Source organism: Ambystoma mexicanum, chromosome 2p (assembly GCF_040938575.1).
Source record: "Ambystoma mexicanum isolate Mex_15411 chromosome 2p, UKY_AmexF1_1, whole genome shotgun sequence".
NCBI lineage: Eukaryota > Metazoa > Chordata > Amphibia > Caudata > Ambystomatidae > Ambystoma > Ambystoma mexicanum.
In genome coordinates this window covers 514,832,471-515,120,828 of record NC_090923.1, presented here as the reverse complement: position 1 = coordinate 515,120,828, position 288,358 = coordinate 514,832,471, and positions in this window count along the sequence as shown.

The following is a 288,358-nucleotide window of genomic DNA, read 5'->3' as shown; positions in this document are numbered from 1 at the left end:
GATATGTGATGTTATACATGTCCTCTAGTTTATTTTGATGTCATCCATGATGTTATAAGTGATGTCATAAATGAGAATGAAAGCACCAATACAGTGATTTGGGTTGTATGTTATTCAGTAATCCCTGTGTGGAGAGATATGTGTTAGATTCGAATTTAGCAAGAACTCATCAGCAACGGGGTGCCAACTGGGTGAAGCCCGTTAAAGGGGTAAGCAGTGTCTCCCAGACTTACCCCATCACTTATACAGTTCAGGAAAGAGTTCAATACCTTCTTCTTCAACGAATGGCTCCACACACCCTGCACTCTCCACCCTACCTGAGTCTCAGTGATCTGCTTTAAGCTTAAAAGACATGCTCTGGACCCTCTGTGGCAAAGATTTTAAAAGCTTAAAAGCCATGTTCCAGACCCTCTGCAGCAAAGATAGCGTAGGCCAAAAGCGCAGTGTTGTGCGCAGCAGGTCCACGTAGCATGCTGCCAGATCGACAGGCAATGTCCTACACGACGCTCGAAACTTGATTCCACCACGCTTAAAAGCCATGCTCCAGACCTTAGGCAACAAAGCCTGTGCAAGCCAAAGGCACAGTGTTGTGGACTGCAGGTCTGCACAGCACGCTGCCCCGTCAGCATACTACGTTCTACGTGATGCTCGAACTCGATTCCACCACACTTAAAAGCCACACTCCAGACCTTCTGCAACAAACCCAGCGCAGGCCATGGGTGCAGAGTTGTGTGACGCGGGTCCGCAGAACATGCCGCCTGATTGACACACTACGTTCTACACAGCACTCTGAAGAGGGCTGGGGAAGCCTACCATCCCCAGCGCTCCTACGAAATTCATGACAAGGACGAAGGCCAGGAAATACCTCGAACATCCATTCAATTTCGGAGAGATTCCCAGTGGTTCCATGATTGACAAATACCCCCTCAGTCAGCCATACCCCCTCAACCAGCCTTACAAATGAGGAGCATGCACATTTACAGCAGTGTGGACGAAGGGCCACAGGCCATGATCAAATACACCTCTATTGGAATCCTGGACAAAGCACCAAGAAGCTAAGTTGCTGATGTCATTAGAGACACCACGACATAGCTGCATTGGACATGAAGCACACGTGCCATCCGCACTTTGGGACACAAACACACACTTGAATACATGAAGAACATGAGCATACAGTTCTATAGTTAGTGGATGGAAGCATATACATACTGTCATTGCTTTTATTATTTTTGCCAGTAGTCAAATGCAGTAATGCAGAAACCTACAAGAGACAAGAGATCCTGAGCACAGCTTGCATATGCTTTCATGTAATTAACCCTATGCAACTGCAGGAGCACCTACGGGACCTGATAGAGCCACGTGACACTAACATATGGAAATGTAGCATAGTGTGGACACTTTAGAAACCACATTATAAGGTTTAGGAAAATTACAGCAAGCTTTGAGCATCAGAGCAAGAGACTTGAGCCGATTCAACCTGGAGAAAGAGCACGACGTGTGAGACAGAACCCACAGTCAAGGCCAACTGATACAGATAACTATCCGATCCACAGACGACAAAGGGGCCAGCTTCAGAAAAGGCCAATACATTTCACAATTCAGAGCTCCACAGCTCAAATCCATAGTGGCTGAACACATGGCCTGGCCAAAGCAGACATTGGACAGCGACCAGCGGTGGGAAAGGAGAGCTGTTCTCAGGTTCCCAGACACAGTTATGCAACAATGTGCACCAAGAGCTGCGTTATTAAGGAGAGCACTCGCATAAGCTAAGGTGGTGTACACAAGTTACAATGCAGTCACATAGTGGTTCTTGTTATCTTGAAAAGGTACACAGCAAGCTGATCCCAGGCCTGGGGGATGTCAGCTCTAGCCAATCAAAGTTTAGTACCCTAGGGGTGAATAGCAACGGGTAAGAACCAATGGTAAACCCACCACACTGCAACATTGTCATGGATAGTAACTTGGGGATGGAACAGTCCAGCCACCTGACATGGGAGAGCCAGTAGAATAACATCTATATAGTCCTCTATAGTAGGTACAATACTCAGTACCCAATTGCGGAGCCCAATAGGTTTTCTGGAGAAGGGCCCAGATTGTGACGTCATGCTGACGAAATATCTGATTAAAACCAGCCTGCAAGCCGAGGAAGAGCGAGGTGTGCATCGATTTTCTCAGTTCCTGTGCTGTTCCTGTGCTGATCCCTTTTGGTTTTGCCTGTAATAAACCAAAGTTTGAACTTGCCGTTGACTGAGTCATCTGTGTATTTGGGAAGGATGGGGTTGGACTCTCCAAGTCTGCGGACTTCCAGTGTCCCTCTGGCATACCTATGGATCCGTCCCCAACAAGTTGGTAACAGAGAGGATGGTTTGCTGCGTGAGCCAGGCATCAGGTCATCTCCTGAGAGGCTGTGGGACCCTTGCATATTTTGAGAAGATGGGAAAAAGCATTCTCAGGTAAAGGCCGTCAGGAGCCCTTTGGAAATCATTCTGTCCAAAGTCAGCGAGTTGTCCAGACAGACCAGTACAGGGAGGTGAGCGCCTTGAGAGGAGTCGACAGCCGTGCAGTGCCAGCAGACCTCAGAGTCTAAGTATTGGACCAGTCTAATGGCAGCTGTGGGTGTGGGAGGGTATTGAGTATTGTAAAGTATTGTTTCGTAGTGTTGAGCATTGTAAAAGTATTGTTTAGAATTGTCACAGTAATAGGGACAAGATCGGAGGTAGAAGCCCCTTTTCTATGTTTAAGGCACATTCGGTCTTAAAGGTAAAATGTTCTGGTGAATAACCTAGACTATTGATTCGAGGGCTTGGTTGACAGAAGATAGGAAAATAAAGATATTCCTGTGGGTTAGGTGTTGTAGCTCGGGTCATAATTGACGGTATCCCCATTAGGATTAGCAAGGGATCTGACGTAGATTGCGGAAGGTGAGTCGACTGGTTAAGTTTCGTGGAGGGAGACATTTTGAACGCTAGGCGATGCAGCGGGGCAGTTGGATCACAAGAGAATATTGGTATACTCCGCCTGAAGCGTGAGAAGACAGATGTGGGGTCTTTGCATGGGTTGGGAGTAAAAGGCTACTATGGTGTGCGCGCGGTATCTGTTTGTATACTACCTTGTCTCTAACTGGTGATGTAACCCTGGGACACGAAGAGCTTGAGACAGTGTGGAGCCAGCATTGGAAACTTGGGAATGGCAGATGAGGTGAAACAGCAGTGGTGTGTGGAAGGCGCATGAGCTAGATTGTGGGTGTGTCTGAGGAGGTGACGAGTGTGAAGGAGTGGCATTGTGCAGAGCATGCCTGTTAAGTTGTGGAGCTCGAGAGGATCATAGAAACTGAAAAATAATGTTACTATATTGTGCCTTTCTCCCTTAACAGCTGACTATCGAAATCCTCGACCCGAGGTCAGGTAAGGGTACTGAATAATGCATCAGGGAAAATGCGGGAGGCACACGCCCCTTCAGCACTTGTGTAAGACATTACTGCCCTATTGAGGGAAAGTGTGTAAACATAGCATAGAATGGTGGAAAAGTACAGATGGAAAGTTATCCAAACCATGGCCACCTTGTGGAACTTTCTCCAAAGACGTGGAGCAATCACTACTGACACACACACATACAGGGTGCCTATAGGGGGAAGACGCTGACCAAGTGTGGCTATATTAGTGCTATGGTGCATGTTTCAGGAGGGCCAGGGAGATGCCGTGAACCGTCAGTCGATGCTGAGCCAGCAGGAGGTGCCAGACTCAGATACACATCCCTCCACACTGCCCCCTGCCCCTCTGAGTGTAGCATCCGATGATACAGATGATAAGCAGGATGTATCCAATGTGGGAATTAAGGGTATCAGAGGGGTACTCAAATCTGACATATAAGCCACCACTGTACACAAAGGAGGAGAAGCAGAAAGGTGCAGGGCAGCCACCTATTGACCCAGAGGTAAGAATTGAGGCTCAGCAGGGCACAAAGGAGGGGGTTTGAGGGCATAACCACGAATGGATAGTGGCACAAGTACTCTTGAAACTTCAAGGAAAACCAATTGAGAAGGAGAAGGGGTGACAAAGGCAATGGAGGATTTGGAGAGAAGCAGCAAAGCTGCAGACTGGGAAGAGATAATGGATGAGGAAGATAGGAGGGAAAAAGATAGGGAGGTGAGATTAGAGCACAAGGACAGGGAGAGAAAGAGAGAGGAGAAGTTGGAAAGGGAGGACAGGAAAAGAGGGAGGGAAGAGGATAAGGAGAGCATTGAGATGGAGTGGGAAGAAAGGGCCGAGAGAGATCTTGATGAAAGGAAAGGAGCGGAAAGAGAGATGAGGGAGAAAAGGGAAAGGGAGCTGGAAAAGATCAAAAGACGAAGAGAGGCCGCAGAGCAGGAAAAATGAAAGTTAGCTGAGTGGGAGAAGAGGAAGTTGGAGCTGGATAGACTTGCAAGGAAAAGAGTGCAGAGGGAAGAGGACGAGCGAGCAATAAGGGTAGATTAGACGCAAGTAGCCCCAGACAGGGGAGGCGGTAGACTCAGGGAGGACAGAAGAACAGAACCAGACAGCACCAGCTCATGAACCAGGCACACGATAGACAAAGAGGAAGCAGGCCTAAGGGCCTGGGGAGGAGGAACCAGATATGACTTGAGAGACATCGACCTCAGCATGAAATCTAATACAGACAAGCGAGTGGCATGGGAATTCAGGACGCACACAGGGGGAGAAGGAGAGGGCAGCTTGAATGAGCACATACTACTGACAACCGACTTTAACACTCAACAGCACAACACAACATACATCGATAGGCTTAGAGACCTCCCAGGTCGAAGGAAGGGGGAGACTGCAATGGTATGTTCCAGGGAAAGGATGACAAGAAGGTATGACGACAGCAAGAGAGCACCCATAATGGAGCCGATAGATGTAGGTGCAGGCATCGAGAGCGTGAGCGGGGACAGACAGCCAGATGAGGAGGAGGCAGTGTACACAGATGCCCTTATTAGAGGTAGGAGGGTACCACCTCAGTATGTACCATGGAAGCACACCGACAAGCAGAACGTGAAGTGTAGGTTACCATTGTTGAGCACATGGGCTGGGAAGTGTGTATATGAGATGGAGAAAATGACAGCTGGCCATAGGCTAGCAGTGAGAGAAGTAAAGAGACTTCTGGTATTGATCCTGGGAGACAGAGCTGATGACATATGGAAAAGATCGGGGTTCCCAGGGGTGATGACACAAAACACAGCACATGACGGTTCAGCATTTGGAAACTGCAGGGCGGCAGCATGGAAAGCACTGAGGATGCAATACACAGACACGTCAGACATTGGGCCATTAAGTCACCCAAAGTGAGGTAAAATGAAGACCCTGTGTGGTACATTCAGAGATTCAAGAACCTTGGCGCCTTGAAACTCGAGAGCCTTGGGACAAAACAATAGCAGTATTTTACCACATACTAGTGCAGGGGCTACCAGAGCTGGTTCAGAAGAGTTAAAGGAAACTAGTAGGGATGGAAGTGAACGGAATGGCCAGAAAAACACCATCATTGTAGGTTGTGGCAGGAGAAGGTTAAGAAAAAGGAAGAGGATAGGAAGGCAGACGAAGCAAAACTAGTACACAAAAAACTATCGAAGTATGCGATGGAAGGGACAGTCATAACCAGCCCCACCCCACAAGCACAGTAGCCACAGCAACAACCACAACCTCAGCAGTTTGTACCACCCATGGGGGGAGGGTACATGAGGCGGGGCAGATCCCAACAAAGGTTTTGAGGAGGAGGAGGCAAAAAGAGAGGCCACAAATGCATCACAACCAAGAGGGTTTCCCAGGAGGTTTACGAGGATATGGGCAAAAGATGCAGCAGAACCCATGGGATTTCTCTGTGGGTTTCCAGCGGGGAAGGGAGAGAGCCACCACAGTGATGGACCTGTGGACAGAAGGGACATATATCAAGAGTGTGTCGATACAGGGGAACAGTGGCGTCGCTAGTGGGGGCCTGGGAGGGACAGGGCCCCCCCTGTGAAATCCTGTGCCCCCATTGTGCCCCTATCTAAAATGAGCAGTGACCATGTTCTCCCCCTACTTTTGTCTGTGCCCCCCTACTTTTGTCTTTGGCCCCCTCTGTGCCCCTCCTAAATGTGATTCCTGGCGACACCACTGCAGGGGAATGCAGCAGAACTGGGGAGGGCAGGTTCAGTAGCCCTACCAAAGAGATCAGGAGAATATTATGCACAGGATCAGTCACAACATGGCCAGATGCAGGGCACATATCAACAAATGCCACAAGCACAAGCACCACCAGCACAGATGCAGGTACCACATATGACAACACCAGTACAACTGTATCTACAAAAACACAGATTTGAGGGAACACACAGCAATTAGCAGTGATACAGAACAATGACAAATCGGCACACGTGAACGAAATGGCGACAGTCCCCGCCAGACAACTGGGGGGAGTGACCCTGGTAGGAGACAACCCCTTTACAGGGAATGGGATGTCCCTGTAACCTCAATAGGACAGCCCATAGATGAAATTGGTGTGCCCCATCCTGTCGATCAGACCGTTCCCTGCGGAGGAAGCTCACATAGGTGTGGCGATAGGTGACAAGACTTTTGCCGTTCTCGCTGACACAGGGGTGACCAGGTCTTGCATTAGGGAAAGAGCATTTACATTGTCAGGTGATGCCATGAACACTCAAGGATTCTCTGGGGCTCTGGAAGTGGTTCCTTTCACAGATAATGGGCCTTGTTATAAGTTTGCCATTCCAGTGACAACGGTACCGGTAAGCTTGACGGTACCATTGTTACCAGACGGGCAAACTACAAGTTCTGCTTGTGGGTGCCTTCCCGCCCACCAGGACTGACCTGGCGGGCATACTGGAACCCGCGAGCAGAGCATGTCGGATGCACCGGCACCATTCTTAATGGTGCCGGTGCATCCAACCTTCCCATTCCCATTGATCCCTATCAGGCTCAAATGGGAATGGGGAACATTTTATTCTGGCGCCCGTGAATGGGCAATTACCGGGTCTCACAGGGCCATAATGACCCATAATTGCCCATTCACAGGTGCCGGAAAAAATCACTAGTTTGGCGCCAGCCTGCAGGTTTTACTGGTAAGGCTACCGCCAAACTTGTAATGAAGCCCAATATCTCACTTTCTATCGGAGATCACGATCTATCACTACCTTTGCTTTACTCTCGACAGACACCTGTAAACATTTTGGGAAGAGATATTATAAGCAGAATGAACATGCCGATATCATTCACGACAAGGGGATAATATGCTTCACACCAGGAATTCACATGCTCAATATAAAACAGATTGTTCAAGCATATTGTGGATGCACGGTACAGAGGGTGGTGCCAGTGGACCGAGAAATGTTCCAGTATGGACTGACATTGCCTTGCATGGCTTCCAGGCATTGCAGGGAAGATGTGGCAAGTTCCAAAGAAGTATCTATTCAGAACAGAAATACCGACGGACGAGCCGGAGGGAACAATAGTGCCAATAGAAACAGAGGTAGTAGTTGCAAGAGAGGATTGGATTGCAGTGCATGGGATGGATGACAAAGGGCAGGCATGGAGAGCAGTGATCGCAGTGGCAGAGGGATGCTTTTCCAGGAAGAAAGGCTGGAAAAAGAGATGTGTCTGAAATGAGTGTGATCTACTGGTTACAAATTCACTACTGAGAAGTGCCTCAGAGAATGGCATGGGTGCTGGAGCAGCCAACAGCATTCTGGGAGGAGGACTTGGCCAAGGTACCCAGCATCCTATGGACTACAAGTCCCTACGACGTGGGTTGCATAAAGAGTATAGGGGGAGGGAAGATAAAGCTAAAGACAGGAGCAATTTTACCAAGAGTAAAGCAGTATCCCCTAACCAAGGAGGCAGATGAGGGCATTTATGAGACCATTACAGCTCTAATCAAGAGGGGCATTCTTGTACCATCGGATTCCCCATGTAACAGTGCAGTGTATCCAGTACGAAAGGCCACAGGGGTCATGGCATTTCAGGCAGGACATAATGCCTCTTAACCACATTGTAGAGTATCCACAAGTTGCAAATCCAGTGACAATTTTGTGCAGCATTCTGGCAGTAGCTGCCTGTTTCATGGTAATTGATTTCAAGAATGCATTCATCTCAGTGCCACTACACACAGACTCACAAGACTTGACCAGCTTTATGTATAGCAATCAGAAGTGGAAATACACACTAATTTACCACAAGGGCAATGTGAGTCACCATCTACCTTTAAAAGAATGATGCAGATGGGCCTAAGTAACATACAGATGGAGAGCACTGTTTTGCAATATGTGGATGACATTTTGATCTGCAGCACAACAGACAACCAATGTAGAGAGTACACATGCTGACTGTGCTTGCTGGCAATGGGTATAAGGTGGACAGGGCCAAGTTACAGTACTGTCAGAAGGAGGTGTTTTACATTGGACAGATGATATCCCAAAATGGCCGAGCTATCACCCAAAAGAGAGCAGAGACAATTTGCAAGACAAATAAGCCCACAACAGTTAGGGAGATGCAACAGTTCTTAGGGTTATGCAACTACTGCAGAGCATGGGTCTTTGACTACTGCACATACACAAAGCCACTACTGGGTGCACTGAAAGAATCAAAGAAAGGAACAAAAACACTGACATGGACCACAGAGATGACTGAGGCCTTTGAGGAACGAGGCAAAAAGCACAGCACCAGTGCTAGGGATCATAAGCCAATAGCCTACTACAGTGGCAAACTGGACCCAGTTATTAGAGGACACTACCCATGCGATCACGTTTTGGCAGCTGCCACATTCGCAGTGATAACCATGGGGTGCACAACCACTCTTTTTGTGGAGCATGCCCTCTTTGCCATACCTCACAAGCCAAAGAGCACTTTGACCACACAGAGAGCATCAGGATGTGAGGTGATACTATCCATTGTAGATCTGAAAATAGTGAGATGCAGGATTCTTAACCCAGCCACATTCCTAGCAGATGTTCTACAGGTTGGAGACTATGCACACGACTGCACAGCAAACAGAGAGATGTTCAGTGGCACTCGCAAAGTAGAGGAGGATGCACTTGAGGGAGTGATGTGCTCTACATTGACGGTCTTTGACAATTGACCAGACAGATGGGGTCAGATATACGGGGACTGCAGTGGTAAAACTGAAGGAGGACGGGACAAGAGAAGTGGTAGCAAGTGCATGCCTACCCTTCCATTATTTAGCACAAGCAGCAGAATTTGTGACCATAATACTAGCACTGGAAAACAGCATAGAGAAGGAAGTGATGATCTATTCTGACTCCACCTACGTGACATCAACAGTACACCCAGGACTGGCAAGATGGCTCAGGAGATGGTTCAGGATGGAAGATGGGACTCCAATGCAACATGCACTCTTACTGGGCAGACTGGTCAAATTAATTGCTTATCCAAACACTAGCAATAGCAATAGTGAAATGCCAAGCACATTCGAAAGGGGAGGATCCCATCTCAAGTGGGGTATGAAGCAGCAGACTTTGAGATCAAGTGTGCAGCATATTTTGGGGAGCAGTGGGAGTTAGGAGGAACCTCAAATGCGAAAGAATGCACCAGTTATGTGGTACTAAAGGAAGGGTACAATGTACTGCCAGAAGCTCAGATTATGGAGTCACAGGGAGCTGCACCGAAGGAAGAGAAGGAGCTGTGGGTTAAGAGAGGGTGTTCAATGTCTTCCACAGATTCCCTATGGAGACAAGATAACAAAGGGAAAGTGGTGATGCCACTACCATTGTTGAACACAGCTTTGACACAATTGCACTATCCAACACACACACAGGGAAGGAGGACATTGCTACACGAATTAGAGAAACATGGTTATGTCCCAATTTAAACGAACATGTGGCTGAATTTGTGAGCAATTGCTTGACATGCCAACAGTTTACAGCAGGGCATACCTTGAGATTAGTGAGAGGAGCCATACCAAGACCAGTAGAGCCATTCCAGCACCTACAAGTGGATTATGTAGACATTATCAAAGTCTGCCAAGGTTTCCACTACATGATAGTGGTTGTATGCCCATTTTCGAGGTGGATTGAGGCTGAGCCCTGTTCCCATGCTGATGCCTTTAGGGTGGCCAAATTCCTTTTTAGAGAGGTTTTGCCAAGATGGGGTGTGTGTGAGGTGCTGTGTCAGTCAATGGGCCCCAATTTGCCAACAAAGTGTTTCAGCATATCACAAAATTGTTGGGTATCCAACACAAATGTGCCTGTGCGTATCACCCGCAAGCAAATGGAATGTGTGAACAACTGAATGGCCTTTTGAAGGAGTGCATAGCCAAGACACTGCAGAGTACTAAGAAAAAATGGCTGCACTGTTTGCCTCTTGCCCTGTTTGCATTGCGCAACAAGCCTGAGGGCCGACCACCATTTAACGCCCCATGAGACGGTGCATGCATCTTCCCCTGGCTCCTCCCACAAGAGCACTGAAGGATTGTGAGAATAGTGCAGATGTGTTAGGTCAGGAAACTTATGAGTACATTACTTCTCTGGTGACCAGCACTTCTTTTATCTCTTTCCAGGTACATCGACAACAGGGAGGCCCAGAAGACAGTGACAAGAGCAATAAAGACAGCGCACTTCAAGACTCTGGACTCAAAAACACGGTGAAAGTGGTTGACATCGTCCTCTTGCTTAATCTTGTGAGGCGCTGGAATGCACATCGGTTCTCTGGGCCCCACATTGTGGAAAGGGTGGGCGACCAAGCTGTCAAACTAGAAAGCAAAACGATTTGGAACCACTTGTCAGATGCCTCGCCTGGCAACCATGTCACTGTGACGAACAGGGCAAACTTTCAGCACATAGGAGAGCTACAAGTGCATTCTAAACGTACATGGCTAAGGAAACTAGGACACCCAATGGTCACATGCTCCCGAGCAGGAGAAGCAAAGACTAGAAACCAGTACACTGTTTGTTTGTTATTTTCCTCTTCTGCACACACAGAGCCTGTGAGCAAGCAGATATTACTGTTATCATTGTGGATATTCATGTTGCCTTCTACCCGCCACCCAGAAACATTCTCCAACCAGTTTATCCACGCTGTGAGGAGACCTAAAAGATTCAGAGCCCGATCCCCTGGAGTGTATTATCTTGCCTTTTAGAGGATCTGGCCCAAACCTACCCCCAGCTTGAGCACGGTGATCCCCCAGTACTTGCCACTCCATGAGACCAATCAGTGATAAGGCTGTGGGAAGACGTGTTTGCCTTTGCCACCAGTGATTATTTGGACATGGGGCTTAAGAGTGTTTTACAATACTAACAAAGTAACACATTTCTTTGCGCATTTCAAGCAGACACCTCTATCTTCAGGCTGCAAGGATCAAGCAGCGTAAGTGGAAATGTGGGAAACAATAAAGAACATTATTATTTTGCATGTCTATTATTTCAAAGTGGGTTTGCAGGATTTGTATTCTAGCAGTGATATGTTGTTGTTACTGCTACCGCTGTACTCTCTACTGACATTCCCTCAACCCAACCAGGTGGAATGACCCTGCCAGGTGGACGAGAGAACACTGCTGATAAGGTAAGGAGAGGTAAGTGCAGTGTTGACATAGACATGAAGGGGGTTGACATGTATTTCACCGACACTGCTCGACTGTCTAATAATATGTGGTACAAACACATGACAAAAGTAGGTAAGGAAACCACATGGGAGAGCTGCTACGTCAGCAACAGAAATATCCCTAGCAAGAGCACCATGCCTGATGTATCATTCAATGGTGCAAACTTGAGGAAGATTTCAAGGGAAGATAGCAATGCTGAGATGGATGACTGAGGGAATGTTCCCATATGAAGATAATTACATAAAGACATTGGACATGATGAAAAACTATTGGCAGCTAGATGAAGGTTTACAGTACATAACTGACCAACCTGAGAAGGGAGAAACAGAAACTATCACATTGAAGGAACTGCTATGTCACTGGACAAGAGTGAGGGAGACAGGAGGAGAGCCTAGTTGCTGGTAAAGCCACAGATACTAGTGTATGGCCAAATATACACAAAGAATGAATGGCAAGATGGAGTGGTGGGAAGCAAAGCCCTGACACTAGCGCAGTCATCAGTGAACAAGGTGCAGGAAGAAAATGACAAGTGTCTGAAAGAATGGGCAGCAAGTGCAAAGTTATTCATATGGGTGGAGAATGAAGCTGGTCTGATGATGATAATACATTTGAAGACACCTGCACTGTGCTATCAGAACAACAGCGAAGATTAAGTTGGCGAGAACATTGGGTGCAAAAACATTTAACAACTCGCAGCTATGAAGGCGGGAACAGCAGTGCTGATAGATTACTATTGGGCTTGTGGATCAAAAGCATATGAGAATCTGCCACCTGACTCGGAGGTGTACGCTCGTTGGTGCACATCAATATGCCTTTGTTGATTGTGCTCAGATAGGATGTGAAGCTCGATGAGTTGCCGAAGATGGACAAAAACTAATGAAAGAAGAGAGTGATTAAGGTGGCACCGTCTAAGTAGGGAAGCAATCAGGCTTGAGCAGAGTAAAAGGAGTAGGAAATTACTTCTCAGCAGCATCCGAAGTGGCACTAGATGAGGATCCAGCAGAACACAGGCTGTTTAGCACAACACAAATATTCTTTGCATCAATAATACCATTGGTGCATACATACACAAATACAAAGTGCTTACATATTGCTTGCTGGCAGCTGATGATAATGATTAATTCTATTCTGAATGGGTTTAATGCAATAAAGGAAGAGCTCAGAGCAATAAGGTTGGTGGCACTCAAGAATAGGTATGTTCTGGATCTCCTCACGGCTATGGAAGGAGGAGCTTGCGCAAAGATAGGGTGTTCCTGTTGCACATTCATACCGGCCAAAGACAAAGATAACAAGACTCAATCAGACGCAGTAGCACAACTGGCATGGATACATGCCAAGATGGAAGATAAAGCAAGCGGAACAGGGAAGGACAAGAGCTGGCTAGCGTACCTATGGTCATAGATGCCATCATGGCTTGCAGACAAACTGAATGTGATAATGGGAGCTCTTGTGTTGACAGTAGCATCAATGTGTGGGATCAAAATCTTCATGGCAAAATGCAAGAGAACAGCAAAGGAGGCAATCAGAAAGCAGATCCTAATGGATGTAAACATAGGAGGAACAAAAGAGAAGATTGTTGCAGAAAGAGACAAACTCAGAGAAGGAATTGCACAATGGCAACTATTCCCAACCAAATCCATGAAACTGGACAACCCATTTGATCCAAAGTACTATCAAGGGAAGTGGGTCTGGTGCAACCCTGAAAGACTGTGCTGTTACCTGCACTTGTCGTTCGATGACCACACAAACTACTATGGGCACCTCGGAGGAATAACAAAGATATTGCAGCCAAGAGCGAAAGGACTGTCATATAAAGATGTGATTTGCAAGTCGACCAGAGAGAGGACTGAAGAGGGATGGGGAAGCCTAGAACCCCCTGCCCCTGCTACAAAATTCATGGCAAGGAAGAAGGCCATGAAATACTGAAAGCGCCCATTCTATTTCGGACCGATTCCCAGTGGTCCCATGGTTGACAAATATGTTGGGAGATACCCCCTCAACCAGTCATATCCCCTCAACCAGCCTTACAGATCAGGAGTGGTGCAAATGTACCCCAGCGTGGATGAAGAGCCACAGTCCATAATCAAAGACACCTCTATTCCCAGCGCGGACTAAGCATCAAGAAACCATTTTGCTGACATTGTTAGAGACACCATGACATAGCAGTGTTAGACATGAATCACATATGCCATCCACACTTGGGGAAACAAACACACATGAAGAACATGAGTGTACAGTTCTATAGTTAGTGAACGATACATATACATACTGCCATTCGCCAAATGCAGCAACGCAGAAACCACAAGAGACAAGAGATCCTTAGCACAGCTTGCAGATGCTTACATGCAATGAACCCTATGGAGCTGCAGGAGTGCCTACGGACCTGACAGAGACACGTGTGACTAACCTTTGGAAATGTAGCATAGTATGGACACTGTAGAAACCACATTATAAGGTTTAGGAACATTACAGCAGCCCTCAAGCCTCCGAGCAAGAGACGAGCTGAGCCGATTCAGCCTGGACAAAGAGCAAGACGTGTGAGATAGGACCCACAGCCAAGGCCAACAGATACAGATAACATTCCAATCCACATACAGCAAAGGAACCCGCTGCAGAAAAGACCAATGCATTCTCATAATTCAGAGCTTCACCACTCAAATCCATGGTGGCTGAACACGTGACTCGGCCAAAGCAGACAATGGACAGTGACCAGTGGTGGGAAAGGATAGTTGGTCTCAGGCTCCCAGACATGAATATGCAACAATGTGCATCAAGAGTTGCATTGGTGAGGAGAGCAGTCGCATAAGCTAAGGTGGTGTACACAAGTTACAATGCAGTCACATAGTCATTTTGTTAACTTGAAAAACTACACAGTGAGCTTTGTACTCTTGCAGATCCCAGGCTTGGGGGACGTCAGCTCTAGCCAATCACAGTTTAGTACCCTAGAGGTGGGTAGTAACGGACATGAACCAATGGTAAGCCCACCACACTTTAACATTGTCATAGATAGTAACTTGGTGATGGACCAGACCAGACCAGCCATCTGACATGTGAGAGCCAGTGGAACAATATCTATTTAGAACACTGTATGTGGCATAATACTCATTACCCAATTGTGGGGCCTGATAGGTTTTCCGGAGAAGGGCCCAGGTTGTGACATCATGCTGGCAAAATATTGCATGAAAACCGACCTGTGAGTGAAGGAAGAGCAAGATGTGCATGGATTGTCTCTGTTCCTGTGCTGATCCCTGTTGGTTTTACCTGTAATAAATGAACTTGCCATTCACTGAGTCCTCTGTGTATCTGGAAAGGAGGGAGTTGGGCTCTCGAAGTTTGTGAACTTCCAGTGTCCCTCTGGTATACTTGGGGGTCTGTCGCCAACAGATCCAAACTCGATTCCACCACACTTAACATGGGAAGCACTTGTTTGTAACTACAAGGTGGAATTTGACAATTGATTACTTTAATTCAAACCTTGCAGTGGTTGGCACTGAGCAATTTTAAGTCCAAGAGATTCCTGGCAGTTATCATTTCTTAACTGAAGTGACATTATGGAGTAATAATATACATAACAGAAGGGATTGAAAAGTATGTGTGAGGGCCAACAAACCAATAACAGGAGAAGAGCAAGGTCGGATAGTCTGATAGGTAACAAAGTAAGAGCAAAGCATTATGCAGCAGATGCCATCAACTTAGGCATAGGCATAGCTTAACCTGATTCTCCAATTAACAAATTAGATGATGATACTGTTATAGGGAACATTGTGAGACAAACAGTTTTTAAAAAAAGCTACATTCTGAGGTAGTTATCCCTCTGAATATGTGTTTTTCGTAAGAGTGTGAAATGGCTGGAGTGGCATTGAACCATGTACTCTTGGCCTCCCCTGTGAACCAGCAGGGGATTTCGTGGGCTCAAGCCTATAACACACCTAATTGTAAGGAATCTAAGTTGATAGAAAAAAGGCATGGCAATATTTGGATCAGGCAGCTGAAGAACAAAACTGTGAGATTTTGGGAACTCTGGTAGCCCATGGCTCCAGGGAGGAGATACAAACATCATTCATTCACACATACCGATGTCTCCATGGACCTACTGTATTGGGGTTGTATGTTCGATACAGTGAACCATATAATGACAGGCTTTCACATTATTTTAATGAGAATGTACATGGCGATGAAGGTTGCCGAAATGAAGAAATGGCGTTGAAGAAATCAATGTATGCTAATAATGAATATGTTCATGGATCTCTCCACAGCCTTTAATTTGGTTGACTAGGGTTAAATGCAGGGAACCTAAATGACCTGTTATTACCATCTCGTATTTTGTGTGCACTGATAGAACTGCATTCTAATAATACAGCAAGGGTTCAATATGCTCGACTGATAGTGTTATGGTTTAACTTAGAGTGCTTCAGAGCTCAATCCTTGCCCCACGTGTTGATACTATTTTGCTTAATAAGCTATTAAGGACAGCAGTGACTGATATTACAAAGGCGTTTAGGGTTGAATGCCAGAAACCACCAGACACAGTGGCTGATTAAATATAATGCTTATAACATGTATGATAGGAGCCTGACAATCATTCCACTTAAATCAGTGCCCGTAGTCTTAAGAGCTAATGCCAAAACACAATCAAGTCACAGGTTTACAGTTGGGGAGAACTGAATTGCCCTGGTAGTCGGAGTGACTAACTAGGGATCCGTTTCTTTTTATTTTTTATTAATGGTTTAAGGAGTATGCATTTTCTGGAAATGCATGTTATGAAGATGGGTCAAAGTGGGAATGGTGTGTTCAGGTTTGGTAGGAATAACTCTAATCAGTGCGAACAAATGGTAGCAAGCATTTGTAAGGTTACGGCTATTGTAATACATTGGGCCTGTAAGGATATTTGGCGTGTTACAGCACAGAGTTCAGCACTACTGCACAGGTAGCAATTTTGTTTTTGATGCAGCACCACCACATGGGTGTGGTGCATTGCTATATGTGTTGCCAGATTAACATGGGCATATAAGTAAAGACAGGCTATTCCGTCAAAAACGATTTTAACATATAAGATGCAAATCTATTTTTACAGTTAAAAGCACACGTGCACACTCAAAAATGCACACTATTTTTCACCTGAAATGCCTATGGTGCAAGAGACACATTTGAAAATTAATAACTAACATTATTAATAAATAACCTGACTAATAAAACTGCATTTAACATAACCCACTAATAAAAATGTGTCTCCACTGCAGAATTAGGCCTACTCTGAAAGTGAACTTTTAAACGCACATTCATTTTTTTCTTTTTCTCTGCTGCTCTGTCCACATAACTACAGGAAGCAAAAGGGCTCGAAGTAACAGGAAATCAGTTGGTTACAAATAATTACTGTAGAAATGAGCCACTGTGTAGTGAGGGAGGAGATGGCATGATTTATTTCTGATTGGAGCAGCGTCATAGCAAGTATCATGCTAGAGGCAGTGATGAGAGTTTTGCTGGGGGAGCTTGAAGGGAGGGGGAGGACAGTCGGGATTTGGCAGAGCTGGGAGAAGGACCTGTTTCCTGGCTGAAGCATTCCTGCTGCAAAAGCTGAGAATTCCAGGCAATAACCCCGGTTTGAGAACGAAAGACGCTTGTTTTCACTGGGGTTAATCTTCAAGGGAGCCAAATTCAGAAAGAGAACAGCTGAAGAAAACTCATGCTGAACAGATAAGGTAATTACAGAAGTGTGGGGGCTGAGTGTGTACGAGAATATTCAGTCAGTGTAGGAAAGGAGATTCCTGTGCTTTAATCACATGTTTAATGTTGCAAATTGAGTTCTTGTCTCCGCCACTCTCTTTTCAGTGTATCACAGACAATGCTGTTACTGTGCTATTTTATTTATTTCTGTAAAGAATGAGATCGTGTTTAAATGCAACTTTTATAATACACAAAAATATTTGAAAGCAGACGGGTGGTGTGTTTTATATTTACCAATACAGTGCTGATGATGTGGGGAGATGTTTAGACAGTGCAATTGTCATTTTCAAGGTAGCTAAACGTCAAATTTGCTGCAGCCGTGTGCACAATGTAATTCAGTATGAGCAATTATAACTAACTGTGTGTGTTGTAGTTTGTCGGAGGTCTATGAGTCGGCAAAAAGGGAGGCCCGGGACATAGTTCACTACCGTATATAAGAGAGTGAAAATACCACATGATAGCTCGCTGCCGTAGATAAGACAGAGAGAAATTGCCCATGGTGGCACACTAAAAATGAAAATGTGGTGTTCCTGAAATGCAAGCCTGAGGTCTCTCTAGTGATTACACGAAAAATCTAAGCAGAAATAAGGGGTTCTGGATATTGGGGCCACAAATAAAACAAGGGAATTATGCTCACCAAAATACCACCAACCACGCATACCAACCACGCATACCAAATACACATGTCTGTGTGCTGAAATAATGCATGTCCACTGTATTATTGTTGTACATGGCCCATTCTGAATACAAGGAGTGATTGTTGCTAAGTTATTTTTCGGCGGTAAGAAAATACCGTCAGGCCCCAAATCTCCACAAAATACCCTGCATATTTATGGTGCGTTGCAGGCCGGGAAAGTGATCATAGAGTACCTACTGGGCGTGGCAAGCGTGTCTCACACTGCCATTTGCACATTAAAGGGAACCCATTTTATAATAGCAGTGTGCCACTAAAAACGAATTTCAGAATGTCACAAAGGGAAACCACATTCTCAGACCTAGTGCAATATTTAGAGGCAAAGTTGTTTGCACATGGGACTTGGTCGTCGAATAGCACGTTAGAATGGCGTGAACGCATTCAGGGTGAGGTGCAGAAAGAAAAACTAGACAATATTTTTGCAGAAGGCAGCATAATTCAGGTCTGCCTTACAAGATTATTGAATGCAGCCGATAAAAGTGCAGAGAAAGACTGTTTAATACGGCTATGCGGAAAAATATGGTTTATTTTGAATAAGTCCCTGCGAATGCAGGAGAATGATACTCAGCTAATTAACAGGTTAAAGACTGAATTAGATGGGGCAAGTAAAAATCAGGAAATGTTGAGAGTAGAATTGGATGTATGCCAAAAAGACATGCAATTAAAATGCAGAGACTTTGATACTCAGTTATCCAAAAGCAAGAAACAATTTGAGGATATTGAGCAAGAATTGGTATACTTAAAAGCCTTAGTGGACCACATTAGACAGGATAAAGATGAGGTTGTTTCAGAAATGCAGATTTTACAAAAAGAACATTGTGAAAAAGAATGTGATCTCCAGAGTGCAGAACAAGAAATGATTAAAATGATTCAAGAAAGAGACGAGAAATAAAGGGTTCAATGAATGCCAAATGCAAATGTGCGACATGTAGGAGGTGATTAATAAGATGAGTGATGAAAACAACTATTTGCAAAATGAAGCAAACAGACTCCTTAAAAAGTGTAAGGACTTAGAACAGCAAATGTGCATTCCCAGGTCCCAGGAGAGGCGGCAGGGTACCACATTCAATGGAGTGGAGGTGAATTCTAGCTCTGCCCAAAGAGCTAGTGCTCCAGTGACTGGGCCGGTGACTGAACTTGGTTGCAGCGCCCTTGGGGGATTTGATACTCCCATTGGGGGCAGCCACCAATCTCATACACCTGAAAAAAGGATTGAATCACAAAATAGTGCCATTCCATGCATTGCAACAAGTAGCCCCATAAAAATAATGAAATTCATTAAAGCCCTGATCAAACCATTTAAAAAGGGAGGTGAATGCTGCATTGAGAATCACTTAGAAGCGGTGCATGACATTTTTAAAGCACTCCAGATACCTAAGGAACAGTACAGACAATATTTTCATTTAACTTTAGATGCCGCGACGGCCAGCATCATAAGGGGATTAAATGAACAGCAGAATATGACCTGGTTGGAGTTTGAAAAAGAAATTAGGCGTCATTTTTCTCCTTTTCAGTCATTGCAGGAGGCAAAGAAAGTCGCTTACACAATTACTGCTCGACCTAATACATCCCCTCGCCAATTTTTACAAGACTTAAAAAGAGCATTTTCTCGCTTTGATTTATCTTTTGACTCAAATTCCAATGAGTTTAAAACTGCATACTTCTATGGGCTACAGAAAGACATCATATCCCAATTGGTCTGTGAATTTGACCGTGACAAGTCCCTTGAATGGATTGTACATCAAAGCACAAAACTATATGAGGTACTCTATTGTCAGGGTAGAGAAAGTGATAAAATGAAAGATACTAGACCTAAATCTAAAGAACCCTCAGCCACAGTAATGGAAATCAGGTCAGCCAAAATGTCCCTTGAGTCTGCTCAAAGCCAAGGTAAAAATAATGTGACACCTGAACAAAGGGGTAATCAACAAAGATCGCCATTTCCTGTACCAATGTTCCAATCACATGATCCTAGTAATAGAGAGAGCTACATCAGCCCTAGGTATTTAGGGGACAGACCCCGGGTAGGATATCGGCCTGATATGGCAGGTATGAACAATAACCAGAGACAAAATCAAGATCAAAGAAATGATGGTCCCTACCAGTCATTGGGGACACAGAGCAGATTTGATCCCAACACCATGATATATGGTAATCAGGATAGGCCCCTATATGTGGATCGATTTACTGATAATGGAAATCAACCTAGGGGCCAGTACCCACAATCTGAGAGACAGGACATGAGGCAAAACGTGAACTACAATCCACGTCAGTACAATGATTCCCCACCAGGGGACTATAATCAAAGGATGGGTGCAACCCGCTCCCCTCCACAAATGAATCAAGAGTTCAGAAACCATCCCAACCGACATCAATCACCTGAGAGGTATCAGAATAGATCCAATCAGGGGGAAAACAACCAATATCGACCTAGACCACAGAAAGAGGACCCTAGAGAGATGGAAAGGTTCCAGTGCCTTGAGGCCCAAGTGAAAATGTTAGCTGAGCAAATAGGAAAGCTCTGAACAGCACAAAAACAACCTTCCAAAGAGGGGGCTGATGGCCATAGCAATGACCGGGGGGCTTCCGAAAAGTGACTAAGTACTCATGATAACTGCAGTGCCAAAATGACAGATTGATCTGATATAATTTTGCATAACGACTCTGAGATGCCTAATGGATTAAATGTGAAAGTGCCAGTAAATGAACTTGTGACAGAAAGTGCAAATACTTTTAAAAAAGAGGTACGGTTTAACCTAGAGCTAAATAAAACAGTAAAGATTTGTACAAATGAAAAAGAAACATTAGGAATTCCAAAAGAACAAAGGGGCAGATTTAAGAAAAATGACTCATGCATGGGGAATACCAGTGAACAGGGAGTAAGTGGGGATACTATAGCTCCTTCCCTGGGCAAGGAAAACAATGACCAAACACAAACAGAAAAAGGAAATACTCAAAAGGAGGGTACAAGTCAATCACCTGAAGAATTCTTTGAGCCACATATTTTTGAAGAGGCTGAAAGGGCTGGTATCACACTAAATGATCACAAATACACAGAATTAAAAAATGACAAATTGCTGAATGATGTTGTTACACATGTTCAGTTGGAAGGTTGTAATGTCGTCTCTGATGTTACCCAGATGGATGGGCGAACAGTGGCCACACTCCAAAAAACCTCTGATCATGGAGAAATGAATAAAGTCTCTCGCGCAGAAATGGGTAAAAAGGAGGGAAAAATGTCTTTCCATTTACCAATGTGTTTAGCCAAAAGTGAAAAAGACCTGAGAAAGGTGAGCCCTGAAATCAGTAAGAATTCACATTTCTTATGTGTATTAGATGAAGTTGAGGACAGATATTATGCACCCATCACTGTAGAAGAAAAATGCCACACCTTTGCTATGATTGACACTGGCGCACAGCCCACAATTATGTCCAAGGAGCTGGTAAAGAGTATCAATGAAGGGAGACCCCCACAGAGTCAGATCACAGTGAAGGAAAATCAAGGCCCAGTGCATAACTTTAATGGGGAGGAGGTGCCCATCATAGGTGTAACTGAGGTGGACATAAAAATAGGAAAGCACAGAATGAAACAAGAGGTATTGATCACATCTATTTGTGAAATTCCATTTCTGATGGGGACAGATTGCCTGAAAAGATTGTCTCCTCTAATAGATGGGGTGAATGGAGTGCTGTGGTCCTTAACCAAAAAACCATTGAGGCCTAAGAAACTAAAATCACAAAACAGCAATATAAATGAATGTCACACCGTTGCCAAAACAAATGATGCTGTGGAGGTATATCTCCAGAATAGCTGCATACCTAGTGTCACTGTTATATTAATGTGTCAAGACAAAATGCAGAGCGACAATGAAAGACTACCTATACAAATATACTTGGACCCAAGGAAAAATTGGCAGACTGCCATAGATGAGCACACATTACGTTTTTATTTAAAAGAGAAAACATGCAAACAGAATATTGCTCCTAAAACAGATTCAGAAAAACACATTACCACTCTGGCAGAAATACACATGGAAGATGAGCAACCATGGGTTCATGTTGGTATAAATGACTATTTTAAAACAATAAAAGCCACTTTAGCGCTTGAACATGAAAGGGGTTTCATTAATGAGAAATTGTTGCAAAAAATAATGGAGAGGGAAGAAATCCCGAGATTTAGGATTAAAAACCAATATGTTTCTGGCTTGGACATTCCAGACTTTGAAAACCGAATTGCAGGCAGATGCATGCTTAAAATTAGCATTGGGCAGAAAACAATTTACCATAATGTATGGATAGTGAGTGGAGCACAAAATGAATTTTACATGGGCAATGACATCATGCACAGAATGTGTATGGTGTTAGATTTCCTTAATCAAAAAATATGGTCACGCCTAGGTGGTCCGGCACCTGAATTTGAAGACAAAAGAAGGGCTTATCATTGTGCACAACTGGTTCCTTATGCAATCGAATTACAAATGAGGAAAGATACTATTATTCCTGCATTTACAAAACAGTTTGCAATAACACTGAAATGCAAAAATGAACAGCAGATGAAAGGCTCTGATGCATTTGTATGCCTGAATGAATCCATAAAACAGCAAGGCCTGGATTATGAATACATTCCATTGGTAGATATTGGTGAAAGATCTGTAAAAGTTATGGTAAATAATAAAGGTTGTCAGGATATTCATTTAGAGGAAAACTCCCCATTAGGAATGGCCATACAAAAATCACATTATACGGCAGATTTAAATAACATGGTGATTGGAAATATTCCTGAAAAGTATGTAGATGCCAAGGGTGAGTTGCCAGAACACCTGGACTCCCAGCCCAAAGGAATATTTAAAATTCATTCTGTGTATCCTTATGATTCAAATGAGACAGTGTGCTGCCATCAAGAGGATTGCATAATATTTAATTTAAATGAAAATGAAACAGAAAATCAGCCCATTGAAGTGGAAGCTGATATGCCAAAATATTTAAAAGTGGCAGCTTTACAAAAAGACACAGCCACACAATTAGAGGAAAGTGCCGAGATTCCCTTACCAGAAGATTTTCCAGAATTTTCCAAAATGGTAGAAGAGCAGATCTCCTTAGCGAATGCGTGTGAAAGCAATGAAGATAGGGACAATCTGAGGGAGATTTTTATGGAGTTTAAGGATGTATTTGCAAAAGATGCTTATGATTGTGGTTTAACTGATTTACATGTGGCCACACTACCAAAAGGGTGAAGTTAGTATTGTGCTATGTACTTAATTTGTTTATTTTCTATTTGATTTAGAAAATTAACATTATTTGGTCGGAGGTTCCGGGATCAGAGCCCACGGGAGACAATGGAGTCCTGGAGCCCACGTGGACGGATTCCGGGAAAGCCCCAAAGAGGGGTGAAGACCAAGGCTGCAAAGCGATCAGCATTGAAGATGATACCGATGATATGGTTAATGATGATGATATTTGGAGGGATCTTCAAGAATTCAGAAGCACAGGTTGTCATTGAACCTGGACCAGCATCTGGTATCGCGGTGGAAGAGGCACCAGGATTCATCATGAGTGATAGAAGGATGATTTTCCAAAATATATACATACCATTGAATCCTGAGATTTTGATTGAAAAACACTTGAACAATACCGGAATTAAGATTGAACAGACTAAAGAGTGGCTGGAAATAAGAAAAGAGGACACTAAGCAGTCAATAAGAGATATATTAATGCAATTGGAAAAAACATTCGTGAATTCAGCATACATTAAGAAGAAGAGAGGAAAGAGAGGTGCGGTGATGCTCGCGATATCATTGGTAATGTCTATAGTTGGAGCCATAATAGGTACCACAATATCAACAGCCAATTCTATTTCGGTAGGAACACTGAGTACTAAAGCGCAACAACTGAGTATTGACCTAGAAATAATACAAAAAACATTAGATTGAATTAGAGGGGGACTGGATGAACAAGTAAGATTCATAAATGAAACTGCAATCATTCTAAATGAACAAGCGGATGTAATGCAACGGGCGACTAAAATAATACTTAAGCATGACAGAACATTAAATGAAATATTGAACATAATGAGTCCTGTTGATAGACTATTAACGAATTATATGAGAGAAGTTCAAACTGCAGTTTCACAATTGATTCAAGGACATATCCCCTTGTATTTTGTTTCGCAGGATATTATTCGTCAAATGATAGAAAGATTGACCAGGAGGGAAATTGATATAATACAGGTAAAAATTGCATTCGAAATGGGTAATGCAATGCCGTTATATGTGGACTTGGAAAGACTAGAGATCGGATTTTTGCTATGCATCCCATATGTAGCCCCTGAACTTATTTACCAAACGAAGTGGGTACACAACGTGGGATTTTGGCAAGAGGACAAATTTATTAAGATTAAGAATCCAGAAGTGGTGGCATTTCAGTCATGGGAACCTGAAGTTTATTTAATACCAAACCTGGAAACATGTGTAAAATTTAAAGAACAAAATTATATGTGTCCAGGTAAACCGTTTGTTCCTGTTGCCACAGATGCTATTTGTGGTTTGAAATCTGACCCAAGTATATCAGAAGGATGTGAAGTGATTATTAGCAATATGGGGAGTGAAGAAATGGCACAGGCTAAGGTGGTCAGAGGTAAATGGTTGGTCAGCACCTGTTTAAAGAACATGACGGTAGTACATTTAAAACATGGAACATACGTGGTTAAACAGGTGAAATATAATGTTTTTTATTTACAGGTTCCAAAGGATACAATTGTGTCAATTGGGGGGTTAACATTGTTTCATGTAACAAATGATGTTTGGGAAAGCCAAGTGGAAAATATCGATTTTTTTCAAAGGGATACTTTTCCAATAGATCCGGATGTGGAATATTTATTGAATCACAAAGAAAGACATGTTATAAAAATGAATTTGAGAAAAAACAATATTACAATTAGTAATCTGGGGATAATAGAAGTGGAAAGATTTAATTGGGGAACCTGGGGGGAACGCTCAATAGTGGGTTTGGCTGTCCTGGTGCTAATCATGGGTGGATGGTTGATTGTGCTATCAGTAAAAATGAAAATGTTACTGGTTTTACTAGCTAAGTCAGGAAGAGAAAGATATCCCAATACACGTGCATTTTAAAAGAAAAAAAAAAGAACAAGTTGTTTTTAGGAATTGGCTTGGAGCGTAGCCAAGTTCTAAAAACAAAAGGAGGGTATGTAAGGATATTGTTACGCTCACCTGACTCCCACGGAGGCGCTGGCCAGGATCATGCTGCTGTGACCTCTTCTAAGGTGTTGCGCGGGGCTCAGAAGATGGACTGGACCGGACTCCCAACTCCTGCTTGTCCGGCTTGCAAAAGTATCCTTCTGTAGGCGAGAATAAGGGATTAACTGTCTGCGGGGAATGCTACCAGCCTCCCCCTTTCCCCTCTCACCCTCCTCGAAACCCTTCTGTGCTTCCCGTGGCGTCTCACCTTAGGGTCTTGAAGGGCGAGCTCTCCTTCCTGCTTCTGATGCAGGGGCGCGTTGGTATCCAGTTACTTCACTGGATTCTTGGTTTTATGAGAACCAAACTTGCTTGGCTTCCAGGTAAGTTCCTTGAAAGGTTCCCCTTTTGTCCTTGCATCAATATGCTAATGTCAATGTCTTTTTCCCCATAGGGGCCGGGGTACGGAATGCCGGGGAAAAGGCACCGACCCGAGATGCGAGGTGCAATCCCTGTAGAAATCAGGTAAGTCTTGATGAGCGTTTTTGGGTAATGTCTTTTCATTCGCTCATTGACGCTAATGTCTTTTTCCCCATAGGGGCCGGGGTCCGGAAACGCATGGATGCGGCGCGGACCCGAAATGAAAAGGGAATGACCCAACAGTTAAGTCTTAACATGGAGGTTTAGGTTTCCTCATTCCCTTCTCTCTCTCACCTTTGCTCTTGTCTTTTTCTCCCTAGGCGTGGAAGCGTGGCTGCGAATCCGGGTGATCGCTGCTGAACATGGAGGCGCCCTGTGAAGGTGAGTGGAATGCGGCGCTGCGGCGGTCGATGCGATGTGCTTTTAAATTAAGTGTCTTCCTTTGCAGGATCGTCGGCGAGCTGACTCCGGAATGCGGATCTTGCAGGTAAAGTCTTTTCCTTCTCCTATTCTCTCTTTCTCTTCCTTTGTAGGTGATCAGGATGCTGGCAGGCGTGGCAGAAGTCCGAATGCAGGAGCAAACACGGTGAGCGTCCAGTTGCTAGATGCAGAACAACGCGAAGCATGTGCTGCTCTTCGGGTGTGGTTTAAATAGCCTGTAAAGTAGTTCCAGGTATGTATCCTTCCACTCAGATATGTATTCTTCCTCAGACCACACCCGAGTGATAAAGTAGTCCAAAAGATAAAGTAGTCCCATTCAGTCCTCAAGAGGGCCTGGATGTAGCAGCACGGTCTGCTTCAGGTAAGTGCACATTAAAACACTTACACACATGTCTTGCTTTATGAGCCTGGCGCCTAAGGCGCCAGGACTGGGGACCAGAATGAGCCTGGTGCCAAAGGCGCCAGGACTGCGTCCAAAAGGCCCCAACTTGGGCCTGCTGAGACGTCCTTGGGGAAAATGATGTCTGCCTCTGGGGTTGCTGGGCTGGGCCTGGCTCCTTGGAGGTAGGCATCATGACAGCACCCCCCCACAAGGCCCCTCCCAAGGTTGTTTCCTCCGGGGGTTTTGGCTTGTTCGGGAATCTACGGTGGAACCTTCGTATTAATCGAGGTGCGTGAATATGGTTACTAGGCTCCCACGATCTCTCATGAGGTCCATAACCCTTCCAGTCAACAAGATAGAAGAGTTTTGACTTTAACATTTTGGAGTCTAAAATGTCTTTCACTTTGAATTCTAATTCCCCATCAATTTGAATAGGATCTGGAGGCTTGGACAGTCGGGTTCCTGGTTGTACCGGTTTCAAAAGTGATGCGTGAAAAACGGGATGAATACGCATGTTGGAAGGCAAATCCAGTTTAAAGGCCACTGGGTTGATTATGGCTTTGATGGGGTAAGGCCCAATGAATCTGGGATTGAAAGTCCGTGGGCCCTTGAGAGATAAATGTCTAGTTGCTAGCCAAACCTGGTCTCCTACTTGGTAAGGAGGTGTTTTACTTCGGTGCAAATCAGCGTTTTCTTTGTACTTTTTCTTGGCTTGCTGTAAATGAGTTGTAGCTTCTTTGAAGGCTCGGGTTATTGTGGAATGCAGATGATTTACTGCGGGCATTTCCAGGGTCAGAGGTGGATCTAGGTCAGAGGTTTGAGGATGGTGACCATACAAAGTATAAAAAGGAGTTTGACCGGTTCCGGAATGCATAGAATTGTTGTATGCATATTCTGCGATCCAAAGAATGTCTTTCCAATTGTACTCGGATTGGTGCAACATGCTTCGAAGATATTGCTCGAGAGTCTGATTTGTCCTCTCGGTTTGTCCGTCGGTCTGGGGGTGGTGGCTGGTGGATAATCGCACATCTATTTGTGCTAGTTGGCAACACTTCCTCCAAAAATGGGAAATTAATTGACTTCCACGATCTGAGACTAGTACGGAAGGGAAACCATGTATTCGAACTATATTCTCCAGGAATTCCTTGGCCAGGATGGAAGCTGAAGGCAATCCTTTTAGAGGGATAAAGTGGGCCATTTTGGAGAACAGATCCACGATTACTAGGATAGTGTTGTAACCACCACACAGAGGCAGGTCCGTAATGAAGTCCATAGACAAGGTGTGCCAAGGTGCCGGTGGAATCTCCAAGGGTTGAAGTAGGCCGGCTGGCCTGTTCCTTTGACCTTTATTTTGGGCGCAAACTCCGCAAGACATCACAAAAGACTTAATGTCTTTTCTCCAAGAAGGCCACCAGAATTGGCGTTTGATCTTTTCTTCCGTTTTAGCGATACCAGGGTGTCCTTCCATTAACGATTCATGATAATGAGCAATAACTAGTTCTTGCAATTCCTTACTTGGCAGAAATAACCGCTCTTGGAAATACGGTAAGTTATCCTTAACGGTGAAGTGGGGACCCTTTTGAGTCCATTCCAGTAAGGCTGAAGGGTGAAAAAGTAGTTTGACTCGAGTTTCAACGTCCTCGATGGTTTGCAATGAAGTCAAACCTAAGATTCTTTGTTCAGGTATTATCGGCACAGGTTCTAAACACGAATTGGGTTCTTCCATGCCAATCCGGGATAAGGCGTCCGCTTTGCCATTCTTGCAGCCAGGGCGATAGGTAATTATAAAATCAAATTCTGCAAAGAATAAAGCCTATCGGAGTTGTCGTGAAGATTGGGCTTTGGCCGTCTTTAAATACTGCAAATTTCTGTGATCCGTAATTACAGTGATGGTGTGTCTTGCACCGAGGAGGTAATGACGCCAAGCCTTAAAAGCAGATTTAATGGCCAGTAACTCTTTGTCGGTAATTGCGTAATTAATTTCAGGAGCTGAGAATTTCCTGGACCAAAAGGCTACAGGGTGTAGCTGGTTAGTTTTCGGATCCCTTTGCGACAGGACAGCTCCCATGGCTAAACTGGATGCGTCAGTTTCAACAATATACGGGAGATCAGGACGCGGGTGCTTCAACACAGGTGCGGAAGTGAATTTGGTCTTTAGGTCTTGAAAGGCTTGTTCGGCCTCTGGAGTCCATTCAAAATGTTTATTCTTACGTAAAAGAGCAGTAATGGGTTGGACTATTCGTGAAAACTCCGGGATGAATCTTCGATAGAAGTTGGCAAAGCCAAGCATACTCTGAACCCCTTTCACTGAACCGGGAGATGGCCATTTGAGGATGGCGTCCACCTTTCGTGAATCCATTCGAATTCCTTTAGGAGTCAGAACAAATCCGAGGAATTCAACCTCAGTGGTATCAAAGACACACTTTTCCAGCTTGGCAAATAGTTTGTGCTGGCGCAATTTCTCTAGAACTGCTCGAACATGTTTTCGATGATCTGACTCAGAAGATGAGTACACCAGGATGTCGTCGATGTATACGATGACACAAACATCGATAAGTTCTCGCAGAACATCGTTCATGAAGAATTGAAAAGCTGCAGGCGCGTTGCACAAACCGAAGGGCATAACCTGATATTCGAAGAGCCCGTATTTGGTGCGGAAAGCTGTCTTCCACTCGTCACCTTCTTTTATTCGCACTAGGTGATAAGCTCCCCGGAGATCTAACTTGGTGTATATACGAGCATCTTTTACTTGATCAAGAAGTTCAGGGATCAGAGGCAGGGGATAACGATTCTTTATCGTTATCTGATTTAAAGCGCGGTAGTCAATACAAGTTCTAAGGTCTCCTTCTTTTTTAGGCACGAAGAACAAAGCGGAAGAGACCGGGGACTTTGATGGGCGAATAAAGCCATTGGCAAGGTACTGATCCAAATACTGACGCAAATGCTGGTTTTCAGGTTCAGTGAGAGCATAAATCCTACTACACGGCGGTTGAGCATTGGGAACTAGATCGATCTGGCAATCGTAAGAACGATGAGGGGGTAGCGTGTTAGCCTGTTCTTTCTGAAAAACGTCCTGGTATTCAAGGTATTCTGCCGGTAGTTGAACAGTGGCGGGGGTTACTGTGGCTAAACCAATAGCTGGATTTCTAGGATAACAAGTGGGACCACAATCTGGAAAAGTTATTCTCTTTGCTCGCCAGTCTATTTGAGGATTGTGTGTTTCTAACCAAGGAATTCCGAGGATTACTTGAAATTGTGGAGCCTTGATTATATCAAACACTATTGCTTCCCGATGTCCATCCTGACTCACAAGTGTCACTTCTGTGGTGGAATGCGTTACCGGCCCAGAGGCTATTTCGGTACCATCAACCGTTGTAATGACATCCTGGTTTATTTTTGGATGCAGAGGAAGGTTCATCCTGGAGGCCAATTCGCGGTCCACGTAGTTTCCGATAGCTCCGCTGTCGACGTATGCTTTGATGGCATGCAACCGTTGAGGCTTTTTTGGATCCACAAGCACCATTGGCAAGACAAAATGCGAGGTCAGAGAGTTTGTTTTCAAGCTCGGCAAGCGGACCTCTACGCTTGTCGAGCCAGGTCGTTTCCCGAAACAGGTTCCATTAAGTTGTTGTCAGAGGCACCAACCACCTTCCTAGGTGGTTTTACCGGACAATCACGAAGAAAGTGACCGGAAGCCCCGCAATAGAGGCATAGTTGCTTTTGTCGCCTTCTCTCGCGTTCCTTCTGAGTTAACAGCCCCTTAACTCCCCCTATTTGCATAGGTTCCGAAGCTTCGGTATTCCTGGGGTTTACGAGGGTTCTGATCGGTACTCGGGTTTCAAACTTGGACCGATCTGCTTTCCTATTCTGAAGTCTGTGATCCAGTTGTACCACAAAGTCAATATATTCTGCGCAGCCCTGGGGTGGATTCACTACTTGGGCCAGAATGTCTTTTAGCTCTCGGCGCAGACCCCGGTGAAATTAAGTGATCCTTTTATTTTCAGGCCATCCGGTTTCCACCACCAGTCTGTTAAAGGAGGCTATATAAGACAAAAGATCTTGACTACCTTGTCGTAGAGATAGCAGTTCGTTGTCAAGGGCCTGTCCCTGCGAGTGTCGAGCGAACAACCTTTCCATGCTGGCCTGAAAGCCCTGAAAATCCTGGAGAATTGGATCGTTCTGGTTCACCAAGGGAACAGACCAATCGGCAGCACAGCCACTTAGGTACGATAACACGAAGGCCACTTTGGTCCTATCATCAGGGAAGGCTCCTGGTCTGCATATAAAATGTAAGCGACATTGGTTCATAAAAATGGCATATTTCTTTGGGTCCCCCGCAAAACGTTCAGGCGGTGCTAAAGCATGGATCCCGGCAGATTGATCTGAACAGGGTTACTCGAACCCAACGAAGTGGAAATTCCCCCGGGACTAGGTAAAGGAATTTGTCCAGCCTGACTCTGTAGCAATCGTTTGGCCAGGTCATCAGTTTGTTCCTTGGAGAGAATGAGTTCTCTTTTGAGGGCATTAGTCTCTTGGCGAGCTGAGTGTACCTCTGCCATTAATTCCCCCAACAGCTGGGCCAGCTGGTCTGTCTCAGAAGTCTCCATAGCGCCCGGGTGGGAAATTGTGGGTAGGCTTCGCGTTCTGTTACGCTCACCTGACTCCCACGGAGGCGCTGGGCAGGATCGTGCTGCTGTGACCTCATCTAAGGTGTTGCGCGGGGCTCGGAAGATGGACTGGACCGGACTCCCAACTCCTGCTTGTCCGGCTTGCAAAAGTATCCTTCGGTAGGCGAGAATAAGGGATTAACTGTCTGCGGGGAATGCTACCAGCCTCCCCCTTTCCCCTCTCACCCTCCTCGAAACCCTTCTGTGCTTCCCGTGGCGTCTCACCTTAGGGTCTTGAAGGGCGAGCTCTCCTTCCTGCTTCTGATGCAGGGGCGCGTTGGTATTCAGTTACTTCACTGGATTCTTGATTTTATGAGAACCAAACTTGCTTGGCTTCCAGGTAAGTTCCTTGAAAGGTTCCCCTTTTGTCCTTGCATCAATATGCTAATGTCAATGTCTTTTTCCCCATAGGGGCCGGGGTACGGAATGCCGGGGAAAAGGCACCGACCCGAGATGCGAGGTGCAATCCCTGTAGAAATCAGGTAAGTCTTGATGAGCGTTTTTGGGTAATGTCTTTTCATTCGCTCATTGACGCTAATGTCTTTTTCCCCATAGGGGCCGGGGTCCGGAAACGCCTGGATGTGGCGCGGACCCGAAATGAAAAGGGAATGACCCAACAGGTAAGTCTTAACATGGAGGTTTAGGTTTCCTCATTCCCTTCTCTCTCTCACCTTTGCTCTTGTCTTTTTCTCCCTAGGCGTGGAAGCGTGGCTGCGAATCCGGGTGATCGCTGCTGAACATGGAGGCGCCCTGTGAAGGTGAGTGGAATGCGGCGCTGCGGCGGTCGATGCGATGTGCTTTTAAATTAAGTGTCTTCCTTTGCAGGATCGTCGGCGAGCTGACTCCGGAATGCGGATCTTGCAGGTAAAGTCTTTTCCTTCTCCTATTCTCTCTTTCTCTTCCTTTGTAGGTGATCAGGTTGCTGGCAGGCGTGGCAGAAGTCCGAATGCAGGAGCAAACACGGTGAGCGTCCAGCTGCTAGATGCAGAACAACGCGAAGCATGTGCTGCTCTTCGGGTGTGGTTTAAATAGCCTGTAAAGTAGTTCCAGGTATGTATCCTTCCACTCAGATATGTATTCTTCCTCAGACCACACCCGAGTGATAAAGTAGTCCAAAAGATAAAGTAGTCCCATTCAGTCCTCAAGAGGGCCTGGATGTAGCAGCACGGTCTGCTTCAGGTAAGTGCACATTAAAACACTTACACACATGTCTTGCTTTATGAGCCTGGCGCCTAAGGCGCCAGGACTGGGGTCCAGAATGAGCCTGGCGCCAAAGGCGCCAGGACTGCGTCCAAAAGGCCCCAACTTGGGCCTGCTGAGACGTCCTTGGATAAAATGATGTCTGCCTCTGGGGTTGCTGGGCTGGGCCTGGCTCCTTGGAGGTAGGCATCATGACAAATATTTGGCGTGTTACAGCACAGAGTACAGCACTACTGCACAGGTAGCAATTGTTTTTTTGATGCAGCACCACCACATGGGTGTGGTGCATTGCTATATGTGTTGCCAGATTAACATGGACATATAAGTAAAGACAGGCTATTCAGTCAAAAACGATTTTAACATATAAGATGCAAATCTATTTTTACAGTTAAAAGCACACATGCCCACTCAAAAATGCACACTATTTTTCACCTGAAATGCCTATGGTGCAAGAGACACATTTGAAAATTAATAACTAACATTATTAATAAATAACCTGACTAATAAAACTGCATTTAACATAACCCACTAATAAAAATGTGTCTCCACTGCAGAATTAGGCCTACTCTGAAAGTGAACTTTTAAACGCACATTCATTTTTTTCTTTTTCTCTGCTGCTATGTCCACATAACTATAGGAAGCAAAAGGGCTCGAATGAACAGGAAATCAGTTGGTTACAAATAATTACTGTAGAAATGAGCCATTGTGTAGTCAGGGAGGAGATGGCATGATTGATTTCTGATTGGAGCAGCGTCATAGCAAGTATCATGCTAGAGGCAGTGATGAGAGTTTTGCTGGGGGAGCTTGAAGAGAGGGGGAGGACAGTCGGGATTTGGCAGAGCTGGGAGAAGGACCTGTTTCCTGGCTGAAGCATTCCTGCTGCAAAAGCTGAGAATTCCAGGCAATAACCCTGGTTTGAGAACGAAAGACGCTTGTTTTCATTGAGGTTAATCTTCAAGGGAGCCAAATTCAGAAAGAGAACAGCTGAAGAAAACTCATGCTGAACAGATAAGGTAATTACAGAAGTGTGGGGGCTGAGTGTGTACGAGAACATTCAGTCAGTGTAGGAAAGGAGATTCCTGTGCTTTAATCACATGTTTAATGTTGCAAATTGAGTTCTTGTCTCCGCCACTCTCTTTTCAGTGTATCACAGACAATGCTGTTACTGTGCTATTTTATTTATTTCTGTAAAGAGTGAGATCGTGTTTAAATGCAACTTTTATAATACACAAAAATATTTGAAAGCAGACGGGTGGTGTGTTTTATATTTACCAATACAGTGCTGATGATGTGGGGAGATGTTTAGACAGTGCAATTGTCATTTTCAAGGTAGCTAAATGTCAAATTTGCTGCAGCCGTGTGCACAATGTAATTCAGTATGAGCAATTATAACTAACTGTGTGTGTTGTAGTTTGTCGGAGGTCTATGAGTCGGCAAAAAGGGAGGCCCGGGACATAGTTCACTACCGTATATAAGATAGTGAAAATACCACATGATAGCTCGCTGCCGTAGATAAGACAGAGAGAAATTGCCCATGGTGGCACACTAAAAATGAAAATGTGGTGTTCCTGAAATGCAAGCCTGAGGTCTCTCTAGTGATTACACGAAAAATCTAAGCAAAAATAAGGGGTTCTGGATATTGGGGCCACAAATAAAACAAGGGAATTATGCTCACCAAAATACCACCAACCACGCATACCAACCACGCATACCAAATACACATGTCTGTGTGCTGAAATAATGCATGTCCACTGTATTATTGTTGTACATGGCCCAATCTGAATACAAGGAGTGATTGTTGCTAAGTTATTTTTCGGCGGTAAGAAAATACCGTCAGGCCCCAAATCTCCACAAAATACCCTACAGGCCTCATTCCGACCCTGGTGTTAACCAAGGCGCTATTAGCGCCTTGGATGACGCCGTTATTTTTCCGACTCCGCCATATTGAATGGCGGAATTACCGCCCCATTCCAAGGTTGGCGGGGTTGGTAATTCCCCATTCACCAAGGGCCCTACCCCAATCCCATTTTGCCCCATAGGGCTCAATGGGAATGGGGAAGGTGCTAATTACGGCACCCACGGTGCCGTAATTAGCTCCTAGGTTGCTTTGCAAAGGGAACTCGGAATAGGGCGGTAAGGGTTTAACAGCACCGGTCTCATTAACGGTGACCGTTAACCCTTACCGCCCTACTCGGAATGACCCCCATTGTGCAGAGATCTGGTTATTGAATGCTGTTCAACTCCACACACAGGAGTGAGCACATTTATGAAAAGTTTGATTTCCCTCCTGCTCCTTGGCCCGTCATTTGGAGGTTGCACTGTCATATTTGGAAGAAATTATATGCATAGCGCCAGTGGTATCCATGTCTTGCTAAAACACTTGTTACGGCTACTTAAGCATCCTATGGATTAAAACAGTGAAAACACTCCTGTACGAAAGTGATCACAAGAAGATTCCGTCTAAGATAAAATGCTGAAATGACTAAATCAAGACATCTGAACAAAAGCGAAAACATGAATATAATAAGCAGACCAATGGACTCTCTGTGCTAGGCACCATCAATCTAGAGTAGACACGAGTTACTGGGATTGAGATTTGACCTGTCTCTAAAAAGAGAACTGGTCCAAAAATTAACTATATGACCAATTTCTTTCAGGTGTCCATTGTGTCATGGAGACGGTGCAGCATTTTCTTACATTTTGTCAACTCTAGGATGCCATTTGATCTCGCACATTACAACTGATCTTAAAAAACTCCATTAAGCGCCAGTGAAAAGCAACACTCATGTGGCTTTTGCTGATGACTGAACACACAGGACTGTCTGTTACATTGTAATACAGTCAATGGTGGGCAACGTAAATTATTGTGGTTTATATCGTGCACTTTATCACACTTTAAGATATTGGCCCTGATTACGGGGTTGCAGTAAAACTCACCGGCAGGCGGTGGGTTTCCGGCAACCCTGTGACAGGTGTACTGGCGCCTGATATCTCGGTGCCACTGGGATATCACAAGTGGCGGTGGTAACGGTTACTCCCCATTTCCAAGGAGTCCTGTAGGACTCCATGGAAATGAAGACACAGAAGCACTGGCACCGTTGCTAATGGTGCCGGTGCTTCTGTGACAACCATGCTGGTAGGGGCCTGAAAACCCAGCAAGTCATGCATGCCGGGTGATCGGTGGCCCCTACCGGCATCGTTGTAGTATGACGGTCCGGACCGCCATACTTATATTAAGGCTCATTACGAGGTTGGAGGTAGCCTTGCCAGTAAAAACGTGCATCCGGTTCCAGCACCCGCGAAAGGGGAATCACCAGGTCATTTCCCCTTGTGCGGATGCCGGAGCCGGTACATCCCCATTCCCATTTGAGCACCCATAGGGCTCAAATGTGAATGGGTAGGATGGTATCAACGGTACCATCAAGTTCTGCTTGCGGGTGCTGGTACGGCCACCTGGTCAGACCAGGTGGCTGCAAGGCCACCTGTGAGGAGAACTCCTAGTGTGGCGGTGCGGTAACAACAGTGAGGGTAGCGATACAGGCACCGTTGTTGCCTTACCGCCATACTCCTAATGAGGCCCATTGTCTTTTCATGCATTGCGGCCCATTGTCTGTTAGTTATTTTAACTGATTAATTATTTTGATCATAGATTAAGCTGAATATTGTATGATTACGTAAGAAGTATGACTTTTCAACTACAACTTTGGCGTGGATTTTGCATTTTACTGTTTTACTGGATTTGTGTTTTGTTTGTTTATACTTTAATGGATTGTTTCGACATTCCAAATAAGGTTGATACATGCTGATGTCATTTGTGATGCTGCAGGGTGATGTCATATGCCATGACATCATAGTAATCTTGTGCTGCGCAACAGGGTGTGTTCGTAGTAAAGGTGGCATAGTTTTCAACACCTGCTGAATTTCATAAGCACTCCACACCCACATCAGCCAGCTCCATTAGATGCCCCCCTACATCAGGAACCCCTGTCTGTGCCACAAAATGAGACACCCAGCATACTCTTTCATCATATCAAGTACCCATGCCCTCACATTACATTACATTACATTACATGGCATTTATAATTTGCGCTATAGACCCGCAGGCATGAGGGCGCAGGCGACAAGGAAAACATGAAACTAGAAACTCCGGGACCTGGAGCATCTAACGGACAATTAGATACTGTAAACAGTAAAAAAGTAGATGATCTATACTTTCACAATGCCCCTATCAAACATTGATGCCCTCCCAATTCCCCTGGTAAACCAAGGCCCATCTATATCCTATCTCACAGTGAAGCCTCGTCTCCCCTTCAAACCATCTGCATAGTAGACAGTGAGCCTCATTACGAGTTTGGTGGTAGCCGTGCCCTTAATGATCACTGTATTTCTGAGGGACTATTTGAAATCGATCAATGACTGCAAACAGGTTACTATCAGTGAATATGTAATCATTGATGGCTCCTTGATGGAGTAATGTAATGCTTTGCCATCCTATAAGCGAGATGACAGTGGGTCAACACCAAGCAGAACAATCAATTATAGTGCCTAACCTAGGAGAAATCTCAAAACGTTGGAGTAGAAATATAATCAGAACAAAGCAAAAGTGCAATTGGGAAAGAGAAAAGTAAGGGTTAGGGAATAAGGAGGGCTGGTCCCAAATGACAACATTGGCAGCATTAAAATAAGGAGCGATAAGCCTTTGTCGTGATGTGAGTAACACGTGGGTGTCCAGAGAATTGGCAAAGAGAGAAGGAACTATATTTGACTTCATCAGAAAGCTTGGTGTGAGCATAATGATGTACTCTTATATTTGTGTAGCGCCTCCTGCCATAACAAATGGTGTTGAAGCTGTGATGCTGGAAACGCATTGGAAGGACAGGATCTCCATGTCCTTGACCTGTACTCCCTTATCATGTGTGTTCTGTGTTGGTCTCTGCACAGGTGTCCATGTGGAACTCCTGGCAGTGCAGCTCTTCCTTTTCTTCGTTGTGGAGAACAGAGACACTTGGGATACATTTATGGCACCCATCGGTGGGGGTACAACCCTGTACCTATATTTTATGTTTTTTGTACCTGTGGGTGGCACATAGAGCAGGGTATGGGCTGTTGGCAGCTCCATGCTGAATTTGACAGGTGCTCTGAGTATCCTCCATTTTGGGATACCCAGGCCCTGCCATAGGAATCAGTGGATTCTTGATGGAAGGCAAGATTGCCCCTGTTGCCTCTTGGTTTCTGTTGCCTGTTACTTGTGTTCCCAAAGTCCTGGGAAGCCCTGACTCTGACCCTTCCCCTGACTGGCTGTTGAGTGGAGAACCATATATGGTTTTGTGGGGAAGTCCAGGCCTAACTGGCTGGAGCCTTCCCAGTGACTGTACGTTGTGGATACACCCTTGGGGTGGGACCTGTGTGAATGGAGTGTGTGACCAATATGCACTTCATGTTATGGGTGTCTGGTGTCTTTGTGTGTGAGACACAAAGAATAAGACAGCCTTGCCTGAAACTGACATGAATGCAGTGTGGTATGCTGAAAGACTGGGTGCTTGCCCCAATCCATGTTCTTTTTTATGGGTGTCTGGGTGAAAGTGAATGGCCTGAAAGCACTATGAGCCTGATTGACTGCCTGCCTGCATGAATGCCCTTCTGACTGATTGGCTGACTGAGCTTAGCTCAGCAGTGTCAATGAGGGACAGATGTGTATATCTGGGGACCTCTCACCAGTTTGTTCAGAGGCTGAAGTTGAAGCTTGAAGCTGCTTATCCTTGAAGCCCATCTGGAAGAAGAAGAATTCCTGCTGCTTTCCTTCAATGAAATCTGAAAGCAGTCGAGTCTGTCGAGGACTGATCCAAGAGAGGACCTAGCTAGGAGACCTCTCCCTAAGCTACGATGGAACATTGTGCAGAAGCATATCTTCACCGAGGCACCCTGGAGGTCAGTCCCCAAAGTCTGTCGACCGGAGATAGGGTACGCCGAGAAATCTTGAAGTAAAGCACTATGACATCGAGGTAGTCGAAGTCCATCGTGGTCGACTGGGGTTCAAAGGATTTCCAAAACCGGTGATCCTTTGAGTCATGTTACCCAGAAGCAGGGACAGCTTGACGCCGTGCTGCTCGATGACCAGAGCTGCAGACCTTCACCTGTTGCCTAAGAACTTTTAAATGAAGGACTCCCTTACCATCACTGTCGACCGCTTTGACCCGCCGGAGAAAGTCGAGGTGGTCGATGACTGAGGAAAGTCTGCCGGTGGGTTTCCCCATCAACCTGAAGTCCACAAAGACGGCGATGAGTGAAGATCCGAAATCCAACCGTGGTAGAGTCCCCATCGTCAACGCCGATGCCGACACTCGATGCCCACTGCCAGCCCTGTGTTCTTCACCAAGACTACTTTGCTGAACCAAACTCTTTACATTGAGGTGCACTGCACGCCTCGTCTTTGCAGGACCTCAACGATCGATCCTGGTGAGTACTGTGAAGGTCAAAGTTGCTCTCTCGATGACATTGAGCCTCATTATGAGAGTTGCGGTAAGGCAACAACGGCGCCGGTAGTGCTACCGGCACCGTTGTTACCTTGCTGCAACATTACGAGTTTGCTCGTGGCTGCCGCTCTGGATGTCTGGTCACACAATTAAGACTACACGTGCAAGTACAAATTCACCTTTAGTACAAGTATGTACTACACAGTAAAGTGGTAGCGATGACTGAGCAGCCAGACTTATCTCAAGAGTAAAGTGAGCAGTATCAGAAGTTACACAAAGGACAACAATTACTATGGTTAACACAAACACTGATTCAAGGTTTCTGAGTAAAAGAATATACATTTATTTACACCATCAGTTATAAAACAGTTCACTAATATAAAGCAGCAGGAACTCACAATCGTAATACACTACAATGACTCCCAATCAATTCTGGACAAGTTAGGCTCAAAATGAAGTTTGAACAAAATGGCACTCCAGCAATTTAAAAAGGAGAAAAGACAAGGTTATCAACAATCAAGCAGCACCAACAAGTTATAGGCAGGGCAATCTGGAAAAGGCTTTCTACAACTAGGATTCAAGTCAATAGGCCTGGGCCAATGTTAATAGTTCAGAGTCTTTTCAGAGGATCACACAGTTCAGTGTAGTTCACGGTTAAGTCTTTGCCAAGAGTTCAAATGAAGTTGGTCGGAAGAAAAGTTATTCAAAGGAGAAGAGAAGGACAAGCCTTCAGAGAGGCAAAAGATTTCAAACACTTTCACCACGGTCGGACGGGCCAAACGATCAAATTTGCACATTACCTTAAATGAAGAGGAATGCTGTTGCTGAGGTGGTTGTTCCTGGCAGTTCCTGCAGAGTCACGGTTCCTGAAGCGACTGTCGTGGTGACAAGAAGGAGGAAGTCTGGAGGGTCCTGCACTGCCCAGGGAAGAAGCCAGCAGCAGAGCAAAGCATCAAATAAAAGGTGCGCTCCTTAAAACCCAAACAGGTTCCGTTCCTCCTGGCTATCCGGTTCACTGCAGCAATGCATAGCAAATTTGACCAGGAGAGGGAGGCCTGCGTTTGGTGTTTGGCGCGCTGGTTGGTCACACCAAGCTCAAGGGAAGAAGATTCCTTGCAGATCTTCTCTGTCGCCGGAGTTTCGGGCAATTCGGACCCTGCGGCACGGCTTCAATGGGATGTCCTGTAGTTGCAGCAGTCCTCTTCCTTCAGTTACTCGTTGGTTCTCTCGTTCCAGTGGCGACTCTGCCTTCCAAGTCCCAGAGACCTGCTTTTAAGCAGTTTTCTCCCATTCACACAGCCTTGCTGTCAATCAAACAGCAGGGTGGCTGTCCTGGCAGGACAGACAACTAGCCAATCAAACTAGAGAGCGACTTGGCTCTCCAAGGGGACGCTGGGCAGGGGGCCTCAAACCCTGCCCTCACATCCTGTCCACCCAGACACCCAGGCGCCTAACGAGGGCTTCTGTGCAGAAGACATCGCTTGTCCGTGTGACAGACCCTGTCACTGTCATTGTGACTCCTGCTGTGGCTTCTGATGTGGACATCGAGATGGGCCCTCCTGCTGGGGGAGATGGCCGTGGGGGAGTTGGCTGTGACTCTCGGCAGCCATGTAATCCGTGTAATCATTTGGCCGAGGCATCAGAGGCCGGTTCAATCATGGAGCCCGTTGAGCCCATTGAGGTGACTGCAGTGGGCGACTCTGCAGCTGTGTCAGCTCAGAATGCTGACATGTTTCAATACACTTAGCTATTAACGTTAAAAGATCTACAACCCACTCCACACAGTACTTCACCACCTATCATGGCAGGGAAAATGGGGGTGAACACAATGGGCCTCATTACACGGATGGCGGAGAACCATGGAACTATTAGCCATGGTTCATGCCGGTAAAATACCGGCACCGCCTTGGCGGAAAGGGGAATTACCGCCCCATTCCAAGGTTGGCGGGGGGTAATTCCCCCTTCCACCATTGCCCTTCCCCATTCCCATTTTTGCCCCATAGGGCATAATGGGAATGGGGAAGGCGCTAATTACGGTACCGCAAATTGCGGTACCATAATTAGCTCCCTGGGTCCCTTTGCGGGTTGGTTTTTAACGCCTGAAAAAAACAGGTGTAAAATTCCCCAACTCGCAAAGGGACCTCGTAGTAAGGCGGTAAGGATTTACCGGTACCAGTAAAATACCGGTACCGGTAAACCCTTACCGCCATCCGTGTAATGAGGCCCAATTACTCCTGGAAGTGCAGAGGTTTTTTTTTCACCATTTGATTTTACTGACGCCAAATTAATGGAAGCATCTCAATGTGAGGATGTCAATGAGCTCCCGCACGAGCCTAATGCTCTTGTTATGCCTGTGAACACTGAAAGGTTGTCAGAGTGCCCCCCCCCCCCGAGGTGGACGCTGCAACCGACAACGTGCTCAGGGCCAAGCGGAAGGCAGACATATGCCACCCTAATCCACTTGCAAGTCCGAGTAATATTTTGTTTAAAAGGAAAAAGGATGACCCAAATGCAATTAAACAAATGGTTACAGTGGATATGGTGTCGATGTTCTCCCATCAAATGTCTGACAGATCAAAGGTGAAGTCGAACCAAAGGAAGATAAGATTCTCTGAGCCGCTCCATAACTGCAGCATTTACTCTGGCATTCAGAGTATAGAAATAAGATCTAAAGGAAACCAGATCATACCTACAGCTTTTGGGAATATCACAGGAACGTCCACAAATGAAGAGGCCAGAAAACATACTTCAGACAATGCCTTACAGCCGGCTTTGCACCCTAAGTCAAATGTAAAACAAAATAGAAAGGCCTTTTCTAGTACTCCGAGAAATGCAGGCACACTGTTGACTTCAACACACTCATTTAGAGAAGCATTTGCTGTTCCAGTTGTGAACACATCTCTAATTAGAGATTCTCACTCAGACACTGCAAACAGTATGCACTCAGGTGCGGATGAGAATTCCGGGCCGAGATCAAAACCCAGTCTTTCTTCTGCAGCGGCAATGCAGATTTATAATAATGTTCTGGCAGTCTGAAGGGCATTCATGCAGGCAGGCAGCCAATCAGGCTCATAGTGCTTTCAGGCCATTCACTTTCACCCAGACACCCATAAAAAAGAACGTCGATTGGGGCAAGCACCCAGTCTTTCAGCATACCACACTGCATTCATGTCAGTTTCAGGCAGGGCTGTCTTATTCTTTGTGTCTCACACACAAAGATACCAGACACCCATAACATGAAGTGCATATTGGTCACACACTCCATTTACACAGGTCCCACCCCAAGGGTGTATCCACAACGTACAGTCACTGGGAAGGCTCCAGCCAGTGTGGCCTGGACTTCCCCACAAAACCATATATGGTTCTCCACTCAACAGCCAGTCAGGGAAAGGGTCAGAGTCAGGGCTTCCCAGGACTTTGGGAAAACAAGTAACAGGTAACAGGCAACAGGTAACAGAAACCAAGAGGCAACAGGGGCAATCTTGCCTTCCATCAAGAATCCACTGATTCCTATGGCAGGGCCTGTGTATCCCAAATGGAGGAAATGCTCTGCTTCCATTCTTAAAAATGTATGAATCTCTGCAAGAAGCTTTCAAGGACCAGTCATTGCTCATAATAAGTTTAAAAGAAAAAATTGAAAAATTTGAATCCGTTACCACGTTTCTTCAAGCTCAACTACTACGAGAAACGGATCAAACAGTACGCTGGCAAGAAAGGTTGAGTGATTTAGCTGCTCGACATCACTGTCAGAATGACACCCTGTCCGACGGTTTATTAGAAGCAGTTAAATGGATGCGTCATTCAACCTTCAAGAATCCATAGGTCTACGACCCAAAAACTGTTGAATTTACAAGCATGCTGTCAATTCAGTCACATGGCATGCCCCACAGTCCAGTGTGACCCACAAGAAGAAAGAAAAAAGCTAAGACAAATACAGGCACGAAAATGACTAATCTACATGGAGCTTCTGGTGAAAATGCTACCCAAGATGTCTTACATTCGGAGGACAAGCAATCAAACCCTGAAATTTCATTAAGCAACCCTGATAATGAACCAACAATTGGGAATGAACCTACAACAGAGACTCCCGATCAGGCCATCAAGGCAAATCATCAAAATAATTGCAAAAATCCAAGTTCTACCTCGGCAAGTCCATTGGTCTCATTTGGCATATTTGAGGGAGCTGCTAAATCCATTGCTCTGAATTTGAAGTCTGACCCCCAAACAACTACCAAAAAACCTAAATTACAGGAGTCGTCTTCAATAAAAAGAGCTCAAGGCTCCAAAAGAGCTCAAGGGGCCACAAAACAAAGGAAGTACATTAGAAATATGACTCCCTTAACAAAATCAGGGTTATTTTGCAGAAATGAGTCGTCAAATCCTTGTAATCCAACTTGACACTCTGCCAACGTCGCCCATTGCCACCTCTAAACAAACGACGCAGAGCAGAATCTGAAATAGAATGCTCTGCGAGTGGGTCACCAGGGACTGTTACTGATCTATGTGATTTACCAACCTACTCTGATGAATTTCCTGATCAATCACTGGCTCGACATCATGTTGCAAAAGACGCCGCAAGAGAAAGCCAATTAAGAACTACAAAACCGGCAATGCAGAGCGATAAGCACATGGATGGAAAGAAGGGAACACTTGATCGTAAATCCATAATGATTTCAAAACTGAATCCAAAATAAACTACAATCCAGAAAAATAACCAAACCCACTACTCATGTGCTCATTTGGCCTCAAGTTCTAGTAAAGTAACATCAATTTGCAAACTGAGACTACAGAATCTTCACTCAGACGACATTGAATTCAACCTGAATCGTCATAATGTGATGAAACTATTTAATTGCATTCCTTCACTTTGTACAATCATGTCTGATGACATCAAAATAGTCGAGTATGTGACTGAGAAATGTTGTGATCAAGTTCTCCACATAGTTTCAGCTTCGGTCCGCAACAATATCTTGAAAGCTTTGGAGGAATTGTTAGTTTTGGGATTTGATATAACTCTTGAACCAATTTCCAATGGCTCTTGTGTGGGAAATTCGAGTCTGAGGACTGGGTCTCAGGAACATCAAGCAGAAAGACGTGCCGAGGTACAAAAAGCTATGAAAACTCCTGCCAATACACGATATTGTGATGTTAATTCTTTCAGGAGAACTACACACTCGGATGATAACCTGAATAAAGCAGTGGATCACAATTAGCCACGACAGGAGGCGAGTGACCACTTGTGTAAATTTCTGTCTTGGAACACAAGAGGATTTACCCATCTATTTAACAACTTTGATGCTGTGCTGGGAAATGTCTTTGTAATTTGTCTTCAGGAGACCTGTCTAAGTGAAGTACCATCAAGGGATGGCTATGTCCCCTTATTGAATCCTGCCATCAAAAATTCAAAAGGAAGACCATATTTGGGTCTCCTGATGCTAATAAAAATCAATCCCTGGTGGTAAATTGTGGATTCTTTTTTGTCCTAATCCCTTTATCCAAGGAGCTTTGCTGTGGCCCGAAGACGAAAACACACTAACAAGGAAACATTTGCTTGTCTTAAATGGGTACTGGAATCCAGAAAAAATCAGCACTAAGACGGTTCTAAATACGATTACACGGTACATTGATGAGGCTCTAACCACATATACGAATCTTACTATTATATGTTGTGAGGACCTAAATTGTACATGGTTTAAATTTGACCATATAACTCAGTTTTTCATACCTCTACCAAGTGATGAGGTAACGGCAAGGGGACAGTTATGGAGACTTGCACTCCATAATCGTAATTGCAAAATGGGCAACGGAAATGTGAAAGGGGATCAACCTCCCCACGCAACCTGTTCAAGCGCAAAATCACAGACAATCATTTGTGGGTATCTCAAAATCTCTTTGAACAAGAAATGATGCTTGTCGTATGTGAAATGCCAAATAGTGATCATGATCTTCTTCGACTCTCCTGCATGATTGAATGGACACAATGTACTAAGAAATATGTAACTCCTTTAATGGTCAATGCAGGTGGCAACCGACTTCAGATCAATGGTCCTCAAATTCAAATCATGAGTCAGCAATTACTCAATCAGAACATAGCTTTGTCGGTTGACTATGCTCTGCTTCTCTCAAATTTCATCACCGTCAAAGCGTCTGACAGGGTGATGAGTATAACCCACAAACATCTGTCAGCCACGATACTCACAAATGCCAAGAGAATGATGCAACGAGACATCAGAGCATTGAAAAGGTCAAAGATTACAAAGACTTGTATTATGGACATCAAAATCGCAATTCGATCACAACGGCAAGCGTACGGGAACTGGTTGAAATCACAAAAAATGATAATTGAACAGGACAAAGCTGAAACCCAAATGAAACATCTGGTCTTGAAGAACTTTCATGAAATCTGGGCAATTTTGAATACAGGAAATTCACGACACTCTGTTTCCCTGTCAAATGAAATCGAAGCTGTCAAATGGGAATCCCATTTTGTGAACATCTTCAGCAAACCCCTGAGCGAGCCAATGATAGATCCACAAAATGATCTTACTTGGGACTTGCAAATTTCCTTGGAAGATATTGAATCTGCCATACGCTGCCTGAAAAGTTCTCATGCAGCAGGCCCAGACATGATAACAAATATGATGCTAAAAAAACGATGTTCAATGGGCTGTTTTCATCGAAACACTGTTTTTGCTAATATCCTCTTCAATGTTGATTCCCGTGTCTTGGCGGGAAGCTATCATCGTGCTAATATACAAGAAGGGCAATTGGGCAGAACCTAACAACTATCGCCCGATTGCCCTGTTGGACACCATTGTTAAAATCTTTGCCTCCTTACGACAAAAATTGGTTTTGTGGTCCAGGCGAGAACAGATCAATGACATCCGAAAAAACTGGATTCACTAAGGGGGTCGGTGTTGAAGTCATTCTATTGATATTGAACATATTGAAACTAGAAACTTTAAAGGCAAAAAGAAAAATACACCTGGCATTCATTGACTTACGTGGTGCATTTGATAGTGTAAATTGAGGTAAGTTATAGCAGAAGATGTTAAAGGATAGTTCCGTGACTTTTTTTTTATTGTTCCTACGGTTCGGCCATGTGTTTTTAAGCATAAATCGGTAGATCGTAGAAAACTTTCCTATGGACCTTACCCGACTTTTCGTCCATTAACGCACTCGACATCAGCCGCCATTTTGTGATAATCCTATCATTTCCCCCCATCGACCTGGCTCACCTGCGTTTGCGGCACTAAATCAAATCCCCCGCCCCTAAGCCTGACATCAGCAGACGCGTACCGCCCATTTCCCAACGCCAAAGCACGTTTCGTGTCAACAATCGCTGCGCCTCAGCTAATGAAGTGTCGCCATGGAAATGGCAGGACGCCTCTTTCCTCAATAAGTATAAACACACCGTTTCACAACACACAGCAGCAGATTTTCGATTCCATTACTCTCTCTGTGTTACTTTGAGTATTCTGTGACTCGTTTCTGTGCTCTGGTCAGCTACCTTCGCCGCTTCTAGGCCTTGTGAACACCTGTACCATCTCTGTAAATTATTTTACTTTCTTTACCACACAATGGCTACAATAATGCCGTATATGTACGAGCCCGAGTACACCGAGGAGGAACTACTGGAAAGGCAAGCACGCGAAAACGATGGGGGATTCGGACGGCAGTTGGGAGGACCAGTCAACGGATGAAGAGCCTGGACCATGTCGCATGGACGGCATCTCCACCTGGTGCACGTGCAATCGGTGCGAGCTAATGCCAACTGAGGAGGAGAACTGCTGCTGCCGTGAAAATTCCGGGTGCTTGGCCTACATTTCGGAAGGCGAGCCAAGTCCGCAATGCATCACCGAGCTGCCAGAGTTCAGGGAAGCCTGCCTCTCACGGACCGTGTTGAGGATGATGATGGTGCTTATGCACGAACTTCGCGGCACTGTTCGTCCGCGTAATCCGAGTAACGAGTAAGTATACTCTGGATGTGATGTCAGTGATGCCACTACTATTTCATGGTCGTCTCCCACATATAAAATTACATCTACATATCATTCGAACGCATGTAAATTGGTTCCATATTGTGCATTATCTAGATAGCATTTTTTTCAAAGCAGAATGACATTTTTTACCTTCATCGACATTGATAAGAAAGTTTTGTCATTTTAATACCGTTTGCATCTTTCTTTTTCACCGGTGGTACAGGCTGGTGGCCTATCGTTGCTTCACTTGGTGGCTTCACGGGAGGCTCGGACACCGCGTTCGGAGAGTAATACCTGCCTGTGCGGTACTTGCCATTAGACAACATTTCCCCAGCGACAGTGGACAATACCGCGGATTTTCCCTGGATGTGCTGCAACCGGAACTTTACAATGTGTAATGTTTATTATTTATGTTCAATTGAAATTAAGATCTAAAATAAAACCCAACATATATTTTAACAATGGTTGTTTTGATTTTTTAAATGAATCTAGTGTGTCTCCATTGAATAGTCTTCCTGTGCCTTGTCTTGTCACACCACATGTCTCCGGCCAGCATTCTCCCTCACGCTGGCCGCCCACCTTCAATCCACATAACCGTTGAACCGATATGCAGCAGACATACATATGTTATTTTGCGGGTTGGCATCAAGCCTCCCGGCCTTGCCTCCTCCCCCAAAAATACTTACCACACCACTTTGTTCAAGCGTTGGCAATAAAAGGCCGTTGGATTTTATTGATACAAAACATGGTTATAGGTAAATAATCAATATGGTTGATCATTATAAATCATCCTTTTGGGCACCGGGTACAGAGATGACCCCCTCTGGCCTGTGCCGCCTTGCCACCACAGGCCAGCATGCTGCTGACTAACTGCCTAGGCATCCAGGGTCTCCAGGGTGAACTGCACCCATATATTCTCCTGGGAGGGTGAGGTATTTATAAACTCACCCCCCTGCCTTCCATGTACTAGATCCTGCAGCCTGCCTCTTACATGCAGTTAGATGGCCTCTCCTTGGTGAGGCCCTGCGGCAAACGAGTCTTGTCTGCACGACCACCGCCCCAATCCACCCCCCGCCCTATCAAAAGCAGTTCGCACCGGGGTACTTGCGCTGGCAAGTGGAGCTGTCAGGGAGCGATAAAGGCCAAGAGGTGCCAAAGACCATGTACACTTCAAAATGGTCTCTAGAGCATGGGTTGTTGTTCCCATGTCTACCTCCAGACCCCGTGTCTCCTGCCAAGCATCCCCCCCTCACGCTGGACGCCCCCCTGCAATCCACATAAGTGTGTCTCCATTCACGAGTCTTCCTGTGTCTTGTCTGCACGACCACCGCCCCAATCCACCCCCCCGCCCTATCAAAGGCAGTTCGCACCGGGGTACTTGCGCTGGCAAGTGGAGCTGTCAGGGAGCGATAAAGGCCAAGAGGTGCCAAAGACCATGTACACTTCAAAATGGTCTCTAGAGCATGGGTTGTTGTTCCCATGTCTACCTCCAGACCCCGTGTCTCCTGCCAAGCATCCCCCCTCACGCTGGACGCCCCCCTGCAATCCACATAAGTGTGTCTCCATTCACGAGTCTTCCTGTGTCTTGTCTGCACGACCACCGCCCCAATCCACCCCCCCGCCCTATCAAAGGCAGTTCGCACCGGGGTACTTGCGCTGGCAAGTGGAGCTGTCAGGGAGCGATAAAGGCCAAGAGGTGCCAAAGACCATGTACACTTCAAAGTGGTCTATAGAGCATGGGTTGTTGTTCCCATGTCTACCTCCAGACCCCGTGTCTCCTGCCAAGCATCCCCCCTCACGCTGGACGCCCCCCTGCAAACCACATAATGCCACGACATATTCACGTCATTCATTCACAAACACACCCCTGTTTCGAATTCTTTATAACCCACTTCATATTTCTAATGAGAACTTCTTTGCGCTTTGCTAGTCAACCCGTGAAGGTGCTGGTTATCTGCTCTTCGTCTCTGTGAACTTCCGTGACCACTTCGAGCAAACTCGTCAGTTTGCAACCTGTGAACTGCTCCCTGTTCTACGACAAGAAACTACTCTGATCCCTGCATCTAACTGTTTGTTCGTCAAGGTAAGGCCATGTACCATAATCATTTTGCGTCCAATTTTTTAAATTATATCCATTTGCTAGTAGTCATCAAATTGCATCCATGTTTTCTTTTCGTTCAAGACAGTACATGCAAGGAACTAGTCACATGTTCTGAGTTTAGTCAAATTATTTTTCTATTTTTTTAAAGTTATTCAAATACTTATCCGCATGTGAATAACGTGTATAGTTCCAAGAACCAAAACGAACCTTGCATTGAACCTTTTATGTGTCATTTAATTTTTTAACACATTGGTACTCATAGAGAATTGTTGATCTTTACTTTTCAGAACATTCCACAATGCCTGCCTGTTCCATTGGTGGTTGCCCTTCGAAGACCCATAAAAAATCTGAAGGTACTATAATGCATGTTTTCCCTAAGACAATAGATCAGATAAGAGAATGGGTCCGATATTGCGGATATCCACCGTCTGAGCTTGAAAGTAGAGTCCTAGAAGTCTTTGCGGTCAAGAGGGGTGATCGATACCGCATCTGCAGCAGGCACTTTAGCTCAGACATGTACTCCACATCATTGCTAATAAAGAAGAACACACCGCGAGCGAAGCGAAAATTGCTCTCAACCGCTATTCCCACTCTATTCGTCCACATCCCTCCACTGGTGAGTCAAGTTTACGGATTTAGCTCTCGGCCTTGCGGTAGTGTGTAGCATTAGCTAACAATAATTTCCCCATTTATGTATCCACTCAATATGAAGGCGGAAGATTCTCCATCCGTGTCGTTATTGCAGTCATCAGCCACTTCAAGCGCCTATCGGGTAATCTTACTTAGCTATTCTGCCACTGACTTGTTTTAGGCATGTAAATCAATAGTTTTAATTTATCGTGTAATTATTTTACCTAATGGTACACCCTAGTACTCGTCCTCTAGTCTTTGTTTTCAGTTATAATTATTGTTATCCAAAATAATGCAAGTACTGTCTTTCAGGGAGATGCTGAGGAGTCCGAAGCATTGACGACAACCGTTGATGTCACTCAGATGCTCGAGGTACGTTTCCGGACAGTTCCATCGATGGAGATCATCAGATCTTGCATTCTTGTAGCGTGATTGTTACACACAATGTTTCTTTCGTTTTTAGCCATTGATATGTCCTTCTGTCGTCGCCCTCCTATGTGTCTTCTTTTTTCAATATTGTGTTCATTACTAATGAAAGTCCTATGTTTCAGGGAGTCGATGGAGCATTAGTCCAAGAAGAAGGGGGAGCATGCAGTTACGGGTCGGCGCAATGTTCTACAAGAACATCACCCCTAGTAGTTGATGCAGATCTCTTGGTGGTGACACTTCCAACGATCGAGCAAATCGAATCATATTTAGATATCCATTAATTATTTTAGACAACTGATCATTTGTGCAGGTCTATTTAGATGAGCCGTTGACGCCTGCACAAAGTTTATGTTCTTTTTAACAAAATAGAAAACCATACTAATGCAATTACTGTGTTTCAGGGAGTTGCTGAAGCGTCATCTTCAATAATATCATCAATGGAAGTCTATGCGGAGCCCGAGGTATGGATCTTGACAGTTCCATCTAACTAGATCAACAATGCGTGAATAATTGTCGTTTGAATGTTCTACACAATGCGTTCATTCGTGTTTTGCTATTGAGATGTACGTGGGTATTGGTCCCCAAGTACATTTTGTGTTTTCAATATTATTATACATACTAATGAAAGTTCTATGTTTCAGGGAGTCGATGGAGCGTCAGTGCGTGATGGATGTGCTTATCATGAAAATATAGTCGTTGCAGCGCAAGAGGAAGTGGAGACATGCACACACGAGTCGGAGCAACAGCGTCCTGATGTTGAAGTTCGAGGCAAGAAAGTTTCAAAGAAAAGAAAGCAAAAGAAGGTTAGTGTCCTGGTCACTATATTATGTTGTTTTTCACTGTTAATAGTTCAATACTGTAAGTTGTGTTTAAACTGAACATCCCTTTTCCAATCTGTCCTCTAGTTGCGAGTGGGTGTACGAACTAGATCTACACAGACAGTGAAGCGAACGAGAGATGTTGCTTGTCAAACCTTTTGGCAGGGACTAGAGACTGGAGATGCATCGTGCCAATGGGAAGAATATGAAGTGATTGACAACGAAGCTATACCACCACCAGCCATTGATAGTGAATGTCCTCCTGGTAGTTCGGATGCAGTCGGAGATCAATTCACATAATCCACACCCGCAAAAACTAAGACCGCGAGAAAGTTGAAGAAATTGTTTTATTCACCCATCGCCAGAGAAGGAACAGATGTTGCAATGGAAGAGAATGAAGTGGACGACAATGAAACACCATCAACATCACTGAACATAGCGGAAGACGATATCAGAGATTCTACCTTTCATGTGAGTGACATGTCCTCAACGTTACAGGCCGAACCAGCTGGGATGCAGAGTGACAGTATAAGGAAAGAGGCCAAATTCATTGTATTCGATAGTTGTTTGATTGATATTATTATTAGGATGAAATGTGGGCATTCGGTTGGTGGGGAAGTATGTGGGGAGCCATTGATTAATGTGACTCGTGCAATTCGAGGCACTAACCTTAAAATACATGCCACCTGTACAAAATATCATCCTTTCTCATGGTCTGCACAACCCATGCTGGGGCAACTGCCAGCAGGCAATCTACTTTGTTCAGCGGCCGCAGTTTTTAGTGGTTCAAGTTTTAAAAAGTTAGAGTATTTCTTTCAGTTTGTGGGAATCCATTTCATTGCGAAAACTCAGTTCTACAAATACCAAATCGATTATCTATTTCCAGCCATTAGCGAAGCTTGGAGAATGGAAAAAATGTCTATTGATAGTACATTCGCGGGCAAACGGTTCAGGCTAGCCGGTGATGGACAGTGCGACAGCCCAGGATTTTCAGCCAAGTACTGCACCTACCACTTTCAGGACATGGAAAGTAAGAAAATTGTGAGTTCGGTGGTCGTGCAGGTGTCACAAAGTACATCCTCAGTGGCCATGGAGAAAGTTGGCTTTGTAGCATCATTGCAAGAACTACAATCGCGGGGAATGGTGATCGACCTGATAGCCACGGACAGACACGTTTCAATTGCCAAGACAATGAGAGAAGAGTACAAAAATATAAATCACCAATTTGACGTATGGCATCTTGCAAAAACAATCAATAAAAAAATGTCGGCTGCAGGTAAAAAAAAAGATATGCAAGGTATTTCACAGTGGTCCAAGTCAATCAGCAACCATCTTTGGTGGAGCTCAAAAACATGTGGAGGGTCGTTGGAAATTCTACTGGAAAAATGGCGGTCAGTAATGCTACACTGTAGCAACGTTCACCGCTGGACCACAAACCAACATTTCCACAATTGTGAACATGGCCATTTGTCCACAGAGGAGGCACGGAAGAAGAAGTGGTTGATTCCTTCATCACCCACTCACAAAGCCATTGAAAAGATTGTATTTGATAACACTATAACAAGAGATTTGAGGGGACTCACAGAATTCTGCCACACAGGAGATTTGGAGGTGTTCCACAATATGTGCCTAAAGTACAGGCCAAAACGATTGCATTTTGGCATGGAGGGCATGATAAATCGGACTCTTCTAGCGGTCTTGGCACATAACCATAATGTTGGCCGTCAACAAAGTAGGACGACCTGAACTTTAGGGACGCTTCGCTACAATAAGGCCTTCACTAAAAGAAGTAAACAATGGGTGATCAAACCAGTGTTTCAGGATATGCAATATGAGTTTATTGAGAGACTTATTGTTGATGTCCTAGATAGGCACATACATGGAGTTGTGAACGAACCTGTGCAGGGGACAACTGCATTGCCACCCAACATTGCCTCTGTTCCATGTCCACCTAAAGCAGGGCTCATTGAGAAATACACATCACAGTTTAAATGATTGTAATTTGATTGTCTGTTCTCTCGAGTCTCCTCATGTTGCAGGCCCATTGAATATGTGTATCTATGTAATGTGTAAATAAAAGTGATTGCTCAGTGTACATGCAATGTGTCTCTCCACCGTTGCCCCTCCCTTCACCGTGCAGTTGTGCGAACTACCCGGGTGTCACCTGTGACTTTGCTCTGGAGTCTCCTCATGTCGCAGGCCCATTGAATATGTGTAGCTATGTATTGTGTAAATAAAAGTGATTGCTCAGTGTACATGCAATGTGTCTATCCAACCTTGTTCATTTGCGCATTAAATTAAACCAAACAGTAATATAAATCATTTTTCAAAAAATATAGAATGTCTCCGTATTCATGGTTCTCTGGGGCTGCAAATGCACACAGACAAAATGCAAAGATGGAGTGTAAATTTCAAGTCCTGTGAGATGGCCTTACACTGAATGTAGCTAACTAGGAATGTGTGCTCGTTCAAAGTGAAGGTCAGCTGCTTTGATTTTTTGCTCGGGTGCCCACGACTCAGTATAAGGTTCTATTGTCATTTGACCTTGACAGGCCGGGACCATCCCGAAAGACTTCTTTTTGGGGGTGTGGTGCAATAACGTAAACAATAATGAATATAATTTCAGAAACGAAAGCCATTTAATGTTCGTTCATTAGAAGAAATAACGTCGGCATAGAAGGAGTGGTATTTCGGGGCTGCCCTACGCACAGACACAATGGAAAATGCCAATATAATGTAACTCTTTAGATGAGTTTATACCGCAATTTAATTACTATACAGTAGCTTTAAAGACGGGTTAAGTTGTACTTGTTCGTTCTATGTGGCATATTGTTTTGTACCGCGCACTATCTTGAGGAGAACCATCTCCTTTTACGGAAGCACCTCAAAACCTTCCTCTTTGCTTCTGCTTTCTCTCTCCCTCTCCCCTGCTACAACTGGTCCACTGTCTGCGACCTCGGTCCTGGGCCCTTCCACTCTCCACCTGCACTGCCTCCCTGTCAGCCCCTGCGCTGGGGGACTGTCTCAGTATCCTACAGCCCCCCCCTTCCCAGCACTTGTTCTGCACTTACCTTGCACTCGCCACCAGCTGGCCCTATGTATTTATTATTTTATGCTACTTACCTTGTACTCCACTTCCCCCCTCCCCTTCCCCTTGCACTTTTACCTTCCCCCTACCCCTGCACTTGCGCAATCTGAATGACACCTGGCCTAGTAGGATCGTTGTCTGTCTTCTCCTTGTTCCCCCCCTCCCTGCCTCGCCACGCCTTGAAACACTTGTGTATAGGCGCGTTGCAAATGCCATATTATATCATATCAGTGACGAAGTGGTCCACTGGTGCTCAGGTGGCTCTGAAAAAGGCAGAGGAGAGGGGGTGGGTTACTGGAAATGACGTATAATACCCAGTTGCACTGTCCTAGCTATGAAATAATTTCCCGACCTAATATATAAAATGAATAATTTTAATAAAGATCTGATGGTGAGACTAATTTCATTTTTTATGTTTTTAAAACAGGTACATCCTTCATTATTGTATGTGTCACGAGTACCAGACACCGGCGGATGGCTTTTACAACCGCCAGTTGCTTCTCCGCGTGAACAACGTTACCACCCTGACCATTTTATGGGACGATCGCCAAGTACAAGTATGCCCTTGCGCGGTACTAATGGCTAGATGCAACATACATACCGTTGTGGTGGCCTAGTGCCTCGTTGTTGGAACAGCCATGCGATTATCAGTGCGACCGAAGAGCTTATTTTATCGTAAACCAACACCCTGTGTACTGCACACGAACATCGCTTGCCTCAAGACGAACTATTTTGGATCGAGAGCAAAGAAAAATGCAAATCGCTGAATATTCTCTAAACATTTGATGTCAAATAAATGTACTTTACCAAATTTACAATCTTGCGGTTTGATTTAAAAGTACAGTTTCATATTACGAATTGTGGCGCGCTGTGTTGTGAGCTGATCTGTGTTGGTTTCCGGGTTCTGTGTGGAGTCGCGTAAAAGACGCCTGGGCGCGTTTGCCTACGCAGCACAGTCACGTCACGGATAGAGGCGGGGAATATGAATGTTTTGATAAAGTCTGTTTCAGGGGCGGGGGATATGATTTAGTGCCGCAAACGCAGGTGAGCCAGGTCGATGGGGGGAAATGATAGGATTATCACAAAATGGCGGCTGATTTCTAGTGCGTTAATGGACGAAAAGTCGGGTAAGGTCCATAGGAAAGTTTTCTACGATCTACCGATTTATGCTTAAAAACACATGGCCGAACCGTAGGAACAATAAAAAAAAAGTCCCGGAACTATCCTTTAAACTGGAACTGCCCTCAAAACTTGTTTGCACTGATGAAAGCTTTGCACTCCGATACCGTCATCCCAATACGTCTTGTTAGGGAGAATTCTCTGTTTAGGCTGAATTTCCTAACCTAGTGAGTCCCCCAGCAGCTTTGCTGGATTTCTGGAGTTTGTTTTTTCCATCCTGCCAAGAGTGTGACCCTTTTTCTCTCACTCTTGGACATGTATGTGTGTAATTCCTTTGAAATGTCAATGTGTTCGATGGGCTATGGGGTCTTTTACTCCATAGGGTCTCATAAGTTTTTCTATGTGTGTCACTCCGCACCCTACGTGTCGTGACACGGGGGCGCCCTAGCAGGTCCCCCCACCATAGACTCCATACCCGGGGACTGACTACCGTCTCCCCGGGCATGTAAAGTCACCATTGGCTTTACTAGACCTAAATTTGCTAACAGAACTAGTACCAACCATCTTATTGTGGACGTGCTAGTAGGGGTAATTCGATTACTCCTGGATCTGTTACTCGAGGGAGGCACTGTCCCGTCCCTCCTCGTCGAGTTTTGGCTGGTGGCAGTGGAAACTACTTGTTATGTTCGACCCCGAGCATAACCCTATGGGATCCGTCCCATTGTTGAAGATTGATACTGTTTTTCGTTAATCTCCAACGTACCACCGATCTACTTATCTTAAATAAGTCTATCGAGTGGTATTTTCTGCCAGAACTCGGGTTGTAAAATGGCGTCTGTGTTTCTCTCTGTGACTCCTAAACCAAAGGTTGAGCCCTTTGTTCCACTTTTGGCGGGCCTCTGGACAGAGACCCTCCAAAGTGGCGCCATTCTGTCTGGGTTACCTCAGGGGTGTGGGAGGGGGTTTAGACACCCTGGACCGAGTTGCCTTGCCAACTCAGGTCGCACTCTGGAGTGATTGGCCCAGGTGGTGAGCCTTCCCGCTCACCACTTAGCATGTGTTGATTGACAAGCTAGGCTGAATGAATGGGGGACGTCTGCATAAAAGCAGGGCTTTTGGGACTGGATCTTCAGAAAGTCGCCACTGGACCTAAAGAATCCGACGAGGGTAACGCTGAGCCGACCTGCACGACGACGCCTCCGGTGGAGCCCTGCGGAACCGTCTCACAATCTCCCGACGACAGAAGAGATCTCCCTGCCGGAGAGGCTCTTTCCCTGGCTGGTGGGAACAACCAGTCTTCTTCTTTGTGCTTTTTGATCGCCCAGGACGCAGTGGTCGAATTGCCCGTGCAGAGCACCCGGCAACCGGATAGCCACTACTCCTGCATCGTGATCGAAAGGTGGTGCCTTGTGACGAAGCACTCCGCGGCTGGTTTCTTCCCTGGTGGTGCACCGGACATCTTCTCTTCGACGACGAGAGCATCTCTTCTCTTGGCCAAGACCCGTCGTGCATCCACCACCAGGAACAACTGCCCGCGCCGGAGCTGTCTTCCACAACAAGGTACCGTAACCGCCTGGCTTCCCTTTTCGATCGGTTCGTGTGAGGTATCTGATTCCTCTCTGTTCCGTTGGGTTGCCTCCAAGCTTTATTCACTCTTTGTTCTGAACTGGTTCAACCTGTCGCTAACCAAATTTGCTAACTAAGACTTGAACGCATCATCCGTAGAGACTTTCCAGGACATCGTGCCTTGCCTCTCACCGAGTGGGCCTGGCCGCCGAACTGTATGATCTAGTGTGATTAATGCCTTCCTGCCTTGCATTTTTACCCGCTTCAGTACGAACCGTGTTGACTTCATTACCTGCCTATCTCTTCTCTCCCTTCCTCACTAAATATTCGAGTGTCATCTGGGTTGAGGTATACACCTCTGTCTGAAAATAAGTGGTGCCGTAGAACCTAGAGTTGTCGATATTGTGTTTCGGGGGATTGAGCTTTATTCCATTCTGCAGAGTAATTGTATTTTGATTTGTTTGCCGTGTTTCGCTTTAGTATTTTTCGTAGACGTTCTGTTATTAATAAATAACTTACTATCTTTATACTAAAGCCTGGTTGCGTGTTTACTCGTTTTGCTGCGAAGAATTACCCTATCTTGTATACTCCCTATACTGACCAACTTTTCTTGAGGGAAGTCTGACTGCTCAGCCACAGCTACCAATTGAATCTGTGTGGTACAGACTGCTACCAAGTGGGTTCATCGCAACACCTGTAGTCCTAAATCTTTTGCAGTGGTCCCAGAGGGAGCTGCACAGGTTTCCGCCTAACACTGGTGTACAGCGGTGGGATTAGTATCGAGTATACAGTTTAGAGTGTTTTTCAACGCTGTAGGACGACTAACCACAAAACTTTACAAAAGCAACTTTCAAAAAACATGTCTACGATGGAAATTTACAGCCAAGAGTCTTTGTCGGATACAAATACTGAGAGTCTGCGAGCTCTCTGTAGACAAGAGAATCTTCCTGTAAAAGGCAAGAAGTTAGAACTGATAGAGAGATTGCTGGCGAACCAAAGTCTGGGTACTGGTTCAGAGGAACCAAACTCTCCAGCAACTGTAGATAACAGTAATGGTGTTGATCTGAATCGTAATTCTGATGATAGCGATGAAGAGGCTGACGAGGACGGCGAGGCTAACGAAACTGTCTCCCCCGTTCCTCTACCTGCCTTACCAACTGTGCCTACGGGGCCCATACCAGGTCCCACAAGTAATCCTGCTTATTTTGAACTTGAAAAAATGAAGCTCGAATTAGAATATAAACGGTTCTTGGCTCAATCTGAACGAAACCAGGAGCTCGAGTTCAGACGAATGAATGCCCAGGCTGATCAGAAACAAGCTGAGTTAAGACTCAGAGAAATAGAGCTTAATCATGAGTTACAAATGAAAAAGTTGTCTATGGAGCTCCAGTCCCAAAAGACCCCGGATGCCGAAGGAATTAGTGGGTATGTACGAACCGAGATTGGAATTGTTGGATTGGTTGAAACTGTTTGAATACAATCATGGGCTCCAGGACATCACCGGGAACGCGTTGCTTCCCTGGTTGTTCTCTAGGCTTCCTCCTCTTGCGACTGATGTGGTAATGGAATTGGGGGAGGTGGATAAGACGGATTACGAAAGTGTGAAACTAGCTTTGATAGCTAGATTCGGGAAGACCCCTTCCCAGTATCTTAAGAGGTTTAGAACCCTCAAAAAGCATGATGGTACCCCTTGGGCTACCTGGGTGAGTGAAGGGTTGAAAAACTTAGAGGGATGGATTAAGGGTTACAAAGTTAACACTTACGAGGGTATGCGAAATCTTTTTATGTTGGAGTCGATTTATGATGCCTGTTCTCCTGAGCTCAGACAGCACTTGGCTGATTCGAAGGAATTAGATTCCAGGGCTCTAGCTAAGGCTGCTGACTTGTGGGTTGCCAACAGGGCTACTCACAAGGATTCTGGGGCAACTCAGAAAAAGGACGAGGGAAAACAGCCTAAAAAAGACTCAAAGGAGAATTCGAATAACTCACATTCCAAAGAGGGCCCCAAACAAAACCAGAAGGGTAAGCCACCGGGAAAACCACAGCAGAATAGTGTGTCTTCTGGTGCCAAACCGGAAGGAGGTCAGAACAAGCCACCATTCCAGAAAGCATTCGGGAAATGCTTTGTTTGTGGCTCGACTGATCACGTGAAAGGAGATCCCAGATGTAAGGGTAAACCTTCAGGGGTCCAGCTTGTCTCCTTAGCCTTCGCTCCAGAGGAGGAAGTCCAAATGGCAAGTGGAAACTTTCTACTGCTAGCTGACGAACCCATTGGAGTCTCAGCCAGCGTTTCTTTAGTATCTCTGGGGTTGTGGGAACAACAGAATTTAGATGTCTATAATTCTATCCCCGATAATACTAAAGAGTATTATAAGGACAGTGTCCAGGTGAATGGTCAGGAGACGCCTGCCATTAGGGACACTGGGGCCAGCATAACTGTGGTGGATAAATCGTTTTTTCAGGCTGACGATGTTGCTAAGGCACCCAAACGCCTCACCAAGTTAGCTGGAGGGCCTGTGCAGATGCTTCCCCAATTACCAGTTCTCATCCAGTGTAACGACATGACTGTAAAGATACCTGTCAGCATACAGAGTGAGGTACCAGGACGCGTACTGTTGGGTAACGATTTGAAAACTCTCGGAGTTGTATCGCATACTCCCAGACCTCCTAGTAAACGGTTACAGGAGCTAACCAGACCTGCAAGAGAGAGGACCCTGCGCGGTACTCTCGGGGAGATGATGAAGAAAGAAATCACTCCTGCTCCATTGGAAATGGCGGCCGCTGTCTCTAGGAACACAGAAGTAAAAGGGAAACCTAAAACTTCTAAACCGAAACCAACAGCCCGCATTCCGATGCAGCCGACACGGACTTCCCCGCGGTTGTCCAACGTCACACCCGTAACTCCACCTCCAGCTGAGGCTGAGGGGGAAGTACAACCCTGTATGGTAGAATTAGACTCTGAAGAAGAGCTAATGGAAGGCCAGGAACTCATTGGAGATCTGGATCCTGTTGACCATCCTGAGCTGCAGTCGTTACTGGCAGAAGGTGGACCCAGCAGGGCAGACTTCAGTAAGGGACAGAGAGAATGTCCAACTCTGGAAGGTCTTCGCCGTCAGGCAGAAACTCAGGCTGAAGGGCAAGAGCCTGGGAAACATAGGTTGCACTGGGAAGATGGCCTCTTCTATAGTGAACCGACCGAGTCTGCACCTGGAGACTACAAACGCCTTGTAGTACCCCAAGAGAACAGACCACAGTTCTTGCAGTTAGCCCACGAGATTCCTTTGGCTGGTCACTTGAGTTTCAAGAAGACTAAGGAAAGGCTCTCGCTCTACTTCTATTAGCCAAAGATGGGGGCCGAAGTAGAAAAACACTGCAGAAGCTGCCATACCTGCCAAATCTCTGGTAAGGTTGGGTCCAAGAATGTGGCACCGTTAGTGCCTCTTCCCGTTGTGGGAGTCCCATTTGAGAGAGTAGGGATTGATATCGTTGGTCCCCTTGATCCTCCAACCTCCTCAGGCAACAGGTTTATACTTGTTGTAGTAGACCATGCTACTAGGTATCCTGAGGCAATTCCTATGAGGACTGTTACAGCTCCGGCTGTGGCTAAGGCCCTCCTTGGTATTTTTACTAGGGTCGGATTTCCTAAGGAAGTTATCTCCGACAGGGGGTCAAATTTTATGTCCCACTACATGAAAGCCATGTGGAAAACCTGCGGGGTAATTTACAAGTTCTCAACGGCTTACCACCCACAAACCAATGGGTTGGTAGAACGGTTCAACCGAACCATGAAGAGCATGATAGGTGCTCTAGAAGAACCCCTTAAGCGTAAGTGGGACCTTCTATTGCCATGCCTTCTTTTTGCTTATAGAGAAGTCCCTCAGGAGGGAGTAGGCTACTCTCCCTTCGAACTGCTCTATGGTCATCCCGTCAGAGGTCCATTGGCCCTGATTAAGGAAGGGTTGGAGAGTGCTCCTTCCCCCAAGCCAGTCAGAGTGACTGACTACGTGATAGGTCTCCGGAGGAGAATGTCGCACCTGATGACAGAAGCAAGCGATAACTTGAAAGCTGGACAAGCATTGGTCAAGCACTGGCACGATTAAAAGGCTAACATGGTTGAGTTCGCTCAAAACCAGCTGGTTCTTGTTATGATCCCCACAAGGCAGAGGGCCTTGCAAGATAAATGGATGGGACCCTACCGAGTAGTGGGTAAGCTCGGCGAGGTTAACTATCTGGTGGACTTGGGCAACCCCAAGGAGGCTCCGACAGTCTTTCACACCAACCGACTTAAAGCGTATGTCTCACGACCTGATGTAGGAGCGTTGCTTCTAGCGTTGGCCGAGGAAGAAGAAGAGAGTGAAGCTCTTCCGGATCTCCTCAGAGGCTTACCTTTAGATGAAAATATTGAAGGAGTAAATCTCTCCTCCAATCTGACACCCGAGCAACAAGAAGAGTGCAAGTCTATGTTGAATCAGTTTGCCTCTCTGTTCTCGCTCTCACCAGGCTTGACCCCTTGGGGCCAGCACGAGATACTCACTGGTGACTGTCTGCCTGTCAAAAGCAGAGGATATCGCATATCAGAAAACGTAAGAACCCACATCAAAGGTGAGGTCAGCAAGATGCTTGATCTCGGGGTAATAGAGCCCTCTACTAGTCCATGGTCTAGCCCAGTTGTGTTAGTACCAAAGGCCGGATCTAAAGAACTTAGATTCTGCGTGGATTATAGAGCTCTTAATGCAGTCACCACGACTGATGCCCACCCTTTGCCCAGAACAGATGAGTTGGTGGATAAACTTGGCGCCGCCAAGTTCCTCAGCACATTTGACTTGACGTCAGGCTATTGGCAAATAGCCCTGACCGACCATGCCAAGGAGAAAACTGCATTTTCTACCCCTGTTGGTTTATACCAGTTTACGGTAATGCCTTTCGGACTAAAAAATGCACCTGCTACGTTTCAACGGATGGTAAACCAGGTTCTAACCGGGATGGAGGACTTCTGCATGGCATACTTGGATGACATAGCAGTGTTCAGCAATTCCTGGGACGAACATGTAACCCACCTGAGAGATGTTTTGCAGGCTCTTGGACGAGCCAATCTGACCATAAAGGCGAGTAAATGCCAAATTGGACAGAGTAAGGTAGTCTACCTTGGGCATGAGGTAGGCGGTGGAGAAATAAGGCCTTTGCTCAGTAAGATTGAAGCTGTGCAAAATTGGACAACACCGACTACTCAGACTCAGGTGAGAGCCTTCCTAGGCCTCACCGGGTATTACAGGAATTTCATAGAGAACTATGGGACCATAGCTTCTCCACTGAATGTCATCTCCTCGCCCAAATTCCCTAAAAAGGTTAAATGGAACGAGGAGTGCAATCAGGCTTTTGAAAACCTGAAAAAGGCTCTTTGCCAAGCCCCAGTACTCAGAGCTCCTGATTACCGCCAACACTTCATTGTGCAGACAGACGCTTCCAATGTAGGGATAGGTGCCATACTCAGTCAACTGGATGGGAAAGGTAGGGAGCACCCCGTTTGCTACATCAGCCGCAAGCTGAAGGATCCTGAAACAAGGTGGGCAACAATCGAAAGAGAATGCTTTGCTATCGTGTGGGCTCTGAAGAAGTTTAGGCCGTACTTGTATGGTTCTACTTTTGTTATTCAGACTGACCACCAACCCTTGAGATGGTTAATGCAAATGAAAGGGGAAAACCCAAAACTACTGAGATGGTCGATCTCCCTGCAAGGGTTCGATTTCACTATTGAGCACAGGTCAGGGTGTCATCACCAAAATGCTGATGGTCTCTCTAGGATGTATATCATCGACTAGAGGTATGAGATTCATCCAGGAGTGGATTAAATCCTCCTGTCCCTTAGTCTGGGGGGGGCGAGTGTTAGGGAGAATTCTCTGTTTAGGCTGAATTTCCTAACCTAGTGAGTCCCCCAGCAGCTTTGCTGGATTTCTGGAGTTTGTGTTTTCCATCCTGCCAAGAGTGTGACCCTTTTTCTCTCACTCTTGGACATGTATGTGTGTAATTCCTTTGAAATGTCAATGTGTTCGATGGGCTATGGGGTCTTTTACTCCATAGGGTCTCATAAGTTTTTCTATGTGTGTCACTCCGCACCCTACGTGTTGTGACACGGGGGCGCCCTAGCAGGTCCCCCCACCATAGACTCCATACCCGGGGACTGACTACCGTCTCCCCGGGCATGTAAAGTCACCATTGGCTTTACTAGACCTAAATTTGCTAACAGAACTAGTACCAACCATCTTATTGTGGACGTGCTAGTAGGGGTAATTCGATTACTCCTGGATCTGTTACTCGAGGGAGGCACTGTCCCGTCCCTCCTCGTCGAGTTTTGGCTGGTGGCAGTGGAAACTACTTGTTATGTTCGACCCCGAGCATAACCCTATGGGATCCGTCCCATTGTTGAAGATTGATACTGTTTTTCGTTAATCTCCAACGTACCACCGATCTACTTATCTTAAATAAGTCTATCGAGTGGTATTTTCTGCCAGAACTCGGGTTGTAAAATGGCGTCTGTGTTTCTCTCTGTGACTCCTAAACCAAAGGTTGAGCCCTTTGTTCCACTTTTGGCGGGCCTCTGGACAGAGACCCTCCAAAGTGGCGCCATTCTGTCTGGGTTACCTCAGGGGTGTGGGAGGGGGTTTAGACACCCTGGACCGAGTTGCCTTGCCAACTCAGGTCGCACTCTGGAGTGATTGGCCCAGGTGGTGAGCCTTCCCGCTCACCACTTAGCATGTGTTGATTGACAAGCTAGGCTGAATGAATGGGGGACGTCTGCATAAAAGCAGGGCTTTTGGGACTGGATCTTCAGAAAGTCACCACTGGACCTAAAGAATCCGACGAGGGTAACGCTGAGCCGACCTGCACGACGACGCCTCCGGTGGAGCCCTGCGGAACCGTCTCACAATCTCCCGACGACAGAAGAGATCTCCCTGCCGGAGAGGCTCTTTCCCTGGCTGGTGGGAACAACCAGTCTTCTTCTTTGTGCTTTTTGATCGCCCAGGACGCAGTGGTCGAATTGCCCGTGCAGAGCACCCGGCAACCGGATAGCCACTACTCCTGCATCGTGATCGAAAGGTGGTGCCTTGTGACGAAGCACTCCGCGGCTGGTTTCTTCCCTGGTGGTGCACCGGACATCTTCTCTTCGACGACGAGAGCATCTCTTCTCTTGGCCAAGACCCGTCGTGCATCCACCACCAGGAACAACTGCCCCCGCCGGAGCTGTCTTCCACAACAAGGTACCGTAACCGCCTGGGTTCCCTTTTCGATCGGTTCGTGTGAGGTATCTGATTCCTCTCCGTTCCGTTGGGTTGCCTCCAAGCTTTATTCACTCTTTGTTCTGAACTGGTTCAACCTGTCGCTAACCAAATTTGCTAACTAAGACTTGAACGCATCATCCGTAGACACTTTCCAGGACATCGTGCCTTGCCTCTCACCGAGTGGGCCTGGCCGCCGAACTGTATGATCTAGTGTGATTAATGCCTTCCTGCCTTGCATTTTTACCCGCTTCAGTACGAACCGTGTTGACTTCATTACCTGCCTATCTCTTCTCTCCCTTCCTCACTAAATATTCGAGTGTCATCTGGGTTGAGGTATACACCTCTGTCTGAAAATAAGTGGTGCCGTAGAACCTAGAGTTGTCGATATTGTGTTTCGGGGGATTGAGCTTTATTCCATTCTGCAGAGTAATTGTATTTTGATTTGTTTGCCGTGTTTCGCTTTAGTATTTTTCGTAGACGTTCTGTTATTAATAAATAACTTACTATCTTTATACTAAAGCCTGGTTGCGTGTTTACTCGTTTTGCTGCGAAGAATTACCCTATCTTGTATACTCCCTATACTGACCAACTTTTCTTGAGGGAAGTCTGACTGCTCAGCCACAGCTACCAATTGAATCTGTGTGGTACAGACTGCTACCAAGTGGGTTCATCGCAACACCTGTAGTCCTAAATCTTTTGCAGTGGTCCCAGAGGGAGCTGCACAGGTTTCCGCCTAACACGTCTAAATAATCAGGGTGGCTTATCAAAGAAAATATCAACAAAAGAAGGCATGAAACAGGGATGCCCACTCGCTGCTGAACTTTTCAAACTGTTCATTTCTGACTTACCAAAATATTTAGAAGCAGTCTGTTGCTTTCCGCCAAAAATACATAACACTGAAATTCGATGCATAATCTATGCAATGATCTCGTCCTAATGGACTCAACACAGATTGGCCCACAACGGCAATTAACCAAACTACAAGAGTAGCTGAGTACGAATGACTTGGAATTAAACACTGAAAATACCAAGATAATGACCATCGGGTCAGGTGGTACCAAAAAGCAAAAAGCTTTTAGGTGGAAAATCGACAGTACACCACTAAGTCTGGTTAACTCCATCAGATATCTTGGCATAACATTCAACACGTCACGAAACAAACATCATTGGAAAATGGACCTTGTAAATCGAATGACTCAATTCAGTATTCAAGGATCAAAGATAAATAAGACCTATGGGAAATTTACCCTTGCCCCAGTTCTAATTTTCTATGTCTAAAAAGTAGTCCCCACAATTACTTTCGGGTCTGAAACTGGGTAGAACATAGACAACCAGTTTTGGCAGAAGCTAGAAGGCTTATTCTGGCGTCGGGTATTGAGGCTACCCTCTTACATCTCGATGACTTCACTACGATATGAGCTATCATTAAATTCCTTGCATACATGCGTCATGTGGAAATCCTTGAAGGCGATGTGCAAGATGAATTTGAATCCTTTGATTCCGGCATATCAAATATTTGCAGCCAGACCAGATGTGGGAGGTCAGGTCTCTTGGATGAATGGTGACAGCTGCTGGAAGAAACCCTAACAAACGCCGACTTAAATCTAGCTGACCTGATATTACAACCCCAACATGTAAAAAAGAAGTTTGAGTCGTGGAGTTGGATCCAGAATTACGACCTTCAACAAACGATGACAACGACCCTGAAATCAGGAATCGGAGCTCACAAATTAAATGTTCAGTGTCCATATCTAATAAATTGCCCATCACGACATCATCGCAAGCAATTTCTGAGGCTACGTCTTAAGGAATTGAAGACTAAGGAGATGCAAATGCTTATGCATATCAACGAGTCGAATGACAATCTCTGTCGATTCTGTAACCATGAGATTGAAAGAACTGACCATCTACTCGCTGGATGCCCTGCGATAACTGCACGACGGATGCGCCACATAGGGGTTTTTCTCCTTGTTGATACGAACAATCAAAACTGGTAGTCATATGCTTCCGCGGGACAAAAAAAATGTAAAATTGAGCTGTGCTGTCGTGGACTTTATGGACTCATTACAGTTAAGCAAGAATCCTGCTTCATAATGAATCTTTTTTTTCTTCTCTTAAGGAAAACTGTTGTAACCGCTACAAATGAGGCCTTTGTGCTTCCTTAGGTTTTTATTGCTTGAATCGGAAACTTGGAACACTAAGAATTGATTCATTGTAACAAAAGTTTGGTGTCCTGACTGCTCCCATTCAGGGCCCTGATGTGTCACTCCCGTAAAAACCAATGCCTTCTGAATTACATCCACCCAAAGTCGCCTACCATTGATGCCACAAAAACAAACAAACCCCATAAACACCAGCCTCCTCAGCTCTCCAGAAACAGATAATTTAACTCCTCGAGGGTACCCAGACAATGCCTCTTGGCTGCCTCCGCCATAGGGCACGACTCCTGATGCTGTAGTCACCCACAACACAAGACCCACCTCCAGGAAGTTGTCAAAAGGTTCTCACAAGAGCAGGTGAGCACATTAGTTCTCCCGCACTCAAATCAACAATCCACCCAAACCATTTAATATCATGAAATCCGTTGTTGCTCTGTCTGGCATCGGCCACCACTCAGATCCCTAGAGGCCCACAACTACCACTGTCACTCGTGCCTTCACCCCTTTGGAGACTGCCAAAAGCTCTGCTGTCATGAAGACCATCAGCCACAGAAAAACCCACAACGCCACAGCAACCTTTACCTGCAACATCTCAATAATATAAACCTAAATAATCTTAAGAACTTGCAGCCCACAAAGGCTCCTCATAATGAGGCCTCCCACTCTCAATTTTCCAGTGTCAAAGAGCAAGAATGGTCCATCCGTGTTCTCCTCTGAAGACTATGTCCATCTGTTGTACCACCAAAAAGCACAGTAATCTGTGAAAACAAAATGGGCATAAAAAGAGGAAACATAAGTGAAAAACTCTTGGAAGAAGTGGACACAGAGAAGGATAAAATCTTAGGATGATGCAAGGCGATAATTGGCTTTTGATTGTCATTTAACATGGGATTTCCTAGTCATAATTGGTTGCCATTTGGATCTTTAGGGTAGGGAACATTTTTATTTTGCCTAGCTCTGGGCTCTTCAGGAATACCACTGTGTTGTTTTCTTGAAATCCTTCCATAATTTAGAAAAGTTAGACATAACCTAGCCATTCCAGTCTTCCAGGTTAAGGATCACTTCTACAAGCTCAGTGAACTTTAATTACAAATGTCCAAGCCCTTCTGCTCTGTTTTCAAATGAAGCAATACATTCCTGAGCATTAGTTGGCCGTGTGGCTTGGAGTTTCATACTATGTTCATTACCTGTGCTCTTAAGTTGATATTGTCTACTGTGGTATGGAGGGCAACTGTCTCTTTCAATAATGTCTCCAACGCAAAGGGGAATGGCTTGAATGGATAAGTATGTTTTCCTTCTCTTTGCGTTATGTTATGACCCTTTTTCGATTATGGTTATAGTATATCATTTTTCTATTTCGGTTGCTGAGTTGAAATCCTCACCTTAGTATCAGCAGTGGATCTTACCAGTCATTGCAAGAGTTTAGAGAGGGAGGTTATCGCAGCAGTGAATGTAGCTTGTCTGAGTTTTAGAACACCTGCACCACAATAATGCATATGCTCTAGATAAACAGTGCTGCTGGTATGCATTTGAATCAAACTAGTTTGCTTGGCGCTTTTAATGATATACATCCTGCTACAAAGTAAGGGACCATTACAGAGAATTCAACTTAATGAATTTACGTATTGATAATTTGTGTGAATGGGGGAGTGCTTGTGATGCACCCGCACCCACCTGCGAGGCAAAAAAGTTTGGGGTTATCTTCGACTCCATTCTCTCCTTCTCCTCTCACATCTCTGACATCTCTAAAAAGTCTAACTATCAGCTACACCTCCTCAGAGATACTCTACCTTTTCTCACTTTCCCCCAGTGGCTCACAGTCTCTAGAGCGTTGGTTCTCTCTGGACTATTCCAACATCCTCCCTTCTTCAGCCCTGCGCCCTCCGCAACTCATCCAGAACAGAACCGCAAGACTTATCCTCAACCTCAAGCCCAAGGACCGCATCTCTCCGGCACTGAAATCCCTCCACTGGCTGCAAAGATCAAGTTCAAGACCCTCTGCATTGTCCACAAAGCTTTCTGGGGCCAGGAACCTACATACCTACAGCGCTGCCTACCTAAATTCTGTCCCTTACGAGCCCTACGCACATCTACCTCCAACCTTCTGCGAGTGAGCTGGTTTTCCAAGCAGAGATTTGGAGGGAGATCCTTATCCTCAGCAGGTGCCTCCCTCTGGAATAGCCTCCCAGCCGCCCTCCGTTTTGAGCCTGACCATCATAAGTTCTGGAAACTCCTCAAAACCGTACTCTTTTACTCTTCCTTCGCTCTCCCTTTACGCTGCTAACCTAGTTCTCTGCTCTCTCAATCTCTCCCTCCTCTTCCTTACAGCTTGCTAACTAGCCACCTGGTGTACCTCAGAGTCTCACTGGCCCCGGACACCCCTGCCAGCCCTCTCTCGCACTTGCCTCAGGGCCCTACACCCACCCAACTTCACGGCACTTAGAAATAACCTGAGCGTGTCTCTGCACTTACCCCAGTCTCCACTGACTGGGTGCACTTGGACCTGCGCCTCCCTGTTACCGCCTATGCACTTGCACGATCCAAATGCAACATGCCTGAGGATCGTCTGTGCTGTTCTCCACTTTCTTCTCCCCTTAATTGCACTGCTAAAACTGCAATATCGCCGTCAGCCCTATTTTCTGTTTCTCAACTGTTAGATGAATTTTACGCACTTACTCTGCTTGTGTAGACTATTATCGTCTCAGAATTTCAAGGGCTCTGAGCGACTGTTTTTTCCCCTTGTTCCCACCCTCCTTGAGCGCTTTGAAACACTTTCCTGTGTATAGGCGCTATATAAATAAACAATACAATATAATGAGATGGCTTGATAGTGAGAGCATTGACGTTAACACAGAGTAATGCATACAAATGTTGTCACACTCTCATAAAGCTCTCATGTAAACCACATGTGTCCTTTTCCCTCATTTCGAATATTAGATGAAATATCCCGGTGACCTGAACATTGGACTGGCCTCTGGGGATGGAAGTTCTAGTCGCATCACTCTTCTTCCCATGTCTACATGTGTCCAGCGGTATATAACCTACCATCCTCTTTCACCCACCCCACTGCCACCTGCAGGCACCACTCTTCTTGCTGCATCAGCACGAGTTTGGCGGTAACCTTTAAATGCAGCAGTAACGCATTTAAGGGTCCGCCAAATCACAGGCTCGGCGGTAATAGCGCCGGCAGTAATAGCAGCAAACATTCCTCATTGGGCCCAATGAGAAATGGGAAATTCCCAAATGGGCCCAATGGGGAATGGGGACTTACCATTCTGCCAAACACGTGATCCGGCGCTAATAGTGCTGGTGGATTTGGCGGTAAGGCTAATAGCCCCAGCATTAATACCGCCGGGGTTAGTGCCCAACTCGTGATGAGGCCGGTCTGAGAAGACATCACTCTGCTTCATAGAGTCCGATCAGACTGAATACCAGCTTATCCTCTCTACACCAATGTCTAAACACTGAGTTCCCTTCCCATGATGCATCAAGATCCGTGCCTTGCTCCCACAACGGTGATGCGGTTCTTGGGTACAAGTGTGCCTTGCAATCAGCCTGCCATTATCTGGTGCTGGGTGTGTACCCTCCAGTACCCCAGGGCGACATGTTCAACACTGGGAGCATGCTATAAATTACCAACTCCGAGGAGGAGTGAATGTATATATTTTGAAGGGAGGTACTCTTAGCAGTACAGGGTCCAGTGCACTAAAATAAGGCACCCATCTTCACAGTCACCCCTACGACCTTTCATAAAGCACTAAATGCGGTCATCTTCTCGGTGTTCCTGAAGTTATGGCGATCCTTTGACGTTTTAGGTTCAGTGGTAATTTCAGATGCTTACAAGAGGAGTTTGCTTGCCACATCCTCTTTTCTTAAACTTTTGCTATTGGACTTTTGTTATTAAATATTCGGTTTCTTTGCCAGGGGTACAGAATGACAGATTTCATCAGACATATGGATTCGATCGATCAACAGGTTCATTGGTGCTGTTTAACAGTTTGAAGATAATTCCCTCTCCCATTGGGAACAAATGGTGGACCTCTAATGTGCAGATAATGGCTTTTTTGTCTATGGACCTTTCGAGTTTTACAGTTCTGTCCTTCAAGCTTTTTTATTAACATCTTAGCGAAGCCAAAAAAGAATCCTTGACATGAGCCTATATTACTTTGAGTCTGTAGTTAAAGAATGAAAGGATGCTCTTAAAGACATGAACCTGGAGGTCGATATTTAGTGTTGCTTGCATCAACTGAGAAAGTACTGATAGCAGGTAACTCTCATATTTCACAGAGTAGAGGTGGAAAAAAAACATTCTTTTAGTTCTTTAACCCAATAACACATTGGCTGATGTTTGAGATCCATTCTTGGCTATTAGTCCAGCTGTTATCTTCAGTTGGTGTCTGCGGCTTTTGTTGGATCGATTATGGGTTGAATATCAAGTGCATTCGTTTGGAAAGCTGTAGAGTATTTCTCGATGATGTGGATGGTAAGTAGTTTACTTTTAATAGAGAACATGCTGACTATTAATGGTCTGCCATTGTGATGATGGCTGAGGTTTCAATTCTTGTGACTGCGGGATAAATTGTGTATATATCCGCTTATGTGGGAGGCTGTGAGAAGTTGAGAAGCTAATTATGGCAGTGTGAAAACTATGCTTGTAGATTATTTTGCTTGGTGACAGTACACACATACATATGATGAGTATGGATGCAGCAATAAAAAAAATAGTGGCAACTGAAATTGGGCATTTTTACTGCTACGGTCCGGAAGTCCTGTGACTGGTTGAAGGGTTTGATTTTTCAATGGGTAGAGATTCTGAGGCAGGCTATGTGGGCATACTTGGCTATGTGTTTCTGGAAGGACAGATTTCTGTCAATGGTGAAGCCTTATGATTTTGCTGAGTCTGAAAGTTCTGAACTAAATCCTTCTAGGTGCATGTCATTGAGCCCTTGTTGGACAAGTTGTATTTTAGCGGGCAGACTGATGAGGACAAATTCAGTCTTGGATGGGTTTATTTTGAGGTAGGCAGTTGATATCTAAGACCGGATATCGGCTAGGTAATTGCATAGATGAATAATGTCCTGCACGCTATTTACACTCATGTACAACTGAGTATTATCTGCATATTGGTGGATGGCTATATTGGGATCTTTGAGGAGAGTGTCCAGAGGCTCCATGTCAAGGGTAAAAAAGGTTGATCAGAGGATTGAGACACGGGGGACTCTGCATGATACCTGGAGTCTGGTAGAACGCAACAAGTTCATCTGGACAGCCTGCTGTCTGCCTGAGAGGTAGGGGGTAAACCAATTCAGGACAGTGTCAGAGAATCACATCCTGTCATCAAGGAGGGAGAGAAGGATGCTGTGATCAACAGTGATCAATGCAGCCAAGAGGGCAAGGATGATGAGGAGGCATGAGTCGCCCTTATCCATGATTTGGAGAGCATCATTCACCACCTGTATGATGGCGGTCTCGATGCTACACTTTGGGCGGAAGTCATCAAGAGAATCTTGGATGTAGTGGATGTTTTGTACTGCATACAGCCATCTTGTATTTGGATTGACAGTCATTCAGGGGATTCATGGTGGAGGAGCATGGATTCTCTTGCCATATTTTTTCTACATGTCTGGCATCTTGTTTCATGGTGAAGAGATGGCCATTAAACCATGGTTTGTGGTATTTGTTATGAGTGTTTTACCCTTTGAGAGGGGCTATTTGGTGCAGTGCTTAGGTGGTGGTGGTTTTGAAATTTTTAAGGAGTATGTGGGGTTGGTGTGGGGGAGGTTGGAATGAGTGGGGCTGCAGCTGTGTTTGTGATATGGTTGCTACACCTGGCTAGGGGAGTGTGGGAGATATATGACAGGTGGGGGTGTGTTGTGGGGGACAGTGAGCAACACAGGGTGGCAAAGTGGTCTGCATGGGATACGTTGATGTGCTTTTGTTTCACAAACACATTTTTGTCAGAAATCAGGTCAATGTTGTTTGCATACCTGGGTGGGGCAGGTGAGGTTTGGTATGATGTTGTAAGGGAGAAGTGTGTGTAAAGATATTGTTCAGTATTGGGTTCCTGTCAAGGTGGGAACTACCAGGGCAGAAATCTCCAAGGAAGATATTGGTACAGGGAGAGCTGTGGGTTTTTGTCTTGAAGTTAGACCATTCAGATTGGAATTCAGGATTGTTGTATGGGGGTGGTTACTGAAGTGTATACATGTGGGATGTGAGTGTGGTAGAGGAAAGACGGTGAGAGGTGGGGCTTCAAAGGATGTCTATGGTGGGTGAGTGAGGTTGCTAAGTGGACCTGAGTCTGTTTATGACAGCAATTCCACCACCTTTTTTCTTTAATCGTTTTTTTGGGTGGATGATAAAGTGTGGGGACAGATTGTCTGGAATGTTAAGTGTGTGTAGGGGTTTCCGACTGTATATTGGAAAAGAGTGACCTTTCAGGGGAATGGATGTGTATTGAACCATTGTCTCAGTGGTGGTGTGTGCAGGGGTGCTATGTGTATGTGATTGTGAAGACTGTGTTTGTGTGTAATTATGTGGCCCTCAGTAAAGGCAGGGTATAACAGGGAGCACAGAATTATATTTACACTTACCCTTATCTCTGTTAAAACTTTTCCCACAATCCTGGGGTGATAGTATGCAGCTTCAATGTCTCATTGGCCTGGAAATCACTATGCAGGAGCAAATACAAATGGGGAATAACTTGCCAGTCTTCATTTCAGTCTATCAGGAGTATGGTTGTTAGAGTGCAGCTGATGGGCAGTTTCACACTGGTTGGAAGAGCATCTAGGCTGCAAAATTATGAAAATTATGCCAGGGGGGTGTGAGGTGGGAGGGGTTAGGGTGAACGGTGTCAGGAGTGGACCGTACCTGTTGTTCAGAGATGACTTGGATTCTGGCTGGTTTTGGACCATTATGTCCAGCCATAGACTTCACGCCCTGACAAAGTCCCACTGAACTGTTGTGATTGCCCCTGCAATCCCCAGGGGCACCACTCATGAGTGGCAACTCTGGGGCAGTTGGGAGTGATGGCTTCTGCTTCATGTTGTCCTGTTGCTCAAGGCCTGTGAGGAGCATTAGACATAAAATGGATAACATGTTGATGAATCTAAGTCTCTGGACCTAAGATGCAACATTCAATTGCCTAAGACCACCAGGAATTAATCAGTATAGGACTGGAAAAAAGGAAGGGAAAATATGTTTTGTTCACTTAACCTTTTCATGGACAAAATGGAGAGAACAAATGTGGGCCCTCGCAAAGATGTTTATTTTTTTTGTTAGTACCCGGCGAGGGCGCAATCAGAATGAAAGAACCATTCTGATTGGCCCTCGCCAATGCATTACCCGATTCCACTGCCATTGTCCCCCGGCAGGGGGTGTGGCAGCCCCTCAGCCAATGAGGAAGCTCGAAGCGGGGCCGTCCATGCTCTGAACCTCCCCACGGCTGAGAGGCTGCCTTCGCTCCCTGCCGGGGACTGAGGTAAGGCTTTTTTTCCCCTTCCCCTTTCCTCCTTCCTCCCTGCCCTCCCCACCTCTCTAACCTTCTTGCTCCTTTGTCCCCGGTGGGGGACGAGGGCAGCCTCCAGCCGTGTTGAGACTCGGAGCTGGGCCATCCCCGCTCTGCGCCTCCACATGGCTGGAGGCTTCCATCGTCCCCCGCCGGGGACCCAGGTATGTTTTTTTTCTTTTTTTTTCCATTTTTTCCCTCCCTCGCTCCCTCTATCCCTCCCTCCCGTCTGCCCTCCCAACCCCACTTACCTTCTTCCCTGTCTTCTTTCGGGAACGGACGTGCTGGGAACAATTCTGTTCCCAGCGCGTCTGCTCCTGATGGCCGCCAATGAAAGGGAAAACGTACTCCGTTTTACCTTTCCCGGCAGCCATTTTCTTGGTCGTTTTATTTTCTTTCTTTTCCTGTCCCGAAAGACTGCAGCGTTTTGTGACAGAAAAAAATGCTTTTAGTGCACTGGTCACTTCGCTCGGGCCTATAACTATGGGCATATTGCTTAATTAATGCATTACAACCATTTAAAAAGAATTCCCCATGACTCAAGAGGCTTATGTAAACAACAGTACAGTCTCTTCAGAAAAAGTCCTCTGTTAAATAGATGCTTTGGTGGGGAATAAATGGGAACAGAAGTACTTAATATACCTTATTTTATTTTTCTTCTCCTTTACATAGAGCATACATTGATATCAATGAAGGGGGACTAAAACTAAAATACATATTACACAAATGTGTGGACAGTCTTCACCTGGGTATCTGGTCATTTAATCTAAAACAATTCCATTGAATGCCATTCCATCGACAAAATTGCATCCAAAAAATATGCATCGAATGCATGTTTCTTCAAGTTAAAGGGTTTAGTGTTATTTATAACGGGTTTTAAAGGGTAAAAAACAGGGCGTTGGGGGTGACTCCCCATTTTTAAAAAAAAGGAAAAAACATGCATTCGAGGATAATTTATTCAACGCATTCTTTTAGATGGAATGGTCATTCGATGGTTAAAATTCGATGGAATGACCATAAATCCTTCACCTGCATTCCAAATCTTAGTTTCCATAGAGATTATTGGTAAAAGTCTCAAAAAGACAAAACACTTCCAGAAATATTTTTCCCAACTGGATCCATGTTGTGGCTCTTTGAACAGAGAACATATGATTGGTCGTGGTGTGTTAACTGGATTCAGGTAATTCTATTGAACAGAAAGTAGGTTCTGACTGCTGTATATGAGTGCAAGAGGGTTGTGATAGGTGTAGGTGTCACTGAGAAAATAGTAATTTGTTTATGGTTGACTAGCAGGTTGGTCAAATTGTTGTGAATGGCAGTAGGTCAGTGTTTTGTTGTTGGGTGGAGTGGATCTTTAGTAATTTGATGTTGGTAGATGGTGGAGCATGTAGTTATTAAGTTGTGCTCTGGGTGACTGTGGTGTGTTGCATTGTCATTGTCTGGTATGTTAGGTGTCACTTTGGAAGGATAATTGTGTGGCTGTATAGCTAGATGGTTGTGGTCATTTATTGTTTGGGTGGCTGTGCAGGTAGTGGTTAGGTATGTTGGTAGTGGTGTGATTGACTGAGTTAGGGGTTGTGTGTGTTGCCTTCAGTGAAGATAGGTGAGAGGCTGTATTGATTGGTCTGTGAGTTGTTGATGTTGAGATTTGGAGAATGTAGGTGCATGTGACCATTGTTCTTGTGAGGGAATGTTAATGGTGTATGCAGTTTTGTTGAGTGCTGGTGTTGTGGGTGGTGAAGTTCTGTCAGTGGTTACTTGAAGAACTTTAGCTTAAAAGTGTTTTGATGCCTAGGAATGGGTGGTGGAAACTAGTGCCCATGTAAGTGTTTGGTAGCTGTGTGGGCGTATGATATGTGCTTTGATATGGATGATGTTGGCAGTGAGTACAAATATTTTAATGGGTGGCTTTGTTTTGAATGCTACAGTGGATGCTAGTGGGTGAAGTTTTGTTTATGTTGTCAGTGGAGAGCCATTGGAGCATGAGGAGGTAAAGAGCAGAGCAAACATTTCAGACACATTAGATAATCATTGTGCGGGTTAGAATGCCTTAGTCCTCCCCTATGCCATCCCTTGGTCCCCTCCCTCCTGAATGGTGCCATTTTGGAAGGCCTTTTGGTGACAACCCTGGCTCCCCTGTGATGTGTCATGCATGCCTGTATCATCTACAAAGCAGTCACCTAAAAGTCACCCCAAGGTACCAAACCTAACTCACCGAGATACTCAGCATCTAAGAAACCATACACTCGTTCAGAAGTAAGGACTGTGGAGCATCAGAAGAAGGATGTGGATTCTTTGTGGACATTTTATCTTGTCTTCAATAAAGAAATAAGAATAAGGCATATCTTTCCCTATCGCTATGTAGTGTTCCATACCTATTTTACTAACTAAGGTGCTCTTCAGTCTCCTCTGAATGTCAAAAATAAATAAGTCCACCTACCTAAAAAAGACTAATACTACCTGACCCTATCACTTATAGAAACACAAATAAGGGCAGCAGAATGACTCACTTCTACTGCTGGGTGCTTTCTGCATTTGTCTTCTTGTTTGCATTGACATTTTTCTTAATAAAAAATGTTGCTATAGTCTTTTCCGACCTTTCTTATCAGTATGTGTAACGCGTTCCTCAGGTTGGTATATTTACTTTCCACTTTAGTAGTGCCGCTACATGACTCAGATTAATTTATCATAAAGGCTAGCTCAAACTCCTTCTTTCTTATATCCAATTCTTCTATTTTTGACAAAGTGTTTGATTTCCCCTCTTCCAAGGGTAGAGATATACCTGCTTTATTATTCAGTCTTTAGATTCTCTCTACTATTCACTTTCTCTCAATGCAAGTTTTCAGATTTGTTAATATTGGTTCTAATCTCTTCTCGCTTTCATTGAGATCATTATTGATTGATATTTCACTTTCATTCACCTCCCTTCTGGGAACGTTATTATTCTCATGTTATCACAATGTAGATTTGGCAAGGCTATTCCTCTTCCATTCACCTCCCTTCGAGGGAATGTTATTATTCTCTTGCTCATGTAATCACAGTTCAGATTTTTCAATTCAACTTTCATGTTTTTTTCTCGTTTATACTGAGATGAGATTTCTGGTTCATATAATGAATGTTGGTTGACATTCTGTGCCTCACATGTCCCCTGTTACCTTTCTTATTAGCAGAGAACATCTCTTGGGTTATCACAGGCCTTGCCCCTGTTCCGTTCCTTCACTGCACTGTCGAGCCTTTATCCTTGGTGTTCCTGTTAGGCAGATTTTTTGCTCTTCATCTCGGCTTCTGTGTATTTCAAAGCGGAGCTGTGCCACTTGCTTCTGCTTGTTTCAGCACTATTATGAGTGCAGGCTGCCCACAAAAAATCTCTTGGAGTCGCCCTACCACCAACTGTCAAGCCTCACCTGGCTGGGCTTCTCTCAGGCTCTTGGCTATGCTGGTCTCTCAGCGCTCCGTGTGCTCCATCGTAATAACTTCAGATTTCAAGGGGTCTGCATCCTGCTATGTCTCTGCCTCCTTTTAGCTTCATGTTCTTAGGGGACCTCCTCTGCTTCAGTTTTGGTGGACGTTCCTTTCTTTCCCCTTCATCCCTCTTCTCTCTCCCTGACGAGTGCTCGTCTTTTAATCCAATAATCACAGTGAATTGGTTAATTTTGTTTAAAGAGACTGTTTCTCTTTCTTCTGGATAATAGCATCTGTTCACTTCTTCTTCAGCCCAGTCTTGGTACTTAACATTATTTGATAGGTTGGACAATCCCATATATGCCATCATGTTTCTTGTTCTAGGGAGTTTCTCACAGGAACGGGAGTCCTTGTCCTCTAAGGGGGAGTCTTTCCTGGTGAGATCACACTTGCTTCAATCCATAGGGAGGGTGTTGTGGAGTGGGTTCACATCGCTAGCCCTATGGGGGCTCAAATGGGAATGGGGAATGGCATGTTCAATGGGGACTTACCGGTACCGCCAGGGTCGGACTACACCAGTAAGTCCCCATTGAACTACATTGGTGCCGGACCTGTTATTGGTGGCAGTCATGGCGGAAATAGCGCCATGACTACCACCAATCTCGGAATGAGGCCCATTGTCTCCTAAACCAGATTCCCTGTATGAAAAAGTTAGAGGTCATTTGAAAGGCTAAAAATCCAGAATCTTGAGAGGGCTGGACTCAAAAGCAAAAAACACACTGGACAGAGTAAATGCAGATCTTGAAACCCTGATAACTAAACCTCTTAAGGTAAAACGGGATTTGGAGCGGTTAGACTGGATCAAAACAATCTCTTTGGTGAGAAGTTCTAAGCCACCTAATGCGTTTTTGACGGAAGAAAACAATGTAGGCCACTTGCCACGTTACCTAGTAAAATACCCTGACCCCAGAATAAGATCCAACTTTTTACAGGTGAGACTGAACCTCGTCCCCACTGGGGAGATCTTGGCAATAAGAAAGCAGGAAGACCGTGCGGTCAAACTATGTAAAGTATGCTCCGATCCAAGACTACAATCACTCTGACACATCCTAATGGAATGTGAAGGGACTTGATCCCTGAGGCTAGCGAAATTAAGATTTACTCATAAGAAGGTTGGTCTTGTCTTGGATATTCTTTGGGAAAGAATGATTGCAGGCTAAGAAATTCAGCTAACGGCAACAGTGATTGAAATATTGGGAAATCTGAACCTGTTAAACTAATTTTGTTGGGAAACGACCTGGCCAAGGTTTGTGGGGTAGAGTGTTAGGTTGACTCAAATTAAGGAAAATTAGATCATGGGAACATCATTGTTGAACGTTGGGTAAAGGGGAAGGTCAGATGTATTCTTTTATTGATTGAAAAGGAATTTGTGAATAACAGGAGATGGGAGTAATTTTATTTATTTTTATTTGGTCTATTTTATCCATTTTTGGGAATGTTAAATGTCATTGGTTGGTTAATAATTGTAAAGGTTCTAAGGAAATGTAAACTTTTTTTTGTGAACCTAATACAATAATAATCAAAAAAAAAAAAAAAACATAAGACTCTGGAACCCATCCCATCAACATCCGACTCACCACCTTGCTTCTAAAGTTCAGGGTGGAGCACGAGACCCTCCTCTTCAAGGGTGTTCAGAAGTGGGCTCACCTCCCTAGCCTCATGGGGGGAGTGTCCCCCTTAAGGAGAAGAGAGAAACATTCCCTTGATTTGTCACAGGACATCTGCTGACTGAAACTCTGCTGGTTCAGGCAGGAAAAAGGCTGAAGACAACCATTTTCTGTCTATGCCCCAAGACTCTGGAACCTCCTCTCCATCAACATTCGACTCACCCCCTTGCTTCTACAGTTCAGGGTGGAGCTCAAGACCCTCCGTTTCAAGGAATGGCTCCCCCCTAACACCAAGGTCAACACACCCTCCAAACCCCACCCAACCTGAGACTGGGTGATCTGATCCCCTCTGTTTCCTGCCTTAGTTGCTTGCAGATTCATGACTGCCGATTTACTTCTTTCCCCTGTTGTTACATCCCCACTCTCTTGTTTCTCTCCTCCATAACCTTGTTCTTCCCTCTCTGATTGTAAAGTGCTCCATTGCTTCCCGAAGATAGGTCTGTGTGCAATTCAAACCCTAACAATAATAATAATAATATAAGAAACACATCTTTGCTTGATGCTGAGTGCACATCACAGCATTAAGGAAGGCAGAAGAAGATGGAGTAACAGATTGGTGATTTTAGTCTTTGGAAGCATGTACCTCCTGGACGTGTAGTAAGCAAGAAGAAAAGTGATCGATGATATAGATGTTATCCATTCTTACCTCAACTTTTGACTGAGGTATAACGATTCCTGTTGGGGAAAAATGCGGTTTACAAAACTTTGTTAATGTACATTGCAATGTTTAGCTCCAATGTAACTGTTCAAAAGCTGAAACACCTGTAAATGAACAGAGTAACATGCACTCCAGCACATAGGGCATCATTATGAGTTGGGTGTTGCGGCTCAAAACAGCGGTACCGCCGCATTACCGCACCACCCAACTATGGTTTTGGCAGTGGGGTGGAGGAAATCCCTCTGCCAGAAAACATACATTTTTGCAGGAATTACTGCTAGTGGTAATTCTGTCGAAATCCCCATGGAGTCCTAAATGAGGACAACACCACCATACCGCCACTGGTAATCCAGCAAGAATTCAGACGGACCAAGTGGTGGTAACGCTAAATCAGTTTGGTGGTATCTCGGCAGATTTGCTGCCAAGATACCACCACACCTATAGTGAGACCCACAGTGTGCATATTTGTGACATCTCTTGGCAAGCTGTGTACATCTCCCCATACTCTTTTGGGACTACACATGTGTCGAATGCATACAGTGGTGCATCTGTCCTCACCTTATCGAAGAGACCATGCATGCATCTGTTAGATGTAGGACAACGCACCGTCTGTGAGTGACTTTTCTTAGAAGTAATTATACTCATTGCACTATGTTGTGGTTAACCTTTTTCAACAAACACCATAAGTGCTTCTCTGCACAATTCACAACAGCACAACGAATTATTGATTACCTGTCTAAGAAGACATCACAATGTCAATAATTCTAGATGCCCGAAGTGAGCTCATACATTCAGCACGTCAGGATCTCCTCTCTGCCAAAGTAGCATTGTTTACACAGTTATGAAGGGGTTCTCAAACATTATATACCTGTGTGGTACTTTGTTGGTAGTTTAGTCACATCCATGATGCCCTCTCTATTTTTTTGAGTGCTTTAAAGCAGTAATGCTTGTATAATCTTAACCATAGCAGGAAGTGACTTTCGTTAAGACAAAACGTATATACTTCTAGAGATAGACAACATGTCAGCACAACAACTCATCAAACTTACAGATTTACAGGGCAATTCATAGAAATTCGCACAAAAAGTGGCGCACGCGGCTGGCGCACAGTGTCCACGTGCGATACACTGCGCCAGCCGTGTGCGAAAAAATCCTTTTCATCGCACAGCGAATTCATGGATTTTAGCCTCCGAAACCAGCCGTGGTGCAGAGTGGCGCAGCGACCCTGCAGCAGCGCCAGTTACGCCGCCAAGAACGCCCTCGCGCAAGGAAAAGCCTTCAAAATTCCCAAATCATCGCAAAGGGCTGCGCTAACCCTGGACCAGTTCACAGGGCTGCCAAACAGCAAACGCCAAGCGGGGAACATGTATTTCAGTGGTTCTCGGGAAGTTTCACACGCGATTGTCCTGGGTACGTGTACATCAGGGGTGCGTGGGAAGTAACACACGCGATTCCATCAGGGCACGTGTATTCCAGCGGTGCGCGGGAAGTATCACACGCAAAAACAGCAGGGTACGTGCATTTCAGGGGTGCGCGGGAAGAATCACACGCAATTCCATCAGGGTACGTGTATTGCAGGGGTGCGCGGGAAGTATCACACGCAAAAGCAGCAGGGTACGTGTATTCCAGAGGTGCGCGGGAAGTATCACATGCAAAAGCAGCAGGGTACGTGTATTTCAAGGGTGCGCAGGAAGTATTACACACGTTTCCATCATGGTACGTGTATTCCAGGGGTGCGCGGGGAGCACCACACGTGAATTGCACGTGTGGGTCCTCCCAGGTGTACCCTCTACACCCTCCACGGCCCCTGCAGGTGGCCCACACCACAGGGGCCTACCCTGCACATGTCCCGCAGGCAGCCCATCCACCATGCCCATGCCCATGCCCCCCAGCCAACCCACATGTCACCTTGAACTACTGCCCCCCAACGCATGTCCCCCTGCACCCCCAGCATCCAGGGGCACCCTCCACCAGGCCCCCACTCATGTCCAACTCATGTCTCCCAGCACCCCCACCCCCAGCAGTGCAGGGCACCCTCCACCAGGCCCCCACACATGTCTCCCAGCACCCCCACCCCCAGCATCCAGGGGCACCCTCCACCAGGCCCCCACTCATGTCTCCCAGCACCCCCACCCCCCAGCAGTGCAGGGCACCCTCCACCAGGCCCCCACACATGTCTCCCAGCACCCCCACCCCCAGCAGTGCAGGGCACCCTCCACCAGGCCCCCACTCATGTCCAACTCATGTCTCCCACCACCACCACCCCCCAGCAGTGCAGGTCACCCTCCACCAGGCCCCCACACATGTCTCCCAGCACCCCCACCCCCCAGCAGTGCAGGGCACCCTCCACCAGGCCCCCACTCATGTCCAACTCATGTCTCCCACCACCCCCACCCCCCAGCAGTGCAGGGCACCCTCCACCAGGCCCCCACACATGTCTCCCTGCACCCCCAGCATCCAGGGGCACCCTCCACCAGGCCCCTACTCATGTCCAACTCATGTCCCCCTGCACCCCCACCCCCCAGCAGTGCAGGGCACCCTCCACCAGGCCCCCACTCATGTCCAACTCATGTGTCCCACCACCCCCACCCCCCAGCAGTGCAGGGCACCCTTCAGCAGGCCCCCACACATGTCTCCCAGCACCCCCACCCCCAACAGTGCAGGGCACCCTCCACCAGGCCCCCACTCATGTCCAACTCATGTCTCCCACCAGCCCCACCCCCCAGCATCCAGGGGCACCCTCCACCAGGCCCCCATTCATGGCCAACTCATGTCCCCCTGCACCCCACCCCCCAGCATCCAGGGGCACCCTCCACCAGGCCCCCACTCATGTCCAACTCATGTCTCCCAGAAACCCCACCCCCCAGCAGTGCAGGGCACCCTCCACCAGGCCCCCACACATGTCCCCCTGCACCCCCACCCCCCAGCATCCAGGGGCACCCTCCACCAGGCCCCCACTCATGTCTCCCATCACCCCCACCCCCCAGCATCCAGGGGCACCCTCCACCAGGCCCCCACCCATGTCTACCATCACCCCCACCCCCCAGCAGTGCAGGGCACCCTCCACCAGGCCCCCACTCATGTCCCCCAGCCAACATGTCATCACAATCTAGATCCCTGGCCCTTATGGTCAGCCTCCAAATGCCAAACACACACCCGAGTATTGCATCCACCCACTTAGAAATGGCAATAACATGATAGAACCCCAATTGCAAGTTTGGAAATGAACACATGTACCTCACATACACCCAATGGGTGTCAATGAATGTCAAAACCCATATCATGATATGCATGAAACCAATGAGATGATACTACACATTGAAATGAAATCCAACAGTCAACTATATACAGATAAACAATCCAGGGTCCATGATCCCAACAGAAGAAATGAAACATATCTAATAACATTACCTAAAAAAAAAACGATATACAAAAATGTGGCCCATTGTCCAAAAGGTCCAAAAAAATGCAAAACCAAAGGAAACCTAACACTAACTACAGAACTATTTACAAGGGCAGCGGGCTAGTCCGACGGCTCACTTCGGGATGTTCCGGGCCAGGGCATCATCAAACTCCTGCTCAATGTCCCGGAGGCTGTCCTCCTCCATGGCCCGAGGGTCCGCAGGGCCGTCGACATGTTCACCCCCAACTCCCTGCGGATTGCCTCGAGGCACTCGGCCCGCCTCAGGGCCCTCCGCATGGAGTTCTCCACCCTGACCATCGTGAGCCGTGCCTCTTCCGCCCGCTGCCGCTCCGCATCTAGGGCATGGCCCAACCGCTGCCACACGGAAGACACTTCCTGTCCTGGGTCCTCCTGCCCACCGGCCGATGCCTGCCCCTCCGATGTCGAAGGCCCCGAGCCATCATGGCTCCCACCACGTTGCTGCTGCTGCTGTGCCTCTGTCCGTGCACTGCCTCCTGCTGCCTGCACATCCTCCGATGGCTGGGGTGCAGTCGTTGATGTGGCCACCCCTGCTGAACGTCCGACTCCCGACTGTGGCAGGGATGCCTCCTCCACCAGCCTGGCCGCACCGTCAGAGGCAGCTCCACAGGGCACCCAGTTGACTAATGGGTGGGAAGATGGCACGGAGGACGACTGGCGCATAGGGGGTTCAGTTGAGGAGGGGGTCTGAGCAAGCCCCATCAAACGGAGGAATCCGGCCTGGGTGACCTGTCCCAGTAGGCCGACGCGGTCAACGAGCCATTCGAGATGACGTGCAGTCTCCTCATGAAAAGACTGCAGGTCACCTCGCATGGCCCGTTGACGCAACGCCACACCAGTCAGGACAGGCTCAACCCGGACCCGGATAGCCACGTCCGCAGGCAGAGGAAGGCCAGTTGTCGGGAGCTCATCCCCTGCCTGAAAACGGGTCTGGACGTAGGCATCCCTGCTGGTGCAAGATGATGCAGTGACAGGATCAGGGACAGGATTGCACACAGGCGGCGACCTGTGCTGCCTCCTGTCCCTGGTCCTGCACTGCACCACTAGCACCAGTGGAATAGCCCACCTCCAGACCCCGTCTCTGTTGCTTGCACGGCCTCCTCCTCCACCAAACCCCCCACCAACCTGGATGACTCCATGCCATCTACCCCCATTGGGCCCTGTGGGGTCCAAGCTGCCCCTTCTGCTGCCGAGGAGTCCAACTCCGACCTCCGCCTCTTGGACCTCCCCCCGGCAGCTGCGGCCTGGGACGCGGCACCGGACTCCTCACTACCTGACGAGATCACAACCTGGGAGGGGAGCCGGGCCTTGCGTCTCTGGCTGGCGGTGCGATCCCCGCCGCTGTGCTCCACAGCACCTTCTCCGCCCTCTTCATCAGTTGACGCTGCAGACAGGGAGAAATAAACACACAGGCATCAGGGCACTGTACAATGGACACATACACACATGACAGTTGCACATGAGTGGCATTGGCAAACCTCAGACATGGCATCACAATCGGCAACACACATGTCATTTCAACTTGCACACATGAGCCATACCACAGCCATATCGCAACTGCCAGCACCATCCATACACATACAACAGCATGAGCAGGCAAAGGTGAGCCAGACATCACATGCAACACAGGGAGTGCACTACAAATGCACGCACACCACCACACTTGCATGCATGTGTACACCTCAGCCAACTGTCGCAGTGTTCAGATGGGCATCCATGTCACATCTGCCAATCAGGCTTCCACATCCTGCTGTCACATGCATCCATGTTGCATCACTGGTGCACCCTTGTCAAATACACACACATGCACATGTACACAGTTCTGATACATGCAGCTGAAAACAACATACATGCGTGACATCACGAACATACCTACTTACATACACATTCATCCAAACATGTGTGCCCACACAACTGCATTTGGCATGCAAGCCTACACACACAAGCACCATCCATGTCTCACACATGACAGCCCTCGCATGGTTTCGCCTCACGGCCCTGTACACCCCCACCCATACTCGGCCCCATACAAACAGATGTGCAACCTGCACACTACTGGCACATCACCACACGCACAGCCTACAATCATGATGCATGTACACTTACCGCTCGACTCCAGACGGGTCTGCCTCTCAAGGACCTGGACGTGGAGCGCTGGGGATATGCGTTCCAGGACCCTCATCTGATCTTCCGACAAGTGGCCCCAGCACCCCTGAGCATCCGCTGCCTTCAAGAGGCGCCAGGCCTTGTTGAGGGTCCTGGACCTGAAGTCCTCCCAGCGCTTCTTGACATGTTGGAAGTCGCGGACTGCCACCCCCTCCGCGTTGATGGCAGTCACGATGTCCGTCCAGATCCGAGTCCGTCCTTCCTTGTCGGTGCGCACACTTCCGAAGAGGGCATCATACTGCCCCAGGACTTGCTCCACCAGGACACCAACTTCGGTGGCAGTGAAGCTGGTGCCCCTCTGCCTCTCTGGCCGGGGGTTGTGATTGGTGCCAGATGTTGCAGTGCCCGACATGACAACCCCAGAGGCAGGAGTGGGTGGGCAACTGGGTCCTGGGGCTGGGCTGTGGAGCGATGGAATCCCAGTCGGGAGTCTTCGGTTCCAGCAGGGGTGGTCACAGCAACAGCACCCCTGGCTGATGTGCAGGCAGCAAATGGCAGGGCACGTGGGCAGCAGGCAGCCAGGCAGCAGCAGATGGCAGGTGGGAGCGTGCTCGGGGCTCTGGGGGGCAGTAAATCGGCTTTCTGGGCTTGAGCGTAGTCTTCCGTGTGCTTACGCGTGGCCAGCTTGATTCGGAGTGATTTGGCACGTGAAAATCCTGCACGTCTAAGTGTAATTCGAGGAAAGGCACGCATACGCGATTTCATTGGCCCAAAGGCCCCCATGCGCATCTATGACGTCACGCGCATGGCTGTAGAGAATGGCGCGTGTAAAAAAAAAGATACACGTCCGAGTGTCAAAGTGTGTAATTGGTGTAAATGGCCTCATCGCGTATGCACGTCTGTGACGTGTGTATAAAAGGTACATGTATGCCATTTCCTTGTACATGCTTTTCGTGGAGAGCGAGTGGGTAAAATCTGTACATCTTGTCCGTTCACTCGCGATTTACTTCACAGCGTTTCAAGTTCGTACTCCCTGTTACCTCTGACAGCTTTTTCTCTTTTCCTCTTTTTCCTGGGCCTGTTTCCTCAAACAGCGTTCCCTTCTACTGTTGTCCTGTCTCCTCAGACAGCGTACAATTCTTCTTTTGGCGGGGGTGTTGCCAACGCGCACACGCGCATATTTTTCACGCTTTTGTTCCTGGCAGACGGTGAGTCGCGCACGTATTTAACATCTGTGCTTGCCCCGTGTGTCGCATACCTCTTCAGAGGTCATTCTAGGCTGCGTGTGACACGCATACATTCATTCTTGTGTTTCTGGGTGCCACAGCGTAGTGCAGGTTTATTTTTCCACACACGTGGTCTAGGAGGGGTTGCATGCACCTTACTTCCCTTTTTTGGGGTGCCTGTGCCTTGCGTGACCCGTCATCTTTCCCCAGGGGTGACATACAGCCTTGCTAGAGCACTAGGGTAGGATTACCATCTGGTACCCAAGCCCTTTGACCCCCAATTGCCCAGGACAATAGTTCACAGTGACTCCCATACGCACAATAACATCAGTGCCATGGCTGGGAGGCGAACAAGCCGTAAGGGTGACAAAGGTGGCCGAGCCCCAAGTGGTGGCCGTGGTAGATCCGGTAGGGGACGTGGCCGTGACTTGCAGGGTGCCCCTAGCCCCCCATGTGTGGAGGAGCAGTCAGGGACACACATGCCCCCCCCTGGTTGAGGGTAACGTGACTGACACCATCCATGCTCAGCCCTTGTTGGACCAGCCCACTGTGGAACCAGACCTGGCACAGGGTGACTCCATGGCTGACTTCCAGGTCAGCAGGTCTAGGCCACGTGCGCCGGTGCACGTTGGTGTCATCAGGCCACGTGGATCAGGGCAGCTAGGTCATCTGCTGCCCCACGTAGGCAGGCTGAGGAGGCTGCAGGGGCAGCTGCAGCTCCATCCCCCCCCCACCTCTCACACACCCAGCCAAGACCTTGTCGGTCCAAGTCCATCCTGCTGACATTCCCCCTGACACCATCACACTTGAGCTAATGCCTGCACCAACTCCCATGCTGAGTGTGCAATCCCACACTCCTAGTACAGAGTCCACCGGGGCTCCTGCCCCTAGTTTCCAGAGCGGTATAGGACACTCAGGATCCCCACCACCTCCCAAGCGGAAGAGGAAGAGTGCTCGTCCAGTAGAGGCTGATTCCCCAGACACGGCTACACAGTCCGGCCCGTCAAGGAAGCCCAGCTTCAATGAGGCCGAACTGAATGCACTTGTAGAGTATGTGTCCGCACATGACCGCGAAATGGTGATTGTTGCAGGATCCAAGACCACACCTGCACAATGTCTGGCACACTGGCAGGCCATCGTGGACATCATAAGTGCCCTTGGAATCCTGAGGCACACAGCTAATGAATGCTACAAGCGCTGGAATGACCTGAAGCGCAGGGCAAAGAATAAGCTGGCCTCAAGTCATGCCGCTACTCTAGTGACTGGAGGTGGGTCTCCAGCAGAGGACATAGAACTCACTCCAAATGAGCATGTTGCTGGGACCTACGTCACGGAGGAACAGATCCAAGGCGTGGGAGAACTGGCAGATTACGAGGCATTGTCCGGTGAGTGCACATGCATGTGTGTGTCATCCATGTGCATGGTGTGTGTGTGAGGGCTTCTGTTTGGGTGCCAGGTGTGGGTGTGTGTGCCTGAGTGGTTTGGGTCACCCATGTGCCTCATCCAATACATTCTGCGCACCAGAATTTGGGTATAGCAGTATCCCTTCTGCCAACATTAGACATCTAGCCCAACACCACGCCAGTTGCCCTTGAAGTGTCATCTTGCCACAACATTGTTGCTTATTTTCCTCTGTTTATTCAGGCAGATTGTTTGCATACCACCACGTTTACTAGGCATTTCTCAGTCCTATTGTCACATGTCTGACATGGCTATGGTACAGTGGACTGGCTTTGTTTCCTGGATATGATTTGTTTAGACATGTCCCTGTGCTATAGGACCACTTTGGACTGGCAGCTCCAGGTTAAACATTTGAACCATTTCAATGAAAAAATCAATTTCATGAGCAAACTAGACTGAATGAACAATTGGTGCCCTCCTCTCCCTCTTCACTTTATGGCTAGTGTACATGCCATCTGTGTGATGGCATGTGTATTTGACCTGCCAATCACAGGCCAATGTGTGATGCCACTGCTAGGCAGCATGCAGCAAATGTGTTCATCTTCCATCTTGGTGTCATCAATGTGTGCCATCTGCCTCCCCTTCACACGCCTTGACGGTGCATGCATGGGAGGGTTTTAGTCATGTGGGACATGTGTTAATCAAGTACTGTTTCTGTAGCTTCTCAGCCCTAATTGTGTGCCATAGTGCTAATGCCTGTTTCCATTTGTTTTCTTGTATGTCTTTGCAGGGGATGACGCACTTGATACGGCTGGGGTTGTGGAGATGGTGCAGACCCAGGAGGGGTCTCAGGCCCGACTGACCACCAGTGAGGGACGTGGTGTGGTGGTGGGTGAGAACCCACAACTGCTGCAGGTCGTGCTCTCAAGGAGTGTCTCTGGCTGCACCTCCCCCGAGCTGTATTCAGGTGTCGATTCGGATGATGAGACCTATGTGCCGTCGCAGGTGAGTGTTCCTGGGAGGGATTCTGTTCTGTCCGACCCACCTGCACCAGGGTTACCACCCTCAATGGGGATGTCAGTGTTGGCAGGTACGCATTTGGTGGTTACGGATGCAGGGTCACACTCCGCAACATCTGATCCTGTTCCTGGGCCAGCAGATCAGAGGGTGAATGCAGTCCTGCAGCCTCAGGCAGTGCGGGCACAGCAAAGCGCAGTTTGCCTTGCCCCAGACAGGTGTGGTGCCCGCCGACGTGGTGGCTGTACGCCACCTGGCAATACCGCATGGGAGCAATCCATATACGGTATGGCAACCCAACAGGCAGCATCATCAGAGATGATGGCTCAGGCCATGGATAGGGTGGCCACTTCCATTGTCCACCCCGAAAGGCTGATGGAGCGACTACAGCAGGCAACATACTCCATCTGCCAGTCACACAGGGAGGATATGTTGGCGTCCGACAGGGACAGGCGGGCGGCACTGGCGACTCTGCGGGAAGCCATTTCCATAGAGTCCCAGGGCCACAGGGAAGCCCTGAGGGTGGAACTCCTTCACCTCAGGACGACTCTTGTTGAGCTTGAGGCTTCAACAAACAGAAGGACAGAACAGCAGCTGGAGCGTCTCACACGTACGCTCTCAGCTGAGATGCAGGCAACTAGGGCGGAGGTCCGGGCATCCCGTGAGTTGTTGCATGGGGACCTACGCACAATTATCCTCCAGAACGAGACCTTCCACACACGCATGCTTGCTGCCATGGAGGACCAGACTAGGGCTTTGCGTGGGCTGCCTCCCATAGTGCCACCACCTCCTGATGCAGCTGCAGAGGGTGAGGAGAGCGACAGCAGTGATTCTCTCACAATAGGGTAGCCGTGCAGGCCATGAGCCCATGGAGGTGTTTTTTTTTCGCAAGATCCACACAGGTGGGTTTTGGTGTGCACCCTGTCCTCGGACCTCGGACCTCCTGGGTGGCCTCCCCCACACCCTCGGGCCCATTAATGGCCATTTTTGATTTTTTTATTTTTTTTAAAATTTTTATTTTTGGACAGTGTGTTGCCTTGTGTGGCTCCCGTGGGCATACGCTGTATTGTGGCTAGGCACATGCAGGCTTGTCATGAATTTGGTTCAGATGCTTGGGTTTGTGTGACACACACCCCTCCTGCTTCCCGTTTCCATGGGCTTGCAAAGGGTGTGCCCAAGTGACATTGACGTACATGGTGACGTTGGACTCCCATTTGATGTGTGGGCAGTCTGTAGTCAATACTGTGTATACATTCATAGTGCATATTGTTGTTGTATTGTACACTGCATGGTGTATTGATATGTGCCTCTGCATCCATCTCATCCTCCTAATTTGCAGGTCCATTTCTTATGTCTTCACAAGGCGGTCCACCTTGGAACTGGAGTCCATGTTGTAAGCAGTGCACCTACACTCTTGCGTGGCGCTAACACTGTATAATTGGAAGTGTTCGAAGTGCTGGCATTATCAGGTAGTGAGGCTACCAATTTTTTAAGTCTGTAATGTAATGTTTAAGGTAGGTTGGAGGTTGTGTAGGTGATTGGTATTCTTGGTAAGTATTTGGTAATGTGTGTTGTAGGTCCTGCATTACTGTGACCATTTCATGTGTGGCGAGTTTCCATTAGGGACACTGTAGTTGGTGACACTTGGGGCATGTTGTGGGGATTAATTTGTTTGCTCTCACATTGCATGACATGCCATGGTGTGTTGTGTGGCCGTGCCGGGGAGGGGTTGGGAGACATGGCACTGTTCTCATGTAGTATTTTGCAAGTGGGTATTCATTTCTGCAGCATGGAAGTGTGTCTTTTGATGACACTGCATTGGTGGTGTTTGTGTAGGTAGGGATGCACACATTCTGACACTTCCACATGAACAATCGCAGGCTGCTATGGTTCTGACAGTTGACTGTCCCTTTGTTCGTCATAATTGTCAGGTTGAGTCATCATTGCTTATCAGGTGGTATGTACCAGGGCTGTGTGCACTCCACAGGGGTGTGATTTCTATTTTAAGTAATTAGCCACCAGCTGCGTACGGGCTGCCTCACCCCGTGCCGTTTCCCCTCCCATGCGCAGTGGGCGTGCATGTGGTTGGGGATGTGGGGGCACCACCATGTCCACAGCCAGGCCCCGGCGTGTTGCAACATTGTGCAGGACACATGTTGCCACTATGATACTGCCCACTACTGGGTGCGCATATAACAGCTGCCCGCCAGAACGGTCAAGGGAGCGAAAGCGTGACTTGAGCACTCCGAATGTGCGCTCCACTATGCCCCGGGTTGCAATATGGGCTGTGTTGTATCTTACCTCGGGAGGCGTGATGGGGTTCTGAATTGGCGTCATCATGTGGGTGCTCAGAGGGTAGGCACTGTCCCCTGGTGAGGAGGTGATGGGTATCATTAGTGGGGTAGTGACATAACTCTGCATCTGACATGCATGCATGTGCAGTGGCATTCATACTCACCAAGCAGCCATGTATCGCCATGCCGCCCAGCTTCTACAGTCCCGGCTTAGGGTAGACATTCAGTAAATGAAGCTGTCGTGGGTGGACCCTGGATAGTTGGCATATACTGAGGTGATAATTCCCTTGGCATTACATACTACCTGCATGTTGATGGAATGCCAGTGCTTGCGGTTCCTATAGATGTGCTCAGATACCCTGGGGGGACGTAGTGCCACATGGGTGCAGTCAATGGCACCTAGCACTTTGGGGAATTGTGCCACACCGTAGAAATCCAGGGTGGCAGCCTGCCTTTCTGCAGGTGTCCTGGGCAGGTATATGTGCCTGCGGACTGATGGGCGTGCAGTGATGATGTTCAAGACCTGGTGTAGGCAGCGTGACTGCGTGGCCTGTGACACACCACCCACTATGGCACTTGTCCGCTGAAATGATCCATGGCCAAGAAGTGCAGTACATTAATGACCTTATGCAGGGGGCTGAGTGCTTGGGAGCACAGGGTGGGTGATGTGAGGTCATCCTCCCACTCACTGACCAGGTCCAGTATTATGTGTGGTGGAAACCTGTACCTCCCATACACATGGTCATCAGGCATCCCAAAAAGGCTGGTTCTGGGAGTGAAAATTCGGGCCCTCACTATCCTCCTCCTCCTCCTTTGGTAACCAACGGCCACTGCTGCTAGGAACGGTATATTCATCCTGGCGTCTGAGCTTGTTTGTTGCTTGCGCGCACTTTTATGCTGCGCGGGTCAACTTACGCCTGCTTCATGCTGGCGTACGTGTTTCAGGATTGGACCATTTATTTTTTGGCGCGTTGTAGGCGACCGTGTGAATCTTCCTGCCCACCCCTGGAATACATGTACCCCACTCTCACAGGCCCAGTTGTGTGTGGAACTTCACGCGCAAACCGAAATGCACGTACCTTGAAAAACTTGCGTGTGAAACTTCACACGCACCCCGAAATACACGTACCCAGGGCAATCGTGTGTGGAACTTCCTACACGTAGCCTGCTGGTATCGCGTGTGGAAGTTCACGCGGACCCATAATACACGTACCCTGATGGTATCGCATGTGAGACTACCCGCGCACCCCTGGAATACACGTACCCAGGCAAATCGCATGGCTGGGGGGTGGAGGTGCTGGGAGACAGGAGTGAGGGCCTGGTGGAGGGTGCCCCTGACTGGTGGGGGGTGGGGGTGCAGGGGGAGATGAGTGGGGGCCTGGTGGAGGGAGCCCTGCACTGCTGGGGGGTGGGGGTGATGGGAGACATGAGTTGGACATGAGTGGGGGCCTGGTGGAGGGTGCCCTGCACTGCTGGGGGGTGGGGGTGCAGGGGGACATGAGTGGGGGCCTGGTGGAGGGTGCCCCTGACTTGTGGGGGGTGGGGGTGCAGGGAGACATGAGTGGGGGCCTGGTGGAGGGTGCCCTGCACTGCTGGGGGATGGGGGTGATGGGAGACATGAGTTGGACATGAGTGGGGGCCTGGTGGAGGGTTCCCTGCACTGCTGGGGGGTGGGGGTGCAGGGGGACATGAGTGGGGCCTGGTGGAGGGTGCTGCTGACTGGTGGGGGTGGGGGTGCAGGGAGACATGAGTGGGGGCCTGGTGGAGGGTGCCCTGCACTGCTGGGGGGTGGGGGTGATGGGAGACATGAGTTGGACATTAGTGGGGGCCTGGTGGAGAGTGCCCTGCACTGCTGGGGGTTGGGGGTGATGGGAGACATGAGTGGGGGCCTGGTGGAGGGTGCCCTGCACTGCTGGGGGGTGGGGGTGATGGGAGACATGAGTGGGGGTCTGGTGGAGGGTGCCCCTGGATGCTGGGGGGTGGGGTGCAGGTGGACATGAGTGGGGGCCTGGTGGAGGGTGCCCTGCACTGATGGGGGGTGGGGGTGCAGGGAGACATGCGTGGGGGCCTGGTGGAGGGTGCCCTGCACTGCTGGGGGGTGGGGATGATGGGAGACATGAGTTGGACATGAGTGGGGGCCTGGTGGAGGGTGCCCAGCACTGCTGTGGGGTGGGGGTAATGGGAGACATGAGTTGGACATGAGTGGGGGCCAGGTGCAGGGTGCCCTTCACTGCTGGGGGGTGGGGGTGCAGGGGGACATGAGTGGGGGCCTGTTGGAGGTTGCTCCTGGATGTTGGTGGGTGGGGGTGCAGGGGGACATGAGTGGGGGCCTGGTGGAGGGTGCCCCTGGATTCTGGTGGGTGGGGGTGATGGGAGACATGAGTTGGACATGAGTGGGGGCCTGGTGGAGGGTGCCCCTGGATGCTGGTGGGTGGGGGTGCAGGGGGACATGAGTGGGGGCCTAGTGGAGGGTGCCCTGCACTGCTGGGGGGTGGGGGTGATGGGAGACATGAGTTGGACATGAGTGGGCGCCTGGTGGAGGGTGCCCCTGGATGCTGGGGGATGAGGGTGATGGGAGACATGAGTTGGACATGAGTGGGGGCCTGGTGGAGGGTGCCCTGCACTGCCTGGGGGGTGGGGGTGATGGGAGACATGAGTGGGGGCCTGGTGGAGGGTGCCCTGCACTGCTGGGGGGTGGGGGTGCAGGGGGACATGAGTGGGGGCCTGGTGGAGGGTGCCCCTGGATGCTGGTGCGTGGGGGTGCAGGGGGACATGAGTGGGGGCCTGGTGGAGGGTGCCCTGCACTGCTGGGGGTTGGGGGTGATGGGAGACATGAGTTGGACAAGAGTGGGGGCCTGGTGGAGGGTGCCCCTGGATGCTGGGGGGTGGGGGTGATCGGAGATATGAGTTGGACATGAGTGGGGGCCTGGTGGAGGGTGCCCTGCACTGCTGGGGAGTGGGGGTGATGGGTGACATGAGTGGGGGCCTGGTGGAGGGTGCCCTGCACTGCTGGGGGGTGGGGGTGCAGGGGGACATGAGTGGGGCATGGTGGATGGTGCCCCTGACTAGTGGGGGTGGGGGTGCAGGGAGACATGAGTGGGGGCCTGGTGGAGGGTGCCTTGCACTGCTGGGGGTGGGGGTGATGGGAGACATGAGTTGGACATGAGTGGGGGCCTGGTGGAGGGTGTCCTGCACTGCTGGGGGGTGGGGGTGATGGGAGACATGAGTGGGGGCCTGGTGGAGGGTGCCCCTGGATGCTGGGGGGTGGGGGTGCAGGGGGACATGAGTGGGGGCCTGGTGGAGGGTGCCCTGCACTGCTGGGGGTTTGGGTGATGGGAGACATGAGTTGGACATGAGTGGGGGCCTGGTGGAGGGTGCCCTGTACTGCTGGGGGGTGGAGGTGATGGGAGACATGAGTTGGACATGAGTGGGGGCCTGGTGGAGGGTGCCCTGCACTGCTGGGGGGTGGGGATGCAGGGGGACATGAGTGGGGGCCTGGTGGAGTGTGCCCCTGGATGCTGGTGGGTGGGGGTGATGGGAGACATGAGTTGGACATGAGTGGGGGCCTGGTGGAGGGTGCCCAGCACTGCTGGGGGGTGGGGGTGATGGGAGACATGAGTTGGACATGAGTGGGGGCCTGGTGCAGGGTGCCCTTCACTGCTGGGGGGTGGGGGTGCAGGGGGACATGAGTGGGGGCCTGTTGGAGGTTGCTCCTGGATGTTGGTGGGTGGGGGTGCAGGGGGACATGAGTGGGGGCCTGGTGGAGGGTGCCCCTGGATTCTGGTGGGTGGGGGTGATGGGGGACATGAGTTGGACATGAGTGGGGGCCTGGTGGAGGGTGCCCCTGGATGCTGGTGGGTGGGGGTGCAGGGGGACATGAGTGGGGGCCTAGTGGAGGGTGCCCTGCACTGCTGGGGGGTGGGGGTGATGGGAGACATGAGTTGGACATGAGTGGGCGCCTGGTGGAGGGTGCCCCTGGATGCTGGGGGATGGGGGTGATGGGAGACATGAGTTGGACATGAGTGGGGGCCTGGTGGAGGGTGCCCTGCACTGCCTGGGGGGTGGGGGTGATGGGAGACATGAGTGGGGGCCTGGTGGAGGGTGCCCTGCACTGCTGGGGGGTGGGGGTGCAGGGGGACATGAGTGGGGGCCTGGTGGAGGGTGCCCCTGGATGCTGGTGGGTGGGGGTGCAGGGGGACATGAGTGGGGGCCTGGTGGAGGGTGCCCTGCACTGCTGGGGGTTGGGGGTGATGGGAGACATGAGTTGGACAAGAGTGGGGGCCTGGTGGAGGGTGCCCCTGGATGCTGGGGGGTGGGGGTGATCGGAGATATGAGTTGGACATGAGTGGGGGCCTGGTGGAGGGTGCCCTGCACTGCTGGGGAGTGGGGGTGATGGGTGACATGAGTGGGGGCCTGGTGGAGGGTGCCCTGCACTGCTGGGTGTGGGGGTGCAGGGGGACATGAGTGGGGCATGGTGGAGGGTGCCCCTGACTAGTGGGGGTGGGGGTGCAGGGAGACATGAGTGGGGGCCTGGTGGAGGGTGCCCTGCACTGCTGGGGGTGGGGGTGATGGGAGACATGAGTTGGACATGAGTGGGGGCCTGGTGGAGGGTGTCCTGCACTGCTGGGGGGTGGGGGTGATGGGAGACATGAGTGGGGGCCTGGTGGAGGGTGCCCCTGGATGCTGGGGGGTGGGGGTGCAGGGGGACATGAGTGGGGGCCTGGTGGAGGGTGCCCTGCACTGCTGGGGGTGGGGGTGATGGGAGACATGAGTTGGACATGAGTGGGGGCCTGGTGGAGGGTGCCCTGTACTGCTGGGGGGTGGAGGTGATGGGAGACATGAGTTGGACATGAGTGGGGGCCTGGTGGAGGGTGCCCTGCACTGCTGGGGGGTGGGGATGCAGGGCGACATGAGTGGGGGCCTGGTGGAGTGTGCCCCTGGATGCTGGTGGGTGGGGGTGCAGGGGGACATGAGTGGGGGCCTGGTGGAGGGTGCCCCTGGATGCTGCGGGGTGGGGGTGATCGGAGACATGAGTTGGACATGAGTGGGGGCCTGTTGGAGGGTGCCCTGCACTGCTGGGGAGTGGGGGTGATGGGAGACATGAGTGGGGGCATGGTGGAGGGTGCCCCTGACTGGTGGGGGTGGGGGTGCAGGGAGACATGAGTGGGGGCCTGGTGGAGGGTGCCCTGCACTGCTGGGGGTGGGGGTGATGGGAGACATGAGTGGGGGCCTGGTGGAGGGTGCCCCTGGATGCTGGTGGGTGGGGGTCCAGGGGGACATGAGTGGGGGCCTGGTGGAGGGTGCCCCTGACTGGTGGGGGGTGGGGGTGCTGGGAGACATGAGTGGGGGGCTGGTGGAGGGTGCCCCTGGATGCTGGGGAGTGGGGGTGCAGGGGGACATGAGTGGGGGCCTGGTGGAGGGTGCCCTGCACTGCTGGGGGTGGGGGTGCTGGGAGACATGAGTGGGGGGCTGGTGGAGGGTGCCCCTGGATGCTGGGGGGTGGGGTGCAGGGGGACATGAGTGGGGGCCTGGTGGAGGGTGCCCTGCACTGCTGGGGGGTGGGGGTGATGGGAGACATGAGTGGGGGCCTGGTGGAGGGTGCCCCTGGATGCTGGGGGGTGGGGGTGCAGGGGGACATGAGTGGGGGCCTGGTGGAGGGTGCCCTGCACTGCTGGGGGTGGGGGTGATGGGAGACATGAGTTGGACATGAGTGGCGGCCTGGTGGAGGGTGCCCTGCACTGCTGGGGGGTGGGGATGCAGCGGGACATGAGTGGGGGCCTGGTGGAGTGTGCCCCTGGATGCTGGTGGGTGGGGGTGATGGGAGACATGAGTTGGACATGAGTGGGGGCCTGGTGGAGGGTGCCCCTGGATGCTGGTGGGTGGGGGTGCAGGGGGACATGAGTGGGGGCCTGGTGGAGGGTGTCCTGCACTGCTGGGGGGTGGGGTTGATGGGAGACATGAGTTGGACAAGAGTGGGGGCCTGGTGGAGGGTGCCCCTGGATGCTGGGGGGTGGGGGTGATCGGAGACATGAGTTGGACATGAGTGAGGGCCTGTTGGAGGGTGCCCTGCACTGCTGGGGAGTGGGGGTGATGGGAGACATGAGTGGGGGCCTGGTGGAGGGTGCCCTGCACTGCTGGGGGGTGGGGGTGCAGGGGGACATGAGTGGGGGCATGGTGGAGGGTGCCCCTGACTGGTGGGGGTGGGGGTGCAGGGAGACATGAGTGGGGGCCTGGTGGAGGGAGCCCTGCACTGCTGGGGGGTGGGGGTGATGGGAGACATGAGTGGGGGCCTGGTGGAGGGTGCCCCTGGATGCTGGTGGGTGGGGGTGCAGGGGGACATGAGTGGGGGCCTGGTGGAGTGTGCCCCTGACTGGTGCGGGGTGTGGGTGCTGGGAGACATGAGTGGGGGGCTGGTGGAGGGTGCCCCTGGATGCTGGGGGGTGGGGGTGCAGGGGGACATGAGTGGGGGCCTGGTGGAGGGTGCCCTGCACTGCTGGGGGTGGGGGTGATGGGAGACATGAGTTGGACATGAGTGGGGGCCTGGTGGAGGGTGCCCTGCACTGCTGGGGGGTGGGGGTGATGGGAGACATGAGTGGGGGCCTGGTGGAGGGTGCCCCTGGATGCTGGGGGGTGGGGGTGCAGGGGCACATGAGTGGGGGCCTGGTGGAGGGTGCCCTGCACTGCTGGGGGTGGGGGTGATGGGAGACATGAGTTGGACATGAGTGGGGGTCTGGTGGAGGGTGCCCTGCACTGCTGGGGGGTGGGGATGCAGGGGGACATGAGTGGGGGCCTGGTGGAGTGTGCCCCTGGATGCTGGTGGGTGGGGGTGATGGGAGACATGCGTTGGACATGAGTGGGGGCCTGATGGAGGGTGCCCCGGATGCTGGGGGGTGGGGGTGCTGGGAGACATGAGTGGGGGCCTGGTGGAGGGTGCCCCTGACTGGTGGGGGGTGGGGGTGCTGGGAGACATGAGTGGGGGGCTGGTGGAGGGTGCCCCTGACTGGTGGGGGTGGGATGCAGGGAGACATGAGTGGGGGCCTGGTGGAGGGTGCCCCACAGTGCTGGGGGTGGGGGTGCTGGGAGACATGTGTTGGTGATCAGTAGTGCAAGGTGACATGTGGGTTGGCTGGGGGGCATGGCCATGGTGGATGGGTTGCCTGTGGGACATGAGCAGGGGGGCAGGGTAGTCCCCTGTGGTGTGGGCTGCTTGCAGGGGCCATGGAGGGTGTAGAGGGAACACCTGGGAGGACCCACATGGCCAAATCACGTGTAGCATTCCCCGGCACCACCGAAATACACGTACCCTGCTGAAATCGCGTGTGAATCTTCCCACGCACCTCGGAATACACGTACCCTGCTGAAATCGCGTGTGGGAGTTCCCGAGCACCCCGAAAGTACACGTACCCAGGCCAATCACGTGTGGAACTTCCCACGCATCCCGAAACACACGTACCCAGGCCAATCGTGTGTGGAACTTCCCGCGCATCCCGAAACACATGTATCCAGGCCAATCGCGTGTGGAACTTCCCGCGCACCCCGAAACACACGTACCCAGGCTAATCGCGTGTGGAACTTCCCGTGCACCCCGAAGTACACGTACCCATGCCAATCGCGTGTGGATCTTCCCGCACACCCAGAAACACACACACACGCTATTTTTCACACAGCGGGTGTCCGTGTTTGTCGGTACCCCTTTGCACCTCATATGTCCTAGAGGGCCACTGTATGGACCATTCATCATGGCTGTATATGGGTGCTTTTTGTTAGCGCACATTTTGGCGCACATTTATTTCAGGCGCAGGGACGCTACCACCTGCTTTCTTGTGGCGTACTTGTTTGGCCCTGTGCGTGTCTTTCACCGTGTGCTGGTGTGCCCTATTCGATTCCATGAATACGGGTTGTAGGCGAGCGTGTGGGCGTTCCGCGCACTTGCCTCCTGTACTTCCATCGTGACGCCCATATTTTCATGCATTGTTCCCCATTCCGAGTGTTACGCCCCGTGTTCCGCCTACTTTTGTGATGTGCGCCGTGCTATGTGAGATTTCGTAGTGGCCGTGGCGCACGCTTTTGGATGACCTGTGCGCCGGCGTGCACAGCACACTTTTTCAGCGCACATCCAATGTTTTTCTCGCGCACAGACTTCCATGAATCAATGTGCGCTGGTTTCCCTGCGATTTTCGCAGTTGCACTGCGATTTTCGCTCTTTTACTGCGATTCGCACATTTTGGCACCTCTGCGCGGGAATTTTCGGCGCACATTAATTCCATGAATCGGCAGCTTAAGCACCATGGCATGTTTTGATCCTCTTCGAGATGCTGCCTGGAGAAATGGAGTTGGAAGAAATGATAGAGCCTTGAAACACTACACATAGATTTTTTTTATTTTTTATTTTTTTATAAAAACCCTGAGTTCTAGAGACGCACAATCACAGAAGAGAACAAACTACGTAGTGTGAGGCCCTGTTCACACACACGATCAACATGCATGCAGTTATTCCGTCGCGCGTTGTAGTTATGCATTTATTTGTATATATTGGAACTTATAAGGCGTTTTCACCATGCACTATACAAACAATAGTAAATAACTGTACACATAATTGAAAAAGCAATAGGTTAAATCAGCAGCCGAGAAGAAATTCCTGTTACCATAATGAATGGCTTTTCAAGCAGGTACCAAACAAGTGAAGAGAAGAGAAGGTGCGCCCAGGGCGAGGAGGAGAAGTCCAGAGTTTAAGGGCTAGCAAAGAGAATGAGCAGAAACGAGAGTGGGCACACAAATGTTTGGGAACTGAGAGTAGTCATAAGGATTCAGAGTGAAGAGAGTGGGGAGGAGAATATAAAGAAATGAGGGCTGAGAGGTGGGGGTGCAAGGCCATGCTGACATTGAACACAATACAGCGAAATTGATGAAGGATTTGAGAGTGAAAAGAAAGGGGAGAGTGTGAGGCAAGAGAATCGGAAACTGAAGCACGAGGCTCTAGAGGGAACATACGTTGTAATGAAGCTTTATATAAAGAACGCAGAGGAGCAAGATGGGAGGCAGGAAGCCCAATGAGAAGGGCAGCTCAGTAGTCAAGGCGAGAAAAGATGAGAGAAGTGATGAGGATTATAGCAACGTGAAAGGAAAGAAAGTCACGAGAGCCTAGCGATTATTATAAAGAGATGTGTTGGAAATAGATGTGGAAAGAGAGAGGGAGGAATTAAATGTAACACCCTGAGTCCAGGCAGAAGGAAAAAAGGACGGGCAAAGAGAATATGGCAGGAGGAGGGGAGGAAGAAGTAAAAGAGGCAGGAAAGAAGAGGGCTTCCATTTTAGTCGGATTAAGATGGCAATTTCTACATCCGAGTTTGGACAGCTGAGAGGAAGGCGCGAGACAGTGGGGTGGATTGAAGAGAATCATGAAAAAAGAGACGGACAGGAAGATTTGAGAATCATCAGCATAAAAGTGGCCAGGGAAATTGAAGGAAGAAACAATCAGAGATAAAGGAATACTATAAAGGAAAAGAGGAGTGCGCCAAAGGCAGAGTCGGGGAACACCAAAGTGAAGTAAATGTTCAGAAAAGGTTTGGCCAAAAAAGATAGGAATGGAGGCACAGGAGGACACAACCAGAAAAACATAGAGGTGCCATAGCAGGACTAAGGGTGGGATGTCAACTGTATCAAAAGCTGGCAAAGCTGCCAATAGATCATGAAGGATTAGAAAGGAAGAGTGTTTAAGATGATGGGCAGAAAGTAGAGAGTTAGAGACATGGGAAAGAGAGTTTCTGCCAAATGGGAGGGACGGAAGCCAGGTTGTAGAGGGGGGGCAGAGAGTGGAGATTGGAGAGTTAAGTACAGACAACACATTTCAGCAGTTTAGAAAGACAAGGAAGGAGAGAGACAGACTTGTAATTGGCAGGCGATACAGAATGAAGAGTAGATTTTTTGAGTAGGGCATGACAATAGCATGTTTAAAAGGGAGGGGCAGAGAACAAAGTGAGATAGAAAGGCAGGTAAAATAAGGAATGAGTTTGAGGATAGATAATAGGAATAAAACATGCGAGAGGGGAGCAAGGAGTGAGGAAGTAGGGTGTGGCTGAAGTAGGAATGCTGAGGTGTCAGATTGAGAGAGAGGGTGGAATAAGTGGAGGAGAGGGACAGAAGGAGTCACTGGGAGGCTGAACGTGGGAAGTATTAGTAAATGAGTAGTGTAAGACCATAGAAGGGTGCTCTTTGAATATGACGCCCATGGTGAAAACGTGCAGAAGAGGTGGAAAAGTAGGCAGGATGGTGTGCACACGACTGTGCAACACTGCCAGGCAACAGCAGCGGCATCTGGTGGGTGAGAGCAGGAGCGGAAGCTGCAGTGACAGAGGAAACCGAGAGCAGCTTCACCACTTCTGCATGAATGGCTTAGTGGGGACCAGGAATTCAGAGGGCCGACTGCCCTGAAGACGAAGCCTTAAGCCACGTGATCCTCCACATGACCATGCAGTTTTGCCTGGCAGCAGTGGTGGCATCTGGTAGGATGAAGCAGGGGCGGACACGACAGGCGGGGGGCCGTGGTGACAGAGGATGCATGTGTCTTCACCTCTGCCACCTGTATGGCTTAGGGGGAACTAGGAAAACAGAGGGCCAACTGCCATGAAAATGGATTGTTGGGTAACGTGACAATACACGTGATCGTGCGGCATTGCCAGACAGCAGTGGCGGCATCTGGTCGGAGGGATCAGCGGATATCCTAAGTGGCGGCGGCAGCTGTGACAGAGATCACTTTGGGCAGCTTTGCATCTCCCCTGCAGATGGAGGGTCTATGGGAATGCTGTGCTCTGCTGCATCCCTTGCTGTTAGGATGTCATCCAGCAGAGGGCTCATCACTACTCATAAGCTTCATGCCATGACACTAGCCAACAGCTGCTGTTAGGCTGTGGTTATACTGATAATGTCAGCAGTCTACCAAGTCATTGCTGGTGCTAATATGTCTTATTCTTCTTGTACTCGGAATTTGGGTGATGCCAAATAGGAGATGTTTAAAAGACAAAGGCCCTCATCGCTCCCATTTGGACATGTACTCCAAAGGTGGCCTGGCAGCTGCTATCCCGCTGTCCCGCTCTTTGTCTTAAACAAGCTTTAAAAATGCATATCACAAACTGCTTTTACCACATCCTCAGCACTAGGTTTAAATTCATGTTTCATTCCATCTCCTTTCTCTTCTTTTGCCTGATGCCCAACATGTTAGGTTTTGCTTGTATGAGGTTTTCTGCCATCCCCCTTTCTCCATCTCCTGCACTGGGACTTATCACAGGCTTAGCATTAGGTTTAACATGAACACACTAAGCATTTACTTAGGGCTATATGCATTTGTCATCCTATATCTTTCTCTACTTATACCTGAAGCACAGCATGTTAGTAATTTGTTTCCTGGAATCCCCTTCCTACATCTCCTTGTTAGGGGATCCTATTTGCTTTAACTCATTCCCATAAATACCTGCAATTGCAAGTATTAGATAACCACATGTTCCTATTGAATCTGTATTCTTTTAGGTCTTGCAAAATAGAATCCAGGTGCTAATTAGCTGGGCAGTCAAAATGCCAAATGTCTAAGAGGAGTAGGTGGATGGGAGTGTCAAAAATATGGTGCCATAAACAAGAACCTATGTGGATATGGTGATACTGTTTGGACGGGACACAGTGTAAACCAATGACTAGACCTATTTACAATCAGCAAGAAGAGTGGCTCATCATTTTGTGTCGGAACTTATTGTGAATCCCCAAGACTGGTTCTAAACAAGCTACCGACAAAGAGAGTAACAGATTGTATGCAGGAAGCACAGTATTGCAAACCTGAACACTCTGTGGATCAACCACAAGAGTCTGTGATCCCTGCCATGATGAGTGCCATGAGGTAAAGGTGTCTAGATGGGAATCGGTCAAAAACACAGAAATTAAAATATCGAATGGGAGATTTGGCAGAATTTTGGCCGTTTGAAAATAGCAGGCCAAGTTGGAAATGTTCAGGGGAGAAAAGACTGAAGGTTATTTCGGAAAAATTATCTTTGGTCTTCATCTCCCTCAAACATTTCCATCTCAGGCTTTCAAACCCGATCTGTCTAGATGTGGACAAACATGTTGATAATATGTTGTTGTGTACAAAACTCAAGGAACAGCCACCCACTGTGGATCATTCAGAGGCGGATCAATACTACATTGTAATACAGTACATTGCCTCTGAGGGTACCATGGTAAACATCAGCAATACAGTGTGATGAAGTGACTAATGCTCCGCTGGAGTATATGTACGAATAGTGAATCCGAGCCAAACAAATTGTTAGACTGCAAAAGGCTCAGAATGCTGCAGTCAGAGTGATCAGACATCTTAAGAAATGGGACCATGTCCCCATAATGCAGAGATCCCTTCACTGGCTCATGGTGGAGGATAGAATCAAGTTTAAGGTAGCTTGCTTGGTCTACGAGTGTCTTAAGGGGCATACCCCGGATTATCTTGCAGACAGGATCAAGCACTACTGCCCAACCAGAAAGCTCTGTTCCAGAGACAAACATTTAATTTGTATCCCACGGTCTAATTGTGTCTCCAGGGGAGATAGAAGATTAGTGTTTGGGCCTAGAATCTGTAACCAACTTCCACTGGAGATTAGAACAAGTAAGACCTTGGATGTGTTTAGAAAGCGGTTGAAAACCTTTTTATTTAGATAAACCCAAATCCGATTATGGTCAAATATTTTACTTTTTTATGCTCAGACTCCCTTTAGTTGTCACCTGCGCCCGAATATGGTTTAAACTGTCTGGTGCGCATAAGACAGTTCTCAAAATCAAAATCAAATAGTGGTTAAACCACCTACTGAGCCCCTCACACTTCTACAAACCAACAGTCATCCTAATCAAAAAGTAAAACGCTATGCAGTGATTTTAACAAATTAAATTACAGAGTATGCTGTAATAACAAAAATGTTATAACAAAAAATATAAATTTTTTTTGTTTAAAATGTATATGGGGTGGGTAAGCGGTTAAAATTGGTGGTGAGGGGGTTAGGTGGGTATAAAAGCATACAGAAATGAGTGGATTGCGGGGACCCACAACATTTTTTTTTAATCGAGATTTTTCATTATAACATTTTCGTTATTACAGCATTCTCTGTAATATAATTTGTTGAAATCACAAGTAACCAGGTAAAACAGGCACAGCCAAGAGATATAACTCCATTGACTTTTCTGGTAATGCAGGCCAAGGGAAAGCTATAGTGCTAGCAGGGGTGTGAATATGAAACAGTTGAAACCCAAACAGCAATAGTACACACATTCCAAAGTAAAAGAATGAGGTGAGTAGTTTCTGATTTACTGCTCCCTAAGGATCTTGACACCAGGCTTTATCTCTTTATTAGATTGGCGGAGCAAGTGGTGTGGAAAAGTGGTCTGCAGTTGGGCTACTGTGGCTATTGTGAAGCAAAGAGTATTTTCTCTACTTTTGTCCTTTGCTGAAGATGGTCCATATTGGAGCTTGAACCTGCTAAAAAGATTGAAACACCATTCCTGTGCGGAAGCGCAGCACGAGAAGTGGTGTGGAAAAGTGGTCTGCTATGGGGCTTCTGTGGCTATATTGAAGCACAGATTATTTTCTCTATGTTTACCGTTTGCTGGAGGCGGTCCTTATTGGAGCTTGAATCTCCTGATAAGATTTAAGCACCATTTTTGCACGGCAGCGTGGCACAGCAAGTGGTGTGGAAAAGTGGTCTGCAGTGGTCAGCAACGGGAGGCAGTGTAGGGGCAGGCATATAAGAACGTTAAAGGATTACGTTTTCTTTTATATATTAATTGTTTAGCATGCCTGCTGCAGACAAAAAATATCAATTAAGGTCCGTACGTGCTGCATGTAGCCATGCTCTGGTGGAAAAGAGATTGTTAAAAAAAGAAAATATGCAGAATCTGCAATCTAAAGCTGCTGCTATCGGGATTGTCCAAACTGTAAGCGAGAAACGTGGCTATGAAGACATAATACAGGGTCAAAATACAACATGTCTTAAGCCAATTGGTCAACCTACTGCTTTAACTTGCCTTGAGGCTCTGCTTCCTGAGCCCACTGCCTCCACATCGCAGGCTGTTGAGGAGTACTCTATCCTGGAGCCAATTGACTCATTACTAAATGTATGTTTACATCTACAGACTGAAATGGTCATTGCTCCACTCACAACGTCTGAGCAGATTAAGGTGCTGGAGGGAGTGCCGATTCCTTTTACTAACCTATCGTGTTTACCCAATCATGAGCAGATAGCTACATCAGTTTATGCTTCCTCCCCAGCGCATTATTCTAATTACTCTACAGACTCTTAGGATTATGATGAAGCTATAAATTCAGAGATATTGATTGTTCTCAAATAACTTTTGCTTTATGCAATAATATGCATAAGGAACAGCAGGTAATTAAACGTGGACCAGCCAAATTAGTTGATGTTGTGTTGGCTAGTCCGTTCTGCTCCTGAGATCATGTTGCGCCTATTGTTATCTTGGACTCAATTAGTGAGAATAATGAACAAGGAATTGCGTCTGAGGACATAGGGGCTAATATATCAATTATTTCAGGGCAACAAATGAATAATAGCAATGGAAAAACCAGGAAAAGTCTTTGTCATTGCAGAAAAAAACATGTGAACAAAGAAATACTGGTGGTTCCTTAACTGGATTGGCTCCTTCTGTCCCCACTCAAGCGCTGGCAGCACAATGTCTAAAAATATTGGAATGCTATTAGATTCATGACAAGTACATATTGATTCCTGCTACTGTGGTAGACGGGGAAGGCCCTAGGAAAACTATTGTAACCAGTTTGGGCACATTGGATACTTGGATGGGAAAGAAAAAACTGTATCCCACGTTCTTACAATGTTACATATGGCAACTTACCCTGAAATTACTTGGTTACCACTTCCCCTGGTTCAGAAGAGGATTTTTGTGAGACCAATTTTCCTACATCGGGAGCTGCAATACAATATTGGGCATGTATGCTACATCTAATAGTCCATTTTTAAATTGCTCAAATGTTTTAGAACTACTGTACCGGCAGCCGCATCTCAGGATTCTTTTATCAGGTGATATAATCTTAGTGGAAATCCCCCGTTCACTAAATGAATTAAACTGGGCATATATACATTTTGTTTCACCTACAAACTTAATCATGCCTTATTGACAATGTTCTCAGCATTAGGTTATGACTTGCAGTGTTGTCAATGAGCTATGGAGGCTAAACAAGCTTAATTAAAAGAAAGTGTAAAAAAAAACTAAATATAAGGGCGCAGTCTTTCATCCTCGGACATTTGAGATGCTTGTTAAGCAGATATCAGTGCTAACTACAGTGGAAATTGCTCCAGAGGGAGCTCATGGGGAAGGTGATTACATGGAAGAACTTGATGAGATTGATTGACTTGTTTGTGATAGGGTAGAGACTCTGCAATGACCTTCTGGAATAGCAGAGGATTCAACTCTTTCACTACTAATACTTGTGGCCTTTCTCTACTTTCATTGGTAGATGTTTTTATCCTTCAAGAAACATGGATGTTACACTTCTTTTCTCTAGACAGTTATGAAATATGTCCATCGGGAGGTTTAATCATTGGAGTCAAGAATGATTTTAATTTGACTGAATTTACATCTTCTAGCAAAAGCCAATATGTTCTAGCAACTATTTTAAAATGCAAAAGGCTTAACAACAAACAACATATTTTAATAATGAATGTTTATAATCCTCTGACCAATTCTGAAGTCTCTGTTGTTATTGATATGATAACCGAAATTATCATAGATTGGTCCGAGAATTCTTTTGGTCACCCTTTTATTATCATGGTTGATCTAAATTACCAACGCTTTCCCTGTAGAATGGGAATGAATATTGCTTATCTGGGTTTTCAATTGATCAATAATGATAAAGATATCAGCCATGATCGTGATATTTTAGATGAGATCTTTGAGTCTTGGTCATATTTCATATCAGTACATTGTCTGCTACAACTAGATCTTCGATGAGAAATGTATCCTTTAATGTGTTTTACTTGGATTGACCTGGATTGATTATGTCTTACTCCCAGAGAATTTGTTTGAAAACATTGTTGATTCTCAGTTAATGGATGACTATCCTAGAAGCCATTGTTCAGTAAAGATCAAACATGTTTAAGGTTAGCCTTGACCACAATAGAATAAAATGGTCTGACACTAACCTATTACATTTTAATGAGATGTTTTTTAATGGACTTTCTGATATTAATTTCACCCATGCCAGGGCCGTTAGGGAGTCTGGATTGCTTATTGACTCTACAATGGAGCAGATGGCTGTATAGCAAAAAAGGTTAATTAAGTACAAAAGGCTGGTAATTAATTTTTTGACACAGTAATTGCAGACCAGAAAAAGTCCTTGAGAAGAGATGTGAGGGTGGTGAGAACCAGCATAAATGATAATGTTCAAAAATGTACCTTAATTAAAAATTGTAAAAAACATATGCAAATGCCATCAAAGCTCATAAGGGCTGTCGCTCGATGGCAATCTTTGTTTAGAGTTTTACAGGATATGAATTTTAGTAAATTTAGGAATTTGTAAAGGTCTTGGAATAGCTCTGATGACTCAAAAAGAGATATTAATCTTATTTGTGAAGTGAGATGGAATACATATATTTAATATTTATTGTATAGCTCTAAAATATGATGACAGTATGGACTTTAAAGATATCCATTGTAAAGGGATTCTGAACTTTTCCTTGGATGATATAGAAGGGATAATTAAGAATCGTAACCCTCTAGAGCTCCTGGCCTTGATGGTCTTCCAAATATTTGGATTAAAAGGTATCCCCTTAGATGGCTTACCACTTATATGCCCTTTTTATGTTGATAAAAGATATAGGCAGCATTTCTGATAGTTGGAGAGAATCAATTCAGATTCCCGGGAGAATGAGATATTCCTTCTAATTATTGCATGTTAGCGATGATTGACTTTTGCTCCAAAATATTTTCCCAACTTTTGCTGGAAAAGTTGAATCTATGCATAGAAAATAAGAAAATCCTTCAAGAAACTATCAAGAAACAGGAATTAATAAGAAAATCAGCAAACTGGTTTTAGAAGGGGGGTTGGTACCTTTTCTAACTTTCATCTCTCCTATCTCATTCACAGGATATAATGGACATGAATGGAGCCCTTTACATCTGTTATATTGACTATGCAGGAGTGTTTGATACTGTGAATCACACACTGCTCTGGAAAAAAATAGAACGAATGGGGCTAGATCCGTGTTTATTATATTTTGTTAAAACCAAGACTATGGTTAAAGTTAGATTGAACATAGAAGGAAGGCTAAGTGGAAACATCAGTAGCAATTATGGTACGAAGCAAGTATGTACACTAGTGCCGACCCTTTACAACCTATATGATGCTGGTATAGATGACACCCTTCAAAATTGTAGGAAGCCCCACCCTCTGAATAGGCCAGCAACATATTGTATGGCTGGCCTATGCTGATGATATCATCATCCTAGATAGGACACAGATTGGCCCACATCGGAGCTTGGATGCGCACTTCAAGTGCTTGTTAGAAAATCATGTGATCATAAATCTTAGGAAAACTAAGATGATGATAATACGGTGCAGTAAAAAGAAGACTCCCTTGTTTAATTAGGAAATTAATGATCACACTATTGAGATATCCAAATCCTATGTTTATTTGGGGGTTACTATCACACATTCCTTAAATGCTGATATACTGCAAAGACAGTAAAGCTTAAGGTTATGAAGAGGTCCCATGCTATTAGGAAGCTGATCCGTCAGAATGGTGGTTATTCAATTGAAGGTCTTCTTCAAATCCTTATTACTAATCTTGGCATGTGTGCACTTTACGGTTTAAAGATCTTCTTTTCTGAAGAAACAGGATGGCTTAGAACATTGGAAAGTGAGATATGGCGTTTGGCCCGGGCCTGCTTAATTATTTCTCAGTGGAAGCCATTAACCTGGGTCTTACTTCTCTATATATCCCCAAAACAATAGCTGGCGGTATGTTCTATCTAAGGATGCTAGTGGAAAGGGATAATGTCCACTCCATGAATCATTGGCCCTCATTACGACCCTGGCGGAATTCGCGGTGCAAAATGCACCGCGGAGCATGGCGGAAAGCCGCCGATAGCGCCATGGGGGTTGGCGGATTTACCACCCCATGCCGACCTTGGCGGAGCGGTAAATCCCCAATCCCCATTTTACCCTTCCCCATTCCCATTCTTGCCCCATAGGGTATAATGGGAGTGGGGAAGGAGTTAATTACGCCGCCGTAAAGTACGGCGGCGTAATTAACAACGAGGTCCCTTAGCGCCATGGTTTTCTCCGCCCGGTAAAACCAGGCGGAGAAAACCTCCATGGCGCTAAGGGAACTCGTAGTAGGGCGGACGGGTCCGCCGCGATTACCGCTGGCGGTATCCCACTCCGCCAGGGTCGTAATGAGGGCCATTATGTTGAGCAAATGTTTTTGATGAATCCACTGCTTGGAGTTTTAGAGAAACTGATCATGTATTTCAGAGGTTTCATTAAAGAGATAGATTATAATACAGATGCCATGAATAATATAGAACTGGCTAGACAGGAAATAAAAAAAAGGCTTTCATATGATATAGAGATTTTAATTTACACACCTTAGTGGGTAGATATAGCTTTGCTTGATATGTGCATCAAAGTTTTCCTATGAAAGGGCCCTTTTGAATGCATCATTAAATTGAGTAATTATAGGTCCGAAGATTTATGATGCAATTGCGTTTTAACCTCCTTCCTACATGTTCTAGAATTGGAGCATGGTCGAATATGCCATATGAAGAACGCATATGTTGTCTATGTAAAGTTGAAATAGAAACTCCAAAACATATTAACAAACAGTCAGACTTTGAGAATGGTTTACATGAAAGGATATACAAATGATAGCTATACATTTACAAACTACAATACAGATCAAAGTCAGGCCTTTTTATATTCAAGTAATAATCTTAAATTAACTTTTAACTTGCATGTAGCAGAACATTCTGGAAATACTTGATTGAGACATGATGCATTTTAAAGATGATAGAATGTAATGTTTGATTAATTAGATGTTGCTTAGATGTTGATACATAATGTGGCATTTTTGTAATGTGCTGTGTTTCAGGTTGCTGACAAAAATTATATTATAATGTTGAATTTATTGCTCTTTTTTCGCTTTTCCTTTTTCTCTTTCCTTTGTTTTCTTAATGATTGTAAAGAGTGTTTAAAAGTTTGCTTTTTTAATAATGAAAATTTTAATAAAAAATGCGCATCTTGAGAGTGCACCAGCGAGTGCTTTTCCCTGCCTGGTTTCCTGCTCGTTCCAGCATCCAGCCACACTTGGCTAGTTCCTGTTATCTGCAATTTAACGCCTCTTGGGAGAAAACAAGTGACTTTTACTTTGGACTAGTGGAAGCGGTACGCTTACTGTATAATTTGACTTTGCACCACTATTAAGTCATTTCTACAAAGCTGATCATTCTTTTACAGTGTATCAAGCCACGCCCACATCTCCCAGTGTTCCTTTAAAATCAGGAGCGCATGCATAATGCGTGCCTGCATCGGTAGAGTGCACCAGGAAGTGCTGTTCTACTGTTCGGCGGTTCGTAGGTGCATGGTATTGGGTTGCTAAAGTCTTTAACTTTTTCATTTCTGACAGCTCTTGCTACTAATTGTTTTTTATATTTGCATTTTACTGCTTTTGCCTTTGAATTTTTCTTAACAAGTGAACACTTGAAAAATGGCAGCATACACTCTCACATCTGTGATGCCATTAAAAACAGCCCCTATTTTTGAGCATTCCGATACCCACGTGTTAGGGCGAATTCTTTGCTGGATTTCTAGGATTTATTTTCTTCACCTGGTAAGAGTGAGAGCCTTTTTTCCCACTCATACATGTGTTTTGCTGTGTGTGTTTAACATGTTTGTGTTCATAGACTGTGGAGCCTCACCTACTCCATAGGCATCGTCTTTATACTGTGTGTTACACAGCACCTTCAGTGCAGTGACACAGAGTTGTCTTTTTCAGACTTCCCAACTCCGACTCAATTTTCTGAGACTGACTACTGTCTCTCAGAACATGTAAAGTTGCCATTGACTTTATTAGTCTTTTTTAACTCACAGACCCAGTACACACTATTTTACATTTCATTCCCTTTTCATTAAGCCTTGCCTGGTGTCAGTGGTAACTACCCTATTTTTCCTACCGCATTTATATTATATAGCCTTGGTATTTGTTAGGAAAGATTTCGTAATTGTAGGGAATTTTCCTTCCATGTGGCAACCCCTAAACTTTTTGCTATTGTTTTCAACCTTGTTCTTGACTTTGCCAGAGAAGTACAGCCTTCTGCCGCACTTCTCTGGGCTTTCGCTCCTTTCTTACGGGGAAACTGACATGCCCTTAAGACAGTCAGTACCGGAGAACGTGGTTTCCCGTAGTTTCTTTTATCGTGTCGCAGCTTTAGTGCAACACGACACAAGAGGGCACTGTAAGCTAAGTTACAGCTCTCTTGGGTCTCTAGCCTTCTACAGGCCCTAGATACTCTTTTAGGATGGTATTTGATCGGTGCAAGTCATTCAGGGACTGGAATGGTGGCAGCGATCGTTTTGTTTATTTTGAGCTCCTTTTGGCGTTCTGAGCACGTTTTTGCACTGAACCCAAAATGGTGGCCTGGCTCCCAAAATGGCCAGGCCGCGAGGCTCCTTTGTCCTGTCCACTGTCCGTCTTGCTCCCTTCACCTTCCCCAGGTCCGGCGACCCGGGGCCTTCCTTATTTGGGCATGTACTTTCCCGCGAAACGTGGTTGCTTTCGCGGGCTTCTACATGTCGTTTGTGTGCCTCCAGGGTGTGGGCTGGGATGTCTGGTCCCAATACACATCCTGGGTGCCAGAGAGTCTAGGGTGGTGTGAATGCCTGGGACCACCGTGGTCCGTGATTGGTCCACGTATGGTATGTGTTTTGATGAGCGGATCTCCCATTGGCTCCCCTCCGTTTTGGCGCGAAGGGAACCGTGGATAAGAGGGGGCTGGAAACACCACTACCATGTCGATCTCCTGAGTTCTCACGAACGAAGGAATACAGGAGCCAAGTATCCTGCAACTACGAGGCTGGACCGAGGAATCGCTGGTGACCCGCTGAAGGAATCCTCCTTTGCACTGCTGTCGTCCGGAGAGCCCCTGTCCTCCTTTGATCGAACCAGAAGGCCTGTACTGGTGCTTCGACCTTTGGAATAGCAGGAACAGCTATTCCCGGCATCTTCAACCATCTCCTGCCAAGTAAGCCTTCGGAAGCGTCTCTGGGCCATCCAGTTGACTGACCAGCTTACCAAGGAGTTTGGCTCTGCAACCGCCGCCAGGTTGTGTTGTATTGCGAGTCCTTGTCCCTTTCCCACGCTTTGTACGCTTGGCGTCCCCAGGTCTGAAGGGAGGAGGGTTCATTTGGCTCGAATACACACGGCCGCTCCGTTGTCCTGTGCGGCAACAAAACTGTGCCGGTTTCGTCGATTGGGACGTCTTTTTGCTCTACACGACTACAAAGCGTTCCCTGCTCTTCTGAACCTGCCAGCTGCTGAAACTATTGTGGAGAAGCCTGGGTCTGCTTGCTTCGGGGACCGGTGAGTAGTATATCTAGGATCTGGTCGCCCTCCTGCAGTATCCCATTGCTTTTCCCTGCTGTGTAAAAACAGCACCCTTTTGCCGCGCTCGCGCTCTGCTTCTGCCCGCTGTGGAGGCTGCGCTTGAGCTGCGGAACCTGTTCTTCTTCTGCTGTGCACTAACGTGAACCGCCTGACTTCCTCCAAAGAGCTTCCCCTTGTGCCCGTCGGCACCGGCGTGGCAGGTACTTTGAGCACAAGGCTCCACTCTTCGCAGGGCTCGGACTTCCATCTAGTTAGGTGCCTATGAAGGCGAACTGAGTCGAAAGCATTATCGCACTGCCTGTTTTCCTTCCCTGGCAGGTGGACTACATATTTCGTGCTTTAAACGCTTGCGACTGTGTATTTGTATATATATTGTGTTGATATGGTATGTGTTGGTTTAATATTGTGATATTGTGATTTTCTCGCTACGGTCATTATTTTAAAGGCCTTAAAATAAATGTGTATCTATTTTTGATATAACAACTGTTTGGAGTAGTTTGTAAGCGCTCTTGCTTTGTGTGCTCATTGCGGGCTTTCAGTCACCCTCACCCCTCTTGAGACCTAGTCTTGACCGCCGCGATCGCTACCTTGATTGGTCTGGCTTGTCCAGAGGTTACCCTGTTCCAAGTAATTAGGTTGGCCTTCTGAACTTCTGCGCCACCAGGACAGAGTTCAGAAATCCGTCTTAACAAATTGGTGTACAGCGGTGGGATACGACTGAGGGTATCCAGTGTTGCGCTCGAACTAAGGCATTTCAGGTTATTCCAAACAGTACACGTAGTGAATTGTTATAGTATAACTTTAAAAAGGCCATAGTCCTAGCAAACAGTATGGAAACAAGTACGTTGTTAACTTTAAATGCTTCCAAATCAGAAACGCTGAAAAAGATGTGTGCGGAGAGAGGTGTTTCCTCTCAAGGCACGAAATTGGAAATGATCCAAAGAATCGTGGCGTGGCAAGAAGCGCAGCTTGACGCTATTACTTCTGAGGACAGTGCGGAAGGTGGTGGGGCTGCTCTCACTGGTAGAACCGACGGTTCTGCCGCCGCACTGTTCCACCGCGACCACGAGGACAGGGAGGACGAGCTGTCTAATGTTTCCTCTGCCAGTGCTGATGGGGAGGCTATGCTTGAATTCAAGAAGCAAGAGCTGCGGTTTAGGCAGCAGGAGCTTGAATTCAGCATAGCCAAACTAAAAATCGAACAGGCAGAAAAACAAAAAGACAGGGATCACCAGTTGGAACTGGCCAAGCTTCAGGTTGCAAATGGATCCAAGGGTCCTGGACATGGGTCTGGGGCCTCCTCTCATCCACGGTTTCCAAAAGATCTGCTCAGTGTGTATGAAGAGACGAATGACATTATGGACTGGCTGAATGCGTTTGAGTATGCATGCGAGGTCCAGGAAGTTGACAATGCTGATAAGATTGCGTGGTTGCTCAGTAGACTGCCCCATTCTGGCTGTAGTGCCATTATGGAAATGTCGAAGGCTGAGCGGGCTGATTTCGCAATGTTAAAGCAGACTCTCATTTTAAAGTTTGGGAAGACTCCGGCCCAATATTTAAAGCGTTTTCGAGAGTATAAGAAAAAGGAAGGTGGTACTTGGGTATCTTATGTCGCCGAATCTTTGAAAAACTTAACTGGCTGGGTCGAAGGCTATAAGGTTTCTACCTTCGACGGCATGATAAATCTTGTCATGCTGGAACACATTTTTGCTTCTTCTTCCCCGGAGCTTAAGCAGCATTTGGCCGATTCGAAGGAGATAGATCCTAAGAAGCTGGCCATTGCAGCAGACTTATGGGTGTCACATCGAGTGTCCCATAAGGACAAAACTCATCCTGGTAAGCAGGAGGAGGGGAAAAAGTCCAAAGATGTGGAGGGTGGGGAATCTGCTAAATCTTCTTCCCAAAAGGGCCACTAAAAGAAAAACAAGGGTAAGACACAAGAGAACTCACAGGGTAGTGGAGGTGCGCCTCCGAAACAGAACTCTGGTTACAATAAGCCTCCCTACGTAAACAGACCCACTGGGGCTTGTTTTTCTTGTGGAGCAACTGACCATGTGAAGGGGGATCCCCGTTGTAAGGTTAGACCTTTGGGGGTCCACTCCGCTAATCTGGCCTTCTCCTCCTACGAGGAAGAAGAGATTACAGGAGCATCCTTCTCCTCAGACTCATTTCCCAGCGGAATAGAGGCCGAGGTAGTTTTAGTGTCCCTGGGTTCCTGGGAGCCTAAAGTCGCAGAGGCGTATGCTAGGATTCCGGATAATACCAAGCACTACTTTAAAGACAGTGTGCTGATCAATGGAGTGGATACTCCAGCTCTTTGGGATAGTGGGTGCAGTCGAACTGTAGTGGATTCTACCTTGGTAGACTCAGAGGAAGTTGCCAGAGCTACTCTGATGCCCACTAAGTTGGCTGACGGCCCCCTCCGTATGTTTCCCGTGATCCCTGTTAATCTAACTTTAAATGGTACAGCTGTCAGGATTCCAGTGAGCATTCAGAGAAACGTCCCGGGAAAGGTCTTATTAGGTAATGATCTCAGAGCTTTAGGGCTCGTAGGAGACACTGCCGAACGACCCTACACACGGTCTCAAGCACGGGCGGCATTGGCCAAGTCCAATACGCCGCCCCAGCCGAAGGGGCAACCCAAGGCGAAAGGAGTCTACAAGTCAAGACGGGGGAAAGAGAATATTCCCCTGAGCTCGCCTACCACTGCGGTGGAGGGAGTTGGTCAATCGCCCGAGCCTGACGAGGAGGTGGCGATGCCTGAAGTATTCGACCCCAACGATCATCCTGAACTAAAAGACTTGTTAGTTGAAGGAGGTCCTGATAGGGACGAATTCAGTAAAGGCCAACGTGAGTGCCCATCTCTGGAAGGCCTAAGGAGACAGGCCTGCTCCCAGCTTGAGGGTGAACCTCCTGGGAAGCATAGGATTTATTGGGAAGGTGGACTCCTGTATAGTGAGCCCACAGAGTCTACAGAAGGAGACCATAGGAGGTTGGTGGTTCCCCTTGCTGTTAGGCCCTTCCTCCTGCAGTTGGCGCATGAAGTTCCCCTTGCTGGTCACCTTGGTATGAAGAGGACCAAGCAAAGGTTATCCATGCACTTCTACTGGCCCAAGATGGGGGTGCAAGTAGAAAGTCACTGCAGGAGTTGCGCCTCCTGCCAGTTGTCTGGTAAGGTTGGCGCGACAATCCAAGCTCCGTTGGTACCGCTCCCAGTTGTGGGGGTACCATTTGAAAGGGTAGGGATCGACATCGTCGGTCCCCTTGACCCGCAAACATCCTCGGGCAATAGGTTTATCCTGGTGCTGGTCGACCATGCAACCAGGTATCCTGAGGCCATCCCATTGAAAACTGTAACTGCCAAGTCAGTTGCAAAAGCTTTACTCGGCATATTTACTAGGGTTGGCTTCCCTAAAGAAGTTGTGTCAGATCGTGGCAGCAACTTTATGTCGAAGTATATGCAGGCTATGTGGAAAGAATGTGGGGTCACCTACAAGTTCTCTTCTGCATACCACCCCCAGACCAATGGTCTGGTGGAACGTTTCAACAGAACGTTAAAGAGCATGATTGGGGCTCTGGAGGAGCCTCAGAGAAGAAAATGGGATCTTCTGTTACCATGCTTGCTGTTTGCCTACCGAGAGGTACCACAGGAGGGTGTTGGCTTCAGCCCCTTCGAACTTCTGTTCGGTCATCCCGTACGGGGACCCTTAGCCATTGTCAAGGAGGGATGGGAGATGCCCACTCCCCCTGTTACTACCAATGTAGTTGACTATGTGCTAGGGCTCAGAAAACGGATGGTACTTCTGATGGGCTTGGCTAGTGATAAATTGAAGGCAGGGCAAGCGCTGGTGAAACATTGGTACGACCAGAAAGCTTCCCTCATCAACTTTACACCTGGTCAGCAAGTCCTGATCATGAATCCAATAAGGCCTCGCACTTTACAGGACAAATGGTCAGGCCCTTACACAGTGGTGGAGCCCCTGGGTGAGGTGAACTATTTAGTGGACCTTGGAAGGCCTGGACAGGCTCCAAAAGTGTTTCACGTGAATAGGCTGAAGGCTTTCGTCCCAAGAGTCGAAATTGCAGCACTGCTGCTGGCGTCAGACGTTGAGGAAGAGGAGTCTGAACCTCTCCCCGACCTGTTCCAGAGCGGTCCTTCAGATAGCTCCGTTGAGGGTGTCCGAGTGGCCCCTCACCTGACTTCTGATCAGCAGGCTGAGGTGAAAAGTTTGCTTAGGCAGTTTTCCCCCCTGTTTTCACAGTCCCCTGGTTTGACACCTTGGTGCAAACATAACATTGACACAGGAGACAGTGTACCTACCAAAAGTAGGGGATACAGGATGTCGGATAAAGTACGGTCTTATATTAAGACCGAGGTCAACAAAATGTTAGATCTTGGGGTGATTGAACCCTCTAGTAGTCCTTGGTCCAGTCCTGTGGTTCTGGTTCCAAAGGCAGGCACTTCTGAATTGAGGTTCTGCGTGGATTACAGGGCTCTGAATGCTGTCACCAAGACAGATGCCCACCCCTTGCCTCGAACAGATGAGCTGGTGGATACTTTGGGTGCCTCCAAGTACCTCAGCACGTTTGACCTCACTGCTGGCTATTGGCAAATAGCTTTAGCAGAACATGCCAGGGAGAAGACAGCATTTTCGACGCCAGACGGCCTTTACCAATTCCGGGTAATGCCGTTCGGGTTGAAGAATGCACCTGCCACTTTCCAGAGGCTTGTGAATCATGTGTTGAATGGGTTGGACGAATTCTGTCTTGCATATCTGGACGATATAGCAGTTTTCAGTGCCACCTGGGAAGACCATGTGAAACACCTCGGGATTGTGCTCCAGGCTCTTCAGAAAGCCCACTTGACCATAAAGGCTAGTAAATGCCAGATTGGACAAGGCTCAGTGGTTTACCTTGGACATGAAGTAGGTGGAGGGAGGATACAGCCTCTACCCAGTAAAGTACAAGCAGTACAAGACTGGCCTACCCCCACTACGCAAACCCAAGTGAGAGCCTTTTTAGGACTCACGGGGTATTACCGCAATTTTGTGGCAGACTATGGCACCATAGCTGCTCCTCTGACTGCCCTCACAACTCCGAAGAAACCCAAGAAGGTAACTTGGACCGACGAGTGTGAGAAGGCCTTCAATGGCTTAAAAGACTCCTTGTGCCAGGCCCCTGTCCTAAGGGCCCCTGATTATCAAAGACCTTTTATCGTGCAGACGGATGCCTCTGACACTGGGATAGGAGCTGTACTATCACAAGTAGATGAGAAGGGTAAGGAACACCCTATCGGTTTTATTAGTCGCCAGCTTAAGGACAGAGAGCTCAGGTGGTCCACGGTAGAGAAAGAATGTTTCTCTGTTGTGTGGGCCCTAAGGAAGCTGAGGCCCTACCTCTATGGGACCCACTTCACTGTGCAGACTGACCATAAGCCGTTAAAGTGGCTAATGAACATGAAGGGGGAGAATCCAAAGTTGCTTAGGTGGTCCATAAGTCTTCAAGGCTTCGACTTCACTATTGAGCATAGACCAGGTGTCCAACATAGCAATGCTGATGGGTTGTCCAGAATGTTTAACCGACCTGAACAAGAGACTCATCCAGGGGTGGATTAGTTCCCCCTGTCCATAGTCTGGGAGGGGCGAGTGTTAGGAAAGATTTCGTAATTGTAGGGAATTTTCCTTCCATGTGGCAACCCCTAAACTCTTTGCTATTGTTTTCAACCTTGTTCTTGACTTTGCCAGAGAAGTACAGCCTTCTGCCGCACTTCTCTGGGCTTTCGCTCCTTTCTTACGGGGAAACTGACATGCCCTTAAGACAGTCAGTACCGGGGAACGTGGTTTCCCGTAGTTTCTTTTATCGTGTCGCAGCTTTAGTGCAACACGACACAAGAGGGCACTGTAAGCTAAGTTACAGCTCTCTTGGGTCTCTAGCCTTCTACAGGCCCTAGATACTCTTTTAGGATGGTATTTGATCGGTGCAAGTCATTCAGGGACTGGAATGGTGGCAGCGATCGTTTTGTTTATTTTTAGCTCCTTTTGGCGTTCTGAGCACGTTTTTGCACTGAACCCAAAATGGTGGCCTGGCTCCCAAAATGGCCAGGCCGCGAGGCTCCTTTGTCCTGTCCACTGTCCGTCTTGCTCCCTTCACCTTCCCCAGGTCCGGCGACCCGGGGCCTTCCTTATTTGGGCATGTACTTTCCCGCGAAACGTGGTTGCTTTCGCGGGCTTCTACATGTCGTTTGTGTGCCTCCAGGGTGTGGGCTGGGATGTCTGGTCCCAATACACATCCTGGGTGCCAGAGAGTCTAGGGTGGTGTGAATGCCTGGGACCACCGTGGTCCGTGATTGGTCCACGTATGGTATGTGTTTTGATGAGCGGATCCCCCATTGGCTCCCCTCCGTTTTGGCGCGAAGGGAACCGTGGATAAGAGGGGGCTGGAAACACCACTACCATGTCGATCTCCTGAGTTCTCACGAACGAAGGAATACAGGAGCCAAGTATCCTGCAACTACGAGGCTGGACCGAGGAATCGCTGGTGACCCGCTGAAGGAATCCTCCTTTGCACTGCTGTCGTCCGGAGAGCCCCTATCCTCCTTTGATCGAACCAGAAGGCCTGTACTGGTGCTTCGACCTTTGGAATAGCAGGAACAGCTATTCCCGGCATCTTCAACCATCTCCTGCCAAGTAAGCCTTCGGAAGCGTCTCTGGGCCATCCAGTTGACTGACCAGCTTACCAAGGAGTTTGGCTCTGCAACCGCCGCCAGGTTGTGTTGTATTGCGAGTCCTTGTCCCTCTCCCACGCTTCGTACGCTTGGCGTCCCCAGGTCTGAAGGGAGGAGGGTTCATTTGGCTCGAATACACACGGCCGCTCCGTTGTCCTGTGCGGCAACAAAACTGTGCCGGTTTCGTCGATTGGGACGTCTTTTTGCTCTACACGACTACAAAGCGTTCCCTGCTCTTCTGAACCTGCCAGCTGCTGAAACTATCGTGGAGAAGCCTGGGTCTGCTTCCTTCGGGGACCGGTGAGTAGTATATCTAGGATCTGGTCGCCCTCCTGCAGTATCCCATTGCTTTTCCCTGCTGTGTAAAAACAGCACCCTTTTGCCGCGCTCGCGCTCTGCTTCTGCCCGCTGTGGAGGCTGCGCTTGAGCTGCGGAACCTGTTCTTCTTCTGCTGTGCACTAACGTGAACCGCCTGACTTCCTCCAAAGAGCTTCCCCTTGTGCCCGTCGGCACCGGCGTGGCAGGTACTTTGAGCACAAGGCTCCACTCTTCGCAGGGCTCGGACTTCCATCTAGTTAGGTGCCTATGAAGGCGAACTGAGTCGAAAGCATTATCGCACTGCCTGTTTTCCTTCCCTGGCAGGTGGACTACATATTTCGTGCTTTAAACGCTTGCGACTGTGTATTTGTATATATATTGTGTTGATATGGTATGTGTTGGTTTAATATTGTGATATTGTGATTTTCTCGCTACGGTCATTATTTTAAAGGCCTTAAAATAAATGTGTATCTATTTTTGATATAACAACTGTTTGGAGTAGTTTGTAAGCGCTCTTGCTTTGTGTGCTCATTGCGGGCTTTCAGTCACCCTCACCCCTCTTGAGACCTAGTCTTGACCGCCGCGATCGCTACCTTGATTGGTCTGGCTTGTCCAGAGGTTACCCTGTTCCAAGTAATTAGGTTGGCCTTCTGAACTTCTGCGCCACCAGGACAGAGTTCAGAAATCCGTCTTAACAGTATTGTTTTAGGCTATCTTGGTAGCCTCGAACTTAAACCTGCTGGACCATATTTACTTTTATACGGTTCTGGCTGGGTTTTTTCGCCATTTCTTTTTTTAAAGGTCTTTCTCGTGTTTTACTCTGCGCTCCCAACCAGGTTTGGTTCCTTTGTCGCCGTCCTTTCACGGGCTTCTGCACAGAAGCCATCCTTAGGGCACCTGAATTTCTAGGGGGGACAGGTTGTGAGAGAGGGGTTTAGGACTCCCTGCACAGGGTCTCCTTGGAGACCCATGTCACATTCTGATCTAATTGGCCGTGGTGACTGTCCCGGCGGAACAGCCACCATGTTGTGTGATTGACAGCCAGGCTGTGTGAATGGGGGAAAACTGCATAAACAGCAGGCATCTGGGGCTGGAAAGGCAGAGTCGCCACTGAATCGAGAGAACCGAAGAGAAGCTAACAGAAGAGGACCTCTAACACGACTGAGCCTCCCGGTGAAGCCCTTTGTGGACAACTTCTTGACCTGGATTAACAACCAAACCCAAGAAATTCAATTCACGATGAGCCACAACAATGAGAAAATCAACTTCCTAGATCTCAACATATTGGCCCCCGACGGCAAATTGACATGCTCCATCTATAAAAAGGATACAGACTGCAATACTACACTGCATTACAGGAGCAACCATCCTAAAAGCCTCTGGGATAATTTGCCCTACGTGCAATTCTTAAGAATCAGGCGCAACTGCACGGACACCAGGGATTTTAAAACCCATGCCACAGAACTACAACTTAAACTTGAAGACAGAGGGTATCCAAAAAAGCTACTCAGGGATACTAAGAAAAGAGCCCTCTACACCCCGAGAGAAGTACTACTGGCCCCAAAAACTCGCAACCGTAACACTGTAGACTCCATGACATGCGTTTCAACTTTCAATGCCAATACATCACAACTCAGAGGGATCATCAAAAAATTCTGGCCTATCGTCCAGCTGAGTTTGCCAGAAGAACCTCTACCCAGAATGGGTAGAGGTTCTTCTGGTATGGGTAAGGAGATCTTAAAGATCTCCTTACCCATGCCAGAACTAAACGCAAGGACTCAAGATCCACTCTGTGGAACATGCAGGAAATTCGCGGCCACCATCCCTGTGGTAGTTGCTCAGCCTGTAGTCAGACTAGAAAATTGCGATTCTTTCTTATAGACGGCAAAGAATGGGTGAATCGAAGGGCGTATAAGGAGTTCCAGAAAGGTACAGGCCAAGATGTCTTGTAGCAATGAGCGTTCTCTGAAGTTGTGGAGATCTTGAAGGTGTAACAGTCGGGCGATTCCGGACCAGTGGAATGAAGGGAACGTGCCGTAAAGAAAGGCACCAGGACGAGCACAGCACAGCGCGGCCCGAGGAGCGGGAACGCTGCAGAGAAAAAGAGGAAACAAGTGGAGAGGGAGCGGAGCTAAGCAGAAGAGGGAGGGAGCTGAGAGAAACTGAAGGTAAGAAACAGAGACGGGTAGACGGTAAAGGGGAGAAAGGAAAGAAGGGCAAGAATGAGCAGGGAAATGGAAAGTCAGCAACAAAGTACACAGAGAGTGGGGAAGAGCACAAGGGCCCAACCCTGGCAAAAGAGGCAAGCAGCAGGAGGATAGCAGCAAGCGGAGTGGAGCACAGCAACAAACCGAAAGGAGAAGTTGCAACGTGCCGATCCGGAAGTGAATGCGGGGCTAAATAGGGAAACAGGTAGAACAGAAAAGACTAGACCTCTGACCAAGAAGTAAGAACGGCTGAAACGGAACATTCTAATGACGTCGCCAGCGCCAAGCGTTCCAAAGACGCCAGTGGAACCTGCGGGCTGGCGACGGCGTGACAGTATGCCCCCTCCCAAGGGACACCCCACCCGGTTTACCAGGGAAACGGCGATGGAATCTTTGCACCCGAGCGGGAGCATGTACAAAAGAAACCGGCTCCCACGAATCTTAGGAGTGAGGATAACCCTTCCAGTGGACTAGATACTCCAACCGACCCCTTCTATAACGGGAGTCTTGGATGGAGGTCACCTCATACTCCTCTGGAGGAATAACCAAAGGAGCCAAAGTGCGGGGCAATGGGCGACAAAATGGGTCCATTCGGTACTCTTTCAATAGTGATGAATGGAATACTGGGTGAAGCCGATGCATGTGGGAAGGTAACTGAAGGCGGTAGGCAACAGGATTTATCCTGTGGGTAATGACAAAAGGACCCAGGTATCGGGGGGAGAGCTTGGATGGGTGCAACCAACGGGGCAGATATTTGGTAGCCAGCCATACCTTGGTACCCTTCTGTCAACCAGGAGAAGGCAGGCTCTTGCGATCGCATTGGGTACGGTAGCGAAGACCACCAGTTCGCAAACCTTCTACTGCAGTCTTGTGTGCCTCTGAAATGGTAGATAACAGCTGGTCAACAGAAGGGATAGGAGAGGGAGTAGAGAGAAACAAAGGACGAAAGCTGGGATGGTACCCATAAGAACAGAAAAAAGGACTGAGCCCAGTGGCATTGTGAGTAGCATTATTATAGGCGAACTCGGCCATAGGCAGCAGAAACACACAATTATCCTGCTGAGCATTGGTGAAGCATCAAAGATACTGTTCTAGAGAGGCGTTGGTCCTCTCTGTCTGTCCATTGGTCTGGGGTTGGAACCCAGATGACATGGCCCTCTCTATGCCTAGTCTTTTGCACAATTCTTTCCAAAAGTGAGATGAATATTGGGTGCCCCTGTCAGAGATTATTTTTCCCGGAGTACCATGTATTCGAAAGATGTCCCGGGCAAAGACTGACGCCATCTCCGCTGCGGTGGGTAATCCAGCCGGTGGTGAAAAATGAGCCATTTTAGTGAAGCAGTCAACTGTCACCATGATGCAGGAACATCCTTCCGAAGGTGGCAGTTCCACGATGAAGTCGGTCGATATCGTGCTCCAGGGCCTCTTGGGTACTTCGTCCTGTTGTAGGTATCCATTGGATTTCTTGGTGTTGTATTTTGAACGACAACATACTGGACAGGACTGTACATATTTAGTAACTTCCTTTGTCATCCCCGGTCACCAGAACTGATGACGCACCAAATCCAGAGTGTTCTTTACTTCTCTGTGTCCTGCCAATGGGTCATCGTGACACCACCTTAAACCTGTGCATTGCGTCTGGGTGTTAGGTAAGAACAAATGCTGTTTGTTTAAAACGTAACCCATCCTTGATCACCAAGTCTTTGGAATAAGTGGATGGAAGTACTGAAGATGAGGAGGCACTGTGGACCTCTTCCAGAAAGGATTCTATAGAATAGATAACCCTGGTAACAGGAAACATGAGACTGGTGGTTTCACATTGGGATACGCCAGGATAAGGCTTTCTTGAGAGGGCATCCGCTAGGATATTCTTGGAACCTGGTTAGTAGGTTAGTGTAAAATCATATTGAGCGAAAAAATGGGCCCACCGGGCTTGTCGAGAGTTGACACATTCTATGCTCTGTATGACCTTGAGATTCTTGTGGTCTGTTCTTATTTCAAAAGGGTAGAGGCCCGCCTGCATGAGATGACGCCATTCTTCACAAGCAGTTTTCAAGGCCAGAAGTTCCTTTTCAATAACAGAGTAATGGGTCTGGCTGTCGGTCAAGGTTTTCGACAAGTAAGCTACGGGGTGTTCTGCACCGTCATGCTCTTGGAGAAGAACAGCCCCTATAGCAGCTGCGGAGGCATCAGTCTCTACAATAAATCTAGCATTTTGGTCAGGTTGACGGAGTATGGGAGCAGCGCAAAAATCTGCCTTCAGAAGCTGGAAGGCCTTATCGGCCTCAGAGGTCCAAGAAAAAGGAGATGAGGATTTTTTCAACAAACGTGTGATGGGTAGTACCCTGTTGGAGAAGCCGGAGATAAATTTGCGATAAAAATGTGCAAGCCCCAGAAACCTCTGTACTTCTTTGACAGATCCGGGAGTGGGCCAATGTAGAATGGCATCAACTTTGGAAGAATCCATCCTTATGCCTTCGGGAGAAAGGATGAATCCAAGATAGGGAACTTCACAAACCCGGAAGACACATTTGTCAGAGTTGGCCTTCAAATGGTTATCCCGTAGGCATTGTAGCAGGTGGTGAAGATGGGTGGTATGAGATTGAGGATCTTTGGAAAAAACCAGAATGTCATCGAGATAGATGATGGTACAATGGAACAGGAGATCGGAGAACGTGTGGTCCAGTAAGCGTTGAAACACTGAAGGAGCATTCACTAGGCTGAAAGGCATCACACAGTATTCAAAGTGACCGAATGGAGTGCGAAATGCAGTCTTCCACTCATCTCCGGAGTGAATACGCAACAGATGATAAGCTCTTCTGAGGTCAATCTTGGAGAACACCTTGGCTCCTTGTACGGCCTGCATGATGTCTTTGATAAGGGGCATGGGATACCTATCCCTGATGGTAACCTGATTGAGACCTCTATAAACTATGCAGGGTTTTAGTTCACTCGATCCCCTTTTATGATCGAAGAACAGGGATGCTCCGGCAGGGGAGCGGGAATGTCGGATGAGGCCGTGTTGGAGATTTGAATCGAGGTATCCTCTAAGTACCTCTTTCTCCCGTAAGGATAAGGAGAACATGCGTCCAAAAGGAACAATGGCATTAGGCAACAGATCAATGGCGCAGTCCTCTGGCCTGTGGGGCGGTAACTCTTGAGGATCCTCATCCTGAAATACCTCCTGGTATTGAGCAAACTCCTTGGGAACTTTGTTTATCTTCAAAGCCTCCGTTGTTATCGAGGGAACTGGAAGAGTGTGGACAGTGGCATCTTGGTTTATTGAAGAACAGGAATGTTGGCAAAACTCTGAAGAGAAAGAAAGTTGATTCTGTTTCCAGTCGATAATCGGATTGTGCTTTCTTAGCCATGATACTCCCAGGATCACGGGGAAGTGATCCACTCTTATAAGATCGAATTGAATGGTCTCTGTGTGGTGAAGAATCTTCATTTCCATCGAAGAAGTGGTATGTGTGATAAGACCAGAACTCAACGGTTTTCCGTTGACCCCCTCCACCTTTTGGTCTTCCTCTTTTTCCAGCCTTCCGATGCCGGTCTTGTCTGCCCACACAATGTCCATAAAACATCCTGCGGCCCCACAGTCCATTAAGGCCAACACATCATAGGTCTGTCGTGGGAGACACAACTGAACCGCTATCACCATGAGCCGGGTATCCTCCGTGGCCTTAGAAGGAGAGATAGACAAAGACACATAGGGACTTGGGAAACCCCCTCGGTAGCTTGTCCCTACTAGTTCCGAGGGGTGGTGTTTCCCGACCGTCGGGGAGGTACATCAGGACAATTCCTCAGGATATTATGACCAGATTCACAATACATGCACAGGTTGTTGTCCCTGCGTTGTTTATGTTCTTCCGGAGAAAGTGGTCCCCGGGTGGTTCCTATCTGCATAGGTTCTTCCTTACTTTGACAGGTGGGAGTGGAGGTGGACACGCTAGGTTCCAGCGGAGTTGGAAATCCACGATTCTTCCGGCGCTCCGAACGCCTTTCAGATAGGCGAAAATACAACTGGAGGACTGTAGACCAAAGCTCACTAAGGGTAGTTGGCCTTGGAACCCTTGCTAGTTCGACCTTCAGATTTCCTCTCTTAGACCCCGACGGAAAATGGTGTATTGTGCGTTCTCTTGCCAACCCGCATCAGCAGCCACTGTTTTAAAGCGTGAAATGTAGGACAATAAATCCGAATTGCCTTGACGAATGTCCAAAAGCTGGTCACTGGTGACCACAGCCGTCTCCTGCCTTTCAAAGGCCATTTTGAACAGGGCTTTGAATCCGGAATAATCTTGCAGCAAGTGACTAGCACTAGTCACAAGAGGGGCTGCCCAGGATAAAGCGTTTCCAGTTAGGTTAGAAACCAGAAACCAAATGCGAGCCTGACCTGTGGCATAAGTCTGGGGTCTAAATGTGAAGTGGATTATGCATGCCTCCATGAATTCTTTGAATTTATGGGGAGCTCCATTGTATTTGCCACAGGACAGTGAAATGGGAGGAAGATTGCTGCGGGACTGTTCATGGCGATCGACCTTCTGCCTCAGGGCGGTGTTCTCAGCTTTAACAGCCTGTAGTTCTTGAGTCAAGTTGTGAACTGCGGAAAGGAGTTCCTGGACCTGTTCAGGGGATGCCATGATTTGTTCTTCTGGGCATTGCAAACTGTCAAACTCAGCTGTAGCCGGCTGTAAATCCGTTATCTCCAAGTCCACCTCCCCTTCCTCCTCACCTGATTCTTCTGAAGAGATTTCACATTGACGGTTCTTTCTCTTAGTTTTCTTCTTTTTTGTGAAGAGAAATGGCCTTCCGCAGTAAGAAGCCACCCTGATCCCCTGTTAAACAGGGAAGCCGGGGACCCCCTTCCTGCAAAGACCACAAGAAGAAGAAAAAAAGCACCATCTTAAAAAAAACCTCTTCAGACAGATTCGTAGCAGAGGAACTCCCGGTTGACAAGACTTGTTCCGGTTCTGGTGGCTGGTGAATCGAAGCGCGTATAAGGAGTTCCAGTAAGGTACAGCCCAAGATTTTTTGTAGCAATGAGCGTTCTCTGAAGGTGTGGAGATCTTGAAGGTGTAACAGTCGGGCGATTCCGGACCAGTGGAATGAAGGGAACGTGCCGTAAAGAAAGGCACCAGGACGAGCACAGCACAGCGCGGCCCAAGGAGCGGGAACGCTGCAGAGAAAAAGAGGAAACAAGCAGAGAGGGAGCGCAGGTAAGCGGAAGAGAGAGGGAGCTGAGAGAAACTGAAGGTAAGAAACAGAGACGGGTAGACGGTAGAGGGGAGAAAGGAAAGAAGGGCAAGAACGAGCAGGGAAATGGAAAGTCAGCAACAAAGCACACAGAGAGTGGGGAAGAGCACAAGGGCCCAACCCCGGCAAAAGAGGCAAGCGGCAGGAGGATAGCAGCAAGCGGAGAGGAGCACAGCAACAAACCGAAAGTGTCAGACTTGCTCCTTCCAGGCGTAGAGGCAGCACAAACGCAGCTAGAACGCCTCCCTCCCCGTTAGGTCGCAGCACCTGGAGATAGACAACGCAGGAAACTTTGACCCTTCGGGGAAAGAGGGTTAGGGTCCGTTGGTTGGATAGGTAGGGGAATTGTAGGAACACCGGAAAAAGGGTTGGGTAGAGGTTCTGGATAGGAAGGGGGATGTCGGGTTACATGCTCCTCGACTCCTTTGAAAACTCCGCCCACGCACTCCTACTCTCACCTCACACTCTTAACTGAACACCTTGGTTCACCTCGGGCCTTTGTACTGGAGCCCCTAACCAGTACATTACAAGAAACACTTTAGCTGCAGTTTATCCACATTACACCATGCGGTATTTCAAGGCTGCATTACTTCATGCAATTTCTGTAGCAAGTGCCTAACTGCCCTCCCAATCCTGCATTCATAGCATGCAGTGCCGATGAGGTTTTGCCCAAAACAAATAAATACTTAGCTTCGATTGGTGCATGAGTTTTCTGCCCTTTTCGTGCTGATTTGGCCACGAACTTCTCCCAGAGTTCCTGTCTCTCTGCAAGAGCAAAACTTGAGTCAGTAACAGTGCGCGCAGTACGCTTGATTAATTAGTTTTCTGAGTACCCTGTACGGCGAGAAGCGCTGGTCCGGAGTCATGCGACTTCACTGTTAATTAAATAAACCATGCGGTCGGTGTTAGTTCTCATGCATGGTTAGGAACGTTTAACTGCCAGCGTTCCCTGCAGGCGTTTTATGCGCTCCGGCTCGCGGTGGGCTGGTGAGCTGATGAGCCTCAGCGCCGTTTCACTGCGTGCCTCGGGTACGTAATACAGATTAAGGCTGGGTACTTATCTCTGCCTTGTACGCGGGGCCTGGGGTTTTGCAGGCGTCAGGCGAAATCGCCCCGCGTAAGCTTGCCTCCGGAGCTCCTGAAAACACGTCTTTCTCGGACGCCGGTCAGGATTGCGAGCGGCTCCCCACGGGCGCGGCTCGCGCATGCGCGTTGATGCGGGCGCGGTCAGGGGCGTGGCAGTCCTCCTCCGAGCAGGCCCAAGCGGTGAGCGGCCTGCTGGGAAATGAAGTCTTCGGGCTGTTCTCCATCCCTGGACCCCGGTTCTACGGAAAGGGTGGAGAACACGCCTGAAGTACCTGGTGTGGTGCTTTCTGGTTGCTTGCCCGCCCCCCAGGCTAACTATAAGGGCATTTACCCTCGGACCTGCCCCAGCCCTGACAGTACTCCCCCTCCCTCCTGCAGGCCCTGGTTTACTAGGGTATTGGAGATGAAATTGGCGGAGGAGTCGAGGAGCATGGATGTTCTCAGCTGGCTCCCAAGACCTTTCTTCGGGACCATACCCCACCCAGTCCACCAGATAACATAATTTCCTGTGTCGAACACTTGAGTCTAGGATAGCATGGACCTCAAATTCAGGGTGGCCGTCTACCATAATGGGTGGTGGTTTCCTAGTTCTCATAAAGGCGGGGGCCGGCTTTACCAAGGCAATATGGAACACCGGGTGTATTTTCATGTGCGGGGGAAGTGTCAACTTAACAGCCACCGAACCAACCAGTGACTCAACCGGAAACGGTCCTATGAAGCGGGGAATGAATTTGCGTGAGCCTTGTAGACGAATGTTTCGTGTAGAGAGCCATACTTTGTCCCCGACGTGGTACATGGGACTGATCCGTCTTTTCTTGTCTGCATGATGCTTGTAGGCATGCTTGGCTGCGACTAGATTGTGTTGGATAACTTGCCAAACCTCTTTTATTTTTTTTGTTTTTTCCACTACTGCTGGTACTTCAGGTATGTTTTCTTGGGGTACTGGCTGAAACCGCGGATGGTAACCGTACAGGCTGTAGAATGGTGTCGTTTTAGTAGAGGAATGTACTGCATTATTGTATGCGAGTTCGGCAAGCCAGAGGACCTCCGCCCAGTCTTTCTCTTTTCCTTGGGTGAGACATCTAAGGTATTGTTCTAGAGTCTGGTTTAGTCTTTCTGTCTGACCATCAGTTTCTGGGTGATAGCCTGTAGACAAACGTACATCGATTCCAACTGATTTGCAGAATGCTTGCCAGAATCTTGACGTGAATTGCGGTCCTCGGTCTGAAACAATTCCGTACGGTAATCCATGCAAACGAATCACCTGTTGTGAAAACAGACTGGCCAGTGTACTTGCTGATGGGGTTCCTTTGCAGGGTATGAAGTGCGCCATCTTGGTTAGATAGTCTACCACAACCAAAACCGCTGTAAAGCCGTTACTCTGAGGTAGTTCAACGATCAAATCCATCGAAACAGTATGCCATGGGGTAGGTGGCGTTGGTAGTGGTTGTAGGAGTCCAGTTGGTTTTTGGCGATCAGATTTGTTTCTGAGACACACTTCACATGCTATTATGTATTGCCGGACGTCGTTACAAATGGTTGGCCACCAAAAATGACGTCTCACTAGTTCTATGGTCTTGACTGTACCGGGATGGCCTACAAACGGGGAATCGTGGCACCATTGTATTGCCTGTTGACGTAATGGTATTGTTGGTAGATATAGTGCGGTTTTGTAGAACGGTAGTCCTTCTTTCACCGACTGGTCTTCATTTTGCATCTCCCATTGAGCCAGTTGTTGAGCCGACATAGCTGCCCTGATATTGTCAAACATTGAATCGACTGTTACACTCCCAATTACCCGACCTGGGTCCACCATGGGTCTGGGTTCTTCTTTTCTTGTCTCTGATGGGTCTATGCTTGGTTCTGGGTATCTTGAGAGTATGTCCGCTTTTCGATTTTCTGCTCCTGGACGGTACGTTATCACAAAGTCATATTCCGAGAATTGCATTGCCCATCGGAGTTGTCTGGGACTAAGGGCTTTGGCTGATTTTAAGAACTGCAGATTTCGGTGGTCGCTGTAGATAGTCACGGTGTGCTGGGCCCCCAAAAGATAATGACGCCACTCATCGAACGCTGTTTTCACTGCCAACAATTCTTTGTCGGCGATGGCGTAATTTTGCTCCGCTGGGAGTAACATCCGCGAGTAGTAGGCGACTGGGTGTAATTGCCCGTTTTCGTCTCTTTGTGACAAGATCGCCCCCACTGCATAGCTAGAAGCGTCGGTCTCGATGACGTATGGTTTACTCGGGTCCGGGTGCTTTAGTACTGGAGCGGTGACAAACGCTTTCTTGAGTGCCTCAAATCCCTCAGCAGCCTTCGCATCCCATGAGAACGGAACTCCTTTCCGGAGAAGTCTGGTAATGGGCTGCACCTTTTTTGCGAAGCCATCTATGAAGCGGCGATAGAAGTTTGCAAAGCCGAGAACTGATTGGATGTCCTTGACTGATTTCGGGGATGGCCAGTCTATGATAGATTGCACTTTTTTCCTGTCCATTGTGACCCCCTGTGGTGACAGAACGAATCCAAGGAACTCGATAGTAGTCTGATGAAATTCACACTTCTCGAGCTTGGCGTAGAGGTGATGTTCACGTAACCTTTGGAGTACTGCTCGCACGTGTTTTCGATGTTCTTCCAAGTTTTGAGAATAAATCAAGATGTCATCGATGTAGACTATGGCAAACACATCCAGATACCCACGCAAAACTTCGTCCAGGAAATGCTGAAAAGCTGCTGGTGCATTGCACAACCCAAACGGCATAACTTGATATTCATAGAGACCAAACTTGGTCCGAAAGGCCGTTTTCCATTCATCCCCTTTTCGTACTCTCACTAGGTGGTAGGCCCCCCTGAGGTCCAATTTGGTATAGACAGTAGATCCACGTACCTGGTCCAACAGCACGGGTATCAGGGGCAGGGGATAACGATTTTTGGTGGTTATTTTGTTTATCGCCCTGTAGTCTATACAAGTTCTTAGGTCCCCGGTCTTTTTGGGGACGAAGAATAAGGGGAAAGAAACCGGAGATGTGGAGTGCCTGATGAAACCATTGGCCAAGTTAGATTCTATGTATTCTTTTAAATACTTGTTTTCGGCTTCGGTGAGGGCGTATATCCGACTGCAGGGTAGCACTGCGCCTGCTTCTAGGTCAATCCGACAATCAAAAGGCCGGTGCGGAGGCAAAGTTTCAGCTGCTGCCTTGCTAAAAACATCCCTGTACTCCTCGTACTCTGCTGGCAAACCTGTTACCTCACTGCTTCCCACGTAATGGGTCAAGGGCTTTGGTGGGTCTATATGACAGTGTGTCTGACAATAACCGGAGTTGAACTGGACTGTGCCGGCATTCCAATCGACGGATGGGTTGTGGAGCCTCAACCAAGTGAGCCCCAGTATGAAGCCAAACTGTGGGGCTGCGATGACGTCAAAACTGAGCGTTTCCTGATGCATTGTGCTGCATTCCAGCAGCAAAGGTATCGTCTGCTGGGTAACCGGCCCTGAGACCAAAGGTGAACCATCTACTGACTTCACTTCCTCAGGAACTGTCTTTGCGCTTACCGGGAGGCCCAACCTCTTGGCCATCTGCACATCCACGAAGTTTCCTGTGGCGCCGGAATCTACCATCAAGGTCACCGAAACACACTTTCCTTGCCATTGTAGACATCCTTCTAGGGTCACATGGGTGATCTGATTTGTGCGCACGTTTGCCAGCACGTGTGGGGTGTTTTCCATGTTGCTCGCTCCTGCCACCCTCATGGGCGAGCTAGCGCGTTTCCCGACGCCCCACCCTTGGATGGTTTGTTGGGACATTCTCGTACAAAATGGCCAGCTTTTCCGCAATATAAGCATAATTTCTCCTTTCTCCTCTTTTCCCTCTCTTCCTTAGAGAGAGGTCCCCGAATGGACCCTATTTGCATTGGTTCATCAGTCCCCTTGTCTGACACCCGAATGGGCTTCTGTTGATCCAATCTCACCATTGGTTTGTTTTCCCAACGGCGTCGATCCTGTCTCCGTTCATTTTGTCTCTGATCTAAACGAAGAACGAGGTCAATCATAGTTGAGCAATCGTCTGGTTGGGGGTCCACCTGAGCTACCAGATCCTTCAGTTCCTCCCTAAGACCCTGATAAAACAAAGCCATCCTTTTCTCCTGTGGCCAATCCGTTTCCATAGCTAGTCGATTAAATGTGGTAACATAAGTGACTAGATCTTTGTTTCCTTGTCGTAGTGTTATCAACTCCTTATCCTTGAGCAATGAAGCGGCCCTACGATTGAATATCCTACCAAACTCCTCCAAGAAATGTTCCCAGCTGTAGAGCAAGGCATCATCCTTGCGGACTAGAGGCGTGGCCCATGAAGTGGCATCCCCGGTGAGATAGGAGATCACGAATGCCGTACGAGCCTGAGCTGTCCTGAACACAACGGGTTTTGTTAAAAAATGCAACTGACACTGCATAATGAACTGATTGAAGTTCTGGGGGTCTCCATGGTATCGTTCCGGAGCTGCCAAGGGTAGAGATGGTTCAGTAGCTACCTGTACCTGTACGGGGACTGGTGGAGGGGCTCTGGGTAAGGGAGTGGTCTGGGCCTGATTCTGCACCGTTAAGGTATGTACCTGTCCCGCCAGGGTCTGATAATCCTGCCTTGTTGCCGCCAGCTCCGCTTTTAGTTCTTGGAATAGCGCTACCACTTCCGCCATGGTTGTGCTGCCTGGGCGCCTCTAATATACTTGGGCTCGCAATTCTGTCAGACTTGCTCCTTCCAGGCGTAGAGGCAGCACAAACGCAGCTAGAACGCCTCCCTCCCCGTTAGGTCGCAGCACCTGGAGATAGACAACGCAGGAAACTTTGACCCTTCGGGGAAAGAGGGTTAGGGTCCGTTGGTTGGATAGGTAGGGGAATTGTAGGAACACCGGAAAAAGGGTTGGGTAGAGGTTCTGGATAGGAAGGGGGATGTCGGGTTACATGCTCCTCGACTCCTTTGAAAACTCCGCCCACGCACTCCTACTCTCACCTCACACTCTTAACTGAACACCTTGGTTCACCTCGGGCCTTTGTACTGAAGCCCCTAACCAGTACATTACAAGAAACACTTTAGCTGCAGTTTATCCACATTACACCATGCGGTATTTCAAGGCTGCATTACTTCATGCAATTTCTGTAGCAAGTGCCTAACTGCCCTCCCAATCCTGCATTCATAGCATGCAGTGCCGATGAGGTTTTGCCCAAAACAAATAAATACTTAGCTTCGATTGGTGCATGAGTTTTCTGCCCTTTTCGTGCTGATTTGGCCACGAACTTCTCCCAGAGTTCCTGTCTCTCTGCAAGAGCAAAACTTGAGTCAGTAACAGTGCGCGCAGTACGCTTGATTAATTAGTTTTCTGAGTACCCTGTACGGCGAGAAGCGCCGGTCCGGAGTCATGCGACTTCACTGTTAATTAAATAAAACATGCGGTCGGTGTTAGTTCTCATGCATGGTTAGGAACGTTTAACTGCCAGCGTTCCCTGCAGGCGTTTTATGCGCTCCGGCTCGCGGTGGGCTGGTGAGCTGATGAGCCTCAGCGCCGTTTCACTGCGTGCCTCGGGTACGTAATACAGATTAAGGCTGGGTACTTATCTCTGCCTTGTACGCGGGGCCTGGGGTTTTGCAGGCGTCAGGCGAAATCGCCCCGCGTAAGCTTGCCTCCGGAGCTCCTGAAAACACGTCTTTCTCGGACGCCGGTCAGGATTGCGAGCGGCTCCCCACGGGCGCGGCTCGCGCATGCGCGTTGATGCGGGCGCGGTCAGGGGCGTGGCAGTCCTCCTCCGAGCAGGCCCAAGCGGTGAGCGGCCTGCTGGGAAATGAAGTCTTCGGGCTGTTCTCCATCCCTGGACCCCGGTTCTACGGAAAGGGTGGAGAACACGCCTGAAGTACCTGGTGTGGTGCTTTCTGGTTGCTTGCCCGCCCCCCAGGCTAACTATAAGGGCATTTACCCTCGGACCTGCCCCAGCCCTGACAGAAAGGCAAAGTTGCAACTCGCCAATCCGGAAGTGAATGCGGGGCTAAATAGGGAAACAGGTAGAACAGAAAAGACTAGACCGCTGACCAGTAAGAATGGCTGAAATGGAACATTCTAATGGCGTTGCCAGCACCAAGTGTTCCAAAGACGCCAGCGGAACCTTCGGGCTGGCGGTGGCGTGACAGTTTGCCTATTTGCAGCCTGGGACCCAGGGCCCTCCCAATCATCAGAGTTTTCAACCTTTACACTCTGCACAGGGACACTCCACTGTGCGACTTCAGCCAACATCTTCCTTTCAGTCCATGACTGCTCTTCACCCAGTCATCCTGGCCCCCATGTATCTATGGGGACAGACCTCGTCTTGCATGATAGCCCATCGACGTTACATGTACAGCAGCCCCTTAAGCTGCTCCCATTCACAGCCAGGGATACCGCCACAGCTGTTTCTATCACGCCCTTGTCAGCCGCGCACTCAATCGTGTCTCCGTTGCCTCGGCAACCTGGCCCAGACGCCTATGCGCATGCGCGATGCGCACACACTACTCCAGCACGCACACGCACATCCTATTCCCTACACAGCTCACTCCCAGACGAACGCAAGTATCCTGTATGTTCGGACCCAGCGCCCACGGCTCGCACAGAGCCCTAAGGTTAGTTTCCTATCCCATATAGGCCTCCCTTGCACCTAGTTCACGATCCCTTCCAGCCAGTCATTTTTTTCTTTCTTTGACTAATATCGAGCCTTGGCCATTTTGTCTCCTCCCTCGGCTCCCCAGAGACTCAGAACGATGACCTGTATCTCCAATACCACCTATAGCAGACCCTATTTTGAGGTTTCTTTAAGCAATAAGCTTTGTGTTGTACAGACATTTGTTTTGACTGTTGTAACACATTGTTTGGTTGACAAATATGATGTAATACTTTGCAAAACTGTACACAAGCAAGACAACGTAGCACTAGTATAGAAGTGCGTTGGCAACACACTGTACCAACTTTGTAAATGTACCTCCTTGTTGAACCTCTCGTACATTTCAAAATGTCACTTCAGAATTTTGGTTTGTATGGACAAATATAGGCCAGATACAGTGACCACCTGCCAACATTGAACATGTAATGTCATTTAAATATGCACTATATATTTGCAATACATGTGTCTTCTTTTCACACCACTTGCTGAGTTGATGACAAGGTTTATTTTCTATTTTCCATTTTTCTACATTTGATTGTCAATGTCTATACATGTGGCCTAATTAATAAAGGACACTATAATTTTTTTTCCGGTATTTGGATCTGAATCTTCCTCCAATGATGCATACTTGTGTAGATGTATTAGCACTAATATGGAGGTCTGTTAGAATAATTACTACAACAATCCATTGTAGTACAAATGTTTGAGGACAGGACTACCCCACTGTACAAAGTCCCGGTGAAGCCCTGCTGCGGGTCCTAATCTTTAACTTCGACGACAGAGAAGATCGGCAAGGAATCTTCTCCCCTTGAGCTGATGGGAACAACCAGTTTACCAAACTGCTCATCAGGCCTCCCTTCTCTGGTAGAATTTGCTGTACAGAGCTACAGTGAACAGGATAGCCAGCCAGGAGGAAAGGACCCTGCTTGTGTTGTAGGGAGCGCACCTTTTATTCGTCGCTTTGCTCTGTTGCTGGTTTCTTCCCTGGGCAGTGCAGGACTCTCCAGTCTTCCTTCTTCTTGTCAGTCCAACAGTCGCGTCAGGAACCGTGAGCCTGCAGGACCTGCCAGGAACGTCTGCCTCAGCTACAGCATTCGTCTGATTTAAAAGTACTGTGCTAACCCGGTTGTTCATTTCGTCCAGCCGTGGTGAAAGTGTGTGAAATCTTTCGCCAATCCGAGGGCTTGTCCTTCTTCATTCGTTAAAGTAACTTTTCATCTGACCAACTTCGTTCTGAACTCTTGGCAAAGACTTAACCGCAAACTACCCTGAACTGTGTGATCCACTGCACAGACTTTGGTCCATTGACCTTGGGCCAGGCCCCTTTAATTTGATTTCCTCACTGTTGTTCCTTTTTCTAGATTTCCCTGCTTACTTACTTGTTGGTACTACTCAATTTCTGTCTAACTTTGCCTTTCCCTCCCTTTTGAATTACTGGAGTGCCATTTGCTCACACTTCATTTTGAGCCTAACTTGTCTAGAATCTATTGGGTGTGGTGTAGTGTATTAGTAACGTGACATTCTACTGTTTAATAAAAGTGACATTGCTAATAGCTGATGTGTAAATAAATGTATATTCTTTTACTCAGAAACCTTGAGTCAGTGTTTGTTTGAATCACAGTAATTGCTGTCCTTTGTGTAACTATTGGCACTGCTCACTTACTCTTGAGATAAGTCTGGCTGCTCCGCCATCGCTACGACTTTACTGTGTAGTACAGGCTTGTACCAAAGGTGAATATGTACTGTCACTTGTAGTCCTAATTGTGTGTGGTGTTCCCAAAGGGTACTGCATATAATTCAGCCTAACACTGGTGTACAGCGGTGAGGATCAAGTATAATGATTACACTTAGAGTGCTGCTATTACCTTGGATCAACTAACTACAAGGCTAACCATCACTAAAAATCAATATTAATCATGTCTGATATGGAAAGCTACAGTAAGGAGACCCTCCTTAGTTACACAGTGGATTATCTATAAAATCTGTGTAGAGAAAGGGATTTCTCTGTAAAAGGCAAAACGTCTGAATTGATTGAAAGGTTGTTAGAGAAACAAAGTCTGGAGGGTGGGTCTTAAATACCTGACCCCTCAGCAAATGTGGAAAACAATGAGAATGATAATGTGTCTATTATTTATGCTCCCTTACCTGCTCAACAACCTCAACCTTTGTCCAATGGGACCCCTACAGGTCCTACACTCAGTCCTGAATTAATTGCTCTAGAAAAGATGAAGCTTGAATTGGAATTTAAAAGTTTAAATGCTCAAACTGAGCAAAGCATCAATAACTTAAGCTCATCGAAATTGAGATGAACCATGCCTTAGAAATGAAACAGTTGTCTATTGTCTATTGAAAATGCTTCTCTCCCAGAGTCTTCTAGGTCTTCCAGCCCTAAGAGACCCTGTATGCCTAAAGAAATTGTGGGTATGTATGAGGTTAAGCTTGATATTATGGATTGTTTGGCAAAGCTTGGATATAACCATGGGATTCAAGACATTACAGGGAATCAGTTGCTTCCTTGGCTCTTCTCCAGGATACCCACTGTTGCATCTGATGTTGTGATGGAGTTGGGGAAGGTGGATAGGAGGGATTATGAGTGTGTGAAGCTATCTTTAATTGCTAGATTTGTGAAGACCCCTTCCCAGAACCTTAAGCGGTTAAGGACCCTCAAAAAGCATGATGGTACCCTTTGGGCTACCTGGGTGTGTGACTGTTTGAAAAACTTAATTGGTTGGGTTAAGGGTTACAAAGTGTCCACTTATGACGTATGAGAAATTTTGTTATGTTGGAGTCCTTTATGATGCTTGCTCTCCTGAGCTCAGACAGCACTTGGTTGATTCTAAGGAGATAGATCCAAAGAAGTTAGCTAAGGCTGCTGACTTATGGGTGGCCAACAGGGCTACTCAAAAGGATTCTGGGGCCACTCAGAAGAAGGATGAGGGAAAGCAGCCAAAGAAAGATAACAAAGAGAATTCTAATACCTCCAATCTAAAAGAGGGCCACAAACAGCAACATAAGGGTAAACCACCAGGGAATCCGAATCAGGCTAGTGCACCATCTGGACCCAAACCAGATGGAGGTCAGAACAACCCCCCATTCATCAAGATATTTGGGAAATTAATGTGAAAGGGGCTCCCAGATGTAAGGGTAAAACTTCAGGGGTCCACACTGTCTCCTTAGCCTTCTCCCCAGAGGAAGAAGTACCTATGGCAAGTGGAAACTTTCACCTACTGACTGATGAACCCATGAGAGTCTCAGCTAGTGTTTCTTTAGTGTCTCTGGGCTTGTGGGAACAACAGAATTTAGATGTTTATAATTCCATCCCAGATAATACTGAAGAGTATTATAAAGATAGTGTTCTTGTGAATGGCCAGGAGACTCCTGGCATCAGAGACACTGAAGCCAGCATAACTGTGATGGATGAATCATTTCTCAAGGAGGAGGATGTTGCTAAGGTACCTTAATGCCTGACCAAGTTAGCTGGAGGCCCTGTGCAAAGGCTTCCCGAGTTACCAGCTCTCATCCAGTGTAATGATATGACTGTCAAGATACCTGTTAGTGTGCAGAGTGAAGTGCCTGGGAGAGCCCTGTTGGGTAATGACCTGAAAACTCTTGGCCTAAAATGGGTTCAGAAATTGACAAATTCTGTAGGAGCTGTCACACTTGCCAAACCTCTGGCAAGAGTGGAGCCAAGAATGTGGCACCCCTGGTACCTCTCCCCATGGTGGGAGTTCCTTTTGATATGGTGGGCATTAACATTGTTGGTCCCCTTGTCCCTCCTACATCTTCAGGGAACAGGCTTATCCTGGTTGTAGTAGACCATGCTACTAGATACCCAGATGCAATACCTATGAGGATTGTTATGGCTTAGGCTGTGGCTAAGGCTCGACTTGGTATTTTTACCAGAGTAGGGTTTCCGAAGGAAGTGATATCCGACAAGGGATCCAATTGTATGTCCCACTACATGCAAGCCATGTGAAAAAACTGTGGTGTCACTTACATGTACTCTATAGCCTACCATCCACAGACAAATGACTGGTAGAGGGATTTAATTGTACTATGAAGAACATGATGGGTGCTTTAAATGAACCCCTTAAAAGAAAGTGGGACCTTCTACTGCCATGTCTTCTCTTTGTTTATAGAGAAGTCCCTCAGGAGGGAGTTGGATATAGTCCCTTTGAACTTCTCTATGGCCATCCAGTCAGGGGCCCCTTGGTCCTGATAAAGGAGGGGTTGGAGAGTGCTCCTTCCCCCAAGCCAGTCAGAGTGACTGACTGTGTGATAGGTCTCCAGAGGAGAATGTTCCACATGATGGCAGACGTTAGTGATAACTTAAAAGCAGGTCAGGCTCTGGTCAAATATTGGCATGAATAGAAGGCCAGCATGGTTGAGTTTACTCAAGACCAGCTTGTATGAGTTATGGTGCCAACAACATAGAGGGCCTTGCAGGACAAATGGATAGGACCCTTCAAGGTTGTGGACAAACTTGGAGAGGTGAACTAGTTGGTGGATTTAGGCAGACCTTAGAAAGTTCCCAGAGTCTTTCACACCAACCTTTTAAAGGCATATGTCTCAAGACCAGAAGTGGGAGCTTTGCTTCTAGTTCCAGCTCAAGAGGAGGAGGAGAGTGAACCTCTACCTGACCTACTCAGAGGTCAACCTTTAGATGGGAACATAGAAAGAGTCAATCTCTCTTCTCAACTGACATCTGAACAACAGGAGGAGTGCAAAGTTCTGTTAAATCAGTTTGCCTCCCTGTTTTCACTTTCACCAGGCTTGACCCCTTCGGGCTAGCATGATATTATCACTGGTAACTGTTTAGCTGTGAAAAGCAGAGGTTACAGGATGTCAGAGCATGTGAGATCCCACATCAAAGGAGAGGTCAACAAGATGCTTCATCTCGGGGTTATAGAGCATCTACAAGTCCATGGTCTAGTCCAGTTGTTCTAGTACCAAAGGCAGGATCCAAGCAGTTGAGATTCTGTGTGGACTAAAGAGCTCTAAATGCAGTCACTAGGACTGATGCCCATCCTGTGCCAAGGACAGATGAACTGGTGGATAGACTTGGTTCAGCCAAGTACCACAGTACATTTGACCTAACATCAGGCTATTGGCAAATAGCCGTGACCGACCATGCCAAGGAGAAAACTGCATTCTCAACCCCAGCAGGCCTCTACCAGTTTAATGTTATGCCTTTTGGACTCAAGAATTCACCTGCTACATTCCAAAGGTTGGTCAATCAAGTTCTGAATGGGATGGAGGACTTCTGCATGGCATACTTGGATGACATTACTGTGTTCAGCCCTACCTGGAAAGAACACATTGATCCCTTAGGATATGTTTTGCAGGCTCTTGAGCCGGCCCATCTGACCATAAAGGCAAGCAAATGTCAAATTGGTCAGAGCAAATTGGTCTACCGTGGTCATGAGGTAGGAGGAGTTGGAATAAGGCCATTGCTTAGCAAAGTACAAACTGTACAAAACTGGCCCACCCCTACTACTCAAACCTAAGTGAGAGCTTTGCTAGGTCTCACTAGGTACTACAGGAATTGCATAGAGAACTATGGGACCATAGCTTTTCCCTTGAATGTGATCTCCTCTCCAAAATTCACTGAAAAGGTTAGATGGAGTGAGGAGTGCACGCAAGCCTTTCAAAGCCTGAAGAAAGCCCTTTGTCAAGCTCCAGTCCTAAGAGCTCCTGATTATCACCAACCCTTCATTGTGCAGACAGATGCCTCCAATACAAGTATAGGTGTAGTCCTTAGTCAACTGGATGAGAAAGTAGGGAGCACCCCATTTGCTTCATCAGTACGAAGCTGAAGGAACCAGAAACAAGGTGGGCAACCATAGAGCGTGAATGTTTTGCCATTGTGTGGTCTTTGAAGAAGTTTAGACCATACTTGTATGGATCTACTTTTGTGATTCAAACCGACCACCAATCCTTGAGATGGTTAATGCAAATGAAAGGGGAAAACCCAAAACTTCTAAGATGGTCAATCTGCCTGCAAGGGTTTGATTTCACCATTGAGCACAGAGCAGGTTGTCACCACCAAAATGCTGATGGTCTCTCTAGGATGTTTTTAACCAACTAGAGTGAAGAGATTCATCCAAGAGTGGATTAAATCCTCCTGTCCCTTAGTCTGGGGGGAGGGGGTGAGTGTTAGGGAGAATTCTCCAGAACGGCTAATTTCCCTTACCTACTGAGTCCCTCAGCAGCTATGCTGGATTTCTAGGATTTATTTTCTTCACCTGGTAAGAGTGTGAGCCTTTTTTTCCCATTCTTACATGGGTTTTGCTGTGTGTGTTTAACATTTTTGTGTTCATAGACTGTCGAGCCTCACCTACTCCATAGGCATCATCTTTTTACTGTGAGTTACACAGCACCTTCAGTGCAGTGACACAGGGTTGTCTTTTTCAGACTTCCCAACTCCAACTCCATTTTCTGAGACTGACTACTGTCTCACAGAACAGGTAAAGTTGCCATTGACTTTATTAGTCTTTTTGAACTCACAGACCCATTACAAACTATCTTACATATAGTTCTGGAAAGGGTTAATAATTATCCCTTTTTGTCTGTTTCTCATGGAACATTGTTTCCTTCCCTTTTTATTAAGACCTGACTGGTGGCAGTGGTAACTATCCTTTCTTTCCTTCCGTGGTTATATTATATAACCTTGGTATTGTTTTAGGCTATCTTGGTAGCCTCAAACTTAAACCAGCTGGACCATATTTACTTTTATATGGTTCCGGCTGGGTTTATTTGCCATTTCTTTTTGTAAAGGTCTTTCTCGTGTTTTACTCTGCGTGCCAAACCAGGTTTGGTTCCTTTGTTCGCCGTCCTTTCGCGGGCTTCTGCACAGAAGCCCTCCTTAGGTGCCTGAATGTCTGGGGGGACAGAATGTGAGGGAGGGGTTTAGGACTCCCTGCACAGGGTCTCCTTGGAGACCGATGTCACACTGTGATCTGATTTGCTGTGGTGACTGTCCCAGCGGGACAGACACCCTGCTGTGTGATTGACAGCCAGGCTGTGTGAATGGGGGAAAACTGCATAAAAAGCAGCTCTCTGGGGCTGGGAAGACAGAGTTGCCACTGGAACGAGAGAACCGAAGAGAAGCTAACAGAAGAGGACCTCTACCACGACTGAACCTCCCGGTGAAGCCCTGCTGCCGGTCCGAATCTTCAACTTCGACGACAGGGAAGATCTGTAAGGAATCTTCTCCCCTTGAGCTGGTGGGAACAACCAGTTTACCAAACTGCCCGTCAGGCCTCCCTTCTCTGGTAGAATTTGCTCTACAGAGCTACAGTGAACCGGATAGCCAGGAGGAACGGACCCTGCTTGAATTTTAAGGAGCGCACCTTTTATTTGTCGCTTTGCTCCGCTGCTGGTTTCTTCCCTGGGCTGTGCAGGACCCTCCAGTCTTCCTCCTTCTTGTCAGTCCGACAGTCGCTTCAGGAACCGTGACCCTACTGGACCTGTCATGAACGTCTGCCTCAGCTACAGCATTCTTCTGCTTTCTTTAAAGGTACTGTGCTAACCCGGTTGTTCATTTCGTCCAGCCGTGATGAAAGTGTGTTAAATCTTTTGCCAAGACGAGTTCTTGTCCTTCTTCATTCTTTAAAGTAACTTTTCATCTGAACGTTCTGAACTCTTGGCAAAGACTTAACACTGAACTACCCTGAACTGTGTGATCCTCTGCAAAGACTTTGGTCCATTGACTTTGGGCCAGGCCCCTTTAATTTGATTTCCTCACTGTAGTTCCTTTCTCTAAATTGCCCTGCTTACTTACTTGTTGGTACTGCTCAATGTCTGTCTAACTTTGTCTTTCCCTCCCTTTTGAATTACTGGAGTGCCATTTTGCTCACACTTCATTTTTAGCCTAACTAATCTATTGGGTGTGGTGTAGTGTATTAGTAACGTGACATTCTACCGCTTAATAATAGTGAAATGTTTAATGAATGATGTGCAAATAAATGTATATTCTTTTACTCAGAAACCTTGAGTCAGTGTTTGTTTGAATCATAATAATTGCTGTCATTTGTGTAACTATTGATACTGCTCACTTACTTTTGAGATAAGTCTGGCTGCTCAGCAATCGCTAACACTTTACTGTGTAGTACAGGCTTGTACCAAAGGTGAATTTTTACTGTCACTAGTAGTCCTAATTGTGTGTGGTGTTCCCAAAGGGTACTGGATATAATTCACCCTAACACCAGGTTGTCCTGTCAAAAGAGCAGTCTAACAAATCCAGCACTCCTCAGACTCTGTCCGAAAGCAAATGCACTAAATCCAGAGGTAATAATATGAGAAAACGTGGTCTCTGGTAAAAAAACATAAACCACGGTCTATGCTGAGAGATGCCTCAATCGTTGAATTAGAAATGTCCATGTTTTCAAACACTGCCTTTTTCTATAAAAGTAGAAAATCATCCATCGGACATGACACTTCTTGCCTGCTTAACATGAACAGGCGCAGACACTGAACAGGAAGTGTGTATGACTCTGAATGCAAAAGCACCCATTTATCCTACAGATCAGAGTGCAATTATCATACATGCTGCTGATCATTCCCAGATTCCTTTGTTGTACTCCCAAGTTGTACAAACGACAATCCAGGAAGGTGAACCCATCAAACCCTTCTTCCTGACTCCTCCGTCTAACTCACCTGGGATTAATCGGAGTACTGTCCAAGATACCTAACCTTTATGTTTTCATATGGACATTGAGCTGAAACACAACTGGGAGACTGTACTATAAAACCTCCTCTTAACCTCTCTAATTCTCCTATATTATACCTAGATGCACAAAATTCTTCTTTTTCTTGAACCTCATCTGTGGACTCTTTCGCTAAACCTACTCTGAGACCCTCTTTTGGTGTCAGATATCCACCAAATTTGTTATATGAAACTTCTTTGACTGCTATCAACATAAGTATGTTCAGTGTTGCAAAACTTTATGAATCAATGGAGAAGAAAATTGACTATCATAAAGGTCTTCTCAACTCATTGTTTGCAAAAGTGGATTGGGTAGAGTTTGAAATTACTCACCACTCGCAAGCCCAGACCCAGAGTTCAAACTCTCCTATTCCTCTATCCTCAATGATGACTCCTGATCCTATTGAAGCCGAAAGTATAATACATTTATGATCCCAGTCATCCATAGTCACCAAAAATATTGATTCTGCGACTTGTTTAATTAATTTAATTAATTAATTAATTAATTTAATTACTTTTAATTAATTGACACAAATTGTGTCAATTATTCCTGAGCCAGGCTCTATACAAGAGGAGCTAGCTGAAGATCCTGTGTTTGCTTTATTCTGCCTGCTGCCACGAAGGAAACAGTCAAAAAACCGTAACAATATGAGCCAAATGAAGATCACGAAAAAGGCAAAGAATCAGCCCCCTAAAAAACATTTGTCCAAACACAGAGCAAAGAAATGTATTTATGGTCTATCGACACCTCCTAGATCTGTTGCAAACAAACCTCAACTTACTGTGGAAAATCCTGACCCTTTATCTCTCCATGTGCAACCTTTGAGTTATAACCCTCTGCAAGCTCCATTGACAAACAAAGACATATATCTCTTACATCCAACTGGACTACCATCTAACAGCGACATCCCACTGCCCAGTTCTTCAGACAGAGCCCATCAATCTAACTACGATCTTATGAACCTGTCTACTTATTCTATTTCATCGCTTCCCCAGATACATTCAATTCATGAGAGTCTCCATTACCCACAGCTTCCAACTAATTCTAGCCGACAGGTAGTGTCCACCAGCATGCAAAAATAATGTCTGCACTTTTTGACTCTGGAACAAAAAGGACTACAAAAAACAAGAAGCAATGACTCATCTTCTCTCTGATTTAAGCAACATCCCTTGCATAATAATAATAATTCACAGCCTTTTAAGACAAAAGCCCTCTATCCGACAAAATAGTAATTACGTTAAGGAAAGCCATTCTAACTGAGACAGGCCACCTTTAACAATGATGGACAAGTAGAGGGATGACCCTTTTCCAAATAGAACCATGCAAAAAGCCTACTTTTCTCGTTTAGAAAATATTCCAGTTTTGGAGATTACATGTAAACGTTTGATAACCTTGTAAAAACCGAGTAGGGCAAAACATTGGCACGTGCTGCAGGGACATAATTTAGGGGTCGCCAGAGGTCGCATCTGCGACCTCTGAGGTCTCCCTTTCGACCTCGGTGGTCACCCTTGCGACTTTAAATAAAGTTATACTTTTTATTTTTGTAATGCAAATCCCTGGGCTGTGGCCAGCACCATGTGGCTCTTTACTTCTGGAGTGGCTGGCTTTCTTGTTCAGGCCCCTTAAAAAAAGAAGATAAATAAGAACAGGAGTGCCACAAGTCTAACACTTTCAACACTGACCCTAAATAAGAAAGATTAGGAATACCAAATAATGTGTAGTTCTGGAATTCTATACAATAATTGGTAAACTTATTAAAGGTTTATTTCAGGCACACTTCAGGGGGTGAGTCACTGATTTAGTCTGTTCTTAAATGCCCCAACTCAACCTTTCATCCTTCTGAGGTCAATACATGAGTACCAACACAGGTTGGGTGATATTGGGTGTATATTTTTTCTATATAAAGCGCTTAAGCGTAAGTGCTATATAATAACATATCATCATCATTTGGTCATGGACGCCTGCTTGCATTCACAGTAATTTGGTAATATGGGCCTATACACACTGATCTTAATCATACATATGGCGATCCATTCTTGTATGAAATGTACATCACATTATAGTGATATCATAACCATTTTTTCATGGTGTACAATGCTATGTGATGCCACTTCCTGTTTTGTCAACGGGTGAAAGGTCGTGTTCCGTTGTTTCCCGTGATATCATTTTGGGGTGGGGTCAAATGACATCACTTTCCTGTAATGTCATCAGGGGGTCAAGAGTCGTGTGATATCACTTCCGCTACCCCGGGCATTTTGGTGAAATGACGTCCATGACGTGTTCTCCAATGGGTTACTGTAGATTTTTCTTTGCTTACTGTAATTGTACACAGGCATTTTGCCTACTGTAATTGTACACAGATGTTCTGGGTTCCTTTGACTATTCAAAAGGTGTTTTGCTAATTGTAGCTATAACTCAGATGTCTTTGTTTTAGGATTTTGACAGCTGTACATACTATGGAATGTGATTTCTCGTTTAGGGTGTTAAATATACATCAATGACGTAAAATATAGGCTGACAATCCCTTTTTTCCTAATTTATTAATCCATAGCGCTTGGGCTACTTGTTCTTTTCTTTATACTCATTTTGATCAGTCTGGGTTAAATGTCCGTTCACCAGACCCTGCAGCTAAAGCGGATGTAATTATTATTAGCGTTCAGATTTAAATTCATTAGGAGTGCGCAGTGTCCCTCAATCTAACACTTACCACAGTTCAAATGCAGTTTGCTTGAGTTGGAACAAAAAAACACAGCAGGACTGGCTATTTTAGCCCACAGCATGCATTGGGTCCCACTGCAGAGTGAGTTCTTCCAGTCTTTGCTCTCCCCACCTAGGGACGTTTGCAAGAAGAGTGGTATGCCTTGGTCTTCAGCAAAATAACCACCCACCTGCCTTGGCACTGGGTAGGGAGCAGATCTTGCCTCTCCCAAAAGAGGTCCAAATGAATGTGTTGCATAGTGCAGGAATGAATCATAGAAGGAGTGGGATACACCCTCTGCATAGGTAAAAGGCCACAAGGGATATGATAAAACAAGCCTGCTTCAAGGGGTCCAATCCTTGTCCTTGTGAAAAGGGACATGTACCTTCTGATATCATACCCAGAGGGCCTTCTCCACAGGAAGTGTAGGGGACAGGAAGGAGAGAACAGCCCACATAATGTAAATTGGAGGAATCCTTCCTCAAACCATCTTCTGCTCCCTGACTGTCGTTCCAAACCTCACCCATTCCCAGTCTGCAGCTTCAAAGACCATTTGGTGTGCAACCTACAAGTGTGAGGGATGCCTTTGTATGTAACTGTCTCTTTGAAGCCAGGCTCTCAGGGCATCGCCAGCACAAGCAGCCCTTTCAGCCTGCCCAAGGCCTCCTTGCAAACTGCACCCGTTGCAACATCTACCCACAACCTCTTCTTCCCATTGCCAGCACCAACATTAGTGCAGCTTGTTTTTGACACTATTTCTGAAGCATGGAAAAGACCAAAGGATATGTCATGCAGACATGGTCCTCCTATATTGCCAGTTGGCCATCAGTTGGAGGGAGCTGAGAGACAGTGATGCATGCCATGGATCGGCACATGCCTTTACACCATGCTGCCCTTGTGTAAGTGACTAGCTCAACACTTGGCTAAGGAGTAGAAAAATGGCACGATGGAATGACTGGACATGGGGTTGGGACTTCTTGTATGAGTTATGGTGCCAACAACACAGTAGTGTTAGTAGTGTGGCCATTGCTGTCAAAGTGTCTGAGAGTTTCACAATGGGCTGTGGAAGATACTTACTTGCACCATTGTCTGCAGAGTTGAAAAGGGGGTGAAACAAGTTGAAGCAAGTGTTACAGAGCCAGTTTGGAAGTAGCAAGTCCAAATCAAATTAAATGAATGGGCCAAATGTTAACTACTTAATTGTAATTGTAAAATTAAAGTTACTGGGAAAGTTGACATCAACTCTTTAGATGGCAAAAATGTGTTGAATTATGTTCCACTTGTTATCTGTGCTCTTATGGCTCGCAGGTAATGGAGACAGCCAAACATGCTAATTTTAATAACTCTCTTTCTGTTAAAAGGTGGCTCTCTGTCAGTCTGTGCGTTATTGTGGTTGTAAAATACCAGGAGCAGAATTAAAGAACCTGACAGTAGTAGAACACATGTTAATGGTATTTACAACTAGTAGGCCAGCCCCACTGCAGTCAGTCAATAGAACTATGGCCTAAAAGCAGCAAAGGTTTTCTTAGCAGACACTACAGATGGAGGTGTGCTGCTCACTTACTGGCTACTGATGAAAAGTGAGCAGCAGTAAATACATTCTGGTTTCAGGTGTTGAATCATCATATGGCATCACAAATATGAGGTAACCAATGTTTCCCTAGACTATGTACATTTAGTAATTTTGAACATTTTGAAGGTTGAGGCCATAAAAGCAAAAACTAAATTATATGTGGTATAGATAGATCTAAGGCAAGCTTTTGACATGGTCCATAGAGACAAACTGTGGAAAAAACTTTGTAGATGGCAATGTCCAACAGATATTACAGATGCCATCCATGCTCTCTATCATAACACCTCCGTCCAGGTGAGATTATCGACTAGAGGAGCGATTACAGTGCAGATCGACACCTGGAGAGGTTAAAACAGGGCTGCCCTTTGGCGGAAACGCTGTTTAATCTATACATCTCTGACCTTACAATTTCTCAAGAGGGTATGTGAGCCCATTCACCAATCCTGAACAGGACACAGGTCCCACTGCTAATATAAACAGATGACCTGATTATTCTTGATAAAACCCAGATTGGGTTACTGTTTAGCTGAATTTGTCAAAACCAACAAGTTAGAGATCAATGTTTTTTGGCACGATAAAATAAAGAAAATACTAAATCACAGACCATGATCTTCGGAGCTCTTCAAGGAAGAAAAAGTCAAAGATTTTCAACAGTCAATCAGACTGACCCAAGCCCACACCTATAAATACATTGGAGTGTGGCTGAACTCAAGAATATGTGAACATAATGGGTAATAGCGTTAAAAACAAAAGTAGATTCCTGGCGAGACAAGGTGCGATTCAGGAAATATAGCAAATTCTCATTGTGCCCACTAGTATTATTCTATCGCCAAAAAGTAAAACCAATACTAATCTACGGAGGTCAAACAATTTTAAATCTCCCTTGGCAAACCTGGGATATACTTAAGGGGCGATTTTGGAGAAAAGTGTTGTCCTTACCTTGCTCTCTTCCGATATCGAGAATACGATTTGAGGTGGCTATGCAATCGTTACCCTCTATAGTACTTTGGAAATCTTTGGACCTATATCATAAAATACTAACTGATAACTGTTTACCAACAATTGACATCACAAGAAGCAAACCAAATGCTGGACACATTTTCCTCCTCAACAAATGGAAACAGAATTGCAATGAATGGCTGTAGACCTTGACTACCAATACAGAACTGTTGAAAAAAAATCTGTTGGCAGTCAAAAAGAGAATACAGACTCAAGTTTGGATTAACACATATGAAATAAAAGCGAAGTACAAACTGTCCATTAACTGCGCACAAGATGTGCGAAAACTAAATCAACTTCCCGGATACCTCAAATTGTATCCATCCCTGAAACTATGCAACCTATTTCTACGTTTTAAGCTGAATTTGCTGCCAACGCGAGAAGTTTTGAGATGTATTCAAAACTTAGGAGATGCCCCCCCTAATACTTGTCACTTTTGTAAGAGCAGTGATCAACTTGAGACCTTGTACCATGTGATTATGAGAGGCCTTGCCAGATACTCGAAATAAGTATTGATGATATATCCGGCAAACTACTACAGCTTTAACCAATCAGGGAAGATGGTCATCAATTCTGCTGGTAGAAGATAAGTCAACTATCGTTGCAGTGTTATCATTTTGGAACTGTATATCAACAATATATGTGTAGAATAAGTCTTCGGATTAAGGAAACAATATTCAAGTTGAATCGCTATAGTTGGAAATGTTCTTTTAAACAAATTGGATGTACAGGATTAAAATGTAGATCTGATCTGATATGAAATGAAATAATTAAAAAGTTTGTAAAGAAACGAAATCATTTAACAATGAAAATAAAAAATCATCATCTTTTTTCTCAGACTCATAATCATTGGATGTAGAGGCAACTGGAGGAGACTGAACACATGTCACAACCTGCACCTTTGCATGTGTTCCTCCCAGCTCATGAGACACTGGGCAGAACTAAACCTCTTCCGCATATCTGCCCCTTCCCTCTGGGCACTTTCAGGTGCACTGGACATGTTTGCATTCAATATAGCCATTTCTTCATATCCACAACAAGATGACATGGATTGTCCCCTGCTACAGCCAATGAATATAATCTCCACCAAATTTAATTTTTTATGATGTAATATGTAGAAATGATATGTGACTGTATTATGTTATCATGTGATATTGTAAATGATCTTTTTTATCTTATGTTAAGGTTATTTTGTTTAACCAAAATGAACAATAGAATGAATAAATAAATAAATAGTCTCCTCCTGCCTGTCAAAAAATGTAAGGCATGTGCTTGCTATGGCAATAATGTATTCAGTGAAAAATCTTAGCTAAGAGACAGTTAAGGGTATTTGATTCAATGCAACAAAGCCTTTGAAATTCAGTGCAGGTGGGACGTCATAACCACCATAACTCTGCACCCCCCTTCTGGTGTACCCCAAGATGTCATTGTTATATCATTGTGAATCCCTTCTTTGATATTATGTATGTGCTCATGTACCTTTCAAGTTGTGGGCTTGGGGCAAGATAAGGCAATCATTACTTCCCACACCCACCGATTGCTAAGGGTTGTGTTGCATTGAATCATATCACTTTAACTTTCTCTTAACTACAGTTTTTCATTGAATTTCAAGGCTTCTTCTGGGCCTAATAGCCATTTCCTTCGGCCGTGGCCACTGTACTTGTTGCACCATGGAAACAGGGAAGGCTACAGTTTATGGCCGAGGTCCATTACCTCCTAGTGACCGCAGGGCCCATTGCCATGGTCTTCGGCCTTGCCCACTGTCCATGTCTCCCAAATCTAAAACACACAGCGGGCCTTGGCCAGTTGCATCAGTGACATGCCCACTGTCCATGTTGACACAAATATTAAAAAATGTAGTCATATGGCTCAGAGTCCATTGGCCACTGTACATGTTGCACCAATTATTCCTAAAAACCCACTGCCCCCTGCCTAGTAGATGTGATCTGTGAAGTTGTAAAAGACTATTCCAGTGACATTTTCCCTCCCTCTTCTAATATCTTCCTGTGCTGATTCTCGCAGTAATGATTTAAAATAAACATTTCTTCCCCATCCACACTGGTACTCACCATGTGTCCCTCTCCTCTTTTCCTGGTCCCCACCACACCCACCATTGTGTGTTCCTTTTCTGACCTTCTCCCATTACCCCTTTCACTTTTTGGTTCATGCTATGCTATTCTTGTGAAGTTACTGCAGTAATCTTGTGCTATTTCCACAGGATACCCCCGATAAGCTGTATAAGCGTCACCAAAATCAATCCAATTAAACAAAATAACAGAGTGCACCAGGTGCAAGAACAAAACAGCTTTATATACATTATTTTGCAAAAGTAATGGCTGGGTGAAAAAACAAATAACTCTCTCCACCCGCTGACATTGGGTCGGGTTTACATAATTACAAAACATTTCATACAATTCTAACATAGTCATTGGCTACTCTAATCAAAACCCTATACAACCCCCTACATTAGAATCGTCCATTGGCTAATCCACTATCTCCAAAACCACCCATGTACAACCCAGCAACTATGATGTCATCACCATGAGCATCATGGCATCATGGCAACTGTTTGATTGTTTGACAGGATTCATGCTAACAGTGATAAGAAGTCGTTATGCTATGGGTTGGCACTTCTTATGGTAGCCGTGGATGTTGCATCCCTCCTAGAAACCCAATTAGCAATTAATCTGAACAGAGAGATCAAAACTTGGCTTCAAGAAAAAACAAATACTCCCATTTAGCTTCCCAGTGTCAGGCCCTAAAAACTGAATAGCCCATTCTGCAACTCTTGTCTCGATACATGTTGCCCACGCAGGTGCACAGTCTTGTAATTAGGTCATGGGATGAACAGCTGTTTTAGAAAAAACATGGTGAATTCCCTGTGTGCAGAAAACCATTTCTCATATTTATTGGTCTCACCAATACATTCTACCACGGGTGTAATGGCACTAACGTGCTGTTGGGGGCACTGTGTATGTAGCTTATCTTTGTATCTTCGGCAATGTTACTACATGGATTCTCGTGCACTTGCCGATCAAAGCTCTGTGTATTTATCTTGTTATCATTTGGAATGAAAATAATTGTTGAATATCTAGTTTCGAGTCCTGGAAACAGACTATACCGACAGCTTCAGCTAACACAATCCTATCGTGGAAGACCACAAACCACCATCCGATCCACCCTTCTTTCTTGACCTTGGTTGTCCAGTGTTTTCCAAACAGAAGTGAAAAGGAAAAGTTTTAATAAATCAAATACATGTGAAGCTTCAAATGGGGGACTACTTTCAAAATGGTGATATCCTTGCTCAATGATACAAACAAAACTCAACAAAATGAATGTTCTGATATACAGGCTTTGTTTCCGGGTCTGGCAACAGTAGTTAATTTATTGGCACTTGGTTTAATTAAGAAGAGAGTTTTTATGACAGGGCTACCTGTTTATATGTCTTTTATAGATTTTAAACTGGCTTTTGACCCGGTAGACCGCAATAAATTATTTAAAAAACTGAAAGATTGGCATTGTCCAAATCACATCACATTGATGATACAGTCACTGTACACCCAAGCAACGATTCAAGTTAAACTAAACCAGGAGGGTATTTTAAAGAATACCATACCAACCTCCAGAGGCCTCAAACAGGGGAGTATTTTGGCCGCAGCCTTATTTAATTTTCTTTTATTAAGGACATTGGTGATTATTTGTCTAAATTCTCTGCCTTTCCCCCCAAACTTGGCAATCTTACAATTTCTTGGTTGCTCTAGGCGAATGATCCTTTTGGACCAGACACCAGTGGCCTTACAAGAAGTATAGATGATTACATGGCTGATAATAGGTTGACCATTAACTTTGATAAATCCATAATGTGTGAAGGAATAGTAAAGTATTCCAACTATACATGGTATGTACAGAAAACCCCTTTAACTCAGGTAATGGATTATTATTTGGGAGTGTGCTTATACAACAAATGTAAAATGGAGCACTCAAAATCATTATTCACATATACTGCAGACCTACTGTCTAATCAGCATGATCGATTGCTGGAAACCTGGAAATGAAGTTGCTTAAAAATTATGGACCTAGTGGGAGTCTCATCAGATGTGCTGGTAAGGACCCCAGATAAGGCAAATAAAAAGGATTTGGTGTTATGATTGGACCCTAACCAGAGAACAGTGCACCAAATATAAGGTGTTTGCAAATGTTGGTTGTGAAAAGAGGTTCATGAATGTCTTGCAAGTATATCTGCAGAAATGTCCTTGCTCTAAAACAAGATATGGTTTAAGAAATTTAGATTTAATTTTTGGCTGACAAGGGAGGTGTTAGGTTTAAGGTAAAAGTGGCCACTTGCTCGGAAGAACTGTTGCTTTTGTAATTCAAATACGTGCCTGGAAACGCTTAAACATCTTTTGGTTGAATGTCCTAAATTGATAAATGAAAGACATATATGATTTAATACTTATTTTAAGGATCATAGAAACTTTGCAGATGATTCTATAGGTCAGCTGATGAATGTTGTTCAACATATATCATTAATTTTAGCGGTTGTACGATTTTTACGGATAATTAATGTTTTATACAGTGGAATATTTTAAGGGACATGAGGACATGATCAGGTTAATGCTATTTTTGACTTTGCTATTACTTCATTTATCAGTGTATGGTCATAATGATGTATTATGGAATGATAATGTTATGTTAATATTGAAAGGTTGAAATACTCAGCCAAACAAAAAATAATACAAAACAAAAACTAAATGTTCATGTTTATACCCAGTTCAGCTATACATGCCACCCTTCATTGTTGTGTATATCGTCAGTGTATTCAGGAACTTAAGGCTACCTGAAGGGCAGCAAAACTAGTTCACTGAAGTGAAGTTAAGAGCGGGAGAAACCTTTTGCCAACGCACTGAGACAAAAATATAAATATAATAAGGAATGAGGCAAGCAGTGTGGCTAGTAAATCGTGGAAGACCCCAAACCACAAAACATTAACAGTATGAAGAAGTTACTAGCCCTTCGCCCTTAGCCACATGCTAATTTTGACTTGAGTTGTTTCTTGAGAATACAAAAAGACAATTAAATAGTTGCGAAGATGTCCATACGTCCGTATTTTAATTATCTATGACAGAATATTCCCTAGTATCAGTTAACAATTATAGATGTAATAATGAAATGATAATGTCTGGTTTGGCAATGAATAATGGGATTAAGCTAAATCCATGCCTGAAGCTGTTTCTGTTGCTGAGCCTGTGTGCTCGTTTTACCTCTAAAAAGCAAATAACAATAACAGGGGGGTTGGGGAATCTAGCCATATACTAAAATTATTCCCCCTATGGACTGAATTCTCCTCTTAAAGAAACCTCCAAGCAATGCCTCTGAATTGGACTTACCAGATTAGGGTGTCCTGTAAGGAGTCACCCTAGCAGTGTAAATGCCTGGAGATCATGTCTGCCATTATTGCGGCAATTTTATCACATTCGTGTCAAACATCATTATGTGATGATGTGGATGCCGTGAGCCCGCTGTAATCACTTGGGAGGCTCATTTGTTTGTGTCTATTATAAAAACAGAATTACAACTAATTCGCCTGTTAGTTCAATCAGTGAGTTTGAACTTCTTATTGTATAGAGTATTTATAGAGCGCACAAAGACCATAAGGTATCGAGGCGCTGAGTGGTGAGAGAAAGACTGAGCAAGAGAATTAAGAATAATTAAGCTGATAACAGGTGGGTTTTTAGAGCCTTGCAGAAAGAAAAAAACCTCTTGAGTTTTACGAAGGTCTAGAGGCAAAGCGTTCCAGAGCATGGGGGCAAGAACCAAGAAGGATTGTGTTGTAATGTGTATCTGAGGTGAGGTGGTGACATCACTATTACATGGAATGTTGTGATGTCAGAGTGAGTGGAGTGTTGGGATGTTATGCTCTGAAAGCTGGGTTCTAAGAATGACAGTTGAGAGCTATGCTGGCTTGAAGGGACATGCCAATGTTGTTCCTGGCAACCAACATGCAATAAACCTACTTATATCTTACCTGCTGGTCCGGGTGTTACTCCAGGTATCAAGTTTTTACAGATCACCCTATAGCTCTGGTCCGAGATAATCTAGGAACAAGTAACAGAAACGTGTGAGTTGAGCTCAGTGGGCGATTGGGGATGCAGGGCTGAATCCTAGAACATAAAAAATCAGCTCCAACATTGTGGATAGCACAATGGACCGTGCAGAGAACCTTAAACCTAACTCGGCTTCTAATGGGATGTCAATGTAGTTGAATCAGGAGTTCTAAAGAATGAGCAAGTCTAGGAGTGCAAGATGTGCTGCAGCATTCTGGAGAATTTGGCGGTGTGGGAGTAGCCTCTCAGGTTGCCCAAGGTAAACAGCATTGCAATTGTCTTGAGAACTCATAATAGAGGCTGTACAACGTTTGATCTAAGATCAGCTGGGATGAGATGGAGAACATTTTTTTAACCCTTACGTTTTATAAAGCCCATCTGACAGACTGTGGACACCTGGGATTTCCGAGATCCAGAGGACATGAGTTTAATCCCAAGACTCTTCACCACAGAAGAAGGCTCCGGGCAGGGGCCAAAAGAGGAAGGCCAATGATCACTGGTCCACCAATGACCCTCTGCACTGGAACCAACTAGGAAAACTAGGAGAGCCTATGTTTTTTCACCATTCAACTTCAGCCAGTCATTGACCATCCAGTCACTGACTGGAATAAGGCAATTTTTCAACTTGTTAGGTGAGCCGGTGGAGGGCGCATTAAGGCAAAACAAGATATGGGTATCGTCAGCATAGGAGAAAATATGTACTCCATGGCTGGCGATAATTTATCCAGTGCCTGCATGTAAAGATTAAAAAGCAATGGGGATAGGGCGTGGCCCTGTGGGACGCCACACTTGAGCACAGTACGTGGGGAAGTAAAAGGTGGAAGGGAGAACGTTTGAACCCAATCTGACAAAAAAGAAGAGAACCATTTAAGTCGAATGCTCGCAATTCCTGTCTCATGGAGGCACCAAAGCTGTTAAGCTCCCCTTGTCTCTGCAGGAGCACCTGGAGGCCTCGGCACAGCTGGAGGAGGGAGCACTGGGGACCTGTGTTCTATTCCTTGGGACAGCTCCTAGAACAAGGGTAGGAAGGTTGTTATGTTCAGTCAAGATCCTTCACCTCCCACCACACCTTTTCCCCGTGCCCTTAGGACACTTCCCAGAAGTTCTGCTCATCTTTTATGTCTTGAAGGTAAACTCTCCATCCTGCATTCTTAGCAGGGGTGCAATGTCCGTGCTTCTGTGTTGGCAGTTACTTCACTGGTTAGTTTAGTTACCAAGCCCAGGCCAGCTGCGGCATTGGTTTTGAGTGTGTGGCAGTCTTTATTGTTCATTAAAGTTCTTGCGCTTTATTTGTGCCAGCTTGCAAGTGCGCGGGTGGTGGCAGTCCTTGCGTGCTGGTGGTGTCTCCTTGGAACATGTGTGCGCAGCGGCAGTCCTTGCACGGTGTTGATGCCCCTCAGCACGTTTGTTTGTGTGCGGGCGGTGATGGTAGAGGCTGTGCGGTGATCTTGTGAAGAAACGTGCACTTAGCGTAAGTATGGTACTGTCCGTAGCTGTTTAACAGTTGCTCAGTTTTCATGTGCTTTGTTTGATGCCTGACTTACTTATTTATCTTCTTGCAGGTATCAGCTGAGTTGGGAATGCAGATTTGGGAGCAGCGGAGCAGCGGATGATGCGCAACGGTATCAGCTGAGTCAGGAAAGCAGATTCGGGAGCAACGGAGCAGTGGATGCAGAGCGATGGTGGAAAGCTGAGCAAGAGCTGCAAACGATGGGAGTTTGTTGCAAACCAGGAACACTGAAGAGACCTCAGGTAAGTGAAATGCTAGTGTGCTGATGTCACGTGTGTTGATCATAGTGACTAATTGTCTCTTTCTTCTGTTTGCAGATTCTGGAACTGACGCAGTGAGCGTTACGCTGCCTCAGGCATAATAACGTCAGCCACACCCAGAAGCAGGTCTGCATATGGGGAATCATGGTGGTTCATTTCTCCAGCATATTGGGGGAAACAGGAAGCATCTTAATTCTAACTACTTAACCCTATGATGAACAATGAGCTTGGCACCAGATGCGCCAAGACAGTGTCCAGTTGGTCCTTTTCCTTACCTTTTGTGGTTTAATTATACTGGGCCCCTGGTTCTCCCCTTTGAGTGATGATTTGTTCTCCCCATGATGGTAACAGGTGGCCCATGAGTGAATGTGTGTTTGCAGGCCAGGATTGGTGGTCGTGACAAAAGCAGCTTCTGGTGGTCGACCGTATCAAAAGCTGCGGAGAGACCTTGAATGAGTAACAGGTATTGAGGGTGCTTCCTCTGGTCCCCTACATCAAATATAAAAGAAATAATGGCAACAATGAATTCATTAGACAATTATGAACCACAAACCATTCTTTGGTCTACGGGTTGGTACACCACAATACAGTCACTAGGTGAATAATATCATACGGCATGTGTAAGAGCCCTGTCGGTAAAAGGATATAATGCACATGTAATTTACTGAATTTTCAGCTGGACATTAAAAGTATAAGGCTCACAAATGAGACGGATCCAGACTGAAGTGCATGCCAAAGCTTAAAAACAAAAGACATCTGATTAATACATTGTTCCAATTGTACAGAATATACTGTGTATGTTCAAGTCATCTCAATTGTTAATGAGCAAACAAAAACCAGAAATGCTCAACTATTATTTGACAAGACATAATACTTTGAAACAGTGAACAGCAATGGCATCACAGGAACACGTTAATTTCGTGCTCCATGTTCAGACCTTCCATCGTTCACCGTAGATAACAAATGCACTTCGACTCCATCTGTCGCAATTTAAGTATGGCATCAGCCCCTATTTGCCACATTTGGCTTTCATCAATCCAATGAATTTCATATAATTTCTATTATGCGTTTGGTGGCTCTTCTGCCAATGTAAGGCAAGCAACAGTCTTGGGACCTGGCTACAAAGGCTCACCAGGTGTTCTCTGATGCGTACTGTAAATTGGCTCATGGTGCTTCCTATGTACAACTTGTTGCAGACACATATGATGGCATACACGACATGTGTTGTTCTACAATTAATAAAATTCTTGATGGTGAACTCAAATCCTTCTTTGGGGATAAAGCTATCACAATCCCTATGGGCATATTTGCACTTTCTACATGCTCCACATTTAAGAAATCCCATAGGTGCTTTCAACCAGTGAGAACCAGTCTGTTTTCTATTGGTGTCAAGAAATTATGGGTAGAGTTTGTTCCTAAAATAGGGGCCCTTGTGAATGCAAATGTAGGTTTGCTATCAATGAATGGCATTATGTCTTTATCCATTCACAATAAGGGCCTCATCACGAGTTGGGCGGTAACGCCGGCGCTAATAGCGCTGGCGCTATCTGCCCTACCGCCAAACCCCCTAGTGCTATTAGCTCCGGATCACAGGTTTGGAGCTATTGGAAGGCCCCATTCCCCACTGAGCCCATTAGGGAATGCTCCATTCCCCATTGGGCTCAATGGGGAATTTTCGCGCTCATACCGCCGGCGGATTTCCTGCCGGCGGTATGAGCGTGAATTTTCATCGGATTTCCCCCCAGCTCAGAGCTGGGGAGAAATCCACCAAAGCCCTGATTTGGCGGACCCATAAATCCGGCGGTAATAGCGCTACCGCCGGATTTAAGGGTTACCGCCAAACTCGTGATGAGGCCCTAAGTGCCAATGTTTCAGTTTTGATTTTGTCATGTGACATACTGATTACATTGCCTGAATACCCTCTCTTCTGAAACATCTCTGATAATAGTTTGCATTCTTGTTCAAAATATTTGTCTTCACTACAAATTCTGTGTGCCCGATGAAACTCCCCAAAGGGAATATTGTTAACCGTGAATCTCCTATGGCAGCTGTTGGCAAGTAGTGTCAAATTCACCTCTGTACTTTTTCGATACGTCAATGTCTCAATTTTTTATTAGCAATAATTATGTGTAAATCCAAAAGGTTGATACAATTGGTATCACAGTGACCCGTTAATGTTAGTGCAAAATCATTAATGTTCAAATATTGTGTGAAAAATCTTTCTCGAGTCCCATCCCATATGATTACAATTTCATCAATGAATCTCCTCCAAATGACAATATTGTTAATTGTTAATGTATTTGTTGTTATTCAGAACATGAGTGTCCTCATGATGGGCCATAAACAAATTAGCCAGGCAGGGCCAAATGTTGCTCCCATGGCAATCCCTTTCATCTGTAGGTAGTAAGTGCGATTGAAAAGGAAAACATTATTTTTCAAAGTAAATTGTAGAACTTCTTTAATCACTTGTACATGCTATAAATAGGATGTGAGAAATCCTGATAGGTATACTCAATCGTTATGATAGCTAACTTGTGGTCAATGGAAGTGCCCGGGAAAGATATTTGTTTGTCTTTCAAAAGCTGTTAGCAATGCAATTTAGTGAAAAGTCCATGTACGCAGGCTTCACCTTACCTATAGGATGGTAGAAATCACCCTCTGATATATATTTGATATGGCAAATAAAAGATGGTGCAGTTACTTGCAGCCTATGGATCTCATCCTGTCTACCAAGAACTGTACTGCACTTTAAGTGGCATCTAGTAACAATACTGAAGTTTCACTAAGAAGAAGCCACGTTTTATTGTTCTCTGTAATTGTGTAGTTGAGTCTTCCTGAAACCAAAGCACATTATATCGAGTTTTAGTGCAGTAAAGTGGCTGAAAATTATTTAGTTTTGAGGGAGAAATCTCAGTTTTCCAATGAACGATTTTAGGCTGAATTGAATATAATGTTATTCTCTGCATGCTTTGCGATACTCCTAAATAAAATGATATTTTGGGGACAATAGCCATTTTGGGTTTGTTCTTGAATATAAGCATTATTGGAAGCAGCTTGCACCTTTTCTGGATTTTCTTAATTTGTTTGTTGTTCCCCTCAAAAGAACATAAATCATTCCTATCAATTTGTAATTTCAAGCTTCTTACAATGAGAAATGAATTTGAGGTTTTAGTGCATTATTTCTGTCCTAGAGGTATTCGCCAGATACCTGGAGAAACTTTTAAAAACAAGGTTAGGTCAGGGTTCAAGGTACATATTAGTAAGTCATCTGTGTGGAGTTCCAGTTTTGTAGTCAGTCCATTATATACAACAGGTGCAATAATATGGGATTTCCTTCTTTATCCACACTAATGGCTGGTAGGGCCTTAAATATAAGGTAGGGGGTAGTGTTTCTCATATTTCTTGACTGCAGCTTCAAAAGCACTTTGGAACTGCTCCCCCCTGAAGAGTGATTTGTCGCAGTTGTAAAAAACCATGGGTGTTTCACAACGTAGTCCCTGGGGACCCCGTACTCAGGTGGCCAGGGAAAGGCCATTGCTTTTGGATCCCTACCCTGGGGGTGGTCAAGCAAGGGAGAATCACCTTGGTAGGGGATCCTCGGGTACTGAGGGAGAAGCACCCAATGGTGACACATTGTATCCCTCTTTTTCCACAACCAATCTAACCCCTATCCCTGCTTATTTTATGGAAAACTACGACTCCCATAAATCCCCCCCTCTCTATCTTAACAACAGTACTGCACTGAGGAAGATGAAGAATGAGGCTAGAAAGATCACCTCTCCTGACATGCATTGGCCCTGTCCCTGTAATGAGGCAGGCAGAGTCAGGCACGTAGCTCTAACAAGGGGTTGTATACGAATTGTTCGTTTTACAACTGTTCGAATGACAATTGACCTTTTCACAATTGACCGAATTGTGAAGGTCAATTGTACCATATATGTGGGGGGTAACCCCCCACAACCTCCCACCCAACGCCAAACCCCCCAAAACCCCTATATATATATATATATAACCAAACCAATATATATATAAATATTCAGTCAATTGTGAAAAGGTCAATTGAGACCCTTTAAATTCGGTCAATTGTTCATTCGAACAATTGTAAAGTAACAATTTGGGTAATACCCTAACAAGGTACACCTGACACTTATTAACACTCCCTGCGAAGATAAAAGGTGGCACACACAAACACACTTTGCGCGAGTCTGGGTCTGAGGCTGATGCAAACTAGGATGTGGAAGTTGTAAGGCCAAAGGTCTGATCGGCAGATGAGAGGATCAAGAGAAAGCCATGCAAGATTGCCAAGCTTTTGGGAAACTGTGAGCATTCGAAGAGCAAAGCTGAGTGAGCAGAGGAAAGAAACCTTCAAGTTGTCAGAAAGGGGCCCGCAACCATCCCGGATGAATGGCAGAGATGGGGGAGCTGCCGGATAATGAGGGAAGAAATCCCATTAGCACGACCAGTGAGTTATGAAAGGGAACAGAAGTCTGGTTGATGTTAAAGGGAAAGTGACTGTCATTTGAAAGGTGAAGGTTGCGTGCGTGCCGATAAAACACAAATGAAAAGAACAATTGATAAAAAGAAAGGATACAAAGTAACTCGTCCTATGAGGTGAAGTCGCACATTGGAAAGTCACTGTAAAATATTATGACTTTTGAAAGATATTAAGCGGAGATCAAAGGAAAAAAAGTAACCGCGATAAAGAAAGAAAGTTGAATAAGAGGATAGTGAAATATATGAACTGTGGTTACGCCAAGAGGGCAACATATAAGAACATGGAAAAGGCCAAGAAGGCAAGTTAAAGAGAATAAGAACTACAAGTACCAAGAGGCATTGGTGCTGAAAGAGAAGATTGTGAATTGTAGGATTGTTGCAGGAGAGGTCGAAGTGGTCATGCAGAGGTTTATGTGAATTCCTTGCAGTTTGGAAAGTCTTCGACAGTGAAATAAAATACTTTAGATAAAAACATTGGGAAAGGAAACCCCAGGAAGAAGAGACAAGCTCGAGCCCGGCAGAGGGAAGCCTGTGCAGAACTGTGAGAAATTGAGAAAGTAAATGTGACCTGAATATTGTTGGCAAGGCGGGCGAACCCTTAAGGAAGTGATTGAACTATCGGAAGATGGAAGCCTAAGATTGAACTGTGCCAGTAAGCCTAAGTGTGCAAGACTGATAGAATTGTGCCATCCACCTATCCTGTGTTTTTTTAAGAGACTCTCTAGGCCGGTGGGGTTGAACCTGGGGAAGGGAGTTAATGCTGAAGCCATTCTGGCATTTCTTTTTGAGACACTATTTTTCTTTTGTACTCCATTAACACAGTTGTCATTTTGAGAAAAAAGGCAAGGTTAGGTTTTCCTAGTGTAGGCCTTTTTATTTTGACCAGATTGGCATGGACATATTTGCTATTTATTTAATGGTCGAGACTATGCCCATTTCAGAGTAAGGGCCAGTTAGGAATAAAGGTTTTCCAGATTTATATCCATTGTGTCTGTGCCTACTGTTTGATACCATGCCTTCCTCACACAGTACATACATAGAACTGTGAGTTTTGAAAGGTAAGTGAACCCGAAGTGCGGGTCCTTTACGACGAGGTAACAGTATCTGAGATGGATTGGGATCCAGATCTTACTCAAACATCAATAATCAGACCGACTCAAGAAGTTGACAAAAGTTGAAACTGTTCTAATAACAAGTCTTTAAAACAGAGAATACAACTTACATCAATGGACGTCGCACAGACTTATCTCGACATAATCAGAAAAAACATTGCCTTTATACTAAATATTCATCATGAGTGACGTCAGGATACGTGGCATAATAAGAAAACCTACTCAGGATTATAGTTTGTCAAGGGCGAACATCTAAATATACTTTCTATGGCTACAGGGACGTGATTGGATCTCTAAGGTCGGTGGACAACTAAGCCCATCCCAAGTGCAAGTCATCTTCTGTGTCATGAAAATATACAACATACTATTGGCTTCAAAAACTCTAGGGCTCCTTAATATGTGGCCCTCTATAATTGGTTGGCACGCTTCTACACTTTTGGAAGATTCCATACTCCAGCCGCACGCAACTGGGACTCCAGGTTTGCAGGGTTTGGCTTGGTCATGCCTCCCCACCCAATTAGCCCAACATCCATCATCACTTCTGCAGGCTGCCATTCAATTAATACCTTTGAACTCAGCCTTGTAGATGCTCACTGCGTCTAGGAATAAAAGGGAGTGAAGCATGGTCTTATATTTGGTCTTGGTGTAGCTCGACCCAAAGTCTATTCACATCCCATCACGTGACTGCAGACCACGTTTTCAAGCTCTTTGTTGTATTTTAATACCATTAAATGAAGAAATCTTGGGACCCTCAATGATTTTCATTACATCTCAAACAGGAGCTGAGCTTGCTTCTCATGTTTTTATCTTCTCAAGTACATAGCTAGGCTCTCGGCAGCCCCAACTCTTGACACTGGCCAGGCAAACCTTTCTCGAATCTTCCTTCACCGTCAGCTATTATTCTGCTGTGCCACACTTCCAATTCTTCCATTCATGGGGTCCAAGTTTGCTAAGGTGCGTTTGCGGAAAATCCAGATTCTATATACATTAGCGCATCGCTGCAATCTATTCACTTCGTGGCCAGCCTTGTGATTACTTTGTTTACTTGTGTTACTGCGTCTGTACAATTGTAAAATTGTAGAGGAGGTCCCAAATAAAGCCTGCACTCCAATCATCCATTTTGAAGTTCCAGGAACGGTCACACCAAGATATGTGACGTATGATGAGCAAATAAACCAGCAGAGAGCTGCAGTAGGGCTCTGCCCAGTACCTGTTAGAAGAACAGAACCTATTGACGTACCAATAACAAGAAAACCATGGACAGTAAGGTATCCATTGAGAAAACCTTACCAACAAATTAAATGAAATGAAGATCATCTGAGTACAGTCCCTGAAGAAACCAAAAAGGCCTTAATGGAAGACGAATGGTGACGTTACGAGGGCCCAGACTGACATGCAGATAGAAGAAGTGATAACCAGAGAATGACACAAAGAGACGAAATGCCATGAATGAGGATATTGTGAACCTAAAGTGAAAGGACGATGTCGAAATGCAAAGAAGTTTAAAGCTGTAAACAAGATGAAGATATTCAACCAGTTAACACCTGTAAATATGCTTGGAACCGCAAGAAACTAAGAAAACAGTGCGTCTTGCTATGCTTAGTAGAATAATAGTGCGGCAAGCGCCTTTATACATAATCTACCTCAAACGAAGCACAGTATTATAAGTATATTTCTACTTTGCACAAAAAGCAGAATCAACTCAGGTTAGAAAGGCCAAATGAGAAAGATTCATATTTAGCAAAACAAGAAGAGATGTCTGAATCGAAACTCAGCAGAGCCAACTCGTGCCATGCAAGCCAAGGTCATACTAATTAGAGAGACGAACAGTAGCTACATCTAATTGAAACTGAGAACAGAATATCCTGCCTCTGAAAGGTCGAGATAAGAAGACGTAGGCAGATGGTGGTGAAACAAAAATGAAATACACAAATTGAGAGAAAAAGAAGCAAATTCACGGTGTCTGAATCAGGTGACCAGCCGAGCAAGAAGAAGCAAGGGTTCACACCTACGCTTGGCACCTGACCAGGCAGAGATATCAGAACTTTTTCCAGACAGAAGATGCATTCTCGAGGACAACCACAGTAAACTAATTGACACATGGCCCCTAAAGTAATGATTGATGTTAACCATAATCGGAGGAAGGCCGGGTAACGAAGGGGCACCCCACACCTGGCTGACAATTCTGTGTGCTGCTATGCGAAGTGGAAAAGTATGCATGGGGTTGGTGCCAACCCAATCACAATGGACCAAATAATCTAGGGTCCTATAGTTAGTAAAACCAATAGGATGTCATACTTTTAGTGACGTCTACAGTAGTCATTGTTGAAGGAAGGGCTTAGATGCCCACCTGACAGTGTTTTCCCAATCCCCTCACTCTGTTACCATATACAGATATAGTACCTATAGTAAAGTTACCTTTTCTTAACCAATAGAAATGCATACTAACTTTTGAGTGTTACACGTGAATGACGACGAGTTTTGCGCATAAATGTTACAACTTGTATGAAGTTCATTTCCAGTTTGAAGCGAGAAGGACAATCGCATCACTGCTGATATCTATGACTCCCCGTTTTCTGTACTTGTCATTAAACGGACTCCCTTTGCCAAACCATTGAGTTGTCCTTATTGTTTGGTGTTGGAGTAATAAATCTGCAGCCCCATTCATATCAAGGGTGCAGCTATCTCATCTTAAAGTACTTCTGAGCAAACCTCGGTTCTATGGGCCGCCGGGGGTCCCGGAGTACAAAATGAGTTTGCATTTTCTTCTGTGGCTCTCGGCACATGCAATCTTCATTTCAGGGGCAAAATGTTACATACTTCATTACTTGGCCATCTGGTTCTAAAGGGTCTATATCCTTGCTTCATTCATAGCTCTTCTGTGTGCGTCACCTCAACTTCATGTGACATCACTAATTCTTTCTTCATTCTTTTCACACTTCTTCCGGAACTTTCTTCAGAAGGTCATAATTTATTCGTGGATACATATAGGGCTTTCGCAATGGATACCTTGTTTTAAGGACCTTTCGCTGTATTGGCATTCTCACTGGTATTGCACATGTCGCAATTTCCGGTTGCCAACATATAGGCAGAATAGGGGCAGAACTTCCTGTAGAGGTACTCTGCTCCTCTTCTACGTAAGGATTGCCAGTCTCCTGTATGGCCTGCGAGGGAGCTGGTGGGATCCTCTGTTCCACAGGAGCACCTTCTGTGGTGGCAAAAGTGGTTGATGAAGATTGGGTAGAGGAAGTTAACTACTTCTCTGTGACAAAGGAACAGACTTTCTCAGAGAACCCGAGTGGTTGGATTTGGTGTGGCAGCGCATGGAGGTGGTGTCGAAGGAGTACTGCTCAGGTTGTTTGCGAGTAAGTATGACCCTGCACTGAATGCCTTTGCTTTTGGTACTCACCCAACGGTGGTAATAAACCACCACACCCATGAATCTCTCTGGGCGCTGGATGTAGGCACTTCCTCTACCTACTCTTACTGTTGCTTGTTATCCTCGTGCACATCACTGCACCTGTTGCTCTGTCCATTCCTTTCACTTGGTGGTTGTGGTGGTGGCCCCTGGGAAGGAGGGATGGCCATGAGAGATGCCATTGTTAAACCTCTTGATGTCTGTTGGAAGTAGCTCTCCTGGAAGATTCTGTCTGCTGGTGTGCCAGATTATAAATGACTAAAAGTAATGAGTGGGTCCCTTCAGAGGAACCGTCTGCAGACTACGAAGCAAAAGTAGGCCTTGAAAAGTTGTACAAAGTTGACAGATCAAGTAAGAATGGGTCAAGGAGCTCTGGAGGGGTACACTTTTAAAGTGAAACATTGTATATTGGCTGAAAATGATGAAGTGATGGACACTGTCTGCGGACACTCCGCCAAGCTGCTAGGGTGCGGTTACATGATGATGTCTGGGGATGTGTGTGGCGGCGGGTGTTCCTTTGAACCAGACATGACATGTGAGCGGACTCTCTAGTTCATAAACAGACACCCGAATAGTCAAGTAGTCTGTGGACTATTAGTTGAGGTTTAAAGAAAAAGGAATGTATCACAGAATAATATAGAAGATATTTATAGTATAACAAATAAATGTATTTATCAAAGTGATGGGATATCAGAACAAGGAACATAAATGTGAGAATTTGGAATTCATATGAAGTGATCATTGGCTGAGGGAGGGATGTTTATATAATGAATGGTAATATTATTGTTGGTTAAGTTGCTGAACTTATAGAAAAAGTACTTTTTGGGTAGCTTATAACTTTGGCACTGTTCGACGAATTGTCACCAAACTTTGTAGAGGGGCACGCTTATTTGATGTTTGAAAATGCAAGGTGTGTCATCATTTTTGAAACTGTCGCCATACTGGATGAATGGATCATGGCATTTGTGCGTGGACAGTGCAGTGAGGAAAGGAGTTTGGAAAATATATTTGGGTTTATTTTGTGGATGAAAGATTCCCTGGAAAGGGTGAGGGCGTGGACAAAAGTTGATGTAGAGCTGTTTTTATAGGTGTAAAAAATTGTGTAGGCTCTGAGATGTGTTCAGTGATTTTTTCTGTGCGTGGACATTATTGGAATTGGGGGTGGTGGATGAATATTGTTATTTCAAGTTGTATTGTACATAGTTGCTATATGGTTTAATTGTATTGTAGTGTTTGTGGCTCCGAGAATCTCGTCCCTGGCCACATGCACTATAGTAATATGTGTATAGTTAATATACGTACTATTAGGGGAGTATATTGTATTTGTTATAGAGTGTAATGATATAAATTAAGTCTATACAGTATTTATGATTGTAGTACAATTGAGGATAGTGATTGTTGATCTTGGCTTCGCCTTTGACACGGTCAACCATTCTATCCTTATTTAAACGGCTCAATGATAGCTTTTGGATTATGGACCTGGCACTGGACTGGCTGACCTCTTCCGTAACTAACCGCCCTGCGCAGCTGCAACTGGACTGACATCATGCAATGCAGACAGACTCATATTTGAAATTCTTTATTTCTATCTCTCTTTCTATGCTTGTTACCAGCTAAGCATGGGCCACAGAGTTCAAGCAAAACCCGACCTCTCAAATTTTAACCGGTTGACCAGTTGAATCTTTCAGGCATTTTTTGAGCCTGCATTTATTGAAAGGCAAGCATAAAGAAACTCAAACACTGGATGGTTGGAGATTGAAGAGTCAGGAGCAATACCGCAAAGCGCTGTCCCCTTAGGGCAAGGAATCTGTGTAGTCTGGGGATAGTTTACGATTAGTATAAATGTAAGTTACAGTAGTATTACATGAAAAAAATGGCATAGGATGTTAGGGAATTAGGGAAGAATTTGTCAGAGAGTTGGTAGAACATGATGTGTGGGTGAAAATATAGTGCATAAACCAACGAGAGACAGGCAGTGGTAGTCACAATGTGTTTCAGTAGGGAGAGGACAAGGCTTGTGTATTGTGGGTGGGGGCAAGTCGAAAACAGTGCAAACTCCTTGTGCATTGTGCAGGGGAGGAGACTACCAAGGCATTGCGCACACCCTGTATGTGTGTAAGCATAGGGGAATGACAAGGTAGTGTTATGCACAGGTAGAGTAGAATGCCAGAACAGTGTTAGGCACACAAACATATTGCACGTGGTAAGAATGCCAAGGAAGTGCAAACTCTGCATATGCTTTGTAGGTGGAGGTGAAAACCAAAGCAGCGTTGGGCACACATGAATATTGTAGGCAAATAGATAACACCAAAGCAGTGACAGTGAGCAATGGGTGTCCTTTGTCTTCTTGTTAGTTGTGGATTTACACACACATATATGTTTGAGATTCATGTTTAGCAAAGATGTAAAATCCAAGTGGCCCTGATTATTGGGGTGCCCATTTTTAATTGTTGTACTCACACCTGTGCTCAAGGAAAGAAATAATGACTCCCTAGAGTCTTGATTGGAGAGTGCTTTGTGACCGCCTTACATCTGCCTAATTGACTTGGAAAGGATCGTTTTTACAGCCACGTTCTTTCGTTGTGCAAAGTAGCTCATTTGATACCTTGCTGTGCACATTTCTGATACTTCACATTTACTACAATTATCTTTCAAGGTGCAACAGAACAACCCAGCAGTGAGACCAAAATGTATTTTTGTTTTGTAGGTGTGGCAGAGAACAGCAAGCAATTCACTGTCATGCACTTATGAATTTTTTAGATGAGAAGGCCAAAACCGTGTTAAGCACTTGTGCATTTCATTTTGTAGGTGGGGAAAACACAAAAACATTTAGAACTACATGTGCATGGGGAAATGCCAAAGATGTGAAATGCACATGTGAATTGTGTAGGGTGAAGACAATGGTAAGGCACTGAGAAGAGCATACTCATTTTGTAGGAAGGGGAGCACACTAAAGCAGTGAGAATCACATGAATGATTTGTAAACACAGGAGAAGGTCCAACCTGTATTAGACAGGCACATATTTTGTAGAAAAATAGTTGACACCCAAGGAAGTGAGAGCGTCAATTGCACTTTGTAGGAGGAGGACAACACCAAGGTAGTTAGAACCCCATGGGTGATTACTAGGTGGAGAAGAAGGCCAATGCAGTGTTAGGCAGACGTCCAATTCGTAGAGTTAAAGGAACCAGCATTGAGAACAGTACATGCATTTCATAGGCAGAGGAAAATGGCATGGCAGTGGCGGGCAAAAATGCATTTTGTAGGTCGGAGGATAACATCATGGTCGTAAGAAGCCCATTTGTATCTTGTGGAAGAGAGAATGCTCAGGCGTGCAGAACTCCAAATGCCCTTTGCAGGAGGAGAAGTCAAAGCAGTGTCAAGTGGACATCCATTGTTTAGGCATTGGAGATGTCCAAGGCAGTGAAAATCACATGTGCATTGTGTAGGTGGTGGAGAATCCGAAATCATGCAGAACCCTAGATGCACTTTCTAGGTGAACGTGAATATCAAGGCAGCGAGAATCCTCTACACACTTGTGCAGTTGGAGGGAAAAAGCCTAGGCATTGTTGGGTGTACATTGTGCAGGTGGAGGAATAGTCAAAGCAGTGAGAGACAGATATACATTTTGTAGGCAGCCGAAAAAGCCAAGACTGAATAAAGCGCACATGGATTTTGTAGGCTGTGGAGAGTGCAAAAGCAATGAGTACGACACATGTGATTTGTAGGCGAAGGGATAAGCAGTGACAGGCATATGTCTATTTAGAAGGCAGGGAGAACACTAAAGGAGTGAGAACCACACAGGTGTTTGTAGTTGGAAGATAATGCCAAGGCAGTGTTAGCCACAATTGCGTGTTGTAGGTGAAGAACTGCATCAAGACAGTGAGAATTCAACATATTTTTTGGAGGCCTAGGACAACCCTCAAGCATTGAGAACCTCACATGCCTTTTGTATGTGGTGGAGAAGACGAAAACAGTTTCACGCAAACATGCATTTTATCGGCATGGGACTAGGCCAAGGCAGTGAGAATCACAGGTGCATTTTTTAGGTGATTGAGAGTTAGTAAGCATCGTGTAAATGTGCTGCAGATTATGAGAAAAAGCCCAGGCACTGTTTAATTTTGCAGGTGAGAAGAAGGCTAAAACAGTGAAAACCACACATGCAATTAACAGAGGATAAAAGCTGTGTTAAGCACGCATGCATTTTGTACGCAGTGGAGAATGCACAAATGATGAGAACCACATGTGCGCTTGTAGGCAGAAAAGAATGCCAAGAAAGGCAGTGTTGGGCACACATGAATTTTTGGGTCAAGAAAAACAGCAATGCAGTGACATGCACACATGCATCTTGTGTGCGGATGATACAGTGTGAACCACCTGTTTGCTTGTAGGTGGAGAAGCACGCCAAGGTAGTGATAATCACATGTACACTTTTTAGGTGGAGGAGAACAGCAAGGAAGTGAGGTCCCCTGGTACATTTTGTAGGGGGGGGAATGTCTAGTCAATTTCAAATCCACATTCATTTTATAGGCCAAAGTAATATTATACACACACTTATTTTTTCGTTTGGAGACAAGATGTGAAATACTAATGGATTAGCTTTCGAATTCACTCGAATGAAGCACAATATGCAGTCCAGAACGCATATAGGTAGCAGCTTCTTCCCACCCACAGAGCAGCACCCCAAGGGTTGACCGGTGTACTGAAATAATGGGGGCAATCACTGCTGGGCTCTCCCCAAGGCTGAATGAGGCACAAATGAAATATTAGCAAATTCTCACAACAACCCCCTAATCCCTGATTACACTTTATTACCTGGGATTAGGTGATACCAGTAAAAAAACTAGGATTATGTGGGGCTGAGGAAGAGTCCGGAAACAGCAAGAGAATTGAAGGAAAGGAATAATTCAACCTGATGGCATGAGGACAGAACACAAGTGGGACAAGCACAAGTAATATAAAACATAAACAAAGTTGTAGTCTGATAAGAATGTCCAAGCCAACCCAAGATACAGTGCAAATGATCATAATCCAAAGATTAAATCCTAAAAGGTTCCAGATGATTCACCATAGATCACTCAGGGTATTCAGAGAGGAATCTAGGAGGGTGGGAGCTGAGTCATGTAGCTAAAGTGGAATCCACAAAGAACTCACCAAAACAAGCTGTGGAGAGAATCCAGTAAGGAACTGTAGGAGGAGAGAGTCCAGCAATAAAGCTAAAGTGGAAAACAAAAACATAAGTCACTGGAGCAAGCTGAGTTAAAGATGCGGGGGGAAATGAAACCAGTAAAGATGCCATTGCCTCACACCATTCACTCCTCCTGAGCCATCTGCTAGGGAAACATCTCTGGCTCCTTCATCTGGTGCACAGCTTTCTACTTTACCACCATCACCTGTTGCACTTCTCTAATTCTGTCATCCCCCTCTTTCTTTCTGACTACCTCGCTTTGCTGATGGGGTACCATGTTCTCACCAACCACTCCACAGTTCATATATTTCACAATCTACAGAAATTCTTGGGTGGCAGGTATTAATTCAATTTTAGAACCTCTTTCGGTTTTTGCTGATCATTATCTGAAGAGCCATGTAAAAACTATGAGATCGTATCTAAAGGATAAAAAAGATGTAATCAATAAAATGTAAAACATGGACTATGATACCAATATCCAGCTGTTGCTAGGTCTGTATATAGTCTCTTTGTATACTAATATCCTGCAACAAGAATCTATAGAAAAAATTGAAGAGATCCTGCAAATGCGGATGGATCAGGACCTAGTTAACACATCGTTTATTATGTTGTGTATCACAATAGCACTAACTAAAACATTTTCGAGTTTGCTGGCACTTTTTACCACCAAGTAGAGGGCACTGCCATGGGGGCCACAATGGCCCCCAGTTTGGCTAACTTATACGTTGAATTCTTTGAAAAACAATTTGTGTATACACCCAACCCTTTTACCAACAACATAAAAACTTGGTTATGTTATATTGATGACGTTTTATTTATTTGGCAAGGTTCTCAAGAAAAAGCACACGATTTTCTAATGTGGCTGAATAGTTTAAATAGACATTTGCAGTTCACCTTGACAGTGGAACGAGACAGGATGAGTTTCCTGGATCTTACGCTGTGCCACTCAAATGGCATCATTTTGGTTAAGCCATTCCACAAGAGTACTGAGAAGAATTCTCTCTTAGATTAACACTCTCACCACATAAAACATTTGAGGGACGATTTGCCCTATAGACAATTCCTCAGACTCAAACGGAATAGCTCAACCAAAGAAGCTTACTAGGAAGAAGCACACCATCTGAAATCCAAACTTAAAAAGGAGGGGATGCCCCAGAAAATTGATCAAAAAGGCAGCAAAACACGCCTTCAATAACAATAGAGAAGCCATCTTAGAAGAAAAACCAAAAAAGCAATTGGATGAAAGAATGGTGTGTGTGAATACATTTACTGAGCACAGTTTAGCTATTCAAAATATCATTTCCAAGCATTGGAAACTGTTAAGAACCACAAAAGTTAATCCAGAGTTGCCACTATTTGCTTATACTAAATCGACATCAATAGGGAATTGTATGAGCTCTAGTCAGTACCGAGCACCTACTGCTCCGGCCATGAGTATCACGAGACAATGGGGTTTACCCCCATTGGTAGGGCTTCACCTGCGTGGTCATTGTTCAGCCTGTAAGTTAACCATGAAAAGTAAAGAAGTGGATGTAGGTTTTAGTGTCCCATGGACACAGAAATCCTTTTCCAATTGTAATACGGAATATGTAATGTATATGATCACATGTCCCTGTGGTCTACACTACATAGGGAAGACAAATCGGATCTTGCAGGCACCTTTGGTTAAGCAATTTATGGATAAAAATCATGGTGCAGAGAATTTTGTGTGGACAGTGCTACTGGTAGATACAGGACAGAACCCAGGGGTGAAAAATAAAATGCTGGTCCACAAAGAGCAAAATCTAATTTTTAAGACACAGAGCGATCTCGTGGGTCTCAATGATTCTATTGAATGGCATGAGTTGAAATGATATGACATCAGTATTAAGGAGAAGGTTTGAATCTACTTGTTAATTAAAGCATGACAATCCCTGAGAGTATGCCCGGTTGTTGCTGTGTATGTACACAGTTTTCCCCAGGAGAAGTTGGTTCCCCTACAAGGGGATTTTCCCTAATAGAACTGCTGAGTTTGGGCCCGTTCTTCATGGCTTCATTCAGTCAGCCAGCCGGCTCACCAAAGGTAAACACAGAAAATGGACTACTTTGCTCTAGAGTCACCGAGATATGGGGCCAGCCTACAAATCATTTCTAGCAAGATGGCCGCTGCAATTGTGAATGCGGAAGTGCACACGGAACTGAACCGCAGCAGGCCCAAGAGCATAGGGCGGATGATGGTAGAACGATTTTGGAGAACGGAAAAGAACCCCGAAGATCGAGGCACGATCATTCTACAACAACACCAGAGTTCTGTGAGTTGCTTGATTGTGGTGTGCTGTGTCTGCTTTCTAGAGTAGATAGAGTGGTTAGGTTACGCACTATAAGACCTGTCTATAGACGCCCAGCTGAATTGATTAAATTGACTCCCTGTTTTCAATTCCTGCTTTTAGGAGTTGGTGAAGCCCGAGCTCGAAACCTGGCCCTAGAATACACACTTAATAAGATCTGTGCGGGACGTAAGGGCAGTGAAAAAGACCGGCGGTAAGCATTACCTGAGTGCCGCATACAAGTTTGATGCAGTTGATACAATGTGTGGACAGTAGCTAGAGGAGTAAACTATCCGCGTTTTTTCTGCTCTTTGGTCCTTTTAATTGTGGTAGGAGAGGTGTAAACTAGAGAATGTACTAATGTTTCCAAGGTTCTACTCTGGGACCTAGGGGTTCATAGTGAGATAGGTGCCCTAACCAAGAGGCAAAGCAATAAGGCTAAAATTAACTAAGGAATAGAATTCGAGAGAGATGTGTCAGGGCTACTATATGTTCTGTTTAGTAATGACTGGCGGTGTGAGGTACTCTAAAGAGGTATGAGTATTGGCAGTGTAGATTTTATGGTTTCCGTGAAGAAGTCTGATGCTAAATCTATGTATTCTTACAGATAACCGTTTCAAATTAACCTTGGGATGTGTTGGGACTGCAGTATATTTAACTCCAGCGTCCGTTGAAGACTTCACCCACACACACACTAGGTAAAGTTTTATCTCTGCTCCTCGTGTTAGACAGATTGATACTGTCTCATTAAAGTATGCAATGGGTTGATTCTGCCCTTGTGTTTTTATTTTCACCAACAGTAGACCCACACTTGAAGTGCAGCAACATGATCGCATTTATAGATAGATGTTCTTAAAATAAATGTCAAGGTTGAAGTTACGAATTAAGATTTCCCTCCTGAAGAAAGTTCTGTATGAAATTTGAACAACTGAAACATTTCAAGACAATACACTAGTGACTGATAGTACAAGTTTGTTTTTGTGCATTGAGATGCGGTTGTGGATCATTTTTCATCTCTAAATGTCAATGTTAACTGAGGGGTGCAAGATACCGAAGTCAATTTGACATCGGGGTTCAATTGTTGCAATTGAGATGTGAAGGTTTGTTTATGACACGAGCACTTTCTCTTTTTAGTAATGTTTGACTTGTTGGTAGTTGACCTACCTTGTTGCTCTATATATTGTGCCCTAAAAAAATATTGCCATGCAAAAAGAGTTGCCAAAAAATTGCTGTTTTTTGCGGGGACTTGAGCAAGGTGTCCTTAATATAGTTGGGGTAGTCAGTACTTCCCATGCTGTCTCTTACCAAAAAGATCTCCACATACTGACTACCCCAACTATATTAAGGGCACCTTACTCAACTTATTAACATTACTCCAACTTCTATATCTGTATCTTTTACACAGACTTATCTGAACAAGATGGTGAGTGGACCTCTAATCAACCTTAGACTAAATAACTGTCACCATTATCTTATGTGGCTACTGCGCACAGGGCCAACAGAGTGCCCAATTCTATTTACATAACGACATACACATGCATGATCACTCTAAATCGAATAGTTGGCATCACTAGCCTAAACACAGAGGTGCCCATGGTTGTACAATGGAGTTGGTGGATCACGCATGCTATCTGCATTTAGTAAATATGAATGCTTTGCGAGCATTATCTCAATGACAATATATAATGACAGAGATGGTTACACAAACATGGTGGTGGGAATGCAATAGTGTGTATTTAGGAAAACACTTTATTTCAGTGATGACACTGTACCACAGTCTGATTGATGTCTGGTTTCTGTTTTGCTTCTCCTCTTTTGATCTCCCCTCCTACCAACAATCATACTATGGGTATGTACTTACCAATGTGACATGTACAATGTACTATGTTTCATTTGTATCACAACACTTGAATTGATGTAATGAATTGCATATATGTGCCAATCACCTATGTATACAATGCTTTACAGCCTTGAAAACGGCAGCGAAGGCTGAAACACGTGTCGGCGGTCTCAGACACAGTTTGAGGTTAAAGCACATTGGAGACACCTATCTAGAAATTGTTTTTGGACATTCTTGCTTAAAGATTTCATTCATGCTTGTTTATGGGGTCATAGCGCCATTCGACAGCACTTAACCTTTGTCCATATGTTCTGCAAAAGAAGGTCGGAAAATAGGAAAGATGTTGGGGAACTTGTATTTTTGTATTTGTTGGGTGACACAAAGGGAAAATAGAGCACAGAAAGTACAAGAATAATGTTTTTTTTAACATACTTAAAAACCAATATGGGTTAAAAGATGTAGGTGACAGAGTGGAGAGACAAAACGCAGACAGACAGACAAAAGGCATTAAGGAGTAATAATAACAACGCCACCACAAGCAACTAAAAACAGACATGGATTTGAACAGGGATATCCACGCACCAAACACCCGCAAACAAGAAGCAAACTACTCCAGATCTCTTCAAAAGCATCACAAAAATATTTCCAAAACCACCAATGTGGGACCGTTTCCTGTCATCTCTATTACTTAACGAAAACCACACAGAAAACAGGAAGTGAGGTGGACCTTCCATTGACCCTCAACAGTTCCTTAGGCTTCTAGTTGGCTGATGTAACTCCATGTTGGAGTCGTGAGCATTCCCAATGAGATCAGTACTGAAATTTCACCTCGATATCCAAGGCGGGCTTCAACCTATCAGAAATCGTGAATGAGTCCACGGGATGTGTCAAATCTTCCCAGAAAGCTGCTAGCTTCCCACAAGAGTAATATCAGTAATGTAAACCCTTCCTTTTCACAACTCTATTTCTAAAATGCAGTAACATCGTTATACTATCAAAATTTCACAATTTGGAAAATGAACAAATATGAATTTTGCCCAAATATGCTAGCAGATTTCAAAATGTCCTACCCGCCTGACTGTCATTCTATTCACTCCATTTCATTTTAACTGGAAACTGCCAGTCTTTAACACTCAAATATCCCTTTTTAATGATCATATGTTCTGGACATGCTAGCAGAGCTAGCAGAGCATGGTGTATTTTAACTAATGATAATGTGTATTCTTACAGTGCTTAATGTTCTTAATGTGTCAACATTAGAAGGGTAAAAGTTTCAGTGGACCTAGAACCTATTGCTGATAGTTGCATACACATCTCAGCAGTAGGCATACTATCCCACTGAGTTGTCTAACTTCATTTTGAGTTTTTGGCCTGAGATGAAATACAAAATGGATGCACTAGAAATATTGCCTGACAAGCTATCTAGCACATCATTATCTTACTGTGATTAAAACGTGTAGCTTGCAGATCATAGCTCGTTATTATGAAATGTAACCTGGAAAAAGCCTGTATTCATGTTGTGACTTTCTAAAATATTCTTCTATCTCAATGTCACCTATTCTTTTTATCTCCGTGTGTTTAATAAAAAAAGGCTTGACAACAGACATGCAACTACACCCCGTTTTTTTTAACAACGTCGAAAATCAAACTTTCCCATTCATACCCATGTGTGTCTGCTCTGTTTGCAATTCTCCAGGCACACTTGCATTCTATGGAGAGATGAATATTTCTTTTTCAACCAGAATTCAGCTGAACCAGATTTCTATGCAGAATCTTTCAAAACATTCCATACATCACATTTTAGTTTTGTACTAAGGAGTCATCCCGTGTTAAGCCAATCAGAAAAGCGGCATAAAGGATTAAAGGTAGGGAGCAAAGATTTAAAAAAGGACATACGAAATGAATAAACACGAATAAAATGATCGGGTTACCAGAATAAAATATTTCAGGGTTTTTGGACATAAACCTAGAGTTTCTAAAGGAGAAAAATTATCAATTGGTATGGAGACAGAGTGTCATGAAACCCTGCTGACAACCCTTGATGGGGATGTTGATCCCTTGGAGACGGGAGCTGCGAATCCCCACTTCGTTCTGCCCGTGGATATCATTGTGCTGCTGCCTGAATGTGTCGACCTTATTTCAGTCTCCCTAACCTCCTCTTTCACCCCTTCAGACGTGCCCCTTAACCAGCTTGCTGCTCCCACCCGTTGCAGTATTGTATCCTAATGCCTCCTTACCCCTCTCTGGTTTTCCCTACCTCTCTTCTCACTTCACTGCCTCAGGGTGTCTCCTCGCCCCTCTCTGGTTTTCTCTACCTCTCTTATGACTTCACTGCCTCCGGGTGCCTCTTTGACCCCCTCTGGTTTTCCCTACCTCTCTTATGACTTCACTGCCTCTGGGTGCCTCTTCCCCCCTCTTTGGCTTTCCCTACCTCTCTTCTGCCTTCACTGCTTCAGGGTGCCTCTTCGACCCTCCCTGGGTCTCACTACCTCTATTCTGACTTCACTGCCTCCAAGTGTAGCTAGGGTTGCTGCTCTCCCTTCCACCCATTACTGTTCTTGGTGCGCTCATTGTCCTTGCCACTTATCCTACTCCACCATCCCAGCTTTGTAAGTGATTTCAATCCGGCACACACCTAAGTCAATGCCTAGTGTGTAATGCACAACCAAAATACTTATTTATTTTTGTCTAAAAGTTATTTTATTCTGAACGGTGTACCACTTATATCATGACCCTCTCCTGGAACCTCCCCCCCCCCCTCCCCCAGTCACACTGAACCAGGAATCAGGCTGTTTTGCAAAGTTAAAATATTTATTTATGTATTTACAATTTAATCACACTTTGTTTTAATTGGTACACAATGATCACCAATGGGGTGATGTACACTGAATAATCTCTTTAATACACAAGGAGCAATAGTGAGCAAAACAATTCAGCACAGAAATAATAGTTTTGTGTGTGTGTGCAGATCAGATAGCACAGTGGCTAAAGGATCCCCCTGCACACCCCTCAACCCCCCAATAGGCAATGTAAAGAGATAGGAGGAGAGAGCAGGTATTCAGGAATGGCAGAATTCAAACAAAATAACAATCCCATTATCTTGAGAATGGGTTGGGCAAAAACACTAAATATTGTTTAAATTGCTGAAATTGCTATCAATTCTTATGGGAGCCGCTTTGGATAGTTCCACACAAACACTAGCAATGATTTAATAGCAAGAAACATTTGAAATCTTCAAATTAAGGTCGGGAGCAATCATAAGCTGTTCTACACGTGTAAGAATTTCCCTAAAACAAAATTCGCTGAAAACTTTTTGCTGTGCGATAATCATTATAACGGGAAAACTGTAAGGTTTCGGGATGCAGAAGTTATGGACGCTTTAGTGGAGATCGCTTTTTTCTAAATAGGCGCAAGAATGCGAAACAGGAATGCACTTTTAAAATGACAAAAGGATTCTTATACTAGAGGATAATTATGAATACAATGAATACCACACAGGAACACAGCCACTTGATCAGGGTGACTGCCTGCAGTGGTCATGCCTTCTTCAAATGAGAAAAGATCAGCGCAGAGATAGTTTTAACAAAACTAGCACAGGAGGAAGATATGAAGGATTGGATGGAGAGTTCAGACAATTCAAAAGTATTCCTAACAATGCAAGTTCTGAAGACAAGATAGGATTTTTTTTTCAAATAAACATTTTATTGGGGTTTACATAGAAAAAACACTGATCAAAACATCCTATATCGAGACCGCCACGGGGCGCGGAACATGACGGACGTGTGAGCTTGCGCTCCGTCAGCACCGCGGGGCCTAGTGTGCTTCGAGGATCCCCGGCCGGGATTTTAAAGCAGCCTCAGAGGAGACCTCTGTCCCCGGATTAAGGGGGAAGCCCCACTCGCCCAGCAGCCCGAGACGCCAGCCTCCCTTGGCGCAACCACGGAGAGAGTCGCTGGGAGTGGGAAAGACACCGCCCGCCGAACGCGAGCGGCGCCTACAGCGCGGGAGACACCTCCGAGCTTCCGCCGAGCGGGCCCCTTGGAGGCACAGGGGAACCGCCAGCGGCGTGGGAACTACCGCCCCCTACAATCACCACAATATCAGGGAAGCCGGGGTGCTGGGGGAGGCACCCCCTCGTCCACAGCCGGGAGAGAGACACCAGGGGCCAGATACCAGAACGCTGGGGGGAGAAAGACCAGGCCGCTCCGGACCCGTAACTGGGCAGAGAGGACGGGACTGCCCCGCGCCGATCCAGGCGCTCCCCGGCTGCGCCCTGCGTGAAAGCCTGGGCACCTGGACCACAGAGGACCCGGAGAAAGTCGGTCTGCACACATGAGGGACTCCGCTCACGCTGCTCTCTGGCCCCACGGAGGGGCCCGGCCCGAAGTCAGCCACCGATACAAGGTGAGGAGCCAAAGGGGGGGAAAAGCAGGTTGGTGTTGGCATTGTGGCCGCGGCACCCTACAACAAGAAGGGGCCGTGATCCCCGACCTGAGCTCCTAGAACATTCCAGGGTGACCCGGCATAGCAGCGCCACCTCCCGGGTGCCCGCCCTACCCCTGTTCCTGGAGAAGACCCCACTCTCCAGCGATATTAGTTCTCTCCAGCGGTTTCGCCGCCAGTCTCCAACCCAGCCCGAGGGCCCCAGAGTCATCATGCCGGCTGTGGGGGACCCCCCCCGACAGCACTGACCAGGGATGACCTCAAGGATATCCTCCAGGAGATCAGAGCGCTCCGCACAGACATACAAGCCTCCATTGTAGACCTCAAGGGGAGAGTGGACACCCTGGAAGACAAAATGGAGGGGATGGAAAACAACCATCTACAGGCGGACCTTCTCAACATGAAATATGAGGCCAGGTTAACAGACTTGGAAATGAGAGAAGAGGACATGATCCTTAAAATGGACGATCTAGAGAACATGGAACGTCGAAACAACCTGCGCATTATGGGGGTGTCTCAGGAGAGAGGGGAGACTCCCGCAGATATGGGGAGAAAAGTCCAGGGCCTAATCAATCAACTCTTCCACTTGAGGGGGGCAAAGAGGCCCAGTTGGAAAGGGAGCACCGAGGTGGAGGCGGTGCGGGGGGAGGCCCAAGATCCATCGTGGTGAGGTTTCTCCGCTACAGGGAGAAAATGGAAGTACTGGAGAAGGCAAAGAGGCTGGGGAGCTTCATCTTTGAAGGGGACACCATTAAGATTTATCAGGACCTTTCGACCCTCACTCTCACCCGCAGGAGGGAGTGCCGTCCACTCACACAATGGCTGACAAGCCAGGACATGAGATACAGATAGTCCTTCCCGTTCGCCCTATCCTTCGAACGGGCGGGGGTGGACTACAGGGTGATCAGTGGTAAGGAGGCAACGCAAGTTTTACAGGTGCTCAAGGGAGGCCCTCCGGAGGAGAGAGAAGGAGCGGGAACCTTGCCCAGACCGTAAATGGAGAGGGGACCGTTGGGTCCCTGGTCGACAAAGAAGAAAACAAAGGGCAGGAGGAAATTTAAAAAACCCAACACCCCACCGTCGGAGGCTGGAGGAGACTAACGAAACAACTATAAACTCCTGGGATACATCAGATTCATAGTGGCACAACCCCGGCCGGGGACAGGATTTTCTTTTGAACAAGAGAACTGCGGTGCACAATCATGTTTTGGCTTTGGCGGCTTGCCCGTTGGCAGGCGTCACAAACAGGGGAGGGAGGGGGCAGGGGGGAAAACGGGCCAGGGGAGGAAGGAACTCTCGGGATCTCCTCGGATCCAGCCATAACGGGGGACAGGGCAGCTCCCGCCGAATAAGGAAGCCGATGAACACCATGCTTGGGAATAATGGCAGACCATGAGAGAAAGGGCCGGGTCGAGATGATCAGAATTGGCTCACTCAACGTCAAAGGGCTTAACTCCCCAACTAAGCGCTCTCTTCTAGGGCGAGAAATGAAGAACGCGGGGACAGACATCCTCTTTGTGCAGGAGACCAGATTGGTGAAGGGTGAGGAGAGGGCCATCCCTGGATCGCATGTGGGCCAGGTATTTTGGGAGTCCAGCGCCACTAAAAAGGCAGGGGTTAGGATCCTGATCCACAGGCACCAAAAACTAACAGAGGTTTCCCATTGGGAGAGGGAGGATGGGAGGGTCCTGATGGTATCCGGTAATCTCCACAACTCAAGAGTCTCCTTGGTATCCATTTACTGCCCCAATGTAGGCCAGAAGGAATTCATCCACAAGGCCATGGGAGAGGTGATGTGCAGGGCGGAAGGTCTCCTGGTACTGGGTGGGGACCTCAACATGTGGGCGGACCAGGATTTGGACCATAGCGGGGGGCCACCCAACCAGGCGGCGTGGGGGGAAGCCCGGAATGGGGGCTTAGAGACCTGATGTGGGAAAGGGGTCTTGTGGACATTTGGAGGGAACGTCACCCAAGAGAAAAGGGGTACACCTTTTACTCAGCAGCCCATGGGACAAGGATAAGAATAGATTATCTGTTCACAGGTCACCAGTTCATGAGTAGAATAGACGCATGTGATATTCGCCCTGTCAGTTGGTCAGACCATGATATGGTCTGGTCGGACCTAAGCATCTCAGGCTTAAAGGCCAGGGAATCTTTGTGGAAATGCAACGACTTCCTGCTCAGGGACACAGTCTTTAGAGAAGAAATGTCCTCGGCTATCAGAAAATATTTCGAGCTAAATGACACGGGCAAAGTGGATCGGGATATCGTATGGGAGGCGGCGAAGGCAACTTGGAGGGGTAGGCTGATAAGTGAAGGAGCCTCCAAGAAAAGAGAAATGTCCCTTCTAGCTCACAGATTGAGGTCGGAAATACTCTCCCTAGAAAGATCTGAGGGGAAGGGGGAAGGAGAAAAAGAGAGGGACCTAGGCCTGGCGAGGGAAAAGATACAGGAGCTCAGGGATCTAGAATTGGGCAAAATTGTAGCGGGACTCCAACACCTGCGTCAGAGGTACTACGAGAAGGGGGACAAGGCCGATGCTATGCTGGCGGGCAAACTCAGAGGTCAGAGAGCGGACAGGTGGGTCCAACAAATTGGGGATGATGTAGAGGGGAAATGTACGGATCCGGAAGACATAGCAGAGAAATTCGCTAGTTTTTACGAGAACCTATACGGAAGAGAGGGGGTAGTGGAGAGGGAAGCACGGGAGGCATACCTCAATGGGGTCTCACTCCCGACCCTTGGAATGTTGGAATCCGCTGCCCTAGATGCCCCAATAACAGAGGAGGAGGTGCTGAAAGCAATATCAGGGCTGAAGCTGGGTAGGGCCCCGGGGGAGGATGGATTCACCGCAGGCTTCTACAAGGCTTTCTCGGGTTTACTGGTGGGTTTCCTAGCGGGTCTATTTTCAAACATAATGCAGACAGGGAAGGCACCACCGTCATTTGGCAAGGCACTAATCACGGTGATCCCGAAGGAGGGGAAGGGCCCTACGGACTGCCGCTCCCATAGACCTATCTCCCTCCTTAACATGGCTGCGAAGCTGCTCACGAAAATTGTTGCCACGAGGCTGGACGGCCATATGCCGAACCTAATCCACTCAGACCAGGTGGGGTTTATACAGGGAAGACAGGGAGCCGATACCCTGCGCAAAACTCTGCATCTCATGCGGGTCGCGGCTCCGATGGGTGAGAACCCAGTCCTTGTGTCCATAGATGCCAAGAAAGCATTTGATCGGGTCGACTGGGGGTTCCTACATGGTGTCCTAGAAAAGCTGGGCTTTGGAGTGGGGATCAGACGGGCCGTCAAAGCCTTATATATGTCACCTTCGGCCAGAGTGACTGTCAATGGTCGCCTGTCTCGCATTTTTGGCCTCCAGAGGGGGACGAGGCAGGGCTGTCCCCTTTCCCCACTTCTCTTTGCCATGACCATGGAGGTTCTCACAGAATACCTCAGAGTTTCTTCCATGGTGCGGGGCATAGTGGTGGGAGACCGTACCTTTAAACTCGGCCTTTACGCAGACGACAGCCTGCTCCACCTGAGGGAACCCACGCATTCAGTCCCGGCGGCCCTTCAGATCATCGACCAGTTTGGCAGGTTCTCAGGCTTTAAAGTTAATGTCGGCAAGTCTGTGATCTTCCCATTTGCCCCGGATGCCGATAGGTGCTTACCTGAATTGCCCCCTTTGGGCCATCAGGTCTGCGTCGATGGGATAAAATACCTGGGGATCAACATCGTAAGACCCAATGAGGACCTGAGCCTGGCAAACTACCCCCCTCTGTTTGAGAAATTGTTCAGGGAGATGGAGGGTTGGGGGATGGGACAAATCTCATGGATGGGTAGAATAAATGCGATAAAAATGAACCTGCTCCCCAGAGTGCTCTACCTCTTCCAGATGCTCCCATTGGAGGCCCCGGTGGCATACCTCGGAGAGGCCAAGAGGCGCATACTGAAGTTTATTTGGCAAGCCAGAAGCCCAGAATAGGGTATGAGACCCTCACCGTTCCCAAAGAAAGGGGAGGTGTGGCCCTCCCAGATCTCGACACGTACCACAGGACTGCCCAGCTCAGGGTTTTGGCCCCCACCTTAGTGAAGACCCCAACAAACAGTGGGTCTACATTGAAAACTCCTTCCTGAGCCCAGTTACGGTGGGTGAATGGTTGTGGGTCCCACTTAAGAAACTTCCGAGAAGAATTAAAGACCACCCCATTATGGGAACTATGTGGAAGGCACTAGCAGGGAAGGGACATAAGGATGGAGTCACCACATGGCCCTCCCCACTCAGTCACATATGGTCCACACCAGTACTGGAAGAGATTCCGGGACACGAAAATTACCAGTCCTGGTTCGAAGCAGGGCTTTGTAGGGTTGGCCAACTGGTGAGGGTTAACTCTTTCATACCGATCCAGGAACTAGAGGAGGCGCTGGGTATCGGCAGACTTTCACCACTCCTATACCTTAGACTCAAGGGCATTCTAATGAACCCAAAACTGAAGGAATGCTTACAGAGGAGGCTCACCCCAGTGGAAAAAATACTGGACTCCCATACGTAAATGAAGGGCCTCATCTCACTCCTGTACATGTCCCTCCTGGCTCCCCGAGAGGGAACCACTGGGAGCCTCAGATGAAAATGGGAAAGGGATCTAGGCTGCACCATAGGGGATAGTCTCTGGGGGAAGCTCTGCACTAGGGCCTTCAAGACGTCGATTTCATGCCAATATAAGTCCCACGCTGTCAAGCTCCTCCACAGGTGGCAGTACGACCCGATTACTCTTTCCAGGATGTTCCCAGACGTAGCCCCAGTGTGCTGGCATATGTGGTGGACCTGTCACAAAGTCCAGACTTATTGGTCCGAGGTGCTTAGTTGGATCGGGATGCGGGGGAGGGGGACTACCCGTTGGACCCCATACTGGTGATTTTTGGCCTGCAATATGGAGATGAGCACTGGGAAAAGGTACCGGCCTTGACACACGCCCTACTGCTGGCTGCTAGAGCGGCTCGGGCCAGGACCTTGAAAAGACAAACACTCCCAACGAAGATCGAATGGGTGACAGTGGCCAAGGACATTTACTTCCTGGACAAACTAACGGCCGCAATACATGGCTCTAGTGTACAGATTGAAACCGACTGGCTGCGTTTCATGGAGGTGTTTGTCAACTCGGAGGACAAGTGTCCAGGGTAATAGGACACCTCCACCCGGCCCATAACTACCTTGTGCATGGATCCCTATGCATGGGAATCTGAAGAGTCGATTATACATAGTTGGCCCCGGGCCTGGCTGGTGCTGCCCAGAGAGAAGAACCACAAATTGCGGACTCTGAGTTCCCGAGGGGGGAGGGGGAAGGGGGGTGAAAAGCGTTAAAGACTTGTGTTTCTATCAAGTTTTGAAGTCATTATGGGCATGTGCCCAATGTATAATACATGCATAAGTTTGCTTTTTCTCGTTCTTGAAAAACCAATAAAAATTGAATAAAAAAAAAAAAAACATCCTATATCGTTGTCACACACTTGAACAGGTAAATCTCTCAGAGTTACACATAAAATCAGACTCAACATCTCTCAGATAAAAGTTATGTTCATTTGGAACTCTCAGGGCCCACCTCAAAACACCTCAGGCCCAGAATTGTAAAGTCAGCCCCTATTGGAGCCAGTGCATTAGGGGGAGTCTTCTGGTGAGGCATGGAAACTTTTCCGCGTATTCCATAAATGGAGCCCAGGTGTTCAAGAAGTAGTTCAGATTCCCAGTCCGTATAGCAGTCACTTTTTCAGCCACAACTATCTCCCAACATTTCGACCACCATAGGGGGATCGAGGGGCCCTCTGGGTGCTTCCAGAACCTGGCCATTGCTATTTTTGCTGCGAGTAGGAGATGCGTACATAGCCATGATATCTGCCCCGTTAATGGAAATTTCCCCCCAGGGTCCCCCAGGAGAACACCTAGATCCCATGGGATTGTCCACCCCATGATTGCCCTTATTTGGTTTGTTACCTCCCTCCAGTAAGCTTCGGCTTTCGGAAAAGACCACACCTGGTGAAATAAGGAGCCATTGGATGTACACCCTCTCCAACAGTTTGCTGGGATTTCGGGGTTGGACTTGTTAAGCTGGACTGGGGTAACTGTTAATCAGCAGGCGGGAGGCGTATTTGAGGATGCACCAAATCCTTTTATTCAGAACAAAAAAAAAAACTTTAAATGCAGTTTTCAACACAAGCACGATTTTCGTTTGTTTCAAGGAAGCACTTCTTTCACTTTCCTGAACAATGCCTTAAATCAGGGTTGGTGCTGTGACACGGGTTAAGGCCAAATTAATGTAAAGAAAGAAAAAAAAACAGAAGTCTTTTAAATTTCCTTGGCCCTCATTACGACCCTGGCGGAAAGTAACTGACCTGACCGCCATAGTGTAAATAGCGTTTCCGCCATTGCACGACGGAGTAAAGTGCGGCTAATTCTGACCCATCGGGCACGAGCACTACGCCATGGCGGAAGTGCAAAGTCCGCGATGGCGGAAATGTCCCCAAAACGCCCCTCACCGCCGTCGTACGGCGCCCTAGGTGCAATTCCGCCACCCATCATAGCGGTCACCGTAATGAGCGGTAATCGCAAAATACGGTGACCGTAAATATACGGAAACGGAAGTAAAAACATGGGCCCGGAACGGGAAACAGCACGCCGTACACCTATAAAATCAGAATCCCAACACAACCATCAAAAATCCTACCCTGAGACACATCCCAACCCGTTAGCCACCCTAGTGAAAACAATAAAAATGGGAAAAGTTGCTAAAAAAGCGTGCGACCGCAAGCGGCAGGTCCACTTCTCCCATGAGGAACTCACCGTGCTCACAGAGACCCTCCAGGAGAATGCTGCCGTCGTCTTCTCGACGCAAATGACCAGGACGGCACTTGCGAACAAGAAGGCCATATGGGCCCTGGTGGCACAGCGGGTAAGTGCGGTGGGGACCGCACCACGCAACCCACAGCAATGCAGAAAGCGATGGGACGACTTGCGGATACGCGTACGGAGCATACTATCAGCCAACCGTAACATTGCCACCGCTACCGGGGGAGGATCGGAATCACCCATCAAGTTGACCCCCTGGGAAGAAATCTGTGCCTCCACCATTGGAATGGAGAGTATAGAGGGAGTCGGAGGGATGGAGAAAGGAGTGCAGACATCCGAAGAATCAGGTAGGTGGGCCAAATAAAAAAATGCTAAATCCACAATGTCCAATCATGTGAAGTACCATGTGTCCACATAGTGCAACAGAAACACATGTCCAGGAGAACGTCCACATACATTGGCCTGATAGCGCACTTTAAAAGTCACTTTAAATACATAAATAATTAAAAATCCTAAAAACACCCTCTACACGTGCAGCATGCACACCCTAACTGCAGGCTGCAAAACAACTGCATCCTCAATCCACACGAAAATGAAACCACCTCCAAGGCCCTGACCCAAATCACCCTCAGGTACCACCCCAATGCATGTGATACATTGCCATTCCAATTTCCACAGACCCATAAATAACGCTCGCCCTCCTTTACTCCAACACAGGGTCCGATTCAAACGACGAGCTTCAGGACACCCCTACCAGCTCACCTGCAAAGAGGGCCAAGACCAACGGCCAAAGACCCTCCACCTCAGCTGCACGGATCAAGACACAGCAGCAGCACAAATCAAGTGGCAGCACACAGGAGGGGACTTCAACAGGCACCCCAGCAGCCAGCATGCCCACAACAGCAGCACCACAGGTCCCCCCAATGGATGCCACAGAAGGCACTGCTTCTGGTGGCAGCAGCACCATAGGTGACACTGCATTAATGGCAGCATGCTCCGACACAGAAAACGGTGCTGTCGATGTAGGATCCATCCATGACCTGTCTCAATCCCCCTGTTTGTTTCATCCCGTACACCATGAGGATACCACGCAGGGGCACCCACAAGACGACGACTGGCCATCCCCCACAAGCCCTGTGGCAAGGCAACATGAGGTGACCAGCCCCTCTGTGACACCACCGCAAATTGGCATGGCCCAGCAGAGGCAACAGTCCCTCAACCAGGTGATCGTGCAACAGCAGCAACTGGCCACGCTCCTCAAGGAGCATGCTGATGAATGTGGGGGTACTAAGGCAGCCATAGAAACATCAACTGAGACACTTAGGTCAGAAATGGAGAGAAGTACAGAGACACTAAGGGCACAAATGGAGAGAAGCACCGAGAGCCTGAGGGTACAAATGGAGAGAAGCACCGAGAGCCTGAGGGGGGAACTGCATGCGACGTCCAAAGACGTATGTGCTGAACTTGCCGCTGTGCGCCGTGTGCTCACTGAGCTCTCACAAACCCTTAGGGACATGCATGGACGTGAGCAGGCAGAGACATCATCCGTTGCAAGTTCCGTCCAGGGCAGCCCCCAACGTAGATCTGGGAGGAACCTGCGCTCCACAGGCAGGGGTGCCCCTGATACCCGGAGAGGGGGCTTGCAATAGCGTCTGCCCACTGCCAATGAGCATCTTTGGACACTGGTGTTCGGGGGGGAGGTAGGAGGGTGGAGGGGGTGTGTTGGGCTTTCTTGGGTGGCGGGTCGATGGGGTGTGTAACATAATTTCACATATGCTATAAACATTTCACAATCATCCAATGAGATGTGTGGACATTGATCTTTGTGTACGAGGCCTTCATAGGCGTACAGTCCATATTGTGCATGTTCCAGACACACACAGTGCCACAAGTCCCGTGTCCATGTATCAGCCACCAGGCGTGAGTGCTAGAAGCATGAATCTATGAGAATCTGACGAATTTCACGGCCCTCCTGTGCCTCGCGGACTCCTTGAGGTGCTGCCACATCCCCACCCTCATCATGACCATCTTCAGGTGCTTGTAGTTCTGCGTCAGGGGGCATGGGCACATTTCTACGTACGCACATGTTGTGTAGCATGACACATGCCATGACCATCTTTGCAACCTTCTCATGGCGGTACAGGAGTGCCCCGCCAGACCTGCTGAGGCAGCGGAAACGAGCCTTCAGTAGGCCGAATGCCTGTTCTATGACTACACGGGTACGTGAGTGGGCATGGTTGTAGTCCTCCTCATGCTGGTTCTGTGGGTTCTGGAGTGGTGTAAGGAGCCATCTCTTCAGTGGATACCCGGCATCACCTGTATGTGGACAATAAAGGATGTTTGTGGAATGACATTGCTACGTACGCATCCCCCCCCTTCCTGCCAGGTCATTGCCGCATCACATACCCCACATTATCATGCATGAAATGAGACTCACCGAGTAGCCAGGATCTGTTCCCTGCGTGTCGCTCCATGTAGCGTGGTATTGTAGAGTTCCTCAAGACCATAGAATCATGGGTTGATCCAGGAAATCGGGCACAACAATGTGTAATGATCCTGTTGGAGTCACACACCATTTGTACATTAAGAGAATGATATTGTTTTCGGTTGCGGTACTGGGCCTCCATGGCATGTGGGACAACCAATTCCACATGGGTGCAGTCGATGGCACCAATGCAACCCGGTATGCCGGCAAGTGCATGGAATCCCACTTTTGTGTTCGTAATTTCCTGCTCCGAGCGTGGTAGAGAGATGTAGTCGTCTGCGTGCTTCAGGAGGGCATCGAGCACTTGCAATAGTGTCCGTGACAACAGTGGCTGTGAAATGCCATGCAACTGTCCGACTGTGTGCTGGTAGGTGCCTGTGGCCAGGAAGTGTAGTACAGACACCACCTTCAGTAGGGGTGGGATGGCGGTTGGGCTATCTATCATGCTGGCAAGGTCAGCGTGTGTCATGTCCACAATGGCGGTTATGGTGTCCCGGTCCAAACGGTAGAGGGTGTGGATCTGCTCATCAGTGAGGTTGAACGGATGAGCTCGGAGGCGTGGGATTGCGGGCTGCCTGCGTGGTGGTAGTGGCTGTGCTGGTGGGCCTTGCTGGCCCTGCCTTGCCCTCTCCTCCTCCTGCGTCTCCTCTGTGCGGCCGGTTGTTGTAGTAGTTGGTGTTCGTCTTCTTCTTGAAGTTGGAGTACTTGCAGTGCTATCAGGTCCCCCAGGGCCAACATCGCTAGTCCTGCCGGTAGCATTTTGGAGTGGGTGTGGTTGTGGGAGGGGGTTGGGTGTGCAATTTATGTGTTTTCAGGCAGTATAGCCTCCACCTGTGGTGATTCATTCCACCTGTGCAAGCTGCAATCCCCTTTGGGCGAGCACGTCCCGCACACAACGCTGCAATTCGATGCATGGCATCTTGCTATTACAATCATGTATTTAATCCCGATGGCAGTGGAATATTGGTTCATATGTTCATTCTGCTATGGTCCCATTGTTTCACATACTATCTTTACAGTCGCGAACAAACTTGTGAAGGGTCAGTGGAATGTAGTACTCGATTAACGGTGGACCCTCATGCAGCACTGTACCGAGGTTCACCGACGGGCGGGGCGTCCCATTTGTGAGTGAAGGCAGTTGCCATTTGCACACACTGCCGCACTACATGGATGAATTTGTGATTTCAAGCGGTCACAGATGCCTTTTCGACGTGATGTTGCAAATGAGGAATTCGAAGGACAGCGCTTTCGGTTTTCAGCTAGCGGCGAGGAGACGCCCACAGGTCTGACTGCAGATATAAAGTTCTATTGTTTAATGTCCTTCGGACAGGGGCCATGGCGAGAATGCAATGATTGATGTGAATAGTATGGGATGCGCAATAGCGTAGTGGACGATAAGGCAGGACGTTCCCAAATACATGTTACTTCACAACACTAGAATTCCGGGCTGGAGCACAGTGGATTTTGCAGACTGCATTACGCACAATGGAAATTTCACATGTTATGTGAGTAAATAATCAGGCGTTTTCATACCGGGATGAGGGAATGATGTATGGATGCATGGACAGATGATTTAATTGAGAGTTTACCATGTACATGGCTTTTTGGAATCTATCCACTTCCCCTGCGCTATGTGATGCAGAGCTGCCATAGTGGGACCATCGTCTATCTGCCCTTGTTGAACCCTCCCTGTCTCGACGCGCCTTCAAACACTTGTGTCTATGCACGTTACTAATCCCATCTAATGGATTCTGTTTTAACAGACGCATGCACACAAAGACTCGTTTGTAATAGTGTATTCACCTCGATTTATATAGTTATGATTCGCAAGTGATTTTTGGGTGGGAATAATCCTTTTGAGTGGGCTAACATGCATATGGCTGTAGATTTAGTGTGATCATTGAAGTGAGTAATTCAAATTAAGTTCTGATGCCCATACCATTCTTTTTCATTTCATTTGGGTGACAGGTATCTCCTCCCCTTTTGCCGCTGCCATCGTTATGCCACTCCTGCAGATGGCTTTTACTCCCGACACCTGCTGCTTCGTGTTAATCAGTGGAGCACCATTACGATCTTATGGGACGATCGCCAATGGGCCACATGCCCTTACGCAGTACTCGTGGCTAGGAGCAACATATCGACCTTTCAGCTGGACTAGTGCCTACCTAATGGGACGGCCCTGCGGTTCTAGGCGCTTCCATGTTGCCTTTTTGAACGTGAATGTAGCCCCTGTGTACCATGAAGGAACAGGGCGTCACACAAGAAGAAGCTGGTCATTTATTGCGGATGCAGCCCACAATAATGAAATATATTTTGGAGTTCATGACCTAATAGCTGTATGGGCTTGGTGATTTTGTTGTGCATTAAATTTCTATTATGATATTAACCGTGTAGCGTTATTCTTTGCAAGTAATGTAGCATATTCCTATTTGTGGAGCGATGTATTGTGAGAAGATCTGCATTGGGTTCCGGCTTCTGAGTATAGTTGCGTGGTACTGTACTTGGCGCGTTTGCCTACGAAGCCCAGTGAGGTCAGGGATAGGGGCTGCCATTATGACTGTTTTAATGATGTCATGCTCAGGGGCGGGGGATTAGCTTTTGTGTAACAGATGCCGGTCAGCCAGGTGGATTGGTGGAATGATGTGATTATCAGAATATGGCTGGTCACAGGTGCCTGTGTTTGCGTGCGTTTCTTGGAGGGAGACTGAGGTCATGTCCATTGGAATAGCTTCTGTATTCGTGCCATCTGTGCCCTGCAGCTCCCATTGGCCCCTCTTGAGATGGGCCTGGCTGCTCAGTCACTCTGCCAACTTGTGTGGTACATGCTTATGCTGATGGTTGGTTTGTTTACTGGCAAGAGTACAGGGCTGGTGCAGTCTCCCTCAGGTTACTGCTTTGAATGTTGCCTTACACTGGTGTCAAGCGATGGGGGCCTGTTGTTGTTTTGTCTCATATTTCAGTTCATATTGCTGTACTTGAACCTTCACATGCCTGTGCTGCATCGGTACGGCAATGGTGACATGGCAAATATGGATGGCCACTCACAAGGCACTTGGAGCCCCTACATTCATTTGTTCGTTGGCATGCATGGGTGACTTGTACATTTCACTGGTTGCATTGTGTGACTTCATTGCACCTACGAGGAGTTGTGCAATGTGGCCAGGGAGTGGTGTACAGGCACTCAGTAGGGCCATTTACGGTTGGTTCGCGTTGCCGTACTTCTCACCATGGCGGAATGGTACTTTCCGCCATGCTTGATGGCGTTAGGTAAATGTCCGCTAGGGTCAGAATTCGCGTACCGTTGCGCCATGGTGGTAATTACGGTTTCGCATGGCGCGCGTGCGCGTACTTGGTGCAGTTAGCGTTGGCGTTCACTACGGTGTCGCTAATGGCATCGTACTTTACGGTGACGGGTCATAATCGCACCGAGCGCTATTCGATGGCGGTATTGCATTTCCACCATCGTTTTTCGATTTCCGCCAGGGTCGTAATGAGGGCCCTTGCCTTTTATTGTGGGCTTCTTTTTCCTCCTAAGGCACTCACTAAGCGTTGCTTCAGACTTCCTATCTGAAGTTCAATAGAAAAAAAAAGAGATGTCCATTCCGGTAACCTTTTCTTTCCTTGGTTCCGTGGGTTAAAGTAAACAGTCCATAAATCAATGCCCGTGTCGTCTAACAGCCAGCATTTATCCCGGCCAAATGGTGCTTTTCAAGTAAGCCCCTGTCAGGGGGACTCTGCGTTTTTCTGCGGCGAGAGTTCGCGCATACGGACTTCTTGCATGCCTGTGGCTCTGGCAATCAGTATGCCCAGTTAAAACCTGCTGCCTCCTCCTTCCATTTTTCCTTGCACTCGCCTTCTCCCTGGATAAAGAAAGAACAGACCGCCTCTCTGAATCCACGCATGCGTTAAAAATGCTGTCCTCCCCTCCCCTCCCAAGTCCAGGTGTGTTCAATCTTTCCGTGCTCTCATGAATCAACCCCACCCTTTCCTCGCTTTTCTCTCTGGGCTCTCCCAACAGACCTCCCTGGTTATTATTGGATTCCACCCGCCCTCCTGATATTCTGTCCGTTCTGAATGCCTTTCTTCTGCTGAGGTAATAAGGTAGGTGAAGGTCACTATGCATTTTGGAACTAAGTGATTTGGCAGCTTTTCTTCGTGATTCAGCATAGTGCATTGTGGGAGAAGTAGTTTTCTGACATGTAGTCTCTGTAGATTCTATTTTGGAATCTCCTGGCAGAGTGGGTTTTTTCATTATGTGCGGCATGTTTTCGCCGTCCATGACTGCAGGTACAGGGTGTTCTGTTAACTTTATGTTTGTGAGTGTGCTAGATGTCCCGCCACTGTTCAAATTAGGTGACTCAGGGGGTGTATCCTCACATACCTCCCTCAAGGAATCATGCCGATCGGGCTGATCTAGGGAACGAGACAGATAGTCCGCTACCAATTGATATTTTCCTGGTTTGTGCACGGTTACAAATCAGAATGGCTATAATGTAAGAAACCATCGCAATACCCTGTGATTGGAATCTTTCTGTGTTGCTAGCCACCGTAAAGGAGCATGGTCCGTGAAAATGGTGAACTGTCCACCCAGCAGATAGTAACGTAAAGATTCCACTGCCCATTTTATGGCTAAGCACTCCTTTTCCAGGGTTGAATATGGTGATAACAGTTTTCTGCTTATAAAAACAACTGGGATGAGTTCATCTTCTGTTCCCTGTGATAGTACAGCCCCCAGGCCGCACCCTGAAGCATCAGCTTGTAAAAAGAAAGGCTTGGAAAAATCGGGGCAGTGTAGAACCGGCCTGTTAGCGATCAGTTTGATCAGAGAATAAAAGGACCGGGTTACTTCTGGGGTGATTGTTAGCGTTTTGTTGGTTTTGAGGGCGTCTGTCAATGGGGCAGCTATAGAGGAAAAGTGAGGAATGAACCTTCTGTAGTATCCCACAAATCCTAGAAAAGCTTGTATCCCCTTCCGGGTGGTGGGCACTTGGAGCTGTTGTATGGCTTGTACTTTGTCTAACAGAGGTGTTATCACTCCTCCACCCACTGAGTATCCTAAGTATTTGGTAGTGTTTGCTGCCAGTTTGGTTTTTTTAGGGTTTATGTGCAAGCCGGCTTCTCCCAATGCCATGATTACTTTTTTAAGATGGGATAAGTGTTCCTCCCAGGTGGTACTGAAAATAACTATATCATCCAAGTAGGCAGCTGCATATGGTTCATGTGGTCTTAGGATTTGGTCCATCAGGGCTTGGAAAGTGGCCGGTGCCCCATGCTGACCGAAAGGAAGGACAGTAAACTGGAAGAGGCCTTGAGGGGTTGCAAACGCTGTCTTTTCTTGATCCTCCGGGTGCAGTGGTATTTGCCAATACCCTTTTGTGAGGTCCAGTGTGCTTAGGTATGTTGCTGCTCCTAACCTTTCTAATAACTCATCAATTCTAGGCATGGGATAAGCTTCATAGCAAGATATTGCATTCAATTGTCTAAAATCCATGCAAAATCTTGTGGACCCATCAGGCTTAGGTACGAGTACCACTGGTGAGCACCAGGCGCTTTTGGATGGTATGATGGTGCCCAGTCTCAGCATTTCCTTTAATTCCTTATTTATGTCTTCCCGTTTGGCCTCGGGTATCCGATAAGGTCTGAGGCGGACTATTTTGCCTGGTTCTGTTTTTATGTGGTGCGACACCAGGTTGGTTCACCCCGGCAGTCCGGAAAATACTTTTGATACAGGATCAAGGTATCCAAACAACTCTGCTAGTTGAGTCTTACTCAGTTGTTGCCCGACCATCACATCATGTAAACCACTGGGTGCGTTGAGCACCAACTGTTCCGCCACCGATAATTCTGAGAGGGCTGCACACAGTATTTGTGGGGTATCCTCTCTCCACAATTTGAGCAGGTTTACATGATAATTTTTGTTTTTTTCTTTTCTGTCGGGCTGGGCTATTTCATAGTTCACCGGTCCTAAGACTTTTGTGACCTGATAAGGACCCTTCCACTGTGCCAGCATTTTATTGGTAGTTGTTGGTAATAGGACCAGGACTTTGTCTCCCACTTTAAAGGTGCGTAATCGGGTTCCTTGGTCGTAATATTTTTCTTGTTGTAGTTGGGCTCGACCTAACCTCTCTTGTGCAAATTCCCGGAGGTGCCCCAAATGTTCTTGTAAGTCATTTACATACTCAGACAACGTTTTCTCTTCTTGATTCTCCCACGTGTTCTTTAACACTTTCAGAATAGATCTTGGTTGCCTTCCAAATACCAGTTCAAAAGGGGAAAATCCTGTGGAGGATTGGGGCGTGTCGCGAAGTATCATCAGTACCCATGGTAGTGTTCTGTCCCACCCCAATCCTGTGGGACTTGTGGCCCTTCTTAACATTTGTTTTATGGTCTGATTGTATCTTTCCACCAGTCCATCAGTTTGTGGGTGGTACACAGAAGTTTTCAGATGCTTTATTCCTAATGTTTTACACACTTCTTTCATTACAAGGGACATGAAATTGCTTCCTTGGTCTGTCACTATTTCTTGGGGTATTCCCACTCGGGCGTAATATGGGAGCAAGACGTCGCAGACTTGTTTAGCTGAGATACCTCGTAAGGGAAACGCTTCCGGGTATCTTGTGGCATAGTCCACTACCACCAAGAGAAACTTATACCCTCGGCTGCTAGGTTCTATGGGGCCGACAATATCCATCCCGATTCGTTGGAAAGGCTCTTTAATAAGGGGCATCCTCTGCAACGGGGCTCGAGGCGGAATACGATTACTGGTCTTTTGGCATATGGAACATTCCTGACAATACTTAGCCACCTCTGCATATATCCCCGGCCAGTAGAAGTTCAGGAGTAGTCTTTTCAGAGTCATATTTTCTGCCAGGTGCCCCCCTGTGTTGTGGTCATGTGCTAGTTGCACCAAATTCTTGCGATAGGACAGAGGTATCAATAGTTGTTCTTTTTCTGTGTGGTCTACCCCTCTGGTTATCCTGTAGTAAAGACCCTGCTTCTCTCTAAAATATGGGGTGGAGCCTGTATTTTGGGTTGTGTCATGAGCTTGTTCTCTTGCCCGTTTTAGTGAGTCATCCGTTTCTATTTCGGTGCGGAATGAGGGTATATGATCCTTTACTTTCCAATCTATCAGGGCTATTTCCTGGGCTTCTGCCCTCCATCCCCACTTATTCTCTCTTTTCTGTGCCCGTGACAACCGTTCCCGAAGTGGGCACCCTTTCAGTTCTGATCCGGAATACGGTGCTTCTTTTAGCCATTTTTCAAATCCGGGTAAGTCGGTACCTATCAGGACTGGGGCTGGTAGTGTAGGTATCACTGCTGCTTTTATTGGAATCTGCTCCCCCTCTATCCCCAAAGTAATGTCTCTGGTGGGGTACTCTTTGACATCCCCATGCACACATTTCACAACTACTCCGCTCACCTGGTTATCTTCTTGGTTGCTTACATGGGGCTGGATCGCTGTTTGACGACTTCCGCTGTCCATCAGGGCCTGGGCAGGGTGTCCATCCACAGTTACTTTTATCACGTACGGGAGTCGCCGTCTTCGGATTTCCTGGGACTGAATGGTTCCAATCTCCATCGGTTCTGGTTTTGCTTTTCGGGAGCAGAATCTTGCTATGTGCCCCCATTCACCACACTCAAAGCATTGTGGGCCCCCAGGGGTTCTCGGACCCCCATTACCTGAGGACGCTCTGATCTCTGGCCGAGGTCTGGGCTCTGCCGATATCGATCTGTAAGGCCCATTGCGCAGGGTGGCCGCGTCTCCACTTTGTTTCACTTGGGGTGTCAGGAAGGACCTTGGGGTACCGGCTTTTTGGAAGGCAGTGGCTACGTCTATGGCTTCTGGTAGTGTTAGGTGGTGGTGTTGTCTGACCCACCTCTGTATAGGTCCGGGCATGGCCTCTACAAATTGTTCAAGGATGATTTTGTCTTTGATTTGCCCAATGGTTTGAGGTGCTGGGCTGCAACCATTTCTCTGCGAGGTCCTGAATTCTATAAAATAGTTGTCTCGGGCTCTCTCCTGGTTTGAGCCTGGTCTCCCGATACATGATCCTATAGGACTCTTCATCCATTCCCAGTCTTTCTAGGATAGTTTTTTTCAGTTCGACATATGGGGTATCCCCTGTGGGATTTGCTGCTTGATAGGCTCCCTGCATTACCCCAGTCAGCAAAGGGGCCAGAAAGAAAGCCCATCTCTCTTGTGGCCATTGGGCGGCTCTTGCTATTCGTTCAAAATTGACAAAGAAAAAACTCGGGTCATCCCCCGTTTGGTATTTCTGAAGTACTGTGGGTGGAACTGCCTGTTGAGTTCTTGTTGCCACTACGGCTTCCCCCAGTATTCGTAGTGCTTCTCTACCTTGATCTTGGGCGGCATTCTGTACCTGGATTGCCTGCTGCAGGGCCTGGCGATCTACTTGTGCTTGGTGTCCCTGCACCTGGATTAGTTGCTGTAACTGTTGCTGAGCCTCAGCCAAGGTTTTTATTACCGCTTCCATTGTTTTGTGGTTGGCGAGGCGCTATCTTTATCCCACCGCTGCCACCACTGTTAATCAGCAGGCGGGAGGCGTATTTGAGGATGCACCAAATCCTTTTATTCAGAACAAAAAAAAAAACTTTAAATGCAGTTTTCAACACAAGCACGATTTTCGTTTTTTTCAAGGAAGCACTTCTTTCACTTTCCTGAACAATGCCTTAAATCAGGGTTGGTGCTGTGACACGGGTTAAGGCCAAATTAATGTAAAGAAAGAAAAAAAAACAGAAGTCTTTTAAATGTCCTTGCCTTTTATTGTGGGCTTCTTTTTCCTCCTAAGGCACTCACTAAGCGTTGCTTCAGACTTCCTATCTGAAGTTCAATTCCGGTAACCTTTTCTTTCCTTGGTTCCGTGGGTTAAAGTAAACAGTCCATAAATCAATTCCCGTGTCGTCTAACAGCCAGCATTTATCCCGGCCAAATGGTGCTTTTCAAGTAAGCCCCTGTCAGAGGGACTCTGCGTTTTTCTGCGGCGAGAGTTCGCGCATACGGACTTCTTGCATGCCTGTGGCTCTGGCAATCAGTATGCCCAGTTAAAACCTGCTGCCTCCTCCTTCCATTTTTCCTTGCACTCGCCTTCTCCCTGGATAAAGAAAGAACAGACCGCCTCTCTGAATCCACGCATGCGTTAAAAATGCTGTCCTCCCCTCCCCTCCCAAGTCCAGGTGTGTTCAATCTTTCCGTGCTCTCATGAATCAACCCCACCCTTTCCTCGCTTTTCTCTCTGGGCTCTCCCAACAGACCTCCCTGGTTATTATTGGATTCCACCCACCCTCCTGATATTCTGTCCGTTCTGAATGCCTTTCTTCTGCTGAGGTAATAAGGTAGGTGAAGGTCACTATGCATTTTGGAACTAAGTGATTTGGCAGCTTTTCTTCGTGATTCAGCATAGTGCATTGTGGGAGAAGTAGTTTTCTGACATGTAGTCTCTGTAGATTTTATTTTGGAATCTCCTGGCAGAGTGGGTTTTTTCATTATGTGCGGCATGTTTTCGCCGTCCATGACTGCAGGTACAGGGTGTTCTGTTAACTTTATGTTGGTGAGTGGGCTAGATGTCCCGCCACTGTTCAAATTAGGTGACTCAGGGGGTGTATCCTCACAGTAACATAATATCTGTAACACAGTTTATAGCCTCCTTCCCTGTTGGAGACGCGTTGTGAGCTCTTGTGGAGTCTGGACTAGATCTTGTCCCACACCTCTACATCTACCTCTTGTCTGAGGTCCCTCTCTCAGTCTAACATATACTTTTCTTTCTTTTTGGGATTTGATCTGTCCAGGAGTTGGTACAGCAATGAGATCCTCCCCTTAGGGGCAGTGGACAGTAGTGAACTCTCCAGCAATGTTAATTCTCTGGACCCGCAGCCCCTGGCCGTTCTGTGGGAGACCCAGTGCCGTAGTTGGGCATAGTGGAACCGTTCATTCTCTCCGACCCCGAACTTCTCTTTGCATCGCTCAAATGTGATGGGGGAGCCTCCCTCCACCATGTCTGCTATTTTTCCAAGGCCTCTCTCAATCCATGCATCAAATCCGGATGGGGAATTGCCGGGGGTGAAGTCCGGATTGTTCCAGATGGGGGTAAGAGGCCCTCTAGGGGTCCTGTAACCCCATTTTCATGCTGCTGCTTTCCAGCTTCTAACGGTCGCTAAGGTTGCTAAGAGTGGGCCCTGACTTATGTGTGTTTTTATCAGGGGCAGGTGAGGGAGCTGTGCTGGGGTCACCGGGCTCCAAGCTTCTTCCAGCTGGGTCTACAATGGTTGGTCAGTAGATTGGGACCATGTATATGCGTGTGAGAGTTGGGCTGCGTGCGCATATCTAGTCACGTCCGGGACTCCCAATCCCCCTGCAACCCTACTCCGGAGCATTACCCTTTTCGCTATTCTGGGCTTCCCCCCCCCAAACAAATTTTTGTATATTCCTCTGCAACGCCTTCAGTTCGCTTGTTGGGATGTTTACTGGGAGAGCTGCACATTGGTATAATAGTCTAGGGACTAGATTCATTTTTACCGCAGCAATGCGTCCGAACCAGGAGATTTCTAATGATTCACACTTGGCCAGGTCTCGCCAGAAATCATCTAGGAGTTGAGGGAAATTAGAGGAGTATAAGTGGGAGATGTTCTTTGGGATCCGCACCCCAAGGTAGTCAATTGTGGATTCTGCCTAGGGAATCGGAAGGGTGTGGCTAAGAGTTGCTTTTTGCCTGTTGGTGAGGTTGATTGGGAGTGCTGAGGATTTATCTAAATTTACCTTGAACCCTGAGACCTGACTGAACCTCTCAATTTCCTCCCATAGGGGCCCTAGAGATGTGTTCAGGGCCGTAGCTGTAACAAGCACATCGTCCGCATATAAGGCGAATTTATACTCGTGGTTCCCCACAGTGAGCCCTTTAATGTCTGGATTTTGCCGGATCCTGTCAGCAAAAGGCTCCATGGACAAGGCAAAGATAAGCGGCGATAGGGGACAACCTTGCCTGGTGCCTCTGGTTATCCTGATGGGTTCTGACCTATCGCCACTGACGTGGAGCTGAGTGGTGGGGTTGCAATAGTTCGCCATTACCCATTTTGAGAATCTCAGTCCGAACCCAAAGTGCGCCAGAGCCTTATCAATGTACCCCCAGTCGACTAAATCAAATGCTTTGTGTGCGTCCAACGACAGCACTGCTAGGCCCTCCCCAGTCCTGGTTGCGCTCTCTATCAGGTTTATAGTGCGCCTGATGTTGTCCAGTGTTCCCCTCCGCGGAATAAATCCCGTCTGGTCACAGGCGATTAGGTCTGGGAGATGGGGTTCTCAATCTGGCTGCCAATATTTTTGAGAAGATTTTACCATCATTATTCATAAGGGTTATGGGCCTGTAAGAGGAGGCCTGCTTCAGGTCCTTCCCTGGTTTTTTAATTAGCACCGTAATCGCCTCACCCATTGTTTTGGTTACTGAGCCCATGGACAGGAAGGAGTTGAACAGCGCGGTTAGCTGTGGTGTCAAGATGCTGGCGTCGGTTTTATAAAACTGTGCCGTGAGCCCGTCTGGGCCCGGTGCCATATTTTTCAGAGATTTTATAGCGTCTGTAACTTCATCTGCTTTCATTGCGCTCTCCAGGGCCGCCAGAGAGGGTGCAAGGGGCGGGTTGTGGGGGGGGGTAAATAGCTGGGGAGGTTCTCCCGGCGAGTGGGTGGGCCGGACATCACTGCCTTATGGTACTTTACCAGTTCCTCCATTTTATCCTTCTCAGAGTAGAGAATGCTACCATTAGTGTCAGAGAGACTAAGAATGTTGTTTCTCATTTAGACTCTTTTTAGTTTGTATGCCAGGATTCTGTTTGCCTTATTACCTTTACTGTAGTAAAATTGTTTAGTGTAGGCTAGTGATTTGGAAGTGCGGTCCACCAAGTGCATTTCGAGTGCCGTTTTGCCTCTCTTCCACGCTCGCTCAATTTTCTGGGTCCTCCGGGATTGAAGCTCCTTTTCCAGGGATACCATTTCACCTTCTAGCCTGGCTGCAGCTATTTTTGAGATTCTAATTTGTTCCACCCCTGTGCTAATGAGGGTGCCCCTAACCACTGCCTTCATGGCGTCCCAGATTATATTTAACGAGGTATCAGTAGTTGTATTCTCCGTGAAGTAGTTTGAGAGACAATCACCGGTTTCCCTTTTTATACTCTCATCCAAAAGGATAGAGTCATATAGTTTCCAAAATCTTTTGGGGGAAGGGGGGAGCCAGTTACGTTAAGATTTGCACTGACTGGGGCATGGTCCGAGATTGTCCGAGTGTGTATGCTAATTTTGTCCAAGCTTGGGTAGATGGAGCTAGAGAACAAGAGAAGGTCTATTCGCGAGAAGCCCCTGTGAGCATGCGAATAATGAGTGTACTCTCGTGATCCTTTGGTATACAGTCTCCACGCATCAACAGTTTCCGTTTCTCTAAGGAGGCGGGCCATGGAGAGGGCCTGAACGTAATCTGCTCTGGATAGGGGGAGAGTTTTGTCCACCAGAGGGTCCGGTACTACGTTGAAGTCCCCACCCATCATCAAAATCCCTTCCGTAAAGGCTAGAATTTTGGGAATTAGGACAGTAATTAATTTGTCCTGCGCAGATTTGGGGCAGTAGACCGTGACTATGGTGACTGGTCGTTCCACTAGGAATCCTTTCACCATTAGGAATCTCCCCTCTGGGTCTCTTTTGACTGTTATGTTTGTCAGGGGAACCCTCTCACTAAGTAAAATTGCCACCCCTCGCTTCTTCTCCCCGGATGTGGCGAAAAACCCCTTTTTGTACCTCTTGAACTTAATGCGCTTTTCATCAGCCAACAACAGATGGGTCTCCTGGAGTAGAACCACATCTCCCTCCATTAGCCCTAATCTGTGCTCGACGGATCTTCGCTTTCCTGGGTAGTTCAAGCCCTGGACATTCCACATCAGGATCTTGATTACGCTCTCGTCAATCGTAACCGTTAAGTGCAATAGTGCGATCTGCCGCATTTTGTATGAAAGAGTGAGTCTTAAGTTCAAGGAGATGCCCTGCCCAAGTGTGTCTGGAGAAGTAGTCAGTGTTGAAATGGAGATTTTAGTAACTAAAGAAGGGAGGCGGGGAGAACTCTCACCCACCCTCTCCAACTTAACCCCACAATTTCCCCCCTCCCACCTCCCTCCTAACCCTAATGTGCCCATAGGTAGCACTAACAGTGACCCGCCCAACGGGGCAAATGGCGATGCTCCGGCACCGAGCAATTGAGGCCAACCGGGCCCAGTGTAACATAAACAGGAGAGGAAACTCTTTGTAACAGTGGCGGATAGAGCTGCGATTAGCATGAGACACTCAAAAGGTCCGCATAAGCTTTTAACAACCTCTCAGCTTGCCCCTCCCTCGATCCCCCTCCCATTTGGGGCGGAAGACCCCCCTAAACTCCCGACAAAAAGGGGGGGGCGTAAGCCCGCGGGGGGGGCATCGAGATCCACTGCAGAGTGAGGCTCCAACCCCAAGCCTACACGCGTCCCTTGTGATGGTCAGTCCGGCTTGTGGGTCCTCAGAGGGGGACCCCGGATCCTGCATCTTCTGCTGGCTCTGGCCCAAGACGTCCCTGGTGGGTTCTCAGGGGCCTGCTGGGAGCTATCCTCCTGCTCCGAGGGGCTGCCACCCCCGCCAGCTCCCACTAACTTCTCGGCCTCCTTGAGCGAGTGAATCTGACGCTGGGTTCCCTCCCAGGAGAATTTCAGCGATGTTGGGAATTCCCACTGGTATGAGATGCTTTTGCCTCGCAGCCATTCTGTTAGCACCTTTAGAGTTTGCAAGATCTTGGTAAAGCTGGACAGTCGCACCTCTGAAGTTGATTTGCTGCATTGACCTGGCTTCTCTCATTATCTCCTCCTATACTTTGTAGAAGTGGATTCTAGCCAGGACATCTGGCGGGGAGTTGGAGGGTTGCCTCGGGATCGTTCTATGTACACGATCCAGTTCCAGCAGTGCGCCGTCCGGGAGCGTAATTATAAATCTGAATAGGTCTGACACGTATCCTTCTAAATCTGAGTCCAAGACAGAGGATGGGATGCCTCTGAGGTGAATGTTGTTGCGCCGTGACATGTTTTCTGCCTCCTCCTGCTTTGATTCCAGCAATTCGCACCTTGCTTCCAGGGCTGTGATTCTGTCTTGTCCTAGTTCCCAGTCATACTTCTGGTCACACCACTCACTTTGCAATTCCGCCGTACAGGACTCAACTTCCACCACTCTTTTGTCCAGGAGGCTGATCTTCCTCGAGACCTCCTCGGTACCCCTCTGGATCTCCTTAGTGAGGGCATCAAGCAAATCTTTCAGGTCTGCCTTGGTGGCGGATTGCACTGGAGCCGCACTGTCCCCAGGAGCTGGTTCTTGATGTGAATCCCCCTCCCTCTCCTTTTCTGAAGCAGAACCACTCATGAGCGTCATTATGTCTGTCTGTTTGGCTGATCTGCCACTTTTCGCCATTGGGGAGGTGTGCGGTATCGGGTCGTCAAGAGGAGTGTTCACTAGTGCTGCGTTTGCTTATTTCCCTTGCCGATCAAATGATCTCCCCGTGGGAGGGAAGAGTCCACTAACCGCCTACTCACCCTCTGCTATACAGTGAACCCCTACTAGGTAGGAGGGAGGGCAACCTTCAGGCGGAGTGGTTCCAGTATGTTCAACAGGCTAGGAGCTCCTCCAGGTCTGTGCGTCGATGTAGTGGGTGAGCGAGTGACCTCCGCCTCCCTCCGGATCTGCCGGGTCCCTGCGAGAACAATTCCCCACTCGTGCTTAATGATCCCAGTTCCGAGTGCAGTCCCCCGCTGCAGGAACCAGCACAGTAAAGTGTGACATTAAAGGGATTAGCCAAGTCAGGTGTTGTTGAGGTCCCCAGCTGGACAAGGGCCTCCCGCATGCCAAGCTGGGGGTCTTGATCTAGTATTAGGAGCCCGTTCCCTCCATGATTTTCTTGGGGAGCGTACAGTCGGGCCGATGGCGGATTCCCTTCCAGCTAGCTTCACAGCTTTAAGATATGGCACGGACCCCCGTGAGATGCAGCTGCAGTCTCAACGATAGTCTCAGAGGCTGGTAGCTGTGCCCCAGCCTCTCACACGGGGCGATACAGTGTCAGGTATTTCCCCACCAGACAGGGCAATCCCGGGAAGAAGCAGCAGGCCCACCCTGGTCAGCCGCGGCGGCCGCCGCACCCCAGGCGGGCTTCCCCCAAGCGGCCGCAATCAGAAACAGGTCCTGCAGCGTCCGCCCGACAGGACTAAACACGGGGTGGACGCCGAACAAGGCACAGTCAACCAGCCGGGAGCCCACAGGATCTGTGGTCCCAGCGTCCTCAGAGCTGCCCCCCCCTCGGGTCGCGGTGATCAGGCTACAGCGCGGTGAAAGGGACTCAGACCGTCATCGCCTCCACAGGACACAGGATTCATCGATACAGCTGGGGCCCCTCGGCTGCTGTCAGCTACTGTCAGGCCCCCAATTCCATTCCCGCTAGTCAACATCCACAGTCGGGTTGGTGGTTGATGGGCACCCGGCACTCTAGGGCGGCTCTCCCCCTGCTAGCGGTCAGCAGAACTCTGGCCGGGGGCCGCCGCCATTTTCTGATCCCCCTCTCTGAGCTGGGCCGTGTTCTTTACTCGGCTGAAACATATTGATTCCGGCAGAGCAGAGGCGAGATTTTCAAGCAACAGACGCCCTGGACCTTCCTCGTTCCGTGCGCATAATTACTAGGTAAAAACGGAGAGGAGAACCGCCACAATTTCGCTCAGTGCGCGCAGATCGTCAGGAGCTTCTAAGGAGCCATGCCACTTGCAGCAGCTCCAAGCCACGGCCCCCGATAGGATGTTTTTAAGATAGGGATTAACTAGACAAGGTACATATGCTAGTGACACAGTTCTATCTATAGATAGTCACTAGATATGTTTCAAACGGAACCGTCAGGATTCTGGTCAGGGATTCTGGTCAGGGATTCTGGTCAGGACAGACTGCGGGGCACATCGGATTTGAGCAGCGTGAAAGCGCTCTGGACACCGCACGGCACATGACTGGATCTGATCTGCAATGCACTCTGGTCACAGCACAGCACCGGACTGGATTGGATCTGCCCTTTTTGGTTCTGATGATAATTATTTCAGCAGGCAAGCAGTACAGTGCAGCCCGTCTATATTTTAGTTCCCCTTAGGTTTGTGGGTTGGGTCTGGGTCTGGAAATTGAGGCCTAGCTGAATGTGGTTCAGCTATGCAATGGGTTCTGCTTTGCCAAGCTTCTGGAGTCTAGAGCAAGGAAGATGGAAAGTTCTGCAGCAGGGTGCTCCGCCAGCATTCGGTTAGTGGATGAATCTGTCTGTCCTTTTCTGTCCTCTGCTGTCTCTATTTATGCTATGATACAGGGGGTGTGTGTGCTGGTTTAGCCTAAGCTCACCCCTTTGACAGGGATTGGTCAGAATCTCCTCTCTGCCTTGATAGGAGGAGAACAACAGGGTGTCACCTTTATGGTGTGGGTTTATGAGGCTTAGAGTCCACCCCTAGCCTCTTGAACACAAAATCTACTTTTGACATAATACATATTTACACATATGTGTTAGGCAAAAACCTGTGCAGCTCCCTTGGGGACCACTGCAAAAGATTCAGGACTACAGGTGTTGGCAGTAAACCCACTTGGTAGCAGTCTGTACCACCCAGATTTACCTGGTAGCTGTGGCTGAGCAGTCAGACTTCCCTCAAGAAGAGTTGGGCAGTATGTAAAGTATACACAATAGGCACTCAGGTACAATAGCACAAGCAAACACTGACCAGAGCTTTGGTATCAAGGTATATAATTATTTATTAAAAAACACACTTATTGAAACACTCCAGCACTATTATTGTAAATCACTCTAAACACAGTTACTAAACTTATCCCTTATTCCTTACCAGACAAGTCTTAGTTAACACCACTTATTTCCAAACAGAGGTGAGCGCTTAACTATAGATGGCACTCCAATAAGTTAACGAAAAAGGGAGGGAAAAAGGCAGAACGTAGAAAAATACACCACACTAATATTTAGGAACTCTTAAGCAAGGCAGGAAAGTCAAAGGTTACTTGTGAGCCAAAGTCCATAGGCCGGGCCCACGCTTGGAGAGAGCAGGGCACAAATTCACCCAAGATCACACAATGACAACAGGCTTAAAAAGTCTTGCAGGGAGTTCGGAAAGGTTTTAGTTAGGCTCAGAAAATTTTAGCCAGGGTGTCCCAGGCTAACCCAGGGTCGAAAGCCAGGGGCTAAATCTACCCCGTACAGTCGGTTGCAAGGGAAGCCAGGCGGAACACGGTACCTTATGTGGAAAGGATCCTCCAGTGGGGGCAGTTGTTCCTGGCAGCGGGTGCAAGTCACGGCGTCGTCCAGAGGAAGAGAAGATCTCGACGTGGAGGAAAGATGAAGGTCGTTGCACTGCCAGGGAAGAAACCAGCCGCAGAGTTTTCCGGTTAAAGGTACTACCCTTTAATTCGCAGTAGTGGTAAAATGTGGTATCCCGGTTGCCGGGGTGCTTGGCACAGGCAAGGCGGCCACAAGATGTTCCAGGAAGCAAAAAAGGAAGCAGACTGGTTATCCCCACCAGTCGAAGGAAGAAGACTCTCCGGGCTGGAGATCTCCTCTGTCGTTGGGAAAAGTGGTGAGACGGTTCAGCAGGGCTCCACCGGTGGTGTCGTCGTAGTAGGTCGGCTCAGCTTCTCCCTCGTCGGATTCTTAGGTCCTGTGGCGACTTCTGAAGTTCCCGTCCCCAAAGCCCTGCTTTTATGCAGAAAACCCCCGTTCACTCAGCCTAGCTGTCACTCAAACATGCTAAGTGGTGAGCCGGCCGGCTCACCACTTGGGCCAATCAGGGCGGAGTGCGACTTGAGTTGCCTAGTTGCATAGGCAACTCAGACCAGGGTGCCTAAACCCCCTCCCGCACCCCCTGTGGTACCCAGACAGAGTGGCACCACTTTTGGAGGCTTCTGTGGAGAAGCCCGCCAAAATGTGGAACAAAGGGCTCGACTTGGAGTCACAGAAGAGAACACAAACGTCATTTTAGAACCGAGTTCGGGCAAAAAATACCAACCATAGAATTAATATTAAATAAATAAACCGGCGGTATGTTCGAGGCTATAGGAATTAAATAATTAAAGTTGGTAGCATCGAACAATGGGAAATCCGATAGGAATATATTCGCGGTCGAATATAAAAAGTAGTATCCGCTGCCACCAGCCAACACCCGATCTGGGGGGACGGAGACGTGCCCCCTTGACTAACAGACCCCGGGGCAATTGAATTGCCCCGGCCAGTACGTCCACAATATGATGGTTGGTACTGGTTCTGTTCAGAATTTGAGACTAGTAAAGTCAATGGTGACTTTACATGCCCTGGGAGACAGTAGTCAGTCCCAGGGTATGGAGTATATACTGGGGGGTCACTATGACACCCCTGTGTTACTGCACTGAGGGTGCTGTGTAAAACACATCACAAAAACACATGAAGCCCTATGGAATAAAAGACCTCATAGCCCATAAAACACATCTAGAATCAAAGAGACACACTCAAATCATGCCCAAGAGTGAGGGTAAAAGAGTCTCACTCTTGGCAGGAGAAATAAAATACACCCCAAAAATCCAGCAAAGCTGCTGGGGGACTCAATAGGTTTGGAAATTCAGCCTAAACAGAGAATTCTCCCTAACACTCGCCCCCCCCCCCCCCAGACTAAGGGACAGGAGGATTTAATCCACTCCTGGATGAATCTCATACCTCTAGTCGATGACATACATCCTAGAGAGTCCATCAGCATTTTGATGTTGACTCCCTGACCTGTGCTCAATGGTGAAATCAAACCCTTGAAGGCAGATTGACCATCTCAATAGTTTTGGATTTTCCCCTTTCATTTGCATCAACCATCTCAAGGGTTGGTGGTCAGTCTGAATGACAAAAGTAGAACCATACAAGTATGGCCTAAACTTCTTCAGTGCCCACACGATAGCAAAGCATTCTCTTTCGATTGTTGCCCACCTTGTCTCAGGATCCTTCAGCTTACGGCGGATGAAGCAAATGGGGTGCTCCCTACCCTTCTCATCCAGTTGGCTAAGGACTGCCCCTATACCTATATTGGAAGCATCAGTCTGTACAATGAAAGTTTGGTGGTAGTCAGGAGCTCTTAGTACTGGTGCTTGGCACAGAGCTTTCTTCAGGTTTTCAAATGCCTGATTGCACTCCTCATTCCATTTTACCTTTTTAGGGAATTTAGGAGAGGAGATTACATTCAGTGGAGAAGCTATGGTCCCATAGTTCTCTATGAAATTCCTGTAATACCCAGTGAGGCCTAGGAAGGCTCTAATTTGGGTTTGAATAGTAGGTGTTGTCCAATTCTGCACAGCTTCAATCTTGCTGAGCAGAGGCCTTATTTCTCCACCTCCTACCTCATGCCCAAGGTAGACCACCTTTTTCTGTCCAATTTGGCATTTACTTGCCTTTATGGTCAGATGGGCCTGTTCAAGAGCCTGCAAAACATGTCCCAGGTGGTTCACATGTTCCTCCCAGGAGTGGCTGAAGACTGCAATGTCATCCAAGTATGCCATGCAGAAGTCCTCCATCCCAGCTAGAACTTGGTTTACCATTCTTTGAAATGTAGCAGGAGCATTTTTCAGTCCAAAAGGCATAACCTTGAATTGGTATAAGCCAACTGGGGTAGAAAATGCAGTTTTCTCCTTGGCATGGTCTGTCAGGGCTATTTGCCAATAGCCTGACGTAAGGTCAAATGTGCTGAGGTACTTGGCTGCGCCAAGCCTATCCACCAGCTCATCTGTCCTTGGCAAAGGGTGGGCATCAGTCTTGGTGACTGCATTTAGAGCTCTATAGTCCACACAGAATCTCAACTCTTTGGATCCTGCCTTTGGTACTAACACAACTGGGCTTGACCATGGTCTAGTAGAGGGCTCTATTACCCCGAGATCAAGCATCTTCTTGACCTCACCTTTGATGTGGGTTCTGACATGTTCTGACATTTTGTACCCTCTGCATTTGACTGGCAGACAGTCACCAGTGAGAATATCATCTGGCCCCAAGGGGTCAAGCCTGGTGAAAGTGAGAACAGGGAGGCAAACTGATTTAACATAGATTTGCACTCGTCTTGTTTCTCAGGTGTCAGATATGAAGAGAGATTGACTCCTTCAACATTTTCGTCCAAAGGTAAGCCTCTAAGGAGGTCAGGTAGAGCTTCACTCTCCTCCTCCTCTTCCGATGAAGCTAGAAGCAAGGCTCCTACTTCAGGTCTAGAGATATAGGCTTTGAGGCGGTTGGTGTGGAAGACTCGGGGAGCTTCCCTGGGTCTGCCCAGATCCACCAGATAGTTGACCTCTCCAAGTTTTCCCACAACCTTGAAGGGTCCCATCCATTTGTCTTGCAAGGCCCTCTGCCTTGTTGGGAGCATAACGAGAACTAGCTGGTCTTGAGTGAACTCAACCATGTTAGCCTTCTGATCATGCCAATGCTTGACCATAGCTTGTCCAGCTTTCAAGTTGTCACTTGCTTCTGCCATCATGTGTGACATTCTCCTTTGGAGACCTATCACATAGTCAGTCACTCTGACGGGTTTGGGGGAAGGAGCACTCTCCAACCCCTCCTGGATCAGGGCCAATGGACCTCTGACCGGATGGCCATAAAGAAGTTCAAAGGGAGAATAACCTACTTCCTCCTGAGGGACTTCTCTATAAGCAAAGAGAAGGCATGGCAGTAGAAGGTCCCACTTTCGTTTAAGGGGTTCTTCTAAAGCACCTATCATGCTCTTCATGGTTCTGTTAAACATTTCTACCAATCCATTTGTCTGAAGGTGGTATGCTGTTGAGAACTTGTAAGTAACTCTGCAGGTTTTCCACATGGCTTTCATGTAGTGGGACATAAAATGTGACCCCCTGTCAGAGATTACTTCCTTAGGAAACCCAACCCTGGTAAAAATACCAAGGAGGGCCTTAGCCACAGCCGGAGCTGTAACAGTCCTCATAGGAATGGCCTCAGGGTACCCAGTAGCATGGTCTACTACAACAAGGATAAACCTGTTGCCTGAGGAGGTTGGGGGGTCAAGGGGACCAACAATGTCAATCCCTACCCTCTCAAATGGAACTCCCACAACTGTGAGGGGCACTAAAGGTGCCACATTCTTGGAACCCACCTTACCAGAAGTCTGGCAGGTATGGCAGCTCTTACAGTAATTATCTACTTCAGCCCCCATTTTTGGCCAATAAAAGTAGAGAGAGAGCCTTTCCTTGGTCTTCTTGAAACTCAAGTGACCAGCCAAAGGTATCTCATGGGCTAGTTGTAAGAACTGTTGTCTGTTTTCTTGCGGTACTACAAGGCGCTTGTAGTCTCCAGGTTCAGACTCAGTTGGTTCACTGTAGAAGAGGCCATCTTCCCAGTGTAACCTGTACTTCCCAGGCTCTTGCCCATCAGCCTGAGAAGTTGCCTGTTGGCGGAGGCCTTCCAGAGTTGGACATTCTCTTTGGCCCTTACGGAAAGCTGATCTGCTGGGTCCAACCTCTGCCAGTAAAAACTGCAGTTCAGGATGGTCAGCTGGATCTAAATCTCCAATAAGGTCTTGGCCTCTTACTAGCTCTTCTTCAGAGTCTAGTTCAACCACACAGGGTTTTACCACCCTCTCAGCCTCAGCTGGAGGGGGAGTTACTGGTGTAACTTTGGACAACCTAGGGGACGTCCTTGTTGGAAGCACTGGAGTGCTTGCTGCTGGCTTTTTCCTTGGAGTCTGGGGTTGCCCCTTGGTTCCTGATCTGGTTGAGACTGCAGTAGTTTGCTCCAGTGGAGGAGGAGTGATATCTTTTTTCATCATCTCCTGAGAAGAACCTCTCAAGGTTTTCTCTCTTGCAGGTTTAGTGAGCTCCTGTAACCTCTTACTAGGAGGTTTGGGGGTATGTGACACAACTCCAAGAGCTTTCAGGTCATTATCCAACAGACCCTTCCTGGCACCTCGCATTGTACACTGACAGGTATCTTTACTGCCATATCATTGCACTGGATGAGAACTGGTGACTGGGGACACATCTGCACAGGCCCTCCAGCTAACTTGGTGAGGCATTTGGGTTCCTTAGCAACATCCTCTGCCTTGAAAAATTATTCATCCACCACAGTTATGCTGGCCCCAGTGTCCCTAATGGCAGGATTCTCCTGACCATTCACTTGGACACTGTCCTTATAATACTCTTTAGTATTATCCGGGATAGAGTTATATACATCTAAATTCTGTTGTTGCCACAACCCCAGAGAGACTAAAGAAACACTGGCTGAGACTCCCATGGGTTCATCAGCCAGCAGTAGAAAGTTTCCACTTGCCATTGGGACTTCCTCTTCTTGAGCAAAGGCTAAGGAGGCAAGTTGGATACCTGAAGGTTTACCCTTGCATCTGGGATCTCCTTTCACATGGTCAGTGGCCTTACAAACATAACAAGAGCCAAAGGCTCTCTGGAATGGAGGCTTGGTCTGACCTCCTTCTGGTCTGGGACCAGAAGGTACACTGGCCTGATTCGGTTTCCCTTGTGGCTTAACCTTATGGTTTTGTTTGGGGCCCTCTTTGGAATTTGTAGTATTAGAATTCTCTTTGGAGTCCTTTTTAGGCTGTTTCCCCTCATCCTTTTTCTGAGTTACCCCAGAATCCTTGTGAGTGGCCCGGTTGGCAACCCACAAGTCAGCAGCCTTAGCTAGTTTTCTGGAATCTAATTCCTTTGAATCAGCCAAGTGCTTTCTGAGCTCATGAGAGCAGGCATCACAAATTGACTCCAACATAAACAAATTTCTCATACCTTCATTAGTGTTCACTTTGTAACCCTTAATCCATCCATCTAAGTTTTTCAACCCTTCACTCACCCAGGTAGCCCAAGGGGTACCATCATGCTTTTTGAGGGTTCTAAACTTCTTAAGATACTGGGAAGGGGTCTTCCCAAATCTAGCTATCAAAGCTAGTTTCACACATTCATAATCCTTTTTATCCTCCTCCCCCATTTCCATGACCACATCAGTTGCAACAGGGGGAAGCCTAGAGAACAACCAGGTGAGTAAGTCATTTCCTGTGATGTTCTGGAGCCCATGATTATATTCAAACAGAGACAACCAATCCAACACATCCAACTTAGGCTCATACATACCAATAGATTCCTTAGGCATCTGGGGTCTTTTTGGACTGGAACTTCTAGGAGTCAGAGAGAGAAGCATTGTCTACAGATAATTTCTTCATTTCCAGCTCATGCTTGAGCTCCATTTCCCTTAGCCTGAGTTCTTGATTCAGTTCCTGGTGTCTTTGTTCAGCCTGAGTATTCAGTCTCTTGAATTCTAATTCAAGTTTCATTTTCTCTAGCTCAAGATATTAAGGACTAAGTGTGGGACCTGGTAAAGGTCCAGTAGGTACAGCTGGTAGAGCAGGCAGAGGCCTAGGGGGACAGTCACAGCAGCCTCACCCTCCTCTTCTGACTCTTCCTCAAGATTATCAACATTTTGATCAACATCAATCTCTATACTGTTATCTACTGTTTCTGGCCTGGTAGGTTCCTCTGAACCATCATCCAGACTTTGGTTAGCTAGCAACCTTTCTATTAATTCCATTCCCTTGCCTTTAGTCAGGATATTCTTATGCTTACAGAGAACTCTTAAGCAATCAGCAGTTTTTGTAGCAAGGGACTCTTGACTATAATTTTCCATAGTTGACATGTTAGAAAGATTACTTTTTCAGTGCTAAGCTTTGTGGTTAGTTGCACTAAGGTATTCTAAAGCACTCTAAAGTGGATACTTAATACAAATCCCACCGCTGTACACCACGCCCCTAGGCAAAAACCTGTGCAGTTCCCTTGGGGACCACTGCAAAAGATTTAGGACTACAGGTGTTGGCAGTAAACCCACTTGGTAGCAGTCTGTATCACCCAGATTTACCTGGTAGCTGTGGCTGAGCAGTCAGACTTCCCTCAAGAAGAGTTAGGCAGTATTTAAAGTATGCACAATAGGCACTCAGGTACAATAGCACAAGCAAACACTGACCAGAGCTTTGGTATCAAGGTATATAATTATTTATTAAAAACACACTTGTTGAAACACTCCAGCACTATTATTGTAAATCACTCTAAACACAGTTACTATTATTATATATACATCCCTTATTCCTTATCAGACAAGTCTTAGTTAACACCACTTATTTCCAAACAGAGGTGAGCGCTTAACTATACATGGCACTCCAATAAGTTAACCAAAAAGGGAGGGAAAAAGGCAGAACGTAGAAAAATACACAACACTAATATTTAGGAACTCTTCAGCAAGGCAGGAAAGTCAAAAGTTACTTGTGAGCCAAAGTCCATAGGCCGGGCCCACGCTTGGAGAGAGCAGGGCACAAATGCACCCAAGATCACACAATGACAACAGGCTTAAAAAGCCTTGCAGGGAGTTCGGAAAGGTTTTAGTTAGGCTCAGAAAAGTTTAGCCAGGGTGTCCCAGGCTAACCCAGGGTCGAAAGCCGGGGGCTAAATCTACCCCGTACAGTCGGTTGCAAGGGAAGCCAGGCGGAACACGGTACCTTATGTGGAAAGGATCCTCCAGTGGGGGCAGTTGTTCCTGGCAGTGGGTGCAAGTCATGGCGTCGTCCAGAGGAAGAGAAGATCTCGACGTGGAGGAAAGATGAAGGTCGTTGCACTGCCAGGGAATAAACCAGCCGCAGAGTTTTCCGGTTAAAGGTACTACACTTTCATTCGCAGTAGTGGTAAAACGTGGTATCCCGGTTGCCGGGGTGCTTGGCACAGGCAAGGCGGCCACAAGATGTTCCAGGAAGCAAAAAAAGAAGCAGACTGGTTATCCCTATTAGTCGAAGGAAGAAGACTCTCCGGGCTGGAGATCTCCTCTGTCGTTGGGAAAAGTGGTGAGACGGTTCAGCGGGCTCCACCGGTGGTGTCGTCGTAGTAGGTCGGCTCAGCTTCTCCCTCGTCGGATTCTTAGGTCCTGTGGCGACTTCTGAAGTTCCAGTCCCCAAAGCCCTGCTTTTATGCAGAAAACCCCCGTTCACTTAGCCTAGCTGTCACTCAAACATGCTAAGTGGTGAGCCGGCCGGCTCACCACTTGGGCCAATCAGGACGGAGTGCGACTTGAGTTGCCTAGTTGCCTAGGCAACTCAGACCAGGGTGCCTAAACCCCCTCCCGCACCTCCTGTGGTACCCAGACAGAGTGGCACCACTTTTGGAGGCATCTGAGGAGAAGCCTGCCAAAACTTGGAACAAAGGGCTCGACTTGGGTTGGAGTCACAGAAGAGAGCACAAACGTCATTTTAGAACCGAGTTCTGGCAAAAAATACCAACCATAGAATTAATATTAAATAAATAAACCAGCGGTATGTTCGAGGTTATAGGAATTAAATAATTAAAGTTGGTAGCATCGAACAATGGGAAATCCGATAGGGATATATTCGCGGTCAAATATAAAAAGTAGTATCCGCTGCCACCAGCCAACACCCGATCTGGGGGGACGGAGACGTGCCCCCTTGACTAACAGACCCCGGGGCAATTGAATTGCCCCGGCCAGTACGTCCACAATATGATGGTTAGTACTGGTTCTGTTCAGAATTTGAGACTAGTAAAGTCAATGGTGACTTTACATGCCCTGGTAGACAGTAGTCAGTCCCAGGGTATGGAGTATATACTGGGGGGTCACTATGACACCCCTGTGTTACTGCACTGAGGGTGCTGTGTAAAACAAATCACAAAAACACATGAAGCCCTATGGAATAAAAGACCCCATAGCCCATAAAACACATCTAGAATCAAAGAGACACACTCAAATCATGCCCAAGAGTGAGGGTAAAAGAGTCTCACTCTTGGCAGGAGAAATAAAATAAACCCCAAAAATCCAGCAAAGCTGCTGGGGGACTCAATAGGTTTGGAAATTCAGCCTAAACAGAGAATTCTCCCTAACACTTGCCCCCCCCCCAGACTAAGGGACAGGAGGATTCAATCCACTCCTGGATGAATCTCATACCTCTAGTCGATGACATACATCCTAGAGAGTCCATCAGCATTTTGATGTTGACACCCTGACCCGTGCTCAATGGTGAAATCAAACCCTTGAAGGCAGATTGACCATCTCAATAGTTTTGGATTTTCCCCTTTCATTTGCATCAACCATCTCAAGGGTTGGTGGTCAGTCTGAATGACAAAAGTAGAACCATACAAGTATGGCCTAAACTTCTTCAGTGCCCACACGATAGCAAAGCATTCTCTTTCGATTGTTGCCCACCTTGTCTCAGGATCCTTCAGCTTACGGCGGATGAAGCAAATGGGGTGCTCCCTACCCTTCTCATCCAGTTGGCTAAGGACTGCCCCTATACCTATATTGGAAGCATCAGTCTGTACAATGAAAGTTTGGTGGTAGTCAGGAGCTCTTAGTACTTGTGCTTGGCACAGAGCTTTCTTCAGGTTTTCAAATGCCTGATTGCACTCCTCATTCCATTTTACCTTTTTAGGGAATTTAGGAGAGGAGATTACATTCAGTGGAGAAGCTATGGTCCCATAGTTCTCTATGAAATTCATGTAATACCCAGTGAGGCCTAGGAAGGCTCTCATTTGGGTTTGAGTAGTAGGTGTTGTCCAATTCTGCACAGCTTCAATCTTGCTGAGCAGAGGCCTTATTTCTCCACCTCCTACCTCATGCCCAAGGTAGACCTCCTTTTTCTGTCCAATTTGGCATTTACTTGCCTTTATGGTCAGATGGGCCTGTTCAAGAGCCTGCCAAACATGTCCCAGGTGGTTCACATGTTCCTCCCAGGAGTGGCTGAAGACTGCAATGTCATCCAAGTATGCCATGCAGAAGTCCTCCATCCCAGCTAGAACTTGGTTTACCATCCTTTGAAATGTAGCAGGAGCATTTTTCAGTCCAAAAGGCATAACCTTGAATTGGTATAAGCCAACTGGGGTAGAAAATGCAGTTTTCTCCTTGGCATGGTCTGTCAGGGCTATTTGCCAATAGCCTGACGTAAGGTCAAATGTGCTGAGGTACTTGGCTGCGCCAAGCCTATCCACCAGCTCATCTGTCCTTGGCAAAGGGTGGGCATCAGTCTTGGTGACTGCATTTAGAGCTCTATAGTCCACACAGAATCTCAACTCTTTAGATCCTGCCTTTGGTACTAACACAACTGGGCTAGACCATGGACTAGTAGAGGGCTCTATTACCCCGAGATCAAGCATCTTCTTGACCTCACCTTTGATGTGGGTTCTGACATGTTCTGACATTCTGTACCCTCTGCATTTGACTGGCAGACAGTCACCAGTGAGAATATCATCTGGCCCCAAGGGGTCAAGCCTGGTGAAAGTGAGAACAGGGAGGCAAACTGATTTAACATAGATTTGCACTCGTCTTGTTTCTCAGGTGTCAGATCTGAAGAGAGATTGACTCCTTCAACATTTTCGTCCAAAGGTAAGCCTCTAAGGAGGTCAGGTAGAGCTTCACTCTCCTCCTCCTCTTCCGATGAAGCTAGAAGCAAGGCTCCTACTTCAGGTCTAGAGATATAGGCTTTGAGGCGGTTGGTGTGGAAGACTCGGGGAGCTTCCCTGGGTCTGCCCAGATCCACCAGATAGTTGACCTCTCCAAGTTTTCCCACAACCTTGAAGGGTCCCATCCATTTGTCTTGCAAGGCCCTCTGCCTTGTTGGGAGCATAACGAGAACTAGCTGGTCTTGAGTGAACTCAACCATGTTAGCCTTCTGATCATGCCAATGCTTGACCATAGCTTGTCCAGCTTTCAAGTTGTCACTTGCTTCTGCCATCATGTGTGACATTCTCCTTTGGAGACCTATCACATAGTCAGTCACTCTGACGGGTTTGGGGGAAGGAGCACTCTCCAACCCATCCTGGATCAGGGCCAATGGACCTCTGACCGGATGGCCATAAAGAAGTTCAAAGGGAGAATAACCTACTTCCTCCTGAGGGACTTCTCTATAAGCAAAGAGAAGGCATGGCAGTAGAAGGTCCCACTTTCGTTTAAGGGGTTCTTCTAAAGCACCTATCATGCTCTTCATGGTTCTGTTAAACATTTCTACCAATCCATTTGTCTGAAGGTGGTATGCTGTTGAGAACTTGTAAGTAACTCTGCAGGTTTTCCACATGGCTTTCATGTAGTGGGACATAAAATGTGACCCCCTGTCAGAGATTACTTCCTTAGGAAACCCAACCCTGGTAAAAATACCAAGGAGGGCCTTAGCCACAGCCGGAGCTGTAACAGTCCTCATAGGAATGGCCTCAGGGTACCTAGTAGCATGGTCTACTACAACAAGGATAAACCTGTTGCCTGAGGAGGTTGGGGGGTCAAGGGGACCAACAATGTCAATCCCTACCCTCTCAAATGGAACTCCCACAACTGTGAGGGGCACTAAAGGTGCCACATTCTTGGAACCCACCTTACCAGAAGTCTGGCAGGTATGGCAGCTCTTACAGTAATTATCTACTTCAGCCCCCATTTTTGGCCAATAAAAGTAGAGAGAGAGCCTTTCCTTGGTCTTCTTGAAACTCAAGTGACCAGCCAAAGGTATCTCATGGGCTAGTTGTAAGAACTGTTGTCTGTTTTCTTGCGGTACTACAAGGCGCTTGTAGTCTCCAGGTTCAGACTCAGTTGGTTCACTGTAGAAGAGGCCATCTTCCCAGTGTAACCTGTACTTCCCAGGCTCTTGCCCATCAGCCTGAGAAGTTGCCTGTTGGCGGAGGCCTTCCAGAGTTGGACATTCTCTTTGGCCCTTACGGAAAGCTGATCTGCTGGGTCCAACCTCTGCCAGTAAAAACTGCAGTTCAGGATGGTCAGCTGGATCTAAATCTCCAATAAGGTCTTGGCCTCTTACTAGCTCTTCTTCAGAGTCTAGTTCAACCACACAGGGTTTTACCACCCTCTCAGCCTCAGCTGGAGGGGGAGTTACTGGTGTAACTTTGGACAACCTAGGGGACGTCCTTGTTGGAAGCACTGGAGTGCTTGCTGCTGGCTTTTTCCTTGGAGTCTGGGGTTGCCCCTTGGCTCCTGATCTGGTTGAGACTGCAGTAGTTTGCTCCAGTGGAGGAGGAGTGATATCTTTTTTCATCATCTCCTGAGAAGAACCTCTCAAGGTTTTCTCTCTTGCAGGTTTAGTGAGCTCCTGTAACCTCTTACTAGGAGGTTTGGGGGTATGTGACACAACTCCAAGAGCTTTCAGGTCATTATCCAACAGACCCTTCCTGGCACCTCGCATTGTACACTGACAGGTATCTTTACTGCCATATCATTGCACTGGATGAGAACTGGTGACTGGGGACACATCTGCACAGGCCCTCCAGCTAACTTGGTGAGGCATTTGGGTTCCTTAGCAACATCCTCTGCCTTGAAAAATTATTCATCCACCACAGTTATGCTGGCCCCAGTGTCCCTAATGGCAGGATTCTCCTGACCATTCACTTGGACACTGTCCTCATAATACTCTTTAGTATTATCCGGGATAGAGTTATATACATCTAAATTCTGTTGTTGCCACAACCCCAGAGAGACTAAAGAAACACTGGCTGAGACTCCCATGGGTTCATCAGCCAGCAGTAGAAAGTTTCCACTTGCCATTGGGACTTCCTCTTCTTGAGCGAAGGCTAAGGAGGCAAGTTGGATCCCTGAAGGTTTACCCTTGCATCTGGGATCTCCTTTCACATGGTCAGTGGCCTTACGAACATAACAAGAGCCAAAGGCTCTCTGGAATGGAGGCTTGGTCTGACCTCCTTCTGGTCTGGGACCAGAAGGTACACTGGCCTGATTCGGTTTCCCTTGTGGCTTAACCTTATGGTTTTGTTTGGGGCCCTCTTTGGAATTTGTAGTATTAGAATTCTCTTTGGAGTCCTTTTTAGGCTGTTTCCCCTCATCCTTTTTCTGAGTTACCCCAGAATCCTTGTGAGTGGCCCGGTTGGCAACCCACAAGTCAGCAGCCTTAGCTAGTTTTCTGGAATCTAATTCCTTTGAATCAGCCAAGTGCTGTCTGAGCTCATGAGAGCAGGCATCATAAATTGACTCCAACATAAACAAATTTCTCATACCTTCATAAGTGTTCACTTTGTAACCCTTAATCCATCCATCTAAGTTTTTCAACCCTTCACTCACCCAGGTAGCCCAAGGGGTACCATCATGCTTTTTGAGGGTTCTAAACTTCTTAAGATACTGGGAAGGGGTCTTCCCAAATCTAGCTATCAAAGCTAGTTTCACACATTCATAATCCTTCTTATCCTCCTCCCCCATTTCCATGACCACATCAGTTGCAACAGGGGGAAGCCTAGAGAACAACCAGGTGAGTAAGTCATTTCCTGTGATGTTCTGGAGCCCATGATTATATTCAAACAGAGACAACCAATCCAACACATCCAACTTAGGCTCATACATACCAATAGATTCCTTAGGCATCTGGGGTCTTTTTGGACTGGAACTTCTAGGAGTCAGAGAGAGAAGCATTGTCTACAGATAATTTCTTCATTTCCAGCTCATGCTTGAGCTCCATTTCCCTTAGCCTGAGTTCTTGATTCAGTTCCTGGTGTCTTTGTTCAGCCTGAGTATTCAGTCTCTTGAATTCTAATTCAAGTTTCATTTTCTCTAGCTCAAGATATTAAGGACTAAGTGTGGGACCTGGTAAAAGGTCCAGTAGGTACAGCTGGTAGAGCAGGCAGAGGCCTAGGGGGACAGTCACAGCAGCCTCACCATCCTCTTCTGACTCTTCCTCAAGATTATCAACATTTTGATCAACATCAATCTCTATACTGTTATCTACTGTTTCTGGCCTGGTAGGTTCCTCTGAACCATCATCCAGACTTTGGTTAGCTAGCAACCTTTCTATTAATTCCATTTTCTTGCCTTTAGTTAGGATATTCTTATGCTTACAGACAACTCTTAAGCAATCAGCAATTTTTGTAGCAAGGGACTCTTGACTATAATTTTCCATAGTTGACATGTTAGAAAGATTACTTTTTCAGTGCTAAGCTTTGTGGTTAGTTGCACTAAGGTATTCTAAAGCACTCTAAAGTGGATACTTAATACAAATCCCACCGCTGTACACCACGCCCCTAGGCAAAAACCTGTGCAGTTCCCTTGGGGACCACTGCAAAAGATTTAGGACTACAGGTGTTGGCAGTAAACCCACTTGGTAGCAGTCTGTATCACCCAGATTTACCTGGTAGCTGTGGCTGAGCAGTCAGACTTCCCTCAAGAAGAGTTAGGCAGTATTTAAAGTATGCACAATAGGCACTCAGGTACAATAGCACAAGCAAACACTGACCAGAGCTTTGGTATCAAGGTATATAATTATTTATTAAAAAACACACTTGTTGAAACACTCCAGCACTATTATTGTAAATCACTCTAAACACAGTTACTATTATTATATATACATCCCTTATTCCTTATCAGACAAGTCTTAGTTAACACCACTTATTTCCAAACAGATGTGAGCGCTTAACTATACATGGCACTCCAATAAGTTAGCCAAAAAGGGAGGGAAAAAGGCAGAACGTAGAAAAATACACAACACTAATATTTAGGAACTCTTAAGCAAAGCAGGAAAGTCAAACGTTACTTGTGAGCCAAAGTCCATAGGCCGGGCCCACTCTTGGAGAGAGCAGGGCACAAATGCACCCAAGATCACACAATGACAACAGGCTTAAAAAGTCTTGCAGGGAGTTCGGAAAGGTTTTAGTTAGGCTCAGAAAAGTTTAGCCAGGGTGTCCCAGGCTAACCCAGGGTCGAAAGCCGGGGGCTAAATCTACCCCGTACAGTCGGTTGCAAGGGAAGCCAGGCGGAACACGGTACCTTATGTGGAAAGGATCCTCCAGTGGGGGCAGTTGTTCCTGGCAGCGGGTGCAAGTCGGGGCGTCGTCCAGAGGAAGAGAAGATCTCGACGTGGCGGAAAGATGAAGGTCGTTGCACTGCCAGGGAAGAAACCAGCCGCAGAGTTTTCCGGTTAAAGGTACTACCCTTTAATTCGCGGTAGTGGTAAAACGTGGTATCCCGGTTGCCGGGGTGCTTGGCACAGGCAAGGCAGCCACGAGATATTCCAGGAAGCGAAAAAGGAAGCAGACTGGTTATCCCCACCAGTCGAAGGAAGAAGACTCTCCGGGCTGGAGATCTCCTCTGTCGTTGGGAAAAGTGGTGAGATGGTTCAGCAGGGCTCCACCGGTGGTGTCGTCGTAGCAGGTCGGCTCAGCTTCTCCCTCGTCGGATTCTTAGGTCCTGTGGTGACTTCTGAAGTTCCAGTCCCCAAAGCCCTGCTTTTATGCAGAAAACCCCCGTTCACTCAGCCTAGCTGTCACTCAAACATGCTAAGTGGTGAGCCGGCCGGCTCACCACTTGGGCCAATCAGGACGGAGTGCGATTTGAGTTGCCTATGCAACTCAGTCCAGGGTGCCTAAACCCCCTCCCGCACCCCATGTGGTACCCAGACAGAGTGGCACCACTTTTGGAGGCTTCTGTGGAGAAGCCCACCAAAAAGTGGAACAAAGGGCTCGACTTGGGTTGGAGTCACAGAAGAGAACACAAACGTCATTTTAGAACCGAGTTCTGGCAAAAAATACCAACCGGAGAATTAATATTAAATAAATAAACCGGCGGTATATTCGAGGCTATAGGAATTAAATAATTAAAGTTGGTAGCCTCGAACAATGGGAAATCCCATAGGGATATATTCGCGGTCGAATATAAAAAGTAGTATCCACTGCCACCAGCCAAAACTCAATCTGGGGGGGCGGAGACGTGCCCCCTCGACTAACAGACCCCGGGGCAATCGAATTGCCCCGGCCAGTACGTCCACAATATGATGGTTGGTACTGGTTCTGTTCAGAATTTGAGACTAGTAAAGTCAATGGTGACTTTACATGCCCTGGGAGACAGTAGTCAGTCCCAGGGTATGGAGTCTATACTGGAGGGTCACTATGACACCCCTGTGTTACTGCACTGAGGGTGCTGTGTAACACACATCACACAAACACATGAAGCCCTATGGAGTAAAAGACCCCATAGCCCATAAAACACATCTAGAATCAAAGAGACACACTCAAATCATGCCCAAGAGTGAGGGTAAAAGAGTCTCACTCTTGGCAGGAGAAAACAAATAAACCCCAAAAATCCAGCAAAGCTGCTGGGGGACTCAATAGGTTAGATAATTCAGTCTAAACAGAGAATTCTCTCTAACAATATGCAACCTCTATAACAACCACATATATAGATTACATATTTTTTACAGCAGCTACTCCTCCAAACCCTGTAGCTGTGCTTTTCCCAGAATTTCGCCCTTTTCATCAGGAACACAATGTCCCATTGATCAGCAAATTTCTACAAGTGTGCGCGTATAACAGGCATAAGTGTATACAGTTTCATACTTCTAGCAGAAATACATTTGGTGTAAAATCATATTTTCTGCTGTTTCCTTCCAAAATATGTCACACGATCTTGCCGCTTCTTGAAATGTGCAGCCAAAAATTAGATTTATAATTCTGTTATTTTTTGTGTTTTTGACAATTTTAAGTGGCAAATTATATATATTTAAACAAAATGTTCTTTATGAATATCCAGCCACAGTTGGCTGTTTGTCTCCGCCTCCTTCTGTCTCCCTTCAGTTCAGGAACAGTCTCCTCCCTGTTCTCTTGGCAGAGGCCATTTTACGACGGTCCTCACACCTAGCCTTTCCTGCTTTGCAGCTGTTCATTGTTTCCTTCCCCACTGCAGACCAGGTTGTTCCCACACCCCATAATTATCACTTAGGTGTGATTTCCTGGCGGAGGGAGCTGGATGGGGAGGCCTTGCCTATGTGATGAAAGCTGTTATTCCGGTTTGCTATCTTAAGCCAAGCTTATTTTAATTGTTTATTCTGTTGAATTTTCCCTTAGCATACAACAAACATGTGGGATCAAATCACAGCTAAATACTTCTTCAAGATTTTAAACCATGGAATCAAAACAATTACAAGATGGGCTACTCTCAATAACAGGCCTCTTACCTTGCAAACATTTGTAGGCCCCTGACAGCTGTCATTCAGGCAGCTGAGGGTACTGCACCCAGATTTTGACAGATCCACAGAGCCACTTTTGCTGTGGAAATCTCTTGATGCTTTCAGCTTTTCAGGACATTGTAAGTTCACAATGGTTTCTTGCAGTAAGTGAATTGTAGCACCCAGCAAGAATTCTGGATGTTTGAGGGTGTTTTGTACCGGCATTCTGAAGTTTCAGCAACAAAGCAAAAGTGATTTAAAGCAAGATTTTGGGGTTTCATCTAGCAAAGCACTGCCTTTTTCTTCTGTACTCCATTTTCACATGTTGTGGAGCACTGGGACATGTTTCAGGAGTGAGATCTCTGTTCCACCACTGACAACATGCATGGCAGATTGGGCAGCCATCTTTTTGTGTTTTGCAAAGCGTGATTTTCAGAGGTTTTGGCGTGCACAAGGGTTTTGCGGCCATTTGGATGTTTCTGGCACAATCAGAACACAGTGATGCCGCATGGCAGAGCAACAAGTGGGTTGAATCATTCCACAGTTTATGTGTCCGCTCGGGCCTGCCCTTGTCAATTCTTGTCGCCTTCTCACCTTTCCATTGATACACTGCTCATCCACTGCTTCTTTCTGCAACCGATCTTGTCACTTCGCATCTGCCTCATAACATGTGCTGATTCTCACCACTTGCTTGTCTTATGCAGTGTCTGCTGTGCTTTTCGTTTTTACCTACTTGCAACCACTTGATTGTTTCACTTAACTCTTGCTTGTTCTGCTACCTACCTGCCTACAACCTAGGGATTGTCATTTTGAATGCATCGCTGTGTTTAACACACTGGGGGTCATTACGACTCTGGAGGTAAGTAACTATCCTTACCGGCATGGAGCAAATACCGTGTCCAGGTAGGTAAGAGCTGGCTAATAGAGGGCTATTACGACTTCGCAGGCATGAGCTTTGCACCAATAAAGTCCCAAAAATGGCCCGTAGCGGCATAAAGTAAAGTGTAGATTGCACTACCGGCATGAATCAAGACAGCATTAGCGGTCACCGCTACTAGCGGTGACCGCTATTAGCGGTGACCATAAATAAGCAGAACCAGAAGTAGCGTCATCGCACAGGAACGGGAACGAGCACAGCGGCCATCTTTAAAAACACAATCCATTGGCATCCTCAACACCCAGGACCTGCAATATATTGCTGTGTGTCAAAATCAACCAACAACAACTATACAATGCCAAAGGCAGTGAAAAAAGGCGCCTCCTGCCAGCGAAAGGAGCGCGAGCACTTTAATTTGTATTTGTATTTTATTTATTTGTATAGTGCACCAGGCCAGGGGCAACCAGGCACATCACTTAGTTACAACATTAGAAAAACAGACAGAACCGTAATTACAAAGTTTACAAGTATAATACAAAATATAAAGGTATAATAATAGCAATGAGAGGACAAGCAGATTATATATACATGTACAAATTAAGCAGATAACCCAGAGCTAAATGTCCTGGGCGGCAAGCCAGTTTTTCGTAAGGTGTTTGAATCTCGGGAATGAGGGTTCTGCTCTAAGCTCATTAGGAAGCGTGTTTCAGAGTTTAGCTGCCAAGATAGGGAAGCTAATTCCACCTGATCTTTGGAGATTGAAACGTGGAACCTCAAGGCAGTTTAAATGAGCCATTCTGCGGGGTCTAATGGAGTTGTGGAGGGCAAATCGGTTGGCCAGGTAGCAGGGAGCTTGGTTATGAAGGCATTTGTGGGTAAGAGCCAGGGTTTTCAGGGAGATACAGTGTGGGACTGAGAGCCAGCGAATATTGCGTCTGGTGTCGGATATGTGTTGGCGACTCGGAATGTTGAGGGCAGCTCTAATCGCATTGTTTTGGACAATTTGTAACTTCTTTAGGTTGCAGCAATTGGTGCCTAGGTACAGTGCATTGCAGTAATCAATCTTGAATAATACAAGAGTTCTAGCCAGGGTGACACAATTGGTTGCGGAGAGGGAGTTAGTTTGTCTGGTCAGGGATAGGGTCGAGTCAATGTAGGTCCCTAGGGTTTTTGTGTCCTTGGCGGTTGGGATAATATTCCCATCGATGATGAAGGACTTGAACGCAGGGTCGAGTTTGGTAAGTTTTTGTGGCGAACCAAGAATAAGGAGCTCAGTCTTTTCATCATTAAGACAGAGTCTGTGTTGAGCCATCCATGCCTGGATGACCTGGTAGATGACATTGATAGCGAGGGAGTCAGCCGTGTAGTCACCTGAGATAGGGATTAGTATCTGGGTGTCCGACGCATAGTTGGTGTAAATGACACCCAGATAGTCCAAGATATCGAAGAGAGGTTTGGTGAACGTTATACAACGTGGGTGAAACACAAGATCCTTGTGGCACGCCACAGGAGACAGGTGCAGGTGGGGCGGCTGCTAGTGGAGAGAACACGCGCATAGATCTATTGTCTGAAAAGGAGCTAATCCAGGTTGTAGCTTTATCGGCGAAGTGTGCTGCTGATTTAAGGTGGTGCAGAGGATTTCATGATTGAAGAGATCAAAGGCCGCCGAGAGGTCCAAGAGGAGTAAGAGAGCAAGTTTGCCTTTGTCTTTTAGATCTTCAATCTGTGTTTTGAAATCTATGAGGGTAGTTTCAGTGGCGTGACGTGGTCAGAACCCAGATTGCCTAAATCCCAAGAGTTTGTTAGATTCAAGGTAATCTTGAATTTGTAGATATGCTGCACGGTCGAGGATTTTTAGTAAAAACGGGACCGTGGTGATTGGCATGTGGTTTGTGGGTATACTAGCGTCCAGGGTAGGTTTTTCAATAGGGGGATGACCCACGCGTCCTTTAGATTGTCAGGTACGATCCCAGAGCTAAATGAAGAGTTGATGAGCGTAGTAATGAATGGCGCTAGGTCATGGGCTGCTTCCTTGATTATAGGTGCCGGGCAGAGGTCGCCTTGGCAATTGGTCGGTTTAAGGCTGGTGATGATCTTTTCCACTTCGGAAATGGAGAGTGTAGAGAAGCAAAAAGGAGTCAGAGAGTCTGTGATGGGGTGGTTTAGGGTAGGGATAGGGTTGGGTTGTGGGTTGGATTGTAGGCTTGATTGTTATTGATTTAAATTTGGAGGGTGGCAATCTTGCCGAGGAGAGCCTCTTGGATTTTGGTACACCAAGTGCTATCTTTGATGCAAGTGTCTAGGCAGTGACAGGGGTTTCAAGTTCTTTTAGGATTCTAAACAATTCTTTGGTGTTGGATTTGGCTTGTTTGATACGTTTATTGTAAGTGTCTTTTTTAGCCTGGAATATGGCTTCCTTGTAGTTAAGGGTGGCCAGGAGGAGGCTCGATTTGTTGGCTGCGGACTGGTTGCTTTTCCAATGTGATTCCGCAATTAATTTTTCTTTGTGCAGGGTTCTGAGCTGGGGTGTGAACCAGGAGTTCAGGTGGGCTCGAGGTTTGTGTTTTCTCAGTTTGGATGGGGCGATGATATCTAAGGTTTTTTGCATAGCAAGATTAAAGGTGTCAACCATAGCCGCGAGGTCGGAGCATGAGCGAACCTGGTCATTGAGAGCCGGGAGGAGGAGGGGGAGGAGTCTGTCGCAAGTGATGTCACGTTTATTGCGGGTGGCAGTAGCCGGTGCAATGGTAGGAAAGAGGCTGGCAGGTTTGGACTGAATGTTAAACGTAATTAAGTTGTGGTCAGTCCATGCATACAGTTGGTTAGAGATGATATGGATAGGACAATTGTGGGAGGCTAGCCAGTCGAGGGTTCTGCCCTTAACGTGGGTAAGTTGGTTGATAAGCGGTATGAATCCTGCATTCATAAGCATATTATCAATAGTCATCGCAGCAGTGTCATTGGGATCAGTGAGGCCCAGGTTAAAGTCCCCTAATATCGAGGCTTGGGATTTGGTTTTGGTGTTATGAGTGATGATGTTGGAGAGGTCCTCAGCGAAGGTGGATAGCGGCCCAGGTGGCCGGTAAAGTAGATGAAAGGTGATAGAGTGGTTAGGGGTGATGGCTAGTTTGGCTGTCAGTGCTTCCATAGAGGAAATGTGATGCACAGAGGAGAGGTGGAAGTTTAGAGCATTTTTATGGATGATGGCAATGCCACCACCTTTGGACTGATTAGAGTTACGATTGTGTCTGATAATGTTGTAACCTAGAGGGAAGACGAGTTAACCATGCTTGCTGAGACCCTGGCAGAGAATGCCGATGTAGTATTTGCCCAGAGCCTCAAGAGTGAGGCTGTTATCAGGAAGAAGGAGATTTGGCCATTAGTTGCACAAAAAGTCAGCGCAGTTGGCAACACCCCCCGCACTACTAAGGATTGCAGGAAGAGGTGGGATGACCTGCGCCTGCGAGTCCTCAACATCCTCTAGGCGAACAGGAGCCAGGCCATGGCAACTGGCGGAGTAGCAAGCTCTCCGATAAAGCTGTCCCAATGGGAGGATATATGTGGCCATTGAAGGCGTGGGTGATATGGAGTGTGGCGCAACATCATCGGCGGAAGGAGGTGGTTGTCCTAAGAATACACTATGATGCATATTCTGATGATAGTCCACCAATGTGTCTGTCTGAAGAGGCAATCCATGCCCTAATACGCACACATTCCAAGCCTACTTGTTGTCCGCAGCACAGACAAATGCAGATGCCTGCAGCAAGGCAATGCCATACCTTACACAAACCACACTAAGATGTTAATGGCATAAGTCACATTGCACGCAGGCCACAACAAATACAAATAAGCATGTCACATAGCATACGTCTGCCCCAACATGAGTGACCCCGACGGATGCCTGCATTACCCATAGCAAGCAACCTGATCATCCAAACTCCACTGCCTATTACGCTCTATTGTGCAGATGAGCAATTATACAAATGTATGCATGATGCTTCTCAAACCATCACTCATGTCGTCCCTCTCTTCGATCCACACAGGCTCAGATCATGACAGCGAGGACCGGGACTCACCCCCACAGTCGACCACACCCCGGAAAAGGGCCCGGGATGAGGGCAACAGGCCTTCCACCTCAAAAGCCCAACACAAGCCTCGGCATGCACCGCAGAGGAAACCACCTCCGGACGCCAAAGGCCTGTCGACACTCAATCCACAAGCCCAGTCACCCTGGCACAGGACACAGTTGAAGCTGTACTCTCAGCAGAGAACAGTTCTGTCGGGGAGGCGGCAGTTACAGCACGCCTGTCTGAGGACGAGGCGCAGGAACAGGTGTGGGTGCCCGTGGAGGATGACTACTCTGACCTGCCTGGCACACCAAGTCCGGCACCATCCCCCCAGCTCACATCGGTAGACTCTGACCACAGCACTACCCCGGAGCAGTCTGGGGGGAGTACAACCAAGGGGCCATGAGTCCCATAGGGGACCCAATTGAAATTGTGCATGATCCACAAGCACCCTCCACCTCCACAGGTGTACCGGCGGGGGTGCCGCAGGCAGGGCATGCTTCGTAGCGGCATGAGGAGCTGACTGCCCTGGTGCGACAATTCGTAACTGACAATGCCCAAGAAACGCAGGAGTGGTGCGAAAACCCCACCTCCCTGGCCAAGATCATTGCTGATAGCACAAGTAGACTGTGCAAAGAGGTATCAGCCCTGCGGCAGGTCCTCAGCCGCATTGCTGATGCAATGGAGGCTGAGCATCCGGCCACCCAAATGGAGCAGGCGGCCACCTCATCGTCCTCGAGCTCCACACAGACTAGTCCACTACGCAGGTCGGTGCGCACCATGCGCCGCCCGGACATGCTGCCGCCAGGTGCAGGGAGTGGTAGGAAATAGACTGGCCAGCCTGATGAAGGCAATAGACACTTGTTTGGACATGTGTGGGGGAGTTGCGGGGGGGAGGGGTTGAGGATGTTTGGGGGAGTTGTGTGGGGAGGGAGGTGAGGGTGGTGGAAGGTTAGTACACTTTCATCTTAATTGGACAGTTAAATACACCCATTGTGTGAAAATAATATCTTGAGTGGACATTCATCATTGTGCATGTGTCATCTATTCATATACAGTGCATAGTGTACATGTACTCCCACACCCAGTGCCCTCTGTCCAACTATCATGTCACCCTCTGCAGCCATGTGTGTCCGAAATATTGTGCAATAAATGACTGACGCACAGCACGTCCCTCCTGTGCATCAGCACTGCGATGATGTGCAGCCACATCTTCTTCATCCCCTTCATCATCACCAGGTGGTAGCAGTTCAATGTCAGGGAGCAGGGGCACGTTCCGTCGGAAACTCATGTTGTACAGCATGACACATGCCATGATGATCTTAGCCACCTTGTCATGCCTGTAGAGAAGTGCCCCATCCAACCTGCTAAGGCAGCGAAACTGTGCCTTCAACAGGCCAAAGGTCTCCTCAATGACCACACAGGTTTGGGTGTTGGAACGATTGTAGTCCTCCTCGAGCCTGTTCTGTGGGTTTTGGACATGGGTGAGGAGCTACGTCTTCTAGGGATAGCCACTGTCACCTGCATGGGAGGCAAAAAAAGGTATATGTCGGTTGATTCATGATGGACAGCTGTACTAGTCACACATACCTGGAGATTTTCGTTGGTCACATTGCACATGTCCCTGGTTGTATACACGCCATTTTTAGGCAATCAGTGTGTCCTGTGCCATGGACTAATGGTGTGGGTTGCATCTTCAAGATGATACACAGTGTGCACTGCTGTCTTGTTGCTCATGCATTGTGTACCCGTAAAGCTGTGTTCAGGTCTAATTTGTGATGTGTTGTGTTCTGTAGGATTTTCTGACTGGAAGCGTTGGCAGTAGGCTCTGCAATTCAGCACTGATATTTCCCATGGTGACATGCTGCATTCCTGTGGTTGTGGTGGCCCTGTGACAGACAGTGGATTCCCTTGGTGGTTTTGTTCAATGCACTCCCATGGATGCTTGTCCTGTGTGGCGATTTGCTGGAGTCAGCAACATAGTGCATATTCACTGCATGTTGCTGGATGGTGTTACCGAGGGTAAGGGCCGCTGATGAGTGGTGCATGTGTTGTGGGATGTGGGGTGGTTTAGTGTTTGTCATGTTGTGATAGGTGTCGACCTTACTTCATCCATATGGGATTTGGGTGTCATGTTCTGTTTGGGATGCTTTGGGGCACAGTGTTTAGTGATGTGCACATCATGCTGTCACATCAACATTGACACCATGGTGGTGTGTGCATCTCTCCCCCCATTTCAGTGTCATGTGCCTGTCATGCAACTACCAAGCAGCCAGGCACGTCGTCCAGCATGTTGCTCCTTGTAGTGTGGTAGCGTGGAGTTCCGCAGGACCATAGAGTCATGAGTTGATCCGGGATATCGGGCACAACAGTGTGTGATGATCTTGCTGGCGTCACATACCATCTGTACATTGATGGAGTGGTATTGCTTGCGGTTGCGGTACACCACCTCCATGGCATGCGGGACCACCAACTCCACTTGGGTGCAGTCGAGGGCACCTCTACAATTTGGCATGCCTGACAGTGCATGGAAGCCAACTTTTGTATCAAAAATCTCCTGGGGAGCCCGTGGTAGGCATATGTAGACCCTTGTGTGCTTGAGGAGGGCATCCAGCACTTGGTTCAGAATGTGAGAAAAAAAGGGTTGTGATATGTCATGCATGTGCCCCACTGTGCGCTGGTAGGTGCCTGTGGCAAGGAAGTGGAGCACCGGCACTTCCTTCATTAGAGGGGGATGGCGGTGCGTATTTCAATGAGGCTGACAATGTTGTCATGTATCATTTCCACGATGGTGGTGATGGTGTCCCGGTCCAGACGGTACAGGGTGTGGATCTGCTCAGGGTTAGGTTGAATGGACAGGCTCTGATGCGAGGGGTACCGCTGGCTGCACTGGTGGGGCATGCTGGGCCTGTCTCACCCTCCATCTCCTCCTGCGTCTCCTCTATGGTGCCTGCTGTTGCTGTTGTTGTTGTTGTTGCAGGTGTAGCAATGCAAGCATGTCCTCCATCACCAGTATTGCTACTACTATTGGAATCATCTTGGTGTGGGAAGGGGTGTGGTGTGTGGGCGTGGTCCTTTTGTGCTGGCCCAGACTCCATTGCCTCCACCTGTGCTGATTGTGTACACCTGTGGCAGTTGGAAACACTGCACATAGCATTTTACAGTTGGTTCACGATGCAGGTATTACCGGCATGCCGGTATTCCCTATTAGCACCTTCATGATGCCGGTATTTGCATGTCCGTCTGACTTGTGATTTCCTACCATTGGCGGCATGCCGGTATTGCCGGCATGATGGGCCGCGTGCCCGTGCCCATGCCTCTATTATTAACGGTTATTATTAACGGTGCCTCTAATAGCGGGGTCTTAGGTCGGAATAGCCCGGAGCGGTATGCAATGCCGGTAATCCTTTACAGGCATTGTTTTTCCATTACCTCCAACCTCGTAATGACCCCCACTGTCTACCTTAGTCCATTGTTTTGACAACCCTCCCAGCACCATGCTGTATTTGACCTACCTATTGCCACTGGATTGTCATTTCGAAGCATGTGCTGTGCTTTGCCTTTTTAGCTACTTGCAGTCCTGGGATTGTCATTTCTCAGCCCTCTGCTGTGTTCTGCATGTACCTTCTTACAACCAGTGGATTGAAATTTCGAATACCTGTACTGAAATTCACCTATCTACTGAAACACTGTTCCACCTGTGTTGCCATTCATTTTCTGTACACCTGATGTAGCCCCTCGCTCCAAGAGGCATACTTTTAGCAAGCTGCAGTCACTCATACCTGCTTAGTCATAATTGCTTGTCTGCATGCCTGATGTAGCCCCTCATGTCATGAGGGAAGGCTTTTCCAGGCTGTAGCCTTTCATACCTGCCTGTCACAATTGCATGTCTGGTTTTCACAATGAAATTTACCTACTTGTAGCTTCACTTTTTTAAACGTGTTTTGCATTTGTGCCTCTCCTCCTTCTCCCCTCCCGTACTTCCCTTCCTCCCCGTACCCCTGTTTTCATGTCTCAGCACTTGCATGATCCAAATCGCCTTCTGGCCTTATAGGAACGCTTTTAGTTGTTTCCAACCCTTCCTCCCCTTCCTGAACTCTCCTCCCCTTCCCCCCTTGCTCTCATTCTATAGCACATGCAGGTTCCGAATGTTTCAAGCCCTTTTTAGAACGTTTTGTTTTTGTTTTATAGATTTTCCTCATCCCTCTCCCCCCTCCTTTTCTTGATGAGCCCTGAAACACTATGTTGCTGTAAAGTGTGCATTACAAACAACCAATAAATTAAACAAATAAATACATAGATGAATCAAATAAAATAAATGTAGGCTCACATGGAAATCAGGTATGCTAGTCCACAGAACAGCATACGTCTCAGCAACTCTGTGGCCAGATAGGCTCATGTCACTTCCGTTCTGAGTCCCAACAGGTGGGCAGTTATTCATTGGCAGTTTCGGTGGTACTGCACAAGCCACAGCTCCCTGCCTTAGCATCACTAAACTGTACCCCTACTTGGTGGCAGACCATGTTTACTTTGCCATTGGTAGGGTTCAGCGTATCTCAATTAGGAACCATTAGGAGGTGAGAGCTCCACAGGATGACTGCAATTAGTGCTTGGATTACAGGGTTTGCTGGCAGTTCAAAGTCTTATGGCATCTTCCAAAGTCAGCAGTTCTTCTTTGAAGTCCCTCACTGGTCAGCTGGGCTCCTCTTGCAGTTTTTGGCTGCTGTCTTTATCTAGGTTCTAAATATTCAAGTGTGTATAGGAGATGAAGCTGAACTGGAATCAGGAAGCCAAGCAGTCAAACGGGGCCCAATTTGCTGTTCACACCAAGCTGGTCAGAAATCTTAGAAACCCGCATGTGCTGGTTGGCCCAGCTATTAAACACTTTAAAGAACAGGGAACTGGTCATGTTACAAACAGAGTTTAGATGAATCTCGACCATTGCAATGCAGACAAACATAACAGACTCCTATTGGTTTCCACTGAGGCAGAATGAGCTCCCATACAGAGGCGTTGCTAGGGGAGGGATGAGGGGGATATAGCCGCAGGTCTTTTGGTGGTAGCGCAGATAGAAGCTCAGGGGTTACAACCAAAAAGGCTAGCTAGCCCCCAGTCCCAAAATAAGCATAGCCCTGGATCTTTTCCAGACCTAGCAACACCCCTGCTCCCATATATATATATATATATATATATATATATATATATATATATATATATATATATATATATATATATATATATATATATATATATATATATATATATATATATATATATATATATACAGCATGTTCCTATAATGGTGATCATCCTGAGTTTGCCAGTATCCTGGTGGTAAATCCACTAGGATACCGGCAAATAATGGACCTACCGTTACGAGCGACTGATATCGCAGTATTACCGGGATATTCCAGATGCCGGCAACAGCGGTCCTTCACCATTCCATGGAGTCCCATAGAACCCCATGGAAAGGATTGCCGGTATTTTTGCTGGTGGGAGCCTGATTTATCTCCAGCTCCTGGCTGGAGGTAAATCTGTACACCCCCATCGGCATATTTGTGCTCTGCTGGTCCTAAAAAGTGCCAGAATATGGAAGTACCAGCACCTTCTTTCCGGGCCGGCAGGATCACACTGAGCCCCAATGTATTTGATGCTCTGGAAATGAGAATGACCTATTTGCGCTAATCTGTACTCATCTTAACTGGTCCAAAATGATTTTTCTGGTTACACTGATTTTGCTCCAACTTAAGACTGTTCAGAATGTGCATGGGAGGGGAAGAGCCTACGAGGTATGGATCCTGAAACTGTTCAGTTTTCTGGCGTTCCTCGTGCCCACTGCCCCTTATATTCCCTCATCTGCTATTCCTCTGCATTTACATTTCCCACCGTTGCCCATACTCGCCATCCATCTGCAATGTATCCCCTACTCAAGTGTTCTTACAATTTATATATACCAAGAATATTTAAATCACATGTTCGTCATTCATTGAAGCACTCTCATGTTGTAATAATAGCAATTGCCTATCAGCTTAGCTGATTGATTGTAACAGTTCAAACCCGATTTGCTAGATATACCTAGCACTGCACATACTTACTGGCATTAGCGATACATACATTTAGTGACATGGCCGTCTTGTTCTTTTTACCATACAGAACGGGAATAATACGACCACAGGATCACTAGAAATGAATAGTATACGTATAGATGAAGAGCACATGCATTTTAAAAATGAATGTAGGTCAAACTCCAGTATTTATTTCTATTTTTCACTGAAACGAATGAATTACACTTTCCTCTTGAACCACACATGAATGGCACTTTTCTCATGAACCATAAATGAATGGGCACAATGCACTTTAGAATACGCTACATTTGCAATATAAAATGTTTATCGCAAAAGGGCGATAGGAAGGACATTATTGGCATGTTACACCAAAAATGGTGCACATGACCCATCAGCTCAGTGTTTTCGTTCACTTACGAAGTGACATGGGACAAACCTGTGAAGCAACAGGTTAGGAATATCATGTCAATATAATTACTCCAACAGGTTTACCTTTTTGAAGGAGCGATCGGACTAGAGCTCACCTATGTCTCGTTGTTGTTCTATATTGCTTTGCCTCTCACCTGTTGCTTCTATGTCATCTTAATATGCATCACCTGTTCCTTTCTCTACTGTGTCACCTTCTACTGTCTCTCCCGTTACAATGTGTTGCAGTTCAATCCTGATGGAATATCAATTCCTCCGAAGATTTTTGTATTCATGAATGGATGTAATGTGTGCTGCGCTCATTTGTTTTTGTTCAGTCAAAGTGACACCGTTATCACCAATTGTGCAAAAAGATGACACGTAAGAACAGTTTGTCTCGCAAATGATTATCTATAAATCCGGCATTATAGTCCCTTTTTGTCCAATGCCCCAAACTACTAAAAGCCCATGTAGAGCTTCATCACATGGTTTTAGCATGTTGGTGGGACACTGCAAGGGTGCATGACACAAATGCTTTCCTTAACACTCTGACAATCCTTCTAAAGGCCACCTACACTGTGAAAAGAGCCAGCAACAAGAACAACAAAACGTATGTGTGGCATTACCGACTGCACCGATAATGGCAGCCTTCAAATCTCGCTCCTGCAGCCCCGGGTGGCACCGTCCCTCTCACCCAGCTTGGGGCCATATGAAGTGAGGATTTCTGGCATATAGTTTCCAGAGGGCGTGAGGAAGACATTGGTCTGCTGTGGCAGTGATTTCACCAGGTGGAGAATCAGGGCACGGGGGAGTTCTAGTCCCCACAGTGCGCATGTGTCCCTGGTCTCTTAATCCTGTACATGTTGACCCCCTTCGCCGTGGAGTGGGCAGGAGCCCCCCACCACCGTCCTGGACATCGATACAGATGACTCGACTGGGCCGAAAGCATCGGATCACACGGCAGCGGTGATCCATTCATAGGATCCAAAGCAGATCCCTGTTGCCCCTGCATCTAGCCAATCTGCCCCCCCAGGGCACCCCACCTCATCAAAGGAGCCCCCGCAGCCTCTACATCCCCCAGGTCCGCTCGCGCCGACTTTTTGAAAAACAAAATGTCGGGCGCGACGCGGCCTGAAAGCGAGGCTGAGCGTCCCACGTTGCTGAGCAACCCTGCGTAGGCTGCTCTTAAGCCTAAACATCCGCCGGCAGGCGGAAGCCGGCGGCCACCTCAAGGCCACCATAAGGCTGCTTGCCCTGTTTGCCCCCACAGACCCCCTTCGCCGTGGAGTGGGCAGGAGCCCCCCACCACCGTCCTGGACATCGATACAGACGACTCGACTGGGCCGAAAGCATCGGATCACACGGCAGCGGTGATCCATTCATAGGATCCAAAGCAGATCCCTGTTGCCCCTGCATCTAGCCAATCTGCCCCCCCAGGGCACCCCACCTCATCAAAGGAGCCCCCGCAGCCTCTACATCCCCCAGGTCCGCTCGCGCCGACTTTTTGAAAAACAAAATGTCGGGCGCGACGCGGCATGAAAGCGAGGCTGAGCGTCCCACGTTGCTGAGCAACCCTGCGTAGGCTGCTCTTAAGCCTAAACATCTGCCGGCAGGCGGAAGCCGGCGGCCACCTCAAGGCCACCATAAGGCTGCTTGCCCTGTTTGCCCCCACAGACCCCCTACGCCGTGGAGTGGGCAGGAGCCCCCCACCACCGTCCTGGACATCGATACAGACGACTCGACTGGGCCGAAAGCATCGGATCACACGGCAGCGGTGATCCATTCATAGGATCCAAAGCAGATCCCTGTTGCCCCTGCATCTAGCCAATCTGCCCCCCAGGGCACCCCACCTCATCAAAGGAGCCCCCGCAGCCTCTACATCCCCCAGGTCCGCTCGCGCCGACTTTTTGAAAAACAAAATGTCGGGCGCGACGCGGCCTGAAAGCGAGGCTGAGCGTCCCACGTTGCTGAGCAACCCTGCGTAGGCTGCTCTTAAGCCTAAACATCCGCCGGCAGGCGGAAGCCGGCGGCCACCTCAAGGCCACCATAAGGCTGCTTGCCCTGTTTGCCCCTGTTCGCCACGGAAGCATACTGTTGGACCCCGATTACCATCATAAAGGTCGCGCTGTACAATTGCCTCATATGGGGAACTCTTCTTCTTTTTCAATTGCATGCTCTGTACGTGGATGATCAACAGTATACTGGACCGCAAACCACGTGAGTACAATCACTGGCTGCTCATTTGCTATGCTATGCTAGTTGCAGTAGTGCCTTTCCTGCTACCCTGACAGACCTCGAATCTAGCTGACACCATATCTGACACCTGTGTTCACTCAGCTTCTTTGTAAGATCCATGGTGTCCTTGCATGAGCTGCCTACTTGCCCAAGCGCCCTCTTTTGAAACTGACTTCACAATCTCGCTAGCACGCCACCACTCGTGGGCATGCGAACTGCATTTCTGTTATCGTGATACTTCCTGTGTTGTGCCTTATGGTCGCCAATAGACCACATTTAACCTATGCTGAACCCTGTGTTGGGCCTATGGTCGCCAATAGACCACATTTAACCTATATTGTGCCCTATGGTCGCCATTAGACCACATTTAACCTATATTGTGCCCTATGGTCGCCATTAGACCACATTTAACCTATGCTGAACCCTGTGTTGGGCCTATGGTCGCCATTAGACCACATTTAACCTATATTGTGCCCTATGGTCGCCATTAGACCACATTTAACCTATATTGTGCCCTATGGTCGCCATTAGACCACATTTAACCTATGCTGAACCCTGTGTTGTGCCTATGGTCGCCAATAGACCACATTTAACCTATATTGTGCCCTGTGTTGTGCCCTATGGTCGCCATTAGACCACATTTAACCTATATTGTGCCCTATGGTCGCCATTAGACCACATTTAACCTATGCTGAACCCTGTGTTGGGCCTATGGTCGCCATTAGACCACATTTAACCTATATTGTGCCCTATGGTCGCCATTAAACCACATTTAACCTATATTGTGCCCTATGGTCGCCATTAGACCACATTTAACCTATGCTGAACCCTGTGTTGTGCCTATGGTCGCCAATAGACCACATTTAACCTATATTGTGCCCTGTGTTGTGCCCTATGGTCGCCATTAGACCACATTTAACCTATGCTGAACCTTGTGTTGTGCCTATGGTCGCCATTAGACCACATTTAACCTATGCTGAACCATGTGTTGTGCCTTATGGTCGCCAATAGACCACATTTAACCTATGCTGAACCCTGTGTTGTGCCCTATGGTCGCCATTAGACAGCTCTCTCCTAGAACTGGAAGGATGCCACACCTAGCATTAGCCCTCTGCATCATGGCTACATTCACACAATCGGTCCTCAGCAGTCACATCCACATTACTCAGTCACCAATACCTACTTCAAACTTAAGCCAACTCACTACTAACGATATGCAACTTAAGCCCCCCACACTCTGCAAGGCCCAAGAAACAATACTATATGCCTCCCTTCCTTGTACCACTCCTAATAGAAACAACAGACTCCGCGCAAGACTAACCAAATTACATGAACCATTGAGAAGAACCCTTCCGGCCTCCAACCTCAAAACCAATTACACACCTAGCTCACGAATGCCTAGCCATCCCAAACGGCCTACTCAAACATTTACCTCGAATGAGAACACCCTCCAGCTTAATAACCTCCATCCCAAAGCTTGCACTACCACTGACAAACCCATCCGAGTCAACAAAACTCCCGAGGACCCCCCTCTCAAGGGAGCGCTCCTTAATGCTAGATCACTAGTCGCTCACGCTACGGATATTGCCGATTTAATCACAGAAGGGAACCTGGATTTTCTCGCAATCACGGAAACGTGGCTCCATACTGCAGCAGGACCTACCCTCATGTTAGCTGTCCCAGACGACTACACCATTCTCAGACAAGACCGTGATAATACACGAGGAGGCGGCATCGCTATCATCTCTAAAACGGCTCTTGGTCTCAGACTAGCCCCCACCCAATCTCTACAATCATGCAAATCCCTCACCGCCAAAATGCAGATTAATGAGTCACAATCCATTAACATACACCTCATATACAGACCACCTGGCCCTCTTGGTACCTTCGAGGAAGACTTGCATAATATAATCATGAACAACCTGAAACCCTCCACCCAACTACTTATATTAGGCGATTTCAACTTAGGATTCAACGACCAAACAGACAAAAATGCCACAGAAATAGCCAATACGATCAAAGCACTAGGACTTACTCAAAAAGTCTCTACACCCACCCACATAAAAGGGAGAATACTGGACTGGGTAGCCGACCTCAACTGCTCTGCCACTATCACATCCATCCTGCCTTTAGCATGGACAGATCATTCTCTGATCTCCTTTCTCTTATCCACTGTCAGACCCACTCCACGGGTCCGACCACGAGCGCCACCATGCCTAACCAGAAGTAATAAAAGTATTACGGTAGAAAAAATCATCCCCGCCATACTGCCTACTCTCAATACACTGTCTGATAATCTCGACCCCAGCGGCCTAGTTCAGGAATTCAACAATATTATGCTTACCACTCTGGATAAAATTGCTCCTATCAAACTCAGACCGAGCAAACCCATAGCCCACCTAAACAAATGGTTCACTCCACAACTCAAAGACCTTCGCACCCTAAAGAACAAAAGTGAAACAAACTGGAGACGATGCCCATCTAGCGAGAATAAAGCCAAATTAACTGTACTCTCCTCACTCTACAAAAAGGAAATCTGCCAAGCAAAACGTAACTCATATGACCAACGCATTGCTTGCTCAAACTCAAGCATGAAGGAACTCTTCTGCATACTCAAAGAACTAGAGTCCCCTATTGCTACCCCGGACGTCTGCACCAAGGACAAATCCTGGTGTACTGACATACAACAAGCCTTAGAGCATAAAATCGATACACTTCAGAACAAAATCCAATTAAAAAAGAAGGCTCGAAACTTACAGCACCTGCCTAACATTCTCCAGCCCAATGAGCCACCACCGGCACACAATGCCACATTCCACTTCTCAAAAATGTCCATCCTAGAGGTAGAAAAAATCATCCTATCTTTAAAACCCTCAAACTGTAAAGGGGACATCTGCCCTGCACAGCTAATAAAAGACGCTGCTAGAGAACTCTCCCCATTTATAACCAAACTGATAAATGCCTCTTTTGCTACAGGTACTATACCTGCCAACCTCAAGCAATCCTGGGTGCTACCACTCCTCAAGAAACAGACACTTGATCCCCTCATTCCCACTAACTATCGACCTATTACCACGGTCCCATTTTTACTAAAAATACTGGATAAAGCCGCCTACACTCAAATACAGAAGCATTTAGAACTGCACAAACTCCTGGGCAACAGACAATCCGGCTTCCGTCCAATGCACGGAACTGAGACTGCCTTAATCGACCTTAAGTCCCAGATAGACGAACTAAGAGACAAAGGAAGGACGGTACTCCTGCTCCTACTCGACCTTTCCGCTGCTTTCGACCTGGTCAACCACAAGGTCTTATGTCGGCACCTTGACTCTGCAGCTCACTTCTCCACGGACGCTATCAAGTGGATCGAGTCCTTCCTGAGTGAGAGGACCATGAGAGTCTTCTCCTCCTCAGCATCTGCCGAGCCTACACCCATCCTATGCGGCGTTCCACAAGGATCCTGCGTCTCGCCCACCCTATATAACATCTTCACTAAGCCATTGTTCGACGATCTGGACCAGCTGGGTGTCACCTACACTAACTATGCAGATGATACTCAGATTCTCCTACCACTTTCTGGGGATTACAGTGCGGACACGGGCCTAGTGAACAAAATTTACCTTATCATCCAAGCATGGATGGCCACACACGGCCTATGCTTGAACGATGATAAGACTGAACTAATAATATTGGGTTCGCAGGCCAATATTAAAAAACTAGGTCAAGATTACTCTTCCTTCAATATTGACGGCAACACCATTAAAGTCTCCAAGGAAGTAAAAACCCTGGGATTCTACTTGGACTCCACACTATCCTTTGACAAACAGGTCAAATCCCTTACCTCGTCTACGGCTTACACATGCAAACTTCTTAGAGCTGGTAAACCATTCCTCTCAGACTATAGCTGTCTGATCCTGGCTAGAGCTCTTATACTCTCTAGAATCGACTATTGCAATGCCCTTTACATTGGGGCTAACAAATCCACCACTAATAAACTCCAAACGCTACAGAATAATGCCTTAAGAGCAGCCCTTGGCATAAATAAGAAAACCCACATCTCTGCCTTGAGACATCAACACAAATGGCTCTCCACATCCAATAAAATACTTCTAAAAACACTCTCTCTGACACACAAAGCTTTGAACAACGCGGCCCCCAGTTACCTCATAGACAAACTTCAGAGAAGAACTTCTCTCAGACCCACTAGAATGGGGAACACTAACTGCCTAAATATCCCCAAATACAAACTGACTACCATCGGGGGCAACAGCTTCACTGTTAAGGCAGCCAGAAGCTGGAACTCACTGCCCCAGGAGTTAAGAGCTGACCAACCATATCCACTCTTCAGGAAAAACTTAATAAAGCATATCACTGCCACCAATCCTTAGTTACCCTTCACCCTTCCCTGAGGACACTATCCTGCAATCAAGATACAGTATACCTTGCTATACTCTCTCTTTATGTAAATACTGCTGCCCATGCATGTGTACTCATATAAGTTTTATATCCTAGTGCACGCACCTTTGATCCAGCCCTATTGTTCATATTGTATATATCCTGTAATCATACTATACTGCCACAGCCCTACTGTTCATATTGTATATTTCCCGCATTCATGCAAACTAGCCACAGTCCTATTGTTCATATTGTATATATCCTGTCTGTAACCTGTGTAATCATGTAAGCCTTGCATTTCCTTGTCATTGCGCCCTTTTACTTACGAGTCTGGTGCGCTTAACAAATGAATAAACAAACAAACAAACAAACAAGAGGCACCTCATCGGCTCTTAGGGGAAGGAGGCCTGTTCGGTGCTGACTGCGGGGGACTAGTGATCTCCACCCCAGTCAGAGGACCGCTTTGGCTGTGGTTGTGGGCTCTCTCGCCGTTTGGGAGTTGGCTTGTCACCCATGTCTGCACAAAGGGAGGTTGTCGATTTTGGCGGGGAAATGCCTGGGCCCCTAACCCCCCCCAATGTTCTCATCAGTTGTTGGTGACAGAGGCCCAGATGTGTGACCCAATCCTGCAGGTCATTGAGCCAGAAGTGAAGCAGTGAATACATAAAGGCCACAGCATTGGGACAAAGCAGTGGGTGCAGATGCTACCGCCACAACAAGCCACTTCGGGAAATGTGCCTCCATGAACAAGAGGTGTGGATCACAATCCATACATTACCGGAAGGGGCCTCTCTAAATAGACTAACACTTATCTGAATGAAACAGAACTTGCCCACCACTTCCCTACCATTCAAAAAAGTGCCTCTCCCCAAAGTGCACATCCACATAGTGCCCCAGAAACAGCTATTGCCGCAACAAACGGCTTCAAACGGCCAACACTCTTTCCCCACTTTGGTCCCACAAACCTATTTCAGGTAGGGGAAAAGAAAGCAGCACAGCTGGGAATCCAAAAATGACAAACATTGGAACACTAGAAGCAGATGGAACACATCCAGCACCCCTCAAAAAACATGACCTATTAGAATGCATGGGAATACTTAAGGAAGACATGAATACCTTCTGCATGATTACATTTAGAATGCGCAACACCGAAGAAACAATGCAATCATTGCATGTGCATGTTAGACACTTTCAATGTAAGCTGAATGATGCAAGACAAAGCATGAGCACTCCGGTTGCAACCATTGAAGAACTAGAAAACAGGCACAGAGGGTAGAACCTAAGGATCAGAGGTGTGGTGGCAGGATCGGAAGGTTCCAACCTCAGAGGTTGGGTGCTCCAACTCTTTAAGAAGATATTGCCAGCTGCTTGCTTCACTCTGTAACTTTGCTTGTTCCTTTTTCTATTCATACATTTTCTGTTTTTATGTACCGTATTTTGCATTGCTTTCTCATTTATCATGCATTGATACTATTAAATGCAAGTGGTCTAAATAATAGACACGCTAAGAGCGAATTTAATAAAACTGTGTTATAAGTAAATATTTGTTTGCTGATACTTGTACTGATTGTCTCTACCCATCTAGTTTGGGTGCATTCAGCAAATCTTTCAAAGCTATTTGACTTTTAAAAAATCGAATTGACATACTATGAATAATGTATTGCCACAAACTGGTCATGTGGTACGATACCTTTTTGTTGTATGATATTTCAAGAGAAGGCATCACCCAGGATATAGTACATAGGATTGAATCACTATGAAACGGTCCAAAGGCACAGCCCTCTGACGTAATAATGAAATGTCATGCATTAAGAAGGATGTACTACTTGCTTCCAGATCACTTGGAACTATATCCAACCAAACTCAGAAGCTACTTCGTTATCAGGACTTGCCAGCCCACCTCTCCAAAATGGACAAGCTTGTTTGCCCCGTCACAGAAAAGTTATAACAGGCAAAGTTAAAATACAAGTGAACATTCCCATTTGGTCTACTGTTTGCCTGAGAGGGCAAGCAGTGGCACTGTACAGCACAGGAAGGGTCTGCAAAAATCATTGGACTTGTATTTAACTCTAGTCTTGGTGAAGCTAATAATAGGGATTGGAGGAGGATCCTCTGGGGATATCTAATTAAACAACCCCCCATGGACCACTTCTAACCCAACCTAGTATTTCCAGGGATGTAGAGCTGATATCCTGAAGTGCAATGAGCTTGCAGGCTGCGCACCGATGTCCAGTTAGAGTCCTATGTGAAGGATGCTGATTGACAGCTGATACAAAGTAGCAGAATATCATTAAGGGGGTTGGCCGTGGATAGGTCATGTGATGGAATAGGAACATATTTATGTATTTATTTATTTATTTTAATTTTTGTAACGCGCCAACATGCCCGTGGGCCTCAGGGCGCACATAGAACAAAAACAAGACGAGGACAAACAAGAAAAGTGGAAAAAGGAGAAATGGGTCAGGAAATTATTCCAAGTTGAATAAGTGAGTCTTGACGGCACGTTTGAACGCGGTGTAACTCTGGATCTGCCGTATACCTGCTGGAAGTGTGTTCCACAAAAGGGGAACCTGAGCATCCAGTGTTGTGCATCCATATTTGGCTGTTCTGAATTTGGGATAATTGAGAGTGACCGCCAAAGAAGAACGAAGGTTCCTCACGTTGCGTTAAATGTCTATACGGGATGACAGATAGGTTGGGCTGCTAAAACTGAGGCATTTATGGGTCGTAGTAAGCATCTTATGCGTTATGCGGTGTTTAATGGGTAGCCAGTGGAGTCTTTTCCTAAAAGTAGAGATGTGTGTGCAATGTGGCTGATTGAAGATGTTACGCACGGCACTGTTCTGTGCCACTTGCAAGGATTGAATATTAGAGGCTGTTGTTCCCGCCAGGAGGCTGTTACAATAGTCCAATCTTGAATTTATCAATGCAGTGGACAATAGAGCACAGTTCTCTTCCGATATGAATGGTCGAATATATCTGATTCTCTTGTTTATAACACTACAACTAGATTTTATGCTAGAAATATGGGGTTTCATGGTGAGTACCTCATTAAGAACTACTCCCAAGGTCTTGACTTTCTTTTGAACTGTGATGGTGTTGTTGGCAATATGAAAAGAGGCGTAGTTAGGATCCAGTTTTGCCCGGGTGTTTTTAGATGCCACAATAAGGAGTGCAGTCTTTTTATCATTAAGGGCCAGGGAATTACAAGCCATCCAATCTTGTATGGCTTTATATATTCGGTTAATGGTTACCGAGTCACTACTGTATGAGCCACTCAACTGAATAACAACCTGAGTGTCATCGGCATAGTTTTTATATTGCATTCCTAGTTTGTTCAAAAGATCGAGAAGGGGCCGGATGTAAAGGTTGAAGAGCAGCGGCGACAGACAGGAGCCCTGAGGGACACCACATGTCTGAGAGATAGGGGAAGATTGTTTATCACCCACGCAAACCCTTACCATTCTGGGACCCAGAAAGGAAGCGATCCATTTGGATGCTATTGCAGAGCAGTTGGCGACCTCTCCGAGCCTTGACACTAGTAAGCTGTGATCAACTAGGCCGCGGAGAGGTCCAATAGCATGAGCAGAGCAGCTTGGTTTTTGTCAGCTATGCTAGCAAGTGTAGATTTGAGATCAAGCATAGCTGTCTCAGTTCCATGACGAGCCCTATATCCCGACTGACGGGTGCCCAAGATATCGTATTTTTCAACATGGGCCTGTAGCTGTAAGTAGGCCAGTTTATCAAGTATCTTGAGAACAAAGGGCACGTTAGTTATGGGTCGGTAATTGTCATTGTTGGCTGGGTCAAGGCCTTCTTTTTTCAGTAGAGGAGTGATCCATGCTGACTTAAGCAGGTCCGGCACCAGACCCTCATCAAAGGAGAGGTTAACCAGTTTGGTGATCCATGGGACCAGGGTCCCTAATGACTCCTTAAGAATACTGGTGGGGCAGTCATCTGCTGGACAAGATCTGGCTTTGAGATCCTGAATGATTTTGAATACTTCCTCTTCAGTGTAGTGCGTGAAAACGAATGGAGGGATATTATTTTCACAGGTGTTGGGTGAAGTGGTATCAGGAGTGGATTGTGTAATGGCTACGTTATCAAGGGCTTTACTGATTTTTTCTTTATGAGAATCAATCTTGAGTAGAAAGGCATCATGAATGCCCTGACACCACTTATCATCCTTGATAATATTTTTCGTGGGAGGAGGCTGATTTTGAAATTCCGCTAAGATTTTAAATAGCTCCCCAGTGTTAGATTTAGCGTTCACTATTCTATCATTATAGTGTGTGGCCTTAGTTTCAGTAATGAGCTTTTTATAGTTGAGGACAGATATGGGTTCACATTCAATAGAACCATTGTAGATTCCAGGGCCACACAACCATTTAGGGCCCATAGTGCAACAGCTCCTACATTATGTTCTTTCCTGCATCATCTTCTGTTGAAAAACATTGCTCTCTTCACTAAAAATTTTAAATGCAAAAGATTTGAATTGCACTTAAATTTGCCATTTTTCACACAAGACTTGAAATGTACTGTGACTTGTATAAGAATGCATAACAAACCATGCATGATGAATCAGGAACTTTTTAAGTGACCTAAAACCTGAAAAAATGGTGCTGCCTGCACAGTATTCTATATCGTGCACAACTTTTACATTTAGGGCCCTACTTATGGAATAATCTGCGCTGCAAAAATGGGATTTGTGTGCAAAATCAAGCACATGTCCCTGTTCGTCAATTCATGCAACACAATGTGCAGGGTTTACCCGGGACTTGCGAGGAATCCACACCGGTCCAACACGTCACTGCGACCCGACGAACACCTTGCGCAATACTCCAGGAGAAGGGCCGGCTGGGCCTGTTCAGCCACCTAAAAAGAGGGTAGAACATGTGGAATGAGGAAAAACAAGCAAACATGTGGGTGTTACGAGATATTTTCCACCATCAAACAATCGCACCGCCCATACGCGTGCAAATCAAACATATATATGGATTGAACAGGGAACGCCGGCATGTGAAAAAACATGCGCAAATCCAGAAAAACCTACGCCATGCGTTAGCAGACGTAAACGTCAACGTGCACAAAACAAATGCATAAAAAGCATGCATGATCAACAAACGCACATATACAGCCAGGATGAATGCACTATTTGTTGCAGCAGTCATCCTGAGATACCGCAGGAGGAGGATGGCGAGGGCTCGGATCTTCCATGCAAGGACCAGCCTTTTTGGAATGCCTGACCACCAGGTCTGTGGCAGGTATAGGTCCCCCCCCAGATCATCCTAGAGCTGGTCACGGTGTGAGAAGATGACCTCAAATCTGCCACCATGTGCTCCCAAGCACTAAGTCCCATGTAAAAGGTGCTCACTCTTCAGCATTTTTTGGCCACTGGCTCATTCCAGTGGAGCACCACTATAGTTGGTGGCATCTCCCTGGCCACACAGTCATGCTGCTTACACCAGGTGTTGGCAATAATAATTGCACATCCTTCTGTATGCCGGCATATCTATATGCACAGAACACCGTCAGAAAAGCAAGCAGTGGTCCAGGATTGTTATGGTGTGGCGTTCCCTAAAGTGCAAGGTGCCATAAATTGCACACATGTTGTTCTACGTCCACTTCGAGCAACAGAGCACATCTACCGCAACTGGACACACTTGCACGCCATCAATGTTCATGTTGTGTGTGATGCCAAGGGCATCATTACTAAAGTCTATGCCAACTATCCTTGCAGCACGCATGATAGTTAGATCTTCAGGATGACCCCGCTACACTGGGCCCTGGAAGCTGGGAAGCATGGCAACACATGGCTCATTTGTGAGTATGAATGGCCATGCAAATGCATGCATGGTGCACACAAACCAATAGACACTGTCAACAAATGACAATGACAACCATTCTCACCTCTACAGGGGACAGTGCCTACCCTTTGAGCACATACATGATGACACCTATAAACAACCCCAACACACCTGCCGAGGTAAGATATAACACTGGCCATATTGCAACTTGGACATAGTGGAGCACATATACAGACTGCTGAAGTCACGTTTACGCTTCCTTGAACACTCTGGTGGTGTGTTGTTACATGCACCACCAGTAGTCTGCAGGATCATTATGGCAGCATGTGTCCTGCACAATGTTGCAACACAGTGTGGCATCCCGGTGGACATGGTGGTGGCACCCCATCCATAACCACAGGGCCACTGCTTGCGTATGGTTGGGCAAAGTGCACGTGGAGAGGCTGCACGTGCCCAGCTTGTGCAATCATATTTCACATAAAATCCCTCACCTGTGGAGTATACACAGGGCGCTATATCCCAGGTGCCATTCAATGATGACAAAGGGCCAATCCACTGTGCCAAAAAAAAAAAACACCCCGAGAAAGTGCCCTTGGAATTGTTACATTGTGTGCATCCCTTAGAACTGAAAGACATTAATTGTGTGTTTCCAAAGGAAACACATTGAAGATGGAGTACACCACTACCATCATGCCAACCATTTAATTAGATCACCTCTGTGTCACCAAAACCATTCCATATGTAATGTAAAAGGTTATTTATACTGCACACCATCCCCACTGTATTGGTCCCCTTGTGCTCTGGTGCATCTGACTAACATACCAGTCAAATGTGTAATCATCGAAAAATCCTCAAACATCATGTCTGAGCTGCAAGCCATACATGGCCTCAACAATTTACATGGACACAAAAAACAACAAGCACAATTGCAAATATCGGCACACATGTCCTAGATTGTGCATGATGTGCACACACATGTCCCTATTGTGGGGTGTAGAAAAGCAGTGCAGTATTGACCCACAAGTTACTCAACATGGCAACATGACCACAATAAACCCCATCCACAATAAAACTATTCACAAGAGGTCTTAGACAATTGTGACAAACAGTGCAACCCAAAAGAATGACCACATCCAGACATGCAGCAACTAAAGTAGCCATTCCATAATGACCAAGATAAATGAACATCTTACCTGTACCCTTGGCATCTAGTAGACAGTCAAATTTCATCACATGAAATAGCCATCATTCCCTGATGTAAGGATCTGCAGACAATGTCAGTGACATACAACACATGCAAACAACAACTCACAAGACAACCATCAACATGTGTCCCAGCACACATGCAGAAACACCTGCACAATGCATGCAAATCAAACACACAAAACACACACTGACAAACAACAGCCCCCACACTGATTGTCTCCTTCAATGACATGCAGCAAATGTGCATGTCACATATCCCCATTCACTAAACAAGGTCACATACACAATGCACGTATCAGTCAACATTCTGCAATAAAATGAGAAGTCATCACATATGCAGATAATTGAGCCCACAAAAAAGCAGGGGCACCCCTAGAAGATTACCAATGACATGACAAGACATGCCATCACCTGTGTTATATTGGGACAGTGCACTGAAAACAATCATGGGATGGATGCATTGGTCACTTGTTAGGCACTTATACAATTAGCCAAACTGTTTCAAAGTGCACACATGGCAACAGGGTGGGGTCAGGGGAAGGTAGACAATGAATTACAACAGAGATAAATTATTGAATCAGTATTACAAACAAATTGGGAGAATTTCTCGGGAGGATAGCTCAGGGGCAACATGCTCGCTTTGGAAGCAAGACGACACAGAGCAACACAGGTTCGATCCCCGGGTCTGTACTTAGAAACCTCTGTGTATTAAGTGCGTTATAAATAACCTATCATATCATATCAAAAACTGGGAGGGGATATGAACCTACTATGCCTTGTGAGTGTTCAGAACGTGCAAGTGTAGAGGGGAGGCGGGTAAGTGAAAAGGTGCTGATGTGTTCATGGAGAAGTATTCGGGTTGAAGTGCTAAGAAAATAAAAGATAAACGTAAGTGCAACCTCACGGGGTGAGGCTAAGCGTGAGCAGGTGCAGTATATGGACAGCAGTTTGGATGAGAGATGTGGGGGATTCAGGGCTCGAGAATACATAAGGGCATGCACAACAGTCATGCTACTGTATCATTAGCAGGGAAGAGAGGAGGAGAAGGAAGAGGAGAAGAGAAAGAACTTGAGGCTTATTGGGAACTAAAGGAGGTCCTGCTCGAGACACAGAGGGAGAGTGAGGCTATTACACAGAATGTAGCCCGCCGAGGAAACTGATTGACCGCCAGCTTTTTGTATAGCAAACCACTTTACCTGCAGGGAGTTGTTGCCAGAGGAAAGCAGGTGTCTAGAAGGGGAGTATTGACGAGGAAACATTGAAGATAGAGTGGTCCCCGGCCCCAAATAGCCTTGTGGATGATGTAGAGGGATTACAATTGAATCCATGCTGAGACCAAGAGCAGGTGAAAGTTTTGTAGGGCAGGAGAGATGAGGTCCCTGGGCATGAGGCCAAGGATAAGTCTTGCTGCCCTATACTGGGTAAGCTGGAGGGGTTGCACGGTTGACGAAGGAAGAGTAAGGAGGAGGCTATTGCAGTAGTGTAGCCTGGAGAGAACCAGAGCACAGGTAACATTGAGTAAGGTGTGGAACACTTTCAGCTCTTCCTCTGAGAAGGTAGAGCTGAAAGTGGGACTTCTTGACAATGTCCAGAACATGAGGGTTGAAAGAAAGGGTGGAGTCGAATATGACTCCAAGATTCCTGGCTTCAGATGAGGTGGTAGGGAGTGAGCCCATGGAGGAAGGCCAGAGTGAAGGGAAGATGTAGGCTGCAGGGGATCCAATAGGGAGACTGTAGGTTTTGCTGGCAAAGAAGCTAAGTTCATTTGTAGTGCACCCGGCCAGGATAACAGAGAGGCAGTCAAGAATGAAGGAAGGTGCAAGTGTGTCAGTAGGAACTTTGAAGAAGAGTTGTGTGTCATCAGCATAGCACTGGAATTTGCGGGAGAATGATGCAATGACACGTTCCAGCAGGGAAATTAATATGTTAAAGAGGCAGTGCAAAAAAATGGAGTCCTCGGGGATGCCACAATTAGAGGCGGAAGTAGGGGAGGAGAAAGGGCCCAGAATTGTTTTGGAGGAATGGTTGGTTAGGAATGAGCTAAGCCAGTCCACTGCCCGCTCTGAGCTACCAATGGGATCATATAGCCTTTTAATGAGGATGGAATGGTTCACTGTGTCAAGTGCAGTTGAGAGATCAAGGAAGAGGAGGACACCAGGGGATTAGGAATTGAGGAACGCAAGCAGTTTTTCACAGGTGTTCAGGAGAGCAGCGTCCGTGGCTCAGGAAGCTTGGAATCCACACTGTTGTACATGTAGACCACCAAAATTGTTCGGTATGGGCATTGAGTTGGGGGAGGGCCAACTTCTCCATCAGTTTCCCCAGGAGGGGGTAATTGAAATGAGGCAGTAGTTGGCTGGGCAAGAAGGGTCTGCATAGGGTATTGTAAGAATGGGGCACACAAGTGAGTTCTTGAGCGATGATGGAATAGAACCAGTAGCAAAGGAGTGGTTGCAGAGATCCGCAAGAACAGGGGCGAGAGACGAGATGTTGTCTTTGATGGTTCTAGATGAGCATGGGCCAAACTGTTTGGAAGAGAACGTCATGGTGTTGACTACTCAGGTGACTTCTTCATGGGAGGCAGGAGTGAAAGAGGAGAAGGAGGAAGGAGGCGGTGAGTGATGGGGAAACAAGGGGGAGGGTTGTGTTGGAAGCGCGCGTATCAAAGATGTTCAGTATGTCCAGGCTTTTTGAAAAGAAGTGAGAGGCGAGTGCATTACAAAGGGACTGTGAAGGAGTAGGGGCAGATGGGTTGGTAAGTTCCCTGCACATTTTGTAGAGTGCAGACATGATGCAAACCACAAGAATGCAAGTACCCAAATACTCACCTCTTGCACTCAGGGCAGGATCATGCTTGACGCATCAATACACAGAGGCCAATGTCAGAATGGAAGACTGGCCACTGAGGAAACTGCCATGGAAGACATAAGCAGACAACACAAAGCAATGCGATGCAGCAAGCAAGGATAAATACAATCTAAATGTAGGATGCAAACAAAAAGTGAATGGTCAATGCAGACTTTATTGTCACAGCATACAATTGGTCAAATACTGCATTCAATTGAATGTAGCAGTACCATGCACCCAGCTCCGGTCAACTTGAAGCTGCAAACACGATGGTGCAGCATGCATGGTGCATGCATGTGAAAGCACCAACACCACTAAACGTAATGTGCTGGAACACAACATAGCACCCCAAAAATGTTCATCAATGTTCACATGTTGGTGGCTTCTAACTGGTGCTGCACACCATAATTGTTGATCCCTAAGTGCTGTTGATCCATAACCTCACACAAATTGCAAGGGATGTGAAGTGTCACTCATTACACATGTTCAAGGTGCTACGAGACACACCCCAGCACAACCATCAACACCTGTCACAGGCCACAAACAGCCACCATGCAATCCACTTCCAAACACCCATGAAATAGCCCACACAGTTTGAACTCCCACAATTTTGAATATGAAACCAGTGGCCCACCAATCCATCGAAACAACACCATGCACAGTCGGATCGCCAGAAGCACACCCTGTGAAACATGCACCAATGAAGAAGTACTGGTGCCCCACAAGACAAGTCACTCCCAGGTGATCGTACACAGTGCAAGACTCCCATGCAAACACTATACAAGCGTCTGCTAATGCCCTTCACTTACCTGCACAGGGTACCCATCTGCATTGCATACAATGCACACCATCGGGAGATGTTTCCCCGAAATTCAATCACATGCATTGTAAAACCAGTGACAACACATGATTTGATACAGAAAAGATGCAGGGAGTACCCACTGCAGAAGCACCACAGGGTGCAAGAGGGTGACAGTACATAGATTGTGATCTGCCCATGAATGAAGAGTACCACAACAGAGAGAGGGAGAGAGAGGGAGAGAGTGTGACACTGAGATAGAAGACAAAGGAAATACCACATCAAGGAGTGCACTGCCTGGATTGTAGATGGCCAATGACCTGCACTTCACCACAGTAGGTGCGGCCATAGAGGAATTGACCAAGGTAGGTAACACATTGAAATGAGTACCACTCAACTAACCATACCGGCATGGTAGCATGTAAAGCACATGTAAGTTAAGTTACATATGCAGCAAACATGGGGACCAATCACGCATGCTCAACATGCAAAACAGTGCTCATGCTTACCCGCTGACTGTGTCAGCGTAGTGTGAATTCTGCTTCACCTTCACCAGAACATTGTCCAAATTAGGTACAGGAGGGACAGTGCCTGGTGGAGGGCATGGGGAGCATGGACATCAACGGGTGCAGGGTGTCTCCCTCTGGACAGCAGTCACCACCAGATCACGGATTACTGAAACAACATGGGAGAAGACATTACAACAGGCATAGTGAAGTATCATTCACACAGCACACATGTGCGAAAAAATACAGAACCCATAGTTACCTGCACAAGCCATCCTGTGCCCACCCATGCAAACATGCAAGTTGACCTCACTATGCGTGCCTGAATGTCCACCACTGCAAACGTCATTGCCTTGGGATGTCAACAGCACACCTCAAGGAAAAAATAAGTAAAATAATAAAAATAAAACCTGGAAAGGGCAACTCAAAAATAAAATACAAAAATTCGGGCCTGGGGTGAACTAAAGTATTAAAAAAAAATAAGAAAAATCTAAAATGTCCATCATGGACTGTGGATGGGGGGGTCCACCCAGGAGGGAGGAGGGGAAGCGTGCATGTACATTTCCACATGGGTGGATGATAAAAAACGTTTTTTTAAATGACCTCCCTGGGCTCACAGACCACATGGCTATGGTCGACCCGGAGCATGTCTCTGCTGGCACCACTATCCTGCATTGAATCGGATGGAAGTGGTGCTGGAGGCTCACCACGCAGTGCCCTGGGCTGGTCCATGAGGGCTTGGAGGTCACCATTCACAACCTCACGGTATGTACAGAGTTCCTCCGAGATAGTCAGCCTCAATTATAGCATCTCCTGTTGGAACAGTCTTCTGAGGTTGTGGAGGTTGATGGAGGTTGATGGTTGTTGCCTTGACTAGTCATGTTCATTTGAATGGTGGTTTTGCCATGCACAAATTGGTGCAGTACACTGATGTTTCTGTTCTGTGTCTCCTTTTCCACAGTTGCATCTGATGAAGAGGGCACAACCAGTGCTGTCGAGCATGACAGCAGGGATGCCTCCATCAGGCAGAGGTGGAGGGCCCAGCCACGCCCCCATGAAAGCACATTTTTGGGGAGCGATGTGGCTGTGGCAGCATCGGTGACATCGGGCATGGCTGCTGGTGGTAAGTTCAAGAAGGTGAAGGTGGGCGTGGACTACTCAGCAGCGGTTGGGACAGGTGATGCCATGCAGGGGCCATCCATGGCAGAAGACACCCCAGAGTCATCCAGGTTACCGGAGGGGGAGGGGAAGGAGGTGGCCATTGCAGCACCGCCCATGGGGTCAGGTGGGAGTGTGGAGGTGAGCGTGCCTATTGCAATTTTGTCCAAGGGGCATAAGGGTGTGCAGGCCACCATGGAGGTGCCTGTGCAAAATAATCCCTGGGCCATCAGATGCAGCAGTATGCACCTGCCGCAATGCCTCCCCCCAGACCCACCACCCTGTGTCAGCTGATGTATCCACACAGACCAACACCCCCTTACCATTTGGTGTTCCCATCCAGGACTATGTGCTACCCCTGCAGGTTGGTGTGGCACATGGTCTGCTTGCACATCATCACAGTGAGGTATGCCACCTCATCGGTTGGCTTTCAACATGCCTGTTCTGTGTTGTGCTCCATGGGATGTTCACTGCTGCAAACCCCTCCTCGTTGTCCTCCTCTGTACGCCAGTCATCCTCCAGGGTGCCTTCTGGCCCAGATACACCAGGTCCACCTGTGCACCAGTCCCACCCACATTGCCCAGTCTGGTGGAGCCAACATATCTGCCCGAGTTGGGAGCTCAACGCAAATTAGCTGAGGTGGTCAGTGTTAGGCAAGATTGTATGCAGTACCCATAGGGTGCACTACAACAACACTGACCTCCAGGCAGTAGTAACCCAAACTTTGGTATAAGTCTGTAATACGTAGGTTGGTAGTGTGGACTAGTAGCCAGGCTTATCTCAAAAGGGGTCAATGTGAGCTGTAGGGGAGTTACACAGAGGTTCATCGTGACAAGTATCCAAACAAACACTTACACACAGGGTTTCTTGATAAAAAAAAGTATTAATTTATTTACCAGTCAGTTAATGTAAGCCTTCTTCAGAAGGGAGCACTGTTAACCACCACACAAATATCCTTAAAAATTACACACTCTCTTAGTTCAGAATCAGTAAATACCCATTTCGGATGTCATACAGCAGAGACCTACACCCTCAGGTGACTTCATTTACTAGGGTGCTGTTGACATTAATTTATTACTGTTGGCATTCAGAATTAGTTAAGAGCAAGTCAAAGGGAAAGATTATTAGAGCAAACCAGACACCACAAATATTTCTTAAACAGGCAAATACTGTAAGTGACTTCAATCCAGCACTCCAACTAACATAATAATTCATAGATTTCAGCGCAGAGGCAGCGCACGCGAGCAGCGCAGAGAGGGATCGTGCGCTAGCGTGCGCCAGCCGTGTGCGCTAAACAGCATTCTGGCGCACCGCATATTCATGGAATTCACAAGGCATAAAGAACATCCCGCAGCGCCAGTTACACCCCCAAGAACGCAGCTCAAGCAAGGAAAAGCCATCAAAATCCCCATTCCAGCGCAAAGGGCTGCGCTAACCCTGGACCAACTAACAGGGCCGCTACACAGCAAACGCCGAGCGGGGAACGTGTATTCCTGGGGTGCGCTGGAATTATCACACGTGGTAGGCCCTGTGCGAGCGGGGTAGGTGTATTTGTGGTGTATGCGGGTACTATCACACGCGATAGGTCTTGGCCGAGTGGGGCACGTGTATTACTGGGGTTCGCGGGGAGTTTCACATGCGGTAGGCCCTGTGGGAGCAGGCTACGTGTATTTGGGGGGTTCGCGGGGACTATCACAAGCGATAGGCCTTGGCCGAGCAGGGCACGTGTATTACTGGGGTACGCGGGAAGTTTCACACGCGATTGGCCCTGTGCGAGCGGGGTACGTGGATTTCGGGGGTGCGCAGGAATTATCACACGCGGTAGGCCCTGTGCGAGTGGGGTACGTGTATTTGTGGTGTATGCGGGTACTATCACACGCGATAGGTCTTGGCCGAGTGGGGCACGTGTATTACTGGGGTTCGCGGGGAGTGTCACACGCGGTAGGCCCTGTGGGAGCAGGCTACGTGTATTTGGGGGGTTCGCGGGGACTATTACAAGCGATAGGCCTTGGCCGAGCAGGGCACGTGTATTACTGGGGTACGCGGGAAGTTTCACACACGATTGGCCCTGTGCGAGCGGGGTACGTGGATTTCGGGGGTGTGCGGGAAGTTTCACACGCGATTGGCCCTGTGCGAGCGGGGTACGTTTATTACTGGGGTACGCAGGAAGTTTCACATGCGATTGGCCCTGTGCGAGCGGGGAACGTGTTTTTCGGGGGTGCGTGGGAAGTTTCACACGCGATTGGCCCTGTGCTAGCGGGGTATGTGTATTACTGGGGTGCGCAGGAAGTTTTATACGCGATTTCGCTGTCAGAGCGGGGTACGTGTATTACTGGGGTACGCAGGAAGTTTCACACGCGATTGGCCCTGTGCGAGCGGAGTTCGTGGATTTCGGGGGTGCGCGGGAAGTTACACATGCGATTGGCCCTGTGTGAGCGGGGTACGTGTATTTCGGGGGTGCAAGGGAAGTCTCACATGCGATTTTGCTGTCAGAGCGGGGTACGTGTATGCAGTGGGGTGTGCGGGGAGTCTCAAACATGAATTAGCAGTGTGAGTCCTCCCAGGTGTTCCCTCTACCCCCTCCATGGCCCCTGCAGGCAGCCAACACCACAGGGGACTACCCTGCACCCCTGGTCATGTCCCGCAGGCGGCTCATCCACCATGGCCATGCCCCCCCAGCCAGGCCACGTGTCACCTTGCACTAGTGATCACCAACTCATGTCCCCCTGCACCCCACCCCCCAGCAGTGAGGGGCACCTGCCAGCAGGCCCCCACTCATGTCCCCCTGCACCCCCACCCCCCAGCAGTGAGGGGCACTTGCCAGCAGGCCCCCACTCATGTCCCCCTGCACCCCCACCCCTAAGCAGTGAGGGGCACCTGCCAGCATGCCCCCACTCATGCCCCACTCATGTCCCCCTGCACCCCCACCCCCAGCAGTGAGGGGCACCTGCCAGCAGGCCCCCACTCATGTCCCACTCATGTCCCCCTGCACCCCCACCCCCCAGCAGTGAGGGGCACCAGCCAGCAGGCCCCCACTCATGTCCCACTCATGTCCCCCTGCACCCCCACCCCCCAGCAGTGAGGGGCACCTGCCAGAATGCCCCCACTCATGTTCCACTCATGTCCTCCTGCACCCCCACCCCCCAGCAGTGAGGGGCACCTGCCAGCAGGCCCCCACTCATGTCCCCCTGCACCCCCACCCCCAAGCAGTGAGGGGCACCTGCCAGCATGCCCCCACTCATGCCCCACTCATGTCCCCCTGCACCCCCACCCCCCAGCAGTGAGGGGCACCTGCCAGCAGGCCCCCACTCATGTCCCACTCATGTCCCCCTGCACCCCCACCCCCCAGCAGTGAGGGGCACCTGCCAGCAGGCCCCCACTCATGTCCCACTCATGTCCCCCTGCACCCCCACCCCCCAGCAGTGAGGGGCACCTGCTAGTAGGCCCCCACTCATGTCCCCCTGCACCCCCACCCCCCAGCCGTGAGGGGCACCTGCAGCAGGCCCCCACTCATGTCCCACTCATGTCCCCCTGCACCCCCACCCCCCAGCAGTGAGGGGCACCTGCCAGAATGCCCCCACTCATGTTCCACTCATGTCCCCCAGCACCCCACCCCCCAGCAGTGAGGGGCACCTGCCAGCAGGCCCCCACTCATGTCCCCCTGCACCCGCACCCCCCAGCAGTGAGGGGCACCTACCAGCATGCCCCCACTCATGTCCCCCTGCACCCCCACCCCCAGCAGTGAGGGGCACCTGCCAGCAGGCCCCCACTCATGTCCCACTCATGTCCCCCTGCACCCCCACACCCCAGCAGTGAGGGGCACCTGCCAGCAGGCCCCCACTCATGTCTCCCTGCACCCCCACCCCTCAGCAGTGAGGGGCACCTGCCAGCAGGCCCCCACTCATGTCCCACTCATGTCCCCCTGCACCCCCACCCCCCAGTAGTGAGGGGCACCTGCCAGCAGGCCCCCAGTCATGTCCCCCCACCCACTCACCCACCCAGCAGTGACATGCCTATATCAAGACACAAACCAAAAGTCAACTATGTACATCAACACATGTCCGTCACACACACACACACACTGGTTGCCATTGATTGAGTAAACCAACATTTTGACATGCATGAACCCAATACACGAATCCCACACATTGAAGTAAAATATCAAAATGTATTAATATGAAAATCAATGTAAAGAAATGAAAGCATAAAATAATGGCAAACATGAAATGAAATGCATGTCCAATAAAAAACTAATGAAATGCAGAATAAATCCTAAGTAACCCAAAAGAAAAATGGCCAACACTCTCTGTCCACCAAACCAAATCCAAATGAAATGCAAAAAGGTAAATCCATTTATCCATGGTGGAATGAAATAAAAAAGTCCAAATAAATCCAACGTCCAACTATGCACAATACATTTTAAAGGGTCCATGAGCCCAACAAAATAAATGAAACCTATCTAATAACCTACCTAACAAAAAAACTATATACAAAAGTGTAGGGCATAGTCCAAAAGCCCCAAAAGAAAAAAAAAGAAAAGGAAACCTAACACTATAAATTATTTACAATGGCGGTGGGCAAGTCCTGCGGCTCACTCAGTGATGTTGTTGGCCAGGGCATCATGGAACTCCATGTCTATTTGCTGGAGGCGGGCCTCTGTCCTGGCCCCGAGGTCTCGCAGGGAGGCACTCATGGCCTGTTCCAACTCCCTGCGAGTTGCCTCAAGGCACTATGCCCGCCTCAATGCCCGACGCATGGAGAACACCGCCCTGACCATGGTGGGCCACGCTTTCTTCCACCCGCTGCCGCTCCGCACCTATACGCTGGCCCAACCGCAGCCACGCGGAAGACACACCGATTCCAGGGTCCTCCTGCCCTCTGGCCGATGCCTGCCCCCCTGATGTCGATGGTCCCGAGCCATCATTGCTCCCACCTAGAGCCTGCTCCTGCTGCTGCTGTCCATGTGCCCTGTCCGATGATGCCTGCACATCCTCCATCAGCTGGTCTCCAGTTGTGGTGTCCACCCCTGCTGGACCGCCGACTCCCGACTGTGGCAGGGATGGGATCTCCACCAAGCTGGCTGTGTTGGTCAGGCCAGGTCCACAAGGGGCCCTGGTGGAATCTGGGCTGGAAGACGGCAGGGAGAACGACTGGCGCAGTCTCCACAGAGGAGGAGAGGTCAGCCAGAGTGCACGTCACATGTAGGAACCCACCGACCAGGGCCCCTCCCAATAGTGCCACGTCGCGACGCTGCTGTTCGTGATGGCGTGCGTTCTCCACCCAGGAAGAACGCACGTCATCACGAATGTCATGCGTGCGCAATGCGACACCAATCAGGACGGAGCCCATACGGTCATGGGACCCCTCGTCCGCAGGTAGTGGAGAGGCAGATGATGTGGCACTCTCCCCTACTTGCAGACGGGCCTGGGACGGGGCATCCTTGCTGGTGCATGGTGGTGCAGTCACAGGGTCAAGGACAGCGACATACACAGGCCCCTCTGTGGTGACCTGTGCTGCCTCCTGACCCTGGCCCTGGACTGCACCACTTGCACCAGTGCTACTACCCCCACCAGGCCCCATGTGCGGCTCAGTAGCGGGCTCCTCCTCCTCTGTGGATACCACCAACCTGGATGTCTCTGCACCGTTTTCCGCCATTGCAAGCCCCTGTGGGGGCTCACCCGGCCCTTCCGCCACAGCCGTAGTGGCAGACGCGGCACCAGCCCCCTTGCTCCCAGATGATGGCAAGTCCTGGGAGGGTAGCTGGGCCTTGCGTCGCCGCCCGGTGGAGGCATCTCCGCCGCTTGGCTCCACAGCGCCGTCTCCGCCCTCTTCTTCACTTGACGCTGTGTAGAGGGAGACATAGAACACAATCACCAGGATACAGTAAAATATTCCCCTAGACAGGAAGCAATAACACATGAGTGGCAGTGTCAAATGTCACTTCCATCCTGTCCCTCCACAACTAATGGGTGAATGCACGCAACACACATGCAGAAACAGGCACGGCGCCTGCAATCAACATCAGCATCCATGTACAAGGGCCTGTTTCAACCAAAATGTTGCCTTCAAACTTACATGCATCATGCCTCACACAGATCCCATGCACACACATCACCGGAGAGTCATGCATCATGGCTTGTACACCACAGACACAGTGGATAGACACAGTGGATACAACGGTGACGGCACTGCATGAGTTTGTTTGTTTGTTTGTTTGTTTATTGTTTGTAATGCGCGTCATACCCAGGGGTAACAGTGCGCAGCAGATACAAGAATATGCAAGACTTGGTTACACACAGGATTATACAATGGTATACACCACAAATTATACATAGAGTAATACAAGACTTATATACACATCAATATACAGAATGCAGGCAAGGGGGGTTAATTACAAGGAGACATGTTTTCTGCATAATATACAGAAGACCAAAGCGAGAGATACAGAGTAAAGGCTAGTGGCAGGCTAGCATGGTCATATGGGTAGGTCTCATTGCTAGGTTAGGAGAGTTGGTTGTTAGTTTTTAGCCATATAGTAGTGTTAGCTCTGAATTTGTGGTAAGTTTGGTTCAGTCTTAAGCTAGGAGGCAGGTTGTTCCATAGTTTAGAGGCTTTCACCGGGAAGCTGTTGCCTCCGATTGTGGCCCGTTTGAAGTTGGGTACGACAAGACGGTCTTTGTTGACAGATCTGGTGGGTCTGGAGGATGTGTACCTCTGGAATCTCTCTATTAGGTATATGGGAGCAGCATTATTGAGGGATTTATAGGTCAGAGATAGAGTTTTTAGGAGTACTTTCTCGTGAGTTGAAAGCCAGTTGTGTTGTCGACTGATCTGGGAGATGTGATCTTTTCGGGACATTCCTAGGGCCGCTCTGCGGGCATTGTTTTGGAGGATTTGGATGCGTTTGATAATGGCTTTGGGTGATCCTAGGTAGAGTGCATTACAGTAGTCCAGGCATGAGAGGATGAGAGCTCTGGCCAAAGTAATGCAGCTGTTATCTGAGAGGAATGGTTAACCTGTGCGTATAAGTTTGCACGTGTAGGCTGTAGACGATGCAAGGGAGTTAACCTGTTTTGTGAATGATAATTGAGAGTCAAGGTAGAAGCCGAGTGTTTTAACCTCATGCTCTACTTTTATGATGTTGCCATCAATTATGAAAGATGAGTACTTGGGTCCTAGTTTTTGTAAGTTGGAATGGGTGCTGAGGATGATGAGTTCTGTTTTATCATCATTCAGGCATAGGCTATGAGTGGCCATCCATGCCTGGATGATGATATACACTCTATTCACCGAGGCCAAATCCTTTTCATAATCCCCAGAAAGAGGGAGGAGGATCTGTGTATCATCTGCATAGTTAGTGTAGGTGATACCAAGATGATCCAGATCATCGAAAAGGGGCTTAGTGAAGATGTTATAGAGTGTTGGTGAGACACAGGGTCCCTGGGGCACACCGCAGGTAACGGGTATAAGGTCAGCGGCCGTTAACGGCGAGAAGACCCTCATTGTTCTGCCATTTAAGAAGGATCTAATCCAGGTGATGGCTTGATGGGAGAAGTGTGCTGCTGTGTTAAGGTGGTTACATAAGATGGAATGGTCGACAAGATCGAAGGCAGCTGAGAGATCTAGGAGGAGGAGTAGTGCTGCTTTCCCCTTACCTCTCAGCTCGTCAATTTGTGTCATTAGATCAATGAGGGCAATTTACGTGCCATTTTGGGGGCGGAATCCAAATTGTCTAGCTCCTAACAGGTGATGTTGTTCCAGATCTTTTTGAATTTGAGTATAGGCTACCTTGTCCAAGATTTTTAGGAGAAAAGGCACCGTGGTGATGGGCCTATAGTTGGTGGGTATGGATGGGTCGAGAGTGTTTTTTTTTTAGCAGAGGGAGTACCCATGACTGTTTCAGGTTGGTAGGAATAATGCCGGTGGTGAAGGATGCGTTAATGAGTTTGGAGATGAAAGGCGATAAGTCGCGGGCTGCATCCTTGATAAGTTGTGCCGGACATAGATCCCCTTGACAGTTTGACGGTTTGAGGGATAGAATTATTCTTTCCACTTCAATAATGGAGACCTTGGTAAAGTTGAATAGCGTGGTATCGCCTCTACTGGTTTTGCCTGTGGAATTGGAGGCAGAGGGATCAGGTAGGCTAATTCGTTAGCGGGAGATTTTGTTTTGAAGAGTGGCTATTTTGTTAGAAGGGGCAAATTGGATGTCCTTGCACCATTTTTTGTCTTTTATGCAAGTATCAGGTGCTGCTATTGGGGTCTCTACTTCTTTAAGAATTGTGAGCAATTCCTTTATGTTGGACTTGGCATTAGCTATGCGTGTGTCAAAGGAAGTGCGTTTTGCAAGGTAAATTTCTTTTTTGTATAGTGTGGACAGTTTAGCAAGTTTGAGTTTATTGTCTTCAGATGGATGTTTGCTCCAAATGGCCTCGCATTTTCTTTTTTGTTGTCATAGGCCATTTAGGAATGGTGTGAACCAATTATTCAAATTAGTTTTTTGTTTGCTTGGTCTTAGTTTCGCTGGGGCAATCTGGTTCAGGGAGGTCGTCATGATTTTATTAAATTCTTCTACTAAGCTCTCAGGGTCTGAGTTAACATGAAGAGAGTTAAGAATGGGGAGTAGTATTGGTAGGAGCCTGTCCGCATTAATGTTTTTATTGTTTCTGGTTAGGGTGGGAGGCGCCCTGATGGCCACATGCGGTGGAGGCTTGTTGGTCGAAAGCAAGAAGGACACTAGATGGTGGTCAGTCCAAGCTAGAGGCGAGATGGAGAGGATGTTAGCCTGACAGTTATAGTCTGTGACCCAATCAAGGATCCTGCCTTTCTCATGGGTAGCAGTGTTACTTCTTTGAGTCAATTCCAGGTCTGACAGGGTGTTAGCTAGAGTTGTGCCAAGCTGGTCTGAGTGGTCATTAAAACCCATGTTCAAGTCTCCAAGAAGAAGTACTTGTGAGGTACTTTCAAGGTTATTAGTTAAAATGTAGTTAATATCATCCATGAATGTTCCAGGAGGGCCAGGTGGGCGGTATATTAGGTGGATATTTAGGGTCTGGTCATTGGAGAGGGGAACTTTAACTGAGAATGATTCACAGGAGAGGAGGTTAGACTGGGTAGCCAGTCTCATGTTAAGGCCGCATCTATAGATAAAGGCGATACCTCTGCCTCTTGCATTTTGTCTGTCCTGTTTTAGGATGGAAAATCCCTCTGGGACTGCTAGCATGATCATAGGGCCAGCCGTGGGGTGTAGCCATGTTTCGGTGATGGCGAGAAAGTCTAGATCCTCATTCACGATCAGCTCTACTACATCGGTGGCATGTGCTACCAAGGATCTGGCGTTGATTAAGGCACCTTTTATTTGTGGACTCGTAGAATTGAGAGTCGTGGGCTGAGGAGTATGTGAAGTTTTAGGTTTACTGTGTTTTATTAACCTTTTTTTGGAGGGATTGGGGCTGCGCAGAGGGGCCGAGGGCAAGCTCTGGGTCCTGGAGGCATATGATATGCTAAGCGACCTAGCAGGAGGCTCATATATCTTAGCTAGTGAATCTACACATCATCACGGACATGTGTCATGCATCCATGGCGTTTCAAAGTCACACATACACTTCTCAGACACACATACACATAGTTTAGAGGCTTTCACCGGGAAGCTGTTGCCTCCGATTGTGGCCCGTTTGAAGTTGGGTACGACAAGACGGTCTTTGTTGACATATCTGGTGGGTCTGGAGGATGTGTACCTCTGGAATCTCTCTATTAGGTATATGGGAGCAGCATTATTGAGGGATTTATAGGTCAGAGATAGAGTTTTTAGGAGTACTTTCTCGTGAGTTGAAAGCCAGTTGTGTTGTCGACTGATCTGGGAGATGTGATCTTTTCGGGACATTCCTAGGGCCGCTCTGCGGGCATTGTTTTGCAGGATTTGGATGCGTTTGATAATGGCTTTGGGTGATCCTAGGTAGAGTGCATTACAGTAGTCCAGGCATGAGAGGATGAGAGCTCTGGCCAAAGTAATGCAGCTGTTATCTGAGAGGAATGGTTTACCTGTGCGTATAAGTTTGCACGTGTAGGCTGTAGACGATGCAAGGGAGTTAACCTGTTTTGTGAATGATAATTGAGAGTCAAGGTAGAAGCCGAGTGTTTTAACCTCATGCTCTACTTTTATGATGTTGCCATCAATTATGAAAGATGAGTACTTGGGTCCTAGTTTTTGTAAGTTGGAATGGGTGCTGAGGATGATGAGTTCTGTTTTATCATCATTCAGGCATAGGCTATGAGTGGCCATCCATGCCTGGATGATGATATACACTCTATTCACCGAGGCCAAATCCTTTTCATAATCCCCAGAAAGAGGGAGGAGGATCTGTGTATCATCTGCATAGTTAGTGTAGGTGATACCAAGATGATCCAGATCATCGAAAAGGGGCTTAGTGAAGATGTTATAGAGTGTTGGTGAGACACAGGGTCCCTGGGGCACACCGCAGGTAATGGGTATAAGGTCAGCGGCCGTTAACGGCGAGAAGACCCTCATTGTTCTGCCATTTAAGAAGGATCTAATCCAGGTGATGGCTTGATGGGAGAAGTGTGCTGCTGTGTTAAGGTGGTTACATAAGATGGAATGGTCGACAAGATCGAAGGCAGCTGAGAGATCTAGGAGGAGGAGTAGTGCTGCTTTCCCCTTACCTCTCAGCTCGTCAATTTGTGTCATTAGATCAATGAGGGCAATTTACGTGCCATTTTGGGGGCGGAATCCAAATTGTCTAGCTCCTAACAGGTGATGTTGTTCCAGATCTTTTTGAATTTGAGTATAGGCTACCTTGTCCAAGATTTTTAGGAGAAAAGGCACCGTGGTGATGGGCCTATAGTTGGTGGGTATGGATGGGTCGAGAGTGTTTTTTTTTAGCAGAGGGAGTACCCATGACTGTTTCAGGTTGGTAGGAATAATGCCGGTGGTGAAGGATGCGTTAATGAGTTTGGAGATGAAAGGCGATAAGTCGCGGGCTGCATCCTTGATAAGTTGTGCCGGACATAGATCCCCTTGACAGTTTGACGGTTTGAGGGATAGAATTATTCTTTCCACTTCAATAATGGAGACCTTGGTAAAGTTGAATAGCGTGGTATCGCCTCTACTGGTTTTGCCTGTGGAATTGGAGGCAGAGGGATCAGGTAGGCTAATTCGTTTGCGGGAGATTTTGTTTTGAAGAGTGGCTATTTTGTTAGAAGGGGCAAATTGGATGTCCTTGCACCATTTTTTGTCTTTTATGCAAGTATCAGGTGGTGCTATTGGGGTCTCTACTTCTTTAAGAATTGTGAGCAATTCCTTTATGTTGGACTTGGCATTAGCTATGCGTGTGTCAAAGGAAGTGCGTTTTGCAAGGTAAATTTCTTTTTTGTATAGTGTGGACAGTTTAGCAAGTTTGAGTTTATTGTCTTCAGATGGATGTTTGCTCCAAATGGCCTTGCATTTTCTTTTTTGTTGTCATAGGCCATTTAGGAATGGTGTGAACCAATTATTCAAATTAGTTTTTTGTTTGCTTGGTCTTAGTTTCGCTGGGGCAATCTGGTTCAGGGAGGTCGTCATGATTTTATTAAATTCTTCTACTAAGCTCTCAGGGTCTGAGTTATCATGAAGAGAGTTAAGAGTGGGGAGTAGTATTGGTAGGAGCCTGTCCGCATTAATGTTTTTATTGTTTCTGGTTAGGGTGGGAGGCGCCCTGATGGCCACATGGGGTGGAGGCTTGTTGGTCGAAAGCAAGAAGGACACTAGATGGTGGTCAGTCCAAGCTAGAGGCGAGATGGAGAGGATGTTAGCCTGACAGTTATAGTCTGTGACCCAATCAAGGATCCTGCCTTTCTCATGGGTAGCAGTGTTACTTCTTTGAGCAATTCCAGGTCTGACAGGGTGTTAGCTAGAGTTGTGCCAAGCTGGTCTGAGTGGTCATTAAAACCCATGTTCAAGTCTCCAAGAAGAAGTACTTGTGAGGTACTTTCAAGGTTATTAGTTAAAATGTAGTTAATATCATCCATGAATGTTCCAGGAGGGCCAGGTGGGCGGTATATTAGGTGGATATTTAAGGTCTGGTCATTGGAGAGGGGAACTTTAACTGAGAGTGATTCACAGGAGAGGAGGTTAGACTGGGTAGCCAGTCTCATGTTAAGGCCGCATCTATAGATAAAGGCGATACCTCTGCCTCTTGCATTTTGTCTGTCCTGTTTTAGGATGGAAAATCCCTCTGGGACTGCTAGCATGATCATAGGGCCAGCCGTGGGGTGTAGCCATGTTTCGGTGATGGCGAGAAAGTCTAGATCCTCATTCACGATCAGCTCTGCTACATCGGTGGCATGTGCTACCAAGGATCTGGCGTTGATTAAGGCACCTTTTATTTGTGGACTCGTAGAATTGAGAGTCGTGGGCTGAGGAGTATGTGAAGTTTTAGGTTTACTGTGTTTTATTAACCTTTTTTTGGAGGGATTGGGGCTGCGCAGAGGGGCCGAGGGCAAGCTCTGGGTCCTGGAGGCATATGATATGCTAAGCGACCTAGCAGGAGGCTCATATATCTTAGCTAGTGAATCTACACATCATCACGGACATGTGTCATGCATCCATGGCGTTTCAAAGTCACACATACACTTCTCAGACACACATACATGTGCACCATACATGTACATGACAGCAGCACTCATCCCTCACACCCCCTCCATGTTCAAGAACAGAGACTGGCATGCTTTCATGTGTGCATTCTGGATACAGCTCCCCATGTTGCATTGGAACAGATGCACCAACCATGTGGTTCACACATTACTGGTCTCACATGCATGACCATGATGTCCCTGCACACACACATCCATACATGGCCTATGTCACACATACAGGCAAGTATCAGACTACCAGCACACTGCAACATGCCCTGTCTCACACAGCAATGCTTGGCCACTTACTGCTCAACTCCAGACGGGTCTGCCTCCGAAGGATCTGGGCGTGGAGCACTGGGCATACGCATTTCAGGACCCTCATCTGGATGTTACTCATGCTGCCCCGGCCCCCCTCCGTGAGGCGCCGGGCCTTGTGGGGTGTCCTGGACCTCAAGTCCTCCCAGCGCTTCTTGACGTGCTTGATGTCGCGGGTTGCCACCCCCTCCGCGTTGATGGCAACCACTACGTTCTCCCAGATCCTATCCCGTCCTTCCTTGTTGGCGCGTGATGTTCTGAAGAGGGCATCAAAATGCCCCAGGACATGCTCCACCAGGGCACCAACTTCCTTCTCACTGAAGCTGGTGGCCCTCTGCCTCTCTGGCTGGGGGTCGCCAGTGGTCTCAGATGGTGTTTGCCCCGACATGGCGACCCCCGAGGTGGGCAACTGGATCCTGGGGCTGGGCTGTGGAGTGATGGTATCCCAGTCGGGAGTCTTCTGTTCCAGCAGGGGTGGACACAGCAACTGGACCCCTGACTGACGTGCAGGCACCAAATAGCAGGGCACGTGGGCAGCAGGCAGGCAGCAGCAGATGGCAGGTGGGAGCGTGGTCAGGGCTCTTGGGAGCAGGAAAATGGCCTTATGGGCAGGAGCGTGGTCTTCTGTGTGTTTTTGCTTGACCAGCACATGCGCGTCTTTTTCACGTTCTTTTTCCAGGCATACTGTGTGTCGCACACGTATTTACCAACTGTGCTTGCACCGTGTGTCACGTACCCCTTCAGAGGTCATTGTAGGCTGCGTGCATTATGCGTATGCTTATTTTTGTGTTCCTGGGTGCCACAGCATAGTGCGGGTTCATTTTTCCACGCATGTGGTCTACGAGGGGTTGCGTGCACGTTCATTTTTGTTTTCCGGGTGCCTGTGCATTGCGTGACCCGTCATCTTCCCCCAGGGGTCACAGACAGCCTTGCTAGAGCACTCGGGTACGAATTCCATCTAGTACCCTACCCCTTTCACCCCCAATTGCCCAGGACAATAGTTTACTGCAACTCCCATACACACAAGAACATCAGTGCCATGGTTGGAAGGCGACCAAGCGGTAAGGGAGGCAAAAGTGGCCGACCTTCAAAAGGTGGGTGTGGTGGGCGCGGTAGGGGACGTGGCCAGGATTTGCAGGGTGCTCCTAGACCCCCGTGTGTGGAGGACCAATCAGGGCCACCCATGTCCCCCCCATGGTTGTGGGAAACGTAGCTGACACCATCCCAGCTCAGCCCTTGTTGGACCGGCCCATTTTGGCACCTGAACCAGCACAGGATGACTCCCAGGCTGACTTCCAGGTCAGCAAGTGTAAGCCACGTGTGGCGGTGCAAGTTGCTGTCACCAGGTCACGTGGATCTGGGGCAGCAATGTCATCTGCTGCCCCAAGTAGGCAGGGTGGGGAGGCTGCAGGGGCAGCTGCAGCTCTATCCATCCCAGCTCTGAGTCTCCCAGCCGGGACAGTGTCAGTCCAGGTCCATCAAACCGACGTTGGCCCTGCCAACATCACCCTGCAGCCAATGCCTGCAGCAAGACCTATGGTCATTGTGCATTCGCACACTCCTAGTACCCAGTCCACCGGCGCTTCTGCCCCTACTGACCAGAGCGGCATAAGCCACTAAGGATCCGCACCACCTTTGAAAAAGAAGAAGAAGCGTGCTCTGGCACTACAGGCTGAGACCCCAGACACGGCTACACACTCCGGCACGTCAAGGAAGCCTAGCTTTAATGACGCCGAACTTGATGCACTTGTGGCCTATATGTCGGCACATAGCCGCAAAATGGTGGTGACTGCAGGGTGCAAGACCACACCTGGTCAACGTAAGGCACACTGGCAGACCATCGCGGACATCATTAGTGCCCTTGGATTTGTGAGGTGCACAGCTGATGATTGCTACAAGCGGTGGAATTACCTGAAACGCAGAGCAAAGAACAAGCTGGCCTCAAATCATGCCTCTACACTGGTGACTGGCGGTGGGTCTCCACCAGAGGACAACCAACTCACTGAACATGAGTCTGTTGCTGGAACCTTCATCACAGAGGAACAGATCCAAGGCGTGGGAAACCTACCAGATTACGACGCATTGTCCGGTGAGTGTCCATGCATGTGTGTGTAATCCATGTGTATGTTGTTTGGGTGACGGGTTCTGATTGAGTGCCAGGTGAGGGTGTGTACTCCAGAGTGATATGGGTCACCCATGTGCTTCATCCAAAACATTCACCGGCCTTGGATTTGAGTATGCCAGTATCCCTTCTGCCCACAGTAGCCAATTAGCGCCACATTACTGCAGTTGCCCTTGTTCTGATTTTTTCAGTGTTCATTCAGGCTGATTGTTTCAATTCTCCCATTTTTGCAAAGCATTTGTCAGCCCTAATGCCACATATCTGACATGCTTATGTCATTGATTACACTCCACATTGGCCCACATTTGTTACCTTGTTATGTGAATGATTAGACGATTCAGGCTGATTGAGTATTGGCCTGCTCACATTAATTTTTGGGGCCTGTTTGAATGTTATGTTATGTTATGTGATTTTGCATTTATATAGCGCCTTATATGCCATTGGTATGGTCTGAAGGCGCTGGTAGGTTGAACACCCTTGGGAACCGAAAGTTCAGATCAGTAGAGAGAGTAGAGAGAGTCAAAAGGTGCATGTGAGCACAGGGTCTGTGTGCAGCACGTGCGATATCCGTGTCGTAGCTGCTTCTTAGCGGTAGGTGTGGTGGTTGAGAGATCAGGAGAATGTGTTCGTTCAGGCATGTTTTATCCAGAACGGCTGCGGCTGCGTTAGGCCTGAGGAGAATGCCTGGCTGGGGGGTGTGAGACCAGCAGTGTGAACATAGAGTGATGTGGAGTGAGTGGCGGATGTTGGTATGAGAACAGTTATACTGAATAGTGTCATCGTATCTCAGTGTTCTAGTTGAGTGGTGATGTAAAGGAGAGAGTAAGCGTGGTGGTGTGATATGAAGAGTTATATGCTCTTTCAAACGTTCTCTGCATTCTAGACCATACTATGTACGTCACGCAATTCTATGCTTTCCAGTCCGTACCTTGCACACCTATGCATTCTATGCACCCCAGTCTGGCCCAATACACTCTGGTCCGCCATGCGAGGTCTAGTCAGCTCCGCGCATGCGCTCTTGTTCGCCTCACGACTGTCCATTTGTCTGCCCCACGCATGCCCTCTTGTCTGCCTCGCACATGCACTCTTGACTGCCCCAGGCATGCACTCTTGATTGCCCCAGGCATGTACTCCTTAGTGCTTCATGCTCTACGCATTAAGTAGCTGAACGTACTCATCCATTTTACACACTCATCAGTACCGGATGCGTCAGTGCTTGTTTGTTCTACGTACTCATCGTCTCTACGCGATGCGTCAGTTCACTCTGGGCACTCGATCGCTCCAGGCACTCGTTCGCTCCAGGCACTCGTTCACTCCAGGTACTCATCCGCTTTATGCCCTCATGCGTGCTATGTGTTCACCTGTTTTACGCACTCATGCCCTCTACGCACTCCCCCCTCTGTGCACTCACCTCCTCTGCGCACTCACCCCCTCTGCGCATCACCCCCTCTGCGCACTCATCTGCTCCAGCGCACTCATCTGCTCCAACGCACTCATCCTCTCCAACGCACTCATCTGCTCCACGACTCAACCCCTCTCCGCACTCATCCGCACTCGTGCTTTTCACGCACCCAACATCGATATCCTATTCTTTATATTCAATCTCCCACAGTCATCTGTTCTATACCTTCATCTGCTCTGCGCACTCATCCTCTCCATACACCCGTGCGCTCCATACACCCATGCGCTCCATACACCCCTCAGCTCCATCCACCCATGCGCTCCATACACCCCTCCGATCCATACACCCCTCTGCGCCATACACCCCTCCGCTCCATACACCCCTCCGCTCCATACACCCCTCGCTCCATACACCCCTCTGCTCCATACACTCCTCCGCTCCATACACTCCGCTGCTCTATACACTCCTCCGCTCTATACATTTGTCCGCTCCCTATACACATCGGCTCCATACACTCATCCGCTCCACACATTCATCCGCTCTGCTCTTCTGAATTCATCCGCTATCTGCACAGTCATGCGCTTTACTTGCCTCTCCTGCGGAAACCTGCAGATATGACCTGGAGCTGTCACATGCTCTGCAAAGTTATCCGTTTCACATACTCATCTGTTCTACACACTCATTCGGTTTACACTCATGTTTTCTTCATATTCATCTATATTACGCACTCATCCGTGTTACACGCTTGTCCGCTCTACATACCCGTCCGCTCTACACACTCATCCGTTCAACATGTTCATCCATTCTATACACTCATCCAATTTACTTATTCTTTTGATTTCCACACTCATTCGCTATATAGCTATCTGTTCTTCCACTCATGCATTCTTCGATTCGGCGCATTCATCTGTTCTACCGGCTTCATCAGTTCTAACTATATCATCCATGCCATTCACTTCGTTCATGGTACAAGTTAGTTGTTTCCTGTCATGTTGAAGTGACCAACCATTGATGTGTACATCTGCCTGACATCACTGTATTTTTGTACACTGGATGTGTTGCAGTGTGTGGCACATGCATATTTTGTCACACTATGTAGCATTTTTCATCTCATCATGTCCATCTCACGTGGATGGGTGACAGTACTCATTCACTGACATATGGATGTACTTGTCAAATGTACCATGGCTATGCTACATTGCATCTGTGTGTTGGCATGTGTCATGTATGTGTATTGGACATGACACTCACAGGCTAATGTGTGATGCCAGTGCTACCCAGCATGCAGAAAATGTGTTTCTTTTCCATCTTGGTGTCCTCAGTGTCTGCTTTTTGCCTCCCCTTCCAAATCATTGACAATGCATGCATGCTAGGGTTATAGTCATGCAGGACTTCATGTACTGGATCTCTGGCTTGTCAGACCTATATGTGTGCTATGGTGCTCATGCCTGTTTCCATTTGTTGTCTTTCATGTTTTTGCAGGTGATGACGCACTTGATGATGTTGAAGTTGAGGAGATGGTGCAGACCTAGGAGGAATTACTGCAGACCATACTGTCCAGGGGTGTCTCTGGGTGCACCTCCCCAGACCTCTATTCATCTGCTGAATCGGATGATGAGACTTATGTGCTGTCGCAGGTGAGTGTTTCCTGCAGGGATTCTGCTCTGTCCAACCCACCTGCACCAGGGGTAGAACCCTCTATGGGGATGTCAGTGTTGGTAAGTCCGCCTTTGGCGGTAATGGATGCAGGGTCACACTCTACAACATCTTATCCTGGTCCTGGGCCAGCAGATCAGAGGGGGAATGCAGTCCTGCAGCCTCAGGCAGTGCAAGCACGGAAAGGTGCAGATAGCCTTGCCCCGAACAGGTGTGGTGACCGCCGACGGGGTGGCCGTACGCCACCAGGCAATACTGTATGGGAAAACTCCATTTACGGTATAGCAGCCCAACAGGGAGCATCGGTTGAAATGATGGCTCAGGCAATGGAGAGGGTGGCCACTTCCATTCTCCCCCCTGAAAGGCAGATGGAGCAACAACAGCAGGCAACAGACTCCATATGTCAATCACACAGGGAAGACATGTTGGCGTCCAACAGGGACCGACGGGTGGCACTGGAGACTCTGCGCAAAGCCATATCTATAGAGTCACAGGGCCACAGAGAAGCCCTGAGGGTAGAACTCCATAACCTCAGGGAGACTCTTGGTGAACAGCAGCTGGAGCAGCTCACCCGTTCGCTCTCAGCTGAGCTGCAGGCAACTCGGGAGGAGATCCGGGCATCACGGGAGGCCATGCGTGCAGAAATGAAGGCAACCCGTCAGGTGCTGCATGGGGATCTCCGTACCATCATCCTCCAGAAGGAGACCTTACACACCCGTATGCTTGCTGCCATGTGGGACCATACCAGGGCTTTGCGTGGGCTGCCCCCCATAGCACCACCACCTCCTGATGCAGCAGCAGAGGGTGATGAGAGCGACAGCAGCACTTCTCCCACACTAGCGTAGCCGTGCAGGCCTTAAGCCCATGGAGGTATTTTTTTTCTCGCAACATCCACGCAGGTGGGGGTGTTGGTGTGCACCCTGTCCTTGAACCTCCTGGGTGGCCTCCCCCCCTGGCCCCTACATGGCCATTTTTTTTTTTTTACAGTGTGTTGCCTTGTGTGGCTCCCGTGGGAATCCACTGTGTATTCCGGCTGGGCACATACAGGCTTGTCCTGTGTTTGGGTTAGATGCTTGGGTTCCTGACACAAACACCCCTCCTGCTTCCCGTTTCCATGGGCTTGCAAAGGGTGTGACCAAGTGACAGTTACTTACACAGTGACATTGGGCTCCCATGAGCTGTGTGGGCAGTCTGTAGCCATAACTGTGTGGACATCCCTAGTGGGGTTTGTTTTTGTATTGATCACTGCATGGTGTATTGATATGTGCTTGTGCATCCGTGTCTTCCTCCATATTCGCAGGTACCTTCTTCATGTCTTCACAAGGATATCTCCTTTGCAGATGCAGTTCATGTTGTATGCAGTACACTGACACATTTGCCTGACAGCAACACTCTGCAGTTCGAAGGGGTCGATGTGCTGGATTATTCAGGTTGTAAGACCTGCACTACTTTGAGTTTGTACTGTCATATTTTGGCAATGTTTCATGCTGTGTTGCTTTATTGTGTTGCTGGTAAGTATTTGGTCATGTGTGCTGTTTGTTATTGATCACTGGGAGCATATTGTCTGTGGCCTCTTTATATTTGCATTGACAGAATCCAGGAAGTAATTTGGGAATTACATTTCCGGCCCAGATTCTGTCACTTTGGAGATATTGCAGAGGCTGGTGTGGAGTCTCCACTATGATGTGTTCCCCCTGGATAAACGGGCCGTAATTCTTCAATGCTCACACCGTTGCCAGGAGTGCCTTCTCACAATCGTTGAATTTTTCCTCCACAGAGGATAAAGTTTTACTCGCATAGGAGATTACTTTATTGACCTTGTCATGGTTTTGGTATAATACTGCAGTCAAGCATGTATTAGAGAACCCTGTCTCCAAGAAGAACTCCTTGTTTCTGACAGGGTAAACTATGCAGGGCGCATGTGAGAGGCTTCTTTTGAGTTGTCTTACTGCCTCAGATTATTCTGGACCCCATTCCCACTTGACCCCCCCTTCAAAAGATGAATCAGGGGTCTGGTGATCTCTGCATAGCCTTCAATGAACTTTTTGCTGTAATTAGTCAGTCCAAGGATGCTCCTTAGTTCCCGCAGAGTTGTGGGGTCCTTCAATTTCTGGAGTGCTTCCACTTTCTTTTCCTGGGGATAGAGACCCTGATGAGTAATCTCATGCCCCACGAAATTAACACGGGTTCTACACCACTGTGCTTTCTGAAAGGAAAGTTTTGCTCCGGCTGCCCTCAACTGTGTCAGAACATACCGGATATCCGCTATGTGTTCCTCCACCATTGAGCTTTTGATGAGGACATCATCTACATAAGCCAGGTTACCCCTCTCACCCAGGTCGGGCATGGCCTTATGCAGAACAATGTTGAACTCATTGCCGGAGTTGAGGTATCCGAAGGGAGTCCGGGTCCATGTGTACTGCTGGCCCCCAAAGGTAAAAGCTAGCTTGTATTGGTCCTCCCTACTGACAGGTACAGTCCAGTATCCATTGGTCAGGTGTATTGCAGTGAATACCTTGAGGGGGCCCCAACGGGACCCTCGCATGTGGTAACAAGGCACAATCACCAAACACGAACTAATACGCCAGACACAAGGTTGTGTTCCCAAAATCTAGGGTTTATTGCAAAGCAAATAGTCTCAGTTGGCCACGACGCAAGAGAGACGAGAATCGTACAACAGTTACATATATACAAAGCAAGCATCTTATATTTAGTAGTGACACATCCAATACCACCCCTAATACATTTCCTTTCAATTGGGCATGATGATTGACAATGGTGACGAGTATGACATCTTCAAACATTCATTTAGCAACAGTTTGCAATTTCGCGAACCTACAGACATAAGTCTTTGTTTAAAGAACACAATGCTTATGTTTCTACAAGCAAGCTGTGCGTAGGGGAGAGGCACATTCCAGGCCTTGCTATCTCCTGGTTTCTATTTGTGTGCTGGCGGTCAACTTGCTCCCCAGAGTTCTACAGGGCTCAGGAAAGGGGGGCCACAAAGAAGAGCAAAGAAGAGCATAATTCAATCATTTAATGTTCGCTTCTACCATTTCTACTGTGTTTCCGAGACTAGCTGGCACCTGCTGTACTGATTAGAATGCCTTGCTGCTTACTTCCCAAGGATATGTGAGGGAGGAGACCGGGCATTTCTGTCTGGGTTACTGCGTTATGTTTCAACATGTCTCTCGCGGTCTTGCGTTATGCACCAGTGGAGCAGAATACTATTTCAGCGAAGCAGTTTTGACATTAAGCAAAAGGCAAATGTTAGAGAAAACAAAATGGCGATTTCAGTCACCTCAAAATGGTTGTACTTCAGTCAAGCTTATGGCTACATTTTTCTAATACTAAACACATGAGGCGGTTGGCCTTCGGCCATCAAAGTACATTGCCTTCCGATCGAGGGGTGTCTGTTTTTCTGGACTGACAAACCCTCCTTTTGGCCATATGCCAAACGCCTCATCAATACATTGCATCCTCCTCTGACCAAGTATCTGAATCAGATTCTGAATCTTGCACACTTCTGGTCTCTTCTTCATTGTCATCAATATCGATTGACATGAATTATTTTACTGTCTTCGATTCATCATTAGCCTGAGTGTTTGTTTTAGCAGTGTCTCTCCTTTCCATCATCTGTACACATCCCTCACTTATTCCAGTGCATATTATAGGTAAGCAGTGTATGCAGCAGCAACATGTCATAAATATTCCTAGCACCGCTACTAGGATTGCAAATAATTTCCATCCCCATGATCGTAATACTTCCCAGAACCAGGAACTTATGTTTAATTCCCAACTGCCTTCAGGAGGGTGCTTAAAGCGTGCAATTTTCTTATCGCTTCGAAAAAATCATAGGGGAGAAGTCGCTTACAAATACGCAGCATGCTGATCCCACAATTTTGCAAACACCGCCACAATCAACCAGAATTACATCAAGAGCCATTCTATTTTGAAGTGATATTAATCTGATTCCTTTTTCCCCCAATGTCATATTATACAATATATCTATTGTTCCATTTATTGTTTCCTCTAATATTCTGGACAGTCGGCTTAAATTATAAGAGTTTATTGCTTCACCCCAAAAAGGTAAGAATGATTTTGCTATATCCTCTATGATCAAACCTCCTTCCTTATTTCATCGGGGTCTTGACCTGGCCAATTTGGCTATGTCTGCTGATCTTGAGAGGAATACCCCAGGGAATAGGAATCCTAAGTAACAAGTACCTCCCCAGTTTCTAGGTAACCAGGAATATGCTTTTTCTCCACATATAAAATACACAGGATCTCCTACATAAATTGCCTCTAAATCCTTATCAAGGAATGCTATGTTCATGCATCTAGTAAATGTTCCCACCGAATAGGAACACTTCTTTCTCAAACAAAAGGGGACAGAACGTGGACTATAATTTACTGTACAAGAGGGGGGCACTGCATCTTTATTTCCTTCTGGGTTCATATGAAACATGATCACAGATGATTTATAGGACACAGACAATCTATCGTGTGGCATCATTACTGGTGTAATCAATCGTGCTTTGTGGAATATGGAGCAACCTACTGGTTTCATAATGATTTCTTTGAATTCATTCATATTTGTTTGGTCTAGTTGACCAGATTCGCTTTCGTTCCATTTCCCATGATATAATGCACTCAAAGAAGCGTAACATGCAGAACTCAATGGCAGGGGCTGCACATACCATCCAATTCCTTTACCACCATGCTGCGGCAAGTGGGCACAGACCCAACAGTAATTTTTTCTTAATATCGAGTGTGTCATATTCATTATTACCAGTAATGTGTTATTTCCATAACCTTCCCTGTGTTTTTCTTCCATTGGAGACAAGGTGTAAGTGATCACATGAACTGGGCTTTTAGTAGTGGAAATGTTTCTCACAGGCAAAAGCACTTCTAATGGGTGTATTTCTTCCAAGTACCATAATACTAATACTGTCATAATTGGGGCTAATATACTCATTATGCACATTATTATCGTTAAGATCAGCATACCATTTTTCCGATAATTTCCTTTTTGTAACTTTTTGTGCGCTTTGTTTAACTCGCTATCAGCAGTGGTGCAAGAGAAGGCAAAAACTGGTTCCAGCATTCTTCTCTCTTGATTCTTCTTCTTCAGCAATATTCGTCGTGAGTATCTCTTCTCACTGCACTCGTTCGAATGTCAATAAGTTCGGTAATTTTCCTCAGTCTATTCAGCCAGTTCTTAGCAGCCTGGATTGCTTATACATTGGGCAAGATCTCTGTGCACTTGCACATTGCTCAAAGAATTCCAGAGCAGTTATCAATTGCCTTCGTACCATGTGCGCTCCGTTCGTTCGCACGGGTTCAGGACACATGGAATTTATGTTAGCACCGAGGAGCCTCGTTCTTGGGCTGTCCGATTTGCACAACCCTCACGCCGCTCTCCTCTAGGCCTCCTCTTCCTATTTCATCCGTGATAGGAAACAGAGGCAACGAAGATCAAAAGAAATGAAGATTTGATCACTCCTTCTTCCGGTTCCGCAGTTTATACCACCTTGCTCCTGGTATCATGTGATCGATGAATAGTGCAAATGCACTTCCAGACTCAAGAGTCAGCTTGTGGCGCAATGACAGATGATGGTGAGCGCCCAAGTGATGATGCAAATTTCGTTTCAGGCTGTGGCGCAACAATAGATGGTGGACGCCAAAGCTGTATACGTTTTATGTCAGACAGCTGTGATGCAAATTCTGTTGGACAATGTTGGGGCATTCTTTGCCCTTCCTCTTTTACAGCAATCTTTTCAGGCTTTGTTCAGGATCAGGCAAATTTTGTGGCAAAGAACTGGCAACCGTCTCTTTCGTTTCTGGGACCGCTGTCCCTTTCTGGTCGTCTCGATCAGGCAGTTTTTCAGATGGTGACGGACCTTCTTAGCGTGCGTTGCGTGAATCCACGCTTTCCTCCCATCCACACGAATTGCTGTTTGCGTTGTTAGGAGGATCATGTAGGGTCTACGCCACCTGGGTGCAATGTTTTCCTCTCAAAGTTCTTGATGAGAACCCAATCCCCAGGTTCCAGTGCGTGTCCCGGACCAGTGTATCTTATTGGTAATGCCTCCTGCACCTGCTGATGAATCAAATGCAATTTTTGTATTAACAGATTACAATAAATGCTGAGCACAGGGTATTCGAGTTCCCTCAACCGTTTCGGCTGCGGTGCACACCAAACATTCGCCGGTCTCCCCATCACGATTTCATAAGGGGAGAGCCCAATTCTTGCCTGCACATATGTACGCATGCACAGTAACGCTATTGGTAATGCATCTACCCATCTTAACTTGTTTCCCGCGCATATTTTGCTTATTTTGGACTTCAAGATGCCGTTGTAACATTCAATAAGACCGGCACTCATGGGGTGTCTAGAACAATGAAATTGCTTCTCAATCTGGAGACCTGTGCAAATCTGTAATATTACTGCGCCCTACAAAATGCGGACTGTTGTCTGACCATATGACACGGGGCAGACCAAAACGGGAGAAGTACTCCTTCAACATTACTTTTGCAGTGCTCATGGCGGTACAGTCTTTTAGTGGATATGCTTCCACCCATTAACTGAATGTACATATAACTACTAGGACATACTTCAAGTTTTGGCATCCCTCCATCCATCTCTATAAAATCAAAATGGATAACCTCAAAAGGCATAGAGGGAGGGCCAAAACTGCCTGTTGGAGTCACTGTTCCCTTCCCCACATTGTGTTGTAGGCAGGTGATACAGTTCTGAACCACCCTTTCGGAATTCTTTTTTATGTGCATGTTCTCCCATACTGTGGCTAGATGCTGGACTATCTTTTTGGCGCAGATCTGAATAGGGCTGTGGGCCATCGTGACCATTGCAGTTACATAGGAATTGGGCAACATCCAGTTTCTACTCTTCTTGTCTACCCAACAACCCACTAGATCTAATTCAGCAGAGCCCACAGAACACCCATCTATTTCATCTGCAGTGGCTTCTGCCTGCATTTCTTTGACAGTAGCAATTCCATTTTCTATCATGCAGGGCACTTCCTCTGACTGTACTGTTAACATTTTGGTATTCAAGTCAGTGGCCGTTTGCTTCGCAATTCTGTCTGCAAATGCGTTTGCCTCTCCCACTTTACATGTTACTTTTTCATGCGCCTCGCATTTCACTATTGCTATGTGCTTCGGACACATAAGTGCAGACAGCAATCGTACAATCAAAGGGCCATGTTGGATCCTGGCCCCATGTGATGTCAGGAACCCTCTCTCAGCCCAGAGTCGGCCAAAGTTATGAACCACGCCAAAGGCGTATTGGCTGTCAGTATTTATGTTTACACTCAGATTCTCAGAAATCTCACAGGCTCTGGTCAAGGCTATTATATCCGCCGCTTGTGCAGAGTTGTAGGGGATTCTTTTACTCTCTACAATGCTCTTTAACGTGGTGATAGCATAGGCAGCAGTTGATGTGCCATCAGGTAGTTTAAAACAGGAGCCGTCACAAAACAATTCTCTGTGGGGCTCTTTTTGTGGGATATCTCTTAACTCATTTCTCCCCTTTGTTTCTTCCTCAGTAACCATTAAGCAATCATGGGGAGGTGTATCATTCTCACCAAGTTCTTTCGTAGGAAGTGGCATTAATTCTGCAGGATTCAAAGCGCTACACCTCATAATTTGGATGTGAGGCGCAAAAAGGACAATTTCATATCTATTCAATCTAGCAGAGGTGAGGTGTTGCGTCTTCATTCTATTTAGTAGAACGTCTATGGCATGTGGCACCATCAAAATTAAGGTGCGCCCCAATACCATTCCTTCGGTTTGTTTCACTGATGCAGCAGCCGCTGCAACTGCTGGCAAACATCTTGGTGGTGCGCCCGCTACAGGGTCCAGCGAGGAAGACAAATAACCACATGGCCTATTTCTTCCACCTTGTTCCTGTGTCAAAATGGACAACGCACAACCTTCACTCTCGTGAACAAACAATCTGAAAATGTTTTCATAATTTGGTCTGCCCAAAACTGGAGCAGAACACAATGCAGTTTTGAGCAGATCAAATGCTCTCTGACATCCTTCATTCCACTGCAAAGGCACTACAACATCCTTCTTTGTCAACTCCACCATTGGCTTCACAATCAATGCAAAGTTTACAATCCACTGCCGACAATAAGTAGCCATGCCTATTATGGCTCTGGCTCCTTTCTGTGTCTTTGGAATAGGCATACCAGAAATGCTCTCTATTCTTTCTGGCGTCAGTCTTCTCCCTTCTCTCGAAAGTAGGTAACCCAAATAAGTCACCTCCTTTCGACAATATTGGAATTTCTTTAAGTTTGGTTTATGGCCATGTGCTGCTAAATGGATCAATAACAAAACTGTACTCTTTTTACAAATTTACTCTGTGTCTGCTGCGATCAATAAATCATCTATATACTGTAACAATATGCAACCTGCCGGTAATTGTAGCATATCTAATTGTTCTTTCAATGCTCTGCTGTACTCAGACTCTCTGTGTAGCCTTGTGGAATGTGTGTGAATGTGAATGATCGTCCTCTTAGTGTGAAGGCGAACAAATATCTACTTTCCTTGTGTACTGGAATGCCGAAGAACGCATTCTTCAAGTCAATAACACTAAAGTACTCAGCCGAGGCAGGTATCATTGTCAAAATTGTGGTAACATCTGGAACCAATGGGAACTGAGGATCTACCACCTTGTTCAGTGCATGCAGATCAATTATGAAACGATACGGTGCCTCATTACCTCCTTTCTTATACACCAGAAGAATGGGGCTGTTACAAGTACTGCCTGTAATCTCTTCAATCACTCCCAATCTTACCAAATCAGAAAAAATACTTTTCAATCCTTTCTCTCCTTCTGCTGAGATTTTGTACTGTGGTATACGTGGTAACGTTGCTTCTTCTTTCAAAGCAATTTTCACTGGTTCTATCTTCAAACATCCCACATCATTGTCATTCATTGCCCATATACAAGTTGGCACCTCACTCAATTCTCCTGGCAAAGGTTTGGACACAAATTCAGATACCAGTACATTTTGTGGTGATATAGTCAAAAATACTCCATCTGGTGTACAGTGGATAACTGCAGTCAGTTTTTTCAATAGATTTAACCCCAAAAGGTTCTCCCCACAATTCTCTGTTAAAAGAAATGGACAATATTCAGAGAATGGGCCTAATGTCACTGCTACTGGTTGGGAAACGGGATTTATCACTGGGGTGCCTGCGAACCCTACTGAAATGTTTCTTTGCCCTGACAGTGGTATTTCTGTAACCAAGTGATGATCTATTGAGCACATTTTTGCCCTTGTATCTACGAGAAAGCTATGCTCTCCATTCCTGACTTTCATTTCTACGTAGGGTCCTTTCTGATTCACGGGAATAAACACTGGTTCCGACCCCTGTCCTGGGCTTTCCTAATGGGGAAACAACACATCATCCAATGTGCAATCGCTAATATTACTATAGTACGCACCCTATCGGGTATCAAAAATGTTCCAGCCCCAACCTCTTTTTCCATTTTGCATGTTTAGATGGCTCTGATTTGGAGTAGAAGTTTGATTCTGTGCTAGGTTCTGATTTTGGGTACCATTCCCTTGACCATTCTGGTGCTGCTACACGCTATTTGTATTTTGCCCATTAGTTCCTGGGTGCCCCCTATGCTGTCTTCTTTGGCCATACCCATTTCTATTCTGCAGATGTGGACACTGCGCTCGCGAGTGACCTTCCTCTCTGCAGTATGCACACTGATTCAATCCCAGAGGCCCTTCATGATTGTTTAAATTACTTCTGCCTTGTGCACTTCCTCTTCCTCTATTGTGTCCCACCACTTGCTGGAGTAGCACTCTTGTTCTCAAATTCACCCTATCCTTTACCTCTTTTTCTTTCTCTGTGTTCACTCTGTTCTCATAATATTGGGCCATATGTAACACTTCACTCAACTTTTTGCCTTGCCATGCACTTTCCGAGATCATTATTACGTTTTGAATCGGAAGTATTAACCCTCTCACATATTTGTCAACAAATAGTCTTTTTCCCGCTTCTGTGCCTACATCCTGTCCACTGAAGTCTGTAAATACTTCCTCAAATCTGTTAAAATAATCTGTCGCTAACTCATCCTTGCCCTGAACACACGCAGTCAATTTGTCCCATTGAATTCTTTTCTCTGGCACAATTTCTTTCAATTTTTGTATTATCCGTGCTGGTAACGCCACCATATTTGGCCCCGGCTTTCCCCCCACCTCTTTTTCTCTATCCTCCTTTATTAAATTCGTACATGTGGTGCCGTAAGCCATTTCATCATCCACTTTTCTTATTTGCTTCCATATATCTGCTGGTAGGATTACTGGGAATATTAGACCTATGTCACCCATGGTGAGCACGGATGATTGCAGACAGGACTCTACTTCTTTATAAAATCCTGCGGGATTCTTTCTTATATTGGGAATCGTCTGTTTTATGTTATTCACTTCCTTTCTGGAAAAGGGGACATGTGCATATTGGGCGGTTTAATGCGCTTCCGTTACTCACGCTGGTTGATTGCCTACTGCGGGAATCTCTACCTTTGGTACATAATTAAGGGGCACTTCTCTCATGGGAAATGCCACACTCACTGTTCCTCCCCCTTCTCTCATGTGCAATAATATTCCCAGGTCAAGTGATAAGGCTGTCTCTCCTGTTCCACGTTCTAGTGCTCTCTTATATACTGACATTATTTCAGGGGGACTGGCTTTCTTCTCATTTATATCTTTGTCTATCAGATGTTCAGCCATTATCTGCAGTGCTTTTCTTTTCTTGGGCAAGGGGTATTCATCAAATATTTCATGTATTTCCATTGTGGGGATGCTAGGATCTGAAATCCATTTTAACGCCTCACTTACACATTCTTTTAGTTTATCGCCTGTCTGTCTTGTCGACGGCAAATATCGCTGCTGTATATAGGGCTCTACAGGGTTCCGTCCTATCTCTCCTAATATCTTTACTCCTATACCCTGGTGTGGCAAACATTTCAGCATATTCATCATCAAGTTCATTCTTAAGTTCAAAAAGTCGGTCTACATGTTCCCTTATCTCTTCCTCTCTCCCTCTACAGCGCGCTTATGCATTCAAATCCAACAATTGTTGCAGTGGTAGCTTTCCAATTAACTGTTTCCATCTCGTCACTAAATATTCCCCCATGCATTCCAAAACTACCTGTCTTTCATTGCTTCTTCTGAAGTCATACATTGAAGCTAGCGCTGATGTTGCATCATTCCCATTTATATACATTTCGGCCTGTTCTTGCAACTCTCGCTTTCTCTCCTTGCTGATCGCACTACGGGTCACTCTCGCACATCCACTTTGTCCGGCCCTTTCTTCTGTTTCAACAAGTTCAAGTTCCATCACAGGAAGGGCAAATGGGACAGAAACAATCTCTGGGGAGGGAGGTGTAGATGGGACAACGGGAACGGGAAATGACTGTTGTGGCGCTGATTGGCTAATGGGAGGCGCTGATTGTGCAGTCTGTGGCTGTGCTGGTATTTGGTCAATTGGGAGGGGCGGAGCAGCTGGAGGGGGCTTAGCGATAGGTACTGCTGCGGTCCTTTTAATCTCTCCCCTTGGGCCTCGCTTTGTGTCAGTTAAACATTTTTATTTATTCATTTGTCTGATGAATGCAACTCTCGTTGTGGGTATATCTTTTTTATACTCAACTGGTCGCGTCTATTTGATTTCCTCAAACTATCATTCCACTCCTCCTCCTCCTTTTCTCTCACTCTCTCTGCTTTCAACTTATGCCTGCGCGCATGTTTCTCCCTACTTCTCCATCGAAGCATAGCTTCCCTTCTCCAGTCCCTAAGAATATCAAATGTTGCAGGGCATGTTTTCTTTTTCATCAACACCTTTTCCAAATTATCTATTCTCGTCATTTCAAAACTCCCATGATTCGGCCACTGGAGATCTTCCTGTTTTCTGGTTTGCTTATGCCAAATCTCACAAAACATTATCGCTCCCACACCAGATTTCACATACATATCATACGCTGGCATTCCCACGGGTGGTGCGACCTGGCCAGTTTCCAAAGATTGTCTACTGCAGCAGAAAAATCCCACTGAAGTGGACAATACCCCAGGCATTTTTTAACCTTACCCATGGCTAATCAACTTTACACTGGGTGTTTGATTTTGCAAAAGCAACTCTCAACCAATATCAGGATTACTTTGAATCAGGGCATGACTCACCTGATCAATCAAGTTGTCTTTTTCAAGACACAATACGTCCATATACTGACGCAACCAATGACGTTGTGTCTGCGTATCTTGGCTCACTCTGCCTTGTTTCGGGACCCTTGCCTCCTTGTTCGCTGACCGGGCACGTTGATCAGGGATCAGTTGTGTGCAGATCTACAAAGGAGTCTCTCATCGCTTTCGCAGGGGCACCCCGAACACCTCTTGATCCCGGCTCGATCGTCCCGTCCTCGCCGTTCACTCCGCCTTCCTTATCTTACAACGTACACGATGGAACAAGTGGGGGAGGGTCCCTATTCGGGCGCCATCTTGAAGGAGCCTCTAGGGGACCCTCGCATGTGGAAACAAGGCACAATCACCACACACAAACTGATACGCCAGACACGAGGTTGTATTCCCAAAATCTAGGGTTTATTGCAAAGCAAATAGTCTCAGTTGGCCAACTGGGTCCCACGCCCCGCAACGTGTGTCTACCAGACCTCGGGGGACGCAAGAGAGACGAGAATCATACAACAGTTACATATGTACAAAGCAAGCATCTTACAATCAGTAGTGACACATCCAATACCGCCCCTAATACATTTCCTTTGAATTGGGCACGATGATTGACAATGGTGACGAGTATGACATCTTCAAACATTCATTTAGCAACAGTTTGCAATTTCACACACCTACAGACATAAGTCTTTGTTTAAAGAGCACAATGTTTCTGTTTCGACAAGCAAGCTGTGCGTAGGGGAGAGACACATTCCAGGCCTTGCTATCTCCTGGTTTCTATTTGTGTGCTGGCGGTCAACTTGCTCCCCAGAGTTCTACAGGGCTCAGGAAAGGGAGGCCGCAAAGAAGAGCAAAGAAGAGCATAATTCAAATCATTTAATGTTTGCTTCTACCATTTCTACTGTGTTTCCGAGACTAGCTGGCACCTGCTGTACTGATTAGAATTCCTTGCTGCTTACTTCCCAAGGATATGTGAGGGAGGAGACCGGGCATTTCTGTCTGGGTCACTGCGTTATGTTTCAACATGTCTCTTGTGGCCTTGCGTTATGCACTAGTGGAGCAGAATACTATTTCAGCAAAGCAGTTTTGACATGAAGCAAAAGGCAAACGTCAGAGAAAACAAAATGGCGATTTCAGTCACCTCAAAAGGGCCGCACTTCAGTCAAGCTTATGGCTACATTTTTCTAATACTAAACACATGAGGAGGTTGGCCTTTGGCCAACAAAGTACAGTACATTGCCTTCCGATCGATGGGTGTCTGTTTTTCTGGACTGACAACCTGTGACCCCTTGATCTGGGCCAGCCCTTGGTCAATGTAGGGAAGAGGCCATTGAGAAGTATGGACCCGTTTGTAGAACTCCCTAAGGTCGGCGCAGAGTCTCCACTGGCCGTTTGGCTTCAATATCCCCAGCACCGGATTATTGAAGGTTCTGTGGACAGGACGGATTATCCCACGGGACTCAAGGTTCTTAATTATTTCAGTAAGGGACTCCATTGATGCGAGAGGCAAGCGATATTGCTTCACAAACACTGGAGTCATGCCAGGGTCTGTGGGAATTGTTGTTGTGTGGATGTCGGTGCGACCACAGTCATATGAGTCCACCGCAAAGAGATCTTGGAAATCCAAGAAAACTTGTTTCAACTTTTGCTTCTGCTCCAGAGTCTCACAGGCATCAGCTAGGTTGACTCTCTCTTCAGCCATCTGCCTGAAGCCTGGAAAGACTTCTGGTTTTGCCATCTCAGCGGCCTCCTCCAGCTGGGTGGAGAAGTCCCTGGTCAAAGTGCTGATTTGGACTGGTGGCTTCAGGTGGGAAAGGCAGCCCTCATTGACCTGGAAAATCACCTCATCCCTCCTGAAGTCACAAGTCACATCCTCCTTACCATAAGGGCAGGAAGTGTACACCAGGAAGTTCCCCCAATGCCGGGTAAATATCCTGTCTGGTGTTGTGTTGTCATCACTATCACTGTCAAAACAGTCCTTGGGGATTGGTCCTAACAGTTCATTACCCAGAGCAATGGAAAAATGACGGTCATCAACCGCCATTCCAATGACGGTGCCTGCAGCTAGAGTGATACTCTTCAAGTCGCTGTTATCCACCTCTATTGGAATGGTGTCATGTTCTATATTGACTAATGGTGTTTGGTTTACCCCCAACCCTTGCTGTTGGAGAGAAACATTCAGATGAATATAGGCATCAGGGTTTTTCAACTTCTGTCCTCTTTTAACTTTCACTTCCAGGGAGAATTGTCGGGTCTTTTCTGGGATGGTGACTTCCTCTCCAATCTGAATTTCAACTGCATAAGGGAGCAATTGAGCTGACCTAAATGCTTTTTCTGGTTCATCAAAGCCCATGGGATTATCCGCTAATCGGGACCAAGCTTTGAAGTTCATTAGGTCCAAACTAATGGCAAAGCGATTGAGAATACCATTGCCTAAGTAAAAGGCGGCAGTGACTTCTCGCACGACCCAACAATTATGGACTATGCTCTTGTTGCCTATGGAGATTTTGAGCATACACCTGCTTGGCAGGAGATGTTTGGAATTTGGTGTTTCCAGATCCATTTCCCATTTGTCTATCAGTTTGAATGTGGGAATGGCTGGATCTTTTGGGAGTTGGCGGAACAAGGCTTCGCTGATGAAGCTCTTACCGTTGTTCACACACACTCGGGTGAGAACAGAGTCGTTCCCTTCATTTAACTGAACAGGGATGAACAACTGCTCTCCAATTTGCTGAATATCAGCCAGGCTCTGAGCTGATTTCTCATCTTTCTGGACTATACGAGTGGGAATGTCTGATTGTGGATTGGTAAAGAATTTCAGAGTGTTTCCTTCCAGTGTGGAATGCCAACTTAAACTGGAAGGAAGGTTGATTTTCAGAAATAGAGAGGACCCCCAATCACCAGTTTGTTGTGCTACTGCTATCACTGTCACGTCTGGAATTTGGTTGTCTGGAAGTGAAATTCTACTTGGTCAGATTTTTGTTCAACCATGTGGCATGTGTGTTTAAACTAACATGGTTGTGGTCACCTAGTCTGGGTCCAGAGGACCTTGTTTACACAGTCTTTTAGGGGTGACAACCTTCTCAGGAGGTCATTCCCTAGTAAACAAGGGGTGACCTCTGGAGTCACAACTATGACCGGGTGTTTCACCTTGTGTCGCCCAATTTTAATGTCCGAATCCGCAGTCCCATCGATGGGAATTTCCTTCCTGTCAAAGTTCTGAAGTTGTCTAGGAAGAGAGGTGAGAGGAATTTGGTAATTCTCCCCCCTTCCTGAATTTAGTTCATCAAAGGCCTTTTTGGACAGAAGGGTAGCTTGGGATCCAGTGTCCACCAGTGCCAAAATTTTACCCTGCCTCTGTACTTGAACGGGGCATAGTATCTTCCCTCCTTCTCCCGAAGGGGGCACAGATAATGTACATTTTTTGAACAACTGGTGGGTTTATTTTTTAGCTTTGTACATTGAGAGAGAAGAGGTTTGGGCAGAATTCTGTGGAGAGTCTTGGGAATCTGCAAGAAAAAGGTGGCAACTCGAGATGGGAGAAGTTGTGAGTTCCCCTAGTTCCGGTTCTGGGCCACCCCCCCTTTTTGGAGGCAGTCACCAGGATGGGTTTGAACCAGGGGATTTTGATATTGTTGGTTCTGGGATGGGATGATGGGCGGCGCTAGCTCAGTCCCCACATCTACCCAGCCTGGATGTGAATCCCTTGGGACCCATTTTTCTTTGGGAGGAGATCCCCCATCTCTGAAGAAGAAGATCCTTTTCCCAGGATCCTCTGAGGATCCCTCTCCCTCAAATTGGAAGATCTGTACATCCTCCTCAAAATGGGTCTGTTTGGGTCCTTTGTTTCTCCTACCCCCCTCTGCTCCTTGGGTGACAGACTTTCAGGGGTAGGAGATTTTGTTTCCGGTTCCTGGGTTTCTAGGGGCTCTTTACAAGTGGGGAAGGAAGCTTCCTCCAAGGCTTCACCCCCCCCTTCCCCTTGTGCCTCCTCCCTGGGAACTGGTGAGTTGTCGGGGTGCTGTCCCCGTCATTGTTATGGAGCACCAGGTCCAGAGTTGGAGGCATTCTGTCCCGGCATGCCCATATGGGGGTTCTGCTGAGCCCTCAGCATGCAACCCAGATTCTGTGCCATGTTTTGGACCTGGCGCTCAAGCTGGGAAACCCGCTCAGGCTGATACGGGGTTCGGTTTTCTCCCCTGGGCTGATCCCGGGAAGGGTTGCTATCTCTTCTCTGATAGTACCCCGGGTTGGGAAGATTTGGGTACCCCTCCACCCTTGGCCTCCCCTCTCCCGGAATAGGTGGTCTGAGCTCAGGAAAGTGAAATCTTTTCTCGTGAAAATCTCTCACGAGCTGGGTCATTATGTATTTGGGTAAGGCATGGAAAAACATGTTAACAAGTTCTTTACTGTCCGTGCGCACCCTTTTTGTAGTCTGCGCAAAAGCACGCTTTAACTCCTGTACAAATTCTTGTGGGGCCTGATCCTCCCCACATTGCAAATTGTAGGCTGCCTTGCGAGCCTATTGAGGATTTCTATGAACAGAAAAATGTTTCAAGATGGCCGCCCTATAGGTCGACCATCTTGAATGATTTTGGTCCTCCAGCCCCGCAAAGAAACAGGAGCATTCTGGGGAGAATGTCCATTTGACGTACTGGATGCAGCTACTAACTGCCCTTCAAATGGAAAGTCTCCATCATTTGCTCAAAGAGCTCCAAGTGTTCCCAAACAGAATACATGGAGTTCTTGTGATAAGGCGTGATGACACTCCTGATTGCCTTAATCTGTTTAAGGGGTCCTTAAGCAAGGCCCTTTTTGCCTTATTGGCCCTTTTGGTTCAGGTAACCCTGGTCCATTCATCCTCTGACTCAGAAGCACTGCTCCCAGAGGTGCCCGTCTGATCTTCCAGGTTTTCCCAGATTCTGCGAGCCTGGGAATGGCTGGCAGAATGTGGGGACATGGTCTCCTATGTCCTGTGATGCTCAGAGGAGTCTTCAGATCCCTCCTTGCTGCC